Here is a 247,328-nt window from a genome sequence, read left to right on the forward strand (position 1 = left end):
AGAACTGCATTCTTTCACCTGCGCAACATTTCCAAAATTAGGAACATCCTGTCTCAAAATGATGCAGAAAAACTAGTCCATGCATTTGTTTCCTCAAGGCTAGATTACTGTAACTCATTACTATCTGGATGTCCTAATATCTTAATAAAAAGCCTCCAATTAATCCAGAATGCCGCAGCCAGAGTCCTGACAGGAACTAGCAAGAGAGATCATATTTCTCCTATATTGGCTTCTCTTCATTGGCTCCCTGTAAAATATAGAATAGAATTTAAAATCCTTCTTCTCACATACAAATCCCTTCATAATCAAGCTCCTTCATACCTTAAAGACCTCATAGTACCATATTATCCCAATAGACCACTTCGCTCTCAGAGTGCAGGCCTACTTGTGGTTCCCAGAGTTCTCAAAAGCAGAATGGGAGGCAGAGCCTTTAGCTATCAAGCTCCTCTCCTGTGGAACCAGCTCTCAGCCTGGGTTCAGGAGGCAGACACTCTCTGTACTTTTAAGGCTAGACTTAAAACCTTCCTCTTTGACAAAGCATATAGTTAGGGCTGGCTTCAGGCAACCCTGAACCATCCCTTAGTTAGTTATGCTGCTATAGGCCTAGACTGCCCGAGGACCATCGGTGCACTAAGCTCCCCTACCCTAACCCCCCCCCTTCTCTCCCACCTCATGTATATTCCACCATTGAATGTTACTAACCTTGTGCTCTCTCTCTCCCCTAGTTTGTGCTCTCTCCCTCCCTCTCTCTCTCTCTCTCTGTACCTTCTGCAGGTGTCCCTGGTCCTGGAGCTGTTTATCGCTGATGTGCAGTTACTGGCCCCACCAACTTGCAGTGTCTATTTGTTGTTTATTGTTGCTGTTCTTTTCTCTCTGCTCTATCCACTCACCCCAACCGGTCGAGGCAGATGGCCGCCCAAACTGAGCCCGGTTCTGCTGGAGGTTTTTTTCTTCCGTTAAAGGGAGTTTTTTCCTCTCCACTGTCGCCAAGTGCTTGCTCATAAGGGAATTGTTGGGTTTTTAGTTTTAGTTTTTGTAAAGTGCCTTGAGATGATTTGTATTGTGATTTGGCGCTATACAAATAAAATTGAATTGAATTGAATAAATTGAATATCACAGCCTAAAAATCCGCTGCCTGTGATGGCTCTCTAGTTCACCATCTGTGGGTTGATATCAGGCTTGATAAAGTACTCATAAATATTACAAAACTTTCCACTAAATTTAATTTTTATTCTTAATGCTAAAAATGAAGTCAAGATTATTTGTTTCAGAAATCTCCCACAATATCTCCATCATTTTCAGCAATCTCTACCTTACTGACTCAAAAAGAGGAGACATTAGAGAGGATTATCACAATGAATCTCCAGAGGGAATACATGATTGAGAGAAGCAGCAGTGGAATGATCACCTTTAAACAGATTCCACAACTTTGTATGGAGGTCCATCCAACTTTTCATAGTTCTCAGAACCTCTAGAGGAAGTTCCCCTTTTTTGTGTCCACACTGTGGGAACTGAGAGGTATATAGATTTTTTAAAACGCTGTTTTGGGGTACTTTTTTAGCTTCTACTTCGGAGAAGGTACTTTTCAGTACAATAGGAGCCATAAATGACGTACACTTAATGTTATATAGATTTGTCAAACACTAACTTCAGCCAATGCAGCACTGGCAACCGACATTTGTAAAAAATTTAAATGTGAAAATTTAATATATATATATATATATATATATATATATAATAAAGAACAGCTTTGGATCTGGAAAAAAACCACACATACATACAGGGGTTGGACAATGAAACTGAAACGCCTGGTTTTAGACCACAATTCATTAGTATAGCCATGGATATGGACCCTGTGGAGCTCCCGACGAACAGTTTTGGTGGAAACAGGAGAGTTGAGGTGCACGTTTAATTCTGCAGTGAGTTGGGCAGCTGTGGTTTTATATTTTTTGGATACAATCCGGGTTAGCATTCTGACAACCCTTTCAGTCGGCTTCCTCTTGCGTCCACAGTTACTCCTGTTGGATGTGGTTCGTCCTTCTTGGTGGTATGCTGACATTACCCTGGATACCGTGGCTCTTGATACATCACAGAGACTTGCTGTCTTAGTCACAGATGTGCCAGCGAGATGCGCACCAACAATTTGTCCTCTTTTGAACTCTGATATGTCACCCATAATGTTGTGTGCATTGCAATATTTTAAGCAAAACTGTGCTATTACTCTGCTAATTAAACCTTCACCCTCTGCTCTTACTGGTGGAATGTGCAATCAATGAAGACTGGCCACCTGGCTGGTCAAATTTAGCCATGAAACCTCCAACATTAAATTGGCCAGTGTTTCATTTTCATTGTCCAACCCATGTACACATTACATTAAGAAAATTCAGAGAGATCTTGCTGGATCAAAGCAAAACATGAAAATATTTGCTAGCATTGTTGTTGAATGTTGTGCAGAAGTGACATAGCTATGCCAACAATCAGCTGTCTTGCGTTACTTCAATGTTCCTACTGGCAGTGTGACTAAAAGAAAGGCCCTTATGACTAAGTTTTTGGGTACATTCTTCAGTGGGGTCATTCCAAGAATTGAGTCCCTAAAATGGTTTGGTGTGACAGTGCCTATTGTCTTGATGCCCAAAATCATAGCTGCAAAAGGCATGAATATTGTCCATCCCCCAGTTGTGATGAAGTGTTTTAAATGGCTGGTTTTGGCCCACATAACTGACATAACTGTGGATCCACACTAGTCTCACACAGTCACTATTGAAGTGGCTGTGTGACATCTTTAAGTCCAGTCTGACCTTTACCTAGACCTAAATCATATTTAAAGTCTATCTTTGATAAAATGGAGCCCAAAGGAGATTGTCATGTCAACATTATTATGCAATATAAAGATGTAAGTTTATACCAACAATGTGAACACTTATGCAGCAGTTAATGGCCAGTACGCAACCTGTATTTACTCCATAAAAGAAATATGTCAAGAAGAAAAGAAATGTAGAACCAGTTTAACTGAAAATTAAGTGGTGCAATGTAAGTAGACTGAGTTTGTTTTATTGTAAGGAAAATGTACAATATTATGTTAAACTACATTTATGTAACAGCTTTGACATTTTTTAGATTTTACATACAGAACATTTGGCCATTTCAAAAATATGATACATACAGTAACACTACTTAAAGTTAAAATGAGTGCTACCTCCACTACCTCTTGGATCTACATCTGTAACAATATTCCAATAACAGAACATTATAATTAAAAAAAAGAATTATGACCACTATTTTGGTAATGTTTGCTATTAATACTTTTGTACTAAGTGTAATCTCAGATGTGCAGCTTGTAAGCACATTTTTACAGTGTTATAGTATTGCTAACTTTAAGTGAAAAATCTGAGTACCATACTTCTTCCACCACAGTTTTGTTCATAGGAGTCATAATCCACAATAGAAATTATATGTACATTATCGTCCTTTTACTGACACAAGTGAATTGAAAGCATGGAACTCTATGCCGTCATTTCTGATAAAAATTAAAAGGAAATCTTTTACGGTATGGTGGGGTGGAAGGAGAGAACCCAAATGAAGGATACAGTTTTATTTTCCTGGACTCACCAGGCTCAGGCACACTGAATACTGCCGTCAAGGCAACTTCGCCACTTGGCACTGAAAACAAAACCAAATAACTCTGCCATACAGCGTGAAAAACAGAACTCAATAACTGTCCCACTCGGCGTGGGAACAAATTCACTGACATAGACAGAGTTAATCCTCCTTGAGAAAGGAACAAGGAAGGCAGGAGGTATTTATGCATTAGGAAAACAAAACTAATTGAACACAGGTGAAACATAAATTAACAAGACATAACATTACCTACAGCTAAGAAAGATAACACAGGAAATCAGAAACCAAAATAGTTCTCCCTAGTTCTACCATCATAACAAAATCAGTCTTTAGGATGCAATTGAAGTGGTGTTTAGGAGCATCATATTTGAAAATGAATTAATAATTATAATTTTTACTGTGGGCATTATGACGTGTGTATGTACATATATGAAATGCACTTTAAAGTTGTTTTCTAAGTATTGTAATTTTACAGTAATTCATTAATTTTTTACTGGCAGCTGCTATATATTGAGAGATATTATTCATTGAATCGTGTATTAAATTTAAATGATTTTAATGAGGACCCCAGAAACAGTAGTTGGATGGAAAGCACAGTAAATGGAGATCCTAATAAATAAAGAAATAAAAAGTGTGCACTCTTATTTTGAAGCAGTCATTTAACTTTCTGCTGTGAAAACTAGCAGTGAACACTTAGCAAATGTCATCGGTAATTTCCATGTGAGATTTGTGCTCACTTCTTTATCATAGTTGTTAAAAGGCCAGGAGAGGGCGCTAAAACAAAAAGATAAAAACTAGAACCAGCTCTCCATGGTTTTCTACAGTGCCGTTACATAAACAATTTGTAGAATGAGTCACTGCTTATGAGAAAGTCAAGTGCCTGGAATATTCCTACAGCTGCATAAGTCATTTTTATTTTATTCTTGGTTCTCCACCATTTCATATATATCCAGATATGACTTGACTTATGTCCCATTTCATGAACTGTTTAGTGGTCACATCCTGCATCCTGGTAGTCTTTGGAAGAGAAACTAGTCATGGTAGAAGATTTATTTTGACTAACCTTTGACCATGAATTTATAGATGTAGTGAGATGCCAATTCTTTACATTTGCTTTTAGCTTGGGGTTTAAGGCTCCAAAGTTAATATTCAACTTGTCTTTAATAAATATACACCTAGATATTTAAATTCTTCTACCTTAAGTATATTTTGCTGATAGTCAGAATCAAAATCAGCTGTATTACCATATACATACAATGTACAATGTTAGTTACTTTTAATTAAGAAAACATATGAGAGCATGCGATCTGCGACCCGATCCATGGACTCTAGGGACATGGAATGTCACCTCACTGGGGGGGAAGGAGCCTGAGCTTGTGCGTGAGGTCGAGCGGTACCGACTAGAGATAGTCGAGCTCACCTCCACGCACAACCTGGGCTCTGGAACCCAGCTCTTTGAGAGGGGCTGGACTCTCTTTTACTCTGGAGTTGCTCGCGGTGAGCGGCGGAGAGCTGGTGTGGGCTTGCTCATAGCTCCCCAGCTTAGCCGCCATGTGTTGGAGTTTTCCCTCCAGAGTGAAAGGGTCGTTTCCCTGCACCTTCGGGTCGGGGATAGGCCTCTCACTGTTGTTTCGGCCGAACAACAGTGCAGAGTACCCGGCCTTTTTGGAGTCTCTCGGGGGGGTGCTGAAAGGTGCTCCTACTGGGGACTCCATAATTCTGTTGGGGGACTTCAACGCTCACGTGGGCAGCGACAGTGAAACCTGGAGGGGCGTGATTGGGAGGAACGGCCTCCCCGATATGAACCCGAGTGGTGTTCTGTTGCTGGACTTCTGTGCTAGTCACAGTTTGTCCATAACAAAGACCATGTTCAAGCATAAGGGTGTCCATCATGCACATGGCACCAGGACACCCTAGGCCGGAGGTCAATGATCGACTTTGTACTCATGTCGTCAGACCTTCGGCCGTATGTCTTGGACACTCGGATGAAGAGAGGGGCAGAGCTGTCAACTGATTGGATCCGCTGGCGGAGGAGGAAGCGGGACAGGGCAGGCCCAATGTACTGTGAGGGTCTGTTAGGAATGTTTGGCCGAACCCGCTGTCAGAGGGGTCTTTAACTCACACCTCTGAGAGAGCTTCTACCAGATCCCGGGGGAGGCTGGGGACATTGAGTCCGAATGGACCATGTTTTCCACCTCCATTGTCGACGCGGCGGCTAGGAGCTGTGGCCATAAGGTTTCGGGTGCCTGTCGTGGCGGCAATCCCTGAACCCGGTGGTGGACACCGGAGGTAAGGGATGCCGTCAAGCTGAAGAAGGAGTCCTACCGAGCTTGGTTGGCTTGTGGGACTCCCAAAGCAGCTGACGGGTACCGTCGGGCCAAGCGTGCTGCAGCCCAGGTGGTGACGGCGGCAAAAACTTGGGTATGGGAGGAGCTCAGTGAGGCCATGGAGAAGGACTACCTGTCGGCCCCGAAGAAATTCTGGCAAACCATCCGGCGCCTCAGGAGGGGGAAACAGTGCCCTACCAACACTGTTTACAGTGGAAGTGGGGAGCTGCCGACCTTGATTAGGGATATTGTCGGATGGTGGAAGGAATACTTCGAGGATCTCCTCAATCCCGTCAACACTTCTTCCATAAGGGAAGCAGGGGCTGGGGATTCGGAGGCTGATCCATCCATCACCCAAGCTGAAGTCACTGAGGTAGTTCGGCAGCTCCTCAGTGGCAAGTCACCGGGGGTGGATGAGATCCGCCCCGAGTACCTCAAGTCTCTGGATGTTGTTGGGCTGTCATGGTTGACACGCCTGTGCAACATCATGTGGCGTTCGGTGTCAGTACCCCTGAATTGGCAGATCGTGTGGTGGTTCCTCTTTTTAAGAAGGGGGACCAGAGGGTGTGTTCCAACTATAGAGGGATCACACTTCTCAGCCTCCCGGGGAAGGTCTATGCCAGGGTGCTGGAGAGGAGGATCCGGCCGGTGGTCAAACCTCAGATCCAGGCGGAACAATGTGGTTTCCATCCTGGCCGTGGAACACTGGACCAGCTCTACACCCTCTTGAGGGTGCTCGAGGGTTCATGGGAGTTTGCCCAACCAGTTCACATGTGTTTTGTGGACTTGGAGAAGGCATTCGACCGGGTCCCTCGTGACATCCTGTGGGAGGTGCTCCAGGAGTATGGGGTCCGGGGCCCTTTGCTGGGGGCTATCTGTTCCCTGTACGAATGGAGCAGGAGCTTGGTTCGCATTGCCAGTAGTAAGTCAAACCTGTTCCCAGTGCACGTTGGACTCCGGCAGGGCTGCCCTTTGTCACCGGTTCTGTTCATTACTTTTATGGACAGAATTTCTAGGCACAGCCAGGGGCCGGAGGGAGTCCAGTTCAGGGACCACAGGATTTCATCTCTGCTTTTTGCGGATGATGTTGTCCTGTTGGCTCCATCGAGTCAGGATCTCCAGCATGCGCTGGGTCGGTTTGCAACCAAGTGTGAAGTGGCTGGGATGACAATCAGCACCTCCAAGTCCGAGGCCATGGTACTCAACCGGAAAAAGGTGGCTTGCCATCTCCAGGTCAGGGGAAGAGATCCTGCCTCAAGTGGAGGAGTTTAAGTATCTCGGGGTCTTGATCACAAGTGAGGGAAGGACGGAGCGCGAGATTGACAGACGGATCGGGGCATCGGCAGCAGTAATGCGGTCGGTGTACCGGTCCGTTGTGGTGAAGAAGGATCTGAGCCGGAAGGCGAAGCTTTCTTAGCAGGCGCTGTCTTAGAGATAGGGTGAGGAGCTCAGTTACCCGGGAGGAGCTCGGAGTAGAACCGCTCCTCCTCCACATCGAGAGGAGTCAGTTGAGGTGGCTCGGGCATCTGTTTCGGATGCCTCCTGGGCACCTCCCTGGGGAGGTGTTCCGGGCATGTCCCACTGGGAGGAGGCCCCGGGGAAGACCCAGGACACACTGGAGGGATTATGTCTCCCGGCTGGCCTGGGAACGCCTCGGTGTCCCCCCGTAAGAGCTGGAGGAAGTGTCCAGGGAGAAGGAAGTCTGGGTATCCCCGATTCGGCTACTGCCCCCGCGACCTGGTCCCGGATAAGTGGAAGAAGATGGATGGATGGATGGATGGATGGGTGTGAGAGCAGTAAAGTGTTTCTTACAGACTTTTCTTCTTTGAGCTTTGGAAACTGATGGAGACAAGCTACAACAAGCTTCTCTTGCAAATATAAAATTACATGAATTATGCTTCATGTAATGATGTTAAGTAGAAATAATACAAAACCACATTTTAAAAACATTTTAATATTTCACAATATACAGAAGACAGTGTTTGTGGACAAAAGAAACAGTCCACATTGTCTTTTTGTAATTAACATATAAGCTCTGCCAAGTTATATACAAATCAAACCTGCAATGCGATTTCCAATGCACAATCTATTCCTTATATAGCATGTGACTCACGCATGAGTTGCTGAACATGACAAACTTTGTAAAAATGCAGATGGGTGCAACTCATTTTAAGACATATAAATGTATGGAATGTATTAGCATAACAAATTTGTGTTTTACATTTGAATAATTACATTCCTTGATTTAAGTACATCAGGTGCTGTAATGAAGATAAAGAGAAAAACAAGAAAGTTCAGTGTCTATTACAAGAAAGTTATGTCAAAGCCAACAAAGCCAGTGATCTCATTTTCACTCATTTTCTAATGCAATGTTCCAGACATCCCATGGTGTGCTCTACACATCCAGGCTGAAAACAGTTAAAGGTGGTTTGTGGAGGTGTGTAATACCTGTGTGTAAAACCTTATTGATTAAATGGGAGTGAGTGAGGATTCCTGGCTCCTAAAATGTTTGGTACAAGGTGGTAAGACTTTCATGGTGTTCCTGGGCTGAATACTGGGTTTTATTATTGGCTTAAAAAAGCCAAAAGATGTATCGAAGGCATTAAGAAAGAATCAAAGCTTGCAATGGTAATTCTTTTATATTTAGAGAGCAAATGAATGCCACAAGCTCTGGTCGTCTTTAGTGAACCACTTGTAAGAAGTTACACAGAAATTTAATTCAGCCAGTTGCATCATGAAATGTGTTTCCAGAGAAAGTGGCACTGTTAAGTCTTGTTTCACAATGGCATGGGTGTTTAAAAAAAGCTTGCAGGGCCAGATGTTATAGTTACCATCCTGTTTCCATGTCCACGGGTAAAGACACAGTAGGAAAGCGTATTCAGTGCTAGTGCAGACTAAACAAAGAGACCTCCTAGTACTAGTCTTTACGTTGTTGTCAACAATTGAAAATATCAGGATAAATTCTAAACATGGCAAGTATGAGGTTTAAATTACCATGGCTGGACTGATTACACACTGATGGCCAAACAACGTCTCATTCAGTCAGAGCCATTGTTTTGATCCAAAATTTTAGTATTAAATAAATGCATTGAAGTGAATGTGAAAACTCCCAACCTTTCTTTGAAATAAATGCTTTTTCCCATGAAGCATTGCTACCTCAGAGATTAATTCCATGTCCTAGGTGTGTGGCATCGTACCAATGTATATTCTTTATCAAGCATATATGTGCCATTAGAGTTGCTTATTCTAAGAGCCAAAGTAGAATTTTTGGGTTCTGTTAAATAATTAATAAACAAAATCATATCAACATTTGTAACATATATTAGTAAAAATCAGTGGAACATTTGTTTCTTCACTCAACGATAAGTTCAGTTTGCATTTCAGTATGTTTCATTATCACATAATCTGTGCATAAGTGAAATGCATACAACACATTGCATCAGCTATAGTGCAACTGATGAACCCTGTTGTTTGATCTTTTTTTTTTAAGCTGTCCTGTTTGTCAGCTTGAGAGCACAAGGGAAGAGGAAGAAGATAGGGATTGGGAAAGAAGGGGACAATACAGAACAACAAAACAAACACAATGCAAAACAAAAACGATAACAAATATGTATGTATTATGTATTTATATAAACCTGAGGACATAACTGTTCATTTGTATATGTGTGCTTAATAACTTGTGTGTGTGTGTGTGTGTGTGTGTGTGTGTGTGTGTGCGTGTGTGTGTGTGAGGGTGTGCGTGCGTGTGTGTGTGTGTATGCCCGCATGCTTCGTGTGTGTGTTTGCACACTCAGTGTCCAGTGCAGCCATGGGAAAAGGGTAACAAACAAGATCAAGGCACCAGAGCTATACCAAGAACACCAGACCCATCACTATAGTCAGGTCAGCAGCCAACTAAAGCCTTTCCAGGGACCGCAGTGTCTCAGTGGGGATGAGTCCCTCATGCAGTTAGAAAAAAAAAGCTAGTCTCTAAAGTTAGTCTCCCTGAGTCTGTTCATGACAATATGTGTTGTTCCTGCAAGAATCCAGCACCTGTGAGAAACCACAGCCATCTTAAGCAACTGGCAGTCGAGGCACCAAAGAGCCATAGCCACCCCGAGGAGCTGGGAACCCAGATCAAAATCCAGGGTAAACCCAGGGGGAACCTTTCGTTTCTCCACCCATCCAAGTGGCTTCATCAGTCTCAGAAAGGCTGGACTGGAACCTCCAAATTTATCTCCCAGGTTAGTTTCACTCTACCCTTAGTCCAATAGGCTCACTAAGTGAGCTAAGCAAATCAGGTGAGAGTCATTAGACCCACACCCCAGAGTTGGTTTCACTTCACACCTAGTCTGAATAGGCTTGTTAAGTGAACAAACTAGCTCAGGGTCGTTAGGATCTAATTGTGGACTGCTTCTGATTCTCCAACTGTCTGCAGAGTCTGTGCTTCCTGAGGAACTTTGGACATCCCTACCTCCAGGGAGGCCCTGAGAAAGGAGGACACTCACTTGAAGACAGCCCTCAAAACCTGTAGCTACCCCAAGTGGGCTTTCAACAAGGTAACATTCACATCAGGCAGAAAAACAAGAGACACAACTGAGCCTCAAGATCCACAGAGGAAGAACCTGGTCATTCCCTATGTAGCAGGGGTTTCTGAGAGGCTTAAACAGATTTTTGGGAAACATCAGATACCAGTCCATTTCAAACCCACCAAACACACTGAGACAGAGACTGGTTCACCCTAAAGACCAGATACCAAAACAAAAGAGGAGCAATGTGATGTATTCTGTACAGTGTAAGGAAGAATGCTCAGAACTCTACATTGGAGAAACCAAACAACCACTCAACAGGAGGATGGCCCAGCACAGGAGGAGCAGATACTCCGGACCACAGTCAGATGTGCACCTCCATTTAGAGGAAACAGGACACTCTTTTAAAGACAGTGAGGTACACATTTTGGACAGAGAAGATAGATAGTTTGAAAGAGGAGTCAGGGAAGCTATCTATGTCCAAGTGGAGAAACCCTCTCACAATAGGGGTGGGGGACTCAGACATAATCTATCTTCAATATACCAGGCTGCCCTTTCATTTGTTCCCAGCAAATTAAGGAACAAATCCAATGTTTCTCAGGATGGACATACTCTGCAGACAGTTGGAGAATCAGATGTAGTCCACCATTAGATCCTAACGACCCTCACCTGAGCTCACTCCTTTGTTCATTTAACAAGTCTATTCAGACTAGGTGTGAAGTGAAACCAACTCAGGGGCGTGGGTCTAACGACTGTCACCTGATTTGCTTAAGTCACTTAGTGAGACTATTGGACTAAGGGTAGAATGAAACTAACCTGGGAAATAAATTTGGAGGTTCCTGTCCAGCCTTTCTGAGACTGATGAAGCGAAACGTTTCAGCCTTAAAGAACTGAAAGTCCAGTTGCCATGACTCAACCTCTAGATAACCTCCCCTGGACGACTGAGAATCTTCACAGAAACACACATACAGCATGCACAGCATGACCCCCGCCAGACCTGGTCACACACCACCACACCCTCTGCATCACTCATCTACTGTGCGACCACTGTTGTTTGATCTAACAGAACTATAATTATCTAATGACACGTTCACTGTGACATTAGAAGGCACATGCAAACAGAAACATACAAAGACATATTCAAGTGCTCATCCCTGCAAACCTTCATATGCATGCACACATAAAAACACACATGGGTCTATTTTTCTATAGTTGTGATCTCATTAACTCATCAACTTAATGGAGTCTCTAGCCACTTACTCTAACCTTCACTATTATGACTAAATGCTTAATCTTAGTAGCCCTAACCTGAACCCTAAAACCAAGTCTAAACCATCAAATAACTTTTGATAACATAAATAACTTTTATTATGAGAACATAAAATGTTCTCACCATAGTGACTCTCTGCTAAAATTTGACCACACAATCATAGAAAGACATGGCCACACATGCGAGCCCAGAGTAGTCACTGAATGATTTGTGGAATAGAAGTGTTGGTCCTGGATCATGTTTGTGAGAGTAGGTTTAGCAGTCTCTCACAGGATATGGGCTGGAACCAAAAAGAGAACAACAGCATGGAACCAGAGAGTTGTTCATATTCAACTTTTTCGTACTGTCAGCTGCTTCCTTTTTTAATTAATGTAAATGCAAACATAAGAACTTCCAAGAACCACGGGAAAATTCAAATTGACTTTTAACAACCAGCTGTAGAGTAACCGAATCATGTTGAATGGTTCTGATCAAATTTCCCTCTTCCCTTACCAAAACCTGACAACCTGGCTTAGAGTGCACAACTCATCTCACTCATCAGCAAGTCAGAGTCAGTTTTGGTCCAAATGGAGTGAGATTTGTTGAGTAGTTAGAAAGGTTCCTAATTCTAAGATGTCCATTTTAATCCGTTTTAAAACAACCTGTTTTATTAGACCATCTGCACTAATAAGACCACCTGGAAAAACGCAGCCTTCATAACTGTGAGCCTACTGCACCTCTCTTTCAACTCACCACAGCAGACTGACACAGTCTTTGTGTACACTTTTTTTTTTGCTTTCTTTTACATTCTATCTTTTTGTTTTGTTATGGGTGGTTGCCATATCATGACAACAGAGAGACTTTAGCATAATTTACCTTTTTAAATATATATAACAACAAGCAACATATATTTAAAGCTCCCACCCAGACAAAAACAGTGTCATCCAGCTCTGGTGCAGGCTCTGACCCCACACTGGATTCTTTAGATTTTTTCAAGCCAGTCCTCTCTACAGTCAGCTGCCACAGTACATCTTGTTTTTTTTATGCTCTATTGATCCCTGAAGCAGGATTTTGTCCTATTCCTTTCTCCTTTGCCCACTGCAGCTCATTCATTGTGACTTCACTGTATGCTAACATGTAGCACATGTAGTACAAGACCTACCTCATGCTGCAATCTAGTCATAAAGTAATCCAGAAATCTAAAAAACCTTAATTGTTCACTACTTTATGGCAGTTCAACACAAATATGAAGATATGCGCCTTTTAAGGATAGTTGCAATTGAAAACAAATTGAAAAATTGAAGATATAACACAATTTTGACGAAGTTCTATCCCAAAGTCCTTAAGAATGCCAGAACCACAATAAGACCAATAGCATTTCAGTTATAATTGTTCTTTAGTGGTGCATACTGTCAAAGAAATTTTTATTTACTCAAAATACCACAAGTCATTGCTACAGAGCAAATGCACAGCCTTGTGCTGTTGTTGATGTCAACCATCCTCCAGTTTTATTAAGAGAGGAGAACTCTAATCTTTTTATCTTCTTATTAATCAAATAACAGAGCAGATTACAAGCTATGTCTATTATCAATAGAAAATAACTAGAGGTACAGTTTTTCACAATAGGAAAGCTAGCACCACTGGGCCATGAAATATCTTAAGTGTATTCTGATTTGACCAATAATAATGTCATAAACCTACCATCAGTCTAAATCATCAATCCACAAAACATTTTCCCAGTAGCATTCTGGAAATGTTAAGGTGCTCCTTGGCAAACATCAAGCATGCAGTTGTGGGCAGCAGCTTCCTCAATGGACACCATGCTCCATGCAGCGTTTGTTTTCTTTCTCTTTATAGATGCACAGCCCATGAAACAACTAATGGCCACAGCCTAGTCAGAAGTCTCTTAGCCTATCTAGTGTCCATGCTGTCTTTCTGCTCTGGTATGTCTGATATGGAAGATGTGAGAACAAATGACATATGAGTAAACAGTCTGGACAGTTGTGGCTACAGTTACATTTGTCTATTAAACACTGTGTGTTATCTGTTCATGCCAGGGGGTGTTTGGTGACAGATCTGCAGAAACCTGTTTGTGCTGATATTGCTATTATCCATCCATCCATCCATTATCTATACCCGCTTATTCCTTTAACCAGGTCATGGGGATCTGCATGGGGATCAAGCTGTCGGGTGGAAGGCAGGGATACACCCTGGACAGGTCACCAGTCAATCACAGGGCCATATATAGACACACAGACAAACAACCACATACACTCACACACACTCCTATGCGCAATTTAGAGTCACCGATTAACCTAACATGCATGTTTTTGGACTGTGGGAATAAACCGGAGTACCCGGAGTAAACCCATGCAAGCACGGGGAGAACATGCAAACACACAGAAAGGCCAGTTCATTGCTATTATACTTTGTGGCAAAGTTAAAGTTGGCAGATGGAAAATGTAACTACAGCCAGTATGGCTTCCAGCTACCTGGTGTTTTTTCTCTTTGCACTAAGAGTAGTGTTTATGAGCACTACTGATGCAGACTACTGATTTTGAGAATCACTAAATACTAATTATATGACTGAGTAAATATTTGTTGTTTTCTATAAAATACGGAACTATGTTAATATTTTACTGTCATGTTTTACTGAGTGCTTTTATTGTATTTCTAAGATGGATTGCCAACCATTTAAAACTGCATTATTAACAAACAGAAAGGATATACATCAGTCTAAAACCAGAAGCAATATGTGTGACCTCATCTGCCATCCTTTTGCTGCACTTTTCCCCATTAGCTCATAAAGATCATCACCAACACCAAAATGCATTAGGTACAGCACATTTTGAGAGATTATTCAAAGTTTTAATATAGTCTCAGTCTCAAAAATTAATATATTAGAGAATATGTTGGACGTGCAACTTTTTTTTAAAAAAAAAATCTGTTATATATAGCTTCTGTGCATCAGCTGTCATTTGACTTTGCCCTTGAATTAGAACTTGCTGTTGTTAGTAAACAAATGTAATGAACAGATTTTGTACAGGCTCTTTAGCCTTCTCACTGGGATCTGTAGGGTCATCTGGCAGAGCAGAGACCAAGGCCAGGTGGGGGAAGTGCTGGAAGAGGGTGGCAGCAGGTGGTCCCACAACACTGTAGGCCCTCAGTGCAGAAAGTCCATTAAGCACTGCTATATCTAGGATAGTTACATGGAGGGAGGAGGAGTAGTCAAAGGAGGAGAAAGTATCTAACTCCCCTGCAAACACTGCTGCAGGGGATACTGTAATTTCCTGGTTGGGGTAGCGTGCCTCTGGAGCTGCAGTGTGGATCTTGAGGGTTTGTAGACTTAGCAAAGCCAGGTACTGACTATACATTGTTTTTTTTCCACAGAAAGACAACTGCAAATGGACAACCTTGCTTCTGTTCAGGAGCTCCTCCAGGACCCAGAGCTCCTTCACCCAAACAGTGAGTGGTCCCGGCTCCGTGAGCCTGGCAGGGGGCAGAGAGGAATGCAACACAGTGTGGCACCTGCACAGCGAATTGGCCAGAGCCTCATCACAGTCCTGGACAGGTGTAGAGCAGCTGCAGTTCCGCAAGTTGTAGCCTGGAACATCACTGTCAAACAACAGTGTGGTATTGGCTGACAGAGATGTTTCAGATGTCAGGAAGAACAGCAACCACAGTGACTGTAGCAAAAAGTCAGAGGAGACTGTGTTTGGAGACATCTCCATAGCGATGAAACGGACTACATCATCGTTAAGTGGAGACAGCAAATTGTAGATAGATGGATGGAGCTGTAAACAGACAGGAGGAGTTAAATAAAGTTATTAGTCAAGTTAGCATGTGTACAGTGGTGTGAAAAAGTTTTGGCCCCCTTCCTGATTTCTTATTTTTTTGCATGTTTGTCACACTTTGTTTCAGATCATCAAACGAATTTAAATATTTGTCAAAGATAACACAAGTAAACACATCATGCAGTTTTAAATGAAGGTTTTTATAATTAAGGGAAAACAAAATCCAAAACTACATGGCCCTGTGTGAAAAAGTGTTTGCCCCCCTTGTTAAAAAAATTTAACCGTGGTTTATCACACCTGAGTTCAATTCCTCTAGCCTCACCCAGACCTGATTACTGCCACACCTGTTCGCAATCAAGAAACCACTCAAATGGGACCTGCCTGACAAAGTGAAGTAGACCAAAAGATCCTCAAAAGCTACACATCATGCCGAGATACAAAGAAATTCAAAGTAATTCAAACTAAAGTAATTGAGATCTGTTATAAAGCCATTTCTAAAGCTTTTGGACTGCAGCAAACCACAGTGAGAGTATTATCTACAAATGGCGAAAGCATGGAACAGTGGAGAACCTTGCCAGGAGTGGCCGGCCGACCAAAATTACCTCAAGAGTGCAGCGACAACTCATCCAAGAGATCACAAAAGACCCCACAACAACATCCAAAGAACTGCAGGCCTCACTTGCCTCAGTTAAGGTCATTGTTTGTGACTCCGCCATAAGAAAGAGACTGGACAAAAATGGTCTGCATGGCAGAGTTCCAAGACGAAAATCGCTGCTGAGCAAAAAGAACATAAAGGCTCATCTTGGTTTTGCCAGAAAACATCTTGATGATCCCCAAGACTTTTGGGAAAATACTCTGTGGACTGATGAGACAAAAACTGAACTTTTTGGAAGGTGTGTGTCCCATTACATCTGGTGTAAAAGTAACACCGCATTTCAGAAAAAGAACATCATACCAGCAGTAAAATATGGTGGTGGTAGTGTGATGGTCTGGGGCTGTTTTGCTGCTTCAGGACCTGGAAGACTTGCTGTGATAAATGGAACCATGAATTCTGCTGTCTACTAAAAAATCCTGAAGGAGAATGTCCAGCCATCTGTGCATGACTTCAAGCTGAAGCAAACTTGGGTTCTGCAGCAGGACAATGATCCAAAACACACCAGCAAGTCCACCTCTGAATGGCTGAAGAAAAACAAAATGAAGACTTTGGAATGGCCTAGTCAAAGTCCTGACCTGAATCCGATTGAGATGCTGTGGCATGATCTTAAAAAGGCGGTTCATGCTCGAAAACCCTCCAATGTGGCTGAATTACAACAATTCTGCAAAGATGAGTGGGCCAACATTCCTCCACAGTGCGGTAAAAGACTCATTGCAAGTTATCGCAAATGCTTGATTGCAGTTGTTGCTGCTAAGGGTGGCCCAACCAGTTATTAGGTTTAGGGGGCAACCATTTTTTCACACAGGGTCATGTAGTTTTGGATTTTGTTTTCCCTTAATAATAAAAACCTTCATTTAAAAACTGTATGATGTGTTTACTTGTGTTATCTTTGACTAATATTTAAATTAGTTTGATGATCTGAAACATTAAAGTGGGACAAACATGCAAAAAAATAAGAAATCAGGAAGGGGGCCAACACTTTTTCACACCACTGTATGTACAAGTAATGTCATCATCAACAATGATTAACATGTCTTTTAGACCCCATTCCAACTAGACTGCTTAAAGACACCCTGCCATTAATTAACTCATCTTTATTAGACTCTTGTTGTAAATTTATCGTTAGCATCAGGCTACAAACCACAGGCCTTTAAGACTGCAGTAATCAAACCCTTACTCAAAAAGCCTAATCTTGATCCAAGAGTCTTGGCTAAGCCACCATGCTGCCCACCAATATCCAACCTACTATTTATTTCTAAAATCCTTGAAAAAGCTGTTGCTGAGCAGCTATCCACTCACACAGAAATTAACTATTTGAAGATTTTCAGTCAGGATTTAGATCACATCATAGTACAGAAACAGCGATGTTAAAAGTCACCAACAATCTTCTCTTAGCCTCAGAAAAATTAGTTTCTATACTTGTCCTGCTAGACCATAGTGCTGCGTTTGACACTATTGACCACGGCATCTTATTACAGAGAGTGAAGCATGTGAGTGGTATCAGAGGAACAGCATTAAAGTGGTTCCAATCCAATTTATCGGACAGATTCCAGTTTGTTCATGTCCATGATGAACCTTCCACACGCACAAAAGTTAGTTATGGAGTTCCACTAGGTCCTGTGCTAGGACCGATTCACCTTGTACATGCTTCCTTCAGGCAATGTTATTAGGAAGCACTCTATTAATTACCACTGCTATGCAGATGACATTCAGCTGTACCTATCTATGAAACCTGTTAACACAAACCAGTTAACCAGACTTCAGGAATGTCTAACTGACTTAAAGGCCTGGGTGACCAGTAACTTTCTACTTTTAAATTCAGAGAAAACAGAAGTTATTGTATTTGGGCCTAAAAACCTCAGAAACAGCTTTTCTAAAATTATAGCTTCTTTATATGACATAGCCCTAGCCTCCAGCACTACTGTGAAAAACCTTGGAGTTATTTTTGACCAGGGCATGTCCTTTAATTCACACATACTGTAAAACAAATCTCTGCCTTCTTTCAGTTGCGCAACATTGCCAAAATTAGGAACATCCTGTCTCAAAATGATGCAGAAAACCTAGTTAATGCATTTATTATCTCAAGGCTAGATTATTGTAACTCATTACAATCTGGATGTCCCAGTATCTCCATAAAAAACCTCCAGTTAATCCAGAATATTGCAGCCAGTTCCTGACAGGAACTAGCAAGAGAGATATTTCTCCTATACTAGCTTCTCTTCATTGAGTCCCTGTAAAATACAGAATAGAATTTAAAATCCTTCTCCTCACATACAAATCCCTTCATGATCAAGCTCCTTCATACCTTAAGTAGTACCAAATTAGTAGTACCATAGTACCAAATTATACCAATAGAGCACTTCGCTCTCAGAGTGCAGGTCTACTTGTGTTTCCCAGAGTTTTCAAAAGTAGATGGGAGGCAGAGCCTTTAGCTATCCAGCTCCTCTCCTGTGGAACCAGCTCCCAGTCTGAGTTCAGGAGGCAGGCATTCTCTGTACTTTTAAGGCTAGACTTAAAACTTTCCTTTTTGACAAAGCATATATTCAGGGCTGGCTTCAGGTAACCCTGAACCTCCCTTAGTTATCGTGCTATAAGCCTAGACTGCTCAAGGACCATTGGTGCACTCAGCTCCCCTATCCTAACCCTCCCCTCCCTTCGCTTCACCTTTCCTCCTCTCCTCTCTCCTCACATGTATATTCCTGATGTGCAGTTACCGGCCCCACCAACCTGCAGTGTCTATTTGCTGTTTATTGTTGCTGTTCTTTTCTCTCCCCTCTATCCACACACCCCAACTGGTCGAGGCAGATGGCCGTCCAAACTCAGCCTGGTTCTGCTGGAGGTTTTTTCTTCCATTAAAGGGAGATTTTCCTCTCCACTGTCACCAAGTGCTTGCTCATAAGGGATTTATTGGGTTTTTTTGTTTTTTTGTAAAGTGTCTTGAGATGATTGTATTGTGATTTGGCGCTATACAAATAAACTGAATTGAATTGAATTGAAAATGATTGCATAGACGTATCATATTCAGGGATAACAGCTGGTCACAACACTTTTACAACAACAGAACTGAGGATTTTGGTATTATCTGAATAATCTGCAATCTGTTGCCTGGTGCGCTGTAGGAACCTGTTTCTGCTTTGCATTTGTATTTTTACAACATGTGTTGGACAGCTTTAGATCAACACACACACACACACACGCACACGCACACGCACGCGCACGCACACGCACGCACACACACACACACACACACACACACACACACACACACACACACACACACACACACACACACACACACACACACACACACACACACACACACACACACACACACACACACAGAATGGAGCCACTCAGTTCTTGCCCTTCAATTTTACTAGGAAGAGGTTCTTCCAAGCCTCAGGCTACTGCAGGTGGCTGCTTATCCTGTGCCATGCTGTGGTGAAAAAGGCAATGGTCAGCCACATTAAATGGTCAGGAATAATGAAACAGTCATCTCTTTATTCTCTAACCCTGCTCCTAATCTATAGGCCTTTCTACCTGGTTTCCTGAACACACAAGATCTCCACCTTTCTTCTCTCCATTATATCAGCCAACTCTCTAGTTTTCCCTGACAAAGTCCTTACATTCAAAGTCCCTACTCTAAGTCCTACACTCCTGCCCTTCCTCTTCTCTCTTTGCCTACAAACACACCTTCCTCCTTTCCTTCTTTGACCAACAGTAGTCCAATTTCCACTGGCACACTGTTGGTCAATGCACCAGTGTTGGTCGTTGTTAACCCGGGCTGCGACCGGTCCGGTATGAAAGTGATATTTGTGATTCACATGTTTGATTTGGTTGAAATTTTACGTTGGATGCCCTTCCTGACACAACCCTCTGCATTTACCCGGACTTGGGACCGGCATATGAAGACTGGATTGTGCCCCCCTGTGGTTGCATTGCGTAATTGCAGTTAATGATGGCATGATGGCAGCTAATTGATTGACTAAATGACTACTTTAATGGAGGAAGGTTTGTTAATGCTAATGCAGAATACTAATGTCAAATAGGAGGGCCAAATGTGATACTAAACAGCTGATAAATTTGGCATGGAAAATTCATGTCATGGTCAAAATCAATTAGCCTAATTCAGACAAAAGCTAAATAATTGTGCTTTTAACATGCTATTTGGTTTCCTGACACAAATGCCTACATTACAAAGTAAATGTCTGAACTGAATTTTAGTTTTATTTTTCAATTAGATCTTTTTAGGTTTTTAATCCTTATTAGACAGTTGATAAAGAAATGGAACATGTACTGGCCCCACCAACTTGCAGTGTCTATTTGTTGTTTATTTTTGCTGTTCTTTTCTCTCTGCTCTATCCACTCACCCCAACCGGTCGAGGCAGATGGCCGCCCAAACTGAGCCCGGTTCTGCTGGAGGTTTTTTTCTTCCGTTAAAGGGAGTTTTTTTCCTCTCCACTGTCGCCAAGTGCTTGCTCATAAGGGAATTGTTGGGTTTTTAGTTTTAGTTTTTGTAAAGTGCCTTGAGATGATTTGTATTGTGATTTGGCGCTATACAAATAAAATTGAATTGAATTGAATTGAATTGAATGTATATATGTAGTCAGACTGTAATTGTACTATAATTTCAGGAATCTCAAAGGTATTTAAGGAGGAAACATATGCAGGAAAAATGGATGTTAACGGGCCAAAGCGTGATTTGGCATTAAACCCCATTTCTGGTATCATAACTGTTTTGCTTTAAAAAAATGTGACTTCACTGTGGTTGGTATACAGCAGCAGCTGCCCTCTATACAAACAGCTTTTCCTCTCGGTCTTACCTCACTGCTAATATTTGTCATTGCTGTTCTCAGCATCTGGCTCTATATAAGACACTTTCTCGCTTTCCACCAGTCTGTCCTTGCTGTCTCCAGTAGTCCCTTGTTTTATGTATCTCCTCTCTCTCTGTCTCCTATTTTTCACTCATTATGACACTGCATGCAGCTGTGTGAAAACACACAGACAGACACAGAGAAAGTTAACTGAGGTGAAAATGGTTGTATGTGAGAAAGAGTGCGAGGTGGCTTCCCCTCCACACAGCTCTGGCTTGTTAAAGGAGAGGCTCAATGCATTCCTCTGACATCATAATCCACCGCAGGCACCCACCCCAATCTTTCCTTCCTCTCTCCACTTCTCCTTCTCAGATAGGCTACAGTCCTTCTCTTATTTTATACAACACATCTCTTTTTAACATCTCTCAGTCCCCTCTCTCACAGCAGCTGTAGCCCCCCATATGACTACAGAAATGATAGTGACGGGGTTTCTCTCCAAAAACCTAATATGAACTAATAATATGAACTATGCCTAATCTGCATTAAGTAGGTTTTCCCATATCCCAAAGAGCCTCTCATATTATACTGGTTATACTGGTGGTTAGCACTGTTGCCTCACAGCAAGAAGGTCCTGGGTTCGCAACCCGGCCTTTCTGTGTGGAGTTTGCATGTTCTCCCTGAGCTTGCATGGTTGTCTCCAGGTACTTCGGTTTCCTCCCACAGTCCAAAAACATGTATGTCAGGTTGATTAGTGACTCTAAATTGCCCATAGGAGTGACTGTGAGTGTGTGTGATTGTTTGTCTCTATGTGGCCCTGTGATGGACTGGTGACCTGTCCAGGGTGTACCCCTGCCTTTCACCCAGAGAGAGCTGAGACAGGCTCCAGCAGATCCCTGTGACCCTGGTTAAGGAATAAGCAGGTATAGATAATGGATGAATGGATGCAAGTATTGTAATGGATATTACAACTGAACTGTAATAGCAGAAATGTTTGGTTTGTTAACACAGCACCCCTACATCCCCTTCTGAAAGCATAAAAAAGTTGTATCAACCACAGACCTGCCGAAAACTCATGTCTCCTAATGTTTACCCCCATTTCTTCCAACAACAGAAAAATGATTGGTGTTTACGTGGCCAACATATCCTACTGAACATATTAAAGGTTTATACCACCCCGCTCCTTTTGACTTAAATTTACAGATGAATATAATATATGAGGTGTCTAAAGTGCAAACATTTGCTACTATGTCCATTTTCTCAGTTTTGCAAGAATTGTTGACAAAAACAAAACATAAAACAACACAACACAGAGGCAATGAACAGTAAAAACAGTGAAAATGTCCCCCCTCATGCATTTTTCTTGCATTAGGACTGCAGACGGGTTATTGTTATTGACCATTGTACAGTAGAATCTAGTTAGCAGGCTGTAAAACAAAATTCCAGAGTCTCATAACCAGCTAATCTCCAGATCATGTTTTAGTTTGGTTGGACAGTGAGAGAACAAGAGACTTTCCAACACTGTTTCCCCTGGGAATGAGAAAGAGCAGCAGTAAATCAATGAAAAAAAGGACATTGATAGGCATGTATCTTTTGGGGTAAAATATCATAGTCTCACAAATAACCCAGTTTAGATTAGATTTGATTTTACTTGTTTAGATTAGATGTTATCTTATTCTATATTCTAATTTAATTGTACATGTATTAAAATACATGTACATGTACATGTAGTGTCTTAACCTACATTATGTTATAACAACCTACATATTATATATATATATATATATATATAAATAATATGTAGGTTAATATATTTGAAATATATTTGAAATAAAATATTTGAAATATGAATATTTATGTTTATATATTTATAAAAGCTCAATCTTAAACAAAAACAAAAAAAGATAAATTAAGGTTATATAATGAAAAACAGAAAAAATGAATGAGGGAATGGAAAAACTGAGGGCTGAAGGAAAGAGATTAAATAAAAAAACAAAAAGAATAGATAGAAAAAATAAAAAAATAAAGATTGAAGGCTGAAATAAAGGGAGGAGAGAAAAGAAGGAAGGGTGAGGAAAGACACAAGGAAGGCAAATAAGACAAAAAGGAAAAAAGACGGAAAAGGGGAATAAGGGACAGGGATATATGAAAGTAAGAAAAAAGAAAGGCTACAAGGGATTAAGGACTGCAGTATGGGAGGAAAGAGAAAATTCAAGAAAGATTAAAGGAAAAATTATAAGAGGAAGGCAGGAATGTAGGAAGGAAGGAAAGAAATAAGTAGGAAGGAAAGATGAAAAGAGAAGGAAAGCCAGATGTGAACACAAACACTGAGCAACACATCACCACCATAACCTTAGTAAACACAGAGACAAAGAGAGAGAGAGAGAGAGAGAGAGAGAGGAGACATGGACGACCAACAGACACACCAGCTGCAGCATTAGTGTCATCATACATGCTGAGATTTTAGAAAACTTCACCTCACAGAATAGATGACTATAGAAAAACTATAAGACATATCAAAATAACTTCTTCTCTACCAGCATTTTTAAAGATTTAGTTTTTTAAGATAATATAAGATGAAATAAGAAGAAAGTGGATTAACATCCATATTCATCTTCCACAGGCAGAATGTGTGGTTAAAGCCGACAAATTACACCACAGCTCAACAGCCACAGGTTTCTAGTTATACAATTACAATTCTTGCAATGAAAAGTAAGAACAGCATGGGCGCACCAAGTGGGGCTTAAACATCAAAGCACAAAAATCTACATGTGCAGAGGTTGACATTTTAGCCACATGTGTTCTGTATATGTAGCAAAATAAAGGCTGTATGACAGCACGTGCATGTGAGCGAAACATACTTACATGGGGAGGTCAGGCCTGGTTAAGGTAGGATGTTGTCTTTTGCCGGTTTGATCCAGTTTCCTCATGCAGTGAGAGCAGCAGCGGGTTTCACATCTGACTGCAGCTGGACTGGAAAACCTCATCTGTCTGTCTGAAAGCACATGAGAGAGTGTGAGACCGTGAGGACGGAGGGAGAGAAAGACTGAAGGGAGGGAAGAAAACAGGGAGTGGTATTACTTTCTACACACTGGATAGATACATTTCTCTTCCTCTGTGACAGCATGACAGACTCAAGTACTATGTCCATTTTCTCAGCTTTCTTCTCGTCCATTCTGTCTCTAGTCAGCCCCCTCCTATTTTTGGGATCCACCTCTCACTTTACAAAGTAGTGAGTTTTCCCTGAAAGAGTTGTGGTCTATTCTGCCATCTTATGACTCAAAATATTACTACAACGGGCTAATTATTTCTTGAATAGCTGCTGTAATTGTCACAGATAAGTTACTGTTTGCTTGTTGGGTTATCTGGCATTTAATGAAAACGATTTAGTTCATATTTATTTTATATCACAAAAATGTATTTTAAAAGAGAGTAGCAAAAAGTAGACATATGGACCTAGATACTGGCAATTTATATTGGGCACTAGATTACAGTCACATCATTGTTTGGTAAGACTGTTAGGTAGGATATTATTAATAAGGATTGTAGATCAAATTTAGGCTTAGGCTTGGTCAAAGCAAAGCAGGATGATAAAAGGCAAGGAGAAGGGTGCTTGTTTTCAGTGCTGTCTCTGACTGAATTCAGATCTCGCCAGAATCTTCAGGTGTTTATTTTCCTATAGTTGCTATAGTTTTCAAAAATGTGATCTTAGCTGTAGCTTTGTGTAGCTGGCTGAAAAATAACTGCAGTCAAATATAGATTTTCCTGGGCATAAAACTTCTTGTTACGAGATGGTGAGGTGAAGGATGAGGGCGTAGTACAACACAATACTTTATTCTTTCCTGGATCCACCAGGCTCCAGTCATATCATACACTTGAAAACAATCTGTTGAAGGGACCATTCATGTCACTGTGCCACACATGTGGCAAATATTAAAACACCTTGTTTTAATGTTTTCTTAAGCATCTTAAGCATCTTCTTAAGCTCTGGACACAGCCCAGTTGCCCATGAGTCATGTATATTGACACTGCAGAAGGATAAATTTGGTTCACAATATCTATCAGACTTGCCAAATCTGCAGCTGCTGCATGAGCAGAACAGGCTGCTGTCATAGTTAACTAGTGTTCTGCTCTCAGTGAAAAAATGATGGAGGAAAATGTAATGACATCACATCAGACTATTTGAAACCACTTACATCAGCATGGTTTGCGTGCTAGACAACCTGCAAGGGAACCTGACTTCACCACCAGGCGCAGGCGTCATTGTCTTATAGTCAAATGGAGCGACCTGCACTTTCTCCAGACCTGAAACTGTTAAAGAAATTAAGAAAATGTTTTACCCTCAAGTAATCTAAGTAATCTAATCCTTACTCTAATAGTTGACGGGTGTTACCCGACTATAGCTATATAGCTTCTCCCTCTCTCTCTCTGTGTACCTTCTGCAGGTGTCCCTAGTACTGGAGCTGTATATTGCTGATGTGCAGTTACCGACCCCACCAACCTGCAGTGTCTATTTGTTGTTTATTGTTGCTGTTCTTTTCTCTCTCCTCTATCCACTCACCCCAACCGGTCAAAGCAGATGGCCGCCCACAATGAGTCTGCTGCTGGAGGTTTTTTCTTCCGTTAAAGGGAGTTTTTCCTCTCCACTGTCGCCAAGTGTTTGCTCATAAGGGATTTGTTGGGTTTTTAGTTTTTGTAAAGTGCCTTGAGATGATTTGTATTGTGATTTGGCGCTATACAAATAAAATTGAATTAAATTGAATTGAATTGAATTATAATGAATATTCAAAATAAACCCCACCGGGCCCTCATACCACCCTCATGGAGTCTGTTTCTGACCGTTTGAGCAGACACATGAACATTTGTGGCGTACTGGAGGTCATTTTGCAGGTCTTTGGCAGTTCTCCTCCTGTTCCTCCTTGCACAAAGGCGGAGGTAGCGGTCCTGCTTCTGGGTTGTTGCCCTCCTATGGCCTCCTCCACGTCTCCTGATGTACTGGCCTGTCTCCTGGTAGCGACTCCATGCTCTGGACACTACGCTGACAGACACAGCAAACCTTCTTGCCACAGCTCGCATTGATGTGCCATCCTGGATGAGCTGCACTACCTGAGCCACTTGTGTGGGTTGTAGACTCCGTCTCATGCTACCACTAGTGTGAAAGCACTGCCAGCATTCCAAAGTGACCAAAACATCAGCCAGAAAGCATAGGAACTGAAACGTGGTCTGTGGATACCACCTGCAGAACCACTCCTTTATTGGGGGTGTCTTGCTAATTGCCTATAATTTCCACCTGTTGTCTATTCCATTTGCACAACAGCATGTGAAATTGAATGTCAATCAGTGTTGCTTCCTAAGTGGGCAGTTTGATTTAACAGAAGTGTGATTGACTCGGAGTTACATTGTGTTGTTTAAGCGTTTTGTTATCTACACTTGTGTAATTATTTATGTTTTTATTGGTCAGAATACTATTTTTGAATTAATTTTTTACATTCTTACTTTGAAAAGATACTATTGTGCAGTTTTTAAATAAAAAACTGTTTATGTATGTTTATATAACAAAAATGTTTTTCACATTTTTTGTTTGTGCCAGATTTTTTATTATATGAGGGTGATGAACGCTGGTTCGAGGGGCCCCTTGTGAATTTTTGCCTTAGGCCCCAAGAGACTAGAATTTGCATCTACACGTCTAGGCTCGTTTACTGTCAGGGCTACAGGAATGAAGGACTTCGGTTATGTCTCCAGGTGTGTGTGAAACAGGAAGATGAATACAGCGTGTGGAGACATGTCTGATTTACAAAAACATGTTTGAGCACTTTCATGGGGAAGGAATGTTTGGAAAGTTTTCTGATGACTTCCTCCTCCTGAACCGCGCAGTGTGATAGAGTTCGGTCTCCCCCTCCATCGTCTACGCTGACTCCAGTATCGCCTGCCTCCTGAGGCAGACGCGTTTCAAAGCGTTAGAGAACCGGATTCCTTCACTGGTACCCCCGCGCCCTTCAGGTATGTCATGGTTGCTTTCCTCTTCCTACGGGACACCCCCACGGTGTGTTTGTTCACTGCTGTGTGTGTGTGCACTTTGGATGGGTTAAATGCAGAGCACAAATTCTGAGTATGGGTCACCATACTTGGCCAGAAAGTCACTTTCACTTTCAACAATCTCCGAGAAACCGTTTAAAAGCCGTAGGTTGGCGTTCCTTGTCACGTTAGAGAGGCGAATCTAAATCAGGCAGACGTCTACAGCTCAGCAGCAGTTCAGACAGTTAAATCAATAGTTTGACAACAAGCCGAATATCATCGCGTTCTGGATGAAGCAGCACAAAGTAAGAGGAATTACTTTTATTTCATAACATCTGAAATATTTCAGACCTCATCTGTCAGACTATATGCACTACTTAACCATATAGAGTAGCCTGTGTACATATATTCAATGGATGGACATCTTGCACCTCACTTACTGTACAGATTTTTTAGATTTAGATTTGATTATACTTGCACGGATGTACACAGTAGGCTATATGATACAGTATATTGGATATTAGTATCTTTTAGTCTTTTCTTTTTTTATTCTATTCTCAATATTTTGTTCAGCTGCAACAAATAAGTTCTAATAATCAATTAATTGGTTAATTGTTGGTTTTATTTTTTATATTTACGTTTCCAATGTTTTATTGTCAAAATATGAACAACTGAAGCTAACCAACAATGCTGAAAATGGCTGAAATGCATTGCTCAATAAGCTGAAGGCTGAAATACAATCGTGAAGAATCCTAGAAGCTGAAATGTAAAACTGGAGATGGAACCTTGTTTAGCTAAAAAACTATTCAACATTGCTGAAAAGGGTGGAAAGAGAATGATATTATGTAGAAAAGAAGTGTTAAACTAATATAAAAGAAGACAGTATAGTGAAGGAAGGAAGAACTAAAGGATTTAAATATATGAGTTAAAGAAAAAAAGGGAAGAATGAAACAGCAAAAAAGTGAACTTGTACAAAGACTGTATAGACAGAAAGAATGTATAGTCTAAAAACCGACAAATAGTGCTGAAAAATACAGAAGGTAAAGGCTGTGTAGGCAAATCAGGAATATTTGTAGGACGGTTTTCTTAGAGAAAGAAGAGAGGATGGAAGGAAAGCCTGAAAAAAGGGAAGAAATGAAGCAATGAAGCAGTATGAATAAAGAATAAACACATGTGCAGTGATAAAAAGACTGAAAGGGGAAAATGTGAAAAGAGCAAATATTAGCATTTCTTAGCTTCTATTTTGAAACCATGCTTTTATTTTGAAAAGGCAGCCTGCTGCAGGAGATTCGTGAGTTAAGATCTGAACTTTAATTTAGATTATTTGTTATTCTTTGGAACACTGCATTAACTTCCTGTAAATAACTGTGGACTTTTATTGTGGAAGTCCAGCCATGTCCTCTTGAAGAAGACACCATGCCTGACATTTAAAATGGCCTCAGTTGGTGCCTAAAGCTGTATGCCAATTACAAAAGTCTATTTTAATGTTGTATTACTGTTTCAGGGCTTTTATTTTGAAAGAATGCTAGAAACTGTATACAACCATTTTAAGATCATGTTGCTGTTTCAGGGCTTTTCTGTTGAGAAAATGCTATTTCAGGGCTTTGATTTTGAAAGGACAAAGTGCTACGGGAGACTCGTGGGACATTATACAAGAATCTGGACTTTATTTTGAATTTTCCTTATACTTTACAAAAATGTAATATCTTCCTATAAATAACTGTGGACGTTTATTGTGAAAGTCTGACCATGTCAGAAAACCATGGCTGATATTGAAAATGGCCTCACTTGGTACCTGAAGCCATATGCCAATGGGCAACGTCCATTTTAATACTGAGTTGGTGTTTCAGGACTTTTCTGTTGAGAAAATGCTATTTCAAGGCTTTTCTTTTGAAAGGACAAAGTGCTACGGGAGACTCATGGGACCTTATACAAGAATCTGGACTTTATTTTGAATATTCCTTATACTTTACAAAAATGTAATATCTTCCTATAAATAACTGTAGATTTTTATTGTGAAAGTCCAAACATGGCCTGCTGGGAGACAACACCATGACTGACATTTAAAACAGCCACAGAGTCTAAATAGATGAGAATGGTCATCACCATGTGTAACAGCACTGGACATTAGGCAGCCAGTCATTCTTAATTACCAACCACAGGCAGCTGTTGTCTCTGCTATTGCTTTGTGAGCTGTTGCTATGGTGACCTAAGCCCAGAGTGTGAGGGGGAGTGACAGTGACACACTACACACGCAGAATGGAGAAGCTGAGAAAACGTCCTCACAAAATGGAGGACTACAGAAAAACTATAAGACCTATCAAAATAATTATTTCACTAACAGTGCCAGGAGGCATCAGCAAAGAGACTGATCCATTTTTTTTGTGAAGATATTCCAAAAAATGAAGGATTGGTGGCGAGTTAGAAACAGCCTTCATTTGTGTTTTTTACCAGAACTCCTGGAGCTCTTTTATAATGAGAGTGAATGAGAGATTGAGCAGTCACTCTCTCTGGGTTTGGCCACCTGGTGGAAAAACCATAGGTCCTATCAAAATGAGAACAGCATCACCTGAACAAGAAGACAAAAATCTCTACTACTTTTGAGAAAAAGGTGTATGAAGAGATGTCAATACTCTAGCTGTGAACATTCCGTTCCCATAGAAACCAATGTAAAAATCAGAAAAGAGCTAAAAACACCATAAAACTTAAACTGCGATAAATCAAAAACCGTAACAGATATCAAAAAGCTGAATACAAGACTAATAGATAAATGCCTTCTGACCAGTGTAAAGGTCGAATGGTGTTTCTAGCTGAAAGTATGCTGACACAGTTAAAGCTGAAAGAGGACAGAGTTCAAGAGGATTTGAACATTCTCTCCATTCATTTTAATGGGACAAAAAATTTGAAAAATCCTGAATTTTTCAAAAAGTATAAAAAAGTTGAATACAAGCATAAATGTCCTTAAGAAGATGAACATTTTGATACATGAACGGTCTTTCTAGCACAAAGTATGCGATCAGTGTTGGACCAGGACAGACCAAAGTGAGTGACCACTGATGTCTTCAAACCTTAGAGGTTGGTCTCAAGTTACTGACATAAAAAGCGGCATCCTGACTGATTGGGCAGTGTAAAAAAAGTGTGAAAAGCAGCATTTTCGTAGGTTTTCCCGTGTACAAAAGTGACAATTTATGATAGGTCTGTCTTGCCATAGATGTGATATGTTTATGTTCAGACTAAACTCTAACTCCTAGTGTAACATAAGTGAAAATGCTGCCCCAAACAAAGAACTATACTGCAAACTTCAAAGTGCAGGTAATAAAGTCTGCAGCTGAAACACAGTTTGGAATGAGTGTCAACATTCAGACAACCTGAGAGAAGAGGAGAAGACACTGCTTCATCTCCCCCATCCTGATGTTGGTGCAGTTTAACTTTACTTATGGGTGAATGAATTTCATAATGAACTTCTGCTTTTGGTCAGGTATTGTCTTATTTTAGTGATATTCACAGATGAAAGATAGCTTTTTCTAAGATGGAATTCATCCATTTTGTTCAGTGTGTACACAGATGATCTATCTTAACAAGTTGTTGGTAACTCTGTTAATCATCTTATTTATAGTGACAATTTTTAGTCCATATAGGACTGAACTGCAACTGTTATTGAAGGTGTGCTTGCAGTTTGGAAAATACTTAAATTGAATATAATACCTACATTATAAGAAAACTATAAGAAAAATATCCAGGTACACCCTGGACAGGTCACCAGTCCATCGCAGGATAAATATTTCGTAATGATAATAATATTTTATGATAACTGATATATGTTTTATCAGTAATGTAGATATTGGCTGAAAGAACTTCAGACTTTTCTGTTTACCACCTTTTCTGACAGCAAAGGATGGTGGAACAACAGCCATTTGACAACAGAGTGGCACTGTCCACGTTCATATTGACACCTGAAACGTGTTCTTGTTCTTGTGCTTTTGTCCCAGGTTAAAATGGCAAAGCGGTTTTTATCTGGCTTCTTGCTTGGTAGGTCTGAATATAACTTTCATATTTTTATTAATTCTGTTTTAAATCAGCGTAGTTAAAAACAATTTATTTGAGACAGTCAACAACAGTGAATGATGATTAGATTAGATTAGATAAACTACATTAGATAAACTTTATTGGTCCACAAGGGAAATTCCTTGGTCACAGTAGCTCAGTTTCAGACAATCTTGAAAACTATTAAATAATAAAAATGAAAATAGAACAGATTGGTTGAGCTCTTTGTAAAGAGAATCAAGTCTAATTTCTGTTTTCTGCTCTTTTAAATGGAATTTCTTGTCTAATGTAATGTTGTGGGTGCATTCTTATACCAGTGTTGTATTTTTGTTAGCATCAAAGAAGTTAGATCGAAAACTCTGCTTTAATGAATTCACTATAGAGATAACATGTAGTGACTAAACATTTCTCATTTTTATTCACTGCATTAATTAAGTCTGCACTTTATTTTGTACATAAAACACATTTTTATATTTGATAATGTTCTCTATATTTATATCAAACGAGTGCAGCAGGATTTAATTTGGGACAAGCTTACATATAGGCCTATGCCCCTATTTTTCCATAGTGTAAGACATTGCCCTGTTTGCTATTAATGCAAAATGAACTGGATCATTTTCATTATTGATTAATCTGCTAGTTATTTTTTGGTTGTCTTGTTCTGTCTATCATAAAATCACTGAAAATTACATATATAAACAGAGCTGATAAGTAAATTCTAACACGACAGAAGTAAGAAAAAGTAAACATTTTTGCAAAAAAGTTACTTGAACAATTAATTGGTGATCAGAATAATGGTAGTCAACTTATTACTGGTCAAAATTGAATAATTTCCTCCTTACAGACTCAACATTGAGCCTGCAGGTGGTTGTCAGTCAGAACTGTTTGTTCTTATTTGGCTTAATGGAATCATCTGTCTGTTTCATTATAGTTTTCTACTGTATTGCTAACATGGTGCTGCAAGTTTTATCTGCTAACATCGTCAATGGAACCAGAGGAGCCTCATGGATCTGGCCATGCCATCACACCCTCAGTGAACCGCTCCAGACTGGAGAAATCTCCATATACTGGCAGGGCCAAAATAATTCCCATATTGTTGTGCATGTTTACACAAAGGGGAAAGAAGATTTCAAGTACCAAAGCCAGACATTTAAAAATAGGACTAAAATCTTCCCAGATCAGTTATCTTCTGGCAACTTCTCACTTGCCATTGAGCCACTGACACTGAGAGATGACCAGACCTTCCTGGAAGTCATTCTTGCACCAGGAAACAGACCTAGCGAGAAGCTCTGCCAGACAAGTCTATATGTGGCAGGTATGGCACTTATTTTCCTGTTTGTGACCAAGTTCTTGGACTCTTATTACCATAAAATAGGGTGCATATACAAATACAAATCTAAATTCTGGGCAGAAGTGTGTATAGGTGTGTCCAACAAATTTTTTGCAATGCTTCTGATCCGAAAGAAAGTCACTTCTTGTCATCCCCTTTTAAGGCAGCAAGGGGGGACTGGGTTACTTGCTAGGAGAAACTGACCAGGATTACTGACCAGGAGCATATAGGAGGACTGTACTGAGACAGAGAGGATTACAAACCAGGAGCATATGGGAGAACTGGGCTGAACCAGGCAATTTCCAGAGCACAGGAATAAGCAGGCGAGCTGATGTACTGAGCAGATAGACGATGTGGAGCTGAATCTGGCAGATTAACAGATGATCTGATGAATAACACACACGCAATTTTCCAACTTGTGATGTGAAAGGACAAGGTCCACCAAAGATGTGTGTTTAACACTTTCTTCTTCTTTTCCTTTCGGCTGCTCCCTTCAGGGGTCGCCACAGTGAATCATCCGCCTCCATTCAACTCTATCCTCTGTATCCTCCTCATACACACCAACTATCCTCATGTCCTCATTCACTACATCCATGAACCTCCTCTTTGGTCTTCCTCTAGGCCTCCTTCCTGGCAGTTCTAATCTCAGCATCCTTTTACCAATGTATTCACTGTCCCTCTGATGTACTCATTCCTGATCCTATCCATGCTCGTCACTCCCAAAGAGAACCTCAACATCTTCAGCTCTGCTACCTCCAGCTCTGCCTCCTGTCTTTTTCTCAGTGCCACTTTCTAAACCATACAACATTGCTGGTCTCACCACTGTCTTGTATACCTTTCTTTCATTCTTGCTGACACTCTTGTCACGCATCACACCTGGCACTTTCCTCCACCCATTCCAACCTGCTTGCGCACGTCTCTTCACTTCTTTTCCACACTCTCCATTGCTCTGGACTGTTGACCCTATGTACTTAAAGTCTTCCACCTTCTTCACCTCTCCTCCCTGTAACCTCACCGTTCTACTTGAGTCCCTCTCATTTACACACATGTACTCTGTTTTACTGCGGCTAACCTTCATTTCTCTCCTTTCCAGAGCAAACCTCCACCTCTCTAGATTTTCCTCCACCTGTTCCCTGCTCTCACTACAGATGACAATTCAATTCAATTCAATTCAATTTTATTTGTATAGCGCCAAATCACAATACAAATCATTTGGTTGGGGGGGGGGGGGGGGGGGGTAGGGGAGCTCAGTGCACCGATGGTCCTCGGGCAGTCTAGGCCTATAGCAGCATAACTAAGGGATGGTTCAGGGTTGCCTGAAGCCAGCCCTAACTGGAAGTCCAGTTAGGGCTGGCCTAATATGTCATTAGGATGCTTTGTCAAAAGAGGAAGGTTTTAAGTCTAGCCTTAAAAGTATAGAGAGTGTCTGCCTCCTGAACCCAGGCTGGGAGCTGGTTCCACAGGAGAGGAGCTTGATAACAAAACGCTCTGCCTCCCATTCTGCTTTTGGAAACTCTGGGAACCACAAGTAGACCTGCACTCTGAGAGTGAAGTGGTCTATTGGGACAATATGGTACTATGAGGTCTTTAAGGTATGAAGGAGCTTGATCATGAAGGGATGTGTATGTGAGAAGAAGGATTTTAAATTATATTCTGTATTTTACAGGGAGCCAATGAAGAGAAGCCAATATAGGAGAAATATGATCTCTCTTGCTAGTTCCTGTCAGGACTCTGGCTGCGGCATTCTGGATTAATTGTAGGCTTTTTATGGAGATATTGGGACATCCAGATAGTAATGAGTTACAGTAATCTAGCCTTGAGGTAACAAATGCATGGACTAGTTTTTCTGCATCACAGGATGTTCCTAATTTTGGAAATGTTGCGCAGGTGAAAGAATGCAGTTCTAGAGATTTGTTTTATGTGTGAGTTAAAGGACATGTCCTGGTCAAAAATAACTCCAAGGTTTTTTACAGTAGTGCTAGAGGCCAGGGGTATGCCATCTAGAGTAGCTATAATTTGAGAAAAGTTATTTCTGAGATTTTTTGGCCCAAATATAATGACTTCTGTTTTCTCCGAGTTTAAAAGTAAAAAGTTACTGGTCATCCAGGCCTTTATGTCAGTTAGACAGGCTTGAAGTCTGGTTAACTGGTTTGTGTTAACAGGTTTAATAGATAGATATAACTGAGTGTCATCTGCATAGCAGTGGTAATTAATAGAGTGCTTCCTAATGACATATCCTAAAAGAACCATGTACAGGGTGAACAGAATCGGTCCTAGCACGGAGCCTTGTGGAACTCCATAACTAACTTTTGTTCGTGTGGAAGGTTCTTCATGGACATGAACAATCTGGAATCTGTCCGATAAATAGGATTGGAACCACTTTAACGCTGTTCCTCTGATACCAATCACATGCTCCAGTCTCTGTAATAAGATGTCAATGACAATGTCATCTGCAAACATCATGGTCCACGGAGATTCCTGTCTAACCTCATCTGTCAACGTGTCCATCACCACAGCAAATAAGAAGGGGCTACTTGGTGCAGTCCCACCTCCACCTTGAACTCCTCTGTCACACCTACAGCACACATCACCCCCGTCTTACAGCTCTCATACATGTCCTGCACCACTCGAACATACTTCTCTGCCACTCCAGACTTCCTCATACAAAACCATAGCTCCTCCCTCGGCACCCTGTCATACGCTTTTTCCAGATCCAAAAAGACACAGTGCATCTCCTTCTGGCCTTCTCTGTACTTCTCCATCAGCATTCTCAAAGCAAATATTGCATCTGCGGTATTCTTTCTTGGCATGGAACCATACTGCTGCTCACAAATGCTCACTTCTGACCTCAGCCTAGCCTCCACTACTCTTTCCCATAACTTCATTGTGTGACTCATCAGCTTTATTCCTCTGTAGTCTCCACAACTCTGCACGTCTCCCTTGTTCTTAAAAATGGGCACCAGGACACTTTTTCTCCATTCTTCAGGCATCCTCTTACTCTCCAAGATCTTCTTAAATAGCCCAGTCAAAAACTCTACTGCCACCTCTCCTAAACACTTCCATACCTCCACAGGTATATCGTCAGGACCAACTGCCTTTCAACTCTTCATCCTCTTCAACGCCTTCCTCACTTCAACCGTACTGATCTTTGCTACTTCCTGCTCCACAAGTCACCTCTTCTACTCTGTGTTCTCTAACATTTTACTCATTCATCAACTCTTCAAAGAATTCCTTCCATCTTTCCATCACACTTGTGGCACCTGCCAAAACATTTCCATCCCTGTCCTTGATCACCCTAACCTGCTGCACATCCTTCCCATCTCTGTCTTGCCAACCTGTACAAATCTACCTCTCCCTCCTTAGTGTCCAACCTATCATACAAATCCTCATACGCCCTTTGTTTGGCCTTTGCCACCTCTACCTTCACCTTACGGTGCATCTCCCTGTACTCCTGTCCATTCTCTTCTGTCCTCTCACTGTCCTCTTTCTTCTTAGCTAACCTTTTCCTCTTAACACTCCTGAACTTCCTCATTCCACCATCAAGTCTTCTTCCCAAGTCTCTCAGTCCCTAGCTATCAAGCTACTCTCCGGTGGAACCAGCTCCCAGTCTGGGTTGAGGAGACAGACACTCTGTACTTTTAAGGCTAGACTTAAAACCTTACTTTTTGACAAAGCATATAGTTAGGGCTGGCTTCTAGTGATGGGAATTCTGGCTCTTTGTAGAGAACCGGCTCTTTTGGCTCGGCTCACTAAAAAGAGCCAGCTCTTTCGGCTCCCAAGTGGCTCTTCAAATTTTTTGGTGCTTAAATTAATTTATTACCGCAATAATGTAAAATTATGCGCAATATGAATTACTAATGTAAAAAAAAAACATGCACTATATGAATGTTTATTATATAAATACTTGCTTGTCTTTTTTCTTCCAATTGCACTGATGGATGAACAGTTCTCATGTGCCTGTGCAGGTTGTTTGTGGAGCCAGCTCTATATGAAATTTTAATCTTGCAGACTCTACATTCTGCCTTAGTTTGGTCAATGTAATTGAAATGTGTCCAGATTTTGCTGCGTTTCCTGTTTTCACTCATTTTCTAAACTTTTTGTTTTACTTTTCCAGTCCATTTGTGTTGTGGTGCCTGCTCTCTTTCTCTCTCGTCTCCCTCCCTCCTGTTCGTGTGCTTGCTGTGTGCTGTGTGTGTAACTTCACCCCTCCCCCCCTCTGCTCAGCGCAGACAGAGACACCACACATATTGACCAATCAAATGCGGCTTGAAGAGAAAAGAGAGAGAGAGAGAGAGAGAGAAAGCGGCTCCCAGTCAGGAGCCGGCTCATTCATGACCGACACATCACTACTGGCTTCAAGTAACCTGAACCATCCCTTAGTTATGCTGCTATAGGCCTAGACTGCCCGAGGACAATTGGTGCACTGAGCTCCCCTACCCTAACCCTCCCTTCCCTTTCCTTCCCCTCTCTTCCTCTTCTCCCCCCTCACATGTATATTCCACCATTGAATGTCACTAACCTTGTGCTCTCTCTCTCCCCTAGTTTGTTCTCTCTCTCTACCTTCTGTAGGTGTCCCCGGTCCTGGAGCTGTATATCGCTGATGTGCAGTTACTGACCCCACCCACCTGCAGTGTCTATTTGTTGTTTATTGTTGCTGTTCTTTTCTCTCTCCTCTATCCACTCACCTCAACTGGTCGATGGCCACAGATGGCCACCCAAACTGAGCCCGGTTCTGCTGGAGGTTTTTTCTTCCGTTAAAGGGAGGTTTTCCTCTCCACTGTCGCCAAGTGCTTGCACATAAGGGAATTGTTGGGTTTTTTGTTTTTGTAAAGTGCCTTGAGATGATTTGTATTGTGATTTGGCACTATACAAATAAAATTGAATTGAATTATCTGCTTTCCTCTTTCCAGATGACACACCAAGTACCCTCCTACCTGTCTCCCTGATCACTTTAGCTGTAGCTGTCCAGTCATCTGGAAGAACCTCCTGACCTCCTAGGGCCTGTTTCAGCTCCTCCATGAAAACCACACAACACTCTTCCTTTTTCAACTTCCACCACTTGGTCCTCTGCTCTGCCCTTGTCCCCTTCATCTTCCTCACCACCAAAGTCATCCTACACACCACCATCCTATGCTGTCTGGCTACACTCTCCCCAACCACTACTTTGCAGTCACTGATCTCTTTCAGGTTGAAACGTCTGCACAAGATGTAATCAACTTGTGTGCTCATGCCTCCACTCTTATATGTCACCCTATGCTCCTCCCTTTTCTGGAAAAAATGTGTTCACTACAGCCATTTCCATCCTTTTTGTGTAGTCTACCACCATCTGTCCTTCTGCATTCCTGTCCTGCATACCAAACTTACTCATCAATTCCTGGTCACCTGTTTCCCTCACCAACATGTCTGTTGAAGTCTGCCCCAATCACCACTCACGCACCACTAGGGATACCCTGAATCACCTCATCCATCTCCCTCCAGAATTTCTCCTTCTCTTCTAACTCACATCCTACCTGTGGGGCATAACCACTGACAGAAATCAACATCACACCTTCAACTTCCAGCTTCAGACTCAACACCCTATCTGACACTCTCTTCACCTCCAGAACATTCCTAGCAAAACCCTCCTTCAGGATAACTCCTACTCCATTCCTCTTTCCATCCACACCATGATAAAACAGCTTGAACCCTGCTCCTAATCTATAAGCCTTGCTACCTTTCCACTTGGTCTCCTGAACACACAAGATATCCACCTTTCTTCTCCCCATCATATTAGCCAACTCTCTAGTTTTCCCTGACAAAGTCCCTACTCTAAGTCCTACACTCCTGCCCTTCCTCTTCTCTCTTTGCCTAAGAACACGCCTTCCTCCTCTCCTTCTTCGACCAACAGTAGTCCAATTTCCACTGGAACCCTGTAAGTCAACAGCACCAGTGGCGTTCGTTGTTAACCCGGACCCCGACCAATCTGGTATGGAAGTCATATTTGTGATTCACATGTTTGATTTGGCTTACATTTTACGCCGGATACCCTTCCTGACACAACCCTCTGCATTTACCTGGACTTGGGACATGAAGACACTGGATTATGCCCCCTTGTGGTTGCATTATGCGTTTAACACTTTATTACATGGAAAGGCCACACCTACAAAAGGATGTGTGCCCTGAATGAATAAATGAAAATCAAGCTCATTAATAGAAAAGGACAAAAAAAGGAACAACTGAACAAAAACTCTTGCCAACACTTGCACTAGCACACACATATAACCTGTGTAGCTTCCCCAGATCCTGATTCCTTGCGTCTGATCACCTGTGTCTAACCTCCATGATCACATCCTATGCCCACAGATGTGTAGTAACCTAGCAATCACACACCCCACCTTCACTCACACACACACACACACGGCGCAAATATAATAGGGGTGTTGTGATTGTAAAGTTGTTGCATATTTATTTGTACTTTTGCATTTTCTTAAAATGCACATGACTATATCCTGCTACACTAATGCTGATCTATTTCAGCTCTTTTCCAGAAACCTCAAATTGAGATAAACCAAACAGAGATGACAGCAGCCTGCAGCACAAAGGGAGGTTACCCTAAACCTGAAATCAGATGGAGTTTTGAGGGTGGTGTGAGTAGAGTGGGACAACATGAAGTACAGACCACTGTGACCTATGAAGAAGATGGCACCTATAGTGTCCACAGCACTGCAAACATCACAGGATTACAGAAAGTGACCTGTGATGTCTACAACCCGACTTCAAACCAGACTGTGAGTTCAACTAAAGATGTGCCCCCTCACAGTCCTGTGTCTCCAGGTACTTAAAGGATTTAAATTTGTTACCAGTTTATGGATTTTATGGAAGTGCATTGCAACATAATATGAGATCTGGATCTGGTATTGTGTTTGATAGTTTTATATAGTTTTAAGATACTGTACATAACATTCTGATACACAAATTATGGTGTAGCTAGTAGCATTTGGCTGAAATCTGACTACGACAATCAAACTTTCCAACATCATTTGTACAGGTATTTTTTCTTTGATTCAATTCCTTCACCTGATTCAATGATTAGACAGGTGGGATCTGGGACCTGTGCACTTTGTATTACAACATTATGAACACTCATTGTTATAAAATAAGATTTCCAATCAACTTTTTCTAAAGTGAATGCAGTGCACTTCTGTGCAGTAGCCCCTTTTTAAATCTACAATGCTGTGAAAAAATATTTGCCCCCTTCCTGATTTTATTCACATATGTTTTTGATTCAGATCATCAAACAAATTTTAACAACAAATGCAAGATGCAGTTTATAAAGAATGATTTAATTTATTAAGGAAAAAAAGCTGTCCAAACCTGCCTGGCCTTATGTGAAAAAGTAATTGACCACTAAACCTAATAAAATGGCAGAGCAAGAGATGGCAGCTACTTCGCTCTCTAGTGCTACGTATGTTTTGTGTGTTTACTGCTGCCCCTCTCTGATCACCTGCATCAACTTTTATACATCGGACAGTCTTCCCAAAGTTCATTCCCCAGTTTTCACTGACCCAGTGAGCTTTTTCACTGAGATTTTGGTCGCAGGTGCTGACGTGTGATGCGTACAGGAGCGCTCATCAAGCTGAGGCAGCAGGGACTGTGCAGTTTGCTGTCTATACATCTGGCAAATATCCACTCCCTTGTAAATAAGGTGGACAAGGTGCTGCTTCACAACACCAAAAACTCAGACTGGCAGATTCGCCACACTCTGTTTCACTGAAACCTGGCTCAGCGAACATGTCTCGGACAGCGCACTATGGCTGCCTGAATTGCAGTTTCTCAGAGCAGACTGCTGCACAAAGCGCTCAGGGAAAAGAAAGAGAGATGGAATCTGCTTCTGTGTAAACAAAGGTTGGTGCACAGCTTATCCATCTTACTGAATTAGTCATGCAGTCCTCACTTGGAGAAAATCTTCATAAACTACAAACCATTTTATTCACCCTGGGAGTTCACCACATTTGTTCTGGTCATAGTTTAGGAGATTCAACCTCAGGCCTGCGTCACCGAGACGTCACAACAGCTGGCTGAGCAGGTAACGAATGTGGAAAAACAACACCCAGACTCCCCTGCTCATCATCCTGGGGGATTTTAACAGAACAACAAATGTCACCCATGAACTTTGCAAACACAGACAGCATATTAAATGTCCCACTAGGGACACGAATACAGTGGACCACTGTTACACAGTTTTAAAGGACACTTATCGCTGTTTCTGTGCTGCTTTAGGACTCTCTGAATCCTGTCTGCTTACTCTCATCCTGACCTATAGGCAGAAGTTGAAATCCTCTAATTCTGTAGTAATGTCAAGAACCAGGGAGGTAATCAGGAGCACAGTATCACCCACACGAAGTACAGAGTTAGAAGAAAGAGGTCATTTATTGGTACAAACAACAATGAATGGCAGTGACCAGTAGGTGGTGATGATGCGCAGGGTTAGTCTTATTGCAGTTGAGTGGTTTCAGCCGGGCCAAAACACCGTATGGACGTGCCGGGATCAGCTGATGGGTCTGGGAGAACTGAATTTGGCCCGCAGAGCAACATCTGACGGTGGCTGACTTTCCTAGGTCGAAGGATCCGGTTTGATTCACAGTCAGTTTTAAAAGAAGAGAAAAAGAATCAAAAGCTCAGGCAGCTCGTAGATCAAACACTGGCACTTGGAAATCACAATTCCCGTGATAGGGATCTCAAAAATTCTTAACCAAAAAAAACAAGGTTGGAACCGAGGCTGGTCGGAAAAAACACAGAGGAACTCCACCACAATGTTTCTCTTCGGCAAAATCCACTTCCGCAAAAATACTAGTCCAGGTCAAAAAATCAGGGAAACAGAAAAAGACTTAGCTACGAGCTCTTTCCTGATGTCCTTCGTTTAAAGGGATTCCAAATAAAGAGGCTGGCAATGAACAAGCGTAGACCCGTGCACCAATCAGCTGATCTCAGGGTGGACAACAGACAACCTGGCGATTTACTTGTGGCAGGAGTGCTCTATTTATACAGTGGGTACGGAAAGTATTCAGACCCCTTTAAATTTTTCACTCTTTGTGTCATTGCAGCTATTTGCCAAAATCAAAAAAGTTCATTTTATTTCTCAATGTACACTCAGCACCCCACCTTGACAGAAAAAAACAGAAATGTACAAATCTTTGCAAATTTATTAAAAAAGAAAAACTGAAATATCACATGGTCGTAAGTATTCAGACCCTGTGCTCAGTATTGAGTAGAAGCACCATTTTGAGCTAGTACAGCCATGAGTCTTCTTAGGAATGATGCAACAAGTTTTTCACACCTGGATTTGGGGATCCTCTGCCATTCTTCCTTGCAGATCCTCTCCAGTTCTGTCAGGTTGGATGGTGAACGTTGGTGGACAGCCATTTTCAGGTCTCTCCAGAGATGCTCAATTGGGTTTAGGTCAGGGCTCTGGCTGGGCCAGTCAAGAACGGTCACAGAGTTGTTCCGAAGCCACTCCTTTGTTATTTTAGCTGTGTGCTTAGGGTCGTTGTCCTGTTGAAAGGTGAACCTTCGGCCCAGTCTGAGGTCCTGAGCACTCTGGAAGAGGTTTTCTTCCAGAATATCTTGGTACTTGGCCGCATTCATCTTTCCTTCAATTGCAACCAGTCGTCCTGTCCCTGCAGCTGAAAAACACCCCCACAACATGATGCTCCCACCACCATGTTTCACTGTAGGGATTGTATTGGGCAGGTGATGAGCAGTGCCTGGTTTTCTCCACACATACCGCTTAGAATTAACGCCAAAAAGTTCAATCTTGGTCTCATCAGACCAGAGAATCTTATTTCTCATAGTCTGGGAGTCCTTCATGTGTCTTTTGGCAAACTCTATGTGGGCTTTCATGTGTCTTGCACTGAGGAGAGGCTTCCGTCGGGCCACTCTGCCATAAAGCCCCGACTGGTGGAGGGCTGCAGTGATAGTTGACTTTGTGGAACTTTCTCCCATCTCCCTACTGCATCTCTGGAGCTCAGCCACAGTGATCTTTGGGTTCTTCTTTACCTCTCTCACCAAGGCTCTTCTCCCACGATTTCTCAGTTTGACTGGACGGCCAGGTCTAGGAAGAGTTCTGGTCATCCCAAACTTTTTCCATTTGAGGATTATGGAGGCCACTGTGCTCTTAGGAACCTTGAGTGCTGCAGAAATTCTTTTGTAACCTTGGCCAGATCTGTGCCTTGCCACAATTCTGTCTCTGAGCTCCCTGGGCAGTTCCTTCGACCCCATGATTCTCATTTGCTCTGACATGCACTGTGAGCTGTAAGGTCTTATATAGACAGGTGTGTGCCTTTCCTAATCAAGTCCAATCAGTTTAATTAAACACAGCTGGACTCCAATGAAGGAGCAGAACCATCTCAAGGAGGATCAGAAGAAATGGACAGCATGTGAGTTAAATATGAGTGTCACTGCAAAGGGTCTGAATACTTATGACCATGTGATATTTCAGTTTTTCTTTTTTAATAAATTTGCAAAAATTTCTACATTTCTGTTTTTTTCTGTCAAGATGGGGTGCTGAGTGTACATTAATGAGAAATAAAATGAACTTTTTTGATTTTGGCAAATGGCTGCAATGACATAAAGAGTGAAAAATTTAAAGGGGTCTGAATACTTTCCGTACCCACTGTATGGGGACAAAAACAGACAACAGGTGAAAACAATCAGTGAATTGATTCAAGGCACTCATAGTGAGAAGGAGTTGGATCCTGCTGGTCCTAACCAGCATAATTTGATTGCACTGATTGGAGTGTCAAGCTTTCAGCCACTACCTGCAACCCACCACCCCATCCACCCAGAGCCCCTGCCTGCACTAACGATCTGTGAAGAGGATGTCTGACAGCTCTTTCAGAGACAAAAGATCAGGTCAGCTCCAGGTTGGCTCTGAGTCTGTCCCTCCTGCCTCAGAGTCAGTGCTGACGAGCTGGAGACCGTCTTCACACGGATCTTCAACCGTGTGAAGTGCCTTACTGCTTCAAATGTACCACCTTATTCTAGTCCCCAAGAAGCCATCCATCACAGGATTAAATGGCTACAGTTGGTGAGCCTGTTGCCCTGTAGTCATGAATTCCTTTGAAAGACTGGTGTTGAGCCACCTGAAGGACATCGCAGGCCCCCCCGCTGGACCCCCTGCAGTTTGCCTACCGGGCAAACTGTCCTGTGGATGATGCCATGAACATGGGACTGCACTATACCCTGCATTCCCTTGATTCCCCAGGAATGTGCAGTATCCTGTTTGTGGACTTTGGCTTGGTGTTCAACATCATCATCCCTGAAATCCTCCACCACAAACTCACATTGCTTTCAGTGTCTGCCTCCACCTGTCAGTAGATCACCACCTTCCTGACTGACAAGAGGCAGCAGATGAGCCTGGGAAACATCACATCTAGGGGCCAGACCATCAGCACTCGTGCCCTCCAGGGATGTGTTCTCTCCCCACTGCTCCTCTCCCTCTACTCTAATGACTGAGGAGACCCTTCTGTGAAGCTCCTAAAGTATGTGGACAATACAACAGCCACTGCTTTGATCCAGGACAGTGATGAGACTGTATACAGGCGGAAAGTGGAACAGCTCGTCCAGTGGAACACATATGGACTTCAGGGAATGCCCCCCAACTCCATCCCCTCTCACCACCCTCAACATCACAGTGTCTACTGTAAATACCTTTAGGTTTCTGGGATCCACAATTTCCCTGGACCTGAAGTGGACCTCCCACATAGACTACATCCAGAATCAGGCCTGGCAGAGACTGTACTTCCTGCGGCAGCTCAGGGCATTTAACCTGCCAGAGGAGCTGCTGGCCACCTACACTGCCATCATACAGTCTGTCCTCTGCACTTCAATCACTGTTTGGTTTCGATCGGCCACCAAACTAGACAGGGACAGACTGCAACGCACAATCTGGTCTGCATCAGGATCATCTGTGCTCATCTTCCCACCATCCAGGACCTGTCCCGGTCCATGGTCAGGAAACAGGAAAGGAGCATCTCTGCAGACCCCTCACAGCTTGGGCACAAACTGTTCAGACTCATCCCCTTGCAATAACTACTGCAATAACACTATATGCACATTAGAAATTCTGTTACCTACCTCATGTAAGGTGTCACACGCTGTAACAGAAAGCTAAAGTTAGTCTCCCTGAGTGCGTTTATGACAATATGTGTTGTTAAAATCAAAAGGGCAAGCATTTTTTCACAGCACTGTATGTTAATATTGCAGGCCTCAGTTGTTTGTTCTTTTTGTCTGATCTGATCTTTTTTTGCTGTCAGTATATTTAATGTTTGGGGAAGGCCTGTCACTGAATGATGATGATAGGCAATATGAGCATGCACACAGAGAGGTGAGGCTTTTAAAAATCCACATGATGTCTGATGTGACCATTCTGAACTGGGATGGATCTATGACCACATAAGGAAATGGGCCAGATTTCATATGAAAAATGTGACCTGTCAATTGATTAAAATTAAACACAAAACAGTGACAAAATTTGCCTGAAACTGTTAGTTTCAACAGTGCTGAATGTACTGACTTTAAGTTCAGCGTTCCACCATTTTGTTAATTCATTGAGCCTGCAACCAACGGACTTCTGTTGTGGGTCAGGAACATTATACCAAATACCACTCACTCCCCCTCTATTCAACCTCTTGGTCATTTAAACATTATACTTACAGATTGCCTCATACCTGCTTTTATTTGGTGTTACATCAGTGTGGTACAAGATACCCTCAGCCTGGTGTTTCTGTAGCTGCACATTAGACTTCCACTGATGGCTGTTATTAGGTTGTTGTTAGGCTTCCATTCCTGCTATGTACTTGCTTGTTCTGTAGCAGTTTGAATTGGCAGCTCCTGCTTGTGTTAAAGAGGCTGGTGCAGCACAGAGGTTCAACTCAATTCAATTCAGTTTATTTGTAGCACCAAATCACAATACAAATCATCTCAAGGCACTTTACAAAAACCAAAAAAACCTGACATATCCCTTATGAGCAGCACTTGGTGACAGTGGAGAGGAAAAACTCCCATTAACGGAAGAAAAAACCTCCAGCAGAACCAGGTTCAGTTTGGGTGGCCATCTGCCTCGATCGGTTGGGGTGAGTGGATAGAGGAGAGAGAAAAGAACAGCAACAATAAACAACAGACACTGCAGGTTGGTGGGGCCAGTAACTGCACATCAGCAATATACTTTCAATTCAGTTCAATTCAATTTTATTTGTATAGCACCAGATAATGATACAAATCATCTCAAGGCACTTTACAAAAACAAAAAGCCCAACAAATCCCTTATGAGCAAGCACTTGGCGACAGTGGAGAGGAAAAACTCCCTTTAATGGAAGAAAAAACCTCCAGCAGAACCGGGCTCGGTTTGGGTGGCCATCTGCCTCGACCAGTTGGGGTGAGTGGATAGAAGAGAGAGAAAAGAACAGCAACAATGAACAAGAAATAGACACTGCAGGTTGGTGTGGCCAGTAACTGCACATCAGCGATATACAGCTCCAGGACCAGGGACACCTGCAGAAGGTACAGAGAGAGGGAGTGAGCACAAACTAAGGGAGAGAGAGAGCACATGGTTAGTGACATTCAATGGTGGAATATACATGTGAGGGGGGAAGGAGAGGGGGAGAAGGGAGGGGAGGGGAGCTCAGTGCGCTGATGGTCCTCGGGCAGTCTAGGCCTATAGCAGCATAACTAAGGAATGGTTCAGGGTTACCTGAAGCCAGCCCTAACTATATGCTTTGTCAAAGAGGAAGGTTTTAAGTCTAGCCTTAAAAGTACAGAGAGTGTCTGCCTCTGAACCCAGACTGGAAGCTGGTTCCACAGGAGAGGAGCTTGATAGCTAAAGGCTCTGCCTCCCATTCTACTTTTGGAAACTCTGGAAAACACACAAGTAGACCTGCACTCTGAGAGCGAAGTGGTCTATTGGGACAATATGGTACTATGAGGTCTTTAATGTATGAAGGAGCTTGATCATGAAGGGATTTGTATGTGAGAAGAAGGATTTTAAATTATATTCTGTATTTTACAGGGAGCCAATGAAGAGAAGCCAATATAGGAGAAATATGATCTCTCTTGATAGTTCCTGTCAGGACTCTGGCTGCAGCATTCTGGATTAATTTAATTTAATTTAATTAATTAATTTATGGAGATACTGGGACATCCAGATAGTAATGAGTTACAGTAATCTAGCCTTTAGGTAACTATATATGTAACTTTAAGACTAGTTTTTCTCATTTTTTCTCAAATCTCATTTTGAGACAGGATGTTCCTACTTTTGGCAATATTGCGTAAGTGAAAGAAGGCAGTTCTAGAGATTTGTTTTGTGTGTGAATGAAAGGACATATCCTGGTCAAAATTAGCTCCAAGGTTTTTCACAGTAGTGGGCCATTGTGGACCGGAAGGCTGTCTTGTAGGCTAGCATAACCCCAAGGAGGTTGGACGAGGGCACTGTAGGGCAGCTAGCCTGGCAAGTGGTCAGTGGACATTTACAAAGTGCATGGATCCTCTCCTAGCCCCCCTGCAGGACAGGGGCTTCTGGATTTTGAACTACCTCGAAGATCAGAGGATCAGATGTGCCAGAATGTGCATATGCTTAGAGACAGAGTGAAAATTTCTTTAATACTATGCTGATCAAACTCACTCCCTTTGTGACTGATTTGGTATATTGCTGTCTGATGGTTGCAGGTTCAATGACTGAAATAAATGTTTATGCTTGTAAACATAGTTTTATGAATGAAAGTGAATCTGTAACCAGAGGTGGCAAAAGTACTCACATTCTATACTTAAGTAAAAGTACAGATACTTGTGTGGAAAAAAAAAAGACTCTAGTAAAAGGAGAAGTATGACTCAACTCCTTTACTCAAGTAAAAGTAAGAAAGTACAGGGTCTGAAATGTACTTAAGTAAAAATAGTAAAAAGTACAAATGTTTTTTGCCATCAATGATACACAATACATCTTTAGATAACTCCACAAAACTAAAAAAGTTTGATACAACAAAATGAAATTCCTCCTTTTATTAACAACCTGCACAGTGCTGGTACAGGGAACAAAATACAACACATTTGCCATGAATCATTCTTTTAAATACGGCCATGGATGGGGAATGTCTTGCTTTTCTGAATCTGCTGCATCGTCGTCGGACTCAACAACACTCCCTGGATCCCTTTTTTCCTCCATGTCACACTGCAAGTTTTCTCTCTATCATAACCTGTACACTCACTGGATTCCCCTCTCTACCTCGTTAGTTACATCTTTTACGTCGTGATGTCATCTGTGGAGGTTGAAAGAGTAACAAGTCTGTTTTGATAATGTAAGGAGTAGAATGTACACATGTACACATGTACACACATTTGTGTTTAAATGTAGGGAGTAAAAGTAAAACGTCCTCAGAAAAATAAATAATCAAGTAAAGTACTGATACCTGAAAAATCTACTTAAGTACAGTAACGAAGTATTTGTACGTTGTTACTTCCCACCTCTCCCTGTAACCATTCACTGTTACGTGGGGGGGAACAGGTTGTCCTTCTGCCAGTCAGTGAAAAGAGGGGGAGTGTGGGGGTGTGCCATGCTTGTGTCCACAGCTGTGGTTAATTTGGTATAATGCTCCTGACAGGCAGAAGTCCCATGGTTGGAGGTTCACTTTCATCCATGTTTATGAATATTTTATATATGTGCTTATCCTCTATTTTTTAAGGTATTACTGCAGTCATCATCATCATCATCGTCGTCGTCATCATCATCATCATCTTTGCTGCCTATAGGATATGTAAGTATACAATACTTATAATGTTCTAGAGACTTTGTTGAGATGTTATGCATAAATTACCAACAACAAAAATTGTATAATCCAGGAAGGCTACATTCCAAAACATGACACAGTGCAGTACGCTTTTAAAGAAAGCATTTATAACTTTTAAAAGTAACAACAGAAATGCCACCTGCCAAGGCAAACAGGTCCAAGGTGATGGACCAGACCAAGAGTGCAGCCTGGGCTCTGGAACCCATCCTTGAGAGGGGCTGGACTCTCTTCTACTCTGGAGTTGCCTGCAGTAAGAGGCGGCGGGCTGGTGTGGGCTTACTTATAGCTCCCCAGCTCAGCCGCCTGGTGTTGGAGTTTTCCCCATTGAATGATAGGGTCACTTCCTTGGACCTTCGGGCACAGGTCTCTTACTGTTGTTTCGGCCTATGAGCGGAATAGCAGTACAGAATACCTGGCCTTCTTGGAGTCTCTGGGAGGGTCCGGTTCTCCTAAAAGACTGGGCAATGTACCCAAGTCTCATCCTGGTGGGTCGGCTGGTGCTGCCAACGCCACTACATCTCCAGATCCTGGACTTCGTCCCGTGGGTCAGCTGGTCTGGCTGATGCCACTGCATCTCCTGACCCTGAGCTTCATCCCAGTGGCTTGGCTGAGCTTGTCGACGCCATTGTCCCTCCTGAACCTGATCTTCATCCCGTTGGGTCAGCTGGTTCTGCCGACGCCACTGCTCCTTCTCCTGAGCCTAGTCCCAGTGGGTCGGCCAGTCCTGCCAACGCCACCACATCTCCAGATTCTGACCTTTGTCATGGTGATTCGGCCAGTCCCACCAATGCCACCACAGCCAGTGTTCCTGCTTGTCCGAGGGGTCGTCCACAAGAGTGACCCTGGATTCATGTCTGCCTGAGTGGCCGCCCTGGATCTTAATCTGTCCCGGGGTGTCGTCCTCCCAAGCGATCCCAGACTTCAGCTCACCTGAAGGGTCGCCCACCAGAGCAGTTTCAGATCTCAGCTTGTCCGAGGGATCATCTTCCATAGTGGCCCCAGACTTCAGCTCTCCTGAGGGGTCGTCCACTGGACTAACTCCGGATTCACGTCTGCATGGGGGACAACCTTCTTGGGTGGACCCCCACCCTCAGCAGCAGTGAGCACTTCTTACACAGCAGTTGCAAGTAGTAGTATAAAGCTCCCATTGGAAATGAATGGCTGAAATGAATGGCCCCTCTAGAGCACAGATAAGCTACATACATTAAAATAGAGGTTCAGATTAAAGAAACCTTTATTCTATTTGTAAAAATGCAAAAAATGGCAATTGTTTTCTAATTCTTAAGAATAAAAGTAAACTAATATACTGATAGAAGCCAGAGTGAATCATGACATATGTTTACACAGATAAATATTTATTTACAATTTTTAAAAATGTGTATATATTTTACATTTAAGACCACTGAATTTTCACACCAAATTGCCATAAATATTTGGTGTGAGAAAAAACTTGTATGAGGTCAGGTTGGTCCTGGCTGATGCATGTCATAGACCACATCATTTCATAACATTACTATAGTTAAATTATGTCTAACCAAACCCAATGTTGAGACTTTAATTCACGCAATTGTTTCTTCCTGCCGCGAATAATTATCTAGTCCAGATCAGATGAAGATTGTGTATGAAACTGGAGTCCAGTTTTGTGTGTACATAATGATTCAATAAGACCCAAGTGCAGAGACTTAAATCACGTAAAATATATTCCTTAAATAAAATAAAATACGTTGATAGGGGAGGTTGTTTTTGAAACAGCCACAGAAGAGTTACCAATGACATGAATCAGTGATCCATTACCATAAGCGTCTCATTAATACTACCATTTATGTTGTGAAAGTTCCACCTTTGGAGTACAAGGTAATGCTAGTGCTGAACTCAAAAGCACTCTGCTCTCCACACCTATTTCCCATGCTGTTTTTAACTAAACAATTTTTTTCTTTTTGGAGCTTAATAAATTAATAATGGACCAATAAAAACTTTAAAGTTTTGAAGCCTTCTCTGCATTACTGCCAAACAATGATTTATTGCTTCAAATACCAGGGACACCGGGCATTGCTGATGCTGGTGGTTTATTCATCTCAGATCTCTCATATTTATGCAACATTTCATAACGGCATGTGATGGGAGAATCATATTATTTTAATTAGCTGATTACTTTTACTACAGTTATACTGTAATAAAAAATTCACACGCTTGTGATTATGTCTTACTGCTTGTCCTATGACTTCTTGTTGGTTTTGCACTGGTTGAGGTTGTGATTGTTTCGATATGATTTTGGTCGCTTTCCATTATGATGAAACTCAAGTTTAAGACTACTGAGTCAGCTCCATTTTCTCAGCGACAGCCATGAGATGTGGTTAAAAGCTCTGAAAAAGGAAGTCTACCTCTATCTCGGGTATTTTGTTATACACACTGTTCCTAAAAATTAACTTCCACGATCAAATATATCATGACACTCACTAAAAAGGTATTCTGTCAGGTTGTTTCCTTTTTGTGTAAATAGTAATTAGCTGTAATTGTCCAGGGCTTCTAGTTAGTAGATGCAGCTAAGTGCCTTGAGATGATTGTATTGTGATATGGAGCTATACAAATGAAACTGAATTGAATTGAATTGAAGCTAGCATTCCAACTCATAGAGCAGGCTACACCAACAGGTTTTGTTCATGGAACACTTTATCTTAGCAAAATGTGTTAGTTTTGGACCCATAATATCTGAAATACATTTATCAGTAGTAGTAACCAAGAACATACTGTACCATCATTCTGGAGAAACAACAAAAACTAATGTCATTAGATTGGTTTCACATTTTCATCACCGTGCTTTTGTTGTCAAACAGAATCAGATTTACAGCATGTAAGTTGTCCTGTCGTTTGCTCCTGTGGTTTTTGCTATTCATTAATTAAAGATAAATGATGACAGAAGTTGCATGTCTTGTGATGTAGTGTACTTCACTGCTGTTTCCATTGAAAATGAATGCATGCATGATGGGAAACATGTTGGTCTCAGTGTACTGTTTACTCAGACAATTGAGCAGTGATTCCAAAATTGATGGGGAAGGAGGATAGTCATTCAAACCACAAGACCAGTGACAATGTTGAACAGAAAACAAATCTCAACAACAGCAACAGAGATGCAGATGAAACAAACCTTGCAGAAAGTGACAACACTTTAGACAGCACTGTGTGCCTGTGCCTCAAAAGCTTTTGGGCTCTCAAAAATGTTAATTTCACTGTTGTCTGGAGGAATATGCAGGAATTTACATGTTTAACTTTTTTTCTTTCACAAATTGCTTTGTCACTTCCTATTATGGTGTGATGCATGAATGGGTGAGACAGAACCTGAAAGCTGATGTAAGAGTTTGCCTGGCACAGGCCTGTTCAGTCTCAACTTATTATTCTTCACGTTCCAAAACTACCTCAAATTTGACCCCCTGAACATATTCAAAAACTCCCAAAAATTTGCTCAAAGAATTTTTTTTTTTTAATACTTTTGTAAACAACCTCAAAACCCTTCCCTGGGTGCCTGGGGGGTGGCTCGGAGGGGGAGTGGGGCGGGGGGTGGTTCATTTGGAGGGGTCAGCCAAGGGAGAGTTGCTCGGGGGGTGGTCCATTCGGGGGGGGGGGCAATCAATTCAGGGAGAGGTCAGATTGGGGGGGGTCCCTTGAAGAGGGGGGCGCATGGGGGGGTGTGGTCCATTTGGGGGGCAATCGAGGGGGGGCAGTCTCTTTGGGGGGGCGCTTGGGGAGGCGGTTCGCTTGGGGAGGCTGTTCGCTCATCACCACTTGCGGCTATATTTATGATTATTATTATATTTTCCCTCTCTGTTAAAATAAATCTACCATAAAAATTACAGACAAAATCAGCAGGGGATCAAATAATTTTCTCCACTGTATGTACAGCATAAGCCAATGCTAAATATGAACAATATGTGCTGTATGTGCGGCATATGCAGTACCTGACATATGTCCAAATGGTTATGAATGTAATCCTAAGTATGTACAATATACAGTGGGTACGGAAAGTATTCAGACCCCTTTAAATTTTTCACTCTTTGTGTCATTGCAGCCATTTGCCAAAATCAAAAAAGTTCATTTTATTTCTCATTAATGTACACTCAGCACCCCATCTTGACAGAAAAAAACAGAAATGTAGAAATTTTTGCAAATTTATTAAAAAAGAAAAACTGAAATATCTCATGGTCATAAGTATTCAGACCCTGTGCTCAGTATTGAGTAGAAGCACCTTTTGAGCTAGTACAGCCATGAGTCTTCTTGGGAATGATGCAACAAGTTTTTCACACCTGGATTTGGGGATCCTCTGCCATTGTTCCTTGCAGATCCTCTCCAGTTCTGTCAGGTTGGATGGTGAACGTTGGTGGACAGCCATTTTCAGGTCTCTCCAGAGATGCTCAATTGGGTTTAGGTCAGGGCTCTGGCTGGGCCAGTCAAGAACGGTCACAGAGTTGTTCCGAAGCCACTCCTTTGTTATTTTAGCTGTGTGCTTAGGTTCACTGTCCTGTTGAAAGGTGAACCTTCAGCCCAGTCTGAGGTCCTGAGCACTCTGGAAGAGGTTTTCTTCCAGGATATCTCTGTACTTGGCCGCATTCATCTTTCCTTCAGTTGCAACCAGTCGTCCTGTCCCTGCAGCTGAAAAACACCCCCACAACATGATGCTCCCACCACCATGTTTCACTGTAGGGATTGTATTGGACAGGTGATGAGCAGTGCCTGGTTTTCTCCACACATACCGCTTAGAATTAACGCCAAAAAGTTCAATCTTGGTCTCATCAGACCAGAGAATCTTATTTCTCATAGTCTGGGAGTCCTTCATGTGTTTTTTGGCAAACTCTATGCGGGCTTTCATGCACTGAGGAGAGGCTTCCGTCGGGCCACTCTGCCATAAAGCGGCTGCAGTGATAGTTGACTTTGTGGAACTTTCTCCCATCTCCCTACTGCATCTCTGGAGCTCAGCCACAGTGATCTTTGGGTTCTTCTTTACCTCTCTCACCAAAGCTCTTCTCCCACAATTGCTCAGTTTGGCTGGACGGCCAGGTCTAGGAAGAGTTCTGGTCGTCCCACACTTTTTCCATTTGAGGATTATGGAGGCCACTGTGCTCTTAGGAACCTTGAGTGCTGCAGAAATTCTTTTGTAACCTTGGCCAGATCTGTGCCTTGCCACAATTCTGTCTCTGAGCTCCTTGGGCAGTTCCTTCGACCTCATGATTCTCATTTGCTCTGACATGCACTGTGAGCTGTAAGGTCTTATATAGACAGGTGTGTGCCTTTCCTAATCAAGTCCAATCAGTTTAATTAAACACAGCTGGACTCCAATGAAGGAGCAGAACCATCTCAAGGAGGATCAGAAGAAATGGACAGCATGTGAGTTAAATATGAGTGTCACTGCAAAGGGTCTGAATACTTATGACCATGTGATATTTCAGTTTTTCTTTTTTAATAAATTTGCAAAAATTTCTACATTTCTGGTTTTTTCTGTCAAGATGGGGTGCTGAGTGTACATTAATGAGAAATAAAATGAACTTTTTTGATTTTGGCAAATGGCTGCAATGACACAAAGAGTGAAAAATTTAAAGGGCTCTGAATACTTTCCGTACCCACTGTATATAAATTACAATATAGACAGTGCAGAAACACTGAATTGTATACAGTGATACAATACTATTGATTGAATGAATTATAGCTACTCTAGATGGCATAACCCTGGCCTCCAGCACTACTGTAAAAAACCTTGGAGTTATTTTTGACCAGGACATGTCCTTTAACTCACACATAAAACAAATCTCTAGAACTGCATTCTTTCACCTGCGCAACATTTCCAAAATTAGGAACATCCTGTCTCAAAATGATGCAGAAAAACTAGTCCATGCATTTGTTACCTCAAGGCTAGATTACTGTAACTCATTACTATCTGGATGTCCCAATATCTCCATAAAAAGCCTCCAATAATTCCAGAATGCCGCAGCCAGAGTCCTGACAGGAACTAGCAGGAGAGATCATATTTCTCCTATATTGGCTTCTCTTCATTGGCTCCCTGTAAAATATAGAATAGAATTTAAAATCCTTCTCCTCACATACAAATCCCTTCATAATCAAGCTCTTTCATACCTTAAAGACCTCATAGTACCATATTATCCCAATAGACCACTTCGCTCTCAGAGTGCAGGTCTACTTGTGGTTCCCAGAGTTTCCAAAAGCAGACTGGGAGGCAGAGCCTTTAGTTATCAAGCTCCTCTCCTGTGGAACCCGCTCCCAGCCTGGGTTCTGGGTTCTGTACTTTTAAGGTTAGACTGAAAACCTTCCTCTTTGACAAAGTGTATAGTTAGGGCTGGCTTCAGGCAACCCTGAACCATCCCTTAGTTATGCTGCTATAGGCCTAGACTGCCCGAGGACCATCGGTGCACTGAGCTCCCCTATTACATATTGCTGATGTGCAGTTACTGGCCCCACCAACCTGCAGTGTCTATTTGTTGTTTATTGTTGCTGTTTATTTAGATTTAGATTTAGATATTTAGATTTAGACGAAAGAGACCTGATATTTAATAATCCACATCTGACTGTTTTGTATTTCTTAACCTTTTATTAGGTTTTTATGGATAACTCCTCTTTTGTTAACTTCTGATTTATTTGATTTATATGTCCGAGGGGCAGAGACAGTCTGGGGTTTGGGGGGTGACGGCTCTAAGGAAACTGCAGAGAGGCGTTTTAGACTGAGTCTCCTGGAACCCACTCTGGATTGTCAAACTTTAGGTTGGCTAATAAAGTCGACCAGATTTCTAGAGATGAGAGCAGCACAATCCAAAGTGGGATGGATGCAGTCCCTCCGTACAAGTCTGGGTTTTCCCCAGAAAGTCACCCAATTGTCTATGAAACCCACATCATTTGCTGGACACCACCTAGGCAGCCAGCGTCGAAACGACGACATGCAGCTAAACATGTCATCACTGGTCAGATTGGGGAGAGGTCTAGAGAAAACTACAGAGCCCGACATTGTTTTTGCAAAGTTACACACCGAATCAACATTAATTTTAGCGACCTCTGATTGGCGTAATTGGGTGTCATTGCTGCCGACGTGAATAACAATTTTACCATATTTCCGATTATCCTTAGCCAGCAGCTTCAAGTTTGACTTGATGTCACCCACTCTGGCCCCAGGAATACATTTGACTAAGGTCCCTGGTGTCTCTAGCTTCACGTTTCTGACTATGGAATCGCCAATTATCAGAGTCAGATTCTCAGCAGGTGTGTTGCTGAATGGGAAAAATCTGTTAGAAATGTGAACAGGCAGGTGATGGGGCCGTGGTCTTCTGCTTAGGAAGACAGTAATCTATGTGCTCAAACTACATAGAGATTGTGTCTGCCCCTTGAACATATAAATCAAATAAATCAGAAGTTAACAGAAGAGGAGTTATTCATAAAAACCTAATAAAAATTAAGACCACTCCTCTTATTGAACAGAAAAACAGAACAGTCAGATGTGGATTATTAAATATCAGGTCTCTTTCATCTAAATCTGTTAGTAAATGATTTGTTAACTGATCACCAAATTGGTTTACTCTATCTCACTGAAACCTGGCTACAGCAGGATGAATATGCCAGTCTGAATGAATCAACCCCCTCAGTCATAAAAATTATCATGTTCCTGGAAGCACAGGTCGAGGTGGAGGAGTAGCGAAAGAGTGGACGCCAACTCCCTGGCTGCAGTACCGGAAAACAGTAAAAGTTAAAAAAAAATAATAATTTGGATAACTTTTGATGTTACACATCTCTAGGTGACGTTGATCAAGAATGAGGTCATTTGACCAAAAGCCCTAGAACAAGTTCGTTAAAGTACGACGTACTTCCAATGGGAACGGTAAAATTCCCATTGGAAATGAATGGCGGTTTTGGTCGTCGCCATGGCAACACGTTGAAAATAGGGCATGGGTCTGATTGGCTTTTCTGATTGGGATGGCCTAATGGAATTTTGTGCCAAATTTGGTACATATTGGAAAAACAAAATTTTTGGCTCTCCATACAAATTTTTGATTCAATCTGTAGGGGGCGCTATTGCACCAATTGTGATTTTGTTCAATCACATGGTTTCAGGCCCATGGGGACTACATTTCATCAATTGATCCCATTCAAATCCGACGATGCCTGTGCAAGTTATAACAATTTGAAAGTTTGTGGTCGGGGCAAATATCGTAGGTCACATGGTCGGCGGTGTCAAGGGAAAACCGTGAAAGTTATCAAAAAAATTTGGATAACCTTTGACCCCCTCATCTTTCGATGATTTTGACCAAGCCACAGCTCACTCGGTCAAAACCCCTAGGTACGAAGTGTGCAAAAATGGCGAGATCGCAATTTTCAAATTTTAATCCAATATGGCGGATTTCCTGTTTGCCGTGCAGCATCGCCGTCATATGGTTTTTTGCTTGCCCCCACACGAAGAACATGTGGTGGCTGTGCGATGAAAAAAGTGTCGGTCGGGCCCCCATTGGGGCAAAAAAAGTGTCGGTCGGGCCCCCATTGGGGCAATGTATTTTCACTTTTGTAGGGGGCGCTGTAGAGCCATTGTTTTGAGGTTGTTTGTGAAAGTAATAAAAAAAAATTTCATGCGATCCTGAATTTTGGGCAAATTTTCGTGAGTTTTTGAATATGTTGAGGGGGTCAAAATTGAGGTTGTTTCGGAAGGTGAAGAATAATAATAAAATATAGCCGCAAGCGGCGATGAAAGTCCCTCGCCGTTCGCGACCCGCTGTGACCCGCCACATTCCCCTGTGACCACCCGTGACCAGCCCCTGGTGCCGAAGTCAAACTGTGTAGCCAATGATTTCATGACAGCCATTTTGTGCCACCATAGAGTTACAATGGACAGAATTGTCATTGAAAATATATGGTGGGCTTTGGTCATCGCCAAGCCAACACCATTGAAATTAGGGCATGGGTGTTATTGACTTTTTTGATCCGGATGTCCTAAAGGATTTTTGTGCCAAATATCATTCATATGTGACAAAGTAAAGTTTTTATTCTCAATACAAATTTTCCATGAGTGAGGCACAAAGTGGAAGCCAAATCCCTGGCTGTGGTACAGGAAAAACCTTAAAAGGTATTCAAAGTTATGAAATTAATTTGGATAACTTTTGATACTCCACATCTAGGTGAGGTCATTCAGTCAAAACCCTTGCAGGAGTTTGTCATTGAAAATATATGGTGGTATGACGCGCAAAAACGATACATTTTCCCATTGCAAATGAATGGCAGGTGTTGGTCATCGCCATGGACCGTTGCAAAATTAGGCATGGGTCTAATCGACTTTTTTGATCGGTATCCCCTAAAGGATTTTTGTGCCAAATTACATTCAAGTGTGACAAGCTAAATTTTTTGGTCTCTATTCAAATTGTACATAAACAAGCGAAAGAGCGGACGCCAACTCTCTGGCTGCTGTGGTGGAAAACCGTAAAAGTTATCAAAATAATTGAATAACTTTTGATGCTCCACATCTCTAGGTGAGGTCATTCAGCCAAAAGCCCTTGGAGTTTTTTAAAGCATGATGTGCAAAAGTGGTACATTGTGTAAAATTCCCATTGGAAATGAATGCCTAGTGTTTGTCATCGCCACGGCAACACCGTCGAAAATAGGGCATGGCTCTGACTGACTTTTCTGATCGGTATACACCAAAGGATTTTGTACAAAATTACATTCAAATGTGACAAACTAAATTTTTTGGTCTCAATACAAATTGTCCATAAACGAGACATAAGGGGGACACCAACTCCCTGGCTGCTGTAGTGGAAAACTGTAAAAGTTATCAAAATAATTTGGATAACTTTTGATGTTCCACATTTCATGCAAATTTTTTCACACACATTCAGGGAGTTTGAGGGAGTTTTGGAACGTGAAGAATAAAAAAAAAAATAAAAAAAATAAAAAAATAAATATAGCCGCAAGCGGCGATGAACAGCCCTCGCCGTTCGCGACCTGCCATGACCCGCCGCGTTCCCCTGTATCCACCTGTGACCGTCCATTACAGCCTGTGACCAGCCCCTGGTGCCGAAGTCAAACTGTGTAGCCAGTGATTTCAGTGGGATCCATTTTTACAGCCTAAAAACATGACAGCCATTTTGTGTCCCATTAGACAGAATTCTCATTGAAAATATATGGTGGGTTTCGGTCATCGCCAAGACAACACCATTGAAAATAGGGCATGGGTGTCATTGACTTTTTTGATCAGGATGTCCTAAAGGGATTTTATGCCAAATATCATTCATATGTGACAAAGTAAATTTTTTGATCTCAATACACTTTTTCCATAAGTGAGGCACAAAGCGGAGGCCAAATCCATGGCTGTGGTTAGAGGAAAAACCTTACAAGTTATCAAAATAATTTGGATAACTCTTGATGCTCCACATCTCTAGGTGAGGTCATTCAGCCAAAAGTCCTAGAAGGAGTTTGTTAAAGTACAACATCCAAAAATGGTACAATTTGTAAATTTCCCATTAGAAATGAATGGCAGATTTCGGTCATCGCCATGGCAACATCGTTGAAAATAGGGCATAGGTCTTATTGACTTTTGTGATCGGTATACCCTAAAGGATTTTTTTGCAAAATTACATTCACGTGTGAAAAAGTATATTTTTTGGTCTCAATACAAATTGTCCATACGCGAGGGAGAAAGCGGAAGACAACTCCCTGGCTGCGGTACTGGAAAACCATAGCAGTTATCAAAATAATTTGGATCTCTTGATGCTCCACATCATTAAGTGAGGTCATTCAGCCAAAAGCCCTAGAATAAGTTTGGTAATGTAAGTCGTGTGCAAAAACAATACATTTTGTTACATTTCTATTGGAAATGAATGTCGGATTTCGGTCATCGCCACAGCAACACAGTAAAGGATTTTTGTGCCTAATTATATTCAAGTGTGACAAAGTAAATTTTTTGGTCTCCATTCGAATTGTACATAAATGAGCGAAAGAGTGGACGCCAACTCCCTGGCTGCGGTACCGGAAAACTGTAAAAGTTATCAAAATAATTTCGATAACTTTTCATGTTCCACATCTCTAGGTGATGTTGACCAAGAATGAGCTCATTTGGCCAAAAGCCCTAGGACAAGTTCGTTAAAGTACAACGTGTCCAAAAAAGGTACGTTTTGTAAAATTACCATTGGAAATGAATGGCGTCTTTCGGTCGTCGCCGTGGCAACACCGTTGAAAACAGGGCATGGGTCTGATTGGCTTTTCTGATCGGATGGCCTAATGGAATTTTGTGCCAAATTTGGTACATTTTGGAAAAATTAAATTTTTGCCACTCCATACAAATTTTTGATTCAATCTGTAGGGTGCGCTATTGCACCAATCGTGATTTTGTTCAATCACATGGGTTCAAGCCCATGGAGACTACAATTCATCAATTGATCCCATTCCAATCCGACAATGCGTGTGGAAGTTATAACAATTTGAAAGTTTGCGGGCGGGGCAAAAATTGTAGGTCACATGGTTGGCGGTGTCAAGGGAAAACCGTGAAAGTTATCAAGATAATTTGGATAACTTTTGACCCCCCTCATCTTTCGATGATTTTGACCAAACCACAGCTCATTTGGTCAAAACCCCTAGGACGAGTTCGTTAAAGTACGAAGTGTGCAAAAATGGTGAGATCACAATTTTCAAATTTCAATCCAATATGGCGGACTTCCTGTTTGCCGTGCACGAAAAACATGTGTACCACATTTGGTGGCTGTGCGATGAAAAAAGTGTCGGTCGGGCCACCATTGGCGCAATGTATTTTCACTTTTGTAGGGGGCGCTGTAGAGCCATTGTTTTGAGGATGTTTATAAAAGTATTAAAAAACAAAATTTTTTCACGATCCTGAATTTTGGGTAAATTTTCGTGAGTTTTCGAATATGTTGAGGCGGTCCGCTCCCCCGGCTCACCGCCCCCGCGAGCAAATCGCGTCCCCCAGCGAACCACATTCACGAACGAACCGCCTCCCCAAGCGAACCTCCTCCCCGAACGAAACACCTCCCCGCCCTCCGAATTGACCATCCCCCAAAAATCGGCCGCCCCCCCCAAAATCCCCTCCCCCAAGGAGACCGCACCTCCCCAAATAGACCACGTCTCTGAGTGGACCCCCGCGGAGGTCTGTGCCAATTTTGGTACAGTTCTGACAAAACCTGGACATTTTGCAAAATTCCCATTGCAAATGAATGGTGAGATTTGGTCATCGCCAAGGCAACAGCCTTGAAAATAGGGCATGGGTTCAATTGGCTTTTATGATCAGGATGCCCTAAAGGATGTGTGTGCCAAATCTGGTACAAATCTGACAAAGTAAATGGTTTGGTTTGACTGGCAATTTTCAAATCATTACACAGGTGGCGCTATTGGGCCTTTTTCGATTTAGTTTAATCAGATGGGTTCAGGGCGGCAGGGACTACAATTCATCAATTGGTCCGATTCAAATCCGACAATGCGTGTGAGAGTTGTTACAAGTTGAAGAAATGGTGGCGAGCCAAAAGCCTGCGTCAACTTGCTGCCCCGCCAAAGGAAAACCGTAATACTTATTCAAGAAATTTGGATAACTTTTGCAGCCCCATGGGTCTAGGTGATGCTGGCCAAAAATGAGCTCAATCGGTGAAAAGCCCAAGGAGGAGTTCGTTCAAGTTCAAAGTGAGCAAAATCAACGAACTCAATGACCTCAAGATAAACTCCCAGCTGGTGGACTTCCTGTTGGTCACATGACCTCAACACGATAAGGTTTTTTGCTTGGCCTGACATGAAGAAGTGATTTGCCAGGATTGGTGACTGTACGATGAAGAAAATGTCAGTGGGCCTCCCATAGGCGCAATGTATTTCGATTTTTGTCGGGGGCGCCGTAGAGCCATTCTTTTGAGGTCGTTTATGAAACCCATAAAATATCAAATTTTCACACGATTCTGAGGGGTATGCAAATTTTGGTGAGTTTTCACACACGTTCAGGGGGTCAAATTTGAGGGAGTTGTGGAACGGGCCTAAATAATCCTAACAATTTCCAGGCCCGCGGCCACCTGTCAATCATAATATATACATTTTCTGAAAGGTCTAACGCCTAGTAACATCATGGTGGGGTGCGGGCAGACGGTAGACGATGCCTGAAGCCGCCCCCCCCGCTTATTCGTCCCTTGCCCGTTGAGCGATTATAATAGTCCCTGCGCTTGGACCTTTGGTCCTTGCCCGTTGAGCGATTATAATAGTCCCTGCGCTTCGACCTTTGGTCCTTGCTCAGGCCTAATAATAATAATCCTAACAATAACAATATAGCCGTTTTTCCGGCACCCCCAACATAAATATTTTCTGAAAGGTGTCGCGCATCCCTACGTCATGGTGGGGTCCGGGTCACTGTTTAGTGGTTCGTTAGTGACTCTGACCCGGTTAGTTGGTCCCTGCATATTGAGCAGTTATAATAGTCCCTTGCCTTCACCTTCGGTGGGGGCTCGGGTCTAATAATCCTAACAATTTCCAGGCCCACGCCTGCCCGGCAACCGCATGATATACATTTTCGGAAAGGTCTAACACCCAGTAACGTCATGGTGGGGTGCGGGTAGACGCTAGACGATGACTGAAACCGCCCCCCCTGCTTATTCGTCCCTTGCACGTTGAGCGATTATAATAGTCCCTGCGCTGGGACCTTTGGTCCTTGCTCGGGCCTAATAAGAATATTTCTAACAATTTCCGGGCCAACGCCCACCCGGCACCCGCATATTATACATTTTCAGAAAGGTCTCGCGCATTGCCACGTCATGGCGGGGTGCGGGTAGACGCTAGACGATGCCTGAAACCGCCCCGCCCGCTTATTCGTCCCTTGCCCATTGAGCAATTACAATTGTCCCTGCACTAGGACATTTGGTCCTTGCTCGGGCCTAATATTCCTAACGATTTCCAGGCCCACGGCCACCTGTCAATCATAGTATATACATTTTCAGAAAAGTCTCGCACATCGCCACGTCATGGCGGGGTGCGGGTAGATGCCAGACGATGCCTCGAGCGCACCGCCTCCCCCGGCGCACCACCCCCACGAGCGACCCGCGGCCGAAGCCCACCTCAAACCGCGTCACCGACCTTGAACCGCGTCGCCAGCCGCCTCACCGGGAGCCCTTCGAACAACGGCAGGAATCGGAGCCGGGAAGCTGAGGTGGGGGATTTTTTCAGGTTAATGCGCGTTTAAGAGACAGACAGCGAAACACTTGACATTTCCATTGTAAGCAGAGCTCCAGTTGGAGAAACAGACGCACATTTCCAGATGTACTGAGACACAGAAACACACAGACGTACATATTAAGACATTAACAAATATATTCAGCCACACACGCTATTGCACACATCCGTGGACACATGCAGAGCAAGAATCCTTCACATTTATTGTCATAAATTTTCATTTGACGCGACTACGAAAGCTGAGGTGGGGGATTTTGTAAATCACTCCAGAGGCCAGATTTCGGAACCAAAGACACATTTTTCACAGCAACAGTGAAAAGAGTCTTGTCTCTCATAAAACCACAAGATTTTTACAATACCAAGGTCAAACCGTGTTTCCAGTCTCCTCACTGAGAGCCCTTTAAATGAGAGCAGGATTTAGACCGGGGAAGCTGAGGTGTGGGATTTTGTAAATGGCCGCAGAGAGCACATTTCTTAGGCCGCAGTGATACAGGCACATGCAGACACACATACAGACATACAGAAATGCAGGACGGCAGCAGCAGCACGCATTTTTACATTAATTGCATCTTCCAGTATGCATCTGTCAATGAAATAGAATGGTGGGTCTCGGTCATCGTCACGGCAACAGCATGGAAAATAGAGCATGGGTCCAATTGGCTTTTTTGATCAGCACACCCAAAACAATTTTTAAGCCAAGTTTGGTACAGTTCTGACAAACTAAATTTTGGCTCTCCATGCATTTTCATCTCACAATGTAGATCTCTCATTGAAAAACAATGGTGACTGTCTGCCATCACCAAGGCAACAGCGTGGAAAATAGAGCATGGGTCTCACTGGCTTTTTTGATCGGGACGCCTGTAGGATTTTTCTGCCAAATTAGGTACAGTTTTGACAAAATACATTTTGGCAAGACATATAAAGGGGCGCCACTGTGCCTATTGTGACTTTGTTTGGTCATGTGGGTTCAGGCCCGCGGGGAGTATAAGTGATTAAAATTTGACAACACAGCAGCTGCAGATATTTGTACAGCATTTGCATCTTTAAGTGTAAAACTCCCATAGGATCGGGATGCCCTAAAGGGTTTTTGTACCAAATTTGGTGAAGTTCTGACAAACTAAATTTCGGCTCTCTATTCAAATTTTTGCAATTTTTTGCAAATTTTCAAATTGTTATGCAGGGGGCGCTAGTAATTCTATTCAATCACCTGGATTCAGGCCCCCTGGGTCTAAAAGTCATCAATTGGTCAGGTTCAAATCCGACAACGCGTGTGCGATTTATCAGAACTCGAAAGTGGCAAAAACTGGGCGTGTCCGCCAAAGGAAATATTAATTACAAAATTTGGATAATTTTAGCTACCCCTCTTGTGTAGATGAGACTGCCCAAGAATGAGCTCATTCGGTCAAAAGCCCAAGGAGTTCATTCAAGTTCGAGGTGAGCAAAAACAGCGCATTTCCACGTCATGGCGGGGTGTGGGTCAACGCTAGACGCTGTGTAAAGCCCTTGCACGTTGAGCAATTATAATAGTCCCTGCGCCGGGACCTTCGGTCGATGCTCGGGCCTAATAATAATGGCCATCTTTCCTTTAAGGGGCGTTTCAGGAAGTTGGAGTTGGCCGCAACAAGAGCCAAACACAATGACGAGAAGTGGCGTAACTTCCCAGACTGTAATCCCATTTTGTGCGGAAGTGGTAGGCTACAGCTGGACGGTACCGTCGACGGCTTATGGGTCCAGTGCGCACAGATCTGTTCGGTGACTGCTGGTGTCTAGTGAAATGACGCTGTCGAAATGCTTTTCATGTTCCTGTGCCTTCACATCGTCGTCCAAGGTGAGACTGCCGTCCTTATTTATCTGAAGGGGGTTTGGTTTTAGCTTTAGCTGCTATGAGGCAACATTCTGTATGTGTGTGTGAGTGAGTGTGTGAGAGAGAGAGAAATAAGAGAAGTGTGTCCTAAGAAAACACAGTCAAGCTGTTCTCTTGTATAGACATGTCTGTTTAGCCAGACTCAAAATCCCCATTTTAAAGCTTCACATGAGCCTTTCCCTACAATGCAGCCATTCGGTGGATGGTTCAATACCGAAACTAATGGTATCAGTCGTCTCCTTGTTAGATTGAAAATGTGTTTATTACAGGATGTCCATAAGACTAATTTAGCACAAGTCGAGTTGCCCATCGGTTATTCCAAATCTTTAAATCACGCGTCACGACCCAAAAACCACATTGATTGGAATATATAAGTCAGTCTAGACAACAATCGTGGTGCTCTGAACCTCGCTCCTACCTAGCATTGTGCTGTGGTGGTGTGAAATAGTGACGACTGCTGTTAAACCATGTTACACTATACTCAGGCTGAAGGTGGTCAAACAAAATGTTGACATTCAATGCAGTAAAGGGCCCTGATTTTATTTGAATAGTTTGTAAGAAGAGATGTAAGAAGTTGATAACTTGCATCTGAGATATCCAAACCTTCAGAAACGTTCAGTTAGCTAGGTAGATAGCTTAAAAAAAGCATACATTTATGTGTGCTTGTGCTTAAAGTGTCAAAACAGCCTCCTATTTGTCCTTTCCCATCATTTCCAGTAGTGTCAGGGGCGAAGCTGGCCCCTCCAGAGAACATCCATGTGGAGAAGGGGCTGCTGAAATGGACTTCAGCCTCCCAGGACAGAAATATCACGTACACTGTTCAGTACAGGAGGTGAGCTGCCAATCCAAGCATCAAATAATTGTTTCTGTCTGTTCTTTTTCATGAAATGTGCCAGTTTCATCTTATCACATGGACCTTTGCTCTTTTTCATTGTTGTATGTAACATTGAAGTCAAACATTGTGTACTGTTGTACAAACATGACAAGATCTATAAAGATATCTAGTTGTAATATATATATATTTTTAAATAATAAACAGACAAAATAATCAGCAGATTAATCAATAATGAAACAATTGTTAGTTACAGCCCTTATGTGTTTCAAACTTTACAAAAAGTATTATCACAGATGCTGCACTGTTTTCTGTTGGTTATATTCCTTGTCTTCAGTTTTGACAATGAAATGTGGACAGATGTACCAGGCTGTGCCCAGACACTTTTCCATTTCTGTAATGTCACTGTTACAAAAGCTGAGAGTCCGCATGGCTGCGTTATGTTACGTGTGCAAGCCAAGAGAGGCGAGCTGACCTCAAGACCAGTCAAAGCCTGTAGCAGACAAGGTAAGAAACCAGGACCCACTATGTTACCAGGGCTGAGTGTGTCAGCCTGGTAATAGTGTGCTTAAATTGACACTAGTTGAATGCATTAGTCTAATCTTCTGTACTGTGGTATGTATGGGAGGCTCTGAATATATGCAGCATGTAATGCTGTGGTTTGTACCAACCAGAAACTCAAAGTTTTGACATTCAAACAATCTGTTATGTTCCATAATAACCAGTGAACTGAAACAGTAAATGACTGATTTCAGTCCTATATTAATCACCAGATAACACTGTATAATTGTAGTTTTGGTGTGATATTCTGTCATGCCACTGCATTTTAGGTGTTAACCACTATAACCATGGTGTGAACCACAGTGTGAAATACCAAAAGCTGAAAAAACCCACAGTAAGCTTTCATGAGTCATCATGCTGGAGCGATTTGTTGAGGTACTGCCGATTTTTTTTTTTTTTTTTTTTTTTTTTTAAGGTGTGAAATGCTGTCATATGAGGTCTTACACCTACAACAGTGACAGAGTGAAGATGGGGTAGATTTTTCCAGATGCCTCATTTATCAAAGCTTGTGTAGAACAAGTGATATATGTGTGAGCAGATACTGTGTGCATGAGAAATCAGGCGCTTTTGGACCCAAGATTTCTAGGGACGCAGTTCTAGGAACAACCCCACTGAGGAATGGACCCAACAGATGTTAAGGGCCTTTTTTCTAATCACATTTACACCATCAGTCTTGAAGTGAAGTGATGTAAGCTGGCTGATGATTGGCATAGCAATGTCACTTCTGTAAGACATTAAGCAACAATGCTAGCAAAAATTTCAAATTCTTTCTGTTGCTTTAAGCAAAACAGACCTCGATGTCAGTCTGTTTGTGAGGTTTTATTTTCCCCCCATGTGAAACCTGTTGTTTATACTACTAAAACGAACTTGTAAAAAATGCAGTTGCTAGTGCTGCATTGGCTTAAGTTAGTGTTTTGATGAATTCATATAAACGTATGTCACACATGGTTTTTAATGTACTGAAAAGTACCTTCTCCAAAGTAGGAGAAGGTACTTTGGTGCCTCAAAACAGCATTTTAAAAACTTTTATAGTCCTCAGTTCCTGCAGTGTGCACACACAAAAAAACAGGAAACTGTTTGAAGAGTTTGAAAGAACTGTTAAAAATATTCTTTCCAGTTTGAAAGAGCCTATCTATTTGTGTACATACAGGCACATTTAGTGTGTAGTGTGAATGTTGACACTCAGTCCAAACTGTGTTTCAGCTGCAGACTTTACCTGCACTCTGGAGTCTGCAGTATAGCTCTTTGCTTGGGGTGGCATTTTCACTTGTGTTACGCTAGGAGTTAGAGTTTAGTGTGAACATAAACATTTTTACTTTTTCAGTGGGACAATATTGTCTTCAAGCCAAGAGTGTCATCTAATACTAGTGACTACTTGGCAAAATTGCTGTATATATACACATGTAAGTTGCTTTGCTATTTAAGTCGCAGGACAAGCCAATGCGACAAATGCATGAATTTCCCAACTGAACAGCACATCTGTCACCACCAAGTTATCCTATTATGAAACCATTAGTGCCACACAGCAGATCTTTATTTACTAAGAAAAATCAAATAATTTATAAATATTCTCGTTTCATCTATTTTATAAGATGACAGACTGTTACTACACATAGCTCTGATGCTGTTTATATCAAAAGATGCATGTGCAGCACATAGCATCTTGTGTGAGACTCAAATCTGTGTTCTTGTATACCAAGGGCGCACAGACAAGCCTACAGGAAAATCTACGGCCTAAAACTCAAAGAGAGCAACAAGATTGTAACCCTTGGGTGAGGGGATGTTGTCAAGTGGGAGTTTCAAATGACTGAAACACAACACTTTTCTGTCTTGTGGAGAATTGTATCATGAATCAAAGAAAAAATGAATAATAATAATAATAATAATATATATATATATATATATATATATATATATATATATATATATATATATATATAGTGGCCAAATTCTAGTAGTTTTTTTTCCTACACAGACAATTGATTAGGAAACAATAAGGAAATCAATAAAGAATTAGACTGATGAGCAGAATCGTTAATAGTGTTGGTATCAATAAAATCTTAACAATTCCCATCTGTACTTATTCGTAATATTTCGTGAGTATTTCCTTTTGTTCAATTTTTATTCAATTTTATTTGTATAGCGCCAAATCACAATTCAGTCATCTCAAGGCACTTTACAAAAACTAAAACTAAAAACCCAACAATTCCCTTATGAGCAAGCACTTGGCGACAGTGGAGAGGAAAAACTCCCTTTAACGGAAGAAAAAATCTCCAGCAGAACCGGGCTCAGTTTGGGCGGCCATCTGCCTCGACCGGTTGGGGTGAGTGGATAGAGCAGAGAGAAAAGAACAGCAACAATAAACAACAAATAGATACTGCAGGTTGGTGGGACCAGTAACTGCACATCAGCGATATACAGCTCCAGGACCAGGGTCCTCAATAAAATTGAATTGAATTGAATTGAATTTTAAATTCTATTCTATATTTTACAGGGAGCCAATGAAGAGAAGCCAATATAGGAGAAATATGATCTCTCTTGCTAGTTCCTGTCAGGACTCTGGCTGCGGCATTCTGGATTAATTGGAGGCTTTTTATGGAGATATTGGGACATCCGGATAGTAATGAGTTACAGTAATCTAGCCTTGAGGTAACAAATGCATGGACTAGTTTTTCTGCATCATTTTGAGACAGGATGTTCCTAATTTTGGAAATGTTGCGCAGGTGAAAGAATGCAGTTCTAGAGATTTGTTTTATGTGTGAGTTAAAGGACATGTCCTGGTCAAAAATAACTCCAAGGTTTTTTACAGTAGTGCTGGAGGCCAGGGGTATGCCATCTAGAGTAGCTATAATTTGAGAAAAGTTATTTCTGAGATTTTTTGGCCCAAATATAATGACTTCTGTTTTCTCCGAGTTTAAAAGTAAAAAGTTACTGGTCATCCAGGCCTTTATGTCAGTTAGACAGGCTTGAAGTCTGGTTAACTGGTTTGTGTTAACAGGTTTAATAGATAGATATAACTGAGTGTCATCTGCATAGCAGTGGTAATTAATAGAGTGCTTCCTAATGACATACCCTAAAGGAAGCATGTACAGGGTGAACAAAATCGGTTCTAGCACAGAGCCTTGTGGAACTCCATAACTAACTTTTGTTCGAGTGGAAGGTTCATCATGGACATGAACAAACTGGAATCTGTCCGATAAATAGGATTGGAACCACTTTAACGCTGTTCCTCTGATACCAGTCACATGCTCCAGTCTCTGTAATAAGATGTTGTGGTCAATGGTGTCGAATGCAGCACTAAGGTCTAGGAGGACAAGTATAGAAACAAGTCCATTATCTGAGGCTAAGAGAAGATTGTTGGTAACTTTCAACAGTGCTGTTTCTATACTATGATGTGCTCTAAATCCTGATTGAAAATCTTCAAATAGTTCATTCCTGTGTAAGTGGTCTGATAGCTGCTTAGCAACAGCTTTTTCTAGGATTTTAGAAATAAATGGCAGGTTGGATATTGGTCTATAATTAGCCAGGACTCCTGGATCAAGACTAGGCTTTTTGAGTAAAGGTTTGATTACTGTAGTCTTAAAGGCCTGTGGTACATAGCCTGATACTAGAGATAAATTTACCAAGTCTAATAAAGATGAGTTCATTAATGGCAGGGTGTCTTTAAGCAGTCTAGTTGGGATGGGGTCTAAGAGACACGTTGATGATGTCGATGAAGCAACTACTGATGTAAATTCAGAGAGATCTATGGGAGAGAAGCAGTCTAAACATAACTGAGGTCCTACAGATGATTCAAGAGCTACTGTAGTAGAAGATTAATTTATTGCAGGTATAGGAAGCATCTGCTGAATTTTATCTCTAATAGTTGTGATTTTATTTGTAAAGAAACTCATAAATTCATCACTGCTGAGAGCTAAGGGAACACTGGGCTCAACAGAGCTGTGACTTTTTGTCAGCCTGGCTACAGTGCTGAAAAGAAACCTGGGATAGTTCTTATTTTCCTCTATTAGTAATGAATAGTATGCAGTTCTGGCTTTACGGAGAGCTTTTTTATATGTTAGTAGACTATTTTTCCAGGCTAGAAAAATTTCCTCTAAGTTTGTGGAACACCACTTCCTTTCCAGCCTTCGTGATGCCTGCTTTAAGGTACGAATATGTAAATTATACCATGGGGCTAATCTCCTCTGATTCACTAACTTCTTTTTCAGAGGGGCTACAGAATCAAGCGTTTCATTTAGTGAGGTTACAGCGCTGTCAACAACATGATCAATTTGGTAGGGAGTGGGATCGAAGCAGCTGCCCTCCACTATGTTTATACTTGGCATAGATGTAAATAAAGATGGAATCATTTTCTTAAATTTATTAACAGCGTTGTCGGATAAACATCTGCTGTAGTGGAATTTTCTTCCAAATACTCCATGATCTATCATTTTAAATTCAAAAGTTATTAAAGAATGATCTGACAAAACAGGATTTGGGGGAAAAACGATTAGATGCTCAATTTCGATGGCTTAGGTCAGAACAAGATCAAGGGTGTGATTGAAACAGTGGGTGGGTTTATTAACATTTTGAATGAAACCAATTGAATCTAATATAGAATTAAATGCAATGCTGAGGCTGTTATTTTCAACATCTACAGTGGGTACAGAAAGTATTCAGACCCCTTTAAATTTTTCACTCTTTGTGTCATTGCAGCCATTTGCCAAAATCAAAAAAGTTCATTTTATTTCTCATTAATGTACACTCAGCACCCCATCTTGACAGAAAAAAACAAATGTAGAAATTTTTTCAAATTTATTAAAAACGAAAAACTGAAATATCACATTAGTATTCAGACCCTTTGCAGTGACACTCATATTTAACTCACATGCTGTCCATTTCTTCTGATCCTCCTTGAGATGGTTCTGCTCCTTCATTGGAGTCCAGCTGTGTTTAATTAAACTGATTGGACTTGATCAGAAGTCTTAAGAAGTGGTCTTAATTTTTAAGTTTTTATGAATAACTCCTCTTCTGTTAACTTCTGATTTATTTGATTTATATGTTCGAGGGGCAGACACAGTCTCTATGTGGTTTGAGGGGGGCGGCGGCTCTAAGGAAACTGCAGAGAGGCGTTTTAGACTGAGTCTCTGCATCCCGGTCCCCACCCTGGATTGTCAGGCTTTAGGTCGGCTAATAAACTTGGCCAAATTTCTAGAGATGAGAGCTGCACCATTCAAAGTGGGATGGATGCCATCTCTCGCTACCAGACCGGGTTTTCCCCAGAAAGTGGCCCAATTGTCTATGAAGCCCACATCGTTTGCTGGACACCACCTAGACAGCCAGTGACGGAACGACGACATGCGGCTAAACGTGTCATCGCTGGTCAGATTGGGGAGGGGTCCAGAGAAAACTACGGAGTCCGACATTAATTTAGCAGTTACACACCGACTCAACATTAATTTTAGTTGTGTGTTTGTCACAGTGTACCTGGTTATTTTATCTTGTCTTGTAGTTAATGTCTAGTTATTTCTACTTGCACCCTAACTACTGTTATGATTAATGTCCTGCCCTTTGTTGTGTAGTGGGGTTGTTCTTCAGATTATACTGAGCTTTTTATGGGTTGTTAAAAAAAAAAAACAGGAAGCTGTTGTAAGTGTGGAGTTATTGTTTCCTGTCAAACATTGAAGCCATTACAAGCAAATGAGGTTAAGCAACCAGTGATAATTGAAAATTGTCACAATATTGGCCCACTAATATAGTGAATAATGTCCAACTTAGACTCCACTAGCAGGCTTTAGTTGAGAACCTGAGATCACTATGGTAATACATGAAAGTCTGTTCAGCTAAATGCAGATTATTCGAAACATTCACTAGTGCAATGATTCCTAATCCTGGTCCTCGAGGATGCCATACCCACAGTTGATTACCTGAATCAGTGGGAAGTGCAGGGATAGTTGGAAAAGAATCAAGGCAGGGGTCCTTGAGGACCAGGATTGGGAATCACTGCACTAGTGCCTCATCCACAGATAAAGATACTCTGTTGGCCCAGATGGTTGACCTATGATTCAGTGATGGTCAATTAAAGATTTGCAGAACACAAACTAGACACTGGGCACAATACTACTACAGTCTAATTCTTATAGTACAAATTGGTTTTAGTTAGCCCTTTACTTATTGCACTATTTTTGTGTAAATCAATTTAATTTTTTCCCCATTTTTATATACCAAAATGTAACAGGGTTTATGCAGATTGACAGTTTAATGTTGTTATCAGGCAGCCATGGCTGCTCAGTTAATGAACTAACGGAGAAGCATTAATGACATCCTTTACTACAATCCAAAACAGTAATTTGGTGTATGCCCAGTATATTGTGACATAGTTGACCTGCAGTGTATTGGCTTCTTTACTTCTAGGTGACTCATGTACGCCTGAGTTCAGTGTGACTGCACGGCCTGGTTCCCTCACAGTCCATCTGAGTAGGAACCACAGTATGGCTTTGGAACATGGAGATCATGCAAAACACAGAGTTTACTATGGCAAGGAAGGAGAGTCACTGCAGGTGAGAATCCATGTCCATGTTCAGCAAACGTGTACAAATCACGTTTCATACCAGATGATGATGAAATACATGCTACTTGTTATCATGAATTTGTGGGCTAGTTAGTACTTGTTACAATTTGCTTAGTACTTACTACATAGAAGAAATACAAGTGAAGATCTCCAATCTGTTTGGAACAAGAACCTCGCTGTGGGAAACAGTATTTAAGTGATTAGCTGAAAATAGCTCTACATGTATAATATTTGTTAAAGTTATCCAAACATTTTCCACTCTTCAGCTGAAACATAAAGATGGCGCTTCCTCAGTGTTAATTCACAACTTGGAGCAGGGACAGCGTTACTGCGTAATGGTGCAGTACATTTACTACAATAACGCTATTGGACTGGGAAGCTGTATCCAGTGTATAGTGATCCCTGTGTCAGGTAAGACTGTGTTAATAAGTTTTTCAAAACAAACCAAAACTTTTCTGTCCACAGACGTTTAGTGGTTAGGCGACCTGACACTTGGTTGAACCCATCACAGTGAACATTCTTTATGTGGTTGGATGGACTGTTTTACACACACTGCCATAATCCTTTTTTAAATGAAGCACTGGTATCTGAAAATTACATCATAAGAATGATTTGGCTAGGGCTGTGCAATTAATTGAATTTTGATTTTGATTCCAGGTCTCAATGATGACAAAAACTATAATTGAGAAAAATCCATTATTCTGTTTTTCAAGTTATTTTGGCCTGCTGTCTTAATGACGTGCATGCACACTTTCGCCCCTCTGGAAACCCAAACTCTCTGCCTATACTGTCAGTGAAACAAGTCACATATGTGGTATCTGGAGGCATTTAAAAATCAAAGCGAGTGAAGAGAGCAGCCACCAAAGTCTTTGGTCAACAAAAGAGGTAGAAGCTCTTCCGTTGTTTGGGAACAGTTTGGATTCGAAGAAGCAGGTGTGGATCAAAAACATATGTGCAAGATTTACTATGCGGTGGTGTTAGCAACGCTTGGTACCACCACAAATCTTTTTAACCATCTAACATTTAAACACAGACCAACATATGACAAACTAATAAAAAAGAAACAGAAAGAACCACCACCACAACGTCCTTCATTACACAGTCATCAATTAAAGAGACACTCTTCAGTGCAATGCTGAAAAGTATAAATAGCATGCTACTTACACATTTGAATATATTTTATATTGTTTGTTTTAAGGAGAATTCATGGTTTTGTTCAATAGATGCAACATATTTCCAAAGTCAATGAGTAAAATAATAATAATCGTGATTTCAATACTGACCAAAATAATTGAGATTATGATTATGATTTTTTACATAATTGAACAATTGAGATTTTGCATTTTTGAACCCATCACATTTTCTGTATGCTCACTGTGATGGAAAACTGCTTAGTGCAGATTTGTCCTTGATTTTTGTTGCATAATTAACAAATGGTTGTCTGAAAGGTAATTAATTCTAAAACACATGGTAATTTTGTGCAGTACTTGTAGTAACTTATTATTAAAGGGATACTCGTTTACGAGTGTTACATACTGACCCTCTGTAGGCATTAAATGAGGCTCTAAAAAGTTCTGACATTTTTTGTGATATTGAATCAGTTGCAAACATTTTTGAGGTTTCAAAGCTTGTAAATCCTTTGAAGTAAGAACATGATAGGGTATAATCTCTTGTTTGTGTGTCTCTTACTTTTCCCAGAAAATGTGCCAAAAGATGTGATAGTAGCTGTGGGGTTTGTTATCTTCATGGTCTTCCTCTTACCTGCAGCCTATATCCTCATCTTCCAACATAGGCGAATCAAACAGTGGCTGCGACCTCCCTACCAGATGTCAGACGTAAGCACCAACACTGTAGCCCATACACAGTGTGTGTCAGACAGTGAGCTATATTTTATAGCGATATCAAAATATCTATATTTCATTATGTGTAGCTTAGGATTTAGGTAACTAGTGTTTGATGAGAAGATTGTTAAATTAACAGATGACTTAACCCTCATGTACTGTTCGGGATGTTCACTCTTAACTTGGCCACAACTTTCACTGTATTTCAGCAAATGGAATTTTTGGTGATAAACCTTAATTTGACATAAATTTTGGAAATATGATTTAGAAATTTTCCATAGGTCAATACACTGTGGGCAAATTCACTACCCTTTATCTAGAGGTTGAGTCATGGCAACTGGACTTTAAGTTTTTAAGGCTGAAACGTTTCGCCAACCATCCAAGTGGCTTCATCAGTCTGAGAAAGCCTGCACTGGAACCTCCAAATTTATCTCCCAGGTTGGTTTCACTCCACCCCTAGTCCCATAGGCTCACCAGGTGAGCTAAGCAAATCAGGTGAGAGTCGTTAGACCCACAACCCTGAGTTGGTTTCACTTCACACCTGGTCTGAATAGGCTCGTTAAGTGAACAAAGGAGTGAGCTCAGGTGAGGGTCGTTGGACCCAATGGTGGACTCATTCTGGTTCCCCAAATCTGTAAAGGGTCTAGTTTTAGTTGAATACCCTCATAATAACAAAACGCTGGGCTTTTGTTAAATGAAGAAAGCAGACAGGGTGCGCTCTCTGTCTTCTCTGTCTGTCACCTCTCTTCACAGACACGTACATAAAACAACCAGAATATCAGCAAATACTTGCCTCATAAAAAATAAGAAATATATGGCTAGAAAGCTTGAAATGTTTTTTTTTAAATGAAACAATACAAGTCGAAAACAAATCACTTTTTATTTAATCCAGATGAACTTAAGAAGTACATTTTCTCCTGTCTCACCTCAATACAGGTAATGCGATCCCGCCTCGTACTCTGTTCATATGGAAATAATCTGAGGTGAACCAGGTAATTCTGTGCACGCCCCCGAGAAATGACATAAAACGTCAAACTTCATCACAGAATTGACTCGCTTTTTCTGCGTGTTTGGATGATGACATGTTACGCAGGTGAAGAAGCACGTCTTATATTCCACACAGGGACAAATAGTTTAGTTTGTCCTCAGAGTAAAAACACGGCTCAAATGACTAACGTTTGGCTCCGCATTGTACTGTGCTGCACAAATCCCCTCTCAGCCACATTGAATGAAAGGCTCATTATGCAGGTTTTTGTCTGGTTGAGTGCGTCTTTTGTCTTCTCCGGTACAGTGGGTACGGAAAGTATTCAGACCCCTTTAAATTTTTCACTCTTTGTCATTGCAGCCATTTGCCAAAATCAAAAAAGTTCATTTTATTTCTCATTAATGTACACTCAGCACCCCATCTTGACACAAAAAACCAGAAATGTAGAAATTTTTGCAAATTTATTAAAAAAGAAAAACTGAAATATCACATGGTCATAAGTATTCAGACCCTTTGCAGTGACACTCATATTTAACTCACATGCTGTCTATGTCTTCTGATCCTCCTTGAGATGGTTCTGCTCCTTCATTGGAGTCCAGCTGTGTTTAATTAAACTGATTGGACTTGATTAGGAAAGGCACACACCTGTCTATATAAGACCTTACAGCTCACAGTGCATGTCAGCAAATGAGAATCATGAGGTCGAAGGAACTGCCCAAGGAGCTCAGAGACAGAATTGTGGCAAGGCTGGGCCAAGGTTACAAAAGAATTTCTGCAGCTCTCAAGGTTCCTAAGAGCACAGTGGCCTCCATAATCCTCAAATGGAAAAAGTTTGGGACGACCAGAACTCTTCCTAGACCTGGCCATCCAGCCAAACTGAGCAATCGTGGGAGAAGAGCCTTGGTGAGAGAGGTAAAGAAGAACCCAAAGATCACTGTGGCTGAGCTCCAGAGATGCAGTCGGGAGATGGGAGAAAGTTCCACAAAGTCAACTATCACTGCAGCCCTCCACCACTCGGGGCTTTATGGCAGAGTGGCCTGACGGAAGCCTCTCCTCAGTGCAAGACACATGAAAGCCCGTATAGATGTTACAGGTCCCAATATGGTGACGACGCAACAAAATTCAGAGTCTGGGAAACACTGGAAAACACAGGTAAAATGTAGTAGCAATAAGGAAAAGGAGCGTCCAGTTCACTTTCCAGATTGTCTATATCTTTAATTTCAATTCAATTCAGTTTTATTTGTATAGCGCCAAATCACAATACAAATCATCTCAAGGCACTTTACAAAAACTAAAACTAAAAACCCAACAATTCCCTTATGAGCAAGCACTTGGCGACAGTGGAGAGGAAAAACTCCCTTTAACGGAAGAAAAAACCTCGAGCAGAACCGGGCTCAGTTTGGGCGGCCATCTGCCTCGACCGGTTGGGATGAGTGGATAGAGCAGAGAGAAAAGAACAGCAACAATAAACAACAAATAGACACTGCAGGTTGGTGGGGCCGGTAACTGCACATCAGCAATATGTAATAGGGGAGCTCAGTGCACCGATGGTCTGCCTCCCTGCCTCCTGAACCCAGGCTGGGAGCTGGTTCCATAGGAGAGGAGCTTGATAACAAAACGCTCTGCCTCCCATTCTGCTTTTGGAAACTCTGGGAACCACAAGTAGACCTGCACTCTGAGAGCGAAGTGTTCTATTGGGATAATATGGTACTATGAGGTCTTTAAGGTATGAAGGAGCTTGATTATGAAGGGATTTGTATGTGAGAAGAAGGATTTTAAATTCTATTCTATATTTTACAGGGAGCCAATGAAGAGAAGCAAAATTGTCAGTTATGAAATATGATCTCTCTTGCTAGTTCCTGTCAGGACTCTGGCTGCGGCATTCTGGATTAATTGGAGGCTTTTTATGGAGATATTGGGACATCCAGATAGTAATGAGTTACAGTAATCTAGCCTTGAGGTAACAAATGCATGGACTAGTTTTTCTGCATCACAGGATGTTCCTAATTTTGGAAATGTTGCGCAGGTGAAAGAATGCAGTTCTAGAGATTTGTTTTATGTGTGAGTTAAAGGACATGTCATGGTCAAAAATAACTCCAAGGTTTTTTACAGTAGTGCTGGAGGCCAGGGTTATGCCATCTAGAGTAGCTATAATTTGAGAAAAGTTATTTCTGAGATTTTTTGGCCCAAATATAATGACTTCTGTTTTCTCCGGGTTTAAAAGTAAAAAGTTACTGGTCATCCAGGCCTTTATGTCAGTTAGACAGGCTTGAAGTCTGGTTAACTGGTTTGTGTTAACAGGTTTAATAGATAGATATAACTGAGTGTCATCTGCATAGCAGTGGTAATTAATAGAGTGCTTCCTAATGACATACCCTAAAGGAAGCATGTACAGGGTGAACAGAATCGGTCCTAGCACGGAGCCTTGTGGAACTCCATAACTAACTTTTGTTCGTGTGGAAGGTTCATCATGGACATGAACAAACTGGAATCTGTCCGATAAATAGGATTGAAACCACTTTAACGCTGTTCCTCTCATACCAATCACATGCTCCAGTCTCTGTAATAAGATGTTGTGGTCAATGGTGTCGAATGCTGCACTAAGGTCTAGGAGGACAAGTATAGAAACAAGTCCATTATCTGAGGCTAAGAGAAGATTGTTGGTAACTTTCAACAGTGCTGTTTCTATACTATGATGTGCTCTAAATCCTGATTGAAAATCTTCAAATAGTTCATTCCTGTGTAAGTGGTCTGATAGCTGCTTAGCAACAGCTTTTTCTAGGATTTTAGAAATAAATGGCAGGTTGGATATTGGTCTATAATTAGCCAGGACTCCTGGATCAAGACTAGGCTTTTTGAGTAAAGGTTTGATTACTGTAGTCTTAAAGGCCTGTGGTACATAGCCTGATACTAGAGATAAATTTACCAAGTCTAATAAAGATGAGTTCATTAATGGCAGGGTGTCTTTAAGCAGTCTAGTTGGGATGGGGTCTAAGAGACACGTTGATGATGTCGATGAAGCAACTACTGATGTAAATTCAGAGAGATCTATGGGAGAGAAGCAGTCTAAACATAACTGAGGTCCTACAGATGATTCAAGAGCTACTGTAGTAGAAGATTAATTTATTGCAGGTATAGGAAGCATCTGCTGAATTTTATCTCTAATAGTTGTGATTTTATTTGTAAAGAAACTCATAAATTCATCACTGCTGAGAGCTAAGGGAACACTGGGCTCAACAGAGCTGTGACTTTTTGTCAGCCTGGCTACAGTGCTGAAAAGAAACCTGGGATAGTTCTTATTTTCCTCTATTAGTAATGAATAGTATGCAGTTCTGGCTTTACGGAGAGCTTTTTTATATGTTAGTAGACTATTTTTCCAGGCTAGAAAAATTTCCTCTAAGTTTGTGGAACACCACTTCCTTTCCAGCCTTCGTGATGCCTGCTTTAAGGTACGAATATGTAAATTATACCATGGGGCTAGTCTTCTCTGATTCACTAACTTCTTTTTCAGAGGGGCTACAGAATCAAGCATTTCACGCAGTGAGGTTACAGCGCTTCAACAACATGATCAATTTGGTAGGGAGTGGGATTGAAGCAGCTGCCCTCCACTATGTTTATACTTGGCATAGACGTAAATAAAGATGGAATCATTTTCTTAAATTTATTAACAGCGTTGTCGGATAAACATCTGCTGTAGTGGAATTTTCTTCCAAACGCTGCATGATCCATCATTTTAAATTCAAAAGTTATTAAAGAATGATCTGACAAAACAGGATTTGGGGGAAAAACTATTAGATGTTCAATTTCGATGGCTTAGGTCAGAACAAGATCAAGGGTGTGATTGAAACAGTGGGTGGGTTTATTAACATTTTGAATGAAACCAATTGAATCTAATATAGAATTAAATGCAATGCTGAGACTATTATTTTCAACATCTACATCAATGTTAAAATCTCCCATTATAATAATTTTATCTGATCTAAGCACTAAATCATACAGGAAGTCAGGGAATTCAGTTAAAAACTCTGAGTAAGAGACAGGTGGACGGTACACAGTGACAAGTAGAACTGGTTTTTGTGTTTTCCAGTTTGGATGTGAGAGACTAAGAGTGAGGCTCTCAAATGAGTTAAAATTGTTCTGAGGATGAAAGTTTAATAATAAGTTTGAGTGGAAGATTGTAGCTACTCCTCCCCCTTGACCTGTGCTTCGAGGAACATGATAATTTTTATGACTGAGGGGGGTTGATTCGTTCAGACTGACATATTCATCCTGCTGTAACCAGGTTTCAGTAAGATAAAGTAGGTCAATTTGGTGATCAGTTATCAAATCATTTACTAACAGAGATTTAGATGAAAGAGACCTGATATTTAATAGTCCACATTTGGCTTTATATGGAGTTTTATATGGATTATATCAGCATATTATAGTTGGAAAACCTGTGGCTACCCCAAGTGGGCTTTCAACAAGATAACATCCACATCAGTCAGAAAAACAAGAGACACGGATGAGCCTCAAGATCCACAAAGGAAAAACCTGGTCATTCCCTATTTAGCAGGTGTTTCTGAGAGGCTTAAATGGATTTTTGGGAAACATCAGATACCAGTCCACTTCAAACCCACCAACACACTGAGACAGATACTGGTTCACCCTAAAGACCAGATACCAAAACAAAAGAGGAGCAATGTGGTGTATGCTGTACATTGTAAGGAAGAATGTAGGCCATAAGGTGAACTAGGAAAAAGTGGCTAGAAAGTGATTTTCGTTCCCACTTGTGAGCACTACTTTTGAATGAATTTCTGGATAGACAACACCCTTATGGATTTTATGTTAAAAGTTCTCCACAAAAAATCCTGCAGTTTTTTGTCAGGATGCATAAATGTATAAAATTGTGAATTCATTAAAAAACTAAAAATCTTATGCTGCTAATTTAGCCTGTAACTTTATTATTATGTCTTTCAGCAACACTAAATATATGTCAAACTCACATTTTTACATGTGCCTCTACATTTGAGACAAGTATTGGTACATTAGTCTATGGAGGTGTGAATAAAGACCATGAAATGGGCCAGATTTGTACAAAACGGAATTCACAGATTGGCATCAAACAAAATTGAACATAGAAATTTCTATTTAGAAAGAAAAGTGATGTTTTATACATCAAAATTTTCAGTAGGTACTGAGTAATCAGAAAACAAACAAACAAAAAAAAAAAACACTCTTTGGGCCAAGTTGAGTGAAATGACACAAAATTCTGCCCTGATTTTCAATAATGCCAGAATTTTACAATTTTAGAGCAATTCATTACTGCTCCAATGAACCTGAAATATCACCCAGCTCAACATTCCTCATCACTAACATCCCTATCACTATCATCAGAGTCATCATCCCACATATTTCTTTCCTCTGTTTCCTGGGAAACATTTGCACAATTGTGGCACCGACAAATCTGTACAAGGCAATTTTGCAGACATACAGGAACATCTTCCAGTCTCACATTTGCTTTGTTTACAACTGCAGTGGACAACCTGCAACACACTTTCAGGGCCACATTTTTAGTCATCCTGGTCAGTGTTAACTCCCCATCCTCGAGGTGCCATCCATTACCAACAGGTGAAGGGGCACACATTATACCTTTAAGAGAACGTCTCATTATGGCTGCTTGGTAGTTTGCCCTTTTGCAGTGTTGGTACAGGGCATCACTTGTTGGAGGCATGGATCGTTCTGGCAAAGCTGACGATGCCATGCAGAATGCTTTGTATCTTGCATTGTTCACACTTTTGGCACATGGCTGGCCATATAGGTGACACAAATATTTGCAAAGTACTTCAAATTAGACTGCTCCAAGTTAAAACTTGTGTGTTTCCATGTGCTATGTGCTAAGCTTAGGTCCTTGCCTAAAGTTGTAAGATCAGCATCTTGCCACATAACATAGAGGAATTCTGCCAGCGCTTCCTTGTTTGTTCCATCTGATAGAAACTTTTTTCATTGTGTTGGTGTCTTTTGTTCCTGTCCATAAATTTCAACCAGTTGTGTGCCACCAGAAGCTCTGGGTGACCGTTCAACATTTTTAATACTTCACTGTGGATACTGATCTATCACAAAATCTATACGTCTACAGTAGAGCAAGCTTGAGTAAGTACTGCAGTATGGTTTCAGCAAGCTCCCCGAAGGTACTTAGTATGGATTGAATGGCTTGAATGACTGCCATGCCATCAAATAGAATAAGCCCCATTTGCCGGTACTTTGTCAACCAAACAGCCTCCACCCCTAGTTTCCAGTAAATCCATAAGAGCTGATTTGTTTGTTTTCGCAAGTGAACCATCAGCACTGGATAAAGGATATGACACAGTTCCCAAGGAGTAGGATAGAATTTCCCTCAGGTCTATCTTTCTATTTTGACCTATGATAAGCAGTCGGGAGAATAGCTTCTTGTCAGCACGCAGAATCACTTCCTTGCCTGCTGCAGATTTCTTCTTTGTCTTGGCTTGGTCACTAAAGGTCTTTAGTTTTTGTTTTTTGATGGGAGCAAATATGTCAACTGATGGTGATAACAGTCTTTGGTTCATAAACTCTTTGACAGCATTTTCCCATTTTTCTGGAGCTGTGGGCAAATCCCTCACAATTTCTTCATCTGCAACCACCCCAGAGCTAAGACACACAATTCCATTTTTGTGTGTGTCAAAAGGATTCAGCATGGAATCTAGGGTAGAAATTATTCTGGTCACAGCTTTCTCATCAGCATGAATTCGTGTGGATCTTTTTGTTTCCTTATATCAGGAGATTTACATTTCTGTGTCAATCCTGTCAAACCACCCTTTGTCTTGGAATCTCTGTTGCATGTTTGCTCAATGGCCTGGTCACAAGCAATAGAGGCAAATCCATGGACACTTTGACGTTGAACAGTCCACTGGCCTATAACACTGAGCTCACTGTGACAGGAAGGATGTGTGAAGGGCAAATTGATCATTTCAAGCCAGTATGAAGATAAATACCTGGCATAATTTACATGGTCATTTGCAAAAAAACATGTCATCATCAAGTGCACTGTTGACATGTGAAGCTGCCAGTCTGATTCACGTGTTGCTCTCACAAACAGGAGGAGTATCTGTACCATGTCGATATATATGAACTCCAGAAGGCAAAAGTTTGCTGCACTTCTCCTTTCCACAAAGTGCATATTGCAAACAAATTTTGTCAAATTCCTCATTTCCGCACAAAAAATCTTTTTTCTTATCCTGGAAAGCACATTTCATCTCACTGATAACATCCATACACTCATCTCTGTCATTTGGTGCCAATGAAACGCCTGTAGCAAGTGGAGTAAAACCCAGCGTCTTCGGGAATATTATCAAACTCGATTTCTAGACAATGTTTGTATGTTTCTGCTATTTTCTGACTCTCACCCTGTAAACCAAGCCACTGTTTGATGCCGTTTCTAAATGTATTCCATCGCGTGCGTGTAAATTCCTTCTTTTCTTCGTTCTTTATGGACGTGAGATGCATATAGAATTGTTTTTTTCTGACTTTTGGTGGAGGTCTGGCCGTAATTTCATCCTCTTCGCTACTGGACAGTGATAACAAGGGCGCCGCCATCTTGAACTCATGTTTACGTGCCGTTCCAATGTTAGACAACCTCATTGGTCTAGCGGGAAGCACGTGATGAAGCCGCACCACTCCCAAGCAAAAAAAAATAATTACGCAAGGATAGAACTATTACCGACTTTAAACACTTATAAAAAATAAACTGCAGGATTGCAGACAGAGAACTTTTGTTTTTTCATTCTTAACCAATAGATCTTTTTATTGGAATGAAGAGATTTTAGTGCCCCATATATGAGAACGGAATGAAAGGAAAAGCTGCTTCACCTTACGGCCTAATGCTGAGAACTCTATATTGGAGAAACCACTCAACAGGAGGATGGCCCAGCACAGGAGGAGCAGCTCCTCAGGACCAGAGTCAGCTGTGCACCTTCATTTAGAGGAAACAGGACACTCATTTGAAGACAGTAAGGTACACATTTTGGACAGAGAAGATAGATGGCTTGAAAGAGGAGTCAGGGAAGCTATCTATGTCCAAGTGGAGAAAACCTCCCTCAACAGGGGTGGAGGACAGACATAATCTATCTTCAATATACCAGGCAATATTCAATATTCATGTGTTCCCAGCAAATTAACATTTAGCAGTTTTGATCAGAACTGAAGTTAATTAACAGATTTATGCAAAAAAGTTGAAAAAAATATTTTTCTGATATATTTTTACAGCAGTTTATTTTAGTGGATGTTTTCATCCCAAACATAACCGAAGGATAGTGTTTTCAAACTGTGCACAAAGGTCAACTAAGGTTGGTTGATTTTCTCTTTTAGGTTCTCATCCAGCCATTTCCTGAGCATCACATTCTTTGGTCCAGCAGCAGTCCCAATGAGGAGCGCTATGATGTCATTTCCTCCATTATCACTGAGGGGTCCAGAAAAGAATGAAAGCACTGCCTTTCTGCTGTGGGGATCCGACCTGGGGTGTTTAAGCTGTTTGAGATACATTTTGCAACCTGCTGTCCTGACTCCTCCACATCTGCTTTTCCCTGAAACCAGACATTCTGTTGGGATAGATTGAGACTTGGGATAAATGTCACTTGATTTACAGTTAAAACTAAGTTGCTTGAGGAGAACCAGACCATTTGACTAATAATCTCCAAAAATATGTTTTTATCCTCAGGCACATTTAATTTCATACACCTGCAATGTCAAAGGAAGTCAACATTAGAGTGAATGTAAAATGCGGTTGCAGGTTTTAGTAACAATTACAGCATTTGAGCTTCATAGAAAGCTTATGGCATTAAGCAAATCAGAATTCAATACATTGTGTGCTCTTTAAAATGTCAGAAAATAGTGAAAATTTCTCAGATTAAATCGAGTAGCACCTCCAAATGCTCACAAATGTGATAAGCATATTAGTACTCAAGTCAGCTCAAGTGTTCAGCTACTCAGCTCATTGATAATGAATGACTCATTGGACTCTGTTACCACTCTGCAGCCGCAGCATTAATCTTAGTGAGCTCTAGTTATAGTGAGCTCTGTTCTGGTGGAGAACTGGGACTGTTTTTGTCGGAGCTACCTTCCAGCTTGTAGAGCAGGTACATTTTGTATGTCCAGACAGTCAAGACTGTAGTGCACTTATCTCTCTGACTTTGCTGTTATGAGCTATCACCATGTTTTTTTTCTCATTTGTGTAAACTTGTCAAGGCCTAGCTTTTTGACTAGTTTATAATTACCCTAACATTTCTGTGTCCCTTGGTCACTTATTCATGTCTGACACTTTATCAGTAAATTCATAACTGCTTGTAAACTGTGTTTTGGACCTGTAAGAAAGGATTTGGCTTTACATGGCACACTCTACTTTCTCTACATTAAAAATGTTCAGTCTATTAACATTTTGCTTTCAGTTGTGATAGACTAATTGTGTTACACTGCTACAAAAATATATGTGTGTCCTTGCAAATAGCAACAGCTTGACACATTTCAGGAAAAAATGCAGTAGTCCTAAATTGTATACATTTTGGTTTCATTAGGACACCCTCTTATAGCAAACATCCCATTTCCTTATCAAAATAAATTTCAAAAGCAATTAGCAGTAAATGTGGGAAAAAGGGGTGTGAATGCCCCTATGAAACTGCATGTACTGTGAATTCAAGGGGTATCTACTGTGATTTTGTATTGCAGCGATACAGATGTATTTTAAATTTACTGCAACATGTATGTGCTGTACCAATGTTGTTTTCCCCCTGTTTTACAGTGTTACCTGTACTATGTTTAATTCACATATTATAATGAAATAGTTTCACTCATTGCTACACATTTTTCAAGTGTCTTGCTAACAAAGCAGCTGAACATTTTGAGAAGCCTAACTTACAAAATGACAGAAAGAGGAAAGTATAAGAAAAGACAGACTGTCAAACATCATCTGGAACATATGGCAAACCGCTTTTTGGGGTGAAGAGGTGGAATACATGTGAGCTATTGACTGATCTCAGTCAGATTGAGCTGCAACAAAGGTTTATGCTTGGTTGAGGTGGAAAATTTCGTGGCTAAACCTAAAGTGCAGTGACAACAGTGAAGCATGTGACGTCGGGACGAAAACCCCAGATCTGTAAGGAGCAAGGAAGCATTTGTTTTGCTTTAATACCAAAAGACAGACTGTCAAACATCATCTGGAACATATGGCAAACCGCTTTTTGGGGTGAAGAGGTGGAATACATGTGAGCTATTGACTGATCTCAGTCAGATTGAGCTGCAACAAAGGTTTATGCTTGGTTGAGGTGGAAAATTTCGTGGCTAAACCTAAAGTGCAGTGACAACAGTGAAGCATGTGACGTCGGGACGAAAACCCCAGATCTGTAAGGAGCAAGGAAGCATTTGTTTTGCTTTAATACCTTTCTCAATTAGAATCTCGTTCCATTTCCACATTAGCTAGTCACTTGTGCACATCGTAGAAGCAGTTTTCCATTCTTTTGAATAAATTGCTGATGGTTTGGCACATTTCCAGAAATAATGTACATTTCTGTGCTGTTTCCTAGATTATCAGTTGTTTGTGTCATGCTGATCAGAATGTATTATACTACCTCTCTATACAATAGTCTGCCAAAATATACTTCCCAAAACATCTGGCCATTACATACAAAATGGTTGCTCTAGTGGTCATAATTTGACAAGTATATTTCTATACAGTTCTTTTTTGCACTGAAATGTTAATTGTTATACGTTGTGTGGTGCTGTTTGTATGAATTGCATTCAGAAATGCACTTAGTGTTTTGTAAATGTTAAGGATGACTGGCCAAATATCTAACAGTAAAAAATGTAATCGTCACGTTTATGCACAAACGGAAATGCCGTCATGTTATAATAATGATGTCATCTTGTCCATTCTTCTGCCACAGTGATTTAATGGCACCTGTCTGCAGAAAATGCACGACACTAATGAATGGAAACACTTATATTTTCTTTCCTTCTTTGTGGAACTTCAGTTACTTTTGTGTTAAATCTGAGTGAAAACTTTTCACTATTCATGAACTAAACTGATGGAGACAGTTTATATTCACAACCTGTTTAGGATAAGGGCTGTGGCTGCTAAAATTATGATTACATGATTAATAATCTTGAGAGACATGGAATATAAAGTCACGCCAGTTTGTGTAGACTGAGGTATAATGGAGACTTAGTTTGCTCTGCACACACTCCAACAAGCAAACAGTCCACTGCTGCTTTTACTCTGTGTCAATCACAGACTGCCCATCATTCTCCAATAAAACACCAAACCAGACACAAATTATATAAAAAATGTAGGGAAGTAACCCAAAATCCCACTTCCCTTGTTTTCCATCTTTTTTTCACCATTCAGGTCATAGTCTTATGGTATTAGTGTGTTACTTAAATAAAATGGTGTGCTGCATATGTGGTAGCATGGAGTGCAGAATAATCCATTACAATTCATTTAATACAGATTCACAACATTTGTTCTAGATTTAAAAAGAAATCAGAATACAGCGACAGTAAAGAACTCACACGTAGAAGTATACAATATGAGCAGCAGCAGAGACCACACATCAGGCTTTGCTCCCCTGTGGTGGTGGGTTGGTTTTTACAACTACTTTAAAATATATTTATACACTATAGTGACATTACACGGTAAACTTCAACATATTTAACATAAGAAACATTTGACAAGCATCTGACAATTCAACTGGCTCCTCAGTTCACTAACAATAGGAATTCCCTCATTTCAACATAACACATACAGCATGGATAGAAAAAATAGTATGCAGAAAATCTTAAATATGACAAAACAATTTACATATCAGGAGAAACATCAAAAGTGATGCCGAACTACAGCACTACAATCTGTGCGAGTGTGTGGCAAACAGAACTAATGTGTTTCTAGAAGCAATGGAGGTTATACAATACTGTGAATTGACATGTTTGGATAGTCTTTTACATGTTTTCAACAGGCAGCTTTTTAAGATGTTCACTAGTTAAGAAGATGTTAAAAAAACTGTGTGTCTTTGAGAGACAGCCACAGCCCCTAACCCCATAAATCTTCAGTCCGGCCAAACTTGTAGATAAGAGTGCTACAGAGAGAAAGAAAAGGGAAACTGTATTACATTTACACAAGACAGTGATCTCTGCAGCACAAATGACAACAAATGACATTTGTTCCTCATAAGAGGGGTTAGAGCTTCAGCTCAAGCTTCTAGTGCTGGTGGAGACTGCTGAAAGTACTCTACTGCTTCTCAGTAATATGCTTATCTTTTAAAATCAAAAATTATTTTGTGTCAAATAATTCCTTAAGTTGATTTAGTCAAGTATCGTGTTCTACTCACCTAAAAAAGATGAAGGCATTCTGAAAGAATACAGCCAGCCCTGGTGCCACTTCTTTCTCTGAAAAAGTTTGAAAAATAATAAGTTTGTTTCAGTTCAGTACCAAATCACAATAAAAATCATCTCAAGGCACTCTACACAAAAACCCAACAAATCTATCACAGGAGGTTTTAACAGATACGTATGTTCCTGTAAATGGCACATAGAGACTCTCTCCAGAGAGTCTAAAGGACTCAGAATGAGGCAGAAAGTGAGTGACGATGACAGTGAAACAACAACAGGTTGCATGCCTTAGCAACAATAGAAACTGTAATTTGAGTGATTTCCCTCACTGCTGCTGAAAACGTCTTAAAGTGAGTCACTACAGGGACAACCTATTTGGAGCCTCCAATTAATCCAGAATGCCACAGCCAGAGTCCTGACAGGAACTAGCAAGAGAGATCATATTTCTCCTATATTGGCTTCTCTTCATTGGCTCCCTGTAAAATATAGAATAGAATTTAAAATCCTTCTTCTCACATACAAATCCCTTCATAATCAAGCTCCTTCATACCTTAAAGACCTCATAGTACCATATTATCCCAATAGAACACTTCGCTCTCAGAGTGCAGGTCTACTTGTGGTTCCCAGAGTTTCCAAAAGCATAATGGGAGGCAGAGCCTTTAGCTATCAAGCTCCCAGTCTGGGTTCAGGAGGCAGACACTCTCTGTACTTTTGAGGCTAGACTTAAAACCTTCCTCTTTGACAAAGCGTATCGTTAGGGCTGTCAATAACCCTGAACCATCCCTTAGTTATGCTGCTATAGGCCTAGACTGCCCGAGGACCATCGGTGCACTGAGCTCCCCTACCCTAGCCCCCCCCCCCCTTCCCTTCTTCTCCTCCCACCTTACATGTATATTCCACCATTGAATGTCACTAACCTTGTGCTCTCTGTCTCCCCTAGTTTGTGTTCTCTCCTTCTCTCTCTGTTCTCTCTCTCTGTACCTTCTGCAGGTGTCCCTGGTCCTGGAACTGTATATTGCTGATGTGCAGTTACCGGCCCCACCAACCTGCAGTGTCTATTTGTTGTTTATTGTTGCTGTTCTTTTCTCTTTGCTCTATCCACTCATCCCAACCGGTCAAGGCAGATGGCCGCCCAAACTGAGCCCGGTTCTGCTGGAGGTTTTTTCTTCCGTTAAAGGGAGTTTTTCCTCTCCACTGTTGCCAAGTGCTTGCGCATAAGGGATTTGTTGGGTTTTTATTTTTATTTTTTGTAAAGTGCCTTGAGATGATTTGTATTGTGATTTGGCGCTATACAAATAAAACTGAATTGAATTGAACTTCTGACCTCAGCCTAGCCTCCACTACTCTTTCTCATAACTTCATTACGTGACTCATCAGCTTTATTCCTCTGTACATCTTGATTCAAACTTTCAAAGAAACAGACCTCAAATCAAGACTACAGCTTTCCCTGACACTTTCCTCAGGTAAAACTGTTTATTCGCTGCAACTTGATGTTGGGTTAGTATTCATATATAAAACTCTCCAAATGGTAAACATAACCTTTGCTTTATGTTTGGCTTTACAAGGAACATGTGTAAGTAATTATCTGCAAAGTACAGTGAAGTGCTTGGCGTGAGGATTAGATAAACAGCTGTGATTGGCCCAGCTCTTTTGAAGCCCAAGGAAAAGACTCCCTATGGCAGAGGTTAAGATTATTTTAATTCAATCATTAATTAATTCAATTTAAAGTAAGAGCATTTTATAACCTCCTAACAGGAAGTAGTACTTTTAGTACAATATCATTTGATTGTAATCTAAGTGAAGTATGTACATTTCAGACTCAATGTTTAGGGCATACATTCAGAGGGCATTTTTGGTGTATTGATTAAACGCACAATGATGCTTACAGGGTACTTATATTTACTAGAAATATCATTCCAATACAACTGTATGGTTTCACTTTAACACAACTTCAAGTATTGTGAAATTTAACATTAAAAAAATATACTCAATATACTTTTAAAAAATACAAAAGACCTATACAGTATGATGACACTGACACCTCATGTTAGCTTCGGTTTAACTGAAGGATCCAGTTTTACACTGAACAAAGGCAATTTGGTCCCCCGTTTCTTATGCTGTTCTCTCAAGTTCCTGTCCTTGTGTGTGGCTCACCGACTGCCGCTACAATGTGATGTGTAAATTACTTTGTTTTAAGTCATCTTCCAATGTTTCTTCTCTATTGGCGTATGATCGCCTGTTGCTTTTAACCATCCACTCTAACATAAACAAAGTGCTGCTTTCACTCTCACCCTTGCTGCTTGCAATTCCCTAAGGCTGCTCGCATACTGGACAATTTTCAAATCAATTTCTTTCTTTTTTTTTCAAAAACATGGGAAACCACAGAAGTAAGAAAAGCTTCTACCAATTTTTAACATTATAATCCTCCGAACGCACATATTAGACAATTCAGCCAGACCACGTGACCACACACCTGCCATTTGTAGTAACAATTTCACAGTGGAAATTTCAGACACAAGGTCTCACAGAAATTTGCATGATCAAACATGACTTTGTGACCCACCCCTTTCTCTTTATCTCTGAGGCATGGTTGTGCAATTGTTGTGTTGTGTGGTTGCATAAGTTACAAATGCCTGACTGAGACAAACTAGAAAATGCAGCCTCCAGTCCAAAATTTAGCCAAATTTACCAACAAGTAAATTTATGACACCCTGGGTACTGTTAATGTACACCAATGACTGTAGAAGGGGTGGACATAGCAAGCCCACTTCCAGATTTGAAGCCATGCCATATAGGAAGTGGCCGCTGGCTCCAATACGCCCTGCCTCTCATTGACTTCCATTCAAAAATCAGTGCCAATTACTAGGTCACTATTGTTGCCACAGTAATCACTGTGGCTTTGTCGTCTTTGTTTGAGTTAATATCCCTAATTTTTTTTAAGTGAGTGCTGGTTGTTTTACCAATACACATTAAGGCTTTAGGTAACACACTGTATAGGTCCAACACCTGTACACCGTCAATGGTGACACTATTGGTGACATCACATTGTATAGGTACACCCCCGAAACGCCATCATGGTTATGCTATGGGTGACGTCACACTGTATAGGCCCACCCCCTGTACGCCGTGATGGTAACACTATGGATGAAGTCACACTGTATAGGTCCACCCCCTATAGGCCATCAATGGTAACACTGCGTGACGTCACACTGTGTAGGCCCACCTCCTGTACATCGTCAATGTGTGACACAAAGCAGTGATGCTCCACAAATACTGAATTACTCGCAAATGAAGAGCATACTAATTCTGTACAAAAGGTCAAATCATGACCATGCTGGGTGCTAATGCCAAAACAAACAGGTTAGCTTTAGATGAATCCAATGTGAGTCCTTTGGTTGCTTTGAACACTCTCCATGTGAAAGAGCCAAAACTCCATTTTTGCTCGTTTAGTCCCACTCTTATACAGAGCTCCTCCATGGCTGGCCATTGGAAATGACTAGTCACGGTTTCAAAAAGGCTTCTTCTAACCTTGGCTAGGTGGCAGGCAGGGCTAATTTATGGCATACAGTTTGACTACACAGGGTAGAGAAGCTGGACTAACACCAGAAGGGATGTAGGTAGCAAGAGTATTACAGAGGAAGTACAGCTGAAAGACACTGTCCTTTTCACTGCATTTATCAGACTGAACATAAAATCTGAAGTTCAAGCAAATTAATATTTTACTCAAACCGGACTTCCTTTTACAGTGGACTGTATTTCACACTGTCTCAATGGTGAAAGAACACACACTTCAAATCATATGCATATCACCTTGTGGTGCTTTAATGCGAGGTTGTTAGTGTCTGAATACCTCCATAGACTGATCTAAACAAGACTCTGTGAACTTGAAAAAAAAAAAAATCATTCAGACTAACTTGCTCTCCAGTGTTTTTAAGTGTGTGTCAGCAAGGAATGCTCTAGATCACATGCCTACTTATTCCATCCATCCATCCATCTTCTTCCGCTTATCCGGGGCCGGGTCACGGGGGCAGTAGCCGAATCAGGGATACCAAGACTTCCTTCTCCCTGGACACTTCCTCCAGCTCTTCTGGGGGGACACCGAGGCGTTCCCAGGCCAGCCGGGAGACATAGTCCCTCCAGCGTGTCCTGGGTCTTCCTCGGGGCCTCCTCCCGGTGGGACATGCCCGGAATACCTCCCCAGGGAGGCGCCCAGGAGGCATCTGAAACAGATGCCCGAGCCACTTCAACTGACTCCTCTTGATGTAGAGGAGCAGCAGCTCTACCCCGAGCTCCTCCCGGGTGACCGAGCTCCTCACCCTATCCCCGTCCTCGACCACTGCCCGATCCACTATGCACCGGCCCCTTATGGATCCTCCTGCATGGTGGGTCCACAGAAGGGCGGCCCCACGTCGCTCTTTCGGGCTTTGCCCGGCTGGGCCCCATGGGGGGAGACCCAGCCACCAGGCGCTCGCCTAGGGACCTGAACCCCAGGCCTGGCTACAGGGTGGGGCCCTGGCTTCGCCATGCCAGGTGACATCACGGTCCTCAGTTGTCGCTCCATAAAAGGTCACTGAACCGCTCTTAGTCCGGTCCATCACCTGGTCCATCACCTAGGACCTGTTTGCCTTGGGAGGCCCTTGCCATTGGCATATAGCCCCGGACAACATAGCTCCTAGGTTCATACGGGCACTCAAACCCCTCCACCACGCGGTTCAAGGAGGGGTGCCTATTTATTATTTATTATTATTATTATTGAATTTTCCCCTTCTTGTTCTTCTCTATATATGTAATATATAATATACCAATATAATACAGTACAAACTTATGTAAATGTGATATTTCAGTTTTTCCTTTTTAATAAATTTACAAACATTTCTAAAATTCAGTTTTCACTTTGTCATTATGTGGCAGCCTCTTCGTGTGAAACACCTCTTAAAATTCAAAGCTGCTCTTGATTAATCCACGTGAGAGCAGACACAGAAACAAGCATGCACATACACTAGAAAGACTCTAAACAGACTCCTCTTACAAACCTGTGTCTGCCTCTGAAATACAGACCTGCAAACTGACTCTCCTGAAATTGGGTTTGTGCACTCTCAGATTTTTTGGCTTCAATGTACTTCCATAGAAGAGACAATAGGTCAGAAAGAAAATGTGATGTTCAAGTGTAGAAACACTCACTGGGCACCACATAACCACCAAAAAGGATCCAGATGGAGGCGATGAGTGAGCCAAACATCATCATAAAGCCAATGAAGAGCCAGAGACGAGCTCCTGCAAGGGTAAAAAGATAAAAGGTAAAAATACAAATTGCCTTCATTAGCTCCCCCAGAGACTCGTCACACTCAAACAGTTGAACATTACCCCTATATATTCATCCATCCATCCATCATCTATACCCCCTTATTCCTAATCAGGGTCACAGAGATCTGCTGGAGCCTATCCCAGCTCTCTTTGGGTGAAAGGCAGGGGTCACCAGTCCATCACAGGGCCACATAGAGACAGAAAACTTCACACACTCACACTCACTCCTATAGGCAATTAAGAGTCACCAATCAACCTGACATACATGTTTTTGGACTGTGGGAGGAAACCAGAGTACCTGGAGAAAACCCACGCAAGCACAGGGAGAACATGCAAACTCCACACAGAAAGGTCCCTGATGGGTTTCAAACCAGGAACCTTCTTGCTCTGAGGCAACTCCATGCTGTCCCAACCCACTCTCTCTATTCTCAAGCAAATTAAAGCAGAATAACAGTGCCTGTATTACTAAGGCTAGCACAAGAACAGTATTTTACAAAGAAAGGTATGAAAATATTATGACTGCAACAGCCTGCAACGCTCGGTTAGGATTGAGCAGATGCAGACCTCTGGCAGAGGTTAGAAGAAAGAAGATTAAGATATTGTATCCTTTCCTCTCATATGTACTGTGTACACATACGATTAACCCTAACACCCATAGTTACTTAATATGTGCGGGTGCATGTATGCATAACATTCATTTCCTGAAGAAGTACCCTAACCTAAAATTTCATTTCCATTAAGTACACCTGTAAACAGCACAATCCTGCTACCTGGCAAGAGACCTGAAATGCCCCAGGAGCTGAGGATTAAGAACAAAGAATGCAGAGCTGAAATGAAGCATCACAAAAAACTGAGATGTTATAAATATTAGTGCTAATGGAACAAACCTGTCCTGCCAAGGCAGCCTTCTCCGTATGAGTCCCCTCTGACCTGACCATTAGAAACTGCATTGATCCTAAAAATAAAGACAGTCAATAGTTAGTCTAAGGAAGAAAACCCAGATTAAACTGCAACAACTTAAGCTGAGCAAAAACAGCTGTGTTTGTAATGCTTCTTCTATTAAGATAGCTGTCTGATGTGGCTGAACACATTCATTTATTTGAATTTAATGGTGAATATATATTTTATTTCTGTCATTGTAGATTTGACATTTTACTGAGCTCTACTCAAAAAGCCTAGTCTTGATCCAGGAGTCTTGGCTAATTATACACCAATATCCAACCTACCATTTATTTCTAAAATTCTGGAAAAAGCTGTTGCTAAGCAGCTACCAGACCACTTACACAGGAATGAACTATTTGAAGATTTTCAATCAGGATTTAGAGCACATTATAGTACAGAAACAGCACTGTTAAAAGTTACCAACGATCTTCTCTTAGCCTCAGATAATGGACTTGTTTCTATACTTGTCCTCCTAGACCTTAGTGCAGCATTCGACACTACTGACCACAACATCTTATTACAAAGATTGGAGCATGTGACTGGTATCAGAGGAACAGCATTAAAATGGTTCCAATCCTATTTATCAGACAGATTCCAATTTGTTCATGTCCATGATGAACCTTCCACATGCACAAAAGTTAGTTATAGAGTTCCACAAGGCTCTGTGCTAGGGCTGATTCTGTACATGCTTCCATGTACATGTTTAGGCAATGTTATTAGGAAAGACTATTAATTACCACTGTTATGCAGATGACACTCAGTTATATCTATCTATTAAACCTGTTAACACAAACCAGTTAACCAGACTTCAAGCCTGTCTAACTGACATAAAGGCCTGGATGACCAGTAACTTTTTACTTTTAAACTCGGAGAAAACAGAAGTCATTATATTTGGGCCAAAAAATCTCAGAAATAACTTTTCTCAAATTATAGCTACTCTCTTTGACCATGACATGTCCTTTAACTCACACATAAAACAAATCTCTAGAACTGCCTTCTTTCACCTGTGCAACATTTCCAAAATTAGGAACATCCTGTCTCAAAATGATGCAGAAAAACTAGTCCATGCATTTGTTACCTCAAGGCTAGATTACTAACTCATTACTATCTGGATGTCCCAGTATCTCCATAAAAAGCCTCCAGTTAATCCAGAATGCCGCAGCCAGAGTCCTGACAGGAACTAGCAAGAGAGATCATATTTCTCCTATATTAGCTTCTCTTCATTGGCTCCCTGTAAAATACAGAATAGAATTTAAAATCCTTCTTCTCACATACAAATCCCTTCCTGATACCTTAAAGACCTCATAGTACCATATTATCCCAATAGACCACTTCGCTCTCAGAGTGCAAGTCTACTTGTGGTCCCCAGAGTTTCCAAAAGCAGAATGGGAGGCAGAGCCTTTAGCTTTCAAGCTCCTCTCCTGTGGAAACGGCTCCCAGCCTGGGTTCAGGAGGCAGACACTCTCTGTACTTTTAAGGCTAGACTTAAAACCTTCCTCTTTGACAAAGCATATAGTTAGGGCTGGCTTCAGGTAACCCTGAACCATCCCTTAGTTATGCCGCTATAGGCCTAGACTGCCCGAGGACTATCGGTGCACTGAACTCCCCTCTCCTCCTCTCCTCCCCCCTCACATGTATATTCCACCATTGAATGTCACTAACTTTGTGCTCTCTCTCTCCCCTAGTTTGTGCTCTCTCCCTCTCTCTCTGTTCTCTCTCTGTACCTTCTGCAGGTGTCCCCGGTCCTGGAGCTGTATGTTGCTGATGTGCAGTTACTGGCCCCACCAGCCTGCAGTGTCTATTTGTTGTTTATTGTTTCTGTTGTTTTCTCTGTCCTCTATCCACTCACCCCAACTGGTCGAGGCAGATGGCTGCCCAAACTGAGTCCGGTTCTGCTGGAGGTTTTTTCTTCCGTTAAAAGGAGTTTTTCCTCTCTACTGTCGCCAAGTGCTTGCTCATAAGGGATTTATTGGGTTTTAGTTTTTGTAAAGTGCCTTGAGATGATTTGTATTGTGATTTGGCGCTATACAAATAAAACTGAATTGAATTGAATTGAACTTCTGACCTCAGCCTAGCCTCCACTACTCTTTCTCATAACTTCATTACGTGACTCATCAGCTTTATTCCTCTGTACATCTTGATTCAAACTTTCAAAGAAACAGACCTCAAATCAAGACTACAGCTTTCCCTGACACTTTCCTCAGGTAAAACTGTTTATTCGCTGCAACTTGATGTTGGGTTAGTATTCATATATAAAACTCTCCAAATGGTAAACATAACCTTTGCTTTATGTTTGGCTTTACAAGGAACATGTGTAAGTAATTATCTGCAAAGTACAGTGAAGTGCTTGGCGTGAGGATTAGAGAGGTCACGTTAGCAGAGATGTTAGCTTTCCCACAACACAGTATTTAATGTAGCTTGTTTCTGACTATGTTTGATTCCTTTTGGTTTTTCATAAAGACAAGTCTACATCCTTAGAGGGTCCTGCACTTACATGAAAAATGCTATGGTGGAGAAGACACCACATGTGTGGAAGGCATGGTTCATTTGCTCCTGGGATGGATATGTCACTGCTGCATCAATCATGATCCACCAGCCTGTGAAGAACTGAGGGAAGAAAATACACAGTTAATATTTAGGTATGTGAATAGATAAGATATAGTTCCATCATCTGAATCACGGATATTCTATTGTTCAGGTAAGGTGGTGGAAAAGAAAATATAAAGACATAAAGACATTGTGGCCTGGTTGTCCTACAGAGAGCCATGCAATGAAAAGCCATAAGCAGCCAAGCCATGGTGCAAGCGTGTCGCATAGCGCTAAACCATAAAACTGATTAAAGTTGTTTGTCCTTGCCAAAAGACAGTGTTTTCCTAAGTACTCTCCAATAAGTAAACGAGCTACGGTCATTCTGTTTTTAACCACTTAATATTTACCGGAAGCAACACAAATTAGGTCGACTGGATTGCTTTTTTTCCCCAAATTGCAGAGGAATCAACTGACTTCCACCATTAACATATCTGGGACTGAACAAAGAAGGAAGACATTGACAGACAAACTGATGAAACTCAAGGCAATTTCAAAGAATAAATACCGCTGCAACATACTCACAGTAAGACTGATATATGGGTAGAGTTAGTTTATCAGATTTTGTGTGTTTTTAGATGCTAATTGTATCTTCATGCTGGATGCTTAGCAGGTTGGTGATTGTGATTTCATTCTGTGTTCAGTCTGTTTTTTAACTGGCATTCCTTGCTTGTGTTGGAGAGATTTCACGTGCTGTCATAAAAACAACTCCCAAATACTTTAATTACATTACTGTTCCATTTCTTTTCCAGAAATCTAGATGTACAATAATTATTAAAGTGTTAGAGCTAATCATTTTACTAAAATTTCCATTAATTTTGTTAATTTTTATTAATTAATTTTAATTCCGATTTGTTATCTACATTTTATTGGTGAACAGTGAGACGATAAGCGTTGGTATCTCCATATTTTACCCCAAAGAGTTGCACAAATACTGTTGGAGGTGCTGATCCTGAGACCATGGATTAAGGTGTCATTTGAGGTACCTGTTTCTGCTAAAATGCAGGATTCCTGCTGCTCACTTAATGAGGAACAGTGGCAGTAATTTCAGACATTTAAATTAACTGGATAATTTCTGGGCATATCCCTGGTATTTTATTTTTAATCCTGTCATCTCATTGTGCAACTGTCACTGAAGATCAGAATGTCAGTTGTTTTCAGGTTTCCAAGGAAGCAAAAGAAGGAGAAAAATGATGGAGTATGACTCTGAGATCAGCTGACTTCCAAAAAAAAGAAGCTTCCTGTCATTTGGAAATGAATCAGCTACAAGAGATCAGATGTAAATCAAGTTTTTATGATTTGCAAGTTATGTCTGAAGCCTGAACTTGGCAAGAGAGACATCATATGCCAGGGCTGCATTTTGGGGGTTTTGGTGTACAGAGGAAATCTAGTTTGAGTACTACAATATGTTCCAGGAAATGCTTTTTTACATGACCCTTTTCCACATGTGTCAATGAAGAGGCGGCATTTAAATGACTAGAGTTCATCTGAACACAGCCTAAGGCTCTGAAGTAAAATAGTGAGAATAACTGAGAATCAACTGGTCGATCGCCCACTCAACTGAGGAAGAGATGTTTAAACAAGCCTTCAGGTGTCATAAAGAACTCCTTTATGTGTTAGGCTTTTTGAACCCTTTAAATAAAGAAACAGAGCTATTTTATTGCATCCAGGTTTTAATTCAATTCAATTCAATTCAATTTTATTTGTATAGCGCCAAATCACAATACAAATCATCTCAAGGCACTTTACAAAAACTAAAACTAAAAACTAAAAACCCAACAATTCCCTTATGAGCAAGCACTTGGCGACAGTGGAGAGGAAAAAACTCCCTTTAACGGAAGAAAAAAACCTCCAGCAGAACCGGGCTCAGTTTGGGCGGCCATCTGCCTCGACCGGTTGGGGTGAGTGGATAGAGCAGAGAGAAAAGAACAGCAACAATAAACAACAAATAGACACTGCAAGTTGGTGGGGCCAGTAACTGCACATCAGCGATAAACAGCTCCAGGACCAGGGACACCTGCAGAAGGTACAGAGAGAGAGAGAGAGAGAGGGAGGGAGAGAGCACAAACTAGGGGAGAGAGAGAGCACAAGGTTAGTAACATTCAATGGTGGAATATACATGAGGTGGGAGAGAAGGGGGGGGGGGGTAGGGTAGGGTAGGGGAGCTCAGTGCACCGATGGTCCTCGGGCAGTCTAGGCCTATAGCAGCATAACTAACTAAGGGATGGTTCAGGGTTGCCTGAAGCCAGCCCTAACTATATGCTTTGTCAAAGAGGAAGGTTTTAAGTCTAGCCTTAAAAGTACAGAGAGTGTCTGCCTCCTGAACCCAGGCTGAGAGCTGGTTCCACAGGAGAGGAGCTTGATAGCTAAAGGCTCTGCCTCCCATTCTGCTTTTGAGAACTCTGGGAACCACAAGTAGGCCTGCACTCTGAGAGCGAAGTGGTCTATTGGGATAATGTGGTTGTTACGCCCCAGCCTAGGGGTTGCCGGAGCGTAACACGATTGTGGAGTTTTCCTCCAAACCTCTTCCACTCTCAACAAACACGAACGAATAATCGAATTACAATTAACACGAATATTTATTCTGTTTAAACACAGAATACAATACAGAATGTACAACACAAACAAAACGCTAATTTAGCCCTACTCAAAACAAAACGCTCCTTGAGCCCTACGATATCAAACAAACGAAAATCAATAACAGAAACGCTACAATAGCCCTACGATCTCAAACAAACAAAAGATCAAATAACAAAAACGCTAAACAGCCCTATAATAGCTAATCAAAAGAAATAACACAAAATCACAGGTCACTAGCCTGGAAACTCCTAAAACAAACAGGAGAAAACAAAACACAAACGTAGCCTAAATCTCTAAGTATTTCTAAACTAAATAACGAAAATCCTAGCAATACTAAATCCTTTAATCGAAACAAAAACCTAATCTCTAACTAACTAACTAACTCGAAGTCGAAATCTCTATCAAAATAGCTGGGAATGGCAAAGGTGGGAGAATAGCTCTGGGCAGCAGACCGTGGGCTTCTTATAGTCCTTCCGGAAGTGTTGGACCAATCCCGGAAGTCCAATCCACGGTCCTCGAGTCCACACCCACTCCAGCATCCGTCACACACACACACAAACATACACACTCGAAATGGGGAGGGGAGAGCCAACAACACACAACCACACACACAATGACCCCTAGGGTCATAACACCTCCCCCCCTAAGACCTCTCTTTTTTTTTTTTTTTTTTTAACATCGGGATAGAGCATCAGCCATCACATTTTCTAATCCTTTTTTATAGTGGATCTCCATATTGTAGTCCTGCAACAATAAGGACCAGCGCATAAGACGATGATTGTTGTTTTGCATTCGAGTCAAAAAGATGAGAGGGTTGTGGTCAGAGAAGACGAGGGTCTGCTGTGTATTTGAACCAACATACACCTCAAAATGTTGTAATGCTAACAATAAGGCTAACGCTTCCTTCTCAATGGTGCTATAATGCAGCTGATGTTTCTTGAATTTCCTCGAAAAATAACTGATTGGATGGTCTATGCCCGCATCATCCTCCTGTAGGAGTACTGCACCTGCTCCGAGAGCACTAGCGTCCACCTCCAGTTTAAATGGACGGGTGAAGTTTGGGGCAGCAAGAACAGGAGCACTACAAAGTAAAGCCTTGGCGCCCTCAAAAGCAGACTGACATTTCTCTGACCACTGGAACGGAGTTTTTGGACTTACTAAGCTCGTGAGAGGAGCTACTACTTCAGAAAAGTTTCTACAAAATGCTCGATAATATCCGGCCATTCCTAAAAATCGGCGGAGCTCACGGCGTGTCAGAGGGGCTGGGAAATCAAGGATTGCTTGCACTTTAGTAGCAATAGGAGAAACGTGACCTTGGCCAACCTGTTTTCCAAGGTAGGAAACTGTTGCTTTGCCGAACTCACATTTAGCTAAGTTGAGTGTAAGGGAAGCCTGTTTTAACCTGTCAAAAATCTTTGTCAGCGTGTCTAAATGTGTGGACCAGGTGTCAGAATATGCTACAATGTCATCTAAATATACCTCACAATTGTCCACACCTGACAGTACTATGCTCATTAGTCGCTGGAAAGTGGCTGGTGCATTTCGAAGTCCAAACGGCATAACTGTGTATTGCAGAAAGTGGTCCGGAGTCACAAACGCTGAAATCTCTGAAGCACGAGGTGTCAAAGGAACTTGCCAATAACCTTTTAGCAGGTCCAATTTTGTGACATATTTAGCGGCACCCACACGGTCGATACAGTCATCCATACGTGGCAACGGGAACGAGTCTGGTTTTGTAACGGCGTTTACCTTTCGGTAGTCGTTACAAAACCTGAAAGTCTGATCAGGTTTGGGAACTAACAGAGATGGCGAACTCCAAGGGCTAATGCTTGGAATAGCGAAACCATGGTCTAGAAGATAGTTTACTTCTTGACGTATTATTGCACGCTTTTCTGGGTGAGTACGGTAAGCATGTTGCTTAATGGGCTTATGGGTTTCAACATCAATATCGTGACTTAACACATTAGTTTGGGTGGGAATGTCATTGAAAAGTGCTAGGTTATTGTTAATGAGGTTATGAATGTCAGCTCGGGCGGGTTCTGGCAAATACGCTATGTGACTGTCTAAATGGTTCAAAATTTCCGAGTTCTGAAAATGTACACAGGGGACAGAATCATGTTTGTCGCTTAACCCGTCATCACTGGGTTTGTATGATGGGCGGGTGACAGACAGGAACTGGTTTAGGAGACGAAAGTTCTTCCTTTCGACCAACATACTGTTTGAGCATGTTGATGTGACAGACACGAGAGGTTTTCTTTCGGTCTGGAGTCTGAATTACGTAGTCAGTCTCGCTAAGCTTTCGGTCAACTACGTAAGGGCCAGAAAATTTGGTTTGTAGGCCGGAACCAACAACGGGTAACAGAACTAACACACGGTCACCTGGCTGAAAAGTCCGTGTAACCGACTTTTTGTCATAACGGTCCTTCATTTTGGACTGTGCCTTGACTAAGGACTCACGCGCTACATCACATTGCGTGATGTAGTCTTTCTTTAAATGAACTAACATAGTCCAAAATATTCTGTTCAGGGCTTGGCTTCTCTGAGAGCCATGTTTCACGGAGCAAACGTAACGGTCCACGCACAGTGTGGCCAAAAACTAAGTCAGCTGGACTAAATCCTAGCGACTCCTGGCAAGTTTCTCTCACGGCGAACAATAACAATGGTAAGCCTTCGTCCCAATCTCGACTTGACTCGGAGCAAAACTTTCGTAACATGCTTTTCAGAGTTTGATGAAACCTTTCCAGTGCACCCTGACTCTCGGGGTGATATGCACTAGACGTGCGGTGTGTGACTTTGAGCTCTGCCATGACCTGAGTGAAAACTTTCGACATGAAATTTGATCCTTGATCACTCTGAATATTCTTGGGCAAGCCAAATGTGAAAAAAAATTTCACAAGTGCCTTGACTATGGCACGAGCTTTTAAGGATCGAAGTGGCACTGCCTCGGGGTAACGAGTGGCAGCACACATTATCGTGAGGATGTATTGATTTCCGGATTTAGTTTTTGGCAACGGACCAACACAGTCAATAATGACGTGCTCAAAAGGTTCCCCAGTTACAGGAATTGGTTTCAATGGGGCAACAGGAATTACCTGGTTGGGCTTACCGGAGACTTGACACGTATGACAGGAACGACAGAATTTTACCACATCGGACTTGAGTCCTGGCCAGAAGAAGTAACGAAGAATACGATTGTATGTCTTTCGTATTCCCAAATGTCCTGCCATACTGTGATCATGTGCTAGGGTCAAAATTTGGAAACGAAGGTGTTGGGGTATTACTACCTGACAAACAGAGTCATGTACATTACCAGAGCTCGGAGTCCAACGTCGCATCAACACACCATCATTCACAAGGTACGACACACCTCGATTACATTGTTGACTTTGTAACAATGACATACAGGAAGACAAAGTAACATCAGCTTGTTGTGCCTTAATTAGCTGTTCTCTGTCCACCGACAGAGACAGTGTTTTGTCATCAGGTCGTAGTTCAACACACACAGATTTTTCTTCTTCACATTTTGTAGGTAGACTTGGCAGATCAGAAGTGCTCATAAAAGAATCACTGAGATCCACCAAGTTTCCAAACTTTCGTGCTTGAGCACGGGTTACAGCACACATGGGAAATATTACAGGTGAGTTTAACACAGAGTCATCTGACACACATGCGGAAGCGATCGGACATTCGATCACTTCCGGTGACGGGAACACTTGTCCGCCAGCTAACTCATTCCCAAGAATAAGATCTATCCCTTCTATTGGCAGTTTTTCTCGAATGGCAACTTTACATTTGCCTGACAGAAATTGGGATGATAGTTGCACAAAGTGTAATGGGGCACGTACAACATTCATTTCAACTCCCCACATCAAAATGTCGGACCCGCAGTAAGACTGGGCCAAGAGAGGTAGTACGTCTTTACGTAACACAGACTGCTTTGCACCAGTATCTCTCAGGATCGTAATTGGAATTTGGATTGACTCATTTTCTAAGGAAACAAACCCTTTTGTAACAAATGGCTTAAATGCCTTGTCCACTTTGTTATTTCCAACCATGCCCACAGGTGGCATGGTAGGTGGCGGGGTTTGTATAAGAGCCACTGGAGATGATGACTTAGCAGATTTAACATTTCTGTTCTGCTCTTTTTTCTTCAGAATGGGACACACAGCAATGAGGTGACCCTGCTCATGGCAGTAGAAGCACTCGCGTTTTTCAGCGGTGACTGGGATTGTACGTCGGAAGCTTTTTGGAGAGGGATTTTTCCTCTCAACGAAACTCAAGTCATGCCTGACGGGTGGAACGAAGACGGTTTTATGCGTTAGCGCAAACTCGTCAGCCATAACAGCAGCATTGTCCAGAGATGTAACTTTCTGTTCGTTCAAATAAAGTACTATTTTCTCTGGCAACCTATTTTTGAATTCTTCCAATAGAATTAACTCACGCAAATTGTCTAAGGTTGTAATTTTACTAGCCTGACACCATTTGTCAAAAAGAATGCCTTTCTCTCGTGCAAACTCTACATATGTCTGTGTAGCAGTTTTTTCACAATTCCTAAATTTCTGTCTGTAAGCCTCTGGCACTAACTCATACGCACGGAGGACTGTGGTTTTAACTGTATCATAATCTAAACTGTCTTCAATAGACAGTGACGCACACACTTCTTGGGCTTTCCCAACAAATTTGCACTGAAGCAATAGAGACCACACATTCCGTGGCCAATTTAAGGTGGCAGCTATACGTTCGAATGCACTGAAATACGAGTCTACTTCAGACTCTCTAAAAGGTGGTACTAATGCAATGTGCCTACTAACATCAAAGCCTTCGTGGGGTCTGGAAATAGGTGACTGAAAGGAGGGACTGGCAGCTAAAGCAGCTCCCTGCTCCAACTCCAGAACCCTTACCTTAAGGTGCATGGCTTCCACCTCCAACCTTTTGTTCTGCAGTTCGACCTCCCGAATCTTCAGAGTGAGTTCTAACTCCTCTGTTGTACGTCCAGCTTGGACTGGGAGGTCTTTAGGTGGGGTAGGAATACCAGCCAGATCACCCGGCCCGACTCCATTTGTAGGAGTTGGCCCACCAAACAACCCTCTTTCCGTCAGCTTTGCTATGAGGAGTTGTTTAATCTCCTCCTTCTTTGCATTTGTCGGCACATGCACGTCAAAAAAATTGGCGATTAACACCAAATCAGCCTTGCGGCACCAATCCAACTTATCTACAGTTGGACTCAAAGTGAAATCCTCCAATTTAAACTCCTTACTCATGCTGCCACCACCACAAAAAGAAAAAACTGCGAAACAGACAAAAGAGTTTACACTTACCGAACACGCTAGGAAAAGCACGACCAAAAAAAAGACGACGGTACGCAAAACATCCCGGACGAGCCCCCAAATCTATGTTACGCCCCAGCCTAGGGGTTGCCGGAGCGTAACACGATTGTGGAGTTTTCCTCCAAACCTCTTCCACTCTCAACAAACACGAACGAATAATCGAATTACAATTAACACGAATATTTATTCTGTTTAAACACAGAATACAATACAGAATGTACAACACAAACAAAACGCTAATTTAGCCCTACTCAAAACAAAACGCTCCTTGAGCCCTACGATATCAAACAAACGAAAATCAATAACAGAAACGCTACAATAGCCCTACGATCTCAAACAAACAAAAGATCAAATAACAAAAACGCTAAACAGCCCTATAATAGCTAATCAAAAGAAATAACACAAAATCACAGGTCACTAGCCTGGAAACTCCTAAAACAAACAGGAGAAAGCAAAACACAAACGTAGCCTAAATCTCTAAGTATTTCTAAACTAAATAACGAAAATCCTAGCAATACTAAATCCTTTAATCGAAACAAAAACCTAATCTCTAACTAACTAACTAACTCGAAGTCGAAATCTCTATCAAAATAGCTGGGAATGGCAAAGGTGGGAGAATAGCTCTGGGCAGCAGACCGTGGGCTTCTTATAGTCCTTCCGGAAGTGTTGGACCAATCCCGGAAGTCCAATCCACGGTCCTCGAGTCCACGCCCACTCCAGCATCCGTCACACACACACACAAACATACACACTCGAAATGGGGAGGGGAGAGCCAACAACACACAACCACACACACAATGACCCCTAGGGTCATAACAGTGGTACTATGAGGTCTTTAAGGTATGAAGGAGCTTGATTATGAAGGGATTTGTATGTGAGAAGAAGGATTTTAAATTCTATTCTATATTTTACAGGGAGCCAATGAAGAGAAGCCAATATAGGAGAAATATGATCTCTCTTGCTAGTTCCTGTCAGGACTCTGGCTGCGGCATTCTGGATTAATTGGAGGCTTTTTATTAAGATATTAGGACATCCAGATAGTAATGAGTTACAGTAATCTAGCCTTGAGGAAACAAACGCATGGACTAGTTTTTCTGCATCATTTTGAGACAGGATGTTCCTAATTTTGGAAATGTTGCGCAGGTGAAAGAATGCAGTTCTAGAAATTTGTTTTATGTGTGAGTTAAAGGACATGTCCTGGTCAAAAATAACTCCAAGGTTTTTTACAGTAGTGCTGGAGGCCAGGGCTATGCCATCTAGAGTAGCTATAATTTTAGAAAAGTTATTTCTGAGATTTTTAGGCCCAAATATAATGACTTCTGTTTTCTCCGAGTTTAAAAGTAAAAAGTTACTGGTCATCCAAGCCTTTATGTCAGTTAGACAGGCTTGAAGTCTGGTTAACTGGTTTGTGTTAACAGGTTTAATAGATAGATATAACTGAGTGTCATCCGCATAGCAGTGGTAATTAATAGAGTGCTTCCTAATGATATATCCTAAAGGAAGCATGTACAGGGTGAACAGAATCGGTCCTAGCACAGAACCTTGTGGAACTCCATAACTAACTTTTGTTCGTGTGGAAGGTTCATCATGGACATGAACAAATTGGAATCTGTCCGATAAATAGGATTGGAACCACTTTAACGCTGTTCCTCTGATACCAATCACATGCTCCAGTCTCTGTAATAAGATGTTGTGGTCAATGGTGTCGAATGCTGCACTAAGGTCTAGGAGGACAAGTATCGAAACAAGTCCATTATCTGAGGCTAAGAGAAGATCGTTGGTAACTTTCAACAGTGCTGTTTCTGTACTATGATGTGCTCTAAATCCTGATTGGAAATCTTCAAATAGTTCATTCCTGTGTAAGTGGTCTGATAGTTGCTTAGCAACAGCTTTTTCTAGGATTGTAGAAATAAATGGCAGGTTGGATATTGGTCTATAATTAGCCAAGACACCTGGATCAAGACTAGGCTTTTTGAGTAAAGGTTTGATTACTGCAGTCTTAAAGGCCTGTGGTACGTAGCCTGATACTAGAGATAAATTTACCAAGTCCAATAAAGATGAGTTCATTAATGGCAGGGTGCCTTTAAGCAGTCTAGTCGGGATGGGGTCCAAGAGACACGTTGATGATTTCGATGAAGCAACTACTGATGTAAATTCAGAGAGATCTATAGGAGAGAAGCAGTCTAAACATAACTGAGGTCCTACAGATGATTCAAGAGCTACTGTAGTAAAAGATTCATTTATTGCAGGTATAGGAAGCATCTGCTGAATTTTATCTCTAATAGTTGTGATTTTATTTGTAAAGAAACTCATAAATTCATCACTGCTGAGAGCTAAGGGAACACTGGGCTCAACGGAGCTGTGACTTTTTGTCAGCCTGGCTACAGTGCTGAAAAGAAACCTGGGATTGTTCTTATTTTCCTCTATTAGTGATGAATAGTATGCAGTTCTGGCTTTACGGAGAGCTTTTTTATATGTTAGTAGACTGTTTTTCCAGGCTAGAAAAATTTCCTCTAAGTTTGTGGAACGCCACTTCCTTTCCAGCCTTCGTGATGCCTGCTTTAAGGTACGAACATGTAAATTATACCATGGGGCTAGTCTTCTCTGAATCACTAACTTCTTTTTCAGAGGGGCTACAGAATCAAGCGTTTCACGCAGTGAGGTTACAGCGCTGTCAACAACATGATCAATTTGGTAAGGAGTAGGATTAAGGCAGCTGCCCTCCACTATGTTTATACTTGGCATAGATGCAAATAAAGATGGAATCATTTTCTTAAATTTATTAACAGCGTTGTCGGATAAACATCTGCTGTAGTGGAATTTTCTTCCAGACGCTGCATGATCCATCATTTTAAATTCGAAAGTTATTAAAGAATGATCTGACAAAACAGGATTTGGGGGGAAAATTATTAGATGTTCAATTTCGATGCCATAGGTCAGAACAAGATCAAGGGTGTGATTAAAACAGTGGGTGGGTTTATTAACGTTTTGAATGAAACCAATTGAATCTAATATAGAATTAAATGCAATGCTGAGGCTGTTATTTTCAACATCTACATGAATGTTAAAATCTCCCACTATAATGACTTTATCTGATCTAAGCACTAAATCAGACAGGAAGTCAGGGAATTCAGTTAAAAACTCTGAGTAAGGAACAGGTGGACGGTACAAAATGACAAGTAGAACTGGTTTTTGTGTTTTCCAGTTTGTATGTGAGAGACTAAGAGTGAGGCTCTCAAATGAGTTATAACTGTTCTGAGGATGAAAGTTTAATAATAAGTTTGACTGGAAGATTGCAGCTACTCCTCCACCTCGACCTGTGCTTCGAGGAACATGATAATTTTTATGACTGAGGGGGGTTGATTCATTCAGACTGACATATTCATCCTGCTGTAACCAGGTTTCAGTAAGATAAAGTAGGTCAATTTGGTGATCAGTTATCAAATCATTTACTAACAGAGATTTAGAAGAAAGGGACCTAATATTTAATAATCCACATTTGACAGTTCTGTTTTTCTGTTCAATAAGAGGAGTGGTCTTAATTTTTATTAAGTTTTTATGAATAACTCCTCTTCTGTTAACTTCTGATTTATTTGATTTATATGTTCGAGGGGCAGACACAGTCTCTATGTGGTTTGAAGGGGGCGGCGGCTCTAAGGAAACTGCAGAGAAGCGTTTTAGACTGAGTCTCTGCATCCCGGTCCCCACCCTGGATTGTCAGGCTTTAGGTCGGCTAAGAAACTCGGCCAAATTCCTAGAGATGAGAGCTGCACCATTCAAAGTGGGATGGATGCCATCTCTCGCTATCAGACCGGGTTTTCCCCAGAAAGTGGCCCAATTGTCTATGAAGCCCACATCGTTTGCTGGACACCACCTAGACAGCCAGCGACGGAACGACGACATGCGGCTAAACATGTCATCGCTGGTCAGATTGGGGAGGGGTCCAGAGAAAACTACGGAGTCCGACATTAATTTAGCGAAGTTACACACCGACTCAACATTAATTTTAGTGACCTCCGATTGGCGTAATCGGGTGTCATTGCTGCCGACGTGAATAACAATTTTCCCATATTTCCGATTAGCCTTAGCCAGCAGCTTCAGATTTGACTCGATGTCGCCCGCTCTGGCCCCAGGAAACATTTGACTATGGTCGCTGGTGTCTCTATTTTCACGTTCCTGACTATGGAATCGCCAATTATCAGAGTCGGTTTCTCAGCGGGTGTGTCGCTGAGCGGGGAAAATCTATTAGAAACGTGAACAGGCAGGTGATGAGCCGTGGGCTTCTGCTTAGGAGTATGTTTTAATAGACTATACTTTAGTTATTGTGGAGATGGTTTCATAATTTGTCTTATGTTTTGCTAGTTCTCATATCGCAATCATATCCTTATATTTTGAATGATAAATAAGCTTCAACATCATGATTTCATCATGTAGTTCTTTACATACACCCTCACATTTGCGCCAAGTTTTTTTGCACGTCAGTCACTCTCCTTGTATGAACCTTGTGCTCTCTCTCTCCCCTAGTTTGTGCTCTCTCCCTCCCTCTCTCTCTCTCTCTCTCTCTCTCTCTGTACCTTCTGCAGGTGTCCCTGGTCCTGGAGCTGTTTATCGCTGATGTGCAGTTACTGGCCCCACCAACTTGCAGTGTCTGTTCTTTTCTCTCTGCTCTATCCGCTCACCCCAACCGGTCGAGGCAGATGGCCGCCCAAACTGAGCCCGGTTCTGCTGGAGGTTTTTTTCTTCCGTTAAAGGGAGTTTTTTCCTCTCCACTGTCGCCAAGTGCTTGCTCATAAGGGAATTGTTGGGTTTTTAGTTTTAGTTTTTGTAAAGTGCCTTGAGATGATTTGTATTGTGATTTGGCGCTATACAAATAAAAATTGAATTGAATTGAATTGAATCACCAACCAGAACTCCAGCCACAACAGAAGCCAATGTGTTCCTCCTCTCCCCCCAGTCGATGCATTCACACTCTGGCCAGCGGAAGTTGTCCAGAAAGCCAGCCATCTGCAAGTGTGTTGTGTCGGCCTGGTCCTCACAGGTGAATCAGTCTCTGCCAAAGCTGCCTGGAAAACATGCATGAAGTAGGTGTCATCTTCCTTAACCAACCACTGACAATCACTAATGACACGGAACCATTCACTTTAAGTGCGAAGACACATAATGCTATAATATTGTTATTCCTAGTTTACTGAGCTCAGCTACTGCTAATCTGAAATAGTGAAAAGGAACACCAGAAACCTGTGCATCCATTAAAAGGCAGCATGATTTAATACAACAGCTGCCTGTTCTTTGGACTTTATGTTGGCTATGGCTCTATGTTCTGCTAACAGAGAGACTGTGTGTTGGCTATGGCTCTATTCTGCTAACCGTGGTGAGTCCTGTTTCCTGTAGAGCTAATGTTTGCTTCAGAGCTAATGTTTACAAAGATAACGTGAGAAGCCAGCTAACCCCTAGCAAACAGCATCAGACCTCGACTAACGACTTATACAAGTTATAACCCGCTGTAACATGTCTGTAAATACGAGCTACTACCCACCTTGTAAACAGCCGTGGTTGCTTTCAGTTTCCATTGAAAAGCTGATCTTCTTCTGCTGCTGCTTCTTCGATTTAATAGCGCGTGACAAACCAACTTCAAGGTGTATTCACCACCTGCTGAACCGGAGATTCTAACAGGTTTACTTGGTTTTTGTATTTTAAAAATTAGACCTATCGCCATGAAATATCTACATAGCCCTTTGATTCTTCCCAATATGCTGTCCTTTAGTCTTTCTCTTTCCCTATCCAACCTCCCTTTAAATTGCATTGCATTATCAAGTAGTGAGCTTGATTCAACCTGCATTTCCAGTTATAATTAGTGTGTCCTAAATGTCACAGTATTAACCTGGAAAAAATTTTTCTTCTATATTTACTCCTGCTGCTATTTTTAATTCTAGCAGATTTTTGAATTTTATGACAATCACTTTCTTTATAATTATTACTTCAGATTTCTTGCCATGATTCTATTATTTTGTAATAATTTAAAAAAAAAAAAGCTTTTGTTTCTATTTAGGGCTCTTATAGCCAGTTTATCTGCACCTTTATTCCATGAAAACCACATCCAGTAGCCTATACAATATACAGAGTGTATAGGTAAAATCATACACATCCTGCCTAACAGTTTTACTATTCTGTGTTGTCACATGTCATGTTGTCAATTTGATTTTTGTTTTGATTTTGACCAGATTATTATATTTGCAGACACTCAGTCACACACACACATTGAGACACTTGAGCCTGAGAATACACATTGTCAAAGTCTGTTAAAGTCTCCGTAAGGCTAGAATTGATAAGTATAACAGCTTCTGCAAAGAAGAAGTTTTATGGTCTGCCTTCTATTGGTTAAGAAGTCTATTATCTACTTGCAGAGTGATTAACTCAGTCCAGGGATCTCCAGTTTATGTATCAGTGTCTGTGGAGTGATTGTGTTAAAAACTGAGCTAAAATTAAGGAGGAGCAGTCTTGCTCTCAAGATGGGTAAAGGCCAGGTGCAGAACCGTTGACACAGCATGTACAATGGACCTGTTTTTCATGTACGTGTACTGATGCGCCACCATCACATTTAACAGACAGTGCGCACTCCCACGTGGATCGTAATCACTTTCTGGTCTTCCATCCTCAGCATAACACCTTGTTGCATGATTCCTGCTCTTTGACAGCATGAACCTGGCTTATATTTGATATAAATATCTACAGAGATACTCTATTATTACGAGGCTCTCTCTGCCCTCACATCCAGTTTCCCGTAGGCAATATGTACTAATAAAAAGGACTGAACTGGGCCTTTAATGTAACCATCAAGCAATCTAAAATTTCCCTATAAGCCACCAGTACCTGTGCTGACAATGCTACCCCCTACCCTAACCCCCCTTCCCTTCCCCTCCCGTCTCTTCCTCTCCTCCCACCTCACATGTATATTCCACCATTGAATGTCACTAACCTTGTGCTCTCTCCTTCTCTCTCTGTACCTTCTGCAGGTGTCCCTGGTCCTGGAGCTGTATATTGCTGATGTGCAGTTACTGGCCCCACCAACCTGCAGTGTCTATTTGTTGTTTATTGTTGCTGTTCTTTTCTTTTTGTTCTATCCACTCATCCCAACCGGTCGAGGCAGATAGCCGCCCAAACTGAGCCTGGTTCTGCTGGAGGTTTTTTTCTTCCGTTAAAGGGAGTTTTTCCTCTCCACTGTTGCCAAGTGCTTGGTATCATGGTATCAGTTGAAGATGACAGCTGAGTACAAACATATACAGACCAAAACACGACCACGTTATGGGCATGTATTTAAATGTTTATGAATCTTGGACTTCACAACAAAGAACAAAGACCAGACACGACTTTTTAAGAGGTTTATTGAACTTTTATGTGGAAAAACTAGATATTCTTAGCAGTCTCTTTAGGGAATCTTGAATTTTTCTTTTTGTGATTTTTTTTCTTCTTCATAGCCAAAACAGCAAAACTTAAGCACTAAAAATTGCTGCTAGCATCATTGTAGTATTATTCAAATGAATAAGGGCCCTAGTTATTCTACAAATATGGATCAATTGATAAAATTGGGAAATGTGGATTGAGTAACTTTATTAAAACATTAAGTTGCTGAATGAGGCATAACCCAATACTGATATCAGCTAAACATAAAATCCTTTGTATCTCTCCCCAGGAAATGTTCTATCAGTCTGCTTTAAAAAAAACTTCAAGGAGAACAGTGTCAGTGTTGGATGTCAGAAAAAGTCTGCAGATGAAGGTCGTCGCCTAGCTGTACTCTTTGGAGTATTCGAACTCATGTTGAGGTTGGGGATCTTCTTCAGGCTGGTGGAGAGTGGCGGAGACTTTAAGACCCCAAACTTGGGTTTCTGCATTGGGTCAAAGGGCACTCGTGATGATCCATCTGGACTCACCAGCAGGCTGCGATCAGTCTTCCTAAACTCTTCATCATGACATTGAAACATTAAAAAAAAATAAATAAATAAAAAAAGAAAAGCTGTGACACACATTCCAACATTGACTTTATATATAAAATATTTACTTCCACTGCAATTCTGGGGTTATTACTCATTGGATGAAACATCACTCAAACCGAACTTCAAAGTTCAGTCTTGTTGGAAACTGGAGACAAGACAAATCTCAGTACATTTTCAATTTAACTGCTGTTCTGGCATTTACAAAGTGGAGTAACGAAAAAAAAAAAGAAAAAAAAGGAAAATTGAAATTAAATTTTTTTTTCTGAGCATCTTAAGAGCTTTTGGTTCTTACTGTCAGTACAGTAAAGATCAGCTAATTCTGTGACAGCGTTGTTCATCAAATAAGACAGATTAAAGACACTATAATATCATGTCAAGCTGCTGATTAGGATCTTAATACAGCCAAAAGCTCAAGAATAGCTTTGAATTTCTTTTCTCAAACCCATCACTTAAAATATTAAGATTTACAGCAGAAGATCCCTGGAAATGCTCCAGTGAACAGTTTTTCTAATACTCTGCATCAAAGATATTTGAATCGGATGGGGAAAAATAAAAAATATATGATGATCGACAAACAGGCTGGGTTGCAAATTATTGTGTTTATTTTCATGAAGGAATAGTGATTATGAGCATTATTTACTTGAGACTAAAGGTGACATCTTATATTGATATTATGGACTGGATAAATGCAGTGTGGTTAAAGCATTTCACTTTTAAATGACCAACTGCTTCAATAAACAATGCGCCAAACAAGTGTGCAGTTTCCTAAAAACATGGAATACATATTAATTTGATATAATTATCAAATTACATCCAGTTTCTTACCAGCTGTTTTATTATTCTTGAGACCGAAGGTCACCTTCTTGGATTCTGATTTGGGAGTTTGAGTTTTCTTCTGTGGAACAAAAACCTTTACATGTAATACACCATTGATCCTTACATGTAATACACCATTGATCCAAGAGTAATGTGACAGTAATAACGGCAGAGAAGCACAAAAAAAAAAAGATTTCAATTTATTCCACGAGAGGCCAATATTCAAGGGGTGTGAAGGCACATATCATCTGCTTTATTTATAGGTAGGACATAATCTTTCACTCAAGCTAACCTGAAAAACTGATAACGTGGAGAGAAAAAATAAATAAATAAATAAATAAATAAATAAAAAATCATTGCCTGACTTTCATGTAGTACTACTGAAAACTAAATACTATATGCAATATTTACATCATACTAAAAAATGAATCAGGGAACAATAAACAGTCTTCTGCTGTAGGCCCAATGTCATTATCTATTGTTCCTCTGTATTCTTGACAATGTTTTCCTCCATCTGCCCATTAACTGTTTAGTGACTGGCCAGATGAAATGTAAATGCTTCTGAGCAAGTTTTGTACTGGATTGTATTCAGGTGAGTTCTAATTATTCCACATGAATGAAAATGGGGAAGGCAGAAAACTAGAAACACCTTACTATAACTCAGTGTAATATGATAAATTACAGCATCTTTAATTATGACCTCAACAAACAACAGATCTTATACAGGTACGACAATGGTAATAAAAACTGAACATTACTAAATGAATGAAAAGTTTTACAGTGATTTTGGACTGGCTTAAAGAAAAAAAAGTCACTTTCCATCTGCTCTGAAATGATATTTAAGCAGTTTAAAGGTTCTGTTTCCCCAAACAGCACAAATATATAGTACCTCTGGTGGTACCTAACCATTGCTGTAATCTGTGTAAACTGACCCTTTAGTGCTTCTCAGTGTTCATTTACCTTCTTGCTGGACAGTGGTGTATTGCCCTCAGCCTTGCAGAACAGTGGTGCCGGAACGGCAGCATTGCCCTGAAAGGTGATGAAGTCAGATTCCAGCCCCGAGACAATCTTCGTCTTCTTTGGTGTCTTTTTAGTGCTCAGAGGTGTGGATGGCTCTGCAGGATCCTGAGGTGGGATTTAATTTTAGAAGTCTCAGTGTTATCAGACAGTCTGGTAATTCAGTTGCTACATCTCATCTAAACCATTCAACCTAATTACATACTCACATTTCCTAGTTTTGTCTTCTTGGTAATAATCTTGTTATCTGCAAAGCCATTGACGTATGCAGCCTCCTGCAAAGTTGTCTCCAACTCATCGGCCTCAAATTCAAACACCACAGGGATCTTCCTCTTCTTCTTGGTGAGTTTCCTGGAGGAACAGCCCACATCCGATTCATCCAATCCAATATTATCTACACTGTGAACCACTTGCAAATGCTTTTCATTGAGGCTCTTATTATTCTGGTTTGGTGCCAGCTTTGTAGTCTTTTTCTTCTTCTTAGCTGGTGGTATCATGGTGCTCTTGAGCAACAGTTTTTCAGCATCCATCACCTGAGGGATTTTCACAACTACTTGTTCCTCTTCCATTCTAATCTTTGGTTCTTTCTGATTCTTTCTTGTTTTCTTCTTCAGTGGTGTTAGAGTGCTTTCAACTGCAGCAGCAGAAGTTTCAAGTGTTGTGTCTTCAGGTGTCTGAGCCTTTTCCTCAATCATCATCACCTTCTGCTGGCCCTTTCCCTTTGTCATCTTTTTAAGTGGGTTTGCAATGGTGTGCTGCAATGCTTCAGATGTTATCTCAGCATTGCTCTGTCGTTCCTCAATCTCTACCCTCTGTGCTTCATCAGACTTGAGACTGTTCTTCTTACTCTTCTTGACAGGTGTTTTGGCATAATTTGGCTTCTCAAGTCCAATGGTTGTGCCATTTTCAGCTGAATCTTCATAGTGTGTGGATATGACATATGCTTCTGAGCTCAAATCATTAACATGTGTTTGACCCCCTTTCCCCCATTCCCTCTCAGCATTCTTCTTGGCAGGGGTTAGAGAACCAGTCTCAGGTCCTGTTCCCTCCAATACCTTACAACTTGCTGTTGTGCTCTCTACTGCTGCACTGACTTCTGACAGAGCCTTAATCGCATTTCTTTGTAACTCAGCTTTCAGGCTCTTCCTTTTCTTCTTCCCTGAGAATGTTGCATATGCTTCAGGGGACATCTCTGGCTCTGCGGTCCTCTGCTCCTTTACTGTCTTTGTGACCTCAGGTTTGTGCTCACAAGTGTCCATTACTATTTTCTTCTTCGAAAGAGTTTCAGACTGGTCCTTATCAGTGGCGCAGGGTTTTCGTAGGCTGGCTACTGCTTCTTTGACTCCAACTAATGGCAGTTTCTTTTCCTCAGATGGGAACAGAGCTTTTGACCAACTATGTGGAGCAGCTGCCTCTGTGACTTTTACAGATAGGGCAACGCTTTTCATTTGTGCTTTCTTTTCTAAAGCTCCAATTTGTGAACACTTTGGATCTCCTTTCGTCTCTTTAATTGTACTTGGTGTTAGAGCCACTGTTTGTCCCTGTTCAGACTTCTCTGTGTTTTCCTCACCACCTGCATTCTGGCCCCAGGCTGGTTTCTTCTTTTTCTTCTTCTTTCTCTGTGCATCATTAGTGGTTGGGTCTGCTTGATCACCATCATCTTTTCCCAAGTCCTTCTTTTGCTCATTGCATGTGGATGTCTCAGTTTTCTTCCCTGAAATAGCAAAATCAACAATTATTCTTCACAGTTCAGTGTCACATTTGCCACTTCCTCAAAACTTGTTAAACTGAAAACTTTGCAGAGACATTAATTCATACATAGTCCAGTCCTTAAGTTCTAATAAGCAAACCCAGGACAAAAACAGGAGAGAGATCATATTTCTCCTATATTAGCTTCTCTCATTGGCTCCCTGTAAAATACAGAATAGAATTTAAAATCCTTCTTTTCACATACAAATCCCTTCATGATCAAGCTCTTTCATACCTTAAAGACCTCATAGTACCATATCATTCCAACAGAACACTTCGCTCTCAGAGTGCAGGTTTACTTGTGGTTCCCAGAGTTTCGAAAAACAGAATGGGAGGCAGAGCCTTTAGCTATCAAGCTGGGAGCTGTGGAACCAGCTCCCAGTCTGGGTTCAGGAGGCAGACACTCTCTGTACTTTTAAGGCTAGACTTAAAACCTTCCTTTTTGACAAAGCATATAGTTAGGGCTGTCAATAACCCTGAACCATCCCTTAGTTATGCTGCTATAGGCCTAGACTGCCTGAGGACCATCTGTGCCCTGAGCTCCCCTACCCTAGCCCCCCCTCTCCTCCCACCTTACATGTATATTCCACCATTGAATGTCACTAACCTTGTGCTCTCTCTCTCCCCTAGTTTCTGCTCTCTCCTTCTCTCTCTCTGTACCTACTGCAGGTGTCCCTGGTCCTGGAGCTGTATATTGCTGATGTGCAGTTACCGGCCCCACCAACCTGCAGTGTCTATTTGTTGTTTATTGTTGCTGTTCTTTTCTCTCTGCTCTATCCACTCATCCCAACCGGTCGAGGCAGATGGCCGCCCAAACTGAGCCCGGTTCTGCTGGAGGTTTTTTCTTCCGTTAAAGGGAGTTTTTCCTCTCCACTGTCGCCAAGTGCTTGCGCATAAGGGAATTGTTGGGTTTTTAGTTTTAGTTTTTGTAAAGTGCCTTGAGATGATTTGTATTGTGATTTGGCACTATACAAATAAAATTGAATTGAATTGAATTGAATTAAAGCCTGTCCCATTGCAGATAAACAGCTGTGATTGGCCCAGCTCTTTTGAAGCCCAAGGAAAAGATTCCCTATGGCAGAGGTTAAGATTATTTTAATTCAATCATTAATTAACTCAATCATTTCATCTTCATAGAAGTGCATTTGTCTTTTTAAAGTAAGAGCATTTTATAACCTCCTAACAGGAAGTAGTACTTTTAGTACAATATCATTTGATTGTAATCTAAGTGAAGTATGTACATTTCAGACTCAATGTTTAGGGAATACATTCAGAGGGCATTGTTGGTGTATTGATTAAACGCACAATGATGCTTACAGGGTACTTATATTTACTAGAAATATCATTCCAGTATAACTGTATGGTTTAACTTTAACACAACTTCAAGTATTGTGAAATTTAACATTAAAAAAAATATACTTTTAAAAAATACAAAAGACCTATACAGTATGATGACACTGACACCTCATGTTAGCTTTGGTTTAACTGAAGGATCCAGTTTTACACTGAACAAAGGCAATTTGGTCCCCCGTTTCTTATGCTGTTCTCTCAAGTTCTCTCTGTACACTCTCTGTACTTTTAAGGCTAGACTTAAAACCTTCCTCTTTAACAAAGCGTATAGTTAGGGCTGGCTTCAGGTAACCCTGAATCATCCCTTAGTTATGCTGCTATAGGCCTAGACTGCCCGAGGACCATCGGTGCACCGAGCTCCCCTGAATCTGACTGATGGGCAATTATTAAATGAACTGCCACGCTTTCTAGCTAGAGAGCCTAGCAAATGGTTCAAAGCCCTCCTCGGCTCTCACGTCACATCCTTGACTACATTCACACAGTTGTTCCGGACCGTTTTCCTGTCTTTGGACAACCAAGAGTGCATACTGAGAGGACTTTTGCATCGTGTCCAGGCTTGGGACGAACCTCTCCCCACCTTTGTTGCTCACATGCTAGGTGAATTTAACACATTCAGGAGTCCACCATCAGAAAAAGACCAGATTGAAATGATTAGCAGACACTCCCTTGAAAAGTACAGGGTTGCACTGTATGGTGCTCCCATAATGGACCTTTTGCTGCACGCCCATGAGCTTCACTCAGTGCTGGGGCCAAGTGGACCACAGATGCCTTCATATTACAAGGAGCAGCGGAAACCTGAACCCCACTGTTTCACATGTTCTCAACCAGGGTTCACCACACGCTCTTGTCGCAAATGTAATGGCCGCTGGTGGCGTAGCGGTAGCGTGCCCATCCATATACGCAGGTGACGCCAGTTCGACTCCCGAGCCGGCCGTCCTGTATACCTGCATGTCCTCCCCTCCTCTCTACCCTAGCTTCCTCTCTCTCTACACTGTCCTGTCAAAATAAAGGCAAAACTGCCCAAAAAAAAAAATTAAAAAAAAAAAAAAAAAACAAAACCAACAAAAACCTTCCGCTTTGACAAAGCGTATAGATAGGGTAATCCTGTCCTTCAGGTAATCCTGAACCTTAGTTATGCTGCCACCTGTATAGGTAATTTAAATAGCAACAGGTTAGCAGTTGTGAGTGATAGATAACGTAACTACACCATGGAGTATGACTTATTTTGTCAAAAGTCAAACTTTTTGTCACCATCCAAGTCTGAAGAAATTAAGGGCAATTGTCTAAGTGGACTTTATCTCTCTAGCTGTTACCAATGAGACTAACATAACTCACTCCTGTTGTTTCACATTCTCCATGGCACTCAAAATATTTGTTTTGTTCCATGTTCTGTCGTCTACAATTCCATTACTTTTAGTCGTTCATAGCTTATAGTTTCAGTATCAATACTGAGACATTTAGGCAGGTATTGGTATTTAAGTCAATTATGGTAGCATGACAACATATGATTGAATGAATAACTTCTGTAACTGGCAAGATGGGATTCTTTAGAATGAGAGTGAATGCTTAGTCTAGTACACATCAAATAACAATAATCCAAACACTCCTCCTTCCATCATCATACTTTCTTCTGCAGAATGTTTTAATACGAACATCATTCTCAAATAAAGCACCCTAAATTACAGGACAAATTGGTAAACTTTTTAAAGGCTAAACATTAGTCCGCTATCATGAGTTACCTTTACTTTTCTTGGCTGCTGGGGTCTCCTCCTCCACATTAGCTCTTACTCTTTTCATCTTCTTCCTGCTGCCGAACATTTCATCATCCTCATCTGTGGAGACATCCTCTGGATACTGATCCTGAGGAAAGACGCCTAATAAGAGATGTTAGATGCTAGAGGTTAAGTTCAGAACACTTCTTTAGTTTTCAGAGAAATTATTATTATTTTTTTTTTAAACCGCAATGGGGTGGGTGGGGGTTGTGTTACATAACTCTATTTATATTTTAGCAGGCATTTCATCTTGTCTTACATTTTTAGACATCTTGATGTTAATTGACCGTTAATTGACTGTGTTTACGTCTTTGATTTAATGATCAGTTTATGAAAGTTTCCTCTGGAGTGGTTATTCAGCCCATGGATCGTGTGTTCTGAATGCATTTAATAAAGTAAAATGATTGGTGAGTCTCTAAGTTGTTTTGGTTCATTTTTCCATCATACATCAGTATCAGTTGAATTTACAATGATTTGTTTATTATGCTTTGATCGTAGATTAGACGTTTTTATAGTAGCATATAAAAGTCTGAAATAGTTTGTAAGTGAGCTGGCGAGCAGCTGAGTTCATAAATTATTTTTTCATGTGAATTTTCAAAGATATAGTGAATGAATGCCTGTTGAGTCAGAGCAATGAAATTCACATTTTAGTTTACACTGACAGGATGAAGAGTTTTGACAAAGTGACAAATGCATGGCAGTAATTGTAAGTATGATGAATGGTGTGATCATGAGCTCCTACCTTGACTCAGGTCACGCAGTCTGAAATTCAACAACACCAGGTAAGAGAGAAGAAAAGTGTATTAGATTGGATTTAAGCAGAGATCCTTTGTTTTTGATGTAAAAAAAAAATCATCATAGAAAGTATTTATCCAATGATTAGAAAATACCAACAAATGTGTTAGGTTGTATTAGTTGTAACAAAGGTTTATCATTAAAGACACACAGGAGCTCAGATGGTTAAACAGTATGTACAATGTGCTTGCTGAATTCAGTTCAGCTTTCAGCTCTATTTCTATTTAGCATGGCTCCTGGAGCAATGTCAAAGCATTTGCTTTTTGCAACTTGTCAGCCTTTTCTCACTTATGTACATGTCATTTAGTGAAACATAAAAAAGGAAATGATTCAGTTAACCTGATGATCACATTACAAGGAACAACAAGTTTCCTCAGAAATTCCACAGTATGTGTTTTGACCAGCTCTAAGTAGAAGGACTACTGTGTTGAACAGGGTAAAAACAAGCTATCAGTAGCTCCTTTTGGAGAGCATTATGCATGCTTTGAAGGGCTTATAATAAAGTAAAAGTTTCTTAATCTGTTTTCAACATTTAAGAGCTTTCTAGCATATCTTTGTGGTTTTAATTAAGTATTTCGTGTATTCTTAATATTCTGGATTTTTGCCTTACTGCAGGTAGAATGAATAAGAACTTACAAATTAACTACTTCACTGAACAAACTGATTGCTACAAACATTGCTCCCTGTTATTCACAAGAAAAAATATTCATGTTGCAAACGTCAAACAATATTTATCAAGAGCAACAAATTCTTAAACCAAGTTGTTTACTTAAAATTCATAACTGGGGACCTGACTGGTACCCACATGTCACTGAGTAAACACGACTTAAGAAAAACGTACATTCACACACTGATACTACTACTCGGATGAGTGGTGAAGTCCAGTTGCCATGACTCAACCTCTTGATACATTCACACACCTACCCCCAAACAGAGCATAGTGTTAGAGCCTCTACTCACACTTTAATGATTTTGTAGAGTCTTTGTCTGTTGTGGCTGGGTGTGCTGCTACGACTGGCTAACTCAAACAGCTTGTCTGCCAGTGCTGCATAGTCAAACTACAAAACACAAACAACTCGTTAGAAATATGAATTGTTGATGCCCTGAACATCCACTGGCTGGGTGAAAGTGATGAGGAAAAATGAAACATATGGGGAAAAAAAAAATAGTTCTGATTAAAACTTACTGATGCATAAAAGACAGAAAAACAAAGCAAACAATGAATGTCTCAGTTATCCCCGCCACAAGTCTACCAATGCAATTCTGAATTCAATCTAAAGTCTTTGAAATAATTATGTGTAAATGCTTTGTTTCTTAAATGATATAACATGCAAAAACATCAGCACTAAAAAGAAAAGAGAAAGCCAAGTCCCCAAGAGAGAAAGAAGCTTCACCTGGAGGACTGGTCCAATGTCATCACATGACAGCTCTGTGCCTGAGTCTTCCAGATGAAGATGTTCATCCTCCTCCTCTTCTTCTTTTAATTCACTATCTGGAGGAAAGATGCCAGCAAATTAGACCTCTAATTACAAAACCATTGAAAACACATTATATAACTTAAAGCACTTCATACCATCTACCAGTGCAAGCCTACTACTACTACTACTACTACTACTACTACTATAATAATAATAAACACGTAAAAAAAATGACAGAATGTGACAAATACTGTTATTGTTTCATTGGTATGAGTGGGCTAAATGTGTATAAATCTATGCAGCATGGCCTCAACACATGATCTGGAATCTCCCTTTGAGGATGAATAAGTTTATCTTATAACACAACATGGCAACATGCCTTACCATGGTGCTGTTGGTCTGAGCTAACAGTAGTAGACAGTAACAGTCTTAAAAACAGGGAGGGTGTACATGTTTGTGAGAACTGCCATTACATTGTCTTGGAGCAGTGGCCACAAAATTTGGCTGAACTTTCAACTTGCAATGTGTACAAGCTAAATTTAAGTGAAAAAAAATCACCCCCGTTGATCACAGAAATTTGCAATGTATTAGCACAAACCAGGCATTTTTGTTCATAATTTGAAATCAAAAATCAAGATTATTATCAAGTAATTTCAAATCTGCAAATTAGCACAATTTGACAAAAATACAATTGACCTCACAAATTTTATACTATTAGAGAATACCATTGACATTCTTTCTGTGCATTTCTGCTGAGTAATTTGCTTCTCTCTCTTATTTGGTCACCTTCACACTCTTCAGAAGCCTGCCACGAGTCCAAGTCCTCAGCTGCTTTCACCTCTTTTATCAAGTCTTCGATGGCAAAGGGAGCCTGGTCAACAATAGCGCTGAAGATGCTGTTGCAGATGGCTCCAAAGAGACTCCGACTACCAAGACACACATCAACATCATCAAAACTAAAACTAAAAACCCAACAATTCCCTTATGAGCAAGCACTTGGCGACAGTGGAGAGGAAAAACTCCCTTTAACGGAAGAAAAAACCTCCAGCAGAACCGGGCTCAGTTTGGGCGGCCATCTGCCTCGACCGGCTGGGGTGAGTGGATAGAGGACAGAGAAAAGAACAGCAACAATAAACAACAAATAGACACTGCAGGTTGGTGGGGCCAGTAACTGCACATCAGCAATATGTAATAGGGGAGCTCAGTGCACCGATGGTCCTCGGGCAGTCTAGGCCTATAGCAGCATAACTAAGGGATGGTTCAGGGTTGCCTGAAGCCAGCCCTAACTATATGCTTTGTCAAAGAGGAAGGTTTTCAGTCTAGCCTTAAAAGTACAGAACCCAGAACCCAGGCTGGGAGCGGGTTCCACAGGAGAGGAGCTTGATAACTAAAGGCTCTGCCTCCCATTCTGCTTTTGGAAACTCTGGGAACCACAAGTAGACCTGCACTCTGAGAGCGAAGTGGTCTATTGGGATAATATGGTACTATGAGGTCTTTAAGGTACGAAAGAGCTTGATTATGAAGGGATTTGTATGTGAGAAGAAGGATTTTAAATTCTATTCTATATTTTACAGGGAGCCAATGAAGAGAAGCCAATATAGGAGAAATATGATCTCTCTTGCTAGTTCCTGTCAGGACTCTGGCTGCGGCATTCTGGATTAATTGGACGCTTTTTATGGAGATATTGGGACATCCAGATAGTAATGAGTTACAGTAAAGTAGCCTTGAGGTAACAAATGCATGGACTAGTTTCTCTGCATCATTTTGAGACAGGATGTTCCTAATTTTGGAAATGTTGCGCAGGTGAAAGAATGCAGTTCTAGAGATTTGTTTTATGTGTGAGTTAAAGGACATGTCCTGGTCAAAAATAACTCCAAGGTTTTTTACAGTAGTGCTGGAGGCCAGGGTTATGCCATCTAGAGTAGCTATAATTTGAGAAAAGTTATTTCTGAGATTTTTTGGCCCAAATATAATGACTTCTGTTTTCTCTAAGTTTAAAAGTAAAAAGTTACTGGTCATCCAGGCCTTTATGTCAGTTAGACAGGCTTGAAGTCTGGTTAACTGGTTTGTGTTAACAGGTTTAATAGATAGATATAACTGAGTGTCATCTGCATAGCAGTGGTAATTAATAGAGTGCTTCCTAATGACATATCCTAAAGGAAGCATGTACAGGGTGAACAGAATCGGTCCTAGCACGGAGCCTTGTGGAACTCCATAACTAACTTTTGTTCGTGTGGAAGGTTTATCATGGACATGAACAAACTGGAATCTGTCCGATAAATAGGATTGGAACCACTTTAACGCTGTTCCTCTGATACCAATCACATGCTCCAGTCTCTGTAATAAGATGTTGTGGTCAATGGTGTCGAATGCAGCACTAAGGTCTAGGAGGACAAGTATAGAAACAAGTCCATTATCTGAGGCTAAGAGAAGATCGTTGGTAACTTTTAACAGTGCTGTTTCTGTACTATGATGTGCTCTAAATCCTGATTGAAAATCTTCAAATAGTTCATTCCTGTGTAAGTGGTCTGATAGCTGCTTAGCAACAGCTTTTTCTAGGATTTTAGAAATAAATGGCAGGTTGGATATTGGTCTATAATTAGCCAAGACTCCTGATCAAGACTAGGCTTTTTGAGTAAAGGTTTCATTACTGCAGTCTTAAAGGCCTGTGGTACGTAGCCTGATACTAGAGATAAATTTACCAAGTCTAATAAAGATGAGTTCATTAATGGCAGGGTGCCTTTAAGCAGTCTAGTCGGGATGGGGTCTAAGAGACACGTTGATGATTTCGATGAAGCAACTACTGATGCAAATTCAGAGAGATCTATGGGAGAGAAGCAGTCTAAACATAACTGAGGTCCTACAGATGATTCAAGAGCTACTGTAGTAGAAGATTCATTTATTGCAGGTATAGGAAGCATCTACTGAATTTTATCTCTAATAGTTGTGATTTTATTTGTAAAGAAACTCATAAATTCATCTAGCTAAGGGAACACTGGGCTCAACAGAGCTGTGACTTTTTGTCAGCCTGGCTACAGTACTGAAAAGAAACCTGGGATTGTTCTGAATCATCCTTTTTGAATCATTTTGTTAAATTTATTAACAGCGTTGTCGGATAAACATCTGCTGTAGTGGAATTTTCTTCCAAACGCTGCATGAGCCATCATTTTAAATTCAAAAGTCATTAAAGAATGATCTGACAAAACAGGATTTGGGGGAAAAACTATTAGATGTTCAATTTCGATGCCATAGGTCAGAACAAGATCAAGGGTGTGATTGAAACAGTGGGTGGGTTTATTAACATTTTGAATGAAACCAATTGAATCTAATATAGAATTAAATGCAATGCTGAGGCTGTTATTTTTAACATCTACATGAATGTTAAAATCTCCCACTAATGACTTTATCTGATCTAAGCACTAAATCAGACAGGAAGTCAGGGAATTCAGTTAAAAACTCTGACCATTAGCACCATTATCCAATCAAGAAGTTATCATGGTCAGTGTCACTGTTCCTGTTTAGAACAATTACCATATTTTTATGAAGTCACGTTTTTTTTTTAAGTTCTCTTGCTTGTCCTGCAACTTATATAGCAAAGCGACTTGTATATGTTAATTTACTGTCATTTTGTCGAGTAGTCACTAGCGTTAAATGCCACTGTTGGCACTCCTAACTCAATTGCAGATAATACTGTACTGCCAAAAAATATTTTATGTTCACACTAAACTCTAACTCCTAGTGTAATACAAGTGAAAATGCCGCCCCAAACAAAGAACTATACTGCAGACTTCAAAGTGCAGGTAATAAAGTCTGCAGCTGAAACACAGTTTGGACTGAGTATTGACATTCAGACAACCTGAGAGAGGAGGAGGAGACGCTGCTTCATCTCCCCCATCCTGATGGCACAGTTTAACTTTACTTATGGATGAATTAATTTCATAATGTACTTCTGTTTGTTGTAATGTCTGTTCTACGTTCTTCATAGGCTAATTTAGACTAGAATTAGTATCATTAGAAATTCGCCTTATACACCGAAGTGATTTAAGTGATGTTTTATTGTCTTCAACAAGGCTGCTTTGTATAAAAGCAACTAATATTCCACTGCAATTTATAGTCCAGAAAATACGCTACATAAAAATGTATATTTGATTTATGCTTATTGTGCCAGATTACTACTGTGCCAATTAAAAGTTAGACAATGACTTTAAAATGCAAATCTATGAAAGCAATCCACAGCTTTTTAACCACCAATCAAAGAAATATACCAGGGTTAAACAAATTGGTGTTTCATTAAACATTATTCCCAGATAATCCACCTAAAACAGCATGAAATACAGTGTTTTATCTTTTACAATTACATACTTTTCATCTAGTTTTCAAGATGGAATCACAATGAATAAAGCAGAGAAAGTGGAAGCAAGATGTGGACTTACTCTTTGGTTTTGACTGCTGTTTTGCAGAATGGTTCAATGAATACCAAGTTCTGACTGGCTGTGAGCTGTGAAAAGGAAAAAAAAGAAAAAAAAAAAAGAAAAACACCACACCATGGTAAATTGCAGCATCAACACAGTTACCATTTTTACACTCAACCAACAATGACAAAAAGGCAAAAAAAGGTTAAATGTCTCTCAAATCATAGAGGTAAACAAAAGTAACTACTAATAACATCTACTGATCTAATGAGAACATGACTCAAGACACAGTACAAACTGAAATAAAATAATTTCTAAACTACACACTGCCCCAAAGACATACAACCACAAAGTCGATCTTTGACCTCTGGCCTAGGGTGTCCTGATGTGTGATGCCATACCTCTGCTGAACCTACAGTTGCCAGTTCAGTCATGTAAAGGTCCAAGATGTGGAACTGCAGCCCACTGGGTGCTGCGCTAACATTTTGCAGGAGTTGAGTTGTCAGCAGCTCCAGAAACCTGGCAACCACACTGAGGAGAACGAGCACAAGAAATTATGTGCTTCAAAACGCTATGACAGGAATATGATGAAAAAGGTTTTGCATAAGAAGTCTTAATACAGCACCTGTCCTCCCAGTTTTTCCTCTTCAGCATCTCAAATGTTTGTCTGAACATGAAGCGGACCAACTGTTAAAGCAAGAAAGGGGGGAAATTATTTCTTATCCAAGCATTATTTGGATAATAAATAAAAACACACAATCATTCTCAAATATTTATTTTTATAGTTTTTTATTACATCACTACAGGAAACAATCCCAAACTAGATATTTTGTAGAACAATGTTTTCATGCAGTCACACCTAGCTTTGTCTTATTAGTTTAAAAGGTATGGCTCATTCGGAATTCTTCTTGCACTAACCTGGAAGAACTTGTCCATTCGTAACCTGTCAATACCAGTCCACTCTCTTTTGAAGGTCTGCAGGAAGCTCTCGAGGTATAAAAACTCTGCAAGGAACAACACATATCATTGTCATGAAAAGTACAGGGATTTTCTCATGTACCACAGTCTAATTTTACTTGCTGTTATTAAATTATGTGAGATTATGACATCAAATGTGGGCAACTTACGTCCATCGATACTATGAAAGCTGTGAATCAGGGTGGAGATCTGCTTTGACAGTTGCTCCTAAACAACAAATGGAAGAATGAGAAATGGACAATCACTTTGGCAATGATCACTCACTAGAATTGGCCATTAATCCATTAGTTTATCAACAAAATTAATAGGCAACAATTTTAATCATCTACTAAACAGTTGTCTTCTGTACATTGTGTTAACAGAACACTGTAAAACACTGAACATTTGGAAATGTCCTTGAAGTCCACAGTCTTAAATTAACTAACCTAAATAGACAAGTAGACAGTAGTCTAGTCCCAGCTTCAAAATCGATGTGCATCCTGCTTAAATGTATAAGCCACCAGCTACAGAGGAAAAACATACCTGGAGCAATGGTTTATCCTGCATCCACAAGCAGTAGAAGAGACCCTTCCACAGCTTGAGCAGCTCGTCACTGGTGAACCCTCCTGCAGGAGAGAGGACTTTATCTGACACATTTCTTGAACCAAGCTGGCTGCATACACAAACTTCCAACTGCACTGACTGAGATAACTTCAGCCTCCGCAAATGTGACCAGCTTATTTTATTAACACTCAAATATGGTTCCAAAATGCTTGTAGTCTGTTGGAATCACCAGTGTCCTATCACCACCAGCATGGTCAAAGCTACTGTGTCTGAGCTGTTAGCAAGCTAAAGCGGCTAGCCTACCTGTAGCTTTCTGAGACCTGGCATTTATGTATTTCCTCAGTTTCTTTATGGCCTTCGTCCGAATAGGCTTTTCGTTGGAGGCCAATCTCTGTGCGAACTGGACCTCTAGCTCTTGGGTTGCCGCCATGCTCACACCAACTCACGTGTAAACCCCCACTGCTTTGCTTTCCGTCTTCTGCACACGTTGCCCCGTGCCTCGCACACTGATGACGTCAGCTATGCGACCACTGCATTTTCAGTCTTTAAACATGACAATCACTTTGCTATTAGCTACCATCCATCCATCCATCTTCTATACCCGCTTTTCCTGGCTCAGGGTCACGGGGATCTGCTGGAGCCTATCCCAGCTCTCTCTCGGGTGGAAGGCAGGGGTACACCCTGGACAGGTCACCAGTCCATCACAGGGCCATTAGCTACCATATTATTGCAAAAAAGAAATAAACTACATTAATAAAATATTAATACCTACAGTGTATAGTACTGAAAACAAAACTGAAGATTTGGACAAAGTTGTTTATAACATTGTTCTCAGTAAAAAGCAGTAAAAAGGCCAAAAACACCCATTTTATAACAACCAACATGTTTTTATTATCTTTTACTTCACTGAGAAATGGGTTTTGAAATTTAACCGCCACCTTATTGTGGTGGAGGAGATTGAGTGTCCGAATGAGCTTAGGAGGTATGTTGTTGGCGTCTATATGCCCCTAGTAGGGTCTCCCAAGGCAAACAGGTCCTAGGTGACGGACCAGACCAAGAGCATTTCAGTGCGCAGAACGCAGGAAACTAGAGGAACACAAGGGCGTGGGAATCTGAACACAGACAAAGCACATGAACTATGGGGATAGGACATGAACATGAACAACAGGGAAACAAGGCATGAGGGTCTGGGTCACACACACTCAGGGAGACACACCAGACCATACAGGGGACATGAACATGAAACACAGAGACAAGGCAGGAAGGTCTGGGTCACACACACTTGGGGAGACGCACCAGACTACACAGAGAACATGAACAGGGTAAAACAGGACTACAGGGGACATGAAACAAACATGAAACAAAGCAGGACAACAGGGGGCATGAAACAAAGCAGGACTACAGGGGGCATGAAACAAAACAGGACTACAGGAAACATAAACAGAACAGGAACAAAGCAGGACTACTTAACTCAAAACTAGTGATGGGCAAATGATACCAAGGCTTTGGAGCTTGTGTCACTCTTCCTGAAGCGGAGTGATTCGAAACGCTGTGTCGGAGCTTGTATCAAAACGCCAGTGTCACGTGACTGATGCTTCGAACGTCATAGCTGTTTCGCTTCGCGCTTCATTGCTTCAAAGTGTTTCAAAGCTTTTCATTGGCTCATAGTCTTTCAGTGTGTGTCATTGGCTCATGGCGTTTCAGTGCATTCTGAGCCAATGACAGCTTGACAGGTTTGACAGATTTGAGTGGTTTGGTGCCATACCAGCTATATAGATGCATCATTCTGCTTCAAAATGGGGTTGTGAGGAGATAGAGATTTGGAGAGTGAGAGTGTTTTGGCAAGTTTCATGGCGAGTCCCACCAATAAACGACGTTCTAAAGTTTGGGATCATTTTGATCTCAAGAGGTCTGAACTTTTATTGCTGTCATGCGATTGAAACAGTGCCAGTGCTTCAGTCGTGCTCTTTAGAGGTTGCTATGGCTTCAGTTGTCCACCAGATGTCACCGTCACTGAAAGTCTCGAAGCTTTGAATCTTTTTCGGCACAATTGTCAGGAAAGCCTCAATGCTTCATGAGGCTTCCCTTGCCCACCACTACTCAAAACAAGGTATTTCGCTAAGGCAGGGGACTGTGGTGCTTCCTTGACCAGCTGGGCAGAAATGAAGTCAGATAACCAGGCAATCAAACTATGAATGAACTGAGGTATATAAACCAAGGGAAAAAAAAGGCACAGGGGAAAACAATTAACCAATTGGGGCAAAGTAAAGTGAAACAAAATCAGACAAAACCAGTTCCTGTCATGATCCTTCAAAACAAAGGTACGAAGCAGGAAGTCGTAAATGCGGATCATGACATTTATCTGTTTTTATTTTCACCCTATCCTTATTTAAAAGTGCTCTGACGCTTTTCATCTTTATTGAACTACTTTGTTTTGACACTTTCCTTATTTAAAAGTGTTCTGACGCTTTCCGTGGTGACGTCGGAACAGAAGTGCGGAGCATGCGCTATGGCCACCAAGTTATATGCACGCGCGCGAGTGCTTTAAGGTGACAGTCACTTTCACACAACAAGGAAGTGGATGACATGTTGCTCAGCTGAAGCAGGAAACAACAAAAAACAACAACAGACAACAACAGACAAAAACAAAGCGGCCGTCGACGAGGTGAGTCCACCCGCAGGAGCCGTTAACGGTGCCGGTTTCCCGGGAAGGAGACCGGCTGACTGTGCGCTCCGTCTGCGAGGTAACCTCTGTTGTTTCCAGGCACATTCGAGGTCTGTTTTTATAGGTGGGCCGCTTAGCTGTTTTGACTTTGTGTGACTGCCTGACTGATTTGTGTGAGCGGTTAACGTTATCTCCCATTAGACACGAGCTGTAGGTAATGATGCTCTTTTCAGTCTGATGCCACGACGCGTCAAATGAGGCTTTTCTCTGCCAAATGTGCCTCTGGTGCTGTTGCATGTCGTTTGATAGGATTGATGTGAACTAGAAGCTGTAGCAGGATGAACTGGTTTGCTGAGATTACTGTATTTTGTTCCACCATGGGACTGGACACTTAAACCCTGAAGTTGTTCTTCATGTCGTAAGATTTACAACACACACAACGCTGTTCGGTGTGTCAGGACTGAAAGGTTTACATTTGCTGCTGTAACATGACCTCTACTGGAGCAGACAAGGGTTTTAATGCTCCATGGTTCTTTATATTTTCCTCTACAAAGCATGCAGTGTCCCAAACCTGCTCAGAGCCACCATCAGCTGGAGAAAGGTGTGATTTACTGGCTTCAGATAAGGGGAAAAGACAGCAGCATTAGTTTGATTCTGACCACCTCATAAAATCTGGTTATAGGAAGCATGTGGAAAAAAGGACTTTCTTCCCTCAGCAGCTGATGTTGTGCCATGGAGTAAGGACTTCAGTACTGTGCCTGTGTTCTGCTGCTCAGATTTAAGCTGTTCAGTGGTTTGGGGCCACACCGTGGTTAAATGTGTGTACTGACAGTAGACATCATACTGTTGACCAAAATACATAAAACCAAAAGAAACACATGCAATACAGAGGTCAGAGGCATGGTGGGAGGTTTTGTAAGTTTTTGGTTTTACTTAAACACTATCATCAGAACCAGACAGGGGTGATAAGGAAACAACAGTCAGCAACTCTAACCAGCCTGAAAATGTCACATAACTGCCACAACAACAAAGTCTGGTATCACACAGTTTTTTGAGAATACAGATATTTCAAGATCGTTTCAATTATTTTATTAAACGTTTCCATGACCTTTTTAACCCTCATACACTGTTGGGGATGTTTTCATCCCAGACATAGTGTTTTCGAACAGTGCACAAGGGTTAAATTACTGCAGAGTTGTGTTTGTGACAGAACACGGCTGATCTAAGACATATGTATTTGTGTTTCCACACTATAATACTAGCAGCTAAAATTAATATGTATGCTTGTATGACTTTTTAAATATGAAGATACCATTATTATAATTGAAAGTAAGTGCCAAGAAATTTAAAGTCATAAGAATCATATTTCCAGTGTGTTTGTTTGTTTCCTTATCACCCCTGTCTGGTTCTGATGATAACTTGAGCATTAAAGGTTTATAACCTCTACATGACAGATTAGTCATTCTTCAACAAGCTAAAGGAAATAGCATAATCCACCCATCTGTTATCTATACCTGCTTATTCCTATTATTTATGGTCATGGGGATCTACTGGAGCCTAAAATAGCATACTTCTTATGAAAAATTGGATTATAAAGTCTTTTCTGATTTACAAAGGCTGAGCAGTAGAAACAGAATGGCTATGAGGCAGTTGTAGACATCCTGAAAAGTCACACATTATGGTAATTTTGAACCTCTTCAATAATTGTCATCTTTGTCTCTTTGACTGTATCTTTTCTCCTTTTTTTTTCCTACCCCCTCCTCCACTTCCTCTTTTATGTCTCTTGTGATCTTTTCAGACCCCTGATTTTTCCATCCAGCTCCAGCGCTCCATGTGTCAGCCATGTATCTTCTTGCCAAGAATTTCATAGAAGCTTCTTCTGAAATAGAGTTGAACAGAGGCTTTGCTGCCTTGTCTACACGTACCCCATCAACCTCTTCAGTGTGAGCTTGCATCAGCTGCCCATCACTGTGACTGTCAATATTATTTGGACATGGCCCCTATTCCTCCTGGAATCCGCCTGCTGGTTTCCTTCGACAGGGATCAATGGTGAGTCTGATGTGTGTTGTGCAGTTGGACCTGCAGCTCGCAGCGGGACAGCCTGAACCTCACTAAACTTGACCTTGGAGGTCAGATATGTAACTATGGTTGTGCTGGTTGTCGCAAACCTATCTCAGCTGGTCTCCATAGCTTACCTTCTTTTTAAATTGCCATTTAGACCTCAGACTCTAATAGGAATATAAACTGATTTCAAAATCTTTTTTTACATCATGTCAGCATTTTTAAGATGTTTTAATCTGTTCATTTATACAATTTCTATTTCTATATTTCTATTTCTATATGTTTCCCTCCTGGGCATATACTCAGACAAGTCATTAAAATACCTATATGAAAAATACCTATATAAATACCTGTCATTTGTTTATTTTACACAGTAAACCCACTTAAAGACTGATATTCTTTATTGCATATTAACTGACTGGTTGTTCTGCCATGAAGGGATCTGATGCCCCGGAATTACGACGATTGTTTATGATATTAATAATTCATAAACCAGACATTGAAAACCTATTTATGTTCGCTACACTAAGTAATTGTTCAGCCCTTATTTTCTCAATTATTCTAATGCATGTGCTATGTGGTGGTGTGTTATATATACAGTACACACACGCAGACACACACTGGAACATGCTCACAGCTTGCTGTCCAGCATCTCTTAAACTGCTTCTCAAATGTTCATCATCCCATCCAAAGGCCCAATGCCTGTACTGCAGCACAGCAGAGAAACTGGAAATGTGGAAAGAGGCAGAGAGAAGGGGAAGACAGGCAGTGTACGCCAGAGTCGCATCGCAAACGTCATGAATTGTGCTTCCCCAGCTAGAGCACCTGTGTTAACCACTCTGCTATCAGAGCACTCCAAGAGTGGCAGATTTCTAGCTCAGCAATAACTGTTTGTTCATTGTCACTGTCCAGATCCTCTTTACCACTTAACAAACACCAGGAATGTAACAAAAACCCAAGTTAATTTCACAGCCGGGTAATTGCTTTTATTATCACCACAGAAATAATCAGAATAGTCTGACTACCACAGTGTTTACAAGTGTAAACATGACAGAAACAAAGCAAATAGCACGACTTGCAAATTTAGGTACACATTGAAGTTACAGGATATCCTGTATGAATGAAACAACAGAAGGCTCCATGAGTGCGAAAGGATGAATGATAAAATGAGGTGTTTGTCTTTGCCACGAGTACAGATCTCAGTTATAGTCTATGGTGTCTGCTTAATGTGGACTACTTTTAAGTTCAACTGCCTCTGGCAATTTGTGATATTTCTCATTTACAAGCAGTGTTTATAGACCATATGTAAAATGCCCAATTATTTCACTTTTGTCTTATTTCACAGCACCACTACCTGATGTGTGTTGTAATTGTGTAATGTAAAGGTCAGATCAGTGGTACAGTACGTCACACTTCCTTTTTGCCAGTGATTTCATCCTTTTTAGAAATTGTTACATAATAAAACAGGGAAGGCATAATTTCAGCCACATACTTTCTGTTAATCTTACACATATATACCCAAATTCCATCTTGTATATTCTTCAGAGCAAAGTCAGGAGGATTATGTACTATGTTCTGGTACTATTTTTTTAAGTGGTGCCCTGTCACTCAGTACCTTCAAACTGAAATTAAACATCTGGCTTTCATTCAGTTTAGAAATGGTCGTTTGACGTGTGGGACTCAGTTTTCAATACTGCTCTCTTGTGTTCCCTCTCTCTCTAGGTACAGAGCTCTGACTTTGATCCTTACCTTCCTACTCTATACCAGTTTCCACCTCTCAAGGAAACCCATTAGTATTGTCAAGGTAACATATCCTGATTGTTCAAATATAACCTATAAATCACATTTATGATCATACATATGCATTTTGAAATATAGTAAAACATTTTAATCAGTTTCTCATACAAAGGTAAAGTTCAAATTTGCACTCTTGGGTGAGTGCTTTATCTACCAGTAGCTGGTGCTTAACTTCTCTGTTCCTACCAATTCCTTCCTGGGCCCTGTTCATGTACTGATCTATGTGTCCACTTATCTTATCTGCTATAATGCCTGACAGTAACTTCCATGTTGAGCAGAGGTAGATTATTGGGTGGTAGTTGGGTGGGACTGCTCCCTTCTTGGGGTCCTTCAGGATTAGGACTGTTCAACCTTCTGATCAGGGGCAGGGGATTGCAGTTTAAAGAAGGCAGTTCTAGAGATTTGTTTTACGTGTGAGTTAAAGGACATGTCATGGTCAAAAATAACTCCAAGGTCTTTCACAGTAGTGCTGGAGGCCAGGGCTATGCCATCTAAAGTAGCTATAATTTTAGAAAAGTTATTTCTGAGGTTTTTAGGCCCAAATACAATGGGAACTCCATAACTAACTTTTGTCTTTGGACTTTTCATCATGGACATGAACGAACTAAGAGACACGTTGATGATTTAGATGAAGCAACTACTGATGTAAATTCAGAGAGATCTATGGGAGAGAAGCAGTCTAAACATAACTGAGGTCTTGCAGATGATTCAGTCTCTGTGTCCCGGTCTCCACTCTGGATTGTCAAACTTTAGGTTGGCTAATAAACTCAGCCAGATTTCTAGAGCTGAGAGCCGCACCATCCAAAGTGGGTTGGATGCCATCCCTCGCTACCAGACCAGGTTTTCCCCAGAAAGTGGCCCAATTGTCAATGAAGACAATTTGCTGGACCCCACATAGGCAGCCAGCGACGGAACGACGACATGCAGCTAAACATGTCATCGCTGGTCAGATTGGGGAGAGGTCTAGAGAAAAATATGGAGTCCGACATTGTTTTCGCAAAGTTACACACCGAATCAATATTAATTTTATTGACCTCCGATTGGCGTAATCGGGTGTCATTGCTGCTGACATAAGTAACAATTTTACCATATTTCTGATTAGCCTTAGCCAGCAGCTTCAAGTTTGACTCGATGTCGCCCGCTCTGGCCACAGGAATACATTTGACTAAGGTCGCTGGTGTCTCAAGCTTCACGTTTCTGACTATGGAATCACCAATTATCAGACTCAGTTTCTCAGCGGGTGTGTCGCTGAGAGGGGAAAATCTGTTAGAAACGTGAACAGGCAGGTGATGAGCCGTGGGCTTCTGCTTAGGAGTATGTTTCCGTCGGACCATCACCCAGACCCTAATTCTCCGGGCTGCTCTGGAGCTGCCCTTGGACCACTAACAGACCCTGAGCCTGAGCTTGGTGGCTCCACACCTGCTAATGGGGGTAGGCTAGCTGGCTTTTGTTCAAAGGTGCGGAGCCGCGCTTCCAAGTCTGTTGCTAATCTATAGAGGCCAAGGGATCTTTGGTGGTCATTTCAAATATTGCTGTCTTTGCTTGTTTAATAGATGTAAAACACAAGCCAGGTTTGTGTAGCTCATGACATGATTTGCCCAATTTTTGTTCCTCCAAGTGACTTAGATCAATTTTTTTTATTTTTACATATCGCTGAACAAAGTTTTTTTTTTTCAAGTCGGTTATGGGGCATATGTTGACCTACATTTAATTGATACATGTCACTTAAAAACATAAGAACCAGCAACACAAAAAGATCAGATCTAACTAAAACAGCTTAGCATTAAGGCCTGTAATGTGAACATATTCCAAGCAATCAAATTGCTTTCATTGTTGATTTTACAGAAACCCATTAGATCAATATGTATATAGAGGACTAGTTTAGGTCGACTGTACATCTAAGCTATATATTTTGTTGCTCACAGCCTGTGCCTGTTACACATGGTGTTTTCTAGTTTGTTGAATGGCACTCTTTGTTTTGTGTTGACAGAGTGAGCTCCATAAGAACTGCACATCTGTCAGTGAGCTAGCCACCATTGCCTCTGGCAGTGGTGGCCAGCAACCCTCCCTGACACCTCTCCACACAGATCTGGACTGTAGTTGGAAGCCTTTTGGTTTGTACCTGCTTGACTTGTGACATTTCAGACTTTTTGAAGGGAAGTAGAGGTTTAGGTGTACTGGATTTACACTGTACTGTAGTCATCTTAGGACTACATTATACTATTGGGGTACTGCACCTTTATTAATCTGATACTGATATGAATTACAGAGTTGATTAATATTAATAAAAATGTAATTTGCAAAGCATGTAGCAGTACACTGCTGCTGTTATGGCATGTTTTTGTTGGTCAATGAAGAACCATGCAAAAATATTTTTTTTGATGTTTCAGATAAAAGCAACTACAAACAGCTGCTTGGAGCCATGGACTACTCTTTCCTTTGTGCCTATGCTGTGGGGATGTACCTCAGGTGAGTCCAGTGAATAACCTGGAACAAAGGTAAACTGTCAGAGGTGAAAAAAAAAGAGGATTCCCAAAACTGAAAAAAAAAACAACCCAATGTAAATTTAACTTAGGCTATACAAAACGATTTTCCCTGGAAATAATGGGTGGCCAAATTATAGCGCTACTGCAACAATCAAAGTAAATTAAACCGTGAAAGTTGATGCACAAATTCAAGGTGTTTGCTGATTGCCCTCTGTCTGTACAAAAGCAGTGTTTGAACAGTCTACCGAGGAGCGCACCCAGTAATAGGACAGCTGTAGTGGGTCTAGATGCTGAGAGGGACTGTTTTAGAGAACTTAGTGTATTTTCGCCCTGCAGTTGTAGCCATCATCCTGGAATGTCGCTTTGATAGTGATAGAGGACTATGCCCCAATGAGACAGAGTGTGCATTATGTAGTGGAGGCCAAGATTCTGTGAATTGGGCAAAGCCCTCTGGACTGTGGGCCCCACTAGTCCTTTGAACTAGCTGAAGAAAAGACTGGTTATGTTTTTGGGAAAAGTCCAAGGGTGGGCCACCCTATAATTCCAGCCTGATTCAACAATAGTTTAAATTCATTTTTTTCTCATTGAACAACACTCAGTGCCACATAATATTGAAGTGAAAACAGAATTTAAGTAATGTATGTAAATTTATTAAAAAGGAAAAACTGAAATATCACATGTACACAAGTATTCAGACCCTTTACTCAAGACTTAGTTGAAGCACCTTTGGCAGCGATTACTGTCTTGAGTCTTTTTGGGTATGACACAACAAGCTTTGCACACCTGGACTGATGTGATTGTGCATCCATGCAGTGGCATCATTGGCGAGCGCCTGCCCATTCGCCTCTACCTGACTGTGGGCATGCTAACCAGCGGTCTGTTTACCTGTCTGTTTGGACTGGGTTATGTCTACAACATCCACAGCCTGGGCTTCTACGTATTTGTCCAGGTGAGACATATCATAATGTATTAATAAATAATAAACCACTTTTGTCAAAGTAGTTGAAGCAGAGACAATGAGGAGCAATGATCCGACTTACAGTGCTGGTTATATGAACTACAACCTCCAGTCACACGCATCGTTGACACACACTGACACAACAGGGCTTTCAAAATTACAAAATACCTGGTAGCCGTTCGGGCAGGCACTCTTCAGTTTTTGTTAGCCCGAAATGAATTTAAGTAGCCCAAATAAAAAGGTATGATATGTTTTCACTTGGTTCATGCAAGAAAATCCTCTCTTACAGATGGCTGTTGATGGACTAAGTGTCAGCATTAATTTTACCAACAACAAGATATGAGAAAGGTGTTCTGGATTCGAGAGAGAGGAGATCTCTATACAGGCAATCTAACTTGCTACCCCAGTGTTTTGCAAGCCAGTGGCTAACTAATAATAGACTGGTTCTATCATGAACAGAATCATACCAGAAAGAGGGCAGGTGGTCCTCAATTAGTCACTAGTTATACACTAGTGTTACACACTTGTTATACACTAGAATCGGGTAAAAGACATGAAGGGGGTCACAGTCGCACACGGAAAAGGGAAGCACAGCACTGCGCCACATCTAGAACAACTTCACAGGTATCGCACACCGGACATGTCGCGTTCAGTTCAATAGTTAATCTAATCACCAAACATGCAGAAGTCAGGCGCGGAGCTAGGCATTGTGAACATCTGGGGCTTAGCCCAGTAATGCTACAGGGGTTGGGGGGCATACTCCCCTAGAGGAAATTTGAGAAATAACCCTTCAAATACTGACCTTCGGTGAACTTTATGGTTACTAATGTATGAATTGAAATTGAAAAATTGTGAGATTAACCCTTAACAGAGTCAACATATCTAAATAGCACAGCAGTGAAAGACGTTGGCTGACTGTAGAGGGGCTTATAGGAGGATATCAGATTTTTGCATTTTGGAAGTGGTGATGAATCAGATTCATCGTATCCCAACTCAGCTGTGAAATCAAATTACCAACCTGAATAACAATGGATGGTACTGTCTTCTTGAAAATAAACTGTCTAATGTATATATTGGTCGCCTTCTTGAAAAGTCTACTCCAGTACTAGCTGACTTCTGACACTCGAGTCAGTGGATTTTTGGAACACAAAAGATGTACCTATACTCATGTAGATTCATGAGCACAGTAGCCTGTAGGCAGGTCTATTTGGCGATGTTTCCCTAGAACTTTGTTGGTCTCATTAAGGAAACCAATGGGAATATTCAATCAGAAATGAAATTATCATCATTTTCAAATCTTAAAAAGATTCAAGGCTTTTGAAAAAAAACAACCCATTCAGGGCTTAAGCCTTGAAAGCCACCCCCTGGCTCCCCCACTGGCAGAAGGTCATTTCAGAAATGTGGAAAGTGGAAAGAGAAAGCTTTATCTGTATTATTTTAGCTCTCATACAAAACATTTAAGACTTTATTCAAGCCACAGAAAGTCAAACGTACTAGGGTGAAGTTATTATGCATGTATGTTATGTAAGTATTATTTACATTAACAACAATTTAAGACAAATATAGTGTAATTTAACAGACGATTATGTGAGAGACGCGGCAGGAATTTGAACAGCTACAGATGCCGAGTGGCACCGCCAGTGTCCATACTCTGAATGTCAAAGATGTGGTGCTGCAAATTTGCATACGGTGTGCAACCCCTTTCTCCTGCGCTATAAATTACCCGACTGCTTCACTGAGAACCTGCAGCCGTGGTGGGGATGATTTTTGGTGTGGCACTATACATTCATCATAAATTTGTAAATAAATTACAAGAAATTCCCAGGATAGCATCATAGATTAATTTGTACACACAAATATACACAGACGAACACATACTGTACATTAGCTCTCATAATGTATGTGCCAATGCCTTTACGCATGGTGAGACAAATAAGACTTGCACAGTCAACCAAGAGAGTAGATGAATAATTGTGAACGTAATACTGTTTTTTTCATGATTTCAGGTGGCTAATGGCTTGGTTCAAACCACTGGCTGGCCCAGTGTGGTGACCTGCATCGGAAACTGGTTTGGAAAAGGAAGGTTAGATGTTTTATATGATATGGACAATTCAGGGGCAGTGGTTTTGATGTGCCTGGACGTTTCTTTAGGTTTAAAGAACTTCATTTATAAGATTGTCTATGGCAGTAACTCAATATGATAACAGCTTTCAACAGAAATAAAAAAACGCAGACTTTGATAAAAAGGTTACGTAAGCTTTCCAGTCAGTGTGTTGCACCTTAGCTTCCTGAGTGAGATACCGAACAGGTAATTCACCAATCAGCTATAGAACATATAAACTTGCTTACAAATGTCAACATCAGGTAAGACCACACATTTTGTTGTTCATGTCCTTCCAAGACTACTGCTGGACAGTGAGTTTCTATGTTTTTGTTACTTTTTATAAACCTCAGAGACCAAAACCAGCAATGAATTTGGAATATTCATGTCTGTGAATCCAGAATCTGGTTTAGCTTATAGGTGTCCAAAAACTATAAAAACAAAAGAGTAAGACACACCACTGCACTGGATAACATGTTTCTTCCTCACAAAATGTTTGGGGTACATGTTTTTTTCCAAAAAATGCTCAAAACGCAAAGAAAGATTGTAACGTTTTACCGTTCCTGAAGTCAACTGTGTGATCGCTGCTTGTTTCTTGCGTGTATGTGTAACTAAGAGCAATGTCAAAAAGTATTATCACCCAGTGCAGCAGTATAGTTTGCAGACATTACAGTTGGTAGTTGGCAGTACTGTTGGTTTTAGTTTCTGTATGAGGTTTGTAAAAATTAACTCAAAAGTAAATCACCATTTTTATTCTTTAACAGTATTGAGAATTATTGTCTCAGTGAAATGCTTATCTACTCTGATACAGGAAACAAGTATTCACACTAATTTATGCAAATAAAGACAATCTACCACATTTCAAGTAGTGTAAGGGGTAATTCATTTCATGTTGCAACCCTATTTAAAAAAAAAAAAAAAACAAACAAACAACAAAACTGGTTTTGAACACAACAGCAAGGAAGATTGAAAAAACATTAACTAATTCAGTTACCATTTTAGGTAGATTTAGTGACTGAGCGAGGACTCACTAACACCCAGTGTGCCTGTTGCTGTTGTCCTGTCTTCTTGTCAGGCGTGGACTCATCATGGGTCTGTGGAATTCTCACACCTCAGTGGGCAACATCCTGGGCTCACTGATTGCAGGGTATTGGGTCTCATCCAACTGGGGCCTGTCCTTTATTGTGCCAGGGCTCATCATTGCAGCAATGGGTGTTGTCTGCTTCCTATTTCTTATTGAGCGTGAGTGAAACCTCCTCATTGACTAGACCCAGTGGTTCCCAAACCTGGTCCTCAAGGACCCCTGCCCTGCTTGTTTTCCAACTATCCCTGCCCTTCTGATTAGCTGAACACAGCTGCTCCAGGTAATCAACTGTGGGTATGGCAGGGATAGTTGGAAAAAAAGCAGGGCAGGGGTCTTTGAGGACCAGGTTTGGGAACCACTGAACTACGAGACCTCAATATGATATCTCCACAATTTTTTTTAAATTTATTCCTGTGTGCTTTCATGATGTGCAAACAATAATGAGATTAACCTTTTCCACCTGAGTAAAGTGAATTTCAATTGAAGGTGCTAATTTTGTCACACTTGTTGGGTGTGAGAGTAGTGAGCTAAGTCTGCGTTCTGTGTGTTTTTCAGTTTGTTGGTCCACTGAAGAAGAAAAACATAATTTGACAGGATGTCACAGCTGTAAATGGAGTCTCATATTAACCTTATGATTTCTATTTTTCTGTTTAGATCCAAATGACCTAAAAAGCATATATGCTGAAAAAGTTTCCCCAGGCAAAAGTGTGAGTAGAGAGGTTTTTTGTTTCTCTCTTTTTTGGTAAATACAAAAATACATCCTTCTATTTCTCTCTAGATTATCATAATTTTTTTATGATATGAGTTTTGAGTTGGTGTGAGAGCACGAGGAAGAAAAATCTTAAACCGAGCACTGAGTCCAGATATGTTTTTCTCACTGTTTGTTCTTTGTAGTTTGAGAGGGAATACATTAAGCTGTACACACTGAACATAGACCCTTAGTCAGAGGTATTTTTCTAGATGACTGCATGTAACCACAAAGGATTGTGGTGTGACAGGTGTTTTTGTTGTGTAGTATGCCATACAAGCTGAAGTAAATTCATTGTAAATTCATTGCCCTTTTCTGGTCATCCATATGCTCTATGAATTTGTGTGTCAGTTAATATTAAAGCATGAATGGGGATCATAGTCCTTTTCATGTCTTCATAACTCTGTCAAACATGAGAACAAGTCCTCTTGTCCCTTTTTAGCAGGAAATCTGGATAATGCTCCAGGTAAATTGGGAAATATGTTTAAATTCCATACAAGAATACACCAGATGTTATTACAATTTGTTTTACACTAGTAACAATTGATTTATCAGTTTTTAATTGATAGTAGCAGCAGATGTCATAAGTGTTAGTCAGTTCAATCAGTTGAACATTTTTTAACAATTATTAACAATTAACGACCAGTCATGACAGTCACACAGTGGATGCTTGCAGTTTGTCTAAATATTCTTGTTTCAGACAATTTAATAAATTAACAAATGTTTGATCTTCTCTTAAGAAAAAGATGTTTTGCCAGATTTTGGCTTGCCTGATCCATATTTGAAAACCCTGTTTTAGCTTTTCAAAATCTAACATCTGTTATAAAAACAGGCTGACCTATAATTTTAAGAATGATTGCATTAAAAAAACCTTAGTATTTCTTTATCAAAATCACTTCACTAGCTAGGAGATTAGGAAGTAGAGGTACCACCTTAAAAAAGGCACATTCAGTCCACAGTATATACGCCGCTGTAGTGACATACATGGAGAGCACTCAGTGTGCTGCATGACAACTGTCATTATAGCTACAGTCTCCCCTTGCATCACTCTCTCAAACAGAAGCTGTCTGAAGCAGCCACTGCAGGCTCACAGCCAGCCAGCTGTCAGTCATTTACAAGCCCCTTTGATTATACTATAAAAATGGGCCTTGCTGGTCAGCAATGGCAGCACGCATATGCCCCATTCCGACGGTATCCATTGAGAGGCGGTGGCTGGTGCCTCGAACACGGCAAGGAAGCTGGTCGAGTCGTCCTCCAGAGTCATTCGCTGTAGGGTAATTCTTAATGCTGGAGGTTTTTTCTTCCGTTAAAGGGAGTTTTTCCTCTCCACTGTCGCCAAGTGCTTGCTCATAAGGGAATTGTTGGGTTTTTAGTTTTAGTTTTTGTAAAGTGCCTTGAGATGATTTGTATTGTGATTTGGCGCTATACAAATAAAATTGAATTGAATTGAATTAATGACCAGTCAGCGGTCTGGAAGGGGGCCTGGTCTCAATCTGTTTCTCTGCCTGGGCTTGGAGTAGTTCCATCTGGCGGAGAGTCAAACTGGCTTGATCCCCGTTAGCTGCCACGATCTCCCAGACACCCCAGCAGTTGGCTTGAGGATCCTGTCGACAACACCACTGTTGCAAGCTCCTTGCTATTCTCCAGGCTCTCCCCATTGTTCCCAGACACGTCCTTGCTGTTTACTGGTAAATTCTTTATTTACGTGTAGTCGTGATATTCACCCGTTTTCCAGCCGGTCTTGTTGTTTGTCGTGCTCTCTTCCTGGTAGCGCTGCTCTCCCTCTTCTACTCTGCAGCAGTCAGCTGCCCCTATATATCATGAGGTAGCTCGTTAGCACTGATCAGGACCAGTGTCTCCCTTCTCCCCACCTGGTTGCCCTTTCTCCAGACACTGCCCTATAGCTCCCCTGCAGCCTAGCAGCGATCACACCCCGCCACCACACTTACCCTTTAATGTCTGAAAAACAAAGAAATAGGACAGGTGAGAACAGCAATGTGTTTACTGTCTCTTCAAGCAGGTTCCAACCAAGAGTTGGAATGGAATGAATGGACACACTGAAGTTTATCTACAATACAAGGACAAGAAAACCCAGGTCTGTGTTATTTTGTGCATGTATGTTAAGCTATTGTGTATTGTACATATGATACTATGTTCAACTGCTCTTTCAGTCATATGCAGCTGTAAACCCTAAAATATTCAGTGTTTCACTGTAAGAAATTAAATGTTCAATACTACATGATGACCAATCAGAGTAAAAAACATATTTTAGGCATTAGATTAGATTACCTGGCAGGGAAATTCAGGTGTTACAGCCATAAGGAAAAAAAAATTACAATAAAAATTTTAATGTAGTGAAGTTAAACAGTTTTACAGTCACACTGGTAACACTTCACAGTAAGGATTCATGAATCATCAATTCATGCATGAAAAACCATCAGTTCATGTTTATACAATCTCATGCATGGTTTCATGCAAGATGAATACATAGTACATTAAGGTTTTTCGGTCATCATGAGTTAGTACCTTTTTTTACTTATATTTGTGCCAGCAGCTAAAAAGACTTCCTAAAAATCTCACCAGTCACAGCAGTGCTAATCATTTAACACAGAAGTATATGAACATAGAAAAATAACATTATTTATGATTGAATATTTAAATGGATTACTGTAGTAAGTTTCAATTTAACAAGGAACTGTACTCCAGTCAGTTATTCCACTTGTACAAGCATAGTCTTCAAAGAAGGAAGGTCAGTTCCTTCATTGCTTCCGGGCCTTTTATGGTGTGTTCAGCATCAATAATTTTGAGGGATGCTGGGCAAACACTTTCTGTAGGAATAGTTCTTAGGCTGAATCCAAATGTCCACCCTGTGGACCTGTGGACTAGACCTTCATCCATTGCATGACATTCCCACCCTTATGAAGTCAGTGAGGGCATGGGCATTCTCCATAGCTTCACAGAAGGGGGTGATTTGTTCCCTTACAGACCTGATGAATTGTGGATTTCTTTTATTTGGACTACCCTAAGAGGTCAGGATATTTTGATTTAGTCTTAGGAATTTCTTAAATTTTATTGGAATTATAGTTTAGTTGTGTTTACCACATGGAGTTGTCCTTTCCAAATTTCACAGTTAAAATAGTTCTAGAGCACTGCTGAAATGAATAGTACTTGAGTTAAGCATGTGTTGGTGTGTAACATTCTTGTGTTGTAATTTAATTTATTTAATTGAATAAATAAATATTTAATTTATCTTTAACTCTTACTTTGCCTGTTACTAAATATGCAAGAAGTTATACATCTTAAACTTGTTGCATGAACTCAACTTAAAGTGCAACATCACTGAAACATTGTCTTGCGTTTTTCCCTCTGCTTCAGAGTTACGACACAGAGCTGTTGTTGCCCAGGGAGAGTGTGTGTGTCCCTGTGCAGCCAGTCCTGGTGGTGAAGAGTGAATCTAAGCCGACTGCCATCAGCTTCACGGGAGCCCTAAGAATCCCAGTCAGTTCCAGATAGGCACACAGACACAAGTACACCCACAAACATCTGTCATTCAAACCACTTACCTTCCTTTTTAGAGTCATGATGTTGTTAAGCAGGGCACAACATTGAGTTTTCCCTCCTGATGCCTTTTACAAACACACACACACAACACATTTTTGTAATCTGTTGTATATATTTTTGCTGAAAATACACTGGTCTACATCAGGTCTTGTAAAATTGCAAATAACCATGTTATCTGCTGAGATCTCTAAACATGTCAGCTTAGAGAAGGAAGAAATCAGAAGAGTCAAGAAACATGAGCAATGAGATAACCAGATTTGTAAACAAACGCATAGCTTAGCCAAACTTGTTTTTAAAGGAAATGAAGGCAAATAGAAATATTACCCATTCATCATTACTGTTGCAAACTTCAACCTACTCTTCATACTGTAGTTGTTTGCATGTTTTGTGGTTAATGAGCCAGGCAGGCATCAAAAGCTCCTGTACAAAAACCTCTTTATCAAAGTGTATGGTGCTTGTTTTGGCAGGGAGTGATCGAGTTTTCTCTGTGTCTACTGTTTGCGAAGCTGGTCAGCTATACTTTCCTCTTCTGGCTGCCCCTCTACATCACTAAAGCAGGTGGGCACCTAGCAGAACTATGGACATTATTTCTATGTTTGTATTTTAAGAAAAACCAAACATTCTAATATATATATTTCTGACTAATCTGAGCTGAGATTCCGCTGGCCCTTTCACAGTGTTCTGTAGTTTTTGAAATAGATTGAATTAATTAATCTTAATCGTAGGAAAAAAAAGGCTGTTTCTCTCTCTCTCATTCTCTCTATTATATTGTTATTGTGCTGTAGTACAGTGTGTACAGTTTTATTACGATCACTTATGCGATATGCAAAACACAGCCAAAACGCCAGAAAGAGAACTACAATGATAGGTTAATTGGTGTTTGTATGTGTGTGTCTCTCTGTCTGTCCCTCTCTCTCTCTCAGCTCACTTGGATGCCAAGAAGGCCGGAGATCTCTCCACCTTGTTCGATGTGGGAGGAATTGTGGGTAGGTGCACGTTTTCCTCTTATTTTGAGCGAAAGAGATGGGTATGCGAATTTGTACATGCATGTGTGTTATTTGCCTTTCTTCATTCACTTACTGTATTTATCAATTTGAATTATTGTTAGTATGAAAGGTGAAGGTGTTTTTAATCAGTTGTTGCATTTCTGTTGTGTGTATGCGGGCGCATGCATAGGAGGAATCTTGGCAGGTGTGATCTCTGACAAACTGGGGAAGAGAGCCACCACCTGTGCAGTCATGTTGCTGCTGGCTGCTCCTACAGTAAGTTCCCACTGCACTATTACCCTGGTCCTGAAAATACAGTACCTAACACTATAGGTGGTTGGAGTCAACTGAAGGAAGCGCATATTCCAGAAAATCAAAGCGTCCAGCCCAGTGACTGAAAAACAATGTTAGATTAATTAATTAGTATCAAATTTTAACTTCTGAACAAATATTAAAGCTTAAAATAACAGCAAGTATTTGGGCAGCTGACAGTCATGTTTTGGCACTGCTTAAAGAAAATCACCAGACCACTATCAACCTCTGGCTCTTAAATCAGGCAGTGAACTGAAGTTGTTGCTTGGTGGCAGTGGAGCTTTACACATATACTTTTGTTTATGACAAATAGTAGAGCACAGAGGTTTTAGGCACTAAAAGTAAAACTCACCACAGTTCTATGAATTCAGGCTGTTTATTTTATCAACACTGTACAATGTTAACAAATTAGATCCAGATATCCTATTTTCTTGAGGTGAATATAAGGATGTCATTCATTTGTTTAGACAAGTAATTTATGAATTTTAACTAAAAATGTGACTGTCATGCTTGACTTTGTCTTGCAGCTGTATGGCTTTTCCATGATCAGTCAATTGGGTCTGGGGCCAACCACTGGTAAGAGCTAAATCTCACCCCACAGCTGGTGCCAAATGATTAGCTAATGTGAATGGAAAGAACATTTTTCAGTGTTTTGAGAAACAATGAATTACTCCTGATAAAAACTACCAAAGATGTGTAAATATTATGTTTGGGTAATTTAAGGTTCATTTTATTTGTTTGAAACCTTGGATATCTTCAACAGCAACTAACACATGAAATTATTCTGGGGTGGAAATCATGGGGCATTGGCTGTAATGGAAAACAATAATGCTTTCTAGTACCACATGGACAAGTGTGGACAAAAAGATGCATGGAAAGAGAATGCAAACAAAATCAGTTTGAGCTTATTGTCATTACTTTTCAGACTTCAATGTTCAGTGCTCAACAGTGATGTAATGTATTGTACATTTAGTTCAAAACATATGTCTGAAGGTCTATATGTATTGCAAGCATTAAGTACTAAAACACTAAACACAATACATAACTACAGACTGTGGAGGGCGATATCGGAAAACACACAATTTTTCTACAATGAAAAACTTATTTTACTGTCTAGTATTTAAGTATTCAACAGAAACAGAGCTGTCTTGTATGAAGCTGCAGAGTAAGTGTTGACTGCAGTGTCAGTGTATTCTGAAAAGCATAAATTTTCTCTTTCACAAGTGTTAAAACCTTTGTTAAAACTTTGTGTATCATTATTATAACATGTTGTCAAGGGAGGCATAGATGTTTACAGCCCACAGCCCTAACAAACATTAAACCATAACCTTGTAGACCTTACAACCTGCATGCATATATTTTTAGCTTTGAGATACACTGGGGTTTTGTGGATTTGTGTAGCTTTGGAAACCCTATTACTGAAAACCAAAATATAACTTACCCAGGCTGTGTTTCCCAGGCATGCTGCTAGTATGTGGAGGTCTAGTGAATGGACCATATTCCCTCATCACAACGGCAGTATCTGCTGATTTGGTAAGCAAGCTAATTCTGAATTACAGTTTCATTGTAAGTATGCAATACGCCCTCTTTCTCATCTTTCTCTTCCTATCTCTTTGACTCCAGGGAACCCACAAGAGCCTGAAAGGCAATGCCAAAGCCTTGTCTACAGTCACTGCCATTATTGATGGCACAGGATCTGTAGGTCAGTACCACTGGTCGGCAGACCTGAAGGATTATATAGCGATTTTAAAGTTACCAAAGTACAGAAACACCATTTGAGGTCATATGATTCAAACCAAACTTACTACAGTAATATTTTACATGTTGTGGTTAAAACTACATTCTTGAAGCAGCCGTAATCTAAAACTGAACCTTACTGCAGAACACATTATTTTACTTTAAGCTCACTATAGAAATTCACAAAAAATTTTCCTTTTTTTTTTTTTTTTTTTTTTTTTTTTTTGCATTTTCGCTCTTTCTTTCTTTCTTTTTTAAACTTTGTTTTACTTACCAAACCGTGTAGACATGTTTCTACCACCTGCCTTCAGTAGTGCTTTTTGCAGTTTTGCTGTTCTGCTGAGTTTGAGGTTCTGTTCTTATATTGAGCATGACTGCCACTCTTACGCTATACCGTTGATGCAAATCAGTGTAGCATAAGAAGTCACAGATTGTAGCCATGTAGAAAGGCTGATGAACATGGGTGGTGTGAGGATTTAACATGTTACTGACAACAGTAGCTCCCCTTTTTGGTACATAGTGCATAGGTAATTCATGTTAGCTGCATTCATCGTTGGCTCGCCTGTTTTAATTGAATCTGTTGACACTAGATGGTTCATGCCCACAGATTGTATAAATAGAATGTTAACAATAATCACATACTCAATAGTGTTGTCACAGTATCAAAATTATGACTTTGATACCAATACCTGCCTAAGTATCTTGATAAAACTACAGAAAAAACTAAACCAACAGGAAAAGTGACAAAAGTGACAAATGACTGTACTTGAATTGACTAAACATAAAACAAAGAAAAAATATTTTGACAATGTGCTGTGGAGAATGTGAACGTCAGGAGTGAATTATGTTAGTCACATTAATAAGTTAAGTAAAAAGTCAAATCAAACATATGCCCTTAATTTCCTCATCAAACGCTGATGGTGAAAAAAGGAGACTTGTCACAAATGGCAAATGATTCCTATCACATTTCGTTCTTTAAATTATTTGTAAAAATTAGCACGTCTGTTGGCAATGTGCTTTGCCAAGTTGGACATGCTGCAAAATGAAATAATTCAAAATTTCACTTTGTGCATCTGCTTTCTTTACAAGCCATAGACTGTCAGGAAAAGCACTTGCATCCATGCCTTTGTTTTTTTTTTTTTTACCATCTAAGCTGCTTGGAGGTTACAGAGATAAGCATGAGAAAAAAGCATGACCACTGTGCCTGGAGTGAAGCTCTGCACACACACACAGTTTCAATACGTATAAAATGGGGTATTGTACCGTTTTTAACAGCAAGATTGTTATATACCTTTCAAGTATCTACCCACTGGCAACACTACTCAATAATTGATCCTGCTCATATGTCTAATACCAGGTGCTGCACTGGGCCCCCTGCTGGCTGGTCTATTGTCTGCAGGTGGCTGGGATCGGGTCTTCTACATGCTGATGACGGCTGACTTCTTTGCTCTGTTGGTTAGTGCTTTGAAATGCAATGAAATGCAATACCAATAATATAAGTAGTTGTAAATCATTTGCACAGAGTTGTCCTAAGAGCTGCAGTAAACAGTGTTAGGGGCTTTATTAGTTACCAGTATTTGGTTTAAATCACAGTTTGGTCGCACAAACCCTCTTAAACTCGTTTGGATTTTACAGCTTGCTCCTTTACTGATCTGGATCACTGTCATCACTCATAGCATCAGCAAGCAGCTGGTAAAACTTATAAACCCACTGTCCACTAACTGCCCAGCAACTAAACATCAAACAGATACAGTTGGTGACACTTAGTAGAACATTTAGCAACAGGATAAACTTTTTCTCAGGATTTGGAAGAACCAAAAACAGACCTAAAGAGAGAGAATATTGGACTTCAATTTATTGGGTGTTTTCAGTTGATTTAGCTTCCCATAGTTAGCCAAAACTCAATTCATATAGCCTTGAGCGCAGGCTGGTCTTGTTTCTGATACTAACACTGTGCAGTTAATGAAGGTTACAAATAGCTGAGAAACTAATAACTATAGGAAAATAAATATATGATCCACTGTAGTAAATGGTGTTGTGTATATATGTGCAGCTTTTGCTTCGACTCGTGACAAAGGAGCTGGCCTCAACTAAATCCCATCCCATCTCAACTGTAGAGTAAGTTTTTTTTTTTTTTTTTTTTTTTCTCCTGTTCACTATTTTTCTTGATGCCTTGTTTTTATTGGGCATTGCTCTTCTTCTCACCATAATATAATTTAGCCTCTTTGTGTAGTACCTTTAAAGTTCACAACACTAATCACATGGACTCAGGAAATGCTGTTTATGTTTTCTTTTTTTCCTTTTATTGTGTTTTGGCTAAGAAATGTTCCCTGGATTTTCCTCAAAGATTTCATTGGGTCACACCTTTCCCAGCAGGCAGGCTAGATTTAAACACAGCAACAAAAATTTCAGTGTGTTGCTAAAACACACTAAAGTTAAATAGTTAATTTTGAGATGTATTTATATACATCTCAAAATTAACTATTTAACTTTAGTGTTTGGTTTTTATGAATGAAGAACGTTTTCACATTGACAGATAGTTGTTTTAATAAAGTTTATTGCTCTTGGAAAATTAATGACACCCAACTCATCAATATGTTTTTAATGTTTGTCTGTGCACTACAGGTTGAAGGAGCATTGAGCACTTTGACCACACTCTTAGACATACACACTGCATTAAACCACTTGCCTAAGCCTGAAATGGACTGTGAAACTATCCTGGACATGGGATATTAATCCTAGACATTCACACAGATACATCATCATCATTATCATAATCATCATCGTCACATGTATATGTGCACATACACCCACTGGTTTACTGTAAAGAGGAGTGTACTTGCCTATGAGGAAGAGATGAAGCTGAATGCTCTTACTCTTTGCACTTTTTTTCTATGGGAGCCATTTTCAGCTTGAACACATTACCTGCTCAAGCTACACAAGGCGTTGGTAGACATATCCAACTAATTTTATTTTGACACATATATTACAGCTCTAGATCAACTACAAGTAAGGTATGTATGTAGGTAGCACTCTTCAAAACATAACTTTTCATGACTGTGTTCTTATAGATCCTGTTGCAGTTCTGTGCTTGTTATCTTGTTAGCCACTGGCTGACAAGCTAGAGCAGACTACTGTAATTACCCAGCCTCAGAGAGATTTTCAGATCAGCTAGTTTATTTGTGCTCTTAGATTAGACTGATGCAAGTTGGAAAAAATCTACATTCACTCAAAATCTGCTGCAAATGATTCCTACGCATGATGGTCAAGAACCAGACAGCTTTTAGAAACATAAGGATTAAGATGTTTTCCTAAAGTTTGAGTGTCACAGTAGTTTGATCTAAGAACATTCAAATCTACCTTACTGAAATTGGTTGTCAGAGTCATGTGCATCTTTTCCTAAAACAGGGGGAGTGAGAAAGTCCGTTTTCCAAGTATGAAAATATATTTTTTTTTAGCCCCTTTCACATATAAAGCTTAAACTGGCCCATAAAACTGTTAACTTAAAATATGAAAAAGCTCAATTACATCCATAGTCAATGTATATATCCTTCAAGATAGCTGAAGTTTTATTTATTTGTCCAGGTTTTGAGATGTCCTTGAGATCTCTGGCTCCACCCCAGTGCTTTAGAGGCAAAGGGAGTTTATGTTGTGCTGCATTGAGTTTTCACATACCCTTCCTTGAAATAAAGTGATTTAGGCTTGTTCTAGAATAACAGGGACACTGTTTTTGTCAATACATGTTTTAGCTGAAAACTAATGTTTTGAGCAACAGAAACAGTTTCCTGTTGTACTGGGATGGTGACAAAAATCTGTCTATACAGATTAATACCAGTAGAGGGAAGAGATGTAGTATGGTATGTATGCTTGTCATTTGCCATTTATGAAAATACTTCCTATGTTCACACTGTTAGAGTTCTGTACTTTGTACATTTCCTTGTAGCATCTGTCACATCAGGTTTCCCAAACATCACATTTGTATCACATAAGATACATTTGTATCAGAAAAACACTCTATGTGCACAAATGAAGTTGTTGGGGGTGCAGGGCAAATTTTAAATTCTGGGTGTTTCTATGTGTGAAAGGGGCACATAGTGAGACCACTACTACTCTACTGTATGAAAGCTACTATTTCATTGCCTCCTTTGCCTTATTGAACCAAAGAGAATGTGGGATCATGGTGTAATTTAAGAAAGAGACTAGTTATTTCAAAAGTCTTTTAACTTATTTGTATCAGTTTTGTGGTGGTTTCTGTTTTTTGTTTTTTTTCTCAACTTATTAAATGAAGGTACTAAAGGTGTATTTTTATATAAAACCTCAAGATGTTATGATAAAAGTAGATATCAAACTTGTCAAACCTCATGTGGTTGTAGGTAGGGTAATGGAGTAAAATACTTGCTTATAGTAAATTTTATTGCAGTCTATATAATGGGAATATCAATGAATCACTTCTATTGTTTGGTAAGACTTGATTTTTGAGATTAATATTTATAACTCTATTCTGTTAATTTATTGGTTGTGTTGGCTGTTAGAATAAATATTTGTTCATGTTATATAAATTTATATCTTAAGATAATTTCCCTTTATGGTGGTAATAATGGGACATTCTTTTTTTCTTTAAAATAGACCACATGTTGTGCATAATTATGTGTCAGTGGTAGGCCTAGTACTTGAAGTATGTGCCTTGTTTGTAGTTTTGTTGGACTATCCATGTAATAAAAAAATATTTCAAAAAATGTACTCTTTACTTTGTCAGTGATCTTGGTTGGAGAATGGTTGCTTTACTGGGCATTTTGGATGAAGAAATAAACCATTTGTCTTCTTCAATTCAATTCAATTCAATTCAATTTTATTTGTATAGCGCCAAATCACAATACAAATCATCTCAAGGCACTTTACAAAAACTAAAACTAAAAACCCAACACTTTACTTTACTATTTGAGGGTCATGGTTTTGATGGCTTGTTTTGCAACATACTACTACAGGCTGGCTAAATCTGTCAAACTCTCAGCTGGAGGTGACAGGTGTTGTCTGAAATGTTAAGTGTCTGACAGAAACCCACTCAGTGACACAGGCAGACTAGACATCTCTCTCACACATACACACACTGGAAAGTCCATTGGGAAGGAGTACAGTTAATTACAGGCATATTGATCACTAAATTCAAAATTCAGCCAGAGTGCAGGGGTAATTAAGGGAAATGTGTGTATTCCTGTGAATGCTGAGAGTAGGTCACTATCAAGCTCATTTCTGTCCATGATAGTTCAGTTATTTTTAATTCTGTATTCATACTATGTTAATGTTCAAATGTAAACATTTTCTGCTGTCCATACTGACCAAGAAGTCATGCCTTCCTTCAATAACTCCAGTGGAAGTGAGCTAGAGCTAATATGATGATTGCAGCAGTGTGATTTAGCCAAAACAAGAGTAATTTCCAAAGTCTTCTTCATATTAAATTCCCTCTTTTAGTATCAGAAAGGGAGAAACTTGTACTATAGGAGCATTTGAAGATTTGATTTGTCCTTCTTAGACCACTAAAACAAAATTTTAGCTTTAAGAGCTGACACTTTGGAGGACCTGGTCTTAGTTGTGACTGAAGCAGTGTCTTGTCCTCAGCCTCGGAGATGTGTTTCTGGGACACTGGGGCTCCACAGGGGACTGTTCTTGCTCCTTTTCTGTTCACGGTCTACACATCAGACTTTAGGTATAACTCAGAGTCTTGCCACATACAGAAATATTCTGATGATAAGGTTGTTGTGGAATGTGTGTGTGGGGGACGGGAGGAGGAGTACATGGACCTAGTGGAGGCCTTCACGGACTGGAGAAAAGAACTATCTTCTCCTGAACACCACCAAGACTAAGGAGCTGGTGGTGGATTTTAGGAATCAAAAGCACCATGCCAGTCAGTCTGTATTGATGGACAGGAGATAGAGACTGTGCAGACCTTCAAATACCCGTGGGTGGTACTGGACGAAAAACTGGAGTGGTCTGCTAATGTGGCTGCGGTGTACAGTAAAGGGCAGAGTCGCCTCTTCTTCTTGACAGAGCTCAGTTCGTACAATATCTGCAGTGACATACTGTGCATGTTCTACCACACTGTCATGGTAAGTAGGTTGGGGTAGTGGCATTACGAACAGGAACTGTAGGCACCTGGACAAACTGGTGAAAAAGGCCAGTTCTGTGCTAGGCAGGGGGCTGGACCCTCTAAGAACTGTGGTGGAATAGCAGATGTGGAGGAAGCTGCTTGCTATAATGGATAATAATAAACACCCCCTACATGATATACTAAACAGAATAGCAGCTGCAGTGGGAGGCTCATCTCCGGCTCATACAACGGTTTCCATAACATACCATTGCCATCAGCGGGGACATCAAGGGCATGTTTCACCAAGTCCGCCTCCTGTGTGAGGACGGATGCCAGCTGAGGTTCATGTAATCTAACATGAGACCTGCACTCAAATGTTGCAGGTGGAAGGTGCTAAGTTTAGTCTATGTTGTGCTGCATATGCATGTCATGTCATTGGTGAAGACATGCACTTCTCTGCGGAGCAGTAGATAATTGTGTACAGAGTGTACCTACCTCAGAGGATGCCTGAACTTTGGTAGATAAGTTAAGAAAACTTCTCTCTTTGGGAGGTTTTGACCTGTGTCAGTAGGTGAGCAACACAGGCGGATATCGTCAGTCATCTCCCTAAGGAAACCTTGTTCACCAAATCTGACCTGGCCAAGAATACACTGGGGTTTAGTTGGGATATTTGTTGAGCACCGCCTATTGCCAGAATGCCGTCAGTGCATCCTAACCTACATAAATACAGGAAAGAAGTCAAGGAAAATAGGTAGACACCCTCATCATGACTGTGTTAATATTCACCATTTTAGTTCACCCTGTTAGCATGCTAACATTTGCTATTGAAAGTCAAACGGGAGTAGGATATAGGTCTGTGGTTGTAGTTTTTCGTATTTAAACCATAAACCTGTCAAAGGATCTACAAAGTCACAGGATATATCCTCTGATAGTACTTGTTGAGATACAGCCATGTGGAAAAAAAGTAAAGTACATTCTTTTTTAGTTCTATGTATCAAGACATAGTAAAAAAACAATCTGGTCTTTGCCAGGTCTTAAAATTAGGGAAATACAACCTCAATTCAGTTCAATTCAATTCAGTTTTATTTGTATAGCACCAAATCACAATACAATTATCAGTACATAGCAGCCAAGTGTTCATGATCCAATGCACTTGATCAGTGGATCATCAGCCAGTGTCACCACCTCCATAAGAAGAACTTATGGCATTTGGCTGGTCTAGAGCATTCAGCTGTGTAACACAATGCCAATGAGGAAAGATCTTAAAGAAGCAATTGTTCTGGGAAGGGTTTTAAGGCAATTTCCAAGCAATCTGAAGAACATCATTCTACTGTGAGAAAGATCATTCACAAGTGAAAACATTCCAGACAGTCACCGGTCTTCCCAGGTGTGGATGTCCCAGCAATTTCAACCCGCAGTCAGATTCAATTGCAAAAAACCCAAGGCCATATCTCGGACTCTACAGGCCTCAGTCAGCATGTTAAATGTTAAAATTCATAACAGTACAATCAGAACACAACTGCAGTATGTATGGTACGTTGGGTTTGAAGAAGAAATCACAATCACAGCCTTCTGGAACAATATCCTTTGGAGAGACAAGACCAAATTGGAGGTGACACAGACACAACACCTCATAGCAACCATCAAGTCTAGTGGTGGAGGGTGATGATGGGCATGTTTTACAGTTACAGGACCTGGCCACCTGGCAGTCATTGAGTCGACCATGAACTCCTCTGTATATCAAAGTATTTTAGAATGAAATGTGAGCCCATCTCTCGACAGGCAGCTAAAGCTTGGTCACAATTGGGTCATGCAAGAGAATGATCCCAAGCGCACCGACAAATCTACAACAGAATGGTTAAAAAATAAAAGGTTCAGGGTGTTGCAGTGACCTCAACCTGATTTGAAATGCTGAGGCACAACCTTTAGAGAACTGTGCATAAACAAATTCCCCCAAATATCAATCGACCGAAGCACTATTGTAAAGAATGGCCCAGAATTCTGGATGTGAGACTGTCAAAATCATACAGAAAATGATTACATCAAGTTACTTCACACTAAAAAGTGATTCAACAAGCTACTGAGACATGGAGTGTAGGCTTACTTATTTTCTGCATTTTGGCTTAAATAGAGTATGTCAACTGTTGTTGGTCCTCTGTGGTTGTATTTACCTCATTTTAAGAACTAGTAAGGATTTTTATGTCTTTTGAAACAAAACAAACTCTAAGGCTAATAGTGTACTTTCTTTTTCACATGACAACCAGCAGATCCACGACACCAACCCAGAATTAGGTCAGTACCAGAACAGATAGGCACCTACTAACAAGATTTTTCACTTCACTGCTATTACTCTAAAGAAACGTAGCTCATTTTATGTAGGAGATTAACATGTGTATAGTGACTCATCTAAATTCAGTCAGGAGACCCAGCATATATAAAGACGTAATATTTGTGTAGCCTACCTTTATGACTCTGTACGTGTGAGAGAGAGAGCAGGGGGAGAGCACAGAGAGAGAAGGAAGGCGTGTGTTTGACAGCCACACTAGCAGGTGGGATGGAGTCAGACGACTGACACATCGATGCCCTTGGGGTTGTTTAACTGCGGTGGGAGTAGGACGGAGCCCGGTATAGGAACGGGACAGCGAAAACCAGTGGCGGGGAGGAGAGGGGACCATGGGCTCCGCGTCATCCTCCTACCGGGTCATTTACCTGGACATAGACGGACGGATTCAGAAGGTACGAAGCTTTAACTTACGTCAACACAAACGGGTTTGTTCTCTAAAAGGCTTCAGCGCTAATAAGGTTATACCTTCATGGAAAAAAGGTGAGAAGTTCATCATGGCTGACAATAAATACATGTTGTGGTTGATGGGAAGGAGAGGGGATGGTGATTATTACCAACGACACAAACGTGAAAGGTAACATTATGAACTGAAAAGAAATATACATTTTACATTCAACTTCGTATAAAGTAATAGGCAACTCTTTATTGATTTGTATTATTACTATTATTATTTCATTTTTTGTGTTATCTGTTGCTGCTATATGTCATTTATGTTTATATTATGTAATTGACTTGTTAGTTTATGGCCCCTTGCTGAGCAAAGAAGCCTGATAACACCATTGTTTGTCAGCTGTAGTTATGGCCTTGGGTCATAGGAGCAATTTCATTGTGGATGTCAGATAAAGAGAGATTGAGTGCATGTGAACTGGTGGTCACAGGCAGAATAATCTCACAAGTCTGGTTGGGTGTTAAATAGGAGTTTCTGCTGCTCCACTGGTGAGATAATAATCAGCCCAAATACACTCCACATTTTCTGCAGCAGACAAACACACATTGAGTTCTCATAGAGATTAAATAATTTAAATGAGATGCTCAGGTACTGCTTCATTACAGTTACTTACTGTCACTGGATCCTACAAATTTATTAGGAACTGATGTCTGAAATATTTTGCAGAGTTACAGTTGATTAAAAACCTGTGAAAAAGCAATAGTAGGCACTATTGAGATTAGATAGTAAACAAAGAGATTTTAAAATGGGTTCAGACCAAAAAAAGAAATAAAATTCAACCTGTTGGATGCAGGATTGGATTTCTTTGTTCTCTGCAAGGTCTCTCAATTGGAGATGTTTGAACAGACTTGTTTAATTCTTTCATGTAACCATCCTTTGATTTTCTGAACTCTTCTATCTTGTTGTCAGAAAGCCTAAATCACGTGAACCTCAACAAGAACCAAATGGGGATTCTAAAATCCATGATTGTACTCTTCTCACACTGTCAGAATCTGAGCTGTGCTTCCTGTTTGGGGGCTTTATTTTGAAAGGACCTCCTGTTCTTGGTTTTTCCCTTAGTGTTTCTTGTTTTACCTGTGTCATTAGTTATTGATTATGTTCATGTGCCTTCTTACTTCCCTGTGTTCTTTGTTCATTATGTTCCTTCTGTGGGTTGGAAGTTGAGGCATGTGTAACCTGTGGACTAGCCAAGCCAAGCATTAAACCACCAACCCTCTGGTTCGTGGTCAACCTGCTTTACCTCCTGAGCCGCTGTCCAGTCTGCATCCTTGAACCCTGTCAACACTCCAATTTACTAACATACACATATCTAAAACACATTTAATCCACTGTTGAGGAGCCATTATTACTCATAGACAGGCAGTAAAAGATTACTGTGATTTGGTGCTATACAAATAAATTGAAAATAAACTGAACAATAAACTGAAAGAGGACACTGTAAATTTCAACTTATTTGTTTCTATGTGGATTGTTCTCACTGTCGATCTCCACACTGAAATGTTGATGCAGCCAGAACTGTGTTTACACTGACAAAACAATGTAAGAATGGCAGCTCATAAAAGGCTATAATATATAATATATAAGGTTTACCGCATAGTGTTTTCTTTATAGAGTTCACACTGAATGTACATCTGGTCGCTGCACTGTGGCATGCCATTTCCTTATGCAGACATTTTCCCAGCCTGGAAAAATACGCAGCTCAGTGTATTTCAAGCATTAGGCAGGTATAAGTTAAGTGTGTTGGGTAGGGATGTCCCAATCAAGGTTTCCCCCTGAGCCCTGATCTGAGTCATTTCGTATTTAGTATCTGCCAATACGGAGTCCCAATCCAATACTTGTATTTTCCTAGATAATACATTTGTACAGTGCACACTTGAGTGCATTACAATTTATCTAATCAATGCTGTGTATATACTTGACAAATCAATAGCTCTGTAATGCATCAAGGAAAAATTGCCTGCATCCAAGCTGTTGCTTGATTTTATGTCTTTTATGACAATTCCACTTAGTGCAGCATTTTTCTTTGCTTTTTAATTGAATTGAATTGAATTCAATTCAATTTTATTTGTATAGCACCAAATCACAATACAAATCATCTCAAGGCACTTTAAAAAAACAAAAAAACCCAACAAATCCCTTATGAGCAAGCACTTGGCGAAAATGGAGAGGAAAAACTCCCTTTAACGGAAGTAAACACCTCCAGCAGAACCGGGCTCAGTTTGGGCGGCCATCTGCCTCAACCGGTTGGGGTGAGTGGATAGAGGAGAGAGGAAAGAACAGCAACAATAAACAACAAATAGACACTGGTGGGGCCAGTAACTGCACATCAGCGATATACAGCTCCAGGACTGGGGACACCTGCAGAAGGTACAGAGAGAGAGCGAGAGAGAGCACAAACTAGGGGAGAGAGAGAGCACAAGGTTAGTGACATTCAGTGGTGGGGGGTGTGAGGGGGGAGGAGAGGAAGAGAGTGGAAGGGAAGGGAAGGGAAGGGAGGGGAGGGTTAGGGTAGGGAGCCCAGTGCTTCACTTCAACATTCACAGTAGCAACAAATCCAAATTAAATTCAGCTTAGTGCTGCATTATAGTAAAATGTGATGAGGGAACTCACTGTACTCCATAGTGTTTATTTTTTAGGTGTTGTATCAAGTTGATAGTGTGAATGTAGCTCTGTTACTATTGCCTCGTAAAATGTTGGCATTATACACATTACAACAGGCTGCTGGACATTTTACCCGCATTGTGCTGCAAATTTTTCTCTCCGTTTATGACACCTATGTGACAACTGATGTAAAATAAGGATTGCAGCTGTGTGGTTGTACCAATGCCTTACCATTCAGAAACCTACATCGCTTGTGTTTAATATAAATAGCTGTTTGTTTGGATTGGTAGTTTCTTTTCACTAGATTAGAAATGCTTCAGGGCAGCACAGTGGTTTAGTGGTTAGCACTGTTGCTTCACAGGAAGAAGGTTCCTGGTTTGAAACCCATCAGGGGCCTTTCTGTGTGGAGTTTGCATGTTCTCCCTGTGGGTTTTCTCCAGGTACTCCAGGTACTCCATTTTCCTCCCACAGTCCAAAAACATGTATGTCAGATTGATTGGTGACTCTAAATTGCCCAATGGAGTGAGTGTGAGTGTGTGAGGTTGTTTGTCTCTATGTGGCCCTGTGATGGACTTGTGACCTGTCCAGGGTGTACCCCTGCCTTTCACCCAACGAGAGCTGGGATAGGCTCCAGCAGGTCCCTGTGACCCTGGTTAGGAATAAGTGGGTATAGATGATGGATGGATGGATGGATGGATGGAAATGCTTAGATGTATTACAAAGCCATGCTCTTCCTACATCTGAAGCCCTGCCTTTGCAATCATTGCAATCATTTTCTGTATTTTAATTTCATGTATTGGTTTTTTTTGTTTTGTTCTTTTAATCAGATTCTGCTTAGTGTGTCCTGTTTGAGATATCAGGTTTGAATGCTGTATTTTTCTTTATTTGCATAATAGTGGATGTGCCAGTTAATGGTGTGGGATTATCATCCTGAGTGACGCACAGAGCAGCAGCAGCAGCAGCAGCAGAGCACCATTTACAAAAAGAGCTATTGAAATCAGCCACAGGATCTTAAAGCAGGAAAATGAATTTGCTTAACAATTGATATTACTGTGGAAACTAAAATGAGAAATAAAGGGTCAGCCCTAAATCATTATCACATTGAGTATTTACTCAAAAGAGTCACTAGTGTAAAATCATGGCCTAAAAGGTCTGCTTTATATCATACAAACTAAGGGACCATATGGGGTCAGAGCAATGTGGTTTGGGCAGCGGTCAAAGGCAGGTGCCTCAGCAGGAAGCCTCATGATACCCTAACCCTAATCCTTAGGCAGCTAAGCTGGCTTTTGCGACATGAAACATCACTTCACTGGTGGGGAAGGAGCCCGAGCTTGTGTGGGAGTGGGAGATTGAGAGGTACTGACTAGAAATAGTTGGGCTCAACTCCACGCATAGCCTGGGCTCTGGAACCAAACTTTTTGAGAAAGGCTGGACTCTCTTCCTCTCCGGAGTTGCCCATGGTGAGAGACGGCAGGCTGGTGTGAGCTTGTTAAAAGCCCCCCAGCTCACCTGTCACACATCAGAGTTTACCCCAGTGAATGAGAGGGTTATATCCCTGTGCCTTTGGGTCAGGGATCTGGAGATCTGGCATGCCCAAACGCATAATGAGGAAGTGTTTGAAATGTATGGCGGAGGCCCCTGTACAAGAGGTCTTCAACTCTCACCTCAGACAGAGCTTTTGACACATCCCAAGGGAGGTCTGCTTGAACAAAACATCAGTTATTTAGTATCTGCTATATGCAGTAATGATTAAAAATGGCATTTAAACAGGCTTATATTAGGAATTAATATTTTGTCAACTGCATGTCAGATGCTGAGTCATTAATTCTAATTCAGTGATAAATGTTTATGTGTTTATTGTTTTTCCTCAGGTGGTATTCAGTAGATTCTGCAGCCCATTTGACATCAAGGAGCTGTTTTGTACAGCACTGGGTGTGCCAAGGTAAAGTAATGCTTTGTCAGCTTTAACAGTCTGCAAACAAAAGTGATAATTAACTCCCAAGAAATTACTGCTCCTGTTTCACCTGACTTAAAGGACAGTGAGTTTATGTTTTTGTTATTTCTCACAAATCCTATCCAGAGACTAAATCCAACACTGAATTTTGTGAATTCAGAACTGGAGCTCTAAAGGCTAAGAATGCCATTAGTTTTTAACCCATAGCTGTGTAGGATGTAACAGTGCATTTTCGTGATTAAAAAACATGTTACCCAGTGAAGTGGGTGTGGCCCACTGCTGTGTTTTTAATCATATTCTGACAACAATGGAGAATAAATAAACTACAGACATTAGGTGAGTACACCACATTCGTAGTTGCTTATTTTCTGTAGGAAATTAACAGAAGCATTGAAAATGCCATAATTCCATGTGATATCATGATGTGTGTTTCTGAAGTAGGTCCATTATGGTGCTTTTTCATATTTCTTAGGACCTTTGGAGAAGGTTCCCACTTTATGTGCATAACCTGCACTGTCTTCTTAGAAGACAGTTTTATGGGCCTATTTTAGCTCCTACTTTGGAGTAGGTAATTTTCTGTAAAATAGGAACCATGAGTTGGTTTGTCAATCACTAAGCCAAAGTAGCAGCTCAGTGTGCAGTGATTTTCAATTCAATTCAATTTTCAATTCAATTCAATTTTATTTGTATAGCGCCAAATCACAATACAAATCATCTCAAGGCACTTTACAAAAACTAAAACTAAAAACCCAACAATTCCCTTATGAGCAAGCACTTGGCGACAGTGGAGAGGAAGAAAAAACCTCCAGCAGTACCGGGCTCAGTTTGGGCGGCCATCTGCCTCGACCGGTTGGGGTGAGTGGATAGAGCAGAGAGAAAAGAACAGCAACAATAAACAACAAATAGACACTGCAGGTTGGTGGGACCAGTAACTGCACATCAGTGATATACAGGTCCAGGACCAGGGACACCTGCAGAAGGTACAGAGAGAACAGAGAGAGAGGGAGAAAGCAGAAACTAGGGGAGAGAGAGAGCACAAGGTTAGTGACATTCAATGGTGGAATATACATGAGGTGGGAGGAGAGGAAGAGAGGGGAGGGGAGGGGAGGGGAAGGGAAGGGGGGTGGGGGGTGGTTTAGGGTAGGGGAGCTCAGTGCACCGATGGTCCTCGGGCTGTCTAGGCCTATAGCAGCATAACTAAGGGATGGTTCAGGGTTGCCTGAAGCCAGCCCTAACTATATGCTTTGTCAAAGAGGAAGGTTTTAAGTCTAGCCTTAAAAGTACAGAGAGTGTCTGCCTCCTGAACCCAGGCTGGGAGCTGGTTCCATAGGAGAGGAGCTTGATAACTAAAGGCTCTGCCTCCCAGTCTGCTTTTGGAAACTCTGGGAACCACAAGTAGACCTGCACTCTGAGAGCGAAGTGGTCTATTGGGATAATATGGTACTATGAGGTCTTTAAGGTATGAAGGAGCTTGATTATGAAGGGATTTGTATGTGAGAAGAAGGATTTTAAATTCTATTCTATATTTTACAGGGAGCCAATGAAGAGAAGCCAATATAGGAGAAATATGATCTCTCTTGCTAGTTCCTGTCAGGACTCTGGCTGCGGCATTCTGGATTAATTGGAGGCGTTTTATGGAGATATTGGGACATCCAGATAGTAATGAGTTACAGTAATCTAGCCTTGAGGTAACAAATGCATGGACTAGTTTTTCTGCATCATTTTGAGACAGGATGTTCCTAATTTTGTAAATGTTGCGCAGGTGAAAGAATGCAGTTCTAGAGATTTGTTTTATGTGTGAGTTAAAGGACATGTCCTGGCCAAAAATAACTCCAAGGTTTTTTATAGTAGTGCTGGAGGCCAGGGTTATGCCATCTAGAGTAGCTATAATTTGTGAGATTTCTGAGATTTTTTGGTCCAAATATAATGACTTCTGTTTTCTCTGAGTTTAAAAGTAAAAAGGTTTAAGTTTTTAGGTGTAACCATTTTTCAAATTAAATTTGAGTCCTGTAAACAACAATTTTCTCTGTCACCTAAGCGACAGAGAGCTTGATGGATCAAAGCAAAACATAAAGATTGTCACTAGCATTGTAATTAATAGCAGTTGCTAGCAATGCTGGGCTCATTTGATAGATCAATTATAAACTATGCCCTTGTCATTTGTTATTGTGGGTGTGTTGTTCTCTCAGGTATTGTTCAGTAGATTCTGCAACTCATTAACTAGTAATGTGTTCCAACAATTAGGTTCCTTTTTTCAGTAGTGGGTAGTGTAAGGTATTACAATTTGAAATTCTGTAATTACAGTCCAGTGACTCCTCCCAGTAATTAGATTTGATTAAACACACTCACCGTGGGGTGAATAAGTTCCAAAAGTGTGAAACAATATTTATCATCTTTTTAAAGTTGTGTCTGTGGTCTGTGCTCTGGGCAATATTGTCCAGGCCTCTATGTTCACTCTTAATGCAAAGTGTATTTATCACATTATTATACTTACATTTCCTATGTTTTCTTTTTGAATCTGACCCACAGTGGGTCTAATAAACAGCGTGTCAGGCTCTAATATAATATCTAATTTTCCAGTTGAGAAATAATATTTACCATCAAGAACACAGAGAGTGGCAACAGATTTGGACTGAGATCAATTCTAACAGGTGAAAATCTCAACACTCTGACCAAACAAATTTGTTTTAATAGGTGTAGTTTTAAATCACCTTGTTTTCTATATGGGCAGCATGACAGTGTGGTAGTTAGGAGCTCACAGAAAGGTTGTGACCTTCATTTGACCTTAGGGCCTTTCTATGTGGAGCTTACATGTTCTCGCTTTCTCTGGGTGAACTTTCAAAAGTTAAAACCAGTATTTTACCACAGTTCTATACACAGTGCAAAATGTTTCCCTTCAGCAGTTAAGTGTCTATTCCCCTTTTTTTAATAATCTTATTCTACCTTTAATTACCCTTACCAAATCTAATAAGAAGTCTGTTTTATCATGAGGGGTGGAGCTGAATCTAATTAGAGCACTTGTATTCACTTGCCACTATTTCAGATTAGAAAACACAGGAGTAGAGCTTCTTTGGTGGGAAGAGAGATTAGGGTAATTTTAATGTTCGCCTATTAGCCTTGAAACTTCCCATTAGCCTGTATTGTCTGCAGGATTTTTTTGTGCACAGCAAGATCTGTAGTTGACTCCATTGTTGGTCACTCTGTTCACTTAATAACCAAAACAGGATTTCCCTATTTCCTATTTTGGGGATTAATAATATTTTAGGCCATCGCTCTCTTTCTCTCATGTCCCCTCTTATTCAAATGCAAATAATTTTGCTGGCTCAACAGATATAGATACAAATACAGATCAGACCTTGAACTTTGCACAGCCCTATTGTGCTTTGCCATATACCATATTTGGATTCGGTTCCAGTCCAGGTCTTTGGAAACTCCATTGCCAACAGCTTCAATGAATCCTTTTTGTTCCCAGACAAATCCAACATTCTACTGTTCAGTTCTGCTGAAGACCATGTCATTTGAGTGGGTGGACGTTTTGCTGCTAACTTTTAATATAACATTTTTTTTTTTAATTTAATCTTTTGAGTAGTTTTTGGTTTTTGCCAGTTAACTTCCAGTAAAACTGTAACTATTATTTTTGTTTTCATGTAGAAACAGCAATCTGTCCCTGCTGGATTCATCTGGAGGCATAGTCTCCATTGACCCCACCATGCCAAACAACACAGAGAGGTACTGGAAAACCTGTATCCCATTTATGTCTTACAGATTATTGATTGTTTAACATATAATACTTGTACAGTCCACCAGCTGGCTGTATGACTGAAAGACACATGAATTGATTGACTGTAAATCTCAGTGTTTCATGCTTCTTCCTCTGGGACAATTCAATTCAATTCAATTCAAATTTATTTGTATAGTGCCAAATCACAATACAAATCATCTCAAGGCACTTTACAAAAACAAAAAGCCCAACAAATCCCTTATGAGCAAGCACTTGGCGACAGTGGAGAGGAAGAACTCCCTATAATGGAAGAAAAAACCTCCAGCAGTACCGGGCTCAGTTTGGGGGGCCATCTGCCTCGACACACAACTATAACTATGTTTATCTGGAACCTAAATTCACAGGTAATCAATATATTAGCTTTAGTGCCATTTATGAACACAGTAACTGCCACTAGTGCTTATCCTCAGTGAAAAGTTTTTAGTTTCTGGGTTGTACTGTAACTAGTATGAGTATGTGCTTAGGTTTAGTTTTAGAGTCAAGCACATTTATGTAACCAAAGGGCTGTACATCATTAAATAATAAAATGGAGAAATAAAACACACAAATAAGAGACTAGAAAATATCTCAACTACATTTAAAAGCTCCAGGTTTATCTAGGAATTAAGATGACAGTTATTGTGCTGTTACTGCAAAGGCACAATCTGCTTTGAGCTAAAGTTTAGACATCAGAACAACCAAGAGACCAAAGAGTGCTGAAAGGTGTGTGTGTTGTTACTTCCTGCTGGGGGACCTTTACGCTGAAGGGACTTCCTGTTTTCCCCCTGCATCGGTCCCCGGCGGCTTTACGTTTGTCACTGATTATTTTCACCTGTGTTTAATTACTTGTTCTCCCCGCTTGCTATAAGTACTCCCTATGTTCCTTTTGTTCCTTGCAGAAGCATTAACCTGTGTTAGAGACTGTTTAGTTTTGTTATACGCCACATGTGACACAGGATGACACTCATTGACCCATTAAATGATTTAAAAACAAAGACTTAACATATTAAAATCAATCATGTAGCAAACAAGAAGTCTATGAAGGCATACTAGTGTAGAGGAGATGCGGTCATGCCTGTGTGGAGAATGAGGACTGAGAATGAGTGTTTATCAAATTGAAAATTGAAATCACTATCAAATATCATGTCCACATTCTGAGCTTAGGGTTTACAGTATGGTGCAAACAGTTGGAAGGTAACTGTCAGGCATTTAATAAAATTCAATGACATCCATGCTTTAAGACAGCCCAACTTCGTTTCTTCTCAAAAAGAGGGAACGGAAGTCTACAGCAGAGTTTAGACTGTTAAAGACTGCTTTAGAACAATGGCCATTGTTAGAAATTATCTTTGACAAATATTGCAATTTTGCTTGTTTTACCGCATTCTGATAACTTCAATTAGTTTGCTCTTTCCTCAGCGATAGCCTCATGTGAACATGTGTATTTTTGCTCATTAAAATATTCTCTGGTGCAGGTTTAAGACAGTAACTACACATTTACAGATGACACATTCATTTTAAGGTTTGCAGTGGACTTTTCCAGAGATACTGTTTTCACATTGACCTGTAGTCAAATGTCCAGAGTCCAGTATCATCCAAATTTCCATTTTAGCCAGAAGAAAATGGTCTAAATGACTCTCAGGCTAACCTATGCTATGTGTGTGTACCCTGTCGCGTTGAAGGTCACCGTACCGAATGGTGCCAATGACTGGAGGACAACTTGCTGGTGAGTTCCAGAACACGCTCAGACATAAAAATGACATAAAACAGGGGGATCGAGGTTAATGAGTATGTAGGGAATATAGTCACAAGTGTTACTGTTACCCTATTTAATGCATAAACCATCAATATGTTAAACTGCCAAAACTTCACTCTGATTGGTTGCAATGTAGGGGGAATTTGTAAATCTCTGGCTTTCAGCTCTTTAGCAAAGCTTTTGAACAATGCACCAGTGCTAATGTATGTTTCCAGGAAAGTTGGGATTCATCATGTTAACCCTCTGGGGTCTGAGGGGGTTTTTGGGGCCTGGACAAATTTTGACATGTCCTGACATTTGTGCTTTTTTCAGTGTTTTTTAAACATATTAATGTCTAAAGTCTAATAACACTGTAATCAGCACAAAATTGGCTACAATAATATGTGAGCACCAAGTTTATACATTATTGTGTTTTTGAGAAAAAAGTGGTTATGCATGGTTAGTGAAAAACTAAAATTTTTTACTCACTGAAATAAGACCATAAAACACAAACAGAACATTGGTTCACAAGACTTTGGAGACCAGCATGTTGTAGGCTAAAGTGTTTACTTCAGAGTGCTGTGAATGTCATCTTGTTCACACATTCACAGTAAACAATACACTGATTTAAATTTTCTAAGACACTTTTTGTCCAGAAAGGCCATATGCAAGAGGGTGTGTCTGAGGATGAATAGTCATGTGATTTACCTGAGAACACAAAAGACGCACTGAACGACCAGACAAAGACGCGCATAATGAGCCTTTCAGTCAGTGTAGATGGGACGGATTAGTGCAGCACAATACAACACAATGAGGAGCCAAACGATCCTCATTTGAGTTAAAATCAGTGTTTTTACTCTGAGGACAAGCTAAACTATTTGTCTCTGTGAGGAATGTAAGGAGCGCGGCTTCACGTGCGTAACGCGCCATCATCCAAACGCGCCGAAAAAGTGAGTAAATTCTATGATGAAGTTTGATATTTTGTGTCATTTCTCGGGGGTGTGCACATATTTACCTGGTTCACCTGAGATTATTTACATGTGAACAGTGGACAGTGTACAAGGCGGGGTCGCATTATCTGTAATGAGGTGAGACAGGAAAAAACTGACTTCTCCTTATGTTCATACGGATTAAATCAAAAGTGATGATTTGTTTTCGACTTGAATTGTTTCACTCAAAAGAAAACATTTCAAGCTTTCTAGCCATATAATTCTTATTTTTATGAGCCAAGTATTTGCTGAGATTCTGGTTGTTTTATTTACGCGTCTGTGAAGAGAAATGGCAGAGACAGAAAAGTCAGAGAGCGCACCGTCGGCTTTCTTTATTTAAAAAAAGCACAAGGTTTTGTTGTTATTATGATGGTATACCACTAAAACTAGACCCTTTACAGATTTGAATGATATACTTCTTTTATCTGTACGATCAGAATTGACGGAGTAATTTAAGTTTGTTTCGGCCTTATCAGAAAAAGATGCGTCAAAACGCGCCGGCGCGTGCGTCGACCCCAGAGGGTTAAAAGTAAAAAGTTACTGGTCATCCAGGCCTTTATTGTGACGTTCCAGAATAAAGCTTCCGGGAATGGAGCTTTATTCTGAAAGGACTAGTAGGATGCAGTAATCCCACTCGCTGTAAGTTGACTCATTAGGTTAACACTTTTCACCTGTGTTCGTTCTCTCTGCTTAAATAGCAGACACTGGGCAGCAACAAGCTGCCAGGTTGTCTGTTGTCTATCCCACAGATCACGGTACTACCTTTTCACTGACTCAGCGAGACCCAAGGAGAGACGACCGAATCCCGCCTGCCCTGGTGAAGGAACTCCTGGGCTAGGTGACGTTGGATAGCTTTCCCTTGGAGGAGATTCTGAGAAGTGAAAGAGGACTGATTCAACGATCCCTGATTCATAATCAGGTCAAGGAGTGCTACTCGACGCTAAGCCGCGGAGTCGGGTCAGAGGAGAATGCACAGACGCCGTTCCGCATCTAAACCAATGAACCAGGTGTGTTAACCTCGACCGACTAATATTTTCACTAATGTCTCCTCACTCTTTATCCACTCCAAGCTTCGTGAGGAACACAAGCAGTGGACCACCGAGGGAGCCATAGAGACATCCACACCACAGAATTCACCGATCCGGAAATAAGTTTCACTATCACTGCACTGACTCTTTCTCTAATCAAAGCCGGACCGAAGACTACTCCTGTCTCCATCCGACTGATCTTCCACCCACAATAATACAAGTTTGCAACCCTTGTATTTGTAAATAAACACTTTACTGAACACTGTATTGACTTCTGGCCCTTTTGAGTGGAGAAACCCGTGACCCAAATTTCACAACTCACTAGTAATCATGACAGAACAACCTGGCCAACGATTGGGTCGCGGATCCTCCACCCAGGACCCCTGGAAGTCAGGAGTAGAATCCGCCATTCTAAACCATGAGGAAAAATTAGGGAAGATTTCTCAGTCCATGGATCAGATGACGGATCAACTGACTCAACTACTACAACGTCTTCCTTTCCCGGATCCTGCGGCAGTTCCGCTTCCTGACTCCCCAGCTACAACTCGTTTTAGAGAAGGAGGGGAGTTGAAGTTGGCCACCCCTGTTCGGTATAATGGAGAAGTGGGAGTAAGCCGCACATTTTTAACACAGTGTGAGATAAACTTTTCAATGCAACCCTCGAACTTTCCTACTGAACAAGCTAAGGTCGCCTATGCCCTCTCGTTATTGGGAGGTGAAGCCGCTAAGTGGGGAACGGCTGCATGGAGACGCAGAGCTTCTTGCTGTGCGTCATTTGCTAGTTTCAGCAAACATCTGATACAGATATTCGACCCAGTTCGACCAGAAGTCGAGGCCACCACTCGCCTGGCTCGATTAAAACAAGGGAGCGTTTCGCTCAGGAGATACATCATCCAGTTCCAGATGTTGGCGGAAGAGAGTCCTTGGGGAGTGCCCGCACTATACGACCATTTCTATTTAGGACTAAACGAGCGGTTAAAAGACGATTTGGCTCATCAACCGCGCCCTAAGGATCTAACCACTCTTATAGACACTGTTGACACGCCGGCCACCTGACAGAGGAAGATCACCGGTGCCTAAGTATGATATGGAAGGGGAATCTGACGGCCCAGAGCCAATGCAGTGGGAGCACGGTAGTGTCAGAGGAACTCCTCAGAATTGACGAGGCATAGGTCCACGAGGGGTCGAGACCAAGCAGAGGGAGTGGGTGCAAGCAAAAGATCAGGCTCGGCAGGGGGCGAGGGATGCCTGCTGAGCCAGAACCAGGACCGGGAGTCATGCCTTCGCTCCCTCACCACTATCACTATCGGGACCCCACCGCGTCAACTAAGATGGGATGCCCTAATTGACTCAGGTGCCGATACAAATTTCATCTCTCAGTCCTTACTTCCTCAACTGGGGGTAGAGACAATCCCACTACCACAACCTGTGAAGGTGAGGTCTTTTAATAATATGACTTTACACCACGTAAGAGACATTACAGCACCCGTGTTCATGGCTATTGATAATCACCAAGAAACTGTGTCCTTCCACGTGATCAATACGCATGAACCCACTATTGTGCTGGGAATTACCTGGCTTCAAAGACACAACCCTTACATTGACTGGAAGACAGGAAGGATACTAAATTGGTGTCCGTTATGCCATGTGAACTGTTTGCAACATGCTGTGTCTGCTATATGTACGTCCCCACAGGAATTCTCTGAGCCGGATTTGTCATCGGTCCCGGTGGTCTATCATGATCTTCAAGAGGTTTTCAACAAGGACAAAGTGACCTCTTTACCACCACACAGACCGTATGACTGCGCCATAGACCTCCTTCCGGGAACATCTCCGCCTCGGGGTCGTCTCTTCCCTCTGTCCCAGCCAGAGAAGCAGGTAATGGAGGAATATATTCAGAATTCACTAAATTCAGGCTTAATAAGACCATCCAAGTCCCCTGCAGGTGCTGGGTTCTTCTTTGTGGCCAAAAAGGACGGAGGTCTGAGGCCGTGTATCGACTATCGAGGACTGAATGAGATCACCGTTAAGAACCGGTACCCCCTTCCCTTATTAGCATCAGCTTTTGAGTTACTACAAGATGCAAAGATCTTCACCAAGTTAGACCTACGAAACGCCTATCATCTGGTGCGAATAAGGGAGGGGGATGAATGGAAGACCGCCTTTAACACTCCCTCGGGCCATTATGAATATCTGGTGATGCCGTTTGGCCTCACCAACGCCCCCGCGGTTTTCCAAAATCTGGTAAATGATGTGCTTGGAGACATGATAAATCGTTTCGTCTTTGTATACTTGGACGATATCCTCGTGTTCTCCAGTTCTGATACCGAACACCTCCACCACGTACGGGCGGTCCTGCAGCGCTTGCTGCAGAACCGCCTATATGTCAAATTAGAAAAGTGTGAGTTTCACACTAAGTTGACCTCGTTCCTTGGGTTTGTGATCCGACCCGGAGAGATCACAATGGACCCAGATAAGGTGCGAGCGGTTAGGGAATGGCCAGTACCCTCCTCTAGGAGACAGTTACAGAGCTTCCTGGGGTTCGCAAATTTTTACAGACGCTTCATTAGGAACTATAGTGGAGTAGCAGCATCCCTACACCGTCTCACCTCCTCCAAGGTGCAGTTTGCGTGGACCCCAGAGGCTCAGGAGACATTCGATATGCTCAAGGAACTGTTCACCACTGCCCCCATCCTGAAGTTCCCTAATGTGGACTTGCCCTTCTTAATTGAGGTAGATGCGTCGGACACGGGAGTGGGAGCAGTCATCTCGCAGAAGGACCCTGTGGACTCCCTGGTTCATCCCTGCACTTTCTTCTCTAAGAAGTTGAGTTCCCATGAACGGAACTATGATGTGGGCAACAAGGAGCTGCTGGCAGTCAAACTGGCGCTGGAGGAGTGGCGTCACTGGCTGGAGGGGGCGAAGCACCCTTTCACGGTGCTAACCGATCATAAGAACCTAGAGTACTTGAAGACAGCAAAAAGGTTAAATTCGCGCCAAGCCCGATGGGCGATATTCTTTGAAAGGTTCCATTTTAAGCTGTCTTTTCGCCCAGGAACCCAGAACAGCAAGGCAGATGCACTATCCTGGATACACGCACCAGCAGATGAGGAGGAGGAACCGAAATTCATCCTACCCACTACAACCCACCTGGGAGCGGCGCGGGTGACTCTGGAACAGGAGATCATACGGTCCACTGGCAACACCAGACCTAACGCCTGTCCCAGTGGTCGCCTTTTTGTTCCAGCTCGGTTCCGGACGAGAGTCCTTGCCCTATGTCATGACTCCCATCTTCACGTCCACCCAGGGGTATCACGGACCTTGGAGGTGATGAAACAACGGTTCTGGTGGCCATCGGTTCGTAGGGACACTATACACTACGTAAACGCCTGTACTGTCTGCGCTCAGATGAAGGCGTCTCACCAGTCACCAGCCGGCCTCCTACACCCGTTACCGATACCCAGACGTCCCTGGTCCCACATAGCATTGGACTTCGTCACCGGTCTCCCCAAGTCCCAAGGTATGACCACTATTCTGACAGTCTGCGACCGCTTTTCTAAAATGGTCCATTTTGTGCCCCTTCCTCAGCTCCTGTCTGCGCCAGCGATGGCCTGAGTCCTGGCAGATCATGTTTTCCGTTTGCACGGACTACCCCAGGACATAGTGTCTGACAGGAGTCCCCAGTTCGTGGCAAGGTTCTGGAGAGAGTTCTGCAAACTACTGGACATCTCGGTGAGCCTCTCCTCGGGTTTCCACCCTCAATCGAACGGCCAGACGGAGAGATTAAACCAGGAGCTAGAAAGCGGACTCAGAGCCTTGTGTGCCCGACACCCGGAATCGTGGGTCAGTAACTTAACTTGGGTTGAGTATGCCCACAATAGTCTCCCCTCATCTGCCACCGGTCTCTCACCCTTCCAGGTGGTTTCGGGTTTTCAGCCTCCTGTGTTTGAGAATCAGGATCTGGAGACCACCGTTCCGTCCGCGGCAGCGGCGGTACGCCGTTGCCACCTTGCCTGGCGTAAGGCTAGGCAGCAGCTATTAAAGTCTGTCTCTTCGAATTCTGCACAGGCAAACAAGCGGAGGAGAGCTGCACCGGTGTATAAGGTGGGACAACGGGTCTGGCTGTCCACACGGGATATTCCCCTGAAGTCCACGTCGCCCAAGCTCAACCCCCGCTTTATTGGTCCATTCCCCATCACAAAGATTATCAACCCAGCAGCGGTGAGACTCAGATTGCCTCCACATTTAAAGATCCATCCGACTTTTCATGTCTCTAGATTAAAGCCGGTGATCTCAAGTCCACTGTCCCTACCAACCCCGGGTCCCCCGCCGGCCCGTATACTCGACGGTGAACCTGTCTTCACGGTGAGGAGTCTGCTGAGGTCTCGTAAGACAGGGAGGGGCCTGCAGTACTTGGTTGATTGGGAGGGGTACGGACCTGAGGAACGTTCCTGGGTCGCCAGAAAGGACATATTCGACAAGGACCTGATACGTGAGTTTCACCGGGTGCACCCGGATCAACCGGGTGGGTCGTCGGGAGCCGACCATTGAGGGGGGGGTACTGTGACGTTCCAGAATAAAGCTTCCGGGAATGGAGCTTTATTCTGAAAGGACTAGTAGGATGCAGTAATCCCACTCGCTGTAAGTTGACTCATTAGGTTAACACTTTTCACCTGTGTTCGTTCTCTCTGCTTAAATAGCAGACACTGGGCAGCAACAAGCTGCCAGGTTGTCTGTTGTCTATCCCACAGATCACGGTACTACCTTTTCACTGACTCAGCGAGACCCAAGGAGAGACGACCGAATCCCGCCTGCCCTGGTGAAGGAACTCCTGGGCTAGGTGACGTTGGATAGCTTTCCCTTGGAGGAGATTCTGAGAAGTGAAAGAGGACTGATTCAATGATCCCTGATTCATAATCAGGTCAAGGAGTGCTACTCGACACTAAGCCGCGGAGTCGGGTCAGAGGAGAATGCACGGACGCCGTTCCGCATCTAAACCAATGAACCAGGTGTGTTAACCTCGACCGACTAATATTTTCACTAATGTCTCCTCACTCTTTATCCAATTCAATTCAATTCAATTCAATTTTATTTGTATAGCACCAAATCACAATACAAATCATCTCAAGGCACTTTACAAAAACTAAAACTAAAAACCCAACAATTCCCTTATGAGCAAGCACTTGGCGACAGTGGAGAGGAAAAAACTCCCTTTAACGGAAGAAAAAACCTCCAGCAGAACCGGGCTCAGTTTGGGCGGCCATCTGCCTCGACCGGTTGGGGTGAGTGGATAGAGCAGAGAGAAAAGAACAGCAACAATAAACAACAAATAGACACTGCAGGTTGGTGGGACCAGTAACTGCACATCAGCGATATACAGGTCCAGGACCAGGGACACCTGCAGAAGGTACAGAGAAAACAGAGAGAGAGGGAGAGAGCACAAACTCGGGGAGAGAGAGAGCACAAGGTTAGTAACATTCAATGGTGGAATATACATGAGGTGGGAGGAGAGAAGAGAGGGGAGGGGAAGGGAAGGGGGGGGGGGGGGGCTCAGTGCACCGATGGTCCTCGGGCAGTCTAGGCCTATAGCAGCATAACTAAGGGATGGTTCAGGGTTGCCTGAAGCCAGCCCTAACTATATGCTTTGTCAAAGAGGATGGTTTTAAGTCTAGCCTTAAAAGTATAGAGAGTGTCTGCCTCCTGAACCCAGGCTGGGAGCTGGTTCCATAGGAGAGGAGCTTGATAACTAAAGGCTCTGCCTCCCATTCTGCTTTTGGAAACTCTGGGAACCACAAGTAGACCTGCACTCTGAGAGCGAAGTGGTCTATTGGGATAATATGGTACTATGAGGTCTTTAAGGTATGAAGGAGCTTGATTATGAAGGGATTTGTATGTGAGAAGAAGGATTTTAAATTCTATTCTATATTTTACAGGGAGCCAATGAAGAGAAGCCAATATAGGAGAAATATGATCTCTCCTGCTAGTTCCTGTCAGGACTCTGGCTGCGGCATTCTGGATTAATTGGAGGCTTTTTATGGAGATATTAGGACATCCAGATAGTAATGAGTTACAGTAATCTAGCCTTGAGGTAACAAATGCATGGACTAGTTTTTCTGCATCATTTTGAGACAGGATGTTCCTAATTTTGTAAATGTTGCACAGGTGAAAGAATGCAGTTCTAGAGATTTGTTTTATGTGTGAGTTAAAGGACATGTCCTGGTCAAAAATAACTCCAAGGTTTTTTACAGTAGTGTTAGAGGCCAGGGTTATGCCATCTAGAGTAGCTATTATTTGAGAAACGTTATTTCTGAGATTTTTTGGCCCAAATATAATGACTTCTGTTTTCTCCGAGTTTAAAAGTAAAAAGTTACTGGTCATCCAAGCCTTTATGTCAGTTAGACAGGCTTGAAATCTGGTTAACTGGTTTGTGTTAACAGGTTTAATAGATAGATATAACTGAGTGTCATCTGCATAGCAGTGGTAATTAATAGAGTGCTTCCTAATGACATATCCTAAAGGAAGCATGTACAGGGTGAACAGAATCGGTCCTAGCACGGAGCCTTGTGGAACTCCATAACTAACTTTTGTTCGTGTGGAAGGTTCATCATGGACATGAACAAACTGGAATCTGTCCGATAAATAGGATTGGAACCACTTTAACGCTGTTCCTCTGATACCACTCCACTCCAAGCTTCGTGAGGAACACAAGCAGTGGACCACCGAGGGAGCCATAGAGACATCCACACCACGGAATTCACCGATCCGGAAATAAGTTTCACTATCACTGCACTGACTCTTTCTCTAATCAAAGCCGGACCGAAGACTACTCCTGTCTCCATCCGACTGATCTTCCACCCACAATAATACAAGTTTGCAACCCTTGTATTTGTAAATAAACACTTTACTGAACACTGTATTGACTTCTGGCGCTTTTGAGTGGAGAAACCCGTGACCCAAATTTCACAACTCACTAGTAATCATGACATTTATGTCAGTTAGACAGGCTTGAAGTCTGGTTAACTGGTTTGTGTTAACAGGTTTAATAGGTAGATACAACTGAGTGTCATCTGCATAGCAGTGGTAATTAATAGAGTGCTTCCTAATGACATATCCTAAAGGAAGCATGTACAGGGTGAACAGAATCGGTCCTAGCACAGAGCCTTGTGGAACTCCATAACTAACTTTTGTTCGAGTGGAAGGTTCATCATGGACATGAACAAACTGGAATCTGTCCGATAAATAGGATTGGAACCATTTTAACGCTGTTCCTCTGATACCAGTCACATGCTCCAGTCTCTGTAATAAGATGTTGTGGTCAATGGTGTTGAATGCAGCACTAAGGTCTAGGAGGACAAGTATAGAAACAAGTCCATTATCTGAGGATAAGGGAAGATCGTTGGTAACTTTTAACAGTGCTGTTTCTGTGCTATGATGTGCTCTAAATCCTGATTGAAAATCTTCAAATAGTTCATTCCTGTGTAAGTGGTCTGATAGCTGCTTAGCAACAGCTTTTTCTAGGATTTTAGAAATAAATGGCAGGTTGGATATTGGTCTATAATTAGCCAAGACTCCTGGATCAAGACTAGGCTTTTTGAGTAAAGGTTTGATTACTGCAGTCTTAAAGGCCTGTGGTACGTAGCCTGATACTAGAGATAAATTTACCAAGTATAATAAAGATGAGTTCATTAATGGCAGGGTGTCTTTAAGCAGTCTAGTCGGGATGGGGTCTAAGAGACACGTTGATGATTTCGATGAAGCGACTACTGATGTAAATTCAGAGAGATCTATAGGAGAGAAGCAGTCTAAACATAACTGAGGTCCTACAGATGATTCAAGAGCTACTGTAGTAGAAGATTCATTTATTGCAGGTATAGGAAGCATCTGCTGAATTTTATCTCTAATAGTTGTGATTTTATTTGTGAAGAAACTCATAAATTCATCACTGCTGCAATGTTCTGTTTGTGTTTTATGGTCTTATTTCAGTGAGTAAAAAAATTGTAGTTTTGCACTAACCATGCATAAACACTTTTTTCTCAAAAACACAATCATGTATAAACTTGCTGCTCACATATTATTGTAGTACATTTTGTGCTGATTACAGTGTTATTAGACTTTAGACATGAATATGTTTAAAAGACACTGAAAAAAGCACAAATGTCAGGACATGTCAAAATTTGTCCAGGCCCCCAAAACCCCCTCAGACCCCAGAGGCACTTTGTCTTCTGTTCTACTGTCAGGAGTTTAAAGTTGCTGCATTGATTCAGATAATGATGCACAGTGTCACAGAAAGGGCAGTATTTCTTTGGCTTGTCTTTTGTAAGTTCTTTCATGTATACAATTGGAGTTTCATCTACTTTCGCCTTTGAGTCGTGAAGAATAGTAGTGGATCTTTGTGACTTGTAGTCAGGACATCGGCTCTTTTGTGGAGCTAGTTTCTCTTTGGAGGGTGTACTGCTATGTTGGTCACTACTGCCTTGAACTTGTACCTTGTACTCGAGCCAATCAGCCAGATGAAGGAGGGTTGGAACTGGATTACTGATGGGATTCACAAATCTGTGAAAGTTCGCTCTTAGGTCATGTGGCAACTTAGCTAAAAGGCGAGATACATGTGAACCAGACCTTATTTCTGTCCATCCTTGTCTTCTAAGTTGTTGCAGCATCCCCACTAATGCTCGAACTTGAAGGTCAAATGATTTAAAAGCCTTAATGTCCCCAGTCTTGATATTAGCTCCATCCATCAGATTAGAAATCCTCTTCAGCGCCAGCTGATGTGGTTGACCATACATCCCTGTAAGTGCTCTCATAGTGTCTACAAATGGGAGTGGACTGCTACTATAAGAGTCAGCTATGAGTAACGCCTCTTCACACTTGATGGTCCATGAGGATCTGAAACTTAAAAAACTCTGAAGCATTATACGGAAGTAAGTTGTCCAGAGCTAGTTTTAGTCTGGCAAACTCACGTGGGTCTTCTGACTTAAAGTCAGGGATAGTTGGCTTGGGACCACAGTAGTTATCGATCACTGGGGTTCTTCCATATGGAAAATGACGGTGTGGGGAATGGTATGGTTGGTCAGGTGAGTATCTGCCTCCCTTACAGTTCGCTCTGTTATATCCATGATCAGGTGCATAATAGTTATCAGGGTGACCTCTATAATCAGTATTCTCTTTCATGCCCACAGTAGCGGATTTCACAATGAGCTCTTGGACTACTTGATCGATAGGGCATAGTGGGACTATACTCAACACCATAGTATGCACGACTCGGGTTAAGTGGAGGGATATTAGAAGAGTGATGATATCTGTCTTCACGGTGATAGGGCTCATCATAGCGGTTGTAATCATCCTCATATTGGGGACGATACTTGACATCAGATAAACTCGATGTAGCTTTATGACGTGGGTGTTTGCTATCACTTGACTGATCACGAGTTCTACTACGTGGATTATAGTTTTCCTCATCCTGGTGACCTGAATGCTCTGTTCTGGACAATGTTTAAAGTCTATATCCACAGCATTGGCTTGAGAATAAGGAGATGAAGCACGAGATGTAACTGGTGAAGGAGCATCTTTACCGATCAATCTGGCTTCCTGCAATCGTTGAGTGAGTTCCTCAGTTGAGTCATGTTGGCTGCCTCATGGAGCTGGAGGGGTATCACTGCGTACCAGTGGGGCACCTACTGGCTGACGTGGGTATTTGTGACCACTAGTTGGGGTCTGCTTAATAATAGGTGCTGGTGTAGAGAATGTGTCCTCCTCTCCTTACTTCGACTGTGACTGAGGCTGTGACTGCTGTACAGGGGGTCGCTGGATCATGTCTGTAAGATGCTGGACATCTCAGCATAGCTGATCACCTTCCGCTCTCATGCTGTGAAGGTACCTAAGTACTTCAGATGAAGTTCTATCTTTGAGCTGCTCATCATCAGGACCATGGCATCTCGGGGTGTAACCGACCTCGTAATCCTGGAGATATTCAATTCAATTCAATTCAATTCAATTTTATTTGTATAGCGCCAAATCACAATACAAATCATCTCAAGGCACTTTACAAAAACTAAAACTAAAAACCCAACAATTCCCTTATGAGCAAGCACTTGGCGACAGTGGAGAGGAAAAAACTCCCTTTAACGGAAGAAAAAACCTCCAGCAGAACCGGGCTCAGTTTGGGCGGCCATCTGCCTCGACCGGTTGGGGTGAGTGGATAGAGCAGAGAGAAAAGAACAGCAACAATAAACAACAAATAGACACTGCAGGTTGGTGGGACCAGTAACTGCACATCAGCGATATACAGCTCCAGGACCAGGGACACCTGCAGAAGGTACAGAGAGAATAGAGAGAAAGGGAGAGAGCACAAACTAGGGGAGAGAGAGAACACAAGGTTAGTAAGATTCAATGGTGGAATATACATGAGGTGGGAGGAGAGAAGAGAGGGGAGGGGAAGGGAAAGGGGGGGGTTAGGGTAGGGGAGCTCAGTGCACCGATGGTCCTCGGGCAGTCTAGGCCTATAGCAGCATAACTAAGGGATGGTTCAGGGTTGCCTGAAGCCAGCCCTAACTATACGCTTTGTCAAAGAGGAAGGTTTTAAGTCTATCCTTAAAAATATAGAGAGTGTCTGCCTCCTGAACCCAGGCTGGGAGCTGGTTCCATAGGAGAGGAGCTTGATAACTAAAGGCTCTGCCTCCCATTCTGCTTTTGGAAACTCTGGGAACCACAAGTAGACCTGCACTCTGAGAGCGAAGTGGTCTATTGGGATAATATGGTACTATGAGGTCTTTAAGGTATGAAGGAGCTTGATTATGAAGGGATTTGTATGTGAGAAGAAGGATTTTAAATTCTATGCTATATTTTACAGGGAGCTAATGAAGAGAAGCCAATATAGGAGAAATATGATCTCTCCTGCTAGTTCCTGTCAGGACTCTGGCTGCGGCATTCTGGATTAATTGGAGGCTTTTTATGGAGATATTGGGACATCCAGATAGTAATGAGTTACAGTAATCTAGCCTTGAGGTAACAAATGCATGGACTAGTTTTTCTGCATCATTTTGAGACAGGATGTTCCTAATTTTGGAAATGTTGCGCAGGTGAAAGAATGCAGTTCTAGAGATTTGTTTTATGTGTGAGTTAAAGGACATGTCCTGGTCAAAAATAACTCCAAGGTTTTTTACAGTAGTGCTAGAGGCCAGGGTTATGCCATCTAGAGTAGCTATTATTTGAGAAAAGTTATTTCTGAGATTTTTTGGCCCAAATATAATGACTTCTGTTTTCTCCGAGTTTAAAAGTAAAAAGTTACTGGTCATCCAGGCCTTTATGTCAGTTAGACAGGCTTGAAGTCTGGTTAACTGGTTTGTGTTAACAGGTTTAATAGATAGATATAACTGAGTGTCATTTTTGGGTGTGTGTATGTGCGTGTGTGTAATCATATGATGGTAGATGCCTTGACCTATGTGGCCGGGCTACATCTCTGGTATCTCTCTCATGTGGCCTGGACATAGTGACTGCAGTAGTTGCTTGAATCCGGCTCGAAGGACCAAAAAATTGTAATGAAGGCTGTAACTGGTTTGTACGTTTGTATGGATAAGCAATCACTTCAGGGTGTCGGGTCAGGACAGCAATTATATGTTCAGGTGAGTTGAGATGGAGATGTAATGATGATGTCCAGGTCTGTGTTTTATCTTGACTTTAATTGCCTTTGCATGAACAGTTTTTTGGGTGTGTATGTGCGTGTGTGTAATAATGAATAAGATTACTCACTTTCAAAGGACGCACACAACTATCAACCACACGATGTCCGTGTCATGCTGGCATCTCTCTGAACTACATTACTGCAAAACCATGCACTGATGGATTCAAAACTCCACCTAGTGGCTGAAAATGTGAACTACATGTAGTAATACTAATTTAAACTAACCAAATAGGATAGAGACGAGTACAATTATACAGTCTTTTGTACACCTACTTATAAGGTTAGAGGCACAGGTGAGGTAGATTCTGCTCATTTCCAGGCACCGATCAGACACAGGTGAAACTAATCAAAAGTACTTGAATCAAGTTACGAAAACAAATTAATTCAAGTTACAAAAACTAACTAAAGGAGTACAGGAAATGAAATCTCAAAATAAAAGTCCTGGGCAGGGAGTCCAAAAATCAGGATCCTAACACAGCCAGTCAAACACTACCATGCCTAAATAGAATGTCTTAGACTTAGCCTCAGGGAAGGTAGATCAGAATAATCTAATATGACTTCACTACAAAGATAGTGCAAACAAGTTCGCACAGTTATTGGTATGGACATTTTTACCATCCCAAATAATTATTTGCATGTCCCTACTGTGTATGTGCAAAACTGTGCACTTAGTACTACAACAAGTTTAAAGTAACTTGTGGGGCATGTGACAAACAAGACAACAGTCAGACATCAAAAACAAGTTCATACACAGCAATCATAATTCATCCAACAGCAACATAAATATAATTCATCTAATCCCAGTGCTACTACACATATTACATCGTAGAAAAAGAGGTGTGCAGGGCAGACTCGGGAAAAGCTGGGGATAATTGGGAAAGTGGGAAATCGGGAAAATATGGCCAGAAGTTAAATTAGATAGATAGATAGATAGATAGATAGATAGATAGATAGATAGATAGATAGATAGATAGATAGATAGATAGATAGATAGATAGATAGATAGATAGATAGATAGATACTTTATTCATCCCCCATGGGGGAGATTCAGATTGTCCAACATTTAAGTTAACCTTATGTTAACTTTTACACAGAAATTTCACTATATACAATATCAACAATTATTATTAAAAAGTCTAATGGCTGCGGGGATAAAGGATCTCCTCAACCTCTCACTTCAGCAGCACAGTGAGATGAGCCTCCCACTGCAGCTGCTACTCTGTTTAGTCAGTATATCATGTAGGGGGTGTTTATTATTGTCCATTACAGCAAGCAGCTTCCTCCACATCTGCTGCTCCACCACAGTTCTTAGAGGGCTCATCCCCTGCCTAGCACAGAACTGGCCTTTTTCACCAGTTTGTCCAGGTGCCTACAGTTCCTGTCTGTAATGCCACTCCCCCAACAGACAGCAGCATAGAACAGTGTACTTGCCATGCACAGCATGTCACTGCAGACACTGTAGGAGCCGAGCCATCTTAAGAAGAAGAGGTGGCTCTCCCCTTTCCTGTACACTGCATCCATATTGGCAGACCACTCCAGTTTTTCATCCAGTGCCACCCACAGGTACTTGAAGGTCTGCACAGTCTCCTGTCCATCAATGCAGACTGACTGGCATGGTGCTTTTGATCTCCTAAAATCCACCACCATCTCCTTAGTATTAGTGGTGTTCAGGAGAAGATAGTTCTTTTTGCTCCAGTCAGTGAAGGCCTCCACTTCACTTCACTTCACTTCACTTCACTTCACTTCACTTCACTTCACTTCACTTCACTTCACCTTGTACTTCCCCTCTCATCCACTGCCCACACATGTCACAATAGCCGTATCATCAGAATACTTCTGAATGTGGCAAGTCTCTGAGTTATACCTAAAGTCTGATGTGTAGACCGTGAACAGAATGCACTGCATTCCAGTGCCCCAGAAACACATCTCCCCAGCATGAAATACTGCAGTCTGGATGTCTCAAGCCCAAAAAACCCAACAAATCCCTTATGAGCAGCACTTGGTGATAGTGGAGAGGAAAAACTTCCTTTAACGGAATAAAAAACCTCCAGCAGAACCAGGCTCAGTTTTGGCAGCCACCTGCCTCGACCAGTTGAGGTGAGTGGATAGAGAGAAAAGATCCAGATAGTCATATACCCGTTGCAGCATGTACAGCACCGCATCTTCCACTCCCACTTTTCCTCAACCTGCAGCCTCATACGATGGACAAGGAGCCGCTCCAAGGTCTTCATGATGTGGGATGTAAACATTATGAGAAAAAAATCCACAGGCACATTGTGAAACAATGTTTTTTTTTCTTAAATAATAAATGGCATGAGCCAGAAAGATATTGTCATATTACATGGAAACAGTATTTTATGCACTGAGGGTGGGAGAAGAGTGCAGGCAGATATTTCATCAACAAGTTCCAGCCACTTCAGTACTATGGTAGTAGAGGAGGAAGGCATACAATCAGAAAGCCAGTTTCTGGTATGGATGGACATTTCAGGCTAAAATGCTATTTGCTATTATCTGGGAACTATGTTTGACAATTATTCAAAGACCATGATGAGTGGACTATGGGAGGAAGCTGGAATTTCTAGAGAGAACACATGCAGACACAGGAAGAACATGCAAATTCCCTGCAGAAAGGCCACGTTGCGTGAGAATTGAACCTGGTGTCCAGTACCCCACAGTTCCACCCAGCAAACAGAAATTTTAATAAAAAACATTTTGTTTTCATCCAATAATGTTAAAGTTATTTTGGGGATAATTTAAAACAATCTTAACTGAAATTATGTTCAACATTATGTCTTGCCTGAAAGCTGTTGATGGCAGACTTTTCCTACAGTATCTGTGACAATCCAGTCCCTTTCATCACTCCAGCTAAATGAATAGAATAATTAATTATAGAGAAGATTTTTTAACACTATTTTTAGCCTGCAATGACCTGTGACCCTTGTATGACAGATGGAATGTGAATAATACAACGTACAATTTCTCTTAGCTGTTAGTTTATTAGTCGACAGAGTTGAACTTTGCTTACAACACTGGAAGTTTTAGCCAATGGCAGGGCCTTGTTTTTGTGTCCAGCCTGTTCTCATTGTGTGGGAAGAGGAATCAGAAGTGGTTGGCCAACACATCAAACTGTCAGCCAGTTCATACTCACTTTTTATCGTTACTATTGATGCACAGTACTTCTGTGCTTCTGTGCTGCTTTTGCTTTAAGGTGAAATATTTAGCTGGATTCAGGCTGTTTACCATAGATACCTCCATAAGTATGGACAAACAGTCATCTTTTAACATATGCATATGTGTGTATATGAGTATGTAACACAGCTTCATTCTTGCTCTTTCCTCAGACAAAGAGGAACTCTTTCAAAACGTACTGACTCAAGTAGCAGAGCAGTTTTCAAGGTAAGCAGGTGGCTGAATATGTTCACACAGTCAAAGGTCACCTAATTGACTGTTAACTTGTTATACTATAGCTTCTGTATTGTGAATGAATGATACATGTACACATTTTCTCATTGTTTAGTGTATGAATTACTGTTAAATTACTTTTATTTCTCATCTATTTATCTCCTTTTCAGCCAGGCTGTAAATTGTTGTACCTTTCTTCTGGTGTACTGTCCATTGTTGGGGTCAGGAAAAAAACCTATGACAGAGCTGACTGGTTTTCTATCTACATTATAATGCTCCTTTTGGTTTACACAACTGTTATATAAAGTAGTTTACAATTGACTCATACAGGTGAATACAATCAATCATCTTAAGGTTTAAACAGAGCAGCTGCAAAATATGAATTTTACAGTGTCCTTTAGTATTTTTTATCTCCTCATAACTTTATTTATATCCATCTCTTGGTTGTTTTTGCACTTTAAACACATTTTTCACTACTGACTTCAGACATAAAATCCTGTTTCCATCTTCTTTTTGCTCTCCATGATGTTTTCTCCTATTGCATATTATACAAAGCGAGTACTACAGGGTGATGCTGAGTAATACATGAGAGTAGATGTATGCAGGACATGACAGGGGTCCACTGGTACACAGGGAAGCAGGACATTAGACTGGAGATACTATGGTGCTTTTAACTGTGTTAATTAAATACAGTGCAACAGCAGATCTGACTGCAATATTGAGAAATAAAAACACATACAGTATATCATTATACACACATATCATTTTATATGATTTGATTTGTCAGAATGGTCAATCAAACTATTATTTATGATCCAGATTGATTATTTTGTATGAAAAGCTGTTAAAAAAGGGATTTTGACATTGAAAATCCAGGAACATACAAATGTTTGACATTTTTGTTCCATAGATTGCAGCATGTTACTTTTGGTGTCTGATATGTATGTTGAATATAATTACAAAAGACACAGTTACTGTTAAGTTCTGTATGAATGACTCACTAGTACAGACAAACCAGGCAAGGCAAGACCAAATATTTTATTGCAAGTACAAAAACCAACTAAACATGTCAGGGAAACATGGAAAAAAATACAAAACCAATGACATAGTGGGGGAACACAATCCAGAGCCACGAGGGTCTGACCCCGAACAAAGGGACACGGCAGGTACAAGAACACAAGCTGACTAATAAGACTAATAAGAAGGTGAAAACAATCAGAACTAACAAGAACGATAAAGCTGAGGAACAATAACTAGTAACAACAGGTAGTAACAACAAAAGAAAAGTCTGAAACAGGAAGTCCATTGCAGATCCTGATAGCTGTATTTGGGGTGTTAAACACAGCAGTTAATACATTATTAAATGCCACCAACAGTTGTAAATATCCACCTGCATCAGAAAAATGTAAATATAAAAAGAATATTTATTGTTGTCATAGATACAAAGTATCTGCTGCAGATCCCTTCTCTTCCTTTACTGACATCTCTCTTCGGACCTGTGTCCACAGGGCATTCAAGATAAATGAGCTGAAGACTGAGGTCACCAACCGTCTCGCCATGTTGGAGAAGAGAGTAGAGTGTAAGTCTGTTGCCATCTGCCATCAAGTCTTATGCTCAGAAACAAGACCAAAAAAACAGAGTACAGTTTATTAGAGGTGTTTATTTACAGAAGGAGCTTGAACGTGAACATGAAGAATGCTATGAATCTTCAGGTTGCTATGACACTTTGACATCCCTTCACAACTTTTTGACAAGACTTTTGAAGAATAATGGATAGTTTTGATTCATCATCGCTATTTTCTCATGCCCAGGTGGAACCCTGTTGAAGCACTACTGTATTCTCTGTCTTCTAAAAACACTATCCACTAGCTATATCAACTGATAATACAACTGCTTTATTTTGAAAGGAAAATTACTATAGTTTACTCAAAATAAAATTGCACATTTTGCCAAATAAGGTAAAGGTTAATTTGGTTTACATGTGGTGTAATAACATCTACATGAATGTTAAAATCTCCCACTATAATGACTTTATCTGAACTAAGCACTAAATCAGACAGGAAGTCAGGGAATTCAGTTAAAAACTCTGAGTAAGGGACAGGTGGACGGTACACAATGACAAGTAGAACTGTTTTTTGTGTTTTCCAGTTTGGATGCGAGAGACTAAGAGTGAGGCTCTCAAATGAGTTATAATTGTTCTGAGGATGAAAGTTTAATAATAAGTTTGAGTGAAAGATTGCAGCTACTCCTCCACCTCGACCTGTGCTTCGAGGAACATGACAGTTTTTTGACTGAGGGGGGTTGATTCATTCAGACTGACATATTCATCCTGCTGTAACCAGGTTTCAGTAAGACAGAGTAAGTTAATTTGGTGATCAGTTATCAAATCATTTACTAACAGAGATTTAGATGAAAGAGACCTAGAGTCTTAATTTTTATTAGGTTTTTATGAATAACTCCTGTTCTGTTAACATCTGATTTATTTGATTTACATGTTCGAGGGGCAGACACAATCTCTGTGTGGTTTGAGGGGGGTGACAGCTCTAAGGAAACTGCAGAGAGGCGTTTTATAGACTGAGTCTCTGCGTCCCGGTCCCCACTCTGGATTGTCAGGCTTTAGGTTGGCTAATAAACTCGGACAGATTTCTAGAGATGAGAGCTGCACCATTCAAAGTGGGATGGATGCCGTCCCTCGCTATCAGACTGGGTTTTCTCCAGAAAGTGGCCCAACTGTCTATGAAGCCCACATTGTTTGCTGGCCACCACCTAGACAGCCAGCGACGGAACGATGACATGCGGCTAAACATGTCATCGCTGGTCAGATTGGGGAGGGGTCCAGAGAAAACTACGGAGTCTGACATTAACTTGGCAAAGTTACACACCGACTCAACATTAATTTTAGTGACCTCCGATTGGCGTCATCTATCTATCAATCCATCTATCATATACAATGACAATTTTTGACAATTTGCCATTAGTATTAGGATGTCTGAGTTTTATTTTCCTTTGATATGTACCATGTGCAGACCTCCGCAGTTAGTTAAAGTGCACACATTTGTAAAAACAGTTTGTACTTAAAAGTTGAAACTTAAAAATCCAAAAGAGAGGGAATATTATACTCATCAGATGAACACAAAAACCACTCCACAATGATCATGTTGCTCCATATCGGCATTTTGTATAAATAAGTAATGAAAAGTGACCAACAAGACCAATGAGACTGAATATTAAGAAAACAACAATCAGGCCAGTAACCTACTTATATTACTCCAAAACCTCAGTCACCAAAAAGGTCAATTTTACCTAGGGTGCGATACACCTATAAAAATTTTCAAGGCCCCATTAGTTTAATCCAGTGTCCCACAGACACCATAAGTGACTTTTGTTGACATATTTTTGCAGCTACAAAGCTTAGCGAAAATAGACTGATAGGTACAATGAGGTTTTATTAAATGACTGTGTTTTCCTGCAGTGGAGGGTATGAAGGTGGTGGAGATTGAGAAATGCCGCAATGACATCAAGAAGCTTCATGAGGAGATGGCATCCAGAAATAACAGGTGACAGTTCCCTGCTCAGTTACCCTGCCCTGGTCCTCTAATGAACACACAGGACACGCGCTAGCCCCTCTGCTATTAACAGAGTGATAACTGCTTATCCTATGGTCTCCAACACCGGATTGGTGGAATTGTCTTCTGTTTCTACTGGGCAGCAGGATGTTGCCAGATCTGCTTTACCAATAACATGTTTTGCACTGATAATGAGATCAGTGCAAAACATGCACAGTGGTTACTACTGCATTAGTATCCATAGTAATGCACTAATTCCAGAAATATTAGTTTTTGAAAATATGTCAAATCATGAACTTGTGTGTTGATTAAGTCATTTTAGTAAGTTACTAAGCTATAATTCAAAAAATGTAAGATATCTTTTTTTTCAAAGTAATCTCCTGGAAGACAATAAGAAGCTGACTCCTCATAGAGATGTACCCTCCTATCCTAAGGTAAGTTTTATTCAGTTTATTCAGTTTTATTCAATTCAGTTCATTTCAGTTTTTTATTTGTATAGTGCCAAATCACAGTGAAATCATCTCAAGGCACTTTATATACCGTACTGTTCACTGTGGTTCCAGGAACCAGATAAGACACATGTTTGTTCTCAGATTAGTCCACGTTTGTCTGATAATAAACCACACTAAATGTGATTGATAACTGTGTTTGCTTTTGTGCAAGCACAGGAGATTAATAGTTGTGAAAGCGTGATTGGCCAGTTTTATAAATGTTGATCAAATTTTATTCCTGGAAATCAGTCTCACACCTGCTCTGAAAGACACAGACACACCAACGAAGCTATAAAAAAGTTTGGACAAAGGGACAAGTTGTGTTGTAGCAACACAGACCTATGGGTCATATCCCTTCTTCGCACTTGCACATTTAAGAGAAATTTATTTACGCCCACCTGGGGTGGGCCCCCTCGCCCGAACAGACTCTCTCGATCACACCCACAGGCCCCAGATATAGAGCGGCGTTTGGGGCAAGTTCTTCCCTAGAACCAAACCGGTCTTTTCTTCAGCCAGCTCAAGGAACCAGTGGGGCTCACAACCCCAGAAAGCTGTGCCCAATTCACAGAATCTTGGGTTACGATACGTAACCAACGTTCTGTCTCATTGGTGCACAGCCCTCTTGGCTATCGCTATAGCCAGAAATGCTGTTCACCTCACTGGGCCCGGCAACCCAGGAGAAGAGTCATAAAACAAAGGAATTGCGAGTGACCGCCTGACCTGAAACGAAGCAAGGTGGGATGCATAAGCACTGTCTTAATATAAAACTGAAACAGATGGATGCCTGACCCAGCATCCGTGTAACAAAACATGCTTCCAGGACTTGTGAGTCTAATTACAACTGGGAAGCTCCCTGCACAGCGTGAGAGAGGGAGAAGCTCACAACATCCAGCAAGTAGAAATGCATGAAGGAACACGAGGAGACCCATGAGGCCACCACGCAAATGTCTTCCACTGATAAATGTCTTCCATGCGTGCTCTGAACATGCATGAACACGCATCAGGCAGAGAATGTGGCCTCTGTGGCCACATAGGGAGGGGGAAAGAGACCTCCAATGTGATAACTCTAGATCTGAAAGAACTAGTGATGCACTAGTGATCTGGTCGCAGAATTGCTGCACTGTGTGGGTACTGAGCTAACCCTCTTTGCGGAAGCTAGCGCCAGTAGAAGAGTGTTTTTTCCTGATAGAAAACGGAGAGGGACCTGCTGTAGTGGTTTGAACGGACCGTCCCATGTCCCACGCTCACGGCCGCTGCCTGCACACTCCCCTCAGAAAACGCTTGGTGAGCTAGTGACTGAATACTGATCTGTCGCCGAACCCCTCATGGCGTGAGGAAATAGCCAAATGGTGTAAAGTGCCAAATTTGTTCTCCAGTATTAACTGGAAAAAACACAGAATCATGGAGAGAGGGCATGCCATGGAAGAAACATTTTCCATGTACCATCTCTTAAAAGCAGCTGTGGTGGACTGAGCACCTTGTATGGCGGCGATGACGCCGAGGGAAAACTCCAAACTCTGTAAGTGCCTCCTCTCAGCAGCCAAACCCACAGGGCAAGCCAGCAGCTGAGGGCTCAGGGAGATCGGAGCAAACACAGGGCAGAGTGTACCCCCCTTAATGGTTGATATACGCAGCAGCCGTCATGGTGTCCATCTGGACCAGCATGTGGCGACCCTTCAACATTGGAGAAAAGAGCTTTCTGCACTGTAAGCAGCTGTAGTTCTTTTATATGTGCCGTCTCCCTGAGCATCCATTCCCCTTTCATGTCCCCCCCAACAGGATTCGACGGGATGCCAAGGATGCGTCAGAGCAAGGGTGCTACCCCAGTAATGCAGATCTGGGCCCACTGACAGGAAGAGATGCCGCTGGTCGAGCCTCAGTTAGATGAACCAGTGCTGAAGCCACCTCATATGCAATAGGCCAGGCACCACCGGATGAGCCGCTGCCATCCCCAGTAGTTGCATCACCGATCGAGCCGTGACACCTCTGTGTGGAGCAAAGTGACGCAGTAGGGAGGAGAGGGTTGCCAGTCTCTCCTCCACGAGACAGGGCCTCAGGTTTAATGAGTTCAGCTCCACATGGACACATGGAAATATGCATCCTTCAGGTCTATCAACATGAACCCGTAGCCCCAGTGAACACACCGCAGGAGCTGAGCCATCGTGAGCATATGAAACCTCCTGACCTGAATTGATTTGTTGAGCCGTGTCAGATCTAGGACAGGCCTTATCTCGCCTGATTTCTTTGGGACCAGGAAATAATGGGAATAAAATCCACAGGCTACATCCACCAGTGTCTGTGATAACAGAAACAACTCCCATTGATATAAGATCTCTATTAGCAATGCCCGCGCATGCACCGATGAGGCGAGGCAAGTCTCTACTACCCAGCTGAATGGCGGAGGGGGCCGTGCAAATGTGCTTAGGCTGAATAAAAGAAAGGGAAGAGCTTGCCCGATCTGTGGCTTTTATCTGGGGGCTGCGAACGTGATCAAGACACTCAGTTTGGGTAAGGGGGCCAACCCCAGGTTGGCATAAACAAATTTCTGTTCAGTGCTAAGGCGAGAAGAAGGGATATGACCCATAGCGAAAGCCCAGAGGGCTGCACACCAATGAGACAGAACTGTGAGTTCTGTTGCCTGCAGGAGATGTGTCACAACAGACCATAAATGCCCTCAAAAAACTCGCCTTTTACATTTGGCTGTCTGAGGCCAATGTGGCAAACCTGACAAGATTGTTGACTCTCTCTCACCCACAATTCCCCTCCCTGTGTCCTGTTCTCTATGTCTGTCTTGCTGCATTTTCTGTATATGTCCCTGTATGTACACGTGTGTGTAGTACCATCTGTCTAAGGAGACAGTAGAAGCACTTAGGTTGCCTACGTTCGATGTTTGGCAGTGGGAGCCCAATGAGGTGAGATTAATGTCCAGAGGTGGGTAGTAATGCATTACATTTACTCTGTTACATGTACTTGAGTAGTTTGTTTGGAAAATTGTACTCGTTATTGGAATGCTAGGGTGGAATAGGTGGATTCCCTAGCCTGGCCAGCCAGACCCACTCCTTGTTCAGCAAAAGAATGTGGATCTGGACCCCCTGCCATAGAGAGTCACTTCCTCTGGCCTCAAAAGAGCTGGGCCAATCAAAGTTGTTCAAAGCTTTACGCTCCAGTCGTCCAATCAGCTTAGGCTGCTTGCATATATGCACTGAGTAATGTTTCTCAATGCAAGTCCGCAAGTCTTTCTACAATTGGCTTTTGCTATTTACTCCCTTCAAAAATATGCACAGGTAGCGTCTCTACCGCACGGCATTTGCTGGTGTCACTGTCACTTTGCTTGCGTCATATCATTCATTTCTGTTTATCTGCGTCCATTGCCAGCCCCCTGGAAATCAATCTCAACCGAAGAGATACAATTCAATTCATCCATCCATCCATCCATCCATCCATCCATCCATCTTCTACCGCTTATCCGGGGCCGGGTCGTGGGGGCAGTAGCCGAATCAGGGATACCCAGATTTCCTTCTCCCTGGACACTTCCTCCAGCTCTTCCGGGGGGACACCGAGGCGTTCCCAGGCCAGCCGGGAGACATAGTCCCTCCAGCGTGTCCTGGGTCTTCTCCGGGGCCTCCTCCCGGTGGGACATGCCCGGAACACCTCCCCAGGAAGGCGCCCAGGAGGCATCCGAAACAGATGCCCGAGCCACCTCAACTGACTCCTCTCGATGTGGAGGAGCAGCGGCTCTACTCCGAGCTCCTCCCGGGTGACCGAGCTCCTCACCCTATCTCTAAGGGAGCGCCCGGCCACCCTGCGGAGGAAGCTCATTTCAGCCGCTTGTATCCGCGATCTCGTTCTTTTGGTCATGACCCAAAGCTCATGACCATAGGTGAGAGTAGGAACGTAGATTGACCGGTAAATCGAGAGCTTGGCCTTCCGGCTCAGCTCCTTCTTCACCACAACGGACCGGTACACTGACCGCATTACTGCTGCCGATGCCCCGATCCATCTGTCAATCTCACGTTCTGTCCTTCCCTCACTCGTGAACAAGACCCCGAGATACTTAAACTCCTCCACTTGAGGCAGGATCTCTCCCCTGGCCTGGAGATGGCAAACCACCTTTTTCCAGTTGAATACCATGGCCTCGGACTTGGAGGTGCTGATTCTTATCCCAGCCGCTTCACACTCGATTGCAAACCGCCCCAGCGAACGCTGGAGATCCTGGCTCGATGGAGCCAACAGGACAATATCATCTGCAAAAAGCAGAGATGAAATCCTGTGGTCCCCGAACTGGACTCCCTCCGGCCCCTGGCTGTGCCTAGAAATTCTGTCCATAAAAGTAATGAACAGAACCGGTGACAAAGGGCAGCCCTGCCGGAGTCCAACGTGTACTGGGAACAGGTCTGACTTACTACCGGCAATGCGAACCAAGCTCCTACTCCGTTTGTACAGAGAACGGATAGCCCCCAGCAAAGAGCCCCGGACCCCATACTCCTGGGGCACCTCCCACAGGATGTCACGAGGGACCCGGTCGAATGCCTTCTCCAAGTCCACAAAAGAGATGTGGACTGGTTGGGCAAACTCCCATGAAACCTCGAGCACCCTCGAGAGTGTGTAGAGCTGGTCCAGTGTTCCACGCCCAGGACGGAAACCGCATTGTTCCTCCTGGAACCGAGGTTCGACCACCGGCCGGATCCTCCTCTCCTCCTCAGTGCAATTCAATTCAATTCAATTCAATTCAATTTTATCACAAAATCACAATACAAATCATCTCAAGTAGACCTGCACTCTGAGAACGAAGTGGTCTATTGGGATAATATGGTACTATGAGGTCTTTAAGTTATGAAGGAGCTTGATTATGAAGGGATTTGTATGTGAGAAGAAGGATTTTATATTCTATTCTATATTTTACAGGGAGCCAATGAAGAGAAGCCAATATAGGAGAAATATGATCTCTCTTGCTAGTTCCTGTCAGGACTCTGGCTGCGGCATTCTGGATTAATTGTAGGCTTTTTATGGAGATATTGGGACATCCAGATAGTAATGAGTTACAGTAATCTAGCCTTGAGGTAACAAATGCATGGACTAGTTTTTCTGAACCAATTTGAGACAAGAAGCTCCTAATTTTGGAAATGTTGCGCAGGTGAAAGAATGCAGTTCTAGAGATTTGTTTTATGTGTGAGTTAAAGGACATGTCCTGGTCAAAAATAACTCCAAGGTTTTTTATAGTAGTGCTGGAGGCCAGGGCTATGCCATCTAGAGTAGCTATAATTTTAGAAAAGTTATTTCTGAGATTTTTTGGCCCAAATATAATGACTTCTGTTTTCTCTGAGTTTAAAAGTAAAAAGTTACTGGTCATCCAGGCCTTTATGTCAGTTAGACAGGCTTGAAGTCTGGTTAACTGGTTTGTGTTAACAGGTTTAATAGATAGATATAACTGAGTGTCATCTGCATAGCAGTGGTAATTAATAGAGTGCTTCCTAATGACATATCCTAAAGGAAGCATGTACAGGGTGAACAGAATCGGTCCTAGCACAGAGCCTTGTGGAACTCCATAACTAACTTTTGTTCGAGTGGAAGGTTCATCATGGACATGAACAAACTGGAATCTGTCCAATAAATAGGATTAGAACCATTTTAACGCTGTTCCTCTGATACCAGTCACATGCTCCAGTCTCTGTAATAAGATGTTGTGGTCAATGGTGTCGAATGCAGCACTAAGGTCTAGGAGGACAAGTATAGAAACAAGTCCATTATCTGAGGCTAAGAGAATATTGGTTGGTAACTTTTAACAGTGCTGTTTCTGCACTATGATGTGCTCTAAATCCTGATTGAAAATCTTCAAATAGTTCATTCCTGTGTAAGTGGTCTGATAGCTGCTCAGCAACCAGATACCAGACTAATTCTTTGTATAGAATTATATATATATATATATATATATATATATATTATATTAAAAAAATTCCCTTCTCACCCCTACTGGTGGTGTGTGTGTCTTCCTCAATCTCGGGTCCTCTACCAGAGGCCTGGGAGTTTGAGGGTTCTTCGCAGTATCTTAGCTGTTCCTAGCACTGCGCTCTTCTGGACTGAGAGCCCTGATGTTGTTCCTGGGATCTGTTGGAGCCACTCTCCCAGTTTGGGGGTCACAACCCCGAGGGTGCCGATTACCACGGGGACAACTGTTGCCTTCACCTTCCATATCTTTTCTAGCTCTTCTTTAAGCCCTTGGTATTTTTCCAGCTTCTCATGTTCCTTATTTCTGATGTTGCTACCACCAGTAGTTGATGTTTTGCTCCCCTGGTGTCCTTACCCATTTCTTTCTGGGCCCCGCTCAGTGTATTGAGCCATGTGCCTATTCATCTTAGCTGCTATGATGCCCGACAGGACCTTCCATGTTGTGCAGAGGCAGGTTATCGGACAGTAGTTGGATGGGACTGCTCCCTTTTGGGGGTCCTTCAGGATCAGGACTGTCCTGCCTTCAGTTAGGCACTCTGGGTGAGTCCCATCCATTAGCAGCTGGTTCATTTGAGCTGCCAGGCGCTCATGGAGGGCAGTTAGCTTCTTTAGCCAGTAGGTGTGGATCATGTCAGGCCCCGGTGCTGTCCAGTTCTTCATGTTTGAGAGCCTTTCTCGGATATCTGCTGTTGTGATGGTTACTGGTTCCTGTTCAGGGAGGTTGCTGTGGTCTGCTCTCAGGTCTGCCAGCCACTGGGCATTGGTGTTATGTGATGCCTCCTTCTCCCATATGTTTTTCCAGTATTGTTCAGTCTCCAGCCTTGGTGGGTCTGTTCTCGTGTTGCTGCCCTCCCACTGAGAGTACACTTTGGATGGTTTGGTGGAGAACATCCTGTTTATTCTCCGTGCTTCTATTTCTCTGGTGTACCTCTTCAGGCGTGTGGTCAGGGCTGTGAGTCGTTGTTTGGCAGTCTCCAGGGCCTCTGGTATGGACAGCCTGCTGTATTTCTTACCCAACTTCATCCCCCTTCTCTGCAGTTCTGATAGTTGGCTAACTTCTCTCCGTGTTGCCCTTATTTTTGCCTCTAACCTCCTTCTCCATGAAGGGTACTGCTCCTTGGTGGTGGAATGTATTTTGTGGCCAAGCATCTCAAGAATCACTGTTGCCATGGTGTATATCAGCTTGTTGGTCTCGGTGATGGTCACAGTGGGGATTGTTCATAATGCTGCATTCACATCTTCTAGTAGACTTTCAGAGGGTACATCACTTAGTCTTGGTAACCGGCTGTGGGGGTTCCAGGTGTCCATCTTGCTCACGATCTTCACTCTCAGGTCAGCTGCTCTTGTGTTGAGCATGTGGGGTCTTGGGTGGGGATGGTATTGTTTCCCCCCCGTCCTGGCTCCCCCTTGCCGTAGCATTTGTGTTGTATTTCTTCAATCTCTAGTTGTGATAGCAGTTGCCGTTTGCGGATGTTGGAACACTGAGCTACTAGATGTTTTGGCCCTAGTATAGATGGTGGGTTTCGAAGTTTCCATAGGTCCCACATCCTCTTCATGTAACCCCTATCGCTGGGGTTACTCATGTAGTAGCATTCCATCAGTTCTCTTTTGTCAGCCCTCGTCCATGAGTGTCGTGTTCCAGTAGCCCATTTCTCATCAGGTTGCCCTGGTCCCCTAGCACCTGACGCGGACCTTGTTGACCCGGGCGACGTCCGAGCCAGTGTGACTCCAGTATTTCTATCGCTCATTTGTAATGAGGTAGGCTAGTAGCGTTACGGACCTTGCCTGAGGGCCCACACTGGTGATGCCCTGGTCGGGATTCGAGCCCCCGACCCTTTGATCTCCCTGCACCAAAATCAGTGGCCAAGGTGGTGGAAGAAGACAAAGAGACTGAGACTTTTATAGTGTGTGAGCAGGGAATAGCAAGACAGGTAAAAATAATCAAGGCTAATGACAAAGTAAAACTAGAACACTATGGGAGACACCGGAGAACAAGAAACACTACACAATAAAATTCCATAGACAGGAAGTTAATATTGCGTAACAATTTATAAAAGACTGCTTTTAATTTGTTAAATTGCATCATTCATGAGGAGCAGCATATTGACTGATTTATGCTCAGTTTTGTACATGGTGTCTTAAGAAGGGCAGTAATATCCATAGCCTGAACCAGCACTTTCATGTGTCTTGCTTTTGTTTTATAATGATTGTTACATTGCACAGTACTATATATGATGAAAGTTTCCTCTACGTTGAAAAGAAAAGTCTGTTTTTATAAACCAGAAACTGCAATATGTTTCATATCATTTCAGAAGATCATGTGGTGAATTTGTGAGAAGAAAAAGATCTATTTAATTCGAATGTATCTCCATCTCTCACTGTAACCGTATTACAGTGTATGCCTTTGTTCTTCCAGATGCTGAGCTGTTTGGAACATATGTACCATGACCTTGGCTTGGTCAAAGACTTCAACATTAACCCTATCACACTCAAGAGATGGCTGGTGAGACCCAGTACAAAAACCAACAACTTTTTTCTTTTTTTTCACATTTATTTTGGGAAGATATGTGAAAAAACACATAACAGAAGTTCTGTCACTTTCTTTCTCCATGCAGTTGTGTATTCATGACAACTACAGGAATAATCCCTTCCACAACTTCCGCCACTGTTTCTGTGTCACCCAGATGATGTACAGCATGATCTGCCTCTGTAGTCTACAGGTAATCAGTGCCTTAGGCTTATTCACTTCGGGATACATTCAATAAGGTCTTGTCTTGGCATGCAAACTTTTAACTTAATGCATGGCCGTACACGCTGCATATATTTTTAGGCCCATTGGTCGCAGGTATGTTAACACTGAAAGGGCAGGCTGTCTTTAATACTCTTATATGTTGCTGGCCAGAAGGTAAAAGTCAAGATGTCTTTGCTTCCCCTGCTTAGATTTTGATATTGACCTTACATACCTAAAGACTGTAAAATTACAAGATTACAGTATTTTCAGATTTTCAGATTTCAGTATTTTTCTATTTTTCACTATATTCTTATTGTAAATACCTAATTTTTTACTTTTTCCATTTTGATCCTATTTTTACCTTATGCCTTACAGTGACTAAGTAAATTTCCCAAATAAATGTTCTTCTTATCTTATTTTATCTTATCTTATCTTATCTTATCTTATCTTATCTTATCTTATCTTGTCTTGTCTTGTCTTGTCTTGTCTTGTCTTGTCTTGTCTTGTCTTGTCTTGTCTCGTCTCATCTTGTCTTGTCTCATTTTATCTTGTGTTGTTTTGTCTTGTCTCATCTTATCTTGTGTTGTTTTGTCTTGTCTCATTTTATCTTATCTTGTCTTGTCTGCTGGAGCCTATCCAGCTCTGTTTCGGGTGGAAGACGGGTACACCCTGGACAGGTCACCAGTCCATCACAGGACCACATATTGACACACAAAGACAAACAACCACACACGCTCACACTCACTCCTATGGGCAATTTAGAGTCACCAATCAACCTAACATGCATGTTTTTTGGACTGTGGGAGGAAACTGGAGTACCTGGAGAAAACCCACACAAGCTTATCTTATCTTGTTTTATCTTATCTTGTCTTGTCTTATCTTATCTTGTCTTATCATCTTGGCTTATCTTATCTTATCTTGTCTTATCTTATCTTAAGCTTTTTCAATCTGTCCCTCAAGTTTCCTAACTTTGTGGAACTGTAATACTGAATCACTGGAGTAACACTTAAAATAAATAGACATTTTGGGTGCTTATTGGCTTTATTGCTGAGAGTTCGATTTTATCTATTAGTACTAGCTATAGTTAGGTTAGTTTATCATAGTGATTGGAAATGGTGAACATAAATGGTGTAATTGTACAAGACTGCAATATGTTTAAATAGGAATAAGACTCTTTCCCTAATGTGTGTATATTCAAGATCTTCTATGCGGTCTAAAGTAATTAATTTGAGATGCCAGTTTTGATGCTTTTATTCAGTCTGCCAGGAAGAATGAGATCAACTGATAAAATCCACATTTCACTTGCAAATCCAGCAACATTAAAATGCAGTCCTGACACCCCTCCCCTGGCAATTTAACTCCCCTTCACACCTTACAGTTTCATCCATTTCAAATAAATCTATAGCACAATAAAAACATAAAATCTACAGTGTAATGTACAAAAAGTGAAATGTCTGGATACTGTATGAACTTTGCCAAAGCCACTGGACATATAAAAGTATAATTGAAAGTGTGTTGTTTACTTTATTGCATTAGCTAGACACACTTTAAGAATGTTCACTTTTATCATTGTCATTTTATTATCATGGAGAGCTGTTTATTGTTCCCTCTGCCTTTGTTTCCACTGTAGACTTTTCTCTTTCAAGTAACATTTAAATTAATATGTTGATAAAAACACTACATGCAGTCATGCTGCAGTTGTAATGAGAGGGAACAAAGCTGTGCTATGAAAAGCAGGAAGATGGGACAAGTGCATGATGAAGGGGAGAAAGAAAAATGGGAAGGACAAGCTTCTTCTCAGTCTGCTCGTCATCCCTCCTTCTGTCATCATGTACGACTATTCACTGGAGGTTTAATAGCACATGTGGAAAAGATTTCATTGATATATATTAAGATTGATATAGTGGGTGTGTGTTCATTTTTTAGGAGAAGTTCACTCAGGTGGACATTTTGATTCTCATGTCAGCTGCTGTGTGCCATGATCTTGATCACCCTGGATTCAACAACACGTAAGAGACTTAACACACACACACACACAGTGAAAGAGAGAAATCCAACATGTCATAACTATTTTTTGGTTCTGCACCACCTCATCATTTCACCCTTCCCTTCCATTTTATTCCTCCACTGATCCTGGGGTTCTTAATTTCCTCCGTATGTATTTCCTTCCTTCCCTGTCTCCTTCTATCCTCTGCCTTTGTCTTTTGCTCTCTGTTCTCATGTGTTGCCATCTTTCCACTTCTCATCCCTGCCTCCTCGCCTTTGGTTCTTGTCACTTGCTTCATTGTCACCACTCTGTTATTTGTTTTTTTTTCTGCACCCTCCTCTCATTCATCTCACCCTACCCTGTATCTGTGATTTTTTGCAGCTTTTTTATTCTTACCATTCTCTCTGTCCCTTCCAGGTACCAGATCAATGCCCGAACTGAGCTGGCAGTTCGCTACAATGACATTTCCCCGTTGGAGAATCACCACTGTGCCGTGGCCTTTCAGATCTTCTCTCAGCCTGACTGCAACATTTTCTCCAACTTTGACCCAGAGGCCTTCAAACAGATACGACAGGTAGGGCTGCATGTGTATATGTGTGTGTGTTGTGTGCTGTAATGCAGACCATACAAAATAGTCATTTGTGGTTGTTATGTGTAGTTTTTCAGTAATCTCTTAAAGTTCATTGTCTCACAGATGAATAAGTCATTAAAGCCAAGTTAAATATAATTACAACTAACAATGTGAAATATGTCAGCCTGAATTTGGGATAAACTTGTATATTCAGTACATTAAGGATATTTTGCTGCAAAAAAAGGACCCTTGGGCTTAAATATGCTGCTCATTTTTAAAACCACCACACCACATTTTATAGTACTACCCACACATGTCATGGGAAACTTTGTCAAGTCTTGTGTGTGTTCCCCACTTTTCAGGGAACCATAACACTGATCCTGGCCACAGACATGGCACGACACGGTGAGATCCTGGACTCCTTCAAGCAAAAAGTCGACAACTTTGACTACGCAGATGAGGAGCATGTCACCTGTGTAAGACACTTCAGTTTACGAATTCATTGGATGCTGTCACTGCAGTTCTGTGCAGTTGTTCTGGAAAAAAACATCTTATAAATACATCATATGGACTGACTGATAACACATTGATTAAAGAGATTTGGTAACATGTTTTTTTAGGAACATTTGAGACTTTTTATCTTCTCTAGGATCATAATGAGCTGCAGAGGGAAAACTGATTATGAGCATAATAGTATAAAAGATTTTATGGTCAATTAATCCTTGAGGATTAATCCACTCAGGTGAAAGTATTAGTAAAGTTACTGCATTTAATCTCAAATGACATCCTATGTCACTATTTTAGGCTACAATGAACTATGTTTTGCAGTGTTGCATTCTCATACAGTAATATTTCCCCTGTGACTATGCAGCTGAAAATGGTTCTTATCAAGTGCTGCGACATCTCCAACGAAGTGCGGCCCATGGAGGTAGCTGAGCCCTGGGTCGACTGCTTACTGGAGGAGTACTTCATGCAGGTGGGTGACATATTTTCAAATTTTTAACCCAGCACTACTACAAATAGGAAGCATTTTTACCCATACTTTTAAAACCACATGAAGATCAAAAAGACCAAAAACTAAAACCATTTCTGGGTTTGCAGCTTTTGTAGTACATTTTTACCTGCAGTTGTTAAAATATTCACTATAATGAATATACTGTAATGTTCCCTTCAGGTAAAATAAACATCAGATGATCTTTTTTTATTGATTATTAGAGTAATAATTTTGTTTGATGGTAACTTGCTAACATGTCTGTGTGTACTGCTCAGAGTGACCGGGAGAAGACTGAAGGGCTTCCTGTGGCTCCATTCATGGACAGAGAAAAGGTCACCAAGCCGACAGCTCAGATTGGTTTCATCAAGTTTGTCCTCATCCCCATGTTTGAGACTGTGATGAAGGTGAATATGCAGGATAATGATAACAGTGACAAGATCAAAGTAAGAGTTGCAAAATGCAGGTGAAGTATTTCAATAGTATTTTTAGTATTAATTATTAGAGCATCAAACACTGGAGGTTTAATAGCACACAATGGAAAATTGGTCCCTCCCAGTATGTGATGTCCAGTCACCGATGCCGCCAAAAGCTGAACTAATGCAAATTTTCGAGTCCTCATTATTCAGTGTTAACCTGAGTCCAAAACACACTTCATGTGTCAGTATTCATGTCAAACAGCAACAGTGCACAGTGCATGGCTCAAGCATGGATGCCAAACTTATTGATCATTATGTGCGCTGATCACTGATCTTCACAAGCATTTAAACCAGTGGATTGCTGTTTGCATTTGTTTACTATTTATGACTATGTTCGCTATAATATGATATATAAACATAAGTGACAAAATCAGTGTTTTATACGCTGTTAACAGTTACATTTATGCATTTCTAAGCCAAGGTTTGGGTAAATTACATGCAACAAGTAATTGTGGCATTTGTAAAGGTTTGGCACCCTACTACATTGTGAAATAAAAAGTGCATTAGCACTGCATTAACATTTGACATTTACTTATTTTCCTTTTTTATTTTATTTATTTTGAAATCAGCACAATGTCTAATTGGTTAAAATAGTTTATACAGCTATATATAAACTAGTGCTGTCAAAATTAACGTGTTAACGCATGCAATTAATTTTTGTAAATTAATGCGTTTTTTTTATACAGTTAACCTGTTCTATCCAGTAACCTATGGTTACCAGGATATGGTGCCATCCTGACTTCGTCTCCAGGCTGTAGGTCTGGGCGGGGACAAGTCGCTTTCTTGTCGTGGTAGAACTTTTGGGTATATTTAGTTTTGTCTAGTAGGTGCTTGACTCTGAGGGAGTCATAGGTCATGGGTCTAAGTAGTGCACGAGCTGTGGGCAGTTTGTTGCGGGGTCTCCTGCCCATAAGGAGCTGAGCAGGTGACAGGCCAACTGACTGAAGAGGTGTTGTTCTATAGTCCAGTAGAGCAAGATGTTTGTCAGTTGCTTTGCTCCAGAGTCTCTTGACAGTTTGTACTGCCCGTTCCGCTTCACCATTGGAGTGCGGTGTGTGAGGTGAAGATGTTTTGTGTAGAATGCCGTAACTTTGACAGAACTCTTTGAACTCCTCTGATGTGTACTGTGGGCCATTATCTGTTCGTAGAATGGCAGGGATACCATGTCTGCTGAACTGAGATTTCAGGGTCTCAATAGTAGTGCGGCTGCGCTGATCTTTTAACAGCTCAACTTTGATGTATTTTGAATAATAGTCCACTAGTACAATGTACTGCTTGTTCTCAAAGTCAAACAAATCAGAGGCCACTACTTCAAATGGTAGCTCAGGTGTTTCATTTGGCATGAGTGGCTGCTTGGGAAGTCTGTTTTGAATCTCAGCTTCTGATCATGTTCTCAATTTCCGCACTCATACCTGGCCAGTATAACACTTCACGTGCTCTTTACCATTTCCAGGTGAGGCTGATGTATGCGCTCCAGCATGTGTTTTCGCATGGTGGGAGGAACAGCAATGCGCATTCCTTTATGCACTACGCCGTCAGTTACAGCTAGCTGACTTCTTGAGTCCCAGTATGGCTGAACGGGGGTGGGCAGTTCCTTTCTGTTGTCTGGCCAGCCTTGCTGAATAATTTGCTGTAGAAGACTTAGTTCCTCTTTGGTGCATTTTTGAAGCTCGATGTACTTGTCATTACTTACAGACAGAAAGTTGAGCATTGAGACGCATTCTAGACTGCCTGTTTCTGGAGTCTTGTCTGACAGCTGTGCTCTGGACAGTGTGTCTGGAAGCTCCATGTCTTTTCCTCTTCTGTATTTGACTGTGATGTCATACCACTGTAATCGCAAACGCATCCTCTGTATGTGCATTGGGGTTGACAGTAGAGGTTTCTTGTGAATGTCCTCCAGTAGCTAGTGGTCATTGTATATTGTGACGTGTTTGCCAAATATGTAGTGGTGAAACTTGGTGCATGCATGAACGATGGAGAGCATCTCCTTCTCAATCTAAGCATAGCGTGTCTCAGCATCAGTCATAGATCTGGATGAGAAGGCTACAGAGGTTGATCGTCTTGTATTAAAACAGCTCCCAGTCCAGTGCTGCTTGCGTCACAATATATTTCCACAGGTTTTGTCACGTCATAGAACTTCAGCACTGGGTGACAAGTACACAAGTGTTTAAGCTTGTCAAATGCCTGCTGATGTGCTGGATCCCATGAGAACTCTACATCACTTTTTGTAAGTTATCTTAATGGAGCATCTATCTCACACAGGTTTGGAATGAACTTTGACAAATATGTCACAAATCCCAGAAAGCGGCGAATGCCTTCCTTGTCAATAGGTGGCGGCATGCATCGCATGGCTTCTGTCTTTGCCGGATCTGGTTTTAGTCCATCAGCTGTTATTAGATGCCCCACGTATGGCACTGGTGACTGGTGGATGTGACACTTGTTGAAGTTTAGCCTCAGATTGTAGCTTGTAGCTCTCTCCACAACTTCTCTGAGTGTTCTGTCATGCTCTGTCATTGTTGGTGCTGCAATGAGAATGTCATCCATTATGCCAGTCACGCCACTGATGCCCTCTAGCATTTGGTCGATAATGCGTTGAAATATCTCTGGTGCGCATTTTATGCCAAAGGGTAATCTCAGCCATCTAAAACTTCCGATAGGGGTATTAAATGTTTTCAGAAAAGATGATGCGTCATCCAACTCAATCTGCAGGAAACCTGACTTTGCATCTACTAGTACAGAGAACACTTCTGCGTTGGGCATGGTGGATACAACCTCTTCAATTGTGCGCATTGGGTAAACAGGGTATCTGCAGGTTTCTAAGAGCTAGATTTAAGACTTTTTAAGACCTTTTTAATACCACACTGAATGACATATAAGACCAATTTTGTAGAAATAAAATAAAACATCCCACAATACAACCAATTACCATAACACACTGTTTATTGATATAAACTGTTTACACACCGTTTGATTTATTGAGTAAAACAAAAATAGGTGTTTTCCGACAGGTTTCCGCAGCCGCTTTGTCTTATTCACACCGCATGTGGGTCTCCAAAGCTTTCATACCCATTGTTCCGAGTTTTACATTTTTTTGCACAGCCTGCACCGGACCTCGAACATGTTGCCACTAACTGGACTTAACCACGGTGCAAAATTAGGGTTTTGTAACCAATTGTCATTAAATTTACATTTACCCATGGCAAAAGACTAATGCTGAAACTTTCCCGCAGTTCACACAGCTGCCGGAAAGCATGTGTTAAATAAACTCCCCTCAAACGCGTATTTTAGTTGGTTCCGCCTATTTCGTTCTGCGTAACAAATACGCGAAAGGCTTTCAAATTGATTTCAAGATGAAAATAAAATCTTCTTTATGGGGTTGGTTAGATTTCATTTTAAGACCTTTGAAACGCGAATTTAAGACATTTTAATGCTAATTAAGGCCTTAGTTTTATAATATGAAATTTAAGACTTTTTAAGACTTTTTAAGGATCCGCGGACACCCTGGTAAAGCTCCCGTTTGATAGCATTATTCAGGTCACTTGGATCTATATATATACAGAGTTTGTCCTTGTTAGTGACCACAACCATTGAACTCACCCACTCAGTCGGTTGGTCGACTTTGGTGATATGACCATCTCTGACCATCTCATTTAGCTTTTCCACTATTTTTGCTCTGAGTGCTACTGGTTGTCTGTGCACAGCATGTACCACAGGTTTTGCCTTGGGGTCAATCTTTATTGTATATGTGCCTGGCAGTGTCCCTGTAGTGCGTGTCAGTTCCGGAAAGTTTTCAAGGCCAGCAGGTGGGCTCCGGTTTGTGGTAGTGTCTTTAAAAGTACCCACTTTGTCTAGTACACTGCTGTCTTGTAGTGAGTCCAGTCTAGCAATTAGGCCTAAGGTCTCTGCTGCTGTGCCATCAAGCACATTCTCTTGTGCAATGTCCACTATTTCAAAATCTGCTGTGCCTTTATGCTCTTTGTACTTTAGTTAGTGATGGGCAAGTGAAGCCTCATGAAGCACTGAGCTTTCCTGACAATTGTGCCGAAAAAGATTCAAACCTTCGAGACTTCAGTGATGCTGACATCTGGTGGACAAATGAAGCCATAGCAACCTCTAAAGAGCACGAATGAAGCACTGGCACTGTTTCAATCCCATGACAGCAATAAAAGTTCAGACCTCTTGAGATCAAAGTGATCCCAAACTTTAGAACGTCGCTTATTGGTGGGACTCGCCGTGAAACTTGCCAAAATACTCTCCCTCTCACTCTCCAAATCATGAAGCAGAATGATTCAATTCAATTCAATTTTATTTGTATAGCGCCAAATCACAATACAAATCATCTCAAGGCACTTTACAAAAACTAAAACTAAAAACCCAACAATTCCCTTATGAGCAAGCACTTGGCGACAGTGGAGAGGAAAAACTCCCTTTAACGGAAGAAAAAACCTCCAGCAGAACCGGGCTCAGTTTGGGCAGCCATCTGCCTCGACCGGTTGGGGTGAGTGGATAGAGCAGAGAGAAAAGAACAGCAACAATAAACAACAAATAGACACTGCAGGTTGGTGGGACCAGTAACTGCACATCAGCGATATACAGGTCCAGGACCAGGGACACCTGCAGAAGGTACAGAGAAAACAGAGAGAGAGGGAGAGAGCACAAACTCGGGGAGAGAGAGAGCACAAGGTTAGTAACATTCAATGGTGGAATATACATGAGGTGGGAGGAGAGAAGAGAGGGGAGGGGAAGGGAAGGGGGGGGGGGCTCAGTGCACCGATGGTCCTCGGGCAGTCTAGGCCTATAGCAGCATAACTAAGGGATGGTTCAGGGTTGCCTGAAGCCAGCCCTAACTATATGCTTTGTCAAAGAGGATGGTTTTAAGTCTAGCCTAAAAAGTATAGAGAGTGTCTGCCTCCTGAACCCAGGCTGGGAGCTGGTTCCATAGGAGAGGAGCTTGATAACTAAAGGCTCTGCCTCCCATTCTACTTTTGGAAACTCTGGGAACCACAAGTAGACCTACACTCTGAGAGCGAAGTGGTCTATTGGGATAATATGGTACTATGAGGTCTTTAAGGTATGAAGGAGCTTGATTATGAAGGGATTTGTATGTGAGAAGAAGGATTTTAAATTCTATTCTATATTTTACAGGGAGCCAATGAAGAGAAGCAAAATTGTCAGTTATGAAATATGATCTCTCTTGCTAGTTCCTGTCAGGACTCTGGCTGCGGCATTCTGGATTAATTGGAGGCTTTTTATGGAGATATTGGGACATCCAGATAGTAATGAGTTACAGTAATCTAGCCTTGAGGTAACAAATGCATGGACTAGTTTTTCTGCATCATTTTGAGACAGGATGTTCCTAATTTTGGAAATGTTGCACAGGTGAAAGAATGCAGTTCTAGAGATTTGTTTTATGTGTGAGTTAAAGGACATGTCCTGGTCAAAAATAACTCCAAGGTTTTTTACAGTAGTGCTAGAGGCCAGGGTTATGCCATCTAGAGTAGCTATAATTTGAGAGAAGTTATTTCTGAGATTTTTTGGCCCAAATATAATGACTTCTGTTTTCTCCGAGTTTAAAAGTAAAAAGTTACTGGTCATCCAGGCCTTTATGTCAGTTAGACAGGACAGTCTAACTAGTCAGACCAGCGATGACATGTTTAGCCGCATGTCGTCGTTCCGTCGCTGGCTGTCTAGGTGGTGTCCAGCAAACGATGTGGGCTTCATAGACAATTGGGCCACTTTCTGGGGAAAACCCGGTCTGGTTGCAAGAGACGGCATCCATTCCACTTTGAATGGTGCAGCTCTCATCTCTAGAAATTTGGCCGAGTTTATTAGCCGACCTAAAGCCTGACAATCCAGGGTGGGGACCGGGATGCAGAGACTCAGTCTAAAACGCCTCTGTGCAGTTTCCTTAGAGCCGCCGCCCCCCTCAAACCACATAGAGACTGTGTCTGCCCCTCGAACATATAAATCAAATAAATCAGAAGTTAACAGAAGAGGAGTTATTCATAAAAACTTAATAAAAATTAAGACCACTCCTCTTATTGAACAGAAAAACAGAACTGTCAAATGTGGACTATTAAATATTAGGTCACTTTCATCTAAATTTTTCTTAGTAAATGATTTGATAACTGATCACCAAATTGACCTACTTTATCTTACTGGATCCTGGCTACAGCAGGATGAATATGTCAGTCTGAATGAATTAACCCCCCTCAGTCATAAAAATTATCATGTTCCTCGAAGCACAGGTCGAGGTGGAGGAGTAGCTGCAATCTTCCACTCAAACTTATTATTAAACTTTCATCCTCAGAACAGTTATAACTCATTTGAGAGCCTCACTCTTAGTCTCTCGCATCCAAACTGGAAAACACAAAAAGTTATTATAGTGGGAGATTTTAACATTCATGTAGATGTTGAAAATAACGGCCTCAGCATTGCATTTAATTCTATATTAGATTCAATTGGTTTCATTCAAAACGTTAATAAACCCACCCACTGTTTCAATCACACCCTTGATCTTGTTCTGACCTATGGCATCAAAATTGAACATCTAATAGTTTTTCCCCCAAATCCTGTTTTGTCAGATCATTCTTTAATAACTTTTGAATTTAAAATGATGGATCATGCAGCATTTGGAAGAAAATTGCACTACAGCAGATGTTTATCTGACAACGCTGTTAATAAATTTAAGAAAATGATTCCATCTTTATTTACATCTATGCCAAGTATAAACATAGTGGAGGGCAGCTGCTTGTGGTTCCCAGAGTTTCCAAAAGCAGAATGGGAGGCAGAGCCTTTAGTTATCAAGGTCCTCTCCTATGGAACCAGCTCCCAGCCTGGGTTCAGGAGGCAGACACTCTCTATACTTTTTAGGCTAGACTTAAAACCATCCTCTTTGACAAAGCATATAGTTAGGGCTGGCTTCAGGCAACCCTGAACCATCCCTTAGTTATGCTGCTATAGGCCTAGACTGCCCGAGGACCATCAGTGCACTGAGGTCCCCCCCGCTTTCCTTCCCCTCCCCTCTCTTCTCTCCTCCCACCTCATGTATATTCCACCATTGAATGTTACTAACCTTGTGCTCTCTCTCTCCCCTAGTTTGTGCTCTCTGCCTCTCTCTCTGTTCTCTCTGTACCTTCTGCAGGTGTCCCTGGTCCTGGACCTGTATATCGCTGATGTGCAGTTACTGGTCCCACCAACCTGCAGTGTCTATTTGTTGTTTATTGTTGCTGTTCTCTTCTCTCTGCTCTATCCACTCACCCCAACCGGTCAAGGCAGATGGCCGCCCAAACTGAGCCCGGTTCTGCTGGAGGTTTTTTCTTCCGTTAAAGGGAGTTTTTCCTCTCCACTGTCGCCAAGTGCTTGCTCATAAGGGAATTTTTGGGTTTTTAGTTTTAGTTTTTGTAAAGTGCCTTGAGATGATTTGTATTGTGATTTGGCGCTATACAAATAAAATTGAATTGAATTGAATTGGTCAGATTGGGGAGGGGTCCAGAGAAAACTACAGAGTCCGACATTAATTTAGCAAAGTTACACACCGACTCAACATTAATTTTACTGACCTCCGATTGGCGTAATCGGGTGTCATTGCTGCCGAAGTGAATAATAATTTTCCCATATTTACGATTAGCCTTAGCCAGCAGCTTCAGATGTGACTCAATGTCACCCGCTCTGGCCCCAGGAATACATTTGACTATTGTGAGGATTTTACAACAGAGCAAATGGTCACTAACTTAAACCAATGTGGGGGCTGAATGTTTGCTTGACCCTTTCATGGTATGTGGTTCTGTCTGTTTTATTGGTTTAGTGTTTTAGGGTAGGAAGTTGTAAATAACTGCCAACAATTTGTTTCTTTGATGGTAAGAAGACTGAAGATAGTACCTGAACAAACGTGGAGTCTGTTCAAGATTAGTCCACCCCTTTCTTGTCAAAATGTATATAAACTGGTCTTTTAACACAGACGGGAGAGGACTTTCTGCAAGGACGTCCTCTCCAGGCCCGTGATTAAACTGAGATGATTCATCACACTTGTGGTTGTTTTCTGAGAATTGGCAACTCTCAAACTTAAAGAAATTTCTACCACAATTTGGCGACGAGGATGGGATGGACAGGCCACTGACCGGCGCTTGTTCTGGACCGAAGGAACCACCGGTGGTAAAATTTAAAAATGAAGGGAAAGTTCCGCTCCGACAAACGGAGGGCTGGAATCCCGCCTGAGGTCAGAACGGGTGGCGGACAGTGGATGCTCCATTCATTTGATAAGTGAGTACAGTGTTATGAATCATTTCTTGTGTATGTCTGTTAAGTGTTGATTTATGTTTTTGGTCTGCGTCAAAATGAAAAACCCTAGGTGTGTGTGTTTGGTAATCACGTGATCTTTGTAATCCCTCCTGGTAATGAGACCAGTGTGTCTGAGGGACAGACGCCAGATGATGAAAAAATAATCCTAAAAAACAAAAAACAAAAAAGAAGAAAAAAAAAAAGAAACAACGAGAAAACCCCACTGGCTGAGGATTACAAACGTAAGTCTTCCTTCGGGAAGCCATATGGTTTATTAAGGAAACGACCCATACGTGGCAAACATGAAAAAATTAAGACAGTACTGAAGAAGTAAGCTCTGATTGTTAATGAGAAGTTCGATAATGTTGTTAATGTGAACTAAGCTGTTAAATAAGAAGTAAGCTATTGTTAATGAGAAATACGACAATGTTGTTAAATGAGAAGTAAGCTATTGTTAATGAGAAGTACGCTATTGTCTATGAGGAGTAAGATGTTATTATAAGAAGTGAACTATTATTGTCTATAAGAACCACCTTAGAATTTGTCCCATATCATGAACTGGGCATATGAATGAGGTGATAATTTTATAAGCTTTGTGGTGACTCCTTCAGTGTCTTGTATGCACAATGTGTGTACAATAAGGGTACGTTGCTCGGAACGAAAGTGTCATACAAACTACCTGGCTGAAGAAAGTTACCCAAAGTTAGTGTTTGTCTGATAAGATCTGACCATACGATGAGATGGGAAGATCAGTGTGAATGAGAAAATATTGTGTGTGTGTTATAAGCCCAATGAAAGTGTAAGCACCAGCCCCAGTGCTAAATGATGGTAGATAAATGGGTTAAAAATGTGGTTATAGAATGTTGTTGAGAAGGAGAAGAGGAAGTGAAAGAAGGAAAACAAAGAAGGAAGAAATAAATTGGCACTCTTTTCAAGAGTGAGAAAGGGAGGCAGAAATAGAAGTAAGAAAAATCTGCTGCAGAATTAAGGGTAAAGTTAGAGAAGTGATGTTGAGGAGAATAAGAAGGTAAAATTGAAATGTAGGGTGAGAAAGTAGAAGTTATGTGTTACAGGTTCGTCAAACTCCGATGGGGACACATCAGACCCACAACACAGCACCAGTGGGGTCACAACAATTCACCGCTACGATGGACACCTTGGATGAAGCTGTGCGGACTGCAATTCCTCTGAGAGTCTGCTGGTTTCAGATTCATGATACTGGACAAAAGGGGGGTGAGTTTCCAGCTGATTATTGCACCCGCATGGTGACTGTATTCGCTGCACACTCCGGATAATGCGGCATACTGTCACCTGTGGAAAACTGCATTAATAAATATCTCAACCTGGCCCAAGGAGCTGCGTCATGATGTCATGTGTCGGCTGGGAAACAAAGACTGAAAAATGTATGGACACATGTCTTACACGCAGAAAGAAACCGAGAGGAGTCAGACATGGACCGGGTAAAAAAATAAAATTCTCCGCTCACCAGCAGAAAACTACACAACCTCGCAGAAGGAGCCTGCGATCTCGACAGAACAATGCAAGGAGATGTCAGGGAAACCAAGGATTTGTTCAGAATCAGCTTCAAAGAGAACAGTTTCACACTTTAAAGGACATGGACACATATCCTATAACTGAATCAACAAAGACTGATGACATACAATTGAATGATTGGACCTCAGGAAACCCATATGATGACAGTGCTAAAGAAATACCCTGACTAATAATGTAATGTTTTTTTCCCTTTGATTGGTAATTATAATTGTGTTGACACTTTGTGTCAAAAGGGGGGAATGTGAGGATTTTACAACAGAGCAAATGGTCACTAACTTAAACCAATGTGGGGGCTGAATGTTTGCTTGACCCTTTCATGGTATGTGGTTCTGTCTGTTTTATTGGTTTAGTGTTTTAGGGTAGGAAGTTGTAAATAACTGCCAACAATTTGTTTCTTTGATGGTAAGAAGACTGAAGATAGTACCTGAACAAACGTGGAGTCTGTTCAAGATTAGTCCACCCCTTTCTTGTCAAAATGTATATAAACTGGTCTTTTAACACAGACGGGAGAGGACTTTCTGCAAGGACGTCCTCTCCGGGCCCGTGATTAAACTGAGATGATTCATCACACTTGTGGTTGTTTTCTGAGAATTGGCAACTCTCAAACTTAAAGAAATTTCTACCACACTATGGTCGCTGGTATCTCTATTTTCACGTTCCTGACTATGGAATCGCCAATTATCAGAGTCGGTTTCTCAGCGGGTGTGTTGCGGAGCCGCGCTTCCAAATCAGTGATCCTCGCCTCCAAGGTTAACAGAACCTTACACTTATTACAGGTATCATTATTGCTAAAGGAGGCAGAGGAATAACTAAACATGTGGCACACCGAGCAAGAAAGACAGAGAGAGGGAGAGGCCATGTTAGCTAAGCTAACTAGCTAGCTAAGCTAACCGGTAGGCTAACGAGTGCTAAGTCAGGAAATAGCACTAAATACCAGTCAAAATAGAAAGGTACTTGACTAGTACCGGAATGTAGCAGTTAATGAATTGTTTAGAGTTTAGTTAGTTTTTAGGTGTGTTAAACTATAGCTAGTCTGTTGCTAGTCTGTAGACGAACTATGCAACACACACAACACGATACGCTTGCAAGACAAAAGTGATTCGCTTACCCGGAGCGATGCTTGTTATATAGCTGATATGGCACCAAACCACTCAAATCTGTCAAACCTGTCAAGCTGTCATTGCCTCAGAATGCATTGAAACGCCATGAGCCAATGACACACACTGAAAGACTATGAGCCAATGAATAGCTTTGAAACATTTTGAAGCAATGAAGCGCGAAGCGAAACAGTGATGACGTTCGAAGCTTCGAACATCACGTGACACTGGTGTTTTTATACAAGCTTCGACACAGTGTTTCGAATCACTCCGCTTCAGAAAGAGTGACACAAGCCTCGGTATCATTTGCCCATCACTAACTTTAGTGGAAGGTCAACTGCAGCAACTGGCTTTATCTTGTGGTTTGAGTAGGTCCTGAGCACTCTTTTGGAACTCTTCAGATCCCCCATGTGGTTTAGTGACCGATTCGGCATCTGCGGCGTCCCAGTCAGTCTTCGGGTGGTCAAACTGCCTGGTCATTGCTACGTGGTTACTGTTCTTGACAGCTTTCTGACACCATGTAATGTACTTATATTGTGTATAAGTTAAGCTAAGACAGGAACGATGCGGGAGGTAGCGTGAGACTTGTGTTTAATATAAAAACCGGAAATCATCGTCACCAAACAGGAAGTAGTCAGCAATACATTACATGTACAATATTTTAAATTAATCGCGATTAATTTTTGGAGGACCATGCGATTAATTAGTTAATTTGTTTTTAATCGATTGACAGCACTAATATAAACACAAGGTTGTATGGGATGTGCAGTGATGATACTGACACACGGTGTGTGTGTGTACTAGCTGTTTCCACAGATTGAGGAGGCAATGGTGCAGCCACTCAGAGAGTCAAGAGATCGATATGAAGAACTCAAGCAGATCGATGATGCTATGAATGAGGTTAGAGGATTTCTGTGCATTTAATTTTCCTTGGTACTGTTTGTGACTGATAACAAGTAATGTTCCCTTCAGGTGCAGAAAAAGAAAAGTGAGAACTTGACCATGGGAGGGAAGAAGAAGTGAAATGTTTTGAAAAGGTAGGAAAGAATAGGAGAGGAAGTGTTGCCATCAGTGTATGACCAGTTTATGGATTAGAGAGGAAAATATGGAGAAACATAGATGTTAGAAGCAGCTTTCTTTGTGACTAATCTGTGTTTCAGTACCACTATTGAGTAGAGCTCGACAGTGAAGCTGAGCAAAGTTACCCATCCTTTCCATGACTCTGTCTTCTCCCCAGTTCAGCCTGCTGAAGAGCAGAGGGGCAGAAGGCTCTTAGTACTCCAGGACCAGTTGGACAACCCAACGCCTTTTTCAGGAAATATAAATATTTCTACAACACAGGTGAACAACGTTTGGGTAGATATGTTTTTTTTTTAATGTGTTGTTTTTCAAGAGATTGTGCAGATTTTTAGTGACATTTGTTCTTTCCTATAAAAAAAATTAAATAAAACATCCAATCTTGTCTCAGCTCATTATTGTTGACCAACCACCCAAAGTAGTTCTCCAAAGCTCTCTGGTATGTCAGAAAAATATATGGTATGGTATGTATATTTGGTATGCAGGTGTTTTAGATTCTTATTACACAATGTGATCGGGTGTCTGATTGTGCAGGACAATAAGCCCATAAAGAATCCATTACAGTTCATGAAGAACTATTGTCAGAGGCAAGAAGAACCAGGAGTCCTGCAGCAGATGGTCTGACCCCCACAGAGCCCTAATATGGGCAGTGTGGAGTCAGTCTGGGATCACATGAAGAGACAGAAACACTGGGACAGCCTTAAGAAGAAGAACTGCAGCGGCCAAGGTGCCTATATTTAATTTATATTAGAAGCATCTCCTGTGAATTTTTAGTGCCTAAAACGTTTGTGCAGTACTGTACATATGAAACAAATATAGAAGTGGACATGCTTTAAAATAGAAAAAGGATTGTATTGTCCTTCCAAAATATGTGATATTTGGGGTGGAAACTAGTACTGAGGTCCTGGTTAAACCATAAAAACAAAAAATATAAATACAGCACTCAGATAATTACTACTAAAAAAATAAAATAAAATACTTGTTCACACACTTATATGTTAACCTAGTTATTCTCTTAAAATTAAGCATTCATGGCATCTCTGAAACTTAGATGACCTTTAGCTCTAAGATAACCTTTGACCCTGGGAGGATGCAGAGATTCCATCCATTATCTATACCTACTTATTCCTATTTAAGGTCACAGGGATCTGCTGGAGCCTATCCCAGCTCTCTTTGGGTGAAAGGCAGGGGTATACCCTGGACAGGTCACTAGTCCATCACAGGGTCACATAGAGACAAACAACCTCACACACTCACACTCACTCCTATGGGCAATTTAGAGTCACCAATCAACCTGACATACATGTTTTTGGACTGTGGGAGGAAAATGGAGTACCTGGAGAAAACCCACGCAAGCACAGGGAGAACATGCAAACTCCACACAAACCCTGCTGGGTTTCAAACCAGGAACCTTGTTGATTTGAGGCAAAAGTGCTAACCACTAAGCCACCAGGCTGTCACATGCAGTATCATTGATGTCATATATGTAAATCACACATCTTTCATTAGTAAAGTGAATTTGTTCATTCTTCTTTACTCTTAATCATTAAAGAAGACTTCTGACTCCATCATGTCTATGATTCATTTATTAAGTTCATTTGAGAAGAACTGATTTAAAGAGAACATTTATCTATCAACGCCCTTCCTTGGCCTAGAGATTTACGTCTTGACTCTCTCAGGGGAGGGTTAGGGTAGGGGAGCCCAGTGCACCGATGATCCTCGGGCAGTCTAGGCCTATAGCAGCATAACCTGAAGCCAGCCCTAGCCACACGCTTTGTCAAAAAGGAAGGTTTTAAGTCTAGCCTTAAACCCAGACTGGGAGCTGGTTCCACAGGAGAGGAGCTTGATAGCTAAAGGCTCTGCCTTCCATTCTACTTTAGGAAACTCTGGGAACCACAAGTAGACCTGCACTCTGAGAGCGAAGTGGTCTATTGGGATAATATGGTACTATGATGAGGTCTTTAAGGTATGAAGCTTGATCATGAAGGGATTTGTATGTGAGAAGGATTTTAAATTCTATTCTGTATTTTACAGGGAGCCAATGAAGAGAAGCCAATATAGGAGAAATATGATCTCTCTTGCTAGTTCCTGTCAGGACTCTGGCTGCAGCATTCTGGATTAACTGGAGGCTTTTTATGGAGATACTGGGACATCCAGATAGTAATGAGTTACAGTAATCTAGCCTTGAGGTAACAAATGCATGGACTAGTTTTTCTGCATCATTTTGAGATAGGATGTTCCTAATTTTGGAAATGTTGCACAGGGGAAAGAATGCAGTTCTAGAGATTTGTTTTATGTGTGAGTTAAAGGACATGTCCTGGTCAAAAATAACTCCAAGGTTTTTTACAGTAGTGCTAGAGGCCAGGGTTATGCCATCTAGAGTAGCTATAATTTGAGAAAAGTTATTTCTGAGATTTTTTGGCCCAAATATAATGACTTCTGTTTTCTCCGAGTTTAAAAGTAGAAAGTTACTGGTCATCCAAGCCGTTATGTCCTTTAGAAATGCCTGAAGTCTGGCTAATTGGTTTGTGTTATCAGGTTTCATAGATAGATACAACTGAGTGTCATCTGCATAGCAGTGGTAATTAATAGAGTGCTTCCTAATGACATATCCTAAAGGAAGCATGTACAGGGTGAACAGAATCGGTCCTAGCACAGAGCCTTGTGGAACTCCATAACTAACTTCTGTGTGCGTGGAAGGTTCATCGTGGACATGAACAAATTAGAATCTGTCTGATAAATAAAATTGGAACCACTTTAAAGCTCTTCCTCTCATACCAGTCACATGGTCGTCTGTGATAAGATGTTGTGGTTGATAGTGTCAAATGCAGCATTAAGGTCTAGCAGGACAAGTATAGAAACGAGTCCTTTATCTGAGGCTAAGAGCTAACATTGTTGCTGTTCTTTTCTCTTTCCTCTATCCACTCACCCCAACCGGTCGAGGCAGATGGCCGCCCAAACTGAGCCCGGTTCTGCCGGAGGTTTTTTCTTCCGTTATAGGGAGTTTTTCTTCTTCATTGTCACCAAGTGCTTGCTCATATGGGATTTGTTGGGTTTTTTGTTTTTGTAAAGTGCCTTGAGATGATTTGTATTGCGATTTGGCAGTATACAAATAAAACTGAATAGAATTGAATTGAAGTTTAATTAAAAAAAAAAAAAAAAAAAAAAAAACTGTCAGAAATGTGAGCCCAGCCATACAAGAACACACACCTAACTCAGATTCATCATTTAAAGCATCTAACAAAAAAAGAAACAATAATGCTTTTCAAAATGTTCATTCAGGTAGTTGACTGTGTCACAGCTGCCAACATATCCTTTTTCGCTTTCTTGTTGCTGTTTCCCTTCTGTGCCATTGTCCTCTTCAGCTGCTGCTCCTCCAACCTCTGCTGCTTTTTCTGCAGGTACGCTGTCATGTTGTCAAAGCTCACCTTGTATAGGTGCTCAAAGCTGCTGTTGATTCTTGTGGCAGCTTGTATAAGAGAACATCAAGAGAAAAAAAGGTTGGTGACAGTTGAACACTTTAAATGTTAACCACACTGGGGAAAGACCAGAATCCAGTCAAAACCTGGCTCTCAGATTCTTTCTCCTCATGTTGTTCTCATTTGAATTCCTCTTTCTAAGACTGAGGTATCATATTGTATTAACATGCTATGTCAGAGTATTATTAAAGTTTGTCCTGAAAGGAGAATTAATATAATTTAAATAATCTCAAATTTAATAACTGCTGTAACAACTGAATTTCCCCTTGGGGATTAATAAAGTACTTCTTCTTCTTCTTCATATGTGGATTTCATCGAAATCTATTTTAATGACAGTTTACTCAAAACCATAAATATCAAGCTGATGGTGGTGCTATAAACAGCAATCATCAACATAGGTTCTGTAGAACCCATTTTCTGGGAACCATGAATGTCTGTAAAAAACATTTCAAGGCAATTCGTCCAGTAGCTGCAATAGGTGAATAAACCGATATACTGTTTCATTCATTTGAAACAGCACAATGGTTAATTAAAGTGACTCGTTTCTAATTAGGCATTCAGCCTGGCCTGGTGAGCCTGGGGCATTTTAAGAGTAGGATCAGGACCACTGCTGGCCAAATGGGTGCCCCCTATTGTTGTGCCCCCTACCCCAAATATTACAGAAGTAAAAAACCAAAAAAAAAAAAAAAAAAACCACCAAACAAAAAACACCTACTATAGGGGTCAAAAACGAACTAAATGTAATATAAAAAGTAAATAAATTTTATTTAAATGGTATTATTTAGAAATTACAATTGTAGCTCTACAGCAAAAAATACATTTTAAAAGATTAAGTGTTACCAAAATAAACAAGAAATTTTATATATATATATATATATATATATATATATATATACACACACATATACATACATACATACATACATATATAACTTTGGAATGCTCCAGCAGATGATATCAAAGTTCAAAATTTACAAAGGCACACTTCTGCTTTTTCTGGTGGCGAAGTAGCATCTCCAGAGCTGTTGTGAGTGGTGGCAACTGTGGTTATATATTTATTTTTATTTATGTATATGTTAACATTAATCCAGAATGAAAGTTGTTTTTTTTTTTTCTTTTTGAGCAACTGGGAGTTGGTGCTCTACGCAAACTGCGTACTCTGCATATAGGGAGTGGCAGTACTGAGTAGGATTTACTGATAAATCAACACTCACAGGCAAATCTCAAAAATAATATGTAAAAAGACAATCAATCATGAGATTTGCAGATTGAGATGAGCATGCACAACCAGATCCCACTATGCGAACAGACAGACACCAGTACACAACTCTCTATACCTGTCTACAAATATTTATACTACAGTAACAGCCCCATAATTAAACTCTGAATTTCTGACTTCACATTTATTTGTTCAAGCAAACAAATAAATGATCCTGAAAAAAGGAGTATTTCTATTTCATTTTTAAATAGATGCAAGTCAGTCTTTATGTAATTGTGCTGGACAGACATTTTTTCCTTTCTTACTGACCACATGCAGACATATGAAAGCCATCATTTTTGATGTCTGTCCAAAAAGGAAAAGCATTTATATTTTGGGAATGAGTTTTGTCTAGCATACACTCAATCGACGCATAGCTGCAGATGACAACGTATCAAAGTGTGGATGAACACAGCAGGGCAGACCCAAACATGCCCACCCACTGCCAAGTCTTTCAGTCATCATATAGTGATTCAAAGCATCACACATCACTACTATCCATCATTTCACATTACCATGAAAAAAAAAAGCACACTGCTGTACTTTGTGTCAGTGGTTGAGTATGACAGAGGAAGAGCACTGAATGCAATGACACAAAGCCATAAGGCTACATGGATGACTCACCTTCAAGTGTCTCCCAGTGTGTCTTAATGGCTTCAGTCACTGTGCTCAGCTCAGGGTTCTCAGCGTCACACTGCATGGAGGAGAGAGCACACAGGTCAGGCACAGACAGTGCACATGGGATGGTATTATTAAGACAAAACCTCAAATATTGAGAATGATAATACCATCTACTGGCCAGCAGAGGTGGCAGAAATATTCACATTCTATACCTAAGTGGAAGTACAGGTACTTGTGTGAAAAAGACTGGAAAAGTAGAAGTACTGACTCAACTCCTTTACTCAAGTAAGAAAGTACAGGGTCCGAAATGTACTGAAGTAAAAAAGTAAAAATGTTTTTTTTTGTCGTCAATGATCCACAATACATCTTTAGATAACTCCACAAAACTAAAAAAGTTTGACACAGAAAAAAAAAAAAAAAAAGGAGATTCCTCTTCTTTTATTAACAACCTGCAGTGCTGGTACAGGGAACAAAACACATTCACCATGATTCATTCTTGAACAGTTCTTTTAAATACGGCCATGGATGGGGAATGTCTTGCTTTTCCAAACCTGCTGCATCGTCGTCAGACTCAGCAACACTCCCTGGATCCCTTTCTTCCTCCATGTCACACTGCAAGTTTTCTCTCTATCATAACCTGTACACTCACTCTATGTCCCTCTCTAGTTAGTTACGTCTTTTACGTTGTGTCATCATTCGCGGAGGTTGAAAAAGTAACAAGCCTGTTTTGATAATGTAAGGAATAGACAGTACAGATATATGTGTTTAAATGTAGGGAGTAAAAGTAAAAAGTCCTCAGAAAAACAAATAATCAAGTAAAGTACTGATACCTGAAAAATCTACTTTAGTACAGTAAAAAGTATTTGTACTTCACTATTTCCCACCTCTGCTGAATATTGAAACAGGTTCTCTTGCATAAAAATTACATTTTAGTTACAGAAAATCTCCTTAAGTTTGTGAATTTATGATAACCCCATGGATACTGTGCAACCATGTAGAATGTGCAGCAGGCAAGCACAAGTCAGAATGACGCTTTAATGAATTTAAACCTAATGAACATTTGGGAACAGGAAGTCTAGTTCAAGTGGGCCAAGCTCACTCCATAGCAATGAATAAACGAGGAAATAGAACAGATCAATTTAATCATAATGATGATAAATGTGTCATGTCAACAAGTTTTTGAATGTAATCACTGAGATTAGTTGTAGCCTTATTGGGATGTTTGTAGAAAAATTGATGATTTAAATGTGTGGAAAAGGCTGATCTACAAAAAGTATATCTGCATGTAAGATTATCAAACAACTGCTTCCAGTGTCAGCAACACATTCAGGTCAGGTCACAGATGACAACGTGTCAACAGTGCAGATGACCACTCAGAGTTCCTGCTGTTGCACTGGTTTGGGACTAATTTCAGATGTAGGTCGCTAATAAATGTACTTATTTTTGTTGACTTATTTAAATGAACAAACAGTTTATTCATCTAAAATTGTTTTTGAATTCAGTTGTTTATTAATTGGTTACACTGACTGATTGTGCAGCGCTAAAGACCGACCGACCGACAGACCGACAGACTGACAGACATCCGGGGCCGGGTTGCAGGGGTAGTAGCCTAGCCATCAGTGATGCCCAGACTTCCTTTTCCCTGGACACTTCCTCCAGCTCATCTGGGGGGACACCGAGGCTTTTCCAGGCTAGCCAAGAAACATAGTCCCTCCAGCGTGTCCTGGATCTTCCCTGGGGACTCCCCCTGGTGGGACATGCCGAGAACACCTCCCCAGGGAGGCACCCAGCAGGCATCCCGAATAGATGCCCAAGCCACCTCAGCTGGCTCCTCTTGATGTGGAGGAGCAGCGGCTCTACTCCGAGCTCCTCCCAGGTGACTGAGCTCCTCGCCCTATCTCTAAGGGAGCGCCCAGCCACCCTGCAAAGGAAGCTCATTTCAGCCTCTTGTGTCTGACCATTTTCATGATGGACTTTTTAACATGCCAAAGTTGGTGCAATTAATAGCATGGCTAGGATGGCTACCTCCACTCAGATGAGCCAGTACCACAGGTCTGGTGTTGTGCATGCTCACTCACTGACATGACTTAGAGAGACACTCAAATCATCTTAAATATTGGCTTTAAAAGAGGTTATACACTGGGCTGCATCAAAGAGTGATTATATCTAAACATGTGTTAAGAGTTTCATACTGCACCTCCCAGGAGCCTTGTCTGTGTTTGTAGATTTGGACTGGTATGTCACTGGAGTCCATCAGCACCCAGAACTGGCCTGCAGGGTCAAAGGTCACATCCAGAGGACAGTGTTGCAGAGAGAGTCTAATGTGTGGCTTGAGCCTCACTTCACCATCCCAGTCCAGAGTGAAAAACTGAACTGTAGAGTCTCTGAGAACACGAGAAAAAAAGCTTAACTATCAATGTTCACTTCCTGTTTACAGCTACTGGAAGAAAATTTTGGAACTTAAATAAAAATGTTAAAGAACAAACACAAAACAGATGAATTGGCAGCAGCACGTTCAATTGCTTCTTTTGGAAGAACACAATCCACTTCGACATGGTGGTTAAGTTCCTGTATTTTTTGTCATCTCCAGTACTGGTATTGAGAAGTGAAAAGTAAACTGCATATTTATCAGTACTGGATTATTGTTCACTTTTGCCATGACCATGACTTTTATATTCCAATACTCTGTTTTGATTCCACTACATTTATCTTTACCGCTACATGGAAGATGGTGAATATTACTTTGTAGTAAATCCGCCTTCATGAAGGTGATCAGTTTGTGTTCAGACTGTTTCAGAGCTGATGATTCAACTAGATCATTTTGAAGGCAGTTGTTGAACTGTACTGTGTTATACAGAGAGCTGCTGCTATTACTTAGTCTAGCCTCACTTATAGAAATGCTGTGAAAAAAAATAAAAACATCTAAATATTCTCCAGAGTCTTCACTCTGTAGTTTGTGACAAATACTGGCCTGATCTGAGGCCTCAGCACTCCAGTAAACAAACTATTTTAAGGCTTTGGATTAAAGTAATGGACAAGTGGGCCACCAAGGAAGAAAAGATAAAAGAACAGCTCCAAGTCAAAGCAATACCAGCCAATACCATTATGATGATGATGGTAATTATTCATGATACTCATAATACAAATGATTAAGTTTTAGAGAACTTTAAAGGAAACATTATGGATCTACAATAACTACAATAAGGATAAATTCACATATCTGGTAACAGTATGTGCTGTGTCTTCCAATGAAGAAAAAAAAAAACAAACCTGTGCTTGCAGAATAAGCTATGCGCACACACAGAACAACACAGTTACACTCACCTTTCACACTGCACAGCAATATGGCGACCATCATGGGAACTTGCGATACGGCACACAGTTGACTTCTGGGAAAAAAGAGACACTTTGTAATGTATGTATTTACCAAGCACCAAAAAATACTTTAACCTAAGTGTTGTATGGATGTTCAACAAACTGTGTATAGCACTCAGTTTATCATTGATATTCCTGGATGGATTGTAAAAGTTTTGCATCATCTGTATTAGACATACTGCAAACTTGTAAATTATATTTATTACACACCAGTCATGGTAAAGTGAATAACACTGATTGTGTTGTTACTGTGGTATCTGTCAGTGTGTGGGATATATTAGGTAGCAGGCGAACAGTCACTTCATGAAGTTAATGTGTTGGGAGCATTAAAAACTGGCAAGTGTAAGGATCTGAGTGACATCTGGCCAAACTGTGATGAGTAGGCGACTAGAGCAGCTCCCAAATTGTACGTCTTGTTGGGTTTTTAGAGTCTGCACTGGATAGTACTGACCAACAGTTGTCTAAGAAAGGAGTTTGTCCTTTCCTTAGTGACAGAGTCATGTGTACCCAATGTTCAGTGATGACAAGGTTAACCTACTGTAGATTAAACTTTTAAATTTCATTCATCCTTTTCAAGATTCTTCTTTTTTTGTATGATTGAAAATGGGGCAGCATGGTGGATGAGTGGTTAGCACTCTTGCATCACAGTAAGAACGTCCTGGGTTCGCACCCAGCCTTTCTGTGTGGAGTTTGCATGTTCTCCCTGTGCTTGTGTGGGTTTACTCCAGGTACTCCGGCTTCCTCCCACAGTCCAAAAATATGCATGTTAGTTTGATTGGTGACTCTAAATTGTCCATAGGAGTGACTGTGAGTGTGTGTGGTTGTGGTTGTTTGTCTCTATGTGGCCCTGTGATGGATTGGTGACCTGTCCAGGGTGTACCCCTGCCTTCCACCCAAAAGAGATCCAGCAGGTCCCCATGACCCTGGTTAAGGAATAAGCGGGTATATAAAATAGATGGATGGTTGAAAATATGAATATTGTACATTATGAACAGAAATAACTATAATTTATATAAACTATGAAGAAGCTATAAAAATGCTCACAATCAGGACATGATATAAGCCTTATTTTCTGCAGTGGTTTAGGGTTGCAGTTACCTTCTTTTTGTCATCCTCAGAGTTTGGAGGCTCTTCAAGTGCTTTGAGATCCCAGCTCTGCAGCCTTCGGCCAGTCTCATACTCCCACAGCTTCACAGTGCCGTCCTGACAAAAACAAACACACGGTACATTAAAACTCAACTAGAAACTGTTTTTAACTGTCCACAAAAACCCCTGGGTTAGCTGTGTTCAGGCTTTCAATCTAGTCTCTTTGCTGCAATAAAGTACACACTGCCCCAGTAAATATTTTTTTCTGGTTTCACTGGCTTGACTTGTTTTTATAGCTTTATTTTCTTTATTGATTTAGTATGTGGACAAGAAAATAAAAAAGAAAACTAAGAGTTCAAGGCCAGAGAAAAATGTACTTCATATTACAACTGCACTCCCCACATTTTTCTGTAATCACCTAGCCCCTACTACACTTCCAAAAAAAAAAAAATTTACTTTTGAGAGTTAAACAGTAAGTAGCAGGTAGAGATACTTTTCACCTGAAAATCCATAATAGTTATAGAACAAAATCATGTAACAGGTGGAAATTCAAATTTCACATCTTTATCAAAATGTGACTTGATTACGAATGAAAAACAGAGCCCAGAATACAGACAAGAACCATATTTGCAAGTGCATAGGCGTTAATAACTTTGAAAAACACACACACACACACACACACACACACACACCCCTGATCCTGACAGCAGACAGTGTGGATGGTCTGACGGGACCAGCAAGGCACTAACAAACCTGAGAGGGAGCAAGACAAAAACAACAGTGAGCAGACACATAAACATAAACTGTTCTTCACATTCATTTGTGTATTTCAGTACAGCTGCTTGTGTTAAAATATTTAAGGTGTTTTTTCCTGTTTAGGTTCAGTTACTCACTGATGATGTCCAAGGCAAAAGGACTGGATATTGTAAGGACACCTGAGATGGCTCACTCTGATTTTCTCATCCCGGTCAGCTGTGATAATGTACTTATCGTCCGGTGACATGGTCTAAAAGACAGCAAAAAGGGAGGAAGGGAACATTTACAAATATCAGTATGACAGTGAATCAAAGGCCATCAGACGAAGTTTGTCATACATTGCGAAGTGTGGAAAGCCGTGTGCCTGGACTGTTTACTAGGGGTGGGAAATGTGTCTGACCGGTGGATTTCAATCAATCGAATATTAAAATTGATTATTAACTTCTCCACATCAATTCAGAATCGCTTTAAAGTGAATAACGATGCATCAAAAATGATTATTTTTTCCCATCCCTAGTATATATTATGTTGTAGAATGGCACCTGTTAGGTGGCAGCCAGTTACAGCAGCTCCTGTTTTTTTTTTTCAAGCTTTTGATGATTTTTACTGAATTATCATCTGTTAATTCAAGTCAAGTCAAGATCTATGCTTTCTTTAATTCCTGTGGAGAGACATGGAGATGATGGAAACTGCATCAGAAAATATGCGTTTCTGTGGCAATGGCATCTATACAAGGGAGCAAGTCTGCTTCTTGGTATAAAACCTGAAATCCCCCAAGACCTGAGGAGGCGTAGGAGGAGCGGCAGAGCAGGAGTGAAGCATTGAGAAAAACGTAGGAGATTTAAACTAAATTTCTCCCAACAATTATTATGGGGAATGTGAGGTCACTCTGCAACAAAGTGGATGAACTTTCTGCTTTAGCTAGCAGCCAGCAAGAGTACAGAGAGTGTATGAAAATATATCGGACAGGTCGCTTGAACTGCCTATGTTCTCACTAGTGCAAGCGGACAGAGGGAAACAGAGCGGCAAGAAAAGAGGAGGTGGTCTCGCTGTTTTTGTTAACTCTAAATGGTGCAACCCTCGACATGTAACAGTGAAGGATTGCATCTGCACTTCAGACATTAGTGGTTGGACTGAGGCCATACTATCTGCCCTGTGAGTTTTCACACGCCATTGTTGTGACTATTCCTCCATTAGCTGCAGCACAGAGTGTACGTGACATTATCCACACAGTTGTTGCTGGTCTCCAGACAAAACACCCTAGTGCCCTTATACTAATTAATGGGGATTTTAACCATGTCAGTATTTCGAGAACTCTGACCAACTTCAAACAGAATGTGGACTGTGCAACATGAGAAAATAAGATTCTTGATCTCTTTTATGCCAATGTGAAGGAGGCATACAGCTCTTCAGCCCTCCCCCCCACTTGGTGGATCAGACCACAACTTAATATATCTAGTACCAAAATACAAGCCCGTAGTAAGACAACAGTCTGCTACCAAGAGGTATGTGAAAGTTTGGTCAAAGGATGCTGAGGAGGCCCTGCAGGAGTGCTTCAGGGTTACAAACTGGGACCTTTTCATGGACGCTCATGGTGAGGACATCGAAGGCATCTCTCACTGTATCACAGATTACATCCGCTTCTGTTGTTCTGATGTTGTTCCATCCAAAAAAGTTCGTTGTTTCTCCAATAATAAGCCATGGATAAATAAGGACATTAAAGGTCTTCTCAAGAAGAAGAACATGGCGTTCATGGCAAGAGACAAGGAACTCCGGGCTGTGCAGAAAGAACTCAAGAGGAAGTTGAGGGAGGCAAAGCAGCTCTATACAGACAGAGTAGAGCACAAGTTTAGACAGAATTTTGAGGGAAATTTACACTTTAACAGACAAATTTCTGCTACCTCCCTCTGTGTCCTGTGTTAATTCAACAAAGACTTTTAACATGGCTTTATAGTCACAAGGAAGCAGACGGAAAGTCAGGGAGACGCTAATTATATTATGTATGCCATCTTGCCGGCATGATTTACATGTGAGTGACTGATGTGTAAATTAATGCTGTTCAACTGATATAAAAGCTGATCATTTTCTGTGTTCGTGGTCAATTGTTATTGACCCGCCCTTAAGGCCGTATTTTCTGTTGTGACTCTATTGCTTTGCGTACTAAATTTGTCATCCTTTGACCTGAGATTTGCCTCCAAGTGTTCTTTCCACGACAAGAATAATATCAAAGAGGTGTGGAATGGGATGACAATAATGACTGGCTATAAGAAGTCACACACTGCTGTGGAAGGAGACCCAAAGTCTGCTAATGAACCTAACCTGTTCTTTAATAGATTTGACACCACCTCTGCTTCTTACTCTGACCCAGTTTCCTCACACACCATCCCTCCTCCCTCCACCACCTTAGCTGATATGCCTTAGGGTCTCTTCACATCCCTCCACCCAACATCTCTGCCAATGCTGCCTCCCCATTGCCCACTGATGCCATCTCCTGTATCAGCAGCCATACAACACTGAAGTATACCTCCTCCCCTGCCCTCACCATCTGACTCCTCATCAACACAATACACAGGTCCAGCCTTTGCCACAGATCAGGTAAGGAAGGAACTATCCAAACTAAAGACCAACAAAGCAAAAGGACCAGATGAGATCAGCCCCCTGAGTACTTAAGGTGTGTGCTGGACACTTGCAAAGGTTTTTCAGCAACTCTTCAACCTCTCTCTGAGGCTCAAAAAGGTGCCCAAGTTATGGAAAACTTCCTGTATTGTCCCATTACCAAAAAGAGGCCGTCCCAGTACCCTTAGTGACTTCAGACCGGTAGCGCTACCATCACATGTCATGAAAGTGTTTGAGAGACTGGTCCTGCAACACCTGAGGTTTCAAGTGTCCGAATTTCTGGACCCCCTGCAATTTGCATATCAGGAACACATCAGAGTGGAAGATGCCATCATCTTCTTAATGCACAGAGCATACTCCCACATGGAGAGGCAGGGCAACACTGTGAGAGTTATGTTCTTTGACTTTTCAACTGCTTTCAACACTATTCAGCCCCGCCTGCTAAGTGCAAAGATTTTTAGGATATGGAAGTTCCCACAGACATAGCGGAGTGGATCAAAGACAACCTCACTGGGCGGCCACAGTTTGTTCGCTTAGATGGCTGCATACCTGATGTGGTGATGAGCAGCACCGGTGCACCCCAAGGAACTGTACTGGCACGATTTCTGTTTACACTCTACAACTCAGACTTCCGCTACAACTCAGGAACCTGTCACCTCCAGAAGTTCTCTGATGACTCTTCAATCACTGGATACATTAATAATGATAACAATGAGGAATACAGACACTTGATAAAAAGCTTTGTTGATTGGCGTAACAACAACTGTCTAAAGCTCAATATCAAGAAAACCAGAGAACTGGTGGTGCACTTTAGGAGGAGCAGGAAGACCCCAGTCTCTGTCTCTATCCTTGGAGAGGAAGTAGAGATTGTGGACTCCTAAAAATACCTTGGAGTCCACATTAACAACAAACTGGACTGGTACCAGACATTTCAATACAGATGTACTCTTCAAGAAAGGACAGAGCAGACTGTTCTTCCATGGTGGACAAAATCAACTCCATACTGGACAATTCTGCCCACCCACTTCACGAGGTACTGTGGAGAATGGGAACTTCATTCAGCCACAGACTAATTCCTCCTAAAGCTGAGACTGAGAGATTCAGGAAGTCTTTTGTGTCCACAGCCATAACTCTATAATTCCACAATATAAACAATAACGCACGCACGCACGCACACACACACACACACACAACTACTTTATTAATATAAATATTATTAAATTTAATAACTTTAAATTTGAATAACTGCTGTAACAATTGAATTTCCCCTTGGGGATTAATAAAGTACTCTTCTTCTTCTTCTGTACACAGTACTGTGTTGATGTTTTAGGCAGTTTAGATTCTTATCACACAACACCATCAGGTATCAACAAGGCTGATGTGGCTTGGTGTTACTTACTATAGCTAGCAACATTGATAGGTGGCCCATCTTCAGTTTGCCTTCGCTCTGTGGCTCCACCACGGAAAAGGAGTACACATCTCCTGACTTGTCAGCCACGAGCAGCTGGTCCTCAGCCTTGCTGAACACCAGGGATGTGCACCTCCTCGCTACCCACCTGTAACACACACACACACACACACACACACCCACACCCACACCCACACCCACACACACACACACACACACACACACACACAGCTAAAATGAATACATCTACCAGTGCATGCCTTGCTTCGTTGTCAGTATATGAAGCTGCAGTGCATGGAAGACAGTTTTATGTTATACCTGATGCTGATACACTGCCATGTAGGCTCACAGTGAAACAGAACCAGTCTCTTGGTGTCATCCGTCAGTGCGGCCAGCTTTCCAGAGGGAGACACGGCGAAGGCAAGGATTTTGTCACCTCCTGTTTCTTCTGAGGCGCCGCCATCACTGATGATAGATTAGACAAGCTACAGCTGTTAAAACTACAATTTTTGTAAATTTCTGCCTTATTTTCGTGTTTGTATGCTCTTTTTGTCTTTATAAGCCATAAGGCTTAGTCGACACCTAGGAATCATCTGTTAGTTTTACCTGTTGCTGTCCTCCATTGTATTTTTTGGCTTCTTTTCAGCAGTGCTGCAGTCAAACACAAATGGCTCTCTGCAATAAAGTGATAAAGAGCTGATGCATTCAAGTCTGCAGATGCTCAGGCAAAACAAAACATTTCACACAATATGTTGAATGGACATGTTTTTTAGATCAACCGACTGTGCAACTGATTAAAAAAAGAAGCTTCACATCAAGAACTTCAGCTTCTGCAGAATAAAACTGGTGTACCGCTGGTATTAGCCATTTCAAACTGTCTCTGAATCTGCCACCTAGCCACACTACTAATATTTCCAGTACTGTAATGCTTTTGCAGGAGTACATTAGTAGTACGTCACGTCTCGTTGACGATGAAAACAGCAACCCTAACGAAGAAGCTAAGATTCAGTCCCAGGGCCACAGTTTCTACGCTTTTTTTTCACATGCTATGCTAAACGGTAACAGCTAGCTGAATCTGCAGGCAAAACTAGTAAACGTTTAAAATAAGACCAACCTGATGCGCTCAGTGTGGATTGCTATGAGTTTCTTGTCACAGGTGACAACAAACCACGGCCCACAAAAGCCGACAGTAGCCATGACTATAGCAGCAGCTCATGTGGAGTGACGCATTGTTGTCGCACGCAAATTACGTCAGCAACCACCCACACGTACAGCACGTTGCCTTCGAGTAAGTAGGAGATATATACACTGCTGTTGTCCTGCTGACACACGTCTAGCTTTATAAACAATGATATTACAAGAAAACAACCCGGAACAGATTCACAGGCTCACACATTTACAGAAAACTCAACTAGTTCGGTAAAGTTAGCTCGATATTTACAGATTCGAACTTCCGGCTTCAATAAATTTTAAAAGAAACAATATTAAAACGCAAAAGAGCTTAGGGACCATAAATAAATGGCAATACCACAGCGGAAAATATTCAATAACTCCATGAATGTGCACTGTAGTGACGTCGAACTCTTGTTACACGTCAAGGATGAAGTCTATGGACTACAACTCTTACTTTGGCCATTTTCACTCTGCAATATTTTATATGAATTTTTATTACAATTTTATGCAATATTATTACTTATGTGCTATTCACAGCTTGTCCATAAACACCATGTTCAAGCATACAGGTGTCCATCAGTGCACATGCCACGAGGACACCCTAGGCTGGAGGTCGATGATCGATTTCCTGGTCATGTCACCTGACCTTCAGTCGTATGTCTTGGACACTCGGGTGAAGATGGGCTGAGCTGTCAACTGATCACCTCCTGGTGGTGAGTTGGATCTGCTGGATGCTGGGAACAGCTTGCTGAACCCTCTGTCAGAGAGATCCTCAACTCCCACCTCTGTGAGACCTTCGACCAGGTCCTGAGGGAGGTGGGGGACATTGAGTTCGAGTGGACTATGTTCTCCACCTCCATTGTCACCGCGGCCGCTTGAAGCTGTTGTGATGGAAATCCCTGAACCGGGTGGTGGCCACCAGAAGTAAGGGATGATGTCAAGCTGAAGAAGAAGTGCTTTCGAGCCTGGTTGGCTCGTGGGACTCCGTCGATCAGCCGGGCTGAAGTCACTGAGATGGTTTGGAAGGTCCTCGGTGGCAAGGCCCCAGGGATGGACACGATCTGCCCTGAGTAGCTCAAGTCTCTGGATGTTTTTGGGCTGTCTTGGCTGACATGACTGCACCATTGTGTGGCGATTGTGGACAGTACCTCTGGACTAGCAGACTGGGGTGGTGGTCCCTCTTTTCAAGAAGGGGATCCGGAGGGTGTGTTCCAACCACAGGAGGATCACACTCCTCAGCCTTGCCAGGAAAGTCTATGCCAGGCTACTGGAGAGGAGAATTTGGCTGATAGTAGAACCTCAGATTCAGGAGGAACAATGCGGTTTTCGCCCTGGTCATGGAACACTGGACCAGTGCTATACACTCTCCAGGGGGCTTGAAGGTTCATGGGAGTTTGCTCAACCAGTATTACATGTGCTTTGTGGATTTGGAGAAGGCATTTGACCGTGTCCCTTGTGGCATCCTGTGGGAAGTGCTCTGGGAGTAAGGGGTCTGGGGCCCTTTGCTAAGGACTGTCCGATCTCGATATGACCGGAGCAGGACCTTGGTTCGCATTTCCGGCAATAAGTCAAACCTGTTCCCAGTGCATGTCGGACTCCGGCAGGGCTGCTCTTTGTCACCAGTTCTGTTCACGATTTTTAAGGACAGAATTTCTTCCACCGGCCCCTGGCTGCGCCACTGCAGTTTGGGAACCACAGGGTTCTGCGTTTTGCATGTGATGTTGTCCTGCTTGCTTCATCGAGTCATTGCAGCTGAGTGTGAAGTGGCTGGGATGAACATCAGCATCTCCAAGCCTGAGGCCATGGTTCTCACTCAGAAAAAGGTGGCTTGCCCTCTCCAGGTCGGATGAGAGATCCTGCCTCAAGTGGAGGAGTTTAAGTATCTTGGGGTCTTGTTCATGAATGAACAGAATGTGAGATTAACAGATGGACTGGTGCAGTAGTAGCAGCAATGCGGTTGATGTACCGGTCTGTTGTGGTAAAGAAGAAGCTGAGTCGAAAGGCAAAGCTCTTGATTAACTGGTCAATCTACGTTCCTACTCTCACCTAGGGTCATGAGCTGTAGGTCATGACCAACAGGACAAGATCTCAGATACAAGTGGCTGAAATGAGCTTCCTTTGCAGGGTGGCCAGGCGCTCCCTTAGAAATAGGGTGAGGAATTCTGTCACGCGGGAGGAGTTTGGAGTAGAGCCACTGCTCCTCCACATCGAGAGGAACCAGCTGAGGTGGCTCAGGCATCTGTTCCGGATGCCTCCCTGGGGAGATGTTCTGGGCATGCCCCACTGAGAGGAGGCCTCATGGAAGACCCAGGACACACTGGAGGGACTATGTCTCTCGGCTGGCCTGGGAATGCCTCAGTATCCCCCTGGAAGAGCTGGAGGAAGTGTCTAGGGAGAGGGTGGTCTGAGCATCCCTGCTTAGACCACTGCTGCCGAGGCAGAAAATGGATGGAAATGGCCAAAGTAAGAGTTGTAGTCCGTAAAGGAGTTCACCCTTGACGTGTGACAAGAGTTTGGTGTTACTACAGTAAACAATATGGGAGATATTAAATATAATATTGCATAAAACAAGAATAGAAAATTCATAAAAACATTTGCAGAGTGAAAATGGCCAAAGTAAGAGTTGTAGTCCATAGAGGACTTCATCCTTCACGTGTGACAAAAGTTTGACTTCACTACAGTGCACATTCATGGAGTTATATAATATTTTCCGCTGTGGTATTGCCATTAATTGATGTCCCAAAGCTGTCGCCTCAGTTCATTTAAAGCCCGAAATATGAATGATTTTGATTAAACTGCGGTTGTAGTACATAGTCTGTGTGAAAGGAATCACGTTACATTGGTTTTTGTGCTTTAATATTGTATCTTTTAAGATTTATTGAAGCTGGAAGATCGAATCTGTTTCGTTATTGCTGTCTTGATTTGTGTTTTTGTTGAATGCCAGGTCAGGCTGAAGCTGCAGTAAGATGGCAGATTCTCTGCAGAAGACAGGACGGCTGGGCCTTGCCAGATTATTTCTAGCGTTAAAAACAAAATCTGTCTTAATGTCAGATGCTGTAGTGACTGTAGCTGCAGTTTCATGTCATAAGCTCTTGGTAACCTGGCGTGATAAAAGCAGTTTTACTGTGAGCTCACTTTATGGACTGGCTTCTTTATTCGATTTACAATTCATTTTCCAATCTGCAATTCAGTGTTCTATTTGGACCTTAGGTGTGCAAAGTCACAGTTAAATACTTGATTCACTTTGAATTATTTTGGTTACATTTTCAAATGAAATCTAAATCAGTTGTATGTCGTTTTGCAATGGGATTTTTTACTTTGCACAGCTACTGGATACTCACAAGATTTGTGAATTCACAACTCCTTGCTAAGCTCAGCAGTATGCAAGTTAACCATCTGGGGTGTTTTGGGGCCCTGGACAACTTTTGACATGCCCTGACATTTTCAGTTGCTTTAAAACATGTTAATGGCTAAAGTCTGATAACACTGTAATCAGCACAAACTGGTCTACAATAATATGTGCGCAGCATGTTTATACATGATTGTGATTTTGAGAAGACAGCATGGTTAGTGAAAAACTAAAATTTTTAAGTCACTGAAATAAGACCATAAAACAAATACAGAACATTGGTTTACAAGACTTTCAAGAAATGCATCTTGTAGCCAAAAGTGTTTGCTTCAAAATGATGTGAAAATCATTTTGTTCACTCATTCACAGAAAACAATACACTGATTTAAATTTTCTGAGACGCTTTTTTTAATAGAATAGACACATGCAAGGTGTGTCTAATCATGAATAATGATGTGATTCACCTGAGGACACAAAGACCCGCATAATGAGCTGCACAATGAGGCTTTCAGTCAGGAATGTGGCTCAGAGGGAATTACTGCAATGCAATGCAGATGCAAACGTTCGTCATCTGAGTCACGTTTTTCCTCTGAGGACAAAGTAAACTATTCGTCTCTGTCTGGAACACAGGAAGCGCTTCTTCACCCACGTAGCATGTCATCATCCAAATGCACAGAAAAAGTGAGTAAATTACATGATGAAGTTTGACGTTTTATGCCATTTCTCAGGGGCGTGCACATAATTACCTGGCTCACCTCAGATTATTTCCATATGAACAGTGTGCTCAGTGCGAGGCGGGATCACATTAGTTATTATGAGGTAAGACAGGAGAAAATGTACCACACCTTACATTCATAAGGATTAAATAAAAAGTGATGGTTTGTTTTCGACTTGAATTATTTAATTTAAAAGAAGACATTTCAAGCTTTCTAGCCATATATTTATTATTTTTATGAGGCAAGTATTCACTGAGATTCAGGTTGTTTTATTTACATGTCTGTGAAGCAAGATGACAGAGACAGAGAAGACAGAGAGCGTACCCTGTCTGCTTTCTTTATATTACAAAAGCACAGTAATTTTTTTTTATGAGTGTATTAGACCCTTTACAGATTTGAATGATATATTTCTCTTATCTGTACTGCCAGAACTGATGGAGTAATTTAAGTTTGTTTTGGCATTATCAGGAGAAGATGCCACAAAAACCTGCTGGCGCATATCACTTGGTTTTCCATCGGGGATAGTCCCCAGCCTGGCCACCTAGACCAACTCTTTTTCTATTGTTTGCAAAGAATTAGTCTGGAACAGTGTTAATTTTGACAGCAGATTTTAATTTAGTTTTAGTCATAGTCTTTTGACTAGAATGTAATTTTAGTTTTAGTCATATTTTAGTCATCTGCTTTGTTTTAGTTTTAGTCTAGTTTTAGTGGACTAAATAGCATAAGATTTTAGTCGACTAAATCTTTTGTAGATTTATTTGACTAAAATCTATTGGTTTTAATTTAAGTGTAATTTAGTAAAACTATTGTAATATACAAAATATTCAAAATTAAAATTAAATAAAAACAACTTTCATTAAATATATATATGGCTTTTCCATAAAATACCAAAAATTAGATATGCATCATTTATAACTTGCATATGACATTCTTGATTCTTTAAAACAAAAGAGCAACTCCAAAATATTTTCTAAAATATTTAAAAGAAAAACTGTATTTAGCATTGCATCAAACGTGAAATGGACCCATATATCTTCTCTTTGTTTTCCACCAGCTGTTTCCATTTCATTATAGTTTAAGTCAGACAGAAACTGTCATGAGTTCCCCTTGGGACTTCCTGCCAGAGGACCTTTATTTTGTGTGGACTTCCTGTTTCCCCTTGTTCTGGTCATTGGCAACTTTACGTTAGTTATCTGTGTTTATTAGTTTCACCTGTGTTTGATTACCTGTTGTGTTTTCCCCCTATTTATACCTCCCCTCTTCCTTTGTTCCCTGCCAAAGCATTGGTGTTGTGTACTCAGCCCAGGAAGTTTCCGAATGTTTCTTTGTTACCGTTCCATCCGGTTTTCTAGTGTTTGTATTTTAGTTTGTTTTTTCCCCTGGAGTTCCCAGGATCATTAAAGCCATTGGTTGTCCAGCAATTGGGTCCTATCTCCTTTTTACTCCGACTCAGCCCTGGCCGGAGCGTTTGAACGGCCGGTGTTCCGGTCGTTGGCGTCCCAGTCGCCAGAGTCCCAGCTCCCGGCGTCCCAGTCGCCAGAGTCCCAGCCTCTGACACCGGTTCTTCCGCCTCCATCTCCGGACCCTCAGCCGCTGTCCCCAGCGCAGGCACGCGCCGTCTGGCAGGAGCTGAAAGCCAAGCCTCTAGCTCCCTGGGATCTGGCCCCCATCTCCGCTGGCAGCACCCTCACTGCTCCCACGGGAGATGGAGGCCATTGGATCGCATGTGACATTACAACTATAAAAATGAAGGCTCAAGTCACTGTATTTGTTTGTGTTTTTGGGAATAAAAAAATTGTCTAATATAGAGTATGAGTTTTGACCTTCAGAATTTATGTCTGACGGTGTTGACATTTCTTCTGATGGTGTTGACAAATGTCACATAAGTGTCTTTGTGTGTCATGTAATTTACTGACAATACTTCTCATTCATTTGGTACTAAGACCAAATATTTGGGTCTTTCTTCTGAGCAAGGGAAAACAGGTAAAATGGAAGCAGTGAAAACGTATTGAGCAAACAAGACAAACTAAAAGATAAGACAACCACCCATGTCCACATCGTTAAAAACCAAACCAAGGAGTACAGGAACATAAGTTGTATGGAAACCACAGTTATTGTGCATGTTATCTAGTGATTAAACTTCAATTGCTTTGAGAGTTACAACTTAAATATATAGTTTTTTCTTTAATGCCAGTTTTATTTTGATTTTTAAAAATTCTGAATGAAATGAAATGTATTGTGTTGTCAAATTAAATATTTACAGTTTGTTGCAGTTTTATCACCCTTGTCGGTCCGCTGTTGATGGGCTTCACCTTGTTAATTCTTTTAAAAAAAAAGTCTGTTCCTTCAAGTATATTTGTCTATTAAACCAATGCATTTTCAAAATTCATTTGTAATTTTTATGTTTCTAAATATAATGGTGACAGGTTCCTGAGTTGTAGCGGAAGTCTGAGGTGTAGAGTGTAAACAGGAATCGTGCCAGTACAGTTCCATGGGGTGCACCGGTGCTGCTCATCACCACATCAGATATGCAGCCGTCTAAGCGAACAAACTGTGGCGGCCCAGTGAGGTTGTCTTTGATCCACTCCGTTATGTCTGTGGGAACTTCCATATCCTAAAAATCTTTGCACTTAGCAGGTGGGGCTGAATAGTGTTGAAAACAGTTGAAAAGTCAAAGAACATAACTCTCACAGTGTTGCCCTGCCTCTCCATGTGGGAGTATGCTCTGTGCATTAAGAAGATGATGGCATCTTCCACTCTGATGTGTTCCTGATATGCAAATTGCAGGGGGTCCAGAAATTCGGACACTTGAAACCTCAGGTGTTGCAGGACCAGTCTCTCAAACACTTTCATGACATGTAATGGTAGCGCTACCGGTCTGAAGTCACTAAGGGTACTGGGACGGCCTCTTTTTGGTAATGGGACAATACAGGAAGTTTTCCATAACTTGGGCACCTTTTTGAGCCTCAGAGAGAGGTTGAAGAGTTGCTGAAAAACCTTTGCAAGTGTCCAGCACACACCTTAAATACTCAGGGGACTGATCTCATCTGGTCCTTTTGCTTTGTTGGTCTTTAGTTTGGATAGTTCCTTCCTTACCTGTTCTGTGGCAAAGGCTGGACCTGTGTATTGTGTTGATGAGGAGTCAGATGGTGAGGGCAGGGGAGGAGGTATACTTCAGTGTTGTATGGCTGCTGATACAGGAGATGGCATCAGTGGGCAATGGGGAGGCAGCATTGGCAGAAATGTTGGGTGGAGGGATGTGAAGAGACCCCAAGGCATCAGCTAAGGTGGTGAAGGGAGGAGGGATGGTGTGTGAGGAAACTGGGTCAGAGTAAGAAGCAGAGGTGGTGTCAAATCTATTAAAGAACAGGTTAGGTTCATTAGCAGACTTTGGGTCTCCTTCCACAGCAGTGTGTGACTTCTTATAGCCAGTCATTATTGTCATCCCATTCCACACCTCTTTGATATTATTCTGTCTAAACTTGTGCTCTACTCTGTCTCTATAGAGCTTCTTTGCCTCCCTCAACTTCCTCTTAAGTTCTGTCTGCACAGCCCGGGGTTCCTCCTTGTCTCGTGCCATGAACGCCATGTTCTTCTTGTTGAGGAGACCGTTAATGTCCTTATTTATCCATGGCTTATTATTGGGGAAACAATGAACATTTTTGGATGGAACAACATCAGAACAACAGAAGCGGATGTAATCTGTGATACAGTGAGAGATGCCTTCAATGTCCTCACCATGAGAGTCCATGAAAAGGTCCCGTTTTGTCACGTTCTGAGGGTGAGTATTTAATTTTCGGACCAATAATACGCCCACTCTGGTACTTCAGGGTTCTAAACAAGGCTTTATTAAACTAAAACAAGGCTAAACAAGAAACAAACACACAAAGCAGGGGTAGGTCAAGGCAGGGAAACTCATAGGTGTAAAACATGGGCAGGGACACAAGGAAAACAAGGCACACCAGTCTACATGAAAACGGGAACGTGGGACAAGAACATGAACACTAAGGGGAACAAGGCATGAGGGTCTGGGTCACACACACCGAGGACTCACAGACCGAGGGGAAAACATGAACATGAAAAGGAGGGACAAGGCATGAGGGCCTGGGTCACACACACTGAGGACTCACAGTCCGAGGGGAAAACATAAACATGAAAAGGAGGGACAAGGCATGAACAAAGGGAAATAACATGCACAGGGAAACAAGACAAAACCTGAATACAAGAGGAACTAGACAAACACGCAAGACTTAACTTAAACGTGGGGAAACAAAAGGGCAATCCATGATCAAAAGGGTCCAAAAAAAACGAGAAAACAAGCAGAGTTAAATGGGGCAAAAGAAATCAGGCAATCAAGGCATGGAACATAGGTTTCTCAACAGACAACCTGGCAAGGAAACAGTGACTGAACCAAGGTATTTAAAGTGAGGGACAAAACAAGGCACAGGTGAAAACAATCAAACTAATCAACGTAAAGAGAACAAAAATGAAACAAAACTAGATCAAGAGGAGATCAAGAATCTTATTTTCTCCTGTTGTACAGTCCACATACTGTTTGAAGTTGGTCAGAGTTCCCGAAATACTGACATGGTTAAAATCCCCATTGTTTAGTATAAGGGCACTGGGGTGTTTTGTCTGGAGACCAGCGACAACTGTGTGGATAATGTCACATGCACTCTGTGCTGCAGCTGATGGAGGAATGTAAACAGTCACACCAATGGCGTGTGAAAACTCACGGGGCAGGTAGTATGGCCTAAGTCCAACCACCAACAGCCCAATGTCTGGAGTGCCGATGCAGTCCTTCACTGTTAATGCCCAGGGTTGCACCATTCGGAGTTAACAAAAACAGCGAGATGATTGAGTTCAGATCGCCCCCTGTTGGTGTTGCTCTCCGGGAAAGCGAATCACTTTTGTCTTGCAAGCGTGTCGTGTTGTATAGTTCGTCTACAGACTAGCAACAAACTAGCTATAGTTTAACACACCTAAAAACTAACTAAACTCTAAACAATTCATTAACTGCTACATTCCGGTACTAGTCAAGTACCTTTCTATTTTGACCGGTATTTATTGCTATTTCCTGACTTAGCGCTCGTTAGCCTACCGGTTAGCTTAGCTAGCTAGTTAGCTTAGCTAACATGGCCTCTCCCTCTCTCTCTCTTTCCTGCTCGGTGTGCCACATGTTTAGTTATTCCTCTGCCTCCTTTAGCGATAATGATACCTGTAATAAGTGTAAGGTTCTGTTAGCCTTGGAGGCGAGGATCACTGATTTGGAAGCACGGCTCCGCACCTTTGAACAAAAGTCAGCTAGCCTAGCCCCGTTAGCTGGTGTGGAGCCACCGAGCTCAGGGTCTGTTAGCGGTCCAAGGGCAGCTCCGGAGCAGCCCGGAGAATTAGCCTGGGCGACGGTCCGACGGAAACGTACTCCTAAGCAGAAGCCCACGGCTCATCACCTGCCTGTTCACGTTTCTAATAGATTTTCCCCGCTCAGCGACACACCCGCTGAGAAACCGACTCTGATAATTGGCGATTCCATAGTCAGGAACGTGAAAATAGAGACACCAGCGACCATAGTCAAATGTATTCCTGGGGCCAGAGCGGGCGACATCGAGTCAAATCTGAAGCTGCTGGCTAAGGCTAATCGTAAATATGGGAAAATTATTATTCCCGTCGGCAGCAACGACACCCGATTACGCCAATCGGAGGTCAGTAAAATTAATGTTGACTCGGTGTGTAATTTTGCTAAATTAATGTCGGACTCCGTAGTTTTCTCTGCACCCCTCCCCAATCTGACCAGCGATGACATGTTTAGCCGCATGTCGTCGTTCCGTCGCTGGCTGTCTACGTGGTGTCCAGCAAACGATGTGGGCTTCATAGACAATTGGGCCACTTTCTGGGGAAAACCCAGTCTGGTAGCGAGAGATGGCATCCATCCAACTTTGAATGGTGCAGCTCTCATCTCTAGAAATTTGGCCGAGTTTATTAGCCGACCTAAAGCCTGACAATCCAGGGTGGGGACCGGGACGCAGAGACTCAGTCTAAAACGCCTGTCTGCAGTTTCCTTAGAGCCGCCTGATCACCAAATTGACCTACTTTATCTTACTGAAACCTGGTTACAGCAGGATGAATATGTCAGCCTGAATGAATCAACCCCCCTCAGTCATAAAAATTATCATGTTCCTCGAAGCACAGGTCGAGGTGGAGGAGTAGCTGCAATCTTCCACTCAATCTTATTATTAAACTTTCATCCTCAGAACAATTATAACTCATTTGAGAGCCTCACTCTTAGTCTCTCGCATCCAAACTGGAAAACACAAAAAACAGTTCTACTTGTCATTGTGTACCGTCCACCTGTCCCTTACTCAGAGTTTTTAACTGAATTCCCTGACTTCCTGTCTGATTTAGTGCTTAGATCAGATAAAGTCATTATAGTGGGAGATTTTAACATTCATGTAGATGTTGAAAATAACAGTCTCAGCACTGCATTTAATTCTATATTAGATTCAATTAGTTTCATTCAAAACATTAATAAACCCACCCACTGTTTCAATCACACTGACCTATGGCATCGAAATTGAACATTCAATTCAATTCAATTTTATTTGTATAGTGCCAAATCACAATACAAATCATCTCAAGGCACTTTACAAAAACTAAAACTAAAAACCCAACAATTCCCTTATGAGCAAGCACTTGGCGACAGTGGAGAGGAAAAACTCCCTTTAACGGAAGAAAAAACTTCCAGCAGAACCGGGCTCAGTTTGGGCGGCCATCTGCCTCGACCGGTTGGGGTGAGTGGATAGAGCAAAGAGAAAAGAACAGCAACAATAAACAACAAACAGACACTGCAGGTTGGTGGGACCAGTAACTGCACATCAGCGATATACAGCTCCAGGACCAGGGACACCTGCAGAAGGTACAGAGAGAACAGAGAGAGAGGGAGAGAGCACAAACAAGGGGAGAGAGAGAGCACAAGGTTAGTAACATTCAATGGTGGAATATGGAATATGGGGGGTTAAGGTAGGAGAGCTCAGTGCACCGATGGTCCTCGGGCAGTCTAGGCCTATAGCAGCATAACTAAGGGATGGTTCAGGGTTGCCTGAAGCCAGCCCTAACTATATGCTTTGTCAAAGAGGATGGTTTTAAGTCTAGCCTTAAAAGTATAGAGAGTGTCTGCCTCCTGAACCCAGGCTGGGAGCTGGTTCCATAGGAGAGGAGCTTGATAACTAAAGGCTCTGCCTCCCATTCTGCTTTTGGAAACTCTGGGAACCACAACTAGACCTGCACTCTGAGAGCGAAGTGGTCTATTGGGATAATATGGTACTATGAGGTCTTTAAGGTATGAAGGAGCTTGATTATGAAGGGATTTGTATGTGAGAAGAAGGATTTTAAATTCTATTCTATATTTTACAGGGAGCCAATGAAGAGAAGCCAATATAGGAGAAATATGATCTCTCTTGCTAGTTCCTGTCAGGACTCTGGCTGCGGCATTCTGGATTAATTGGAGGCTTTTTATGGAGATATTGGGACATCCAGATAGTAATGAGTTACAGTAATCTAGCCTTGAGGTAACAAATGCATGGACTAGTTTTTCTGCATCATTTTGAGACAGGATGTTCCTAATTTTGGAAATGTTGCGCAGGTGAAAGAATGCAGTTCTAGAGATTTGTTTTATGTGTGAGTTAAAGGACATGTCCTGGTCAAAAATAACTCCAAGGTTTTTTACAGTAGTGCTAGAGGCCAGGGTTATGCCATCTAGAGTAGCTATAATTTGAGAAAAGTTATTTCTGAGATTTTTTGGCCCAAATATAATGACTTCTGTTTTCTCAGAATTTAAAAGTAAAAAGTTACTGGTCATTCAGGCCTTTATGTCAGTTAGACAGGCTTGAAGTCTGGTTAACTGGTTTGTGTTAACAGGTTTAATAGATAGATATAACTGAGTGTCATCTGCATAGCAGTGGTAATTAATAGAGTGCTTCCTAATGACATATCCTAAAGGAAGCATGTACAGGGTGAACAGAATCGGTCCTAGCATGGAGCCTTGTGGAACTCCATAACTAACTTTTGTTCGTGTGGAAGGTTCATCATGGACATGAACAAATTGGAATCTGTCCGATAAATAGGATTGGAACCACTTTAACGCTGTTCCTCTGATACCAATCACATGCTCCAGTCTCTGTAATAAGATGTTGTGGTCAATGGTGTCGAATGCTGCACTAAGGTCTAGGAGGACAAGTATTGAAACAAGTCCATTATCTGAGGCTAAGAGAAGATCGTTGGTAACTTTTAACAGTGCTGTTTCTGTACTATGATGTGCTCTAAATCCTGATTGAAAATCTTCAAATAGTTCATTCCTGTGTAAGTGTTCTGATAGCTGCTTAGCAACAGCTTTTTCTAGGATTTTAGAAATAAATGGCAGGTTGGATATTTGTCTATAATTAGCCAAGACTCCTGGATCAAGACTAGGCTTTTTGAGTAAAGGTTTGATTACTGCAGTCCTAAAGGCCTGTGGTACGTAGCCTGATACTAGAGATAAATTTACCAAGTCTAATAAAGATGAGTTGATTAATGGCAGAGTGTCTTTAAGCAGTCTAGTCGGGATGGGGTCTAAGAGACACATTGATGATTTCGATGAAGCAACTACTGATGTAAATTTAGAGAGATCTATGGGAGAGAAGCAGTCTAGACATAACAGGTTTTACAGATGATTCAAGAGCTACTGTAGTAGAAGATTCATTTATTGCAGGTATAGGAAGCAACTGCTGAATTTTATCTTTAATAGTTGTGATTTTATTTGTAAAAAAACTCATAAATTCATCACTGCTGAGAGCTAAGGGAACACTGGGCTCAACAGAGCTGTGACTTTTTGTCAGCCTGGCTACAGTGCTGAAAAGAAACCTGGGATTGTTCTTATTTTCCTCTAATAGTGATGAATAGTATGCAGTTCTGGCTTTACGGACAGCTTTTTTATATGTTGGTAGACTGTTTTTCCAGGCTAGAAAAATTTCCTCTAAGTTTGTGGAACGCCACTTCCTTTCCAGCCTTCGCGATGCCTGCTTTAAGGTACAAATATGTAAATTATACCATGGGGCTAGTCTTCTCTGATTCACTAACTTCTTTTTCAGAGGGGCCACAGAATCAAGCATTTCACGCAGTGAGGTTACAGTGCTGTCAACCATATGATCAATTTGGTAGGGAGTGGGATTGAAGCAGCTGCCCTCCACTATGTTTATACTTGGCATAGATGTAAATAAAGATGGAATCTTATCTGGAATTTTCTTAAATTTATTAACAGCGTTGTCAGATAAACATCTGCTGTAGTGGAATTTTCTTCCAAACGCTGCATGAGCCATCATTTTAAATTCAAAAGTTATTAAAGAATGATCTGACAAAACAGGATTTGGGGGAAAAACTATTAGATGTTCAATTTCGACACCATAGGTCAGAACAAGATCAAGGGTGTGATTGAAACGGTGGGTTTATTAACAGTTTGAATGAAACCAATTGAATCTAATATAGAATTAAATGCAATACTGAGGCTGTTATTTTCAACATCTATATGAATGTTAAAATCTCCCACTATAATGACTTTATCTGATCTAAGCACTAAATCAGACAGGAAGTCAGGGAATTCAGTTAAAAACTCTGAGTAAGGGACAGGTGGACGGTACACAATGACAAGTAGAACTGTTTTTTGTGTTTTCCAGTTTGGATGCGAGAGACTAAGAGTGAGGCTCTCAAATGAGTTATAACTGTTCTGAGGATGAAAGTTTAATAATAAGTTTGAGTGGAAGATGGCAGCTACTCCTCCACCTCAACCTGTGCCTCGAAGCACAGGTTGAGGTTCATTCAGACTGACATATTCATCCTGCTGTAACCAGGTTTCAGTAAGATAAAGTAGGTCAATTTGGTGATCAGTTATCAAATCATTTACTAACAGAGATTTAGATGAAAGAGACCTGATATTTAATAATCCACATTTGACAGTTCTGTTTTTCTGTTCAATAAGAGGAGTGGTCTTAATTTTTACTAAATTTTTATGAATAACTCCTCCTCTGTTAACTTCTGATTTATTTGATTTATATGTTCGAGGGGCATACACAGTCTCTACGTGGTTTGAGGGGGGCGGCGGCTCTAAGGAAACTGCAGAGAGGCATTTTAGACTGAGTCTCTGCGTCCCGGTCCCCACCCTGGATTGTCAGGCTTTAGGTCGGCTAATAAACTCGGCCAAATTTCTAGAGATGAGAGCTGCACCATTCAAAGTGGGATGAATGCCGTCTCTCGCTACCAGACCGGGTTTTCCCCAGAAAGTGGCCCAATTGTCTATGAAGCCCACATCGTTTGCTGGACACCACGTAGACAGCCAGCGACGGAACGACGACATGCGGCTAAACATGTCATCGCTGGTCAGATTGAGGAGGGGTGCAGAGAAAACTACGGAGTCCGACATTAGTTACACACCGACTCAACATTAATTTTAGTGACCTCCGATTGGCGTAATCGGGTGTCATTGTTGCCGACGTGAATAACAATTTTCCCATATTTACGATTAGCCTTAGTCAGCAGCTTCAGATTTGATTCGATGTCGGAGTATGTTTCTGTCGGACCGTCACCCAGGCTAATTCTTCGTGCTGCTCCGGAGCTACCATCGGACAGCTAACAGACCCTGAGCCTGAGGTCGGTGGCCCCACACCTGCTAATGGGGCTAGGCTAGCTGGCATTTGTTCAAAGGTGCGCGGCTGCGCTTCCAAATCAGTGATCCTCTCTTCTAAAGCTAGCAGAACCTTACACTTATTACAAGTATCATTATCACTAAAGGAGGCAGAGGGATAACTAAACATGTGGCACACCGAGCAGGAAAGAGAGAGGGAGAAACGATGTTACTAGCTAGCTAAGTCAGGAAATAGCAATAGATACCGGTCAAAATAGAAAGGTACTTGACTAGTACCGGAATGTGTAGTGGTCAATGAATCGTTTAGAGAATTTAATTAGTTTTTAGGTGTGTTAGACTAAAGCTAGTCTGTTGCTAATCTGTAGACGAACTATACGGCACAACACGCTTGCAATAGGAAGTGGAATCACTTACCCGGAAACAGTTCAGGGGGAGTTGTTATGCCACTGGAGACTTCTCTCCTTCTTCTTCCTACCTCATTCTTCTCTCACTTACTTATGAGTCACTTGGTAAAACGTGTAAACTAAATGTAAACTTTCCTTTTCCTTTCTTTCATGGTTAAAACATTGCATCAGAGTTGTTTGTGGAGTTGAGGATCTGACATGGTTTTCAGTTTTGAGTTTTAAATGTCAGTGGTTAATTATTATGCTGTTGCCTGTCTTTCACAGCGATGTTGTATATGTGTAGTCTGGCATGACCAATCCCAGCAACTTTTTGACCTGTCAATTTACCTGACCTTTCACATATTCTTTTCTATCTGACCCATGTAGCGGCGTACTTTGGACCCAATTCAGTGGCTTTACCTCCATATGAAAATACTTGACAAAAAGCCAGTAAGTTTCACCATCTCCACCTCTTTGTTAGCAGGTTATCTCAAAAACATTGTAAGATACAAAACACAGAGGAATTTACCCTACAAGATTAAAGTGGTGATTCTTGGATAGCCATCATAGTATTTTTAATCTATAACTGACCTCTTCATTTCATCATGTGATGCATTATCCCCTCTGGCATCAAAACAGCATGGAAAAATTGTATACTTAAGTACTGACTATAAGTCGCACCAGAATATAAGTCGCTTTTAGCAAAAACAGCCTTGTTGAACAGAAAAAAACATAAAAGACTCTTTGGTGTATAAGTTGAATTTATAATGATACTAATTGTAGTCTAAATTAACCTATAAAGAACGTAGACTAGGCATAACAACAAGCAGAAGTACATTATGAAATTAATTCATCCATAAGTAAAGTTAAACTGTGCCAACATCAGGATGGGGGAGATGAAGCAGCGTCTCCTCCTCCTCTCTCAGGTTGTCTGAATGTTGACACTCAGTCCAAACTGTGTTTCAGCTGCAGATTTTATTACCTGCACTTTGAAGTCTGCAATATAGCTCTTTGTTTGGGGCGGCATTTTCACTTGTGTTACACTAGGAGTTCGAGTATAGTCTGAACATAAAGGTTTTTAATTTTTGGCGGTACAGTATTATCTTTAATTAAGTCAAGAGTGTCATCTGACACTAGTGACTACTGCACTACTCTAATGACTGTAAATATACACATATAAGTCGCTTCACTGTATAAGTTGAAGGACAAGCCAGAGGAGTAAAAAAAGTGTTACTTATAGCCCAGAAAATACGGTACTATATTTTGACCATCTGTTACGTGTTCTATGGCAACACACCAAGCCTCCAGTTTCGGAGTTCAAATTAGACAGATAAACAGCCTTTTCAACAAATGCTTTGTTTCTTCCGTGATAAATACTCTCTTTGATTTTCACTGCAGCCCCCTTTTTTATTTAATTGTTTATTTTTTAGGGACAACACACTGAGCATTGTTGCATGTAGACAACCAATGCTGTATACATAGACCATATAGCCCCTGACCCCGGTTATGCTTTTACATAAAATAAACACATCCAAACTGTCATGATCCGCACCTTGCACTTCCTGTTTGTTTTATTTTGAAGAGGATCATGGCAGGATCTTGTTTTGGTTCTTTGTTTGTCACTTTACTTTGACCCAATTAGCCCATTGTTTTCACCTGCACCTCGTTTTCACCCCATGCCTTTTTATACACCTGTTTGTGCCTTTTATCCTTTGCCAGGTTGTCTGTTAAGACACCATTTTGAGCTCTGTTGAGAAACCTATGTTCCATGCCTTTATTGCCTGATTTCTTTTGCCACGTTCAACTCTGCTTGTTTTCTCAGTTTTTTGGACCCTTTTGATTATGTATTGCCCTTTTGTTTCCCCACATTTAAGTTAAGTTGTTCTGGCTTTCTTTTGTGTGTGTTCTCACCATGTCTTGCGTGTTTGTCTAGTTCCTCTTGTGTTCAGTTTTTGTCTTGTTTCCCTGTGCATGTTAATTCCCTTTGTTCATGCCTTGTCCCTCCTTTTCATGTTCATGTTTCCCCTTGGTCTGTGAGTCCTCAGTGTGTGACCCAGGCCCTCATGCCTTGTCCCTCCTTTTCATGTTCATGTTTTCCCCTTGGTCTGTGAGTCCTCAGTGTGTGTGACCCAGGCCCTCATGCCTTGTTCCCCTTAGTATTCATGTTCATGTTTTCCCCTCGGTCTGTGAGTCCTCAGTGTGTGTGACCCAGACCCTCATGTCTTGTTCCCCTTAGTGTTCATGTTCTTGTCCCACGTTCCTGTTTTCATGTAGACCTGTGTGCCTTGTTTTCCTCGTGTCCCTGCGAATGTTTTTCACCTATGAGTTTCCCTGCCTTGACCTACCCCTGCTTTGTGTGTTTGTTTCTTGTTTAGCCTTGTTTTAGTTTAATAAAAGACTCTTTTCCTTCACTCCTGTGTTCTGTTGTGGATGAAGTTTGCTCCTGACCTTGTTCAGTTCATGACACAAACAATAACAAGCACAATTATCACAGAGTAACAGAACAAATACAAAATAGGAATAAGCATATGTGTGTATTTATGTACACAACCATGTCAGCATTGACATATTATGCACATTGTTAGGTAAATTCTTTTAACAAATAGACTCAGAGGACGAGCTTCTGTAAGATTATATAAAGTTTTACTTGCAAGGAGTAACAGTCACACAGCACCTGAGTACAGCATGAGGGTCACTGGTTCTAAGCTGGGCAGCACATCATTTTAATATTATGATACAGTCGTGATAAAAGAAGAAAGAGGAGGCAGTTTCCCATGAAACTACAAAACATCTAGGTTTTGATACTAAGTGTCTTATCAGAAAGTGAAGGTCAGAACAGATTGACCTTAGGAAGAGACAAGAGATAACAGGCCCTACTCAACAGTGTTTTCGACTTACATTAAAGTAAAATGGATTAACAGACTTGAGGGTAACATTTTAATTTCTCTAACACACATATATCACTTTATGCAAAGTCACACACATAAAATGCATGAGACCTTGCATAAGTGAGACAATATAGACTTAACTAGTATGAATCTAGCAGTCCACCCCAAGCTGCTCAATGTGGACGATGCTGATGTTTCAGCCATTGTTTCAGCTTTGTAGAAAAAACAGTGAGTTCTGATTGTAATTTTAAATCTGCACGTATTGTTTCCATAATTGTGAGCCTTTTACTGAGAAAGATGATTGACCCGCAGTAGTCCTGCATCTTTAAATTTTAATTCACACCATCATTATTGTGTTTTTGTACCAACTGACAGATTATATCGGGGCCAAGGCCATTTATACACTTAAATACTTTAAAAACTTTAAAAAGTTATCAAAACTTAACATTAACACAACAGAATTTGACAACGATGCATTCAGCTGTTCTTGTGGGATCATGTTCTGTTTACAGTCAAAGCAACAATATCTACACAATGATGAAAGAGGAAGGTGTGGGGAAATAGGAGCAACCTTTGACCCAAAGCATACTACCTTATCTGTCAGACATTGTCTTTCTGTAATGGCATGGGCATGTGTGCCTGCCAAGTAGAACTGGCACATAATGATTTAATAATGATTGGACTGCTCATGGAAATGAACGTAAAAGTAGGTACCTCTAGACTTTCGTTTTTTCAGCCATTTTGGACCCACCACCCGCAGGAGGATCCATAAGGGGCCGGTGCACAGTGGATCGGGCAGTGGTCGAGGAGGGGGCCTCGACGACCCGATCCCTGGATGCTGAAACTGGCTCTAGGGACATGGAATGTCACCTCACTGGGGGGGAAGGAGCCTGAGCTTGTGTGGGAGGTTGAGCGGTACCGACTAGAGGTCGGGCTCACCTCCACGCACAGCCTGGGCTCTGGAACCTAGCTCCTTGAGAGGGGCTGGACTTCTGGAGATTCTGGCAAACCGTCCGGCACCTCAGGAGGGGGAAGCAGTGTTCTACCAACACTGTTTACAGTTGAAGTGGGGAGCTGCTGACCTCAACTGGAGATATTGTTGGACGGTGGAAGGAATACTTCAAGGATCTCTTCAATCCCGTCAACATGTCTTCGATAAGGGAAACAGGGGCCGGGGATTTGGAGGCTGATCCATCGATCACCCAAGTCGAAGTCACTGAGGTAGTTCAGCAGCTCCTCAGTGGCAAAGCACCGGGGGTGGATGAGATCCGCCCCGAGTACCTCAAGTCTCTGGATGTTGTTGGGCTGTCATGGCTGACATGCCTTTGCA

At 41.4% G+C, this 247,328-nt stretch overlaps 8 protein-coding genes across 15 annotated transcripts; 4 read left to right on the forward strand and 4 right to left on the reverse strand.

Moving 5' to 3' along the window:
- Positions 1 to 14,026: 14,026 nt before the first annotated feature.
- On the reverse strand, positions 14,027 to 24,154 carry LOC113123682 (uncharacterized protein C21orf62-like). Of its 4 annotated transcripts, none has more exons than XM_026295911.1 (3): positions 24,044 to 24,154; positions 23,828 to 23,957; positions 14,027 to 15,496 (listed from the first exon to the last, which is right to left on the reverse strand). In XM_026295911.1, exon 3 carries the CDS (start codon positions 15,431 to 15,433, stop codon positions 14,714 to 14,716), a length of 720 nt encoding a protein of 239 aa, XP_026151696.1. In that variant the 5' UTR covers positions 15,434 to 15,496; positions 23,828 to 23,957; positions 24,044 to 24,154; the 3' UTR covers positions 14,027 to 14,713. The 4 variants fall into 4 exon arrangements, with proteins under 4 accessions (XP_026151696.1, XP_026151697.1, XP_026151698.1 ...); XM_026295912.1 differs by having other exon boundaries at positions 23,824 to 23,957; XM_026295913.1 differs by having other exon boundaries at positions 24,055 to 24,148.
- Positions 24,155 to 26,705: 2,551 nt separating this feature from the next.
- On the forward strand, positions 26,706 to 64,067 carry LOC113123326 (ICOS ligand-like). 3 transcript variants are annotated; one of them, XM_026295268.1, is made up of 6 exons: positions 26,706 to 26,962; positions 30,967 to 31,006; positions 31,953 to 32,336; positions 38,868 to 39,164; positions 48,062 to 48,133; positions 48,314 to 51,080. In XM_026295268.1, the coding sequence occupies exons 2-6, from the start codon at positions 30,973 to 30,975 to the stop codon at positions 48,376 to 48,378; spliced, it is 852 nt and encodes a 283-aa protein (XP_026151053.1). In that variant the 5' UTR covers positions 26,706 to 26,962; positions 30,967 to 30,972; the 3' UTR covers positions 48,379 to 51,080. The 3 variants fall into 3 exon arrangements, with proteins under 3 accessions (XP_026151053.1, XP_026151052.1, XP_026151051.1); XM_026295267.1 differs by lacking the exons at positions 26,706 to 26,962; positions 48,314 to 51,080 and adding exons at positions 26,983 to 27,282; positions 63,938 to 64,067; XM_026295266.1 differs by lacking the exon at positions 26,706 to 26,962 and adding an exon at positions 26,983 to 27,282.
- Positions 64,035 to 84,408, forward strand: LOC113123328 (uncharacterized). Its single transcript, XM_026295269.1, has 7 exons — positions 64,035 to 64,175; positions 64,929 to 65,043; positions 65,381 to 65,550; positions 71,998 to 72,143; positions 72,421 to 72,565; positions 73,853 to 73,989; positions 83,345 to 84,408. Exons 1-7 carry the CDS (start codon positions 64,136 to 64,138, stop codon positions 83,456 to 83,458), a joined length of 867 nt encoding a protein of 288 aa, XP_026151054.1. The 5' UTR covers positions 64,035 to 64,135; the 3' UTR covers positions 83,459 to 84,408.
- A 2,041-nt stretch (positions 84,409 to 86,449) lies between these two features.
- LOC113123329 (transmembrane protein 50B) lies at positions 86,450 to 109,129 on the reverse strand. Its single transcript, XM_033325803.1, has 6 exons — positions 108,997 to 109,129; positions 96,093 to 96,205; positions 93,544 to 93,611; positions 92,534 to 92,626; positions 87,352 to 87,409; positions 86,450 to 87,099 (listed from the first exon to the last, which is right to left on the reverse strand). The coding sequence occupies exons 1-6, from the start codon at positions 109,093 to 109,095 to the stop codon at positions 87,054 to 87,056; spliced, it is 477 nt and encodes a 158-aa protein (XP_033181694.1). The 5' UTR covers positions 109,096 to 109,129; the 3' UTR covers positions 86,450 to 87,053.
- A 2,328-nt stretch (positions 109,130 to 111,457) lies between these two features.
- On the reverse strand, positions 111,458 to 127,484 carry rrp1 (ribosomal RNA processing 1). Of its 2 annotated transcripts, none has more exons than XM_026295903.2 (16): positions 127,236 to 127,484; positions 126,912 to 126,994; positions 126,539 to 126,596; positions 126,330 to 126,415; positions 126,037 to 126,098; positions 125,813 to 125,942; positions 125,433 to 125,497; positions 121,732 to 121,925; positions 120,976 to 121,073; positions 120,542 to 120,639; positions 119,529 to 119,548; positions 118,754 to 118,888; positions 114,125 to 115,629; positions 113,859 to 114,023; positions 112,908 to 112,977; positions 111,458 to 112,048 (listed from the first exon to the last, which is right to left on the reverse strand). In XM_026295903.2, exons 1-16 carry the CDS (start codon positions 127,360 to 127,362, stop codon positions 111,843 to 111,845), a joined length of 3,102 nt encoding a protein of 1,033 aa, XP_026151688.1. In that variant the 5' UTR covers positions 127,363 to 127,484; the 3' UTR covers positions 111,458 to 111,842. The 2 variants fall into 2 exon arrangements, with proteins under 2 accessions (XP_026151688.1, XP_026151687.1); XM_026295902.2 differs by having other exon boundaries at positions 121,786 to 121,925; positions 127,236 to 127,482.
- Positions 127,485 to 129,441: 1,957 nt separating this feature from the next.
- Positions 129,442 to 150,630, forward strand: slc37a1 (solute carrier family 37 member 1). 2 transcript variants are annotated; one of them, XM_026295390.1, is made up of 20 exons: positions 129,442 to 129,597; positions 131,396 to 131,646; positions 133,381 to 133,462; positions 135,446 to 135,569; positions 135,846 to 135,924; positions 136,755 to 136,890; positions 138,906 to 138,982; positions 140,076 to 140,242; positions 140,739 to 140,791; positions 142,853 to 142,927; positions 144,208 to 144,330; positions 144,861 to 144,951; positions 145,317 to 145,379; positions 145,570 to 145,655; positions 146,219 to 146,267; positions 147,151 to 147,224; positions 147,315 to 147,393; positions 148,786 to 148,883; positions 149,482 to 149,546; positions 150,054 to 150,630. In XM_026295390.1, the coding sequence occupies exons 2-20, from the start codon at positions 131,591 to 131,593 to the stop codon at positions 150,067 to 150,069; spliced, it is 1,593 nt and encodes a 530-aa protein (XP_026151175.1). In that variant the 5' UTR covers positions 129,442 to 129,597; positions 131,396 to 131,590; the 3' UTR covers positions 150,070 to 150,630. The 2 variants fall into 2 exon arrangements, with proteins under 2 accessions (XP_026151175.1, XP_026151176.1); XM_026295391.1 differs by having other exon boundaries at positions 129,502 to 129,676.
- Positions 150,631 to 177,411: 26,781 nt separating this feature from the next.
- pde9aa (phosphodiesterase 9aa) lies at positions 177,412 to 212,606 on the forward strand. The gene is made up of 16 exons (XM_026296379.1): positions 177,412 to 177,443; positions 183,368 to 183,445; positions 184,960 to 185,030; positions 186,924 to 187,008; positions 187,391 to 187,451; positions 190,346 to 190,420; positions 195,871 to 195,957; positions 196,070 to 196,174; positions 198,112 to 198,194; positions 198,590 to 198,746; positions 199,106 to 199,219; positions 199,615 to 199,719; positions 200,013 to 200,141; positions 211,949 to 212,044; positions 212,117 to 212,181; positions 212,382 to 212,606. Exons 1-15 carry the CDS (start codon positions 177,412 to 177,414, stop codon positions 212,165 to 212,167), a joined length of 1,329 nt encoding a protein of 442 aa, XP_026152164.1. The 3' UTR covers positions 212,168 to 212,181; positions 212,382 to 212,606.
- Positions 212,607 to 215,399: 2,793 nt separating this feature from the next.
- Positions 215,400 to 228,055, reverse strand: wdr4 (WD repeat domain 4). The gene is made up of 11 exons (XM_026295844.1): positions 227,935 to 228,055; positions 227,427 to 227,495; positions 227,139 to 227,285; positions 226,812 to 226,968; positions 222,934 to 223,046; positions 222,733 to 222,793; positions 222,053 to 222,157; positions 220,904 to 220,968; positions 219,777 to 219,963; positions 217,583 to 217,652; positions 215,400 to 215,690 (listed from the first exon to the last, which is right to left on the reverse strand). Exons 1-11 carry the CDS (start codon positions 228,015 to 228,017, stop codon positions 215,500 to 215,502), a joined length of 1,248 nt encoding a protein of 415 aa, XP_026151629.1. The 5' UTR covers positions 228,018 to 228,055; the 3' UTR covers positions 215,400 to 215,499.
- Between the last annotated feature and the right edge of the window lie 19,273 nt (positions 228,056 to 247,328).

The sequence above is a fragment of the Mastacembelus armatus genome, chromosome 21, assembly GCF_900324485.2.
Source record: "Mastacembelus armatus chromosome 21, fMasArm1.2, whole genome shotgun sequence".
NCBI classification, from domain to species: Eukaryota; Metazoa; Chordata; class Actinopteri; order Synbranchiformes; family Mastacembelidae; genus Mastacembelus; species Mastacembelus armatus.

What these genes read in the sequence shown, in the direction of transcription:
- wdr4 (XM_026295844.1), bottom strand. Translation starts at nt 228,017, where the DNA reads ATGGCTACTGTCGGCTTTTGTGGGCCGTGGTTTGTTGTCACCTGTGAC. An exon ending in ATCCACACTGAGCGCATCAG is followed by an intron (nt 227,496 to 227,934) that starts GTTGGTCTTATT and finishes ACTTTATTGCAG; the next exon opens with AGAGCCATTTGTGTTTGACT. An exon ending in ATTGCTGTGCAGTGTGAAAG is followed by an intron (nt 219,964 to 220,903) that starts GTGAGTGTAACT and finishes TCGTGTTCTCAG; the next exon opens with AGACTCTACAGTTCAGTTTT.
- LOC113123328 (XM_026295269.1), top strand. Translation starts at nt 64,136, where the DNA reads ATGCTTTTCATGTTCCTGTGCCTTCACATCGTCGTCCAAG. An exon ending in TACACTGTTCAGTACAGGAG is followed by an intron (nt 65,044 to 65,380) that starts GTGAGCTGCCAA and finishes CCTTGTCTTCAG; the next exon opens with TTTTGACAATGAAATGTGGA. An exon ending in CTCCCTACCAGATGTCAGAC is followed by an intron (nt 73,990 to 83,344) that starts GTAAGCACCAAC and finishes TTTCTCTTTTAG; the next exon opens with GTTCTCATCCAGCCATTTCC.
- rrp1 (XM_026295903.2), bottom strand. Translation starts at nt 127,362, where the DNA reads ATGGCGGCAACCCAAGAGCTAGAGGTCCAGTTCGCACAGAGATTGGCC. An exon ending in GAATGGACAAGTTCTTCCAG is followed by an intron (nt 126,099 to 126,329) that starts GTTAGTGCAAGA and finishes TTGCTTTAACAG; the next exon opens with TTGGTCCGCTTCATGTTCAG. An exon ending in ACTGCGTGACCTGAGTCAAG is followed by an intron (nt 118,889 to 119,528) that starts GTAGGAGCTCAT and finishes ATCTCTTATTAG; the next exon opens with GCGTCTTTCCTCAGGATCAG.
- LOC113123329 (XM_033325803.1), bottom strand. Translation starts at nt 109,095, where the DNA reads ATGGCTGGCTTTCTGGACAACTTCCGCTGGCCAGAGTGTGAATGCATC. An exon ending in TGGTGGTTATGTGGTGCCCA is followed by an intron (nt 87,410 to 92,533) that starts GTGAGTGTTTCT and finishes AAACTTTTTCAG; the next exon opens with AGAAAGAAGTGGCACCAGGG. An exon ending in AATGCCTTCATCTTTTTTAG is followed by an intron (nt 87,100 to 87,351) that starts GTGAGTAGAACA and finishes TTCTCTCTGTAG; the next exon opens with CACTCTTATCTACAAGTTTG.
- pde9aa (XM_026296379.1), top strand. Translation starts at nt 177,412, where the DNA reads ATGACGGTGTGGGGAATGGTATGGTTGGTCAG. An exon ending in GTAGCAGAGCAGTTTTCAAG is followed by an intron (nt 183,446 to 184,959) that starts GTAAGCAGGTGG and finishes CTGTGTCCACAG; the next exon opens with GGCATTCAAGATAAATGAGC. An exon ending in CCTTCAAACAGATACGACAG is followed by an intron (nt 198,747 to 199,105) that starts GTAGGGCTGCAT and finishes CCCACTTTTCAG; the next exon opens with GGAACCATAACACTGATCCT.
- slc37a1 (XM_026295390.1), top strand. Translation starts at nt 131,591, where the DNA reads ATGGCCCCTATTCCTCCTGGAATCCGCCTGCTGGTTTCCTTCGACAGG. An exon ending in TCCTTCGACAGGGATCAATG is followed by an intron (nt 131,647 to 133,380) that starts GTGAGTCTGATG and finishes CTCTCTCTCTAG; the next exon opens with GTACAGAGCTCTGACTTTGA. An exon ending in TGATGGCACAGGATCTGTAG is followed by an intron (nt 147,394 to 148,785) that starts GTCAGTACCACT and finishes GTCTAATACCAG; the next exon opens with GTGCTGCACTGGGCCCCCTG.
- LOC113123326 (XM_026295266.1), top strand. An exon ending in GACAAGTCTATATGTGGCAG is followed by an intron (nt 32,337 to 38,867) that starts GTATGGCACTTA and finishes GATCTATTTCAG; the next exon opens with CTCTTTTCCAGAAACCTCAA. An exon ending in CTTTGCTGCCTATAGGATAT is followed by an intron (nt 48,134 to 48,313) that starts GTAAGTATACAA and finishes CCACCTGCCAAG; the next exon opens with GCAAACAGGTCCAAGGTGAT.
- LOC113123682 (XM_026295911.1), bottom strand. Translation starts at nt 15,433, where the DNA reads ATGGAGATGTCTCCAAACACAGTCTCCTCTGACTTTTTGCTACAGTCA.